General features: G+C 37.6%; 4 protein-coding genes across 9 annotated transcripts; 2 read left to right on the top strand and 2 right to left on the bottom strand.

Moving 5' to 3' along the window:
• Nucleotides 1-25,690: 25,690 nt before the first annotated feature.
• Nucleotides 25,691-28,808, bottom strand: LOC106094289 (dynein intermediate chain 3, ciliary). Of its 2 annotated transcripts, none has more exons than XM_059360284.1 (5): nucleotides 27,550-28,808; nucleotides 27,095-27,273; nucleotides 26,202-26,439; nucleotides 25,913-26,136; nucleotides 25,691-25,835 (listed from the first exon to the last, which is right to left on the bottom strand). In XM_059360284.1, the coding sequence occupies exons 1-5, from the start codon at nucleotides 28,735-28,737 to the stop codon at nucleotides 25,817-25,819; spliced, it is 1,848 nt and encodes a 615-aa protein (XP_059216267.1). In that variant the 5' UTR covers nucleotides 28,738-28,808; the 3' UTR covers nucleotides 25,691-25,816. The 2 variants fall into 2 exon arrangements, with proteins under 2 accessions (XP_059216267.1, XP_059216266.1); XM_059360283.1 differs by having other exon boundaries at nucleotides 25,917-26,136.
• A 21,971-nt stretch (nucleotides 28,809-50,779) lies between these two features.
• Nucleotides 50,780-71,379, bottom strand: LOC106093489 (protein I'm not dead yet-like). The gene is made up of 11 exons (XM_059360202.1): nucleotides 71,200-71,379; nucleotides 71,007-71,133; nucleotides 70,821-70,937; nucleotides 68,455-68,603; nucleotides 68,282-68,396; nucleotides 68,034-68,212; nucleotides 67,634-67,966; nucleotides 51,508-51,701; nucleotides 51,261-51,454; nucleotides 51,053-51,190; nucleotides 50,780-50,978 (listed from the first exon to the last, which is right to left on the bottom strand). The coding sequence occupies exons 1-11, from the start codon at nucleotides 71,202-71,204 to the stop codon at nucleotides 50,859-50,861; spliced, it is 1,671 nt and encodes a 556-aa protein (XP_059216185.1). The 5' UTR covers nucleotides 71,205-71,379; the 3' UTR covers nucleotides 50,780-50,858.
• Nucleotides 71,380-72,551: 1,172 nt separating this feature from the next.
• LOC106093490 (mitogen-activated protein kinase kinase kinase 13) lies at nucleotides 72,552-151,897 on the top strand. 4 transcript variants are annotated; one of them, XM_013260550.2, is made up of 8 exons: nucleotides 72,552-72,999; nucleotides 129,503-129,982; nucleotides 130,238-130,429; nucleotides 130,518-131,171; nucleotides 131,236-131,410; nucleotides 131,476-132,557; nucleotides 138,147-138,789; nucleotides 149,592-151,897. In XM_013260550.2, the coding sequence occupies exons 1-7, from the start codon at nucleotides 72,845-72,847 to the stop codon at nucleotides 138,757-138,759; spliced, it is 3,351 nt and encodes a 1,116-aa protein (XP_013116004.2). In that variant the 5' UTR covers nucleotides 72,552-72,844; the 3' UTR covers nucleotides 138,760-138,789; nucleotides 149,592-151,897. The 4 variants fall into 4 exon arrangements, with proteins under 4 accessions (XP_013116004.2, XP_013116003.2, XP_013116005.2 ...); XM_013260551.2 differs by lacking the exons at nucleotides 72,552-72,999; nucleotides 149,592-151,897 and adding exons at nucleotides 81,597-82,002; nucleotides 91,479-92,426 and having other exon boundaries at nucleotides 138,147-140,637; XM_013260549.2 differs by lacking the exon at nucleotides 149,592-151,897 and having other exon boundaries at nucleotides 138,147-140,637.
• Nucleotides 151,898-177,748: 25,851 nt separating this feature from the next.
• On the top strand, nucleotides 177,749-203,260 carry LOC106093491 (histone-lysine N-methyltransferase 2D). 2 transcript variants are annotated; one of them, XM_013260554.2, is made up of 7 exons: nucleotides 177,749-178,168; nucleotides 182,617-184,890; nucleotides 185,964-187,058; nucleotides 191,048-193,067; nucleotides 193,876-195,591; nucleotides 201,543-201,765; nucleotides 201,829-203,260. In XM_013260554.2, the coding sequence occupies exons 1-7, from the start codon at nucleotides 178,094-178,096 to the stop codon at nucleotides 202,448-202,450; spliced, it is 8,025 nt and encodes a 2,674-aa protein (XP_013116008.2). In that variant the 5' UTR covers nucleotides 177,749-178,093; the 3' UTR covers nucleotides 202,451-203,260. The 2 variants fall into 2 exon arrangements, with proteins under 2 accessions (XP_013116008.2, XP_059225701.1); XM_059369718.1 differs by lacking the exon at nucleotides 193,876-195,591.
• The last annotated feature ends 22,197 nt before the right edge of the window (nucleotides 203,261-225,457 follow it).

Genomic DNA, 225,457 nt, shown 5'->3' with positions numbered 1-225,457 from the left:
TCAGGTTATAAACCGATTTGAACCATACTTAGCACAGTTGTTGGATATCATAACAAAACACGTCGTGCAAAATTTCATTCCAATCGGTTAAGAATTACGCACTCTAGAGGCTCAAGAAGTCAAGACCCAAGAAGAATTTTTAATAACACAAGGTAAATCATTTATAAACAGATTAAAAAGAATTGAGCCTAAATCACTGCCCTGTGGAACATCGGATTTTACAATAATTGACTTAGAAAAAGAATCGCGGAAATGTACATTCTGCACACGTCCAGATAAGTAAGAACTAAACCAGTTGAATAATACAGGAGAAAACTCGATTTTACCGAGCTCAAACATTGAAGTTGGTATGTATAGCATCAGTCTGTTTCCTCTGGCTATATTCATCATTGACAAGAGTTACTAACTGTAAAACATTTGTAACGGTTGATTGAGCTTTACGAAACCCCTGTTGCGCATCTGAATAAATTGAAGAAGTTTGATGGCAGATAATCTTTTCAAGAAGTTTTGGTATAGTACTTAACTTTGCAATGCCTCTGTAATTTGATACATCGAACCTACTTCCAGATTTAAATAGGGGAATAATAAAGGATTTCTTCCATAGTTCAGGTACAAGGCCTAATTTTATAGATCTATTGAAAATCACGTTTAAAGGAAATTTAAGGTGATTAGCGCAAAATTTAAGTACACTAGCGGGTACCCCATCAGGGCCTGGTTTAAAACAGCATTTTAAAGATTTCAAGTTCTTAGAAACGGTTATTTTATAGTTATTCGAGGCACACTTATTAAAGAGGATTGAAGGATCTCGTACGGATATTCAGATTTTTTGCAAACATGTTTCTTTATTTCCTTCGGCGATTAGTGAACCATGTTTAAGGGTGTTTGGAAGAGTGCAACATCTTTGCTTCGAATTAACAAATTTATAAGATTTTTTCGGATCTGATTTTACTCGTTGCTTCATGGAGCATAAATAATTACAGTAGGCAATATTATTTTCGGTGTTATATTTCGACATAGAAATTGAATACATGGAAAAATCCGTAGAAGAACCAGACATTTTGTATTTCTATTCTTAAGTTTGGCATGTTTAGGAGTATTCCAAGGAGGTCCAGTGAATGTCCCTTTTGAGATTTTGGGAATAAAACTAGAAAAACCTGCAAATAGTGTATCATAAAAATTACGCAACACCTCATGAAGATTATTCGATTTTAATACATCCTCCCAAACGATATTGGATAAAAGACTATTCAATTTTAAATAATCTGTTTTAGGGAACAAGTAAGCTCTATCGGTCTTGACCCCTTGCCTCTTGGGTTGATGAAGAGATGCAATCAATATTTTTGCATAAATATTGGGTTGCCCAAAAAGTAGTTGCGGATTTTTTAAAAGAAAGTAAATGCATTTTTAATAAAACTTAGAATGAACTTTAATCAAATATACTTTTTTACACATTTTTTTTTATAAAGCAAACTAAAAGTAACAGCTGATAACTGACAGAAGAAAGAATGCAATTAGAGAGTCACAAGCTGTGAAAAAATTTGTCAACGCCGACTATATGAAAAATCCGCAATTACTTTTTGGGCAACCCAATAGTTGGGTGAAACTTGTCTTCTGGTAACATAAGAGGATTACAAGAATTAATGCAAACATCATGAAGCTGATTAACGAAAATGAGATCTAATAATTTGTTCTTGGTATTGAATATACGGTTCACTTGAAACATACCATAATTAAGCAAAGGTTCAATTTTATCACTACTCATAACATTAGCAAAAACAGGTATGAGAACATTGCTGTCAATCTGTCGATTAAACGAAATTGATGGTAAATTGAAGTCGCCAAATGCAAGTAAGAAATCAGAGGGTTTAGATAACTTAAAAACAGATATCATAGCAGATAAATGACTATCATAAATAGTAGAAGAAGAATTTGGTGGGATGTAAGAGCATGTCACAAATAAAAACGAATTCAAGGAAGATAATTTGGTGTTAAGCCCTCTAACATTCTAATAAAGTACAGATAAAAAATCTTTAGGTGGAGTAATTAGTTTTATGAAGCTTCAATTGAGGATGAAGGTAAAACTACAATATCAGATCTTGGTTTGACTTTATAAATAAATTCGTGAACAACGGTTGAATATGTGGTGAATCCAAAAAGTTGGATCCACCACCTGTTCAAAAACGTCTTCTTCCGGTACCAATATTTTAAATGAGGCCATTCTACGCTTTTCAGCAAATTAAAATTTTATAACTTCAACATTTTTGTTCAGTTTCCATTTTACGTGCGATATGATTTCATCAGATGATGTTTCACTAGCGAAACGCGAAGCAAAAATAATAGTATTTTTCGGTACAAGAATTTTTAGCTGTCCAATAAAGTAAGATGTTCCGGGAGTTGTAGATGGTATTGTACCAGGTGTCGTAGCAGGAGAATAGAATATATTGAATTCAGAAGGCATTGTGTTCACTGCATCCTTACCATTTGTGATGAGGTTTGCAGTTGGATATTGAAAATGTGTAGAAGTGCTATTTAAGGCGGCTCCAATTGCTTCAACCACGTTGATAGAAGGAACTAAAATTGTAGATTTAGTTGAGACGATATTATTGATATCAATGGTTTTTTTTTTCTTTTTCTTTAAGAGTCGAAAGGTGAATTTAGATATTTCTCAAGACAAGCGGCATTAGTGAACATTTCTTTATATTTCGCAAATTTTTCAACAACCATATTAAGTTCATTACTTATGACTTCAAATTCTTGCTTTGTATTCTTGAAAAAGGTGAAAAATTCGGCATCATAAATTTTACACTTTGGACAGCACCAACGAAGTCTTATCCGATTTTGCTGAAATTTCGCTCAATTACTTCTCCTATGACCTTCAACATATATATGCCAAATATGGTTTGAATCGGTTTATAAATTGATATAGCTCTCACTTAAACCGATTCCTCGATTTAACTTCTTGAGTCCCAATAGTGCGCAATCCTTATACGACTTTGCCCAATTACTTCTCCTACATACTCGCTAGCTATGGTCTCAATCGGTGTAAAACATGATCTCCTGATTATATTTCTTGAGTCTTATCCAATTTAGCTGAAATTTAGCGCAATGTCGTCTTCTAAGACCTCCATCAAACATACCAATTATGGCCTGAATCTATTAAAGACCTAATATGTAGCTCCCATATAAACCGATATCCTGATTGGATATCTTGAGACCCTACAGTGCGCTGTTATTGTCTGATTTGGCTGAACATGTGCTCAACTACTTTCCCATGACTTTCAACAAACGTGCCAAATATGGTCTGAATCGGTCCATAACCTGATATAGCTCCCATATGATGTGATCTACCGATTTTACTTTATGAACCTCTATAGGGCGTAATACTATCCGATTCGGCTGAAATTTTGCACAATGACTTCCACTTTGGTCTCCAACATCCTTTTTGCCTACAAAGAGATGCTGACAAATGCGATCAATGGGGGGGGGAGGGTATATAAGATTTGGCTCGGCCGAACTTAACACGCTTCTACTGGCTTTGAATTATAGATTGCTCAGGTTTTTAATTACCCCATTTTTCCGTTACGCTCGTTGGTTGCCTTTTTAATTCCATAGAAAAGATAAACACAGCCATCGTCAGACCTTTTTTGGGACTATTTTTCTGTATAGGCTGTACGTTTGTGTTTGTCGCCTACCTGTTAATCAAATGGGCATCCATTGGATTGTCTGTCTGTCCATGATCTGGCATTTATGCTCTTCTTGTTATTATGTATGTGAGGGGAGCTGTTTAGACTTCATAATTTATTGATTTCCACAAGTTGTTGGAGGATGACTCATTCGTTGTTAGCCGGTGAATATGATGGTTGGGTGAATATTGAACACTGAAAAAAAAAATTTTTTGAGGTAAGCATTTGTGATGAGGTGGAACAGCTGAAGTCTAATTGGAGGAGAAATGAGACATCGCATGAGTCAAAAACAATTCAAAATCTCAAAAGTGTTTTTTTCCGGGTCAGAAATTCCTGCGTCTTTCAACCAGCGCTCGCAGGAAGAATGTGTGTTCCACAATGTCTGCAACTTCTGGCTCCTCATAATTGTAACTGCTAGAGGAGCATTTGCCCATTCCATACAGGTATTTCCGGAAGTTACCACGGCCTGTCAGCATCTGGGTAACGTTATAGTTGACATCGCCGTGCTTCCTATCTCTCCACATCCGTACATCGGAGCGTCCACCTGGCCCGATTCTTATTCGTCCACTTTTGTTGCCATCGCTCGATAGTCTCCTCTCGTATGCTTGGAGGACGTCAGACCATCTGAGGCTATTGAATGCGGCCTTGAGTAGTGGTTCCTTTGTCTAGCCGTCTCTACTATCTCCACCACATCTCTAAGAGCTCCAATTGTGAACTTTCCTGTCCGAATGCCAAAAGCTTGCCGGCCGTATCCAGCATACAGAGTGGCCTATATGAGGATGGGGTTGTTGGATCATGGATGGATTTTGTCTCTTCTATACCTCCGGAACCCTTCAAATAGGCACTGATTAAACATTCCTAGAAGAAACTCCGGTCTGTTTCCAGCTATCTATCTGATTACGTCGGCCGTTATTCCGTTGGGACCGAGGCGCTTTTCTGCTCTGAAGGCTGCGTGCTGCATTGCTTAGTTTTTTGAAAAATAGAAATTTGTTGAATTTTAATAAAAAATTTCAAAATTTGGGGTTTCTACAAAATTTTTCACAAAAATGAATCTCGAATTTTGGTTTTCATTTCTCTTTTAAAGTTCGATTTTTTTTAACGATTTTACCTGTTTTTTGCCCGCTCTATTGGCCCAAGAAGTCAAGTTCCAAGATCGGTTTATATGACAGCTATACCAGATTATGAACCGTTTTGAATCATACTTAGTTGTTGAAAGTGATACGCCCTCTAGAAGCTCAAGAAGTCAAAACCCAAGATTGGTTTACTTTACTTTAATTGGCTATGACGGAATATTTGTTCCACTAGCTGAACGTAGAATAGTGTTCCTCGATCTTCTGCGTTCATTCTAAAATCTCTGACACCAAGTTTCGACGTGTCTCCTCATCTGCTTTCACAAGTACCAATGCTTCGGAACCATATAACAGCCCGGGTAGTATCAGTGTCTTGTATAGTGTAATCTTCGTCTGTCGAGAGGTGGTCTTGTTTCTGAACTGCTTACTTAGTCCAAAGTAGCAACTGTTTGCCAGTATTATTCTTCGCTTAATCTCAAAACTGGTGTCATTCGTTTCGGTCGGACCGTCTCAAAGTTGTGGTTTCCAACTTTCTCCATTTTCTTTATCTGCTCTGCTTTTCCAGGATTTGGCGCAGTGTGAGTATCTGGTCCAGGGTGGATTTATCAGATCTAAAGCCGCATTGATAGGGCCCAATTATCTCATTGACTTTAGGTTATAACCTTTCACACAGTACGCTCGAGAGTATCTTGTATGCGATGGGGAGGAGACTTATTCCTCTGTAGTTGGCACACTCCGTCTTGTCTCCTTTTTTGTGTACGGGACATAGTATGCTGAGGTTCCAATCATCGAGTATGCGTTCTTCTAGCCAGATTGCCCAGATAAGCTGATGTATTCCCCTTATTAACGTGTCGCCTCCGGTCTTAAATAGTTCAGCGGGTAACCCGTTGGCTCCTGCTGCCTAGTTGTTCTTTAGTCGGGTCACTGCTACTTGGACCTCATTCTGACTAGGAGGTAAACATTCCATACCATCATCAGGGATCCTATGGGTGACCACCATTAATGACCTATTACGGATGCTGACTGAGGAGGGATTTGAACCCGTCTGCTACGCAGACAATGTTGTAATACTTCTAAGGGGCAAGAATCCGAACGAGCTATGCAGAAGGGCCGAAAGGGTTTTGCATATGGCATATGACTGTGCTAGACCCAGAGGTCTCAATGTTAACCCAGAGAAGACTGAAATATGCCTGTTCACGAGGAAGATGAAGGTGGGCCAATTTAACGCACTACGTTTCCTCAACAAGACGATTTCGATATCTTACAAGGTCAAGTACTTAGGTGTGACCTTGGATAGGAAACTGAATTGGAAGTGTCATATTCAGGAGCGTACTGAGAAGGCTCACAGATATTGGGCACTATGTAGGCGGGCCGTAGGCTCGAAATTGGGCCTGAATCCGAGGATAGTCCACAGGCTCTACAGGAGCTTGATTAGACCAATACTTATCTACGCCTCAGTAGTTTGGTGGACTGCTATGGAGAAAAAGTGCAACATAAGGATCATACAACAGGTTCAAAGAACATGTTGTGTTGGCATAGGCGGAGCGATGAGGACCACGCCCACTAGGGCACTGCATACTATTCTATATATCCAACCCATTGACATACAGATAATGTGTGAGTCGTTGATATTCCGCGGATAATAATTATGTCCCTAGAACGTACATGAAGGGCACTTTGGCCATTATCCACAGGACATAGTGTATGTTAAGTACATATGGTTGTCTTAGGGAGGTCTCTGTTATCAGTGCCTTGTGTGTCTTTGTGTTTCATGGTCTTCTTTCCTTAGTAGACCCTAATAAAACGCAGCGGTATATCTTTACTTAGGATCGCAATAGAATATTACCCTAAATGCTTGTGCGTGTGGCAACCATATGTGTGCGTAAGTGCATTTAGGTTAGTCATAAAATTAGAAGATAAGGACGAACGAGATAACACCGCGTTGGTATCTCGTTCTAGACTAGTTTTAAGATTTTCATTTGCTGTACTTATAGAAAATGTTTTAAAATAAAATTAGTATGAAAAAATTACTCAAGCAGTTCATTATAAGTGAACAACGGGACACATAGAACTACGAGCTCACTTACATATGTAAAATCCGCATGCATGGAAGGTGATGAGACGTTGGAGCATTTCCTTTGTCATTGCCCGGCTTTCGCGTCCAACAGATGCCGGCACTTAGGGGTGGAGACACATTACCAGACATGAACCAACTTAGGTTCATGTCAATTAAGAATTTTGTAAGCAGCTCGGAATTCCTAACTTAAAATTTTCATTTTAGAGGTTACTTTATAGTTTTTAGAGCGCACAACAAGCCGATTACTGGCTTATGGGGTGGATAAATATCTGCACCCTCTTTTCAACCTAACCTAACCTAATGAGAATTTCTAGAGAAACATACAAAAATACCAAGAGATTTGTTCACGAAAATTCTAAGACTTCTGCCATAAAGGCATGCGGTATTTCAAATACGTAGATACGATTTATTTACAACGAAAGGGCATGCCGATGGCGTTATAGCGGATTTAATATTAATATTAGATATTTGCATAACCAAGATATTGGGTTGCCCAAAAAGTAATTGCGGATTTTTTAAAAGAAAGTAAATGCATTTTTAATAAAACTTAGAATGAACTTTAATCAAATATACTTTAATTAAACTGACAAAAGAAAGAATGCAATTACAGAGTCACAAGCTGTGAAAAAATTTGTCAACGCCGACTATATGAAAAATCCGCAATTACTTTTTGGGCAATCCAATATTTGCATTAGCAAGATGACCCTAAACCCTAAAATTATGACGAAATATGTCGACGATTTATTTGCAATTATTAAAAGGGATGATATGGAGTAGTACGCTAGCAATATTAAATTCAAGCAACAACCAAATAAAATTTGCAAAGCAATTGGAACACGATCGAAAGAAGCATACTTGGACGCAATTGTAATACGACACGGCAGAAACTGGATTGGTACCAGAAGGAAACGGCTTCAGGAAGATTGACAAACTTTCACTCAAAGCACCCAAGAAGGACGATTATTAACACGGCGGCCCACTTTATAAATAGTGCCCCGGCAACAAGTGACAAGGAATTTCACAAGGTGAACAAGGATAAGATAGGGCTATTTTAAAACAGAACGATCTTCCACCAGTTAAGTTAAATTCCAGGCTTATCGGAAAGATTTCCACAGTCGGACCTCTACAATAAGGAAAAAGTTACAATAGCACATAAAACACCCAACACAAACAACCAACTATTTAGCGGGACAAAGTCTAAAACTATGAAAGGTGTTAAATCCAAACTGATCTATAGGATAAAATGCAACGGAAAAGTATCAGACGCATGCAAAAAGGCATACGTCGGCACAACAGGTTCGAAATTAAACACGAGAATGCCATCATACAAATCGGACATCAAAGCCATCAATAAACCCATGGAACAAAAAAACGCACTCGCGGCGCACTGTGCAAGAAATGGACATAAACACAACTTTGACAACGTAGAGATACTGGCAGTAGAGAGTAACTACTGCCCACGTTTAACTCTAACCCTAAATGCTCCATATTATTGATGGTCCCGAAGAGAGTAGACTTCATTATAATACTGACACAGACAAATGTTTTCAGATGTTCAAACACACAATAGGCAAGCACGTGAGAAGAAAGCACCAGTAGACAAATATTGGATGGCCCAAAAAGTAATTGCGGATTTTTCATATAGTCGGCGTTGACAAATTTTCTCACAGCTTGTGACTCTGTTATTGCATTCTTTCTTCTGTCAGTTATCAGCTGTGACTTTTAGCTTGCTTTAGAAAAAAAAAATGTAAAAAAAGTATATTTGATTTAAGTTCATTCTAAATTTTATTAAAAATGCATTTACTTTCTTTTAAAAAATCCGCAATTACTTTTTGGGCAACCCAATAGCTTTAGTAAGAGAAACTCGACTCAATTTTCACACATTTCAACTGTTTTAAGGTAATTATGAAGTTTGTTAATTTTTGTGATTTTGTTCTTTAATACTCAGGATTCACTGAATAAGGTTAAGCCAAGCGATCAGCCGATATACTTTTTTTTTAATATTTGGCAGTACTTGGCATTGAGGATGTCAACTTGTTCTCTTTTTACATTCATTCTTTGTTTACGTTTTCTCCTATATGATGACATTTTCAATCGTCAGATTTGACATCCTTAATGATGTTTATGGGGCCTATCCACTTTGTGTTTTTGCATGTGACCTAACCTTCTATTAGTGAATCCTGTTTAATACTAAATATTGTTTTGTTGTTGTATTTGTGTAAACATACCTCCAGAAGATGATTGACGACTTCAATCGAAATATTGAGGAAAACTGAATAAAATTTCAAATTAAAAGCATTCGCTTGTCCTTTCATTACGGACCTATAGCCTAAACTAAATTGGTCAAATAAAAAATTTATGTTTTAAAAAATTTTATTTTTTTACTTTTCGTTTTTCTCAGTGTCTTCCGATGCAACATAAGATGGATCGCCATGTCTTCTCTACGTTGAAAGAATATCAATGTAATGTGAAATGTACAGCATGTACAACAAACATGAAAGTGGACAGTAGTGGTTTGTTTTGCTCCCCTCTTACCGTTCTCCTTTTTCCCCTCACCTACAAATGCCATATTAGAATCTTGGGCGACACGCATGCTTAAAGACTTACGGATGAGTCACCAATGTTTGTTTACCAATGCAGCTAAAAATGCCAGACGCATCAGGTTTCTTTGCTCCAGAATGGATAACCAACCATTTGCTGGCTGGCTTGACCGTCCGTCCATCCATTTGTTGGCGGTCCATATTTACCTGTTGTCTAAAATCTGGGCAATGATAACAAACTGTGGTGGTGGCAGTTGTTGTTGTTGATCACTTGGTCTTTAGATTGTGCAATGATTTCTTGATGATAATGTGATCAGGGGAGATTTTCCAAGCGTTTGAAAACAATGTTTATATGATATCCCATTGTTGGGGGTATTTGTTTGAAAAATTCCACATCAATTGATGATTTGAATAATGACTTTTCCATAGGATCTATAGAGGGTTGTTTCCTTTGAACTTCTGAAATCTGTCGAAAAACAACAGTGTTGATATGCTGATGGATAAGGTTTTTAGGAAATGCAAGGATTTACGCCAACATTCTAGGGAAATGCTACAAAAAGATCCCAAGCAATCTTAAGCTCAACTGTTAACGTAACTTAATTTCCATAATTGGTTATATCGTAAATGTCTGCCCCTCGTCCAAAATGACCAACGGAAAGTTGTCCTGATCATTGCCCCCCCAAGAGTGCCACTCGGTGCGAAGGTCTTTTGAAACTCCCAAGCTAGCGGCGATCTTTCAGGTTCCTCATCACTCTATCCGTCAAAACTTTCAGCATTTAAAATGGTCGAGTACGCTTGGGTTCAACTCTTTTGTGGTTGTATGAGGTGTAAAGGAATTTCTATTGTAATTATTGGGTTGCCCAAAAAGTAATTGCGGATTTTTTAAAAGAAAGTAAATGCATTTTTAATAAAACTTAGAATGAACTTCAATCAAATATACTTTTTTACACTTTTTTTCTGAAGCAAGCTAAAAGTAACAGCTGATAACTGACAGAAGAAAGAATGCAATTAAAAAAAATCCGCAATTACTTTTTGGGCAACCCAATATTTTCTAATACTCATGTTTCGAACACATTAAATATGTCTCTCAATAACTTAAAATGCTTGTAGATCCTTAACGACAAATTAAAAGCAACCAAGTAACGAACCATAGGGCAGTGCACCTAATAAACACCCCACACGGTATCGATGGACTTTTGAATGTCATAAAATGATGACTGCGATCATCGCATAGGGATATTTTACTTCTCTGGCCACTATAGTCCTCAGATATGCTTCCACAACGTTGAGTTTTGACTTCTTAAAAGAACTTTGTAGTTGCCAAGTAGGGTCATTCAGCTTCTCCCATGTATGCAAAGACCCTACCATGCTCAGCAAGAAGGATTTTGCCTTGTACCTCTCAGTTTTAGTTTTCGTACTACCCTGGAGGAGCAATAAATGTTATCAACAGAAAAAATTTTCAGCGTTAGTTATCACCTCCTAATGCTGGCGACATTTGTGAGGTATTATGCCATGTAAAAACTTCTACACAAAGAGGTGTCACACTGCGGCACGTCGTTCGGGCTCTGCTTTATAAGAACCTAGCTGGCATGGTGTGGAGGCCACCGTAGGGCAGAGGTTAGCATGTCCGCCCATGATGGTAAACGCCTGAGTTTGAATCCTGGTGAGAACATCAGAAAAATTTTCAGCGGCCATTTGTATGGTATGGCGCCATGTAAAAACGCCACAAAGAGGTGTCGCCCTGCAGCACGCCGTTCGGACTCGGCTATAAAAAGGATGTCCCTTATCATTGAGTTTAAACTTTAATCCTCATTGATTGACAGCCCTCATTGATATGTGAGAAGTTTACCCCTGTTCCATAAAGGAATGTTCATGGGCAAACTTGCATTTGCATTGCAGGTCCGGTGTGCTTCACCACACCCATAAGTGTTTGCAGCCCCTTTTTGACATGGTCCAAATTTGAAAATTATTTTTATTCGTATTTAACTTTGGCCACTGCGGCTATGAGACTTAAGACGATGGGAGAATGGATTAAGGATAGAAGCAGCTCATACCATGGCGGTATAATCGAGGCGACCATAGGAAACCTGGAAGGAATGGAAGAGGTTTTCGATCGGGTACCTTGCACGACACTTGAGGTCAGGTGCGAGGCACTGCTGCCAGCGGCACAGTCTTGGATTGACGGAACCCCGGAATTGCCATCTAAAAGATCACGTTACACGGATGGATCAAAGCATCACATGCTAGTACCGCCGCCGTTCCCTCTTAATCATTCTGCGGAAGACACAGCTGCTCAGAGACTGATGGCATACGAGCTAACGTACAAGTAAAAGCGTGCTTAGTTCGGCCGGGCCGAATCTTGGGAATCCACCACATTGGATTCCGCTATTCTGAATAAATTTTGCATAAGTCACTTTTTTGGTCCAAGGACAAACGCTATTGATTTTGAACAAAATCGGTTCAGATTTAAATATAAATAGCTCCCAAATATTTATTTCATCCGCTACGGACTTTTAAGGGTCTAGTAGCCATAATTCTGGCCCGATCTTTACAAAATTTTGCACAAGACGTACTTTTTAATGTTCCAACATCAAAATCGGTTCTGTTTAAGATATAGCTCTCTTATATATGTTTCATCCGATAGGACATTTTTAGGCTCCAGTAGCCATTATTTTGGTCCGCCTAAGACGTTCTATTTAATGTTTCAACTTGTGTGCATAATGTTATCAAAATCGGTTCAGATATATATTTTTCATCTGATATGACCTTTTTAGGCTCTAGTGGCCATACATTTTCTCTGACTTCTGAATATAGCCCACCGCAATAGATCTCGAGGACAGAATCTTCCTTAGCCTAGAGGCCTTAGATGTGTCCTCCACGGAGGTGCAGAATTCCACTCCGGGTTTGTTCTGAACCTTTCTCAGCTCGCCCTTATATTTTCTTAGCTTAGCCTTATAGATGTCCCAATCGTGTGGTGTTCTTGGTGGTAGCTTTCGCCCTTTTGAAGAGTTAAACCAACCAGCTCCTTCCTTAACCAGCCCCTTGGCTTGGCACTAGGACATGCTGACACAAGCCAGTCATTCAGGGCCTTCGTGATCCGCTTGACCATTATGTCTATATCCTTAGCAGTTGCCACTTCCTTTTCTTGTCTAGAAGGGATAGACTTGCAGAATTTAGCCGAAATTTATCCCAATCCGCCTTTCTTCTGTTTAGCCGAGGGACTGCCGGCTGAAACTAATATACCGATGATCAGAGAAGCTGTAGTCATCCAACACATCCCAGTCGCATATTCTTCCACTAACATCTTCCGATACAAAGGTAAGATCTATTTAGTACCTCCTGCCTGTTCCTGGTAATAAAGTCGGTGTATCCCCTTTATTACAAATCGCCAGATTGCAACTTATAATACATTTGATAAGCAGCTCACCTCTTTCGTTGACATCCGAACTTCCCCATATCTGGTGATGTGCATTAGCATCACTTCCTCTTCCCTACAGAAGCGGCTTCAACCAGTGACTTAAGATTTCAAGGCGGAGGGCGGCATCTCTGAATCGCGTGCCATATATAGGGAAGCCAGCCAGAAATGAGACTTGTTTATTTCAAGGCTGGCTACTATTAAAGCTTCAGGGCTTAGCGACGGAAGAAGAATACTGGCTCTGTGTCTCCCATTCCCCGTACCCTTGAGAAGTTTAAATCCCGGAATTCCGAGTCCACGAACCATTCCTCCACACACCCATGGTTCCTGGATAAGAACCACATCAAATACCCCTGCCCTCAGGAGGACCTTTAGCGCCGCCGAGGGGCCTTACAATGGTGGAGATTTATCTGTAGAAACCGGATCATGAAGTGGATCCGGTTCTGATCCGGTCAGGAGTCAGAACTTCCACCACTGTTGTGTTTACCACTCTTCCTCAAGACAATGGACCCTTGCGGTGTGGATGATTTCTCCTTAGATGCTTTACTAGTTGCTGCTGTCGAAGTACTTTTTGAGTTCCGTGCTTCCCGGATGGCGCACACTTTGAGCCCAGTCCAACTGGATGGCCTACCCACACTCGGCTTGTCGGGTCCCGTTTCTGTGCCACCCCGTTTTGTCTCGATTATGGCAGGGGGAATTTCAGTCTCCCGCCAGACTTTAGCGATGTGGTCGATAGTTCCTCAGGCAAGTGTTCAGCAACAACTGCTGAGTTGTCTCCTGATTCCCCAACCCCACCGCTTCTATAGACCTTCAGTTTCAACTTGTTGAATCCGTAGGACACAACCCCTTTAGATTTGTTGAGGTCTGCAAGACAGCCGGAGTTTAGTACGAATACTGCATGTTTTCGGTCATAATCAGCCTCATCCAATCTACCAATCTTTCAGTCGGTAGTTGAATGATTGAGATTACATTCCCTTAGTCTTCCAAGTATCGATTCAGGATCTGAGGGAATCCCTGGTATCCAAGCATGCGCCTTTGGTCGAGAAGGAATATCTTTCTTCCTGACTGAATCTAGTGCTGCACCTGGTCAGATCTCACCAATCTTTTTTAGCGCAAAACGATGCATTTCAATTGAACGATATCGGCCCCGATACCAGCCTGCATCCGCACTATCTGGGGGAGAACCAGGAAATTCCGCAAGGACATCGAAGTACACTGATGACAGTCCATTGACTGTCGTACTCCAATTATTCCTAGCTATGCAGCTCAGTTCGTCTCCCTTGTCGACAACTGCCATCACCAAACTGTCCCTAAGGTTCTTGGACCCATCTTATTATTGTTCGCCCTAGACCTTTTAGACATTTGATGCCCTCCAGGTGACCGCAGCTTTTTGGCTGACTGCGGTGCAGTTTCCGAATCTAGACGTGTAGTCTTTGGGGTAGTCTGTGCAGCAAATTCCCGAGTCCAATTTAGGGAGTCTCTCTCCCTATTAGTGAGAGTCTTAGGATCATTCGCACCAAGCCTCTCAATAAACCTGAGAGCGATGCGTCTTCTATTATTCCAACCTCTTAAAGAGCGTGTTGGTAAGTCGGGGAAAGCCGATGGCCTGGGCAAATTATAGGCATGCGAAGAAAGAATAGGTTCGGACTTGTCTTTAAGACTCGAACCAGGTGTCTTCGTCAAAAGCCCCTACTGAGCAGTCGTCTGTCGGCTTTTGGAGCCTGGAGTAGCCGCTCCACCAGTCGAGGTTTCAGTAGCAGACAAAATGATACGGCCTGATACCACCACCGCAGCTGTTGGGTCTTTGGAGTCCATGCTAAGCCTACTCCCGGGCTCTTGATATGCCGCTCCACCAGAAACAGACGCAGATCATCTACCGCCTAATGGATACCTCTATCGCAGCTATCCTTGAGTGACTTAAATTTTTTTCCAAAAATAATGACCTATTGCGAGTTACAGGAAAATTCTTGCAAAGCGAAACAACAAAACGTCCGCTCAATGTTTTAAAGATCGCACAAAAGTTATGGGCACTAGAGCCTTAAAAGGCCGTATCGGATGAAATATACATATATATATATATGAGAGCTATATCTAAATCTGAACCGATTTTGTTCAAAATCAATGGCGTTTGTCCTTGGACCAAAAAGCGACTTGTGCAAAGTCTTACGATAATCGAACAACAAGTGCGACCTGTACCTTGATCACAAAAATATCAAATATCGAAAGAACAGGAAATGCATTTTGAAGTCGAGAGGCGCGGATTAGGATTTTATTTTTGATACATGGTTTCTTCGGCAAAACTTCTTAGAATTGTATGTAGTTTACGTATTAGCTACAAGGTTTTTTGAAAAAAAGGTCCCAGTCTAATGTATATACTAAATGTAGCTTCCATCATATACAGACAACGAGTGGCGTGTCTAGACAAAAAAAATCATCTGTCCTTTCATTTCCCCTTACTCCGTTAGGGCCCCGACGCAAACGATACAGATTGTGCCATCCTCAGAGAAGGCGTTAATCTCCTTCTTACACTGCAAGATTGTTCGTGACCCTACCTTCCTGCTTGTTATTGCCCTTATGGCAATTTTACTGTCCATAAAGATGTTCACACTCGACGGCGTTAGTATCACACAACCTCAAGCATTCCGTGATCGCCCGGATCTTCGTCTGCAGGACCGTATTATGGTCAGGCAGTCTAAAACAGATCTAGTCCCTGGGTGCTCAATGTAGACCCTCAGGCCCACTCTGTCCTCGAACTTTGATCCATCCATTTAACATCATCTTCCGGGTGGCAATATTAAGGTTCCGTCAATCCAAGGCTGTACCGCTGGCAGCAGTGCCTCGCATTCGACTTCAAGGTTCGTTTCAGGAATCCGATCGGAAACCTCTTCCCTTCCTTCCAGATTTCCTATTGTCGCCTCGATTATACCGCTATGGTATGAGCTGCTCCCATCCTCCATCCATTCTCCCATCGCCTTAAGTCTTATAGCCGCAGGGGCTGCCTCACACTTAATCTGTATGTCAATGGGTCGGATATCTAGAATAGTCTCCAGTGCCCTAGTGTGTGTAGTCCTCATCGCTCCGCCTGTGCCAAGACATCATGTTCACTGAAACTGTTGTATGGTCCCTGTGTTGCACTTTTTCTCCATAGCAGTCCACCAAACTACTGAGCCGTAAGTAGAGCCAGTGGACTATGCTCAGATTCAGGGCCCATTCGAGCCTACGGCCCGTCTCTGAGCCTGAACGTGACACCACCATTTAAATTTCCTATACAAGATCACTCGTACGTCTTTGACCTTGTCAGATATCGAAATCGTTTTATTGAGGAAATGTGGCGCGTCAAATTGGCCCACCTTCGTCTTCCTCGTGAACAGGTATATTTCAGTCTTCTCTGAGTTAACATTGAGACCCCTGGGACTAGCCCAGAAATATGCCACATTCAAGACCTTTTCGGCACTTCTGCATAACTCGTTCGGATCCTTACCCCTAAGAAGTATTATAACATCGTCTGCATAGCAGACGGGTTCAAATCCCTCCTCAGTCAGCATCCGTAATAGGTCATTTATGGTGGTCAACCAGAGGAGTGTCGATTATTTAGTCTCTAAGGACCCTGGCCACCTGGTACTGGTCTAAGGATGGATCAGCGTGTCGGTCCGCACATTGTTAAACGCCCCCTGGATGTAGATGCAAACCGCCAATGTGTACGTCTTGGCATCGAAGGATTCTTCTATTTTATGCACAAACTCGTGCAGGGCAGTTTTAACCGATATTCCTTAACATAGGCATGCGGTTTGTATTTAAGCAGTTCGCTGGATATCCTACTCTTTATGATGGTATCCACAATGCGTTCCATGGTTTTGAGTAGAAAGGACGTAAGGCTTATAGGCCTGCAGCCGTTTGGTGTCGCATAACTTGTCTTGCCGGGCTTGGGTATAAATACCACCCTTGCCTCCTGCCAGGTTTTTGGAGAATATGCAAGTTCTAGGCACACTATGAAAATAGTGGCCAGATTAGGCGCCAAATAGTCGGCCTCCTTTTGTAGTAACGCCGGAAATATTCCATTAGGTCCGGGTGTAATTCTATAATGATAAACCTTATAAACCTTCAATCAACCTCATTACTCCAAGATTCCGGTGTCTCCGTGAGTTCCGTCGTAACCTGTGGAAAATGGGTTTTCATCAAACTTCAACACATGTCCTCCGTTGTCTCTGTTCTCATTCCCATGTCGTCTACTCGTGTTTCTAGGTCCGTAATTTGTAGAGAGAACAAAATCATCGTCTAAGACGATGATTTCGATGTTGTCTACATAGGACCTGAGAATTCCAGGTCTTGTTGTACTTTTTATGTGTAATTCTGATTAGTAAATAATAGTGGGGTTTCCATTCCCTACGTGAGGTTAAAAATTCTATGCAGATATTGCTCTTAGCTTATAGACAGTATGGCGGGTCTACCACTTTAGTATGTATGTTGATCTGGGTATACACACGTGTGACACGAAACTTTTATATTTTTCGAAAAAAAATTAATTATCTTGGTTAAACATTTTACTGCAAAGATTAACCCTCGGTTGAATTACTTCTGCCTCGTTTTTATACCGTCCACCATATGATGGGGCTATACTAATTTCGTCATTCTGTTTGTAACACCTAGAAATGTGCGTTTAAGACCCCATAAAGTATATATATATTCTTGATCGTCATGACTTTTTAAGTCGATCTACCCATGTCCGTCAGATTTATACTACTCAGTTATTGGGAGTCATACCAGAACACTTCATGCAAAATTTCAGCCAAATCGGATAAGAATTACGCCCTCTAGAAGCTCTAGAAGTCAAGACCCAAGGTCGGTTTATATGACAGCTATATCGGGTTATCAACCGATTTAGACCATACTTGGTAAAGTTGTTGGAAGTGATACCAAAACATCATGTGCAAAATTTCAGTCAAAGCGGATTAGAATTGCGCCCTCTAGAAGCTCAAGAAGTCAAGGCCCAAGATCGTTTTATATGGAGGCTATATCAAAACATAGACCGATTTGGCCCATTTACAATCCCAACCGACCTACATTAATAAAAAGTATTTGTGCAACATTTCAAACCCCTAACTTTACCTCTTCGAAAGTTAGCGAGCTTTCGACAGACGGACGAACAGACGGTCTTAGAACGGTCTTAGACGCACATTTCGATGTATTACAAATGGAATGACGAATTTAGTATACCCCCCATCCTATGGTGGAGGTTATAAAAATTTTATCGGTGCTAAACAATCCGGTATATCTTTAAGGTAGTCGTAGTTCTGTTTGTGGGAAAGATTTATCTTTTTGACACTAGATTTGTTCGCAAATTCAATGAAGACAGCTGTTTTCCCTCCATAAAATCAGCTGTTTTTAATAAATTGTCAAACAATTTGAATGGCAAAAAAGTTTGTGGTCTTGGTCGTTATTGTTTAATTGAAAAAGATTAAATTTTAACTGAAAAATAAGTTCAGATTTAATTAAAAAAAAAGGATTGAATCAATAAATTATTTAATCGAAAATTTCACAATCACAATCTTAAGTGAAAAAATGTTCAGATAAAAATAAAAATATGATTGAATCAACTAATTTTTAATTGAAAATTTAAGTATTTTCAATCACGATCGTAACTGAAAAATAAGTTCAGATTCAATTAAAAAAAAAGGATTGAATCAATAAATTATTTAATCGAAAATTTCAATCACAATCTTAATTGAAAAAAAGTTCAGATTAAATTAAAAATATGATTGAATCAACTAATTTTTAATTGAAAATTTCAGTATTTTCAATCACGATCGTAACTGAAAAATAAGTTCAGATTCAATTAAAAAAGAGGATTGAATCAATAAATTATTTAATCGAAAATTTCAATCACAATCTTAATTGAAAAAAAGTTCAGATTAAATTAAAAATATGATTGAATCAACTAATTTTTAATTGAAAATTTCAGTATTTTCAATCACGACCGTAACTGAAAAATAAGTTCAGATTCAATTAAAAAAAAGGATTGAATCAATAAATTATTTAATCGAAAATTTCAATCACAATCTTAATTGAAAAAAAGTTCAGATTAAATTAAAAATATGATTGAATCAACTAATTTTTAATTGAAAATTTCAGTATTTTCAATCACGATCACGAAAAAAAGGATTGAATCAATAAATTATTTAATCGAAAATTTCAATCACAATCGCAATTGAAAAAAAGTTCATATTCAATTAAAATATGATTGAATCAACTAATTTTTAATTGAAAATTTCAATATTTTCAATCACGATCGTAATTGAAAAAAATCCAGATTCATTTAAAAAATGATTGATTCAATTAATTTTTTAATTGAAAATATATTTTTATTTTCAATTAAAAAATTTATTACAAAGTTTTCGTAATATTTTTCCCGTGCACAAAAAATCATATTTTCATTTTATACGTCCCTGATGTAATTTAAGAAAACACAAACAAGAAAAATGGTTAAATAAAAAAAAAAAAATAATAGAAAAGCATTTAAAGAGCGGAAAATGCGAAAAATTTTATAATTTTTAAAAAGTATAAATTTATAGTGTGAATTTGAAGATTGTAAAACAGAAAGATATCCCGATATAAAAGTATAAATGGAAGAATTCAATACATGCGAAATGTGCCGAAAGATGGAGAACATTGCTAAAATAAAATAACGTATTTATGTATGTAATATTGTGTTGGAATATGTAATTATCCATAAAAAAAAATTATGCTTCCTAAACAGTGTTGCCACTCAAGAAAATTATTTCCTACCAAAATTTAAAAAAAAAGCCGACTAAAACCTACCAATTGTTCTAAAGCTAAAAATGGGTTTAAGAGTCCACTACCTAGAGTTGGCCATTTTATCATTACATTTGTAATGAACAACCGTGCGAAGATCGCATATCCCAAAATGAGTACATAAATGCGCATTTACTACCCATTTTCGCCATAAAAGTTTACTGCGTGGACCCCTCAACATCTGAGGATGAATCAAAACTGACCACATTCATATGTAGCTAAAATATAGCCCTGTTATCAGTTTGAAGGCATTGAACTCACAAAAGCTACATTTCTTACCCAGAATTTAGGAAATTCGAAAGAAACCCCTTGACACTCGTACCAGTTGTAGTTAATATCAGAACTTACGAACGTTGTCTCTAAAAGTTGAAACAGTGTGACCCCTTGTTAGGGTTTAATTAGGTTTTAACGCAGAAATAATGATAATTTTGAGCTATTCTTGGCGACATTTTTATACCCACAACCATAGGGGGTATACTAATCTAGTCATTACGTTTGTAACACCCAGAAATATTGATCTGCGATCCCTTAACCTATATATATACTTGATCGGCTCGATAATCTGAGTCGATCTAGCCTTGTCCATCCGTCTGTGGAAATCACCATAGCGGGCGAATACGTAAAGCTAACCGCTTGAAATTTTCACAGATACTCCTTATTGATATATGTAGGTCGTTGAGGATGGAAATGGATCATATCGGTTCAGATTTGGAATCGATCTCCTGATTTGACATGTTGAGTCCCATTTTGAGGAGGCCGCAATTGTAATCCGATTTGGCTGAAATTGTGGTTTGAATGTTTTTTTTTTTATAATTTCCAACATACGTTGCACACTCAAAACAAAAAAAAAAGTGAACCCATGCTTGAGTTAAAATAAACTTCTTTCGAATAAAGTTGAACTTCATATAGCGCTAAAGACATGTTTATTTGTTTTTAGTTAATGTATATCTAAACAAGTAAAAAGGCGTTAAGTTCGGCCGGGCCGAACTTTGGATATCGGTTCAGATTTGGAACCGATCTCCTGATTTGACATTTTGAGTCCCATTTTGAGGAGGCCGCAATTGTAATCCGATTTGGCTGAAATTGTGCTTTGAAATTTTTTTTATATAATTTCCAACATACGTTGCACACTCAAAAAAAAAAAAGTGAACCCATGTTTGAGTTAAAATAAACTTCTTTCGAATAAAGTTGAACTTCATATAGCGCTAAAGACATGTTTATTTGTTTTTAGTTAATGTATATCTAAAAAATAATTACTTCATATGAACTTCGAGACGGTTCAACGTTGACTAAATTTAAATAGACTATTCTTTATTCGGTACATATGATGGACATTTTTTACTGAACTCAAAATAATTGGTGGAATAAAATGTTGGAAATTTTCCTCTGTGTTAATACATCTGTACAAATTTATAGCAAAATCTCTACTTCTATTCCTTTTAGTTTGAACTAATCCGCCCGAATTAATTGTTTTAATTGTAGATACATTACACATTTTCATAGTAAAACTTTGTTTTTTATTCATTTATTTATTAATTAAACACTAGTCTTGATTTTTGTTTATTAATATTTCTCATATATACACTTTGCGGATATGTATTACATATATATTAACAATTCAAATAAAAACATTCACTCTATAAGTTCTCAGTGGCTTTGGAGAAATTCCGAGAAATTGGCGTTAAGTTCAGCTGGACCGAACTTTGGATACCCACCACCTCGGGTGTATATGTAAACCACCGTTCATCATAATTCGATGAAAATGCATAATTTATGCCCCCATAGCAGCTATATCGAAATATGGTCCGATTTAGACCAAATTCGGTACGGACATTGAGTGGTCTGATAAATACAAGTCATTGTTCAATTTTGTAGAACAAATTATTGGTCTTTTTGGTAGATATATCCAAATATAGACCGATCTAAACCATAGGGATCGGTCTATATGGCAGCTATATCTTAATCTGGACCAATCTGAGCCAAATTTCAGAAAGCTGTCGAGGCGCCTAACACAACTCACTGTCCCAAATTTCGGCGACATTGGACAATAAATGCGCCCAAGGCCTTAAATCGAGAGATCGGTCTTTATGGCAGCTATATCCAAATCTGGACCGTTCGGGGCCAAATTGAAGACGGATGTCGAGTGGCATAACACAAATTAATGTGGTTTTTAATAGCCTAAGACTTTAAATCGGCGGATCGGTCTATATGGGGGCTATATCAATATAGAGTCACGCACACCTTCGAACTTAGCCTTCCTAAGGACAAAAAGAAGAATCTGTGCCAATTTCCAGCTCAATATCTTTTTTTGTTTTTGAAGAATGTAGCGTGATTTCAATAGACAGCCGGACGGACATGGCTATATCGTTTTTACGACGATCAAGAATATATATACTTTATGGGGTAGATGTATTGCAAACGGAATGACAAAATGAATATACCCCCATCCATCGGTGGTGGGTGTAAAAAGTCCAGTAATTTAGCAGAAAGTAAAACTTCTCTATAAAGAGGTGTCGCACTGCGGCTCGCCGTTCGGACTCGGCTATAAAAACGAGGCCCCTTATCATTGAGCTTAAACTTGAATCGGGCTGCACTCATTGATATGTGAGAAATTTGCCCCTGTTCCTAAGTGGAATGTTTATGGGCAAAATTTGCATTTGCAAATTAGCAGAATAAAAGTTTTTTTTTTTAATTCTAACGCTTACCAAAATGTCAGGACGAGTCTCTAATGCTGTATGCTGTCTTCTTAGCAATAGTAATGATAACCAATTTTTGCAAAATCGCTGCAGTTGACGCTTGTTAAATTTAACCTATAATTTTATTTTGAGTAGAAAAAGAAAAACATTATAACCACAGAAAAAAGAGTTGGAATTTATTTCTCACCAAATTTACCTTGTATGAAAATATTTTCACCAGGCATCTTTGTCTGCACCAGCAATATAATTTTTCATGTTCGTGCATGCATTTGCAAGCAAAACGGTGAACATTTCGTAATTGTTTACATATGCTATGCGATGGTAGAAACGGATTTTTTTTATTAAATATGAATCATTAGTTTCCACGACGAGCGAAGCATTAGCTTGCGTGCAACACAGTATTGTGGATGTTTGCGTTTTTTTTTTCAGCTGTTGCCTGTGTTGTTAGTGTATTAGTGCACACACAAGGCCGTTTCGTGGGCGGCATACATGAAATGAATTTTGCTCTGCATGTCACATGATGTTCAATGGCATATGCATATTTTTTTAATCAGGTCGAACGCGTAAAGCTAGCCGCTTGAAATTTTGCACAGGGCCATATCGATTAAGATATAGCTCCCATATAAACCGATCTCCCGATTTGACTTCTTGAACCCCAGCAAGTCGCAATTTTTATCCGATTGGGCTGAAGTTTAGCATGTAGTGCTCTGCGATCCAAATCGGTCAAGAACCTGATATAGCTCCCTTATAAACCGATCTCCCGATTTGTCTTCTTGAGCACTTACAAGCCGCAATTTTGGTCCGATTTAGCTGAAATTTAGCATGAAGTGTTTTGTTGTGACTTCCAACAACTGTGCCAAGTACGGTCCATATCGGTCTATAACCAGATATAGCTTCCATTTGCACCGATCTCCCGATTTGACTTCTTGAGTCCCTAAAAACCTTAGTTGTTGTCTGATTGTGCTGAAATTTAACACGAGATGTCTTGTTAAGAGATATAATAACCGTGCCAAGTATGGTTCAAACCGGTATTTAACCTGACATAGATCCCATACAAGCCGATCTCTCGATTTGACATCTTCAGCTCCTGAAAGTCACAATTGTTAACCGATTTGGCTGAAATTTTGAACATAGTGTTTTGTTATAAACAGTCTATAACCTAGTATAGTTCCAAACCAACTTAAATTTTTGCCTGATTTGGGAGAAATTTGGTATGTAGAAATTTTAAGCAGAATCCCAATGTTCAGCCCGGTCGAACTTAGCACATTTTTACTTGTTCAGTAATTAAGTTTGTATTTATAATTTAATAAAAACCTACCAAAAATTGAGGTTATCCTACCAACCTACCAAGAGAATAAAAACCTACCAATTTTGGTAGGAATCTACCAAAAACGGCAACACTGTTCCCAATATTGAGTGACAGAAACAACTGCTTCGTTTAACGAAAACGGCTATAAAACAAAAGGCAATCGCGGCTAAAAAAATCTACTTGGACTTTTTCGTCATCTACATAGAACCCTCGCAGCAATGTGTAAACTAAAATATTTTGTTAACCAATGAGATCAATATTATTGTACCATTAAGACCCTCTCGACTTGTAAAAATAGTATTTTTTTCTTTTTAATTAAAGGTTGGTACTGTATTCGGTTTTCGCGGTGAAACTCCATTTAAAAAAAATAAGAGGAAAATATTGATGAAAAGTGTTCGTTTCGCTATAACTTGTTTTTTCATCTAGTGAAAATTTACATTTCACGACGCCCAAGAAGAGCACAATCACAGCTGCTGCGCAACAAGTAGTTTTCCTATGTAAAATGAACGCAATCGCCGAACTTCTAATTGTAACTAAGTGTTTGTGATCTTGCTCACATGTACTCACTCGGGGTGGAAAAAAAAATATTGTTTGTGGTCCACTCACACTCACACTCACATTTGTATGTAAACATGTACGAAGGCAGCTGATAAATTGGTTGGTGCCATATGAATTTTTATAAGTAAATGGTGTTGCAATTTTGGCCAAAGAAACCAAAAAAAATCAAATGTGCTAACCTAGTCAAACCACCGAAAGAACGATTTAGGGAAATTTTTATCCAAAAAAAAAAAAAACGTAGCCATACATTTGATTTTGTATCCGCATTTAATCGACTAAAGTAAAATGTGGTTTATTTTTGAGGAAAATATCAATTATTTATTTTTATTAGATCAATTAAAAATGTTTTAGAAAGAGTAAACAGTTTTCCAATAAGTTGGTTTATTAAGTTGATAGCGGCTTTAATTGAATTATTCAGCTTGTCAAAAATGAAAATTGCAAAAACGTTTATTATTAACACAAGTTTGTTTATAGGGTCGATTTCAGCAAAACATTTATTTGAATGTACTAATTTCTTAATTAAATCAAGATTTTAATTTTGTCTGTGTAGGTATACTTATTTTCTTCGCTACAGCTGTTGCTGCATATTCACCACACCATATGGGCAATATTCACCACACAAATATGAAGCTACTAATCACCACATTTCGTACCATATAACTCAGCTTCAATGAGTGGTGATTAAGGAGTTTATTTTGGCTTTAAACATGGCTTTTATAACATAGCTTTTCTAAGGTAGTGTGTGTGTGTATGTTTGAAGGTATTGCAGGGGGAATACTAATAATTGTTGTTTTTTTATTTTTTTTTATTTTACCCTAACCCGCAGCATAGATATACATACATACTTATAAATCCCTTATAGGTATGTAAGGGTTAGTGGGAGCATTGCTATGCTACGTTAAGCGTTGAATAAAAAAATACTTCTTCACCTTCTTTACCTGAGAGTGAAGATGCGACAGATGCAGTTGTAATGAGAGAGCTAGAAGGAGAGGCAGAGAAACAAATGCAAATAAAAGCCATGTTAAAATGTTTCTCGGTACATGCTATTTACAGACAAAATGTTATTCATATATTTATGTATGTAAATAATAAATATTTTTATGTAAGTATGTATGTAATTAATAGGTATAACACAGTGGTACATATACACATACATGCGTATATACTTGCATAATGTTACACAGTGAGAAGAATGTAACGTTTGGTAAAACTGTTAAATTTTCATTGCCGTAATGATCGAGACCAAGAGAAATTGTTTTGAGCCGTCATACTTTATTAATCTTAAGGCATACATACGTAGACTAGAGGATATAGTAAAATTTGTAGAATTGAGTTTAGAATTTTTTTAAAACATTTCTGTAAAAAAAGTTTAAAAGTCCTAAATGACCATTGATATAATGGTCGAGAGAAAGAGGCATCAAACTACAGTCCTTCAAGTTAAGTGGGATTCTTTCTCAGCAGTTTCTCCTGGGATGCCATTGAAGGTATGTACCAAACTTTAGATTCCCCCAAAGCAAACTACAATAGATAAATCTAGGTCTAATACATTATATTTTAGCTTTTTTCCATTCAATTAACAATTCTTTCACTTTTGAAAAAATAACATATATTTGTATTTCCCTATCTATGCCTTTGCTGTACTCTCCGCCTCAGAACCCTCAGTTTCGTCCATGTCCTCTGTAAAGAAAATAATACAGGAAACATAAATTAGAAAAAATATGCCATTACTCCTTTGTTATCCCGTTACTAAGCACCTACGCTTGTTGCCTGGCATTCTTCTAAGGCGTTCCTGTTCTACAGCTGCAAAATATTCGGCTTCGGCCTGTTCACAAATCGCTTGGAAAGGTTCCACATTCACTTTGCCATTCAACATGGTAAGATCACCTTGATCTTGACCTTGATTAGTTTTTACTTTTAGTTTAATTTCACGTGATTTTGCCTCAAGAATCTTTTCACGGCGATTCTCACGCTCAAACATCTGAAAATAAGAATATTAATTTACAAAAATGTTGGTTGGACTATGTTTTGTAATGAAAATTTTACCGCCGTTAGCAAAGGTTTGTCATTCTTATTGGATGTGACCATATTTTCGGAAACTTCAATTAGAAAAGTGGCGCCCAACTTGCTACCACAACTTACAAATTTACCATTCTCATTGGTACGCACACAATACAGGGGTTCGTCACAGACTTGTACGGTGAGTACAGGTTCATTTTGCTGTTGCAATAAATCCCATGTATCCAAAACTCCATCCATGCGAGTAATAAAGAATTGGGAAACCCTGTGGGAGAAGAAAAACCAAAACACAACATTTTCGTTCAGGCTGAATTATAGGAAAACTCCTATTGAAACCGGCTTTCAGCTAGGCTGAACAAAAGTTTTCCAAAGGAAAAACTTATTCAGCTAGGCTGAATTAAAGTTTTCCTATGGAAAAACTTATTCAGCTAGGCTGAACAAAAGTTTTCCTATGGAAAAACTTATTCAGCTAGGCTAAATTAAAGTTTTCCTATGGAAAAACTTATTCAGCCAGGCTGAATTAAAGTTTTCCTATGGAAAAACTTATTCAGCCAGGCTGAATTAAAGTTTTCCTATGGAAAAACTTATTCAGCCAGGCTGAATTAAAGTTTTCCTATGGAAAAACTTATTCAGCCAGGCTGAATTAAAGTTTTCCTATGGAAAAACTTATTCAGCCAGGCTGAATTAAAGTTTTCCTATGGAAAAACTTATTCAGCCAGGCTGAATTAAAGTTTTCCTAAGGAAAAACTTATTCAGCCAGGCTGAATTAAAGTTTTCCTATGGAAAAACTTATTCAGCCAGGCTGAATTAAAGTTTCCCTATGAAAAAACTTATTCAACTTGGCTGGATAAAAGTTTTTCTATAGAACTGTTCCGCTGCCAACTTTACCCTATCTTACCTAAGCTTAATCAACGACTTACTTTGTGTAGCTCCAAGAACCATCAGTTAACATGGCATTACTACTCTTAGTCCATATTATAGAACTTTCTCGACAATCCTCAGACCATATGCGAGCACACCAATCGCCAACAGTTAGAAAATTTTTGACAAATGCTGGATTGCGCATAATGGCATAAACTGGGCCCAAATGGCACATCATCTATGAAAGAGAATTAAAGGTGTTGTCATAATTTAAAGTGTATTAAAATTCTCTTTTTCTTATAAGTGGCTATTACTGCTCCTGCGATTATTTTCATTATACATAGACCATTTTTACAGTCTTAAGGTGTTTGAATAACGGCTTTCACTCGATTGTTATATACAATTTAGAATAACACCATTTAAGGATGAACAGCTGATTGGAAAATCAACTGTCTAGGTTGAACAGCTGTTTGCCTTAAACGTTGGGAATTCATTTTACTTTTTTAAAACTTACCCTCAACTGTATTTTCTCTATCGGAGTCTTTCCCTTACGATTGCATCCAAACAACATGCCCATTTCCGAGCCGGCCATAAAACGTGTGGGTATAGTTGTCTCATATTCCAATACCGATACCCCATAAGATCGTGACAAATCTTGATCATCACTTTTGACCGGATCCATTAGAAGTCTGTCCAAGGGCTCAGTCATCTTGCGTGTGTCCCACCACAAAACCTGACCGTCTGAGCCTCCGGAAAAGAATTCAGTGCCACTTTTTGAATTATTCCACAAAACCGAATTGACGGGATCACGATGACATACCTCCCTTTCACTTATCATCACCGGATATTTGCCATGCCTGGTATCCCAGGCAGCCACCTGGCCATTGTACATGCCACTCACCAAACTGGTGGGATCTTTTTGATTGTATTCCAAACAAACACAAGACACCTTAGGTTCTAAAATCAAATAGGGCTCATTGGGATTTTCCAGCTCCCAAATATAGGAATTGCATTTTTGTCCTGTTTTATCTCCTTGAAATTTCATGTCGCAATGGCTGACTGCTATCTTTATGCCACCATCCGGAGACCAGCTGAGATGTGTTACGGGCACCTTAACGGGATTAGGGTCTCGATAGACATTAATGGTGCGTGAACGACAGGGCTCCGGCAAGGGAGCTGGTTCCAAATCATCAAAATAATTCTCATAGATATTAACAGCATTATTCTGAAAGATATACTGCTCCATGGGCTTTGTTAGATTCATGACTTGGGTTATGTAATTTTCATCCTTCTCAATTTTACGCTTATAGCGCACCGTCTGCTCGGGATCATGCATATTGATATCCTTGGGCCAACCACCTTCATTGTGTGTAAGGCCTGTATTCTTATAGGTGGCTCTTTCGGTGTTGGCCACACTCAAGGACATCGAATGTGCATATTGTGTTTCACGATCTATGGGATTTCTTAGAATATAAGGCTTGGCATTCTCACGATTTGAGTTTTCGGAGAAAAGCACCTCATCTTTGTTGGAAAATTTCACAGCATGGCCAAAACGTCTACGTTCTTTTTTATAGGTGTATTCCAAGTTGGAGGACATTTTTGGAAAAAAATTTTGCTTGACTTCAAAGATATGTGGTTTTGTTCCGAAATTTTGTTGCACCAAATTGTTTGAAAATTGAAACTGAGTAGTCATGGTAACCATAATTCATGGTTAGCGGATGTATTGCCAAAACGGGAAAATAGAAATGACAGCTCGTCGGAATTTAAAATTTTGGATGGCAACGCTGTGCTTATTTAGAGAATGACAAGAGTTTTGTGATAAAACTAAAATTTTTAACTAACTTAGCTGTAGACCCAAAATTTACACGAATTTAACAAATTTACTAAAAATTTTCTATTTTTCTATTCTATTCTGGTATTTAATTTTTTAGTTTATTTTAGTTAACTTAAAATTGAATTGAATTGAATTAAATTGATTTAATTTTATTTATTTTAATTTAATTCAATGGATACTGAAGATTTAAAGGCCACATCGTATGAAAGATGTACATGGGAGCTATTTTTAAATCTGAACCGATTTTGGTGAAATTTTGCACACATATTCGGACGTCAAAAATAGGACTTCTCAAATTTTTAAAGATCGGATCAAAATTGTAGCTTCCACAGCTTTAAAAGGACATACATGGACAGACAGACGGACATAGCTAAATCGAATCAGGAAGTTATTCCAAGCTGATCGGTAAACTTATCAATTTCACTTAAAAGGCATCTACAATATATTCTCTTTACAAAAAACAAGTAAAAGCGTGCTAAGTTCGGCCGGGCCGAATCTTAGATACCCTCCACCATGGATCGCATTTGTCGAGTTCTTTTCCCGGCATCTCTTCTTAGGCAAAACAGGATATAAGAAAAGATTTGCTCTGCTATTAGAGCGATATCAAGATATGGTCCGCTTTGGACCACAATTAAATTATATGTTGAAGACCTGTGTAAAATGTCAGTCAATTCGAATAAGAATTGCTCCCTTTGGGGGCTCAAGAAGTAAAATAGAGAGATCGATTTACATGGGAGCTGTATCGGGCTATAGACCGATTCAGACCATAATAAACACGTATGTTGATGGTCATAAGAGGATCCATTGTACAAAATTTCAGGCAAATCGGATAAAAATTGCGACCTCTAGAGGCTCAAGAAGTCAAGATCCCAGATCGGTTTATATGGCAGCTATATCAGGTTATGCACCGAATTGAATCATACTTAGCACAGTTGTTGGATACCATAACAAAACACGTCGTGCAAAATTTGATTCCAATCGGGTAAGAATTGCGCTCTCTAGAGGCTCAAGAAGTCAAGACCGAAGATCGGTTTATATGGCAGCTATACCAGGTTATGAACCGATTTGAACCATACTTAACACAGTTGTTAGAAGTGACACTAAAACACTATGTGCAAATTTTCAGTCAAATCGGATGGGAATTGCGCCCTCTAGAGGCTCAAGAAGTCAAGACCCAAGATCGGTTTATATGGCAGCTATATCAAAACATGGACCGATATGGCCCATTTACAAGACCAACCGACCTACACTAATAAAAAATATTTGTATAACATTTCAAGCGGCTAGCTTTGCTCCTTCGGAAGTTTGCGTGCTTTCGACAGACAGACGGACGGACGGACATGGCTAGATCGACATAAAATGTCGCGGCGATCAAGTTTATATATAATTTATGGGATCTCAGACGAATATTTCGAGTAGTTACAAACAGAATGACGAAATTAGAATACCCCCCATCCTATGGTGGAGGGTATAAAATTAAAACAAATTAAGGCCTTTAAGAAATTTTTTTCAACAAAGACTAATCAATGAAATTACTGTTTTTGACCAACGACGATTTAAAGATGTCCGTGTGTCAGTCCGTTCGCCTGTTGTACTCACACTATAGCCCTCAAAAATTGAGATATTGAGCTGAAATTTAGCACAGATACGTCTTTTTGTTGCACGTAGGTTAAGTTCTTGAACGGGCCAAAGCGGACCATATTTGGATATAGCTTCTATATAGACCGTTTTGCAGATAAAGGGTATGAAGCCCATAAAAGCTTTACTTATTACCCGATTTCGCTGAAATTTTAAACAGTGAGTTACTTTAAGCCTCCCGACATCCGACTTTAATATGGTTTAGATCGGACTATATTTAGATACTAGCTGACCCGAGCAATTAATTTCCGATAATTAAAGATATTTTAGTGAAATACTATGTTAATTTGACTAAAAGCTTAACAATATACGTGCCTTAATCTGAATCACATATGATCTTTATTGGTGTACGAATTTAAGTTTGGATTTAAGGTGTACTCCATACTTTATTTCAGCCCGATATTCTCATGATATCTGATTTAGAGGTGTTTTCGGGAGTGAGGTGGTCCCCCAGACACTTGGCCCTGAAAAAATATAAGCATCTTGCTCTTCTCTCAAATACCATTTTTTTAAACCCCATATTGCAATTGGTTTTGACGGGAGTTTACAGGATGAGGCGTCCCCCAAACACATGACCCCAAAATAAATTTCAAATTTGTTTTCTAATCTCAAATACCTTTCATTTGAGCCACATATTGACATGGTCCAAATTTTTACCCTTAGGGGGTGTTTTGGGGAAGGGGTGATGCCCAAAATACATGGTCCTACATTTGAATTTCAAATTCGTATTCTACTCCCAAATAACTTTATTTGAGCCCCATATTGCGATGGTCAGTAAAAAATTGCTGTTTGTGGGGTACTTTGGTAAAGGGATAGAGCCCCAGAAAATTGGTCCAGAAAATGGGTATCAATTCGTGCTCTACCCCCCAATACCTATCATTTAAGCTCCACATCGACATGGTCGTTAAATATACCCGATTCAGGGGTGTTTTGGGGATTGGGGTGGTCCCCCAAACACTAAGCCAGGAAAATATATCAGCAACGTGCTCTATTCTCATATAACTATATATCATTTAATTGAACCCCATATTGCGATTGGCCTCGAAATTGGATAAAAAATTCGTTTTCTAATATCATTTAAACTCCTGCTGCAAAAGTCAGCAAATATGTCCGGTTTGGGGTATTGGCCCTAAAAACTATGAATATTTAGTTCCACTCTCTTTAAGACCCAAATTGTCTTGGTGAGCAAATACGTCCTATTTGGAGGTTGTCATGGTGGTGGGACGTCCGCTAGACAGTTGGCCCCTAATGTTGATATCAGATATGTGGTCTACTCCCACATACCTTTAATTTGAGCCCCATATTTCCATAGTCGGCAAACATGACCGGCTTGGGGGGTGTTTTGGGGGATGGGCGGCCGCTCAGTGAGTTGGCCTTGAAAATGTATATCGGATTTGTGTTCCACTTTAAAAACCCTCTTATTTGAGCCTCATATTGCAATAGTCAGAAAATACTTCCTATTTCGGTGGTGTTGTGGGGGTGGGGTGACTCCATAGACACTTTTCCCGAATATTGATATCAAATTCGTGTTTTACTCCCAAAGACCTTTCATTTGAGCCCCATGTGACTATGGTCGTAAATGTGTCCCCTTCGGGGGAGGTTTTTGGGGAGAGGCGGCCCCCCAAACACTTGGTCCCATATTTGGATATCAGATTCGTATTCTACATTTAAATACCTTTTATTTAAGCCCCACATTCCCATGGTCAGTAAATAAGTCCTGTTTGGTGGGTATTTTGGGGAAGGGGTGGACCCCCAGAAACGTGCTTCCACATTTGGATATCAGATTCGTATTCTACTCGCAAATACCTTTCATTTGAGTCCCATATTGCCATGGTCGGTAAATATGTCCGATTTAGGGGTGTTTTGGGGGTTGGGATGGTCCCCCTAGCACTTGGTTCGACAAATGGATATCAGATACGTTTTCTTATCCTAAATACCTTTCATTTGAGTCCCATATTGTCGTGATTGGTCTAAATATATGTTTGGTAGGTTTTTGGGTGGGGCGGCCCCCTTAGGTACCCCATCCGAAATTTGGATACCAAATTTTTATTTTTAGGGTACTATATGAGAGCACACAAAATTTCGCTTAAATCGCACCACCAATCTCCGAGATCTGGCATTTCTGAAAATTAGGGTAAGGGGGAGGGTCCGCCCCCCTTCAGATATCAAAAAATATAGTACCCTTTTTCACCACGGGATCATTTTGCACCATCTGTGAAAATTTTAAGAAAATCGGTTCAGCCGTTTCTGAGTCTATAAGGAACACACAAACATACAAACAAACAAACCTACAAACAAACACAAATTGATTTTTGTATATAAGATAGCTGCCATATAGACCGATCGGCCGGCTAAGGGTCTGAAGCCCACCAAAGCTTTATTTTATATCCAATTTCGCTGAAATTTTAAAAGTGAATTGCTTTAAGCCTTTCGACATCCGGCCTTAATATGGTTCAGATCGGACTATATTTAGATATAGCTGCAATATAGACCGATTTGCCGATAAAGGGTCTGAAGCCCATACAAGCTTTACATATTACCAGATTTCGCTGAAATTTGAAACAGTAAGTTATTTTAAGCCTTCCGATATCCGACCCAAATATAGTTCAGATCGGACTATATTTAGATATAGCCCATAAGAGCTTTATTTATTTCCCGATTTCGCATTAATTTGCAACAGTAAGTTGTTTTAAGCCTCTCGATAACCGACCTAAATATGGTTCAGATCGGACTATATTTAGATATAGCTCCCATATAGACCGATCTGCCGGTTATGGGTCTGAAGCCCATATAAGGTTTAATTTTTATCCAATTTCGCTGAAACTTTAAACAACGAGTAGTTTAATTCCTCCCGAAATCCAACTCAAATATGGTTGAGATCGAACTATACTTACAAGGGTCTGAAGCCCATAAAAGCTGTATTACCCTGTATTACCTGATTTCGCTGAAATTTGAAACAGTGAGTGGTTTTAAGCTTCCCGACATCCGACCTATATATGGGCCAGACTATATTTAGATATTGCTTTCGTATACACCGATATGCCGATTAAGGGTCTGAAACCCGTAAATGTTTTATTTGCCTCTCGACATCCGACCCAAATATGAATCAGATCAGACTATTTACATATAGCTGTCATATAGACAGATCTTCTAATTTAGGGTCTTAATCCCACAAAAAAGCTAATTTCTTGTCTGATTTCGCTGAAGCTGTTACCTGTATATAAGTTCTCGGGACCTGAATTAAATATGATCGAGACCAGCCCCTATTTAGATATAACTATGGATATAATATTAGGGTTATAATAAAATTGGATTATATCTTTGGTGGTCGTATCCAGCACACTTTTACTTGTTTTGATTTCCTGTCAACTGAATAATCAAATGTGGACACTTTTTGAAGCACAGCAGTTGTAAATTTTGTCACAAAACCAAATCATGCATAAAAATTAAAGTCAAACCACAAATGCCTTCGTAAATTGCAAAATACGAAGTAGGTCTCGGTCAAAATTGCAAAAGAAGATATTTTTTAGTCGAATATCCCCGAAATAAGACAAGATATTGTAGACCAAAAAATTTGGGAAATCTGACCACAAACAACAATTTTTCGAAATACCTAGGTGCCAAAAGACGCCCGGCGCCCTTGGGCCCTGAAATTTGGCACACGATCTCGTTAACACTTCAGCTCTAACCATACCAAATTTCAAAGAGATATCTCTATCCGTTCTCACACAGTATATTTTTTACTAATTTTTTTTCGGTGGTATCCCACGGTGCAACGAAAGACAAGGACGAACAACCAAGGATATTTTCTACTGAGCGCTTAGAAAGAGAATATGACCACTGTACCACCCATGATATTAAAATCGTTGTGGGAGATTTAAATGCGAAAACAGTGAAGAAAAATATCTATGGTTCAACAGTCGAAAAATTTAACCTACACGAGAAAACTTCCGACAATGCGTTGAGGCTAATAGGTTTCGCCGTGGCCGTGAAGCATTCACACTGCCACATGGCTGAACAGCGATCAATTCACGAATGACATACACATGATCGATTCGGAGAGCTAACATAGGTTCGTATCTCTACTTCGTTACGTCAAATGTTCATAGTCCGGCTAAACGTAGCGAGAAAAATAGAATCTGACACTGCACAGAAGCTGGACGTCAAAAACTGCAAACACAACAGAAGGTAACGGCATACTCCACTCAACTGACCGATAATGTAGCGGCGCGATGGCAAACCATTGTCCACATCATGGAAAACGCCGGGAAATACGTACTGAAAGCCTCCCTCAAGAAACCCATGGTAACCATGAGGCACACAGAGCAACTCCGCAATTCGTAGCAACGTGAAGGAGAGGTATCTGGACAAAAGTAGTGAGAAGAAAACTTGATACACATCCTCCTGCAGAGCCATAGACGGAAATCTGGTAGCAGATATATATATATATAGTGTGCATAGGATATGGAAAGAATACTTTTCCCATCTGCTGGTAAATGGTAATAGCGGCGATGAAGATATCACAGAACCAGTCCCTGATAATTGTATAGAATGTCAGACTGAGTCCAAGTAGCAGTGAGCCGACTGAAAAACAACAAGGAAGCAGAAGCCGATAGGTTGCCAGCTGAACTATTTAAAGCGTAAGAATTTCTCCTCCCGATTATCTCTCAGCTTCTAAATGGCGTATTTAATACCCGATTTTGCTGAAATTTAGAAACATTTTTTATAATATACTTAAGCCAGTCCATATTTTATAACTTCCATAAAGGTCGACCTCCAGATTAATCGTCTTAAGCCTATAAAATGCGAATATATCGAATATGGTCCATATCGGTCAAACTTTAGGTGTAGATCCCACTCTACAGAACACCCAATTTTCGGTTTTTTTGCTCTGAAACCCACAATTTGTCAAGCGACTTTTTCTCGGCATGGCAAAAATATATTCCAACCCATAGACGAATCGACCAATAGCTCCCATATAAGGGTGCATTCCTCAAATACAGGGGTCGAATTACCGCATACGTGGTCGAGTGCGCTTTCGTATCGAATCAAAATTCATCTCGTATTTAATGGGTCTTATACCACGTATATAAACATTTCTATGCCCAAGTTTTTATAAAGAAATCTCGATATAAACATTCACATTCTTAGGTTTCAAAAATAGAGAGATTTCGAACGATTTTACTCGTTCACGTATGCGGTAATTCGGCCCCTGATTTGTGCACAGAATTTAGCAAAGTCTAAATGGAATTTATATCAATGGCAAAAGTTAACGAAAACTTGTAGGTTTAATGCAAGTTTTTGACAAAAAGACGAAAATGTCGACTTTTTCCAACAAAAGTCGACAAAAATCGACTATTGACATTTTGACAAAAGTCGAAAAGCCTAAAAGACGAGTTTTCGTCTCAACTTAGGATCTCTAATCGATACTCAGATAAAAAATAAAATGTAGATAGTGCCATCGATATTTTGACAGATCTAGTGAATAGGCATGGCACACTACATACAAGACAACATCGATATTATGGGTCGGAAACCGGAAGCAGTAACTGCAGCCTTTGAAAAGATCGAAAAAGGAACAATGCAAGTGGGTCTGACTGTAAATGGAGATAAGACAAAGTGGATGATATCAACTTCCGTACAGCCCTGTACACCCGAGCAAGTAAAGAAAATGAAGAAAGTTGGGAACTACAACTTTGCGATAGTCAGCAATTATATATAGCTCGGCACCGCCGTGAACGTATAAATGACTGCAGTTTTGAAATAAAGCGAAGAATAATATCGACATACAGATGCTACTTTGGAATAAGCAAGCATTTCAGCAACAAGGCCTCCTCAAACCATACTATATGAGACACAGATACTATCAGTGCTGTTGAAAGGTTACAAAGCATGCGTACTTGGTAAACCAGTTAAGGAAGTACTTGGAGTGTCTGAGAGAATGATCCTTCGTAAAATATATGGACCAGTGTGAGATGATGGAGTATATAGGCGTCCTATGAACTACGAAATCTATGACGACGTTGGCATAGTTAAACCTATCAAAATACAACGATTGCCTTGCCTTTGTCATGTTGTCAGAATGAATGAAGAAGCTCCAGCTAAGAAGTTTTTTTAAAGAGGCCATAATAAAATAACCAAAAAAGGAAGACCAAAACTCCAATGGAAAGATCAAGTGGAGAAAGGCCTCTAAAACTGGGTGTCAGAGATTGGAGAAGGTGCTCAGAATAACGACGCGCTTGAAAATCTACTCTATGTTTGGCTAGAGGAACAAACGTTCCGTTTTGGTTACCTAAGCCGTATTTGGTCTCTTTGTTGACATTTATGACACACACACATTTTTTTCCAAATTGTTTGAATAATCTTCTCAAAAAAATTTACTCTCCAATGAAATTCAACATTCCCATCTGCCGGTAATGTAATTTTCTTACACATCGCAATGACGCTTCCAATTTACACCATCTATTCCTGTTATCATAAAGAAATGCCGTTGTTTGTTTTTGTAATTCCATAACATCTTCGAGATAGTTATCTCACTACTTTAGATACTTTCTTTGTTATGTTGTTGTTGCTGCTTTGGGTAATTGAATTTGTTCGCATCATAAGCCACACACACATACACATGCACATGTGTTGGGTTTCTTTTCTACTCTCTCCCACATTTCCTTCACCACAAAAAGTATGAAGTTTATTCCCCTCACCCCACATATTACTTGTGCTTGCCGTATGGTGTATGCATTTAGTGGTGAAAAGGAGATGTAGGGAGTGTACTCTGCCCCCACATGTTGTTGGTTGTAAGACGTAAAAATGGTGATTGTTGGGTTCATGTGAGTTGTTGTTATTATTTTACATCTTGTAGTAAAAGATGAATGTGAGAAAAGGAGAGTGTAATAAAGCTTACAACAATAAAATATTAACATGTATGTGTTGGTATTTACATAAATATGTTCATATATCTACCATCATTCATATGGGATTGAAAACAATCAACGAAAAGGAAGAAACAATATCCAGCTAAGGGAAAAAATTTTAGTTAGCCCATGTTTAATAGGTACCAATTTCTTGCGCAGTCCGTCAATTGACTTGTTATGGCGTAGTTATTTGTTTTGTAGGGATCTCATATTGATTTCTCTGTTTTTGTGGTACCTATATAGCAGTCCAGAGGTGGGAGTACATTTCTAACTAGTGGCGCCAGTCAATTTCTAGAGATGTAGGAAAGTATTTAAAATAAAATTTTATTATGTACAATGAAATAGGTTAGGTTGAAAAGAGGGTGCAGTTATTAATCCGCCCCATGCCACTATGGGCATGCACCTAAACCAGTAATCGGCATGTTGTGCGCAGCAAAAGCCGGGCAATGACATAGGAAATGCTCCAATATCTCATCATCTTCCCCACATGCTATCACGTGCCGTATAAGTCAGCTCGTAGTCCTATGTGTCCCGTTATGATACCAAAAACTATACAAAATGAAATAAATAAGATAAACAAGTAAAAGCGCGCTAAGTTTGGCCGGGCCGAATCTTATGGATCGCATTTGTCGAGTTCTTTTCCCGGCATCTCTTCTTACGCAAAAAAATAATATAAGAAAAGATTTGCTCTGCTATTAGATCGATATCAAGATATGGTTCGGACCACACTTAAATTATATGTTGGAGACCTGTGCAAAATGTCAGTCAATTCGAATAAGAATTGCGCCCTTTGGGGGCTCAAGAAGTAAAATAGAGAGAACGATTTATATGGGAGCTGTATCGGGCTATAGACCGATTCAGACCATAATAAACTAGTATGTTGATGGTCATGAGAAAATCCGTCATACAAAATTTCAGGCAAACCGGATAATAATTGCGACCTCTAGAGGCTCAAGAAGCCAAGATCCCAGATCGGTTTATATGGCAGCTATATCAGGTTATGAACCGATTTGAACCATACTTGGCACAGTTATTGCATATCATAATAAAATCGTGCAAAATTTTATTCCAATCGGATAAGAATTGCGCACTCTAGAGGCTCAAGAAGTCAAAAATCAAGATCGGTTTATATGGCAGCTATATCGGATTATGTACCGATTTGAACCATACTTGGCACAGTTGTTGGATATCATAACAAAACACGTCGTGCACAATTTCATCCCAATCGGATAAGAATTGCGCACTCTTGAGGCTCAAGAAGTCAAGACCCAAGATCGGTTTATATGGCAGCTATATCAAAACATGGCCCGATATGGCCCATTTACAATACCAACCGACCTACACTAATAAGAAGTATTTGTGCTAAATTTCAAGCGGCTAGCTGAAGTTAGCATGCTTTCGACAGACGGACGGGCGGACATAGCTAGATCGACATAAAATATCGCGACGATCAAGTATATATATACTTTATGGGGTCTCAGACGAATATTTCGAGTAGTTACACACAGAATGACGAAATTAGTATACCCCCCATCCTATGGTGGAGGGTACAAAAATAAATGGTAAACAAAATAAAGTTATATAAAATAAAATTAAATAAATAAAAATCAAATAAATTCTCATCTCCACTTTGGAGAAAAGATTTTTGTAGTAATCATATATGTAGGAAATTATTTAAAATAAAATTACCTACATTATGTAAAATAAAAGCTCGACTCACCCCACTTTAAAGAGAAGACAACTAAAGTAATCATACATAACCGGCCACCATAACAGGCTACCATAAATAAGAGCAAAACTATTCCACTGAGCACGAGTGGCCTGCGAATCAGCAACATAGGCAGAAATGGTGACGAAATAAAAGCGGTCATTAAATTAAAATTATTTTTTTTTTGTTGTTGATAATTGATTATTTCGGATGTGTGTTGGAGTTGTCAACATTCATATAAAGGGTGATTCTTGAAGAGCTATAGGAAAGTTTTTTAAAAAAAAAACACACATTAAATTTAGAAAAATGCACGAAATCTCTATTTAAATCGGTAGTACGATCCATATAGTTTAATGTTTGAAGATTATTCCATGCAAATGTTGACCGTGACTGGGCCTCAAATGGTCCATCCGCTTAGTCCAACTTTAGCTACTCTTCAATGTTGTCTTCCAATGCGTCAATTGAAGCGGGGTTGTCTGTATAGACATGAGCTTTAACATAGCCCCACAAAAAATGGTCTAAAGGCGTTAAATCGCACGATCTAGGCGGCCGGTCCCGACCGGTCCCGAACGTGAAATAAAATGTTCCTCGAACTCGCCTCTCAATAAGTCCATTGTTACGCGTGCTGTGTGGCATGTGACACCGTGTTTTTGAAACCACATGTCCTGCAAGTCAAGCTCTTGCATTTTGGGCAAACAAAAATTGAATATCATCTCAGGGTAGCGTTCACCATTCACAGTTACGTTACGATTCGCATCATCTTTAAAGAAGTACGGTCCAATGATGCCACCAGCCCATAAACCGCGTCAAACAGTGACTTTTTCTCGATGCATTGGTAGCTATTGCAATGCTCCTGGCTGATCTTCACTCCAAAATCGGCAATTCTGCTTATTTACATACCCATTGAGCCAAAAATGAGCTTCGTCCATAAAATCAAAGAAGTGCACGATGAAATTTTTTAATAGAGCACGCATTTTGATAATAAATTTCAATAATTTACAAGCTTTGTTAGTTTGTACAACGATTCATGGGTAAATTATATACCAAACTGAAGATGAAACAAAACACGAAACGTGCGTGATCTGTTAAAACCAGTGTTGCCAAAAAGGTAATAGCTAAAAAAATCACCCTTTATGAACAACATAAAAATAAAAAAATATTAATACCTACAATAAAATGAGAAATATACACTGTTGGAAAAATTACGGTACTTTGCCAATACCACCTGGTATTATTTTGTTCGTGTCATTGGCAAAGAATTTTAATACCATTTGGTATCAATTCAACACCAGACATAGGGGGCTATTAAGAATTAACAAATTCTAAGAACATTCTACATCAAAAACATAATAATCTCTTGTGTGGAAAACGATGCTGTGTTGGCGTAAAAATTGCAAATTTTGCCCATGAACATTCCACTAACGAACAGGGGCTAACTTCTCACATATCAATGAGTGCAGTCCGATTTAAGTTTAAGCTTAATGATAAGCGGCCTCCTTTTTATAGCCGAGTCCGAACGGCGAGCCGCAGTGCGACACCTCTTTGGAGAGAAGTTTTACATGGCATAGTACCTCACAAATATCGCCAGGAGGGTTTCGAACCCAGGCGTGTAGCGTTATAGGCGGACATGCTAACCTCTGCGCTACGGTGGCCTCACGTGGCTGTGTTGGCGTATTCATTTGAAAACCACTTCTTGGAACAATGAATATGGAATCAATTGCTGAATACAAAGAATTGAAGTGTAACATTACTTTTTGTAGTTATTAACATATATAATCGAAATAAAATTATTTTAAAATTAGTTTCAAAGGTTTTTTTTAGTTCATTAGGGGGTGTAATATTCAATAACGGTTTGGTACTTAAACCAATAACGGTCTGGTGCAAAAACTAATAACAGATGGGTATTAAAACCAATACCAGTTCGGTAATAAGGCTAGTACCAAACGGTACTAATCATTTTATGTTTCATCTTCACCATCCGGTATTGTTTTTGTACCATACGGTGTTGCTTTACTATCAATATCGTATGGTACTGGTAAATGAGCACGTTTGATATCAACTTTTCTAAAATGAATAAAAATTTTATTGTGTATTGTTGACCTTTTTTGTTTATAATTTCGCGAATAGTTCGGCTTGAGGTCATGTACAATTATTAAAAACAGGTGTCGGTTAAAACAGGTGTATTTCTTACACCAGTCATTCTTGTGTGGTGTAAGAAATAAGTTCACTTGTTTTAAAATTTATCCATTCCCGGATGAAGATTGCCGGCGGTAATCGAAATATTGGAAAAATTTTAAATAAAACAATTAATAAAAAACACCGACACCTGTTTTTAATAATTGTACATTGTACTTCAAGCCGAACTATCCACGAAATTATGATTACAAATTTTCTATTTAGAATTCCATCCATTGTACCTATATTATTTTTTTGTTTGATTATATTTTTGATTCGTTACTTTGTTTTATTTTGATTCTTTTTTTAATTTGGAATTACTTTACTTTAGTTCTTTTCAATTTGCTTTTATTTTATTAAGTTTAATTTTATAATATATTATCTTCTTTTCTTCATTGTCAGCTTTTCTTGAGGGCCCAACATTTCCCCTTGGGGTATTTGTACATTTGGCTTTTCAAGCGTGTTCAAGAAAATACAACTCGTGTGTTAAAACATACTAACATGTATTTGTTGAAATATGTCTGTTTGTCGATCTATCTGTGTATGGGTACATTTGTTTTGTTTGGTCTTATGCTGTGAACGGCTATTAACATGGCTGGATGGGGATACGTATCTGCCAGTCTGGCTCTCAATGGTGGTTGCTTTGGTTAATTTTCTTTGTCGCTTTTTGTAGCAGTGCCTAACGAACCCTAATGGTGGGGTTCTTAATGCTCAAAACTGGATTTGAGCGAACAGAGATGAAAAAAAACCTCACACACATCACATACACATGAGCTTAGCAAAGAAAATGACCATTACAATAGGTATGGGAAAAACACCAAAGAACGTAACAATCATGGTGTTGTATAGCAACAACAAAACATATGCCGCTATATTGAGAGAGCCAAATATAGAGAGAGCGGAGCTGTTTTAGCGCGCATGTGTAGATTTTTTTTCTCAGCGAGTGAATGGTGTGTGTGGCTGAGCTCCTTCTTTGCTTGGATACACGGGGATGGCCAAAAGCCAAAGCCATCAGTTGTTAACTTACCATTCGTGAGCTCGGTTTCGTTGTGTGTATTAAGAAAACAGCATTGCAGCAGACAAGTTAAATTTTTCCAATGTTTGCTTCTTTTTTCTTCACATAGCTGAAGTGAACTTGTATGTGCGTGCGTGTGTATAACCATTGGCGATTTTTTTTGTTATAACTTTTGATAAAATGGCTTTGGTGTAAAAAAGATGCTGTGTAATTAAGAATAAAATATGAATATCAATATTTTTGCTATAGAAAAAGTTTGAAATCAAGAGTAATTCCCCAGAAAAGTAAAGTGTTTTTTGCTTGGCCAGAAAAGAAAAAAAAAGAAACGAAAAATCCTTTTTTATTGATTTTATGTTGCGCATTAAATGCCAAGAAGAAGCAGCAGCAGGCAATACAAGAAAAAATTGTCCACCTTACGTATTTCATTGTGAGAGTGAGACCGCGAGAGGATTACAAGAGGTGGCGGGCGAAGCCTAAAATAGCTAAAAACCTCATGGTGAATAACAAAACCAAAACGTGTTGAATTCGGAGTATAAGGTTTATGTGAAACGACGCTGTATTTGGCCCCGTGGTGTATTCTCATGCTCTTGTTTCTGGCCAAATTGAAAAAAGAAAAGAAGCATAACCTAAAGGAAAATCTGGAATAAAACCAAGCATTAAGAAATATAAGCAAAAAAAAAAATAAGAAAAAAAATTCCATAAAGAAAATTCTTTGTTATGGCCCTGTGGTGAAGAAAAAGTTTAAAAGTTGGAAAGTATTCAAAGCGTGAAAGGCAATAAAAGGAATAAAGGCAAAAATGAAATTATACAACACAATTGTTACTTGGGAGCTCTCAAAGTGAAGTAATTTTAAGAAAAAAAAGTACAACAAAATTTCAGGAAAGAAAAAAAATATCTTTAAAAAAGATTTTTCCAGAAGCTTGAGTTAGGAGAAAAATAATATTAAATAAAAGAAAAATACACATAAAAATTTTCCTTTTTCAAAGAGAAAGGAATAAAGTTATATTCAAAATACTTGTGTTTGTAAAACAAAATTCTTCACCAAATCAATTGAATTATTGTGCTAATGACCCTATGATTATTGACAAAAGCCTGTATTAAACGGGACTCTGTACACACATAAAGAAAACAAAAGGTAAGGAGATTTCGTGTGTTGTCTATTTAAGCTTTATCTGGAAACATAAAAGTCACAGAAAAACATGTGAAATAAAAAAAAAAACATTCAAGACTATATTCCTCTTGTACCTACCTACTATCAGGGTTTCCACTAAGGATTTGAAAACTTTTTTTTACCATTTGAGATATTTCAAAAACAAAGTTTTGATCGGCTTGAAAACCAACAATTGCAGTTTCGGAAGAAGCAAAACTGAAAAAATTGTAAGTGATTAAAGCATCGGCGATATGAAGCCATCTTATTTCCAGCAAACTATGGTATGCAACTGATAATGATGTCAGCGCCAAAACCATTTTTTTAGAGCAATTGTCGGAGAATATACGTCCAACTTTTGCAACGAGAAGATCGAAGCTTGATCAATTAGCCCTAGAAGCCGACAAAATTATAGAAATAGCACACCCCCAGATGGCTAATGCAAGTTTGACGGACTGCAAGAATTTGAAGCACTTGACAGAAAACTGGCTGCGTACTCAAGAGGAAGAAATTACCAAGCTGGGTGCAGAAACCTTCGCACTATGGCGCAAATTGAGGAAACCTAAAATAACCTATCTTATGCAAAATATTCCTAGGATTTCAAAAATGCTACCCAAAAATGCCTTTCAAAGTTGACCTTTTGCGACTCGAAAAAAACACAATTTTTAAGTATTTTGGTCCGATTTCAAGTGGTATATCTCGAAAACTTGTTAAGGGATTGTCATTTTTTTATTTTGTGTATGGAAGGATATACTTAATAAGTGAAGAATTGTCAAAAAAATAATAATGATTTGTTTGAGCTTCTCCAGGTAAATCACTATTTAAAAAGTACCAATTTTTCAATTTTGGCGGAAAAAAAATTACCCTCACCATATTTTCAAAAAAGTTTGGCTGCACGCAGTTGGCTCAATTTTTTAAACATATAGGCATATTTTAAGTATTCGTATTTAAAGAATATGACTTATATTTTTGATTCTGTAATTCTTTAAAAATTTCAGGTAAATGCCCATAGATTCAATAATTACATCATAATCAGGTCATAGGTCTATGCCACTATAGACATACACCTAATCAGGTCATAAGTTCCTAAAGTCACAACTAAACGAAGAATTTAAAGGTCATTCATTAAATGGGATTTCCATCTAAACGAGCTTGAAGATTGGTCACCTCAAGTATGTCAAATTTTATTGTGCTTGCCAAACAGTCATTTATGGGCAGATCGGCTTGATTTCTTTTTAATAGAGTTCCTAAAACCATACAAAAAACATGCGGATGTCCAATATATCTCTAACGGTATATGACCTACAATGATTTTTTTGAAAATTTTTGTCAAAGTATGATCGGTATTTCTGATATTGTGAGGTTATTTAGAAACCGATTGAAAATATTTACAAATCGTTACAAAATTCCACTCCGGAACTGGAATTAGTTGGACTACGTGGTCGGACCAGAATTCTTAATCTTAATCTACCATGGGAGTCTTGAGTCCCTGGAACTTTGGTTCCAACCTGACTATGGTGAGGCCTCAGTTGGGAGCAAAGTGGTGGTTGTGGTTTACACCTAAAATCGCAACAAGGGCAGATTTTGCTCGGTGTGGAGTTGCATGTAAGCAATTGGGTGCAGTGACCTCCTTGGTTTGGGCCACCAAGGGCGAGATCACGTCCAATCGAAGAGGGATCGTATTGACACTCATGCCTCCTTGGATCATGTATGGGGCCGTTGGTAGACGCGTTATATTTACCCGGGGTTGAGAGTCATGCAGGATTAAGCCCACACGGCAGGTGCCTGTATAAAATACCACTAGCACATGTCTCCTTGGGAGTAGAGAATGTTCCATTTACTGAAAGTGCTGGACAGGAAATTGAACTTCGAATCAAATATTTTGGAAAGGGCAAAAAGTCAGCTCTTTCCCTATACAGCTGCAAGAGAGCCATTGGCAAAGGTTGGGGTTTTAAATTGCATGCTATGCACTGGGTATATAGTGCAGTTGTCAGCCCTATAATGTTATATGGTGTTGTGGTCCGGTGGACAATGCTTCAAAAGTCCACTTACTGTTCAATACTCAGCCGAAACCAAAGGATAACTTGTTTGTGCATCAAAACCGCACTGAGGACTATGCCATTTGATGCAATGAATTTAATGCTACACCTAATGCCTCTTGACATTGTGGCTAGACAAATTGCTGCGACCATTGCTGCGAGGCTAAGCGAACTTTCTCTTTGGTCATGTGGCGGCTACGAACACTTTGCTGTCTTTGCGCAATATTGCAGGCAATTTTTGATTACACATTGCTTGAGCCGCTTTTTAATAAAACATACCATACCACTATTCCTGATAACACAGATAGGATTCTTGATAATGGAAGTTACGTAGACTTCTATACGGATGAATCCGAACAGGTGGACTTTGGGGTGTACTCTGAAAAACTAGAAGAGGTAATATCGAGAAGGTGACCATGGGACATGCGAGTCATTTAGAGCCCTCGTGATGCGCTTGGCCATCATGTCTATGTTCTCAGCAGTTTCCACTTTCTTTCTGGTCTAGAAGGGAAAATCGTGCAGAATGTATTAAAATATTTATCCCAAACCGAAGAAAGCATTTAGACTATTCTTTACCAGAATACAGGCTCTGTGTCTCCCATTCCCCATGCCCTTGAATAGTGTAAATCCAGGAAGAAGCCCACGAACCATTCCCCCACACGCCCATGGTTCCTTTAGTGCCACCTAACAATTGTGGAGATTTATCTGCAGAAACCGTACGATGGTCAGGATTCAGAATTTTCACCACCGTGGTGTTAGCCTCGTCTCATACCGCCAGGAATTCTTCCTCACAAAAATCGTTCTATCTTGTCATCGGATTTAGGAGCATTTGAGAAAGCGTTGAAATCACTCTTCCTCAAGACACTGGACACAAGTGTCAAATGTGCACGATTCCTCCTTAGATGCTTCACTAGCTGCAGCTGTTGAAGTACCTTTTGAGTTCCGTCCTTCCCCGCTGGCGCACATCTTGAGCCCAATCCCACCGGATAAGCAACCCTCACAGAGCTTTTTGGGTCCAGTTTCGACGCCTTCCTCACCTATCTTGATTGTGGCAGGGGGTGTTTTCAGTATCCTGCAAACCGCCAGACTTTGGAGATGCGCTCGATAGTGCCTCAGACAAGAGTTCAGCCAAAACGGCTGAGTTGTTTCCTGATTCTTCAACCCCACCGCTTCTATAGACCTTTAGTTGCAACATGTTGAATCCGTAGGATACAACTCCTTCAGACTTGTTGAGATGTGCGAGACAGTATTTGCCGTTAGAGTCGTCAATTTTTCATTTCTTACATTCATTACCATTGGCATATTTTGACAATTATAATGTTCATGGGGACCTTTCCACTTTCTGTTTTTGGTACGTGACGCTACCATCTATTAGAATATCCTGGGTCTTCAACCTCATTTTAAGTTTCAACCCCCTAATTATTGTTTTTTTTTTTAATACACCGGTATTGATAAAACCTAATGTAGATTTGAAATAGGTTTATTTGACAGATTTCCCTTATAAATTTCCAGATTTCGTTCATAGATTTTCTTTAAAGCTTCATTAAATTTTGTGGAAGCGGCCGATGAACATTTGCAATGTTTTTTACCACAGGAACATTTAGGCGAATATTGAGAAAGTGACCCTAAACTATGATTAACTTCCTACAAATTAAGTTTTGTTAAAAACATATAGAGCTATTATCTCCAAAATATCAAATTTCTGGCCTTGAACAACTCTACTCAGAAATACGTTTCCTAAAACATGATCCCTTTAAACTTTAATGAAACGTTCTGTGTTGTTTCATTTCTTATTTCATCTTCTCTTTCTTATATCCTTATGGCAATGGTCATATATGTGCCTCCATCAAATTCTAGGAAGTCGTTTTGCCAATGTCCCCTCTTTCTTCATAATGGTTATACACTTTGACATTTTCTTAAAGACAGCCATAGCGAGCAGCAAAACATTTCTAAAAATATACCTTGAGGAGTAGATTTTTGTTGTTTTGATGTTATTTTCGTAAAGGAATATACCTAATAAATGTTATGAAAGTAAGGGGTGAAAAGGGGAATTTTAAAAATTCAACAAAAAACTACGTAGATGTGGGTGGCAAATAAGCCATAACTGTGTGGGTTTGCTTGCAAATCCCTAGTAGTTGACAAATTCACCACACCTGAACACTCAATAGAGTGAGTGTTGAATATATACGTGGGCGCTTGAGAGAAAGTATCTGAGTGTGTGAGAGAGAGAGAGAGAAACCTCACTGAGTTTTAAAGAATTTATGTGTTCTTTGCTGAGTATGCGAATGCGCGCTTTCAGTGTGAGTAAACAACATACAAGGACTTGGGCCAACAACGTATCATCAATTAAAGTAGATACGAAAAGAAATGAATGAATAACACCAACAAACATGTATATAATCCATAAAAACGTGTGACGCCAGCATTCTTAATAATGAAAAAATAGAAACAAGGCAGCAATTTTAACGAAATCCAAAATACCAGGCAGCCTTTGGGTAAATGAAGACTGCTTGCTGACCATAGTTGCCATAGTTGCCAGTTAGACCATAGTTGCCAGTTAGAGAAAGGGTTAGGTTGATGAAACGGAGCAAGGAAAGGCACTAAATTAGAACCAATTGGACAGGGAACTGCTCAGAGAGTACATGCACAAGCATACCACAGTGATGAAATCGGCCAGATTTTATCATGAAACGGTGTTTCGAAATCGATACAGGGGGTGAAAGAGTCTTCTAGTTGCCGTCTTCTGTATTCCTTTGGTATTTGAAAAACCTTCCCAGGGGAAAACTTCTCATATATCAACGAGTGCAGTCCGATTCAAGTTTAAGCTCAATGATAAGGGGCCTCCTTTTTATAGCCGAGTCTGAACGCCATGCCGCAGTGCGACACCTGTTTGGAGGAAAGTTTTTACATGTCATAGTACCTCACAAATGTGGCAGCATTATGAGGGGAAAATCACCGCTGAAAATTTTTTCTGAGGCGTCATAGACGGACATGGTAACCTCTGCGCTACGATGGCCTCTACTGCTTTCGGAATAGCCGCAGAAATATTAACCGTTTCACGAGCGCGGTTTGACAGCAATCAAATATTTTTGTTCCACGTTTCTTTACCTGCACTTATTGGTTTCTCTATTTAGTAATTTTTTTTTTTTGCAAATAAATAAAGAAAAACGAACCATTGGAACCAATAGAACAAACAAAAATGATGCCGGCATTTCTCTGTTCCACAGGGTTGCATGCGCATTCGTCGCCCACTCGAGTAAACCCAGTTTATTGACGGCAGTCCTCTGGCCTTCCCCGCCAAATCGTCTGGCCTTTCATTCCCCCTTTCTCCGTTGCGGCCTGGCACCCAAACGATGCGGATTTTGATATCATCCTCAGAGAAGGCGTTAATCTCCTTCTTACACTGCAAGACTGTTCGTTATCTTATCTTCCTGCTTGTTATTGTCCTTATGGCAATTTTACTGTCGGTAGAGATGTTCACACTCGACGTCCTCGCGTTAGTACCACACCACTTCACGCATTCCATGATCGCCCGGATCTCCGTCTGCAGGACCGTATTATGGTCAGGCAGTCTAAAACAGATCTCAATGTAGACCCCCAGGCCCAATCTGTTCTATAGCTTTAATCCATCCATGCAACATGATCTTCCGGGTGGCAATATTAAGGTTCAGTCAATCCAAGACTGTGGCACTGGCAGCAGTTCCTCTCATTCGACCTCAAGGTTCATCTCAGGAATCCGAGCGGGAACCTCTTCCCTTCCTTCCAGATTTCCTGTCGTCACCTCGATTATACCGCTATGGTATGAGCTGCTCCCATCCTCAATCCATTCTCCCATCGCCTTAAGTCTCATAGCCCCAGTGGCTGCCACACACTTTATCTGTATGTCAATGGATCGGATATATAGTATAGTCTCCAGTGCCCTAGTGGGCGTGGTCCTCATCGCTCCGTCTATGCCAACACAAAATGTTCTCTGAACCCGTTGTATGGTCCTTATGTTGCACTTTTTCTCCATAGCAGTCCACCAAACTACTGAGGCGCAAGTTAGTATTGCTCTAATCACGCTCCTGTAGAGCCAGTGGACTATCCTCGGATTCAGGCCCCATTTCGAACCTACGGCTTGTCTACATAGTGCCCAACATCTGTGAGACTTCTCAGTACGCTCCTGAATGTGACACTTCCAATTCAGTTTCCTGTCCAAGATCACACCTAAGTATTTGACCTTGTCAGATATCGAAATCGTCTTATTGAGGAATCGTGGTGCGTTACCTGGCCCACCTTCGTCTTCCTCGTGAACAGGCATATTTCAGTCTTCTCTTGTTTAACACTGAGACATCTGTGTCTAGCCCAGTCGGCCCTTTGCATAGCTGGTTCGGATCCGTACCCCTTAGAAGTATTATAACATCCTCTGCGTAGCAGACGGGCTCAAATCCCTCCTCAGTCAGAATCCGTAATAGGTCATTTATAGTGGTCACCCATAGGAGTGGCTATAAAATACATCTCTGTGGCGTGCCTCCCTTATATTAATGTCATGTGACACACAATTTATCCACCTGTTCCTTAGAATATGGTTTATCCAGTCTCTAAGGACCGGGTCCATTCGGTACTGGTCTAAGGATTGGTTCAGTGTACCGGTCCGCACATTGTTAAAAGCCCCCACGATGTCAATCCTTAGAATATGGTTTATCCAGTCTCTAAGGAACGGGTCCACCCGGTACTGGTCTAAGGATTGGTTCAGTGTGCCGGTCCGCACATGTGTAAGTTAAGGATCCAGTGTGTAAGTTAAGGATTCTTCTATTTTATGCACAACCTCGTGCAGGCCAGTATCCACCGACCTTCCCTTCACATAGGCATAGGCATAGGTGTCCACAATACGTGCCATGGTTTGGAGTAGAAAGGACGTAAGGTTTATAGGTCTGTAGGCCTTTGGTGTCGCATAACTTGCCTAGGCTTTCTCGAATAGGACAACTATCTACGAAGGACCCCACCAGTACAGTCGTTATCCTGTTGACATTTTCATCAATGTCTTCTATTGCTTGCACTACTTTTGCGCCTAATTTTAGGCAACGTGTCGCCGACGTGTTTTATATGACAGCGTTCCGCTGAACAGAATACCCTGCTTAAGACCCTAGGAAGCTTACATAAAAGGGATAGAACTTGGTTAGGATCCACCACTAACACTCTTAGACTCCGGCGACTTACTTTCTTAGGTACTCAGAAGCGGTCAGTGGCTTACTGCATCGACTATGTTTATCCTACATCATTTTAAACTTAAAATCATTATTTACAACAAATATATTTCATTTATTGCTGAAGAAGTTTATATCATAGAATATTATCTTTTCTAAAAGGTAAGTTATTAAGCAGTTGCAGCCCATTCGGGAAACTCTCTAGAAGGATATATAACATAATGCATGGTTTGGACATTTAACAAAAGCACAAGCATTGTAAAAATTGTTGGCAGGATGCCGGCTTCAGCCTGGGAAAACAGAAACAGAAAGTAAAAGAGTTAGGAATTTCCCCCACCTTAGCATGGACAAGCTTCATAGCTACCATATATTTGCTTTTAATGCCTGCATAACCAGATATAATAGCATTTGGTGGAGTTCCCACAGGCAAATGGAAGGCCATGCTGGTGGCAATGCCAGCTGGAAATACCAACATTATGGGATTCATTTTAATAGCAACAGCCTGGAAAGTGAAAAGGTCACTTAAATTAAAAAAGCTTTAGACAAATTATAATAAATAATAAACAAGTCACCAGTTCTTGTACTACAGGTATTAGAATATTGCATATTGGCACATTAGCACTAAAGTTAGTTAGAAAAGTTCCGGCAAATATGGCAGCACCTTGCACAGCCAAGTCCGGCCATGCTGACAAACCGGACAAAGCCTCTCCCAGCAATTTGGCCATGCCACTTTCTTGACTGGCATCGGCCAATGCGAAACCACCACCTAGCAATATCTCTGATGAGTTAAGGAGACATATCAAAAATTCGGTTTCTTACCCAATAAGAAAACCAGACCCCAAGGTGTATTGGCATGAGTAAATTCCCAAGACATCAAAGCTTTTTCGCGTACAGCAGGATAGGGTCCTTTTATATTACCTTTAGATTTCAAGTGATTCCAAAACGAACAACTCATGGGAAACAGAAATAGGGCCAATAGTGATAACATAACCGCTGCAGAGGTTTTTATGGGCCTAAAAAGCAATACAAGAAAATACTAAAGGAAACATTCAAATCAAAAGTTGGTCAAATCAGCCAAATCATAAACTTATTAACACCCGCTCGCAAGGGAAAGGTTAGTTTTAGTATAATTTCCCTTGGGAAGGATAAGTTTTAGTACCATTTCCCAAAGGAAAGAGAAGTTTAAGTACCATTTATCAAAGAAAAAAAAAAAAGTGTTAGTACCATTCCCTATAGGAGCGGCTAGTTTTGGGTAGGCGTAAATTTAGTATAATTTTTCATGGGAATGGGTAGTTTTAGTATACTTGCTCTTACTTGATGCTGTGATAACTACGCACTTGGGTAATGGTATGAAAATTAGACTTTCCTTTCAAAAATGCTATGAAAACTACGCGCTTCCCTGGAAAATGCTATGAAAACTACGTGCTTCCTTGGGAAATGCTATAAAAACTTGGGAAATGCTATGGAAACTACGCTATCCCTTGTTAAAAGCTACTTAACAAACCTTTCCCCAGGGAAATGGTTTTAGTACCATTACGCTTACTCTGGGATATAGTACTAAAACTACCTTCTCCATGGGGAAATGAAAATTTCCCCTTTCTTTGGGAAAAGGTGGTTAAACTACCCTTTCCAAAATTACGCTTCCCTTTAGGAAACGTTACTAAAACTACCCTGTCCCTTGGAAAATGGCACTATAACTACCGTTTCCCTTGAAAACTTGCACTAAACCTATACTTTTCTCGTAGGAAATGATGCCAAAACCGCCCTTTCCCTTGGGAAATGTTACAAAACTAAGTTTTTCATTGGGAAATGTTAAAAAAACCACCTTTTTTGAGAAATGACACAACAATTTTTTTCCTTGGAAAATGGTGCTAAAACTGCCCTTCTTCTTGGAAAATGTTACAAAACTAGCCTTTCCCTTGGAAAATGGTGGTGAAACTACCGTTTTCCTTGGAAAACAGTGGTAAAACTACCCATTCCCTTGGGAAATGGTGGTAAAACTACCCATTCCCTTGGGAAATGGTGGTAAAACTACCCCTTCCCTTGGGAAATACTGGTAAAACTACCCTATCTCTTGGTAAATGGTGGTGAAACTACCCTTTCCCTTAGTAAATGGTGGTTAAACTACCACTTTCCTTGGGAAATGGGGCAAAACTACCCTTTCCCTTGGGAAATGGTGATAAAACTAACCCTTTTCTTAGAAAATGATGGCAAAACTTCCCTTACCCCAGGCAAATGGTGGCAAAACTTGGGAGATGGTGAACAAAACTGCCCTTTTCCTAGGCAAACGGTGGTAAAACTACCCTTTCCCTTTGGAAATAGTGGTAAAGTTACCCTTTCCTTTGGAAATGGTGATAAAAGTACCCTTTCCCTTTGGAAATGGTGGCAAAACTTGGGAGATGGTGAACAAAACTGCCCTTTTCCTAGGCAAACGGTGGTAAAACTACCCTTTCCCTTTGGAAATGGTGGTAAAGTTACCCTTTCCTTTGGAAATGGTGGTAAAACTACCCTTTCCCTTTGAGAAATGGTGTTAAAAGTATGTCCGTGAAGATAAATTTGAATATAACTTAGCCAAGACACAAACCTGACATTTTAACAGAGCTATGTAAAGTGATAAACAGAGCACTGTTAACTAATTTTCTTTTGTATTTTAAATAAAAAAAATCACTTTTAGCATTTTCTCACCAAATATTTTCTAAAATTACTTGCTAAAGAATTTATCTACAACTATAAAATGCTTAATAATAGCTAAACCCTCAAACCTCTATGCCAACAATATTTTTTGAAGACCTATATGACCCATTTTTAAAATGGCAATGCAGTGCACTCGTCATAGATAGGTGATACAAACTAATACCAGAATTAGCCCCTACAAAGAGCTATTAGAATCAGAAGTCCCCATATTCAAATTGTATTTCAGATCGGAGATATTTCGCCCCAAAAGTTATATTTGAATTTAACATAATGACCCACTGTGCTGGACTGGTCATAGATAGGTGATACAAACTAATACCAGAATTAGCCCCTACAAAGAGCTATTAGAATCAGAAGTCCCCATATTCAAATTGTATTTCAGATCGGAGATATTTCGCCCCAAAAGTTATATTTGAATTTAACATAATGGCCCACTGTGCTGGACTGGTCATAGATAGGTGATACAAACTAATACCAGAATTAGCCCCTATCAAGAGCTATTAGAATCAGAAGTCCCCATATTCAAATTGTATTTCAGATCGGAGATATTTCGCCCCAAAAGTTATATTTGAATTTAACATTATGGCCCACTGTGCTGGACTGGTCATAGATAGGCGATACAAACTAATACCAGAATTAGCCCCTACCAAAAGCTATTAGAATCAGCAGTCCCCATATTCAAATTGTATTTCAGATCGGAGATGTTTCGCTCCGAAAGTTATATTTGAATTTAACATTATGGCCCACTGTGCAGGACTGGTCATAGATAGGTGATACAAAATAATACCAGAATTAGCCCCTACAAAGAGCTTTTAGAATCAGAAGTCCCCATATTCAAATTGTATTTCAGATCGGAGATATTTCGGCCCAAAAGTTGTATTTGAATTTAACATAATGGCCCACTGTGCTGGACTGGTCATAGATAGGTGATACAAACTAATACCAGAATTAGCCCCTACCAAGAGCTATTAGAATCAGAAGTCCCCATATTCAAATTGTATTTCAGATCGGAGATATTTCGCCCCAAAATTTATATTTGAATTTAACATAATGACCCACTGTGCTGGACTGGTCATAGATAGGTGATACAAACTAATACCAGAATTAGCCCCTACCAAGAGCTATTAGAATCAGAAGTCCAAATATTCAAATTGTATTTCAGATCGGAGATATTTCGCCCCAAAAGTTATATTTGAATTTAACATTATGGCCCACTGTGCTGGACTGGTCATAGATAGGTGATACAAACTAATACCAGAATTAGCCCCTACAAAGAGCTATTAGAATCAGAAGTCCCCATATTCAAATTGTATTTCAGATCGGAGATGTTTCGCTCCGAAAGTTATATTTGAATTTAACATTATGGCCCACTGTGCAGGACTGGTCATAGATAGGCGATACAAACTAATACCAGAATTAGCCCCTACAAAGAGCTTTTAGAATCACAAGTCGCCATATTCAAATTGTATTTCAGATCGGAGATATTTCGCCCCAAAAGTTATATTTGAATTTAACATTATGGCCCACTGTGCTGGACTGGTCATAGATAGGTGATACAAACTAATACCAGAATTAGCCCCTACCAAGAGCTATTAGAATCAGAAGTCCAAATATTCAAATTGTATTTCAGATCGGAGATATTTCGCCCCAAAAGTTATATTTGAATTTACCATAATGGCCCACTGTGCTGGACTGGTCATAGATAGGTGATACAAACTAATACCAGAATTAGCCCCTACCAAGAGCTATTAGAATCAGAAGTCCAAATATTCAAATTGTATTTCAGATCGGAGATATTTCGCCCCAAAAGTTATATTTGAATTTACCATAATGGCCCACTGTGCTGGACTGGTCATAGATAGGTGATACAAACTAATACCAGAATTAGCCCCTACAAAGAGCTATTAGAATCAGAAGTCCCCATATTCAAATTGTATTTCAGATCGGAGATATTTCGCCCCAAAAGTTATATTTGAATTTAACATTATGGCCCACTGTGCTGGACTGGTCATAGATAGGCGATACAAACTAATACCAGAATTAGCCCCTACAAAGAGCTTTTAGAATCACAAGTCGCCATATTCAAATTGTATTTCAGATCGGAGATATTTCGCCCCAAAAGTTATATTTGAATTTAACATTATGGCCCACTGTGCTGGACTGGTCATAGATAGGTGATACAAACTAATACCAGAATTAGCCCCTACCAAGAGCTATTAGAATCAGAAGTCCCCATGTTCAAATTGTATTTCAGATCGGAGATATTTCGCCCCAAAAGTTATATTTGAATTTAACATTATGGCCCACTGTGCTGGACTGGTCATAGATAGGCAATACAAACTAATACCAGAATTAGCCCCTACCAAAAGCTATTAGAATCAGCAGTCCCCATATTCAAATTGTATTTCAGATCGGAGATATTTCGCCCCAAAAGTTATATTTGAATTTAACATTATGGCCCACTGTGCTGGACTGGTCATAGATAGGCGATACAAACTAATACCAGAATTAGCCCCTACCAAGAGCTATTAGAATCAGAAGTCCCCATGTTCAAATTGTATTTCAGATCGGAGATATTTCGCCCCAAAAGTTATATTTGAATTTTACCATAATGGCCCACTGTGCTGGACTGGTCATAGATAGGTGATACAAACTAATACCAGAATTAGCCCCTACCAAGAGCTTTTAGAATCAGAAGTCCCCATATTCAAATTGTATTTCAGATCGGAGATATTTCACCCCAAAAGTTATATTTGAATTTAGCATAATGGCCCACTATGCTGGACTGGTCATAGATAGGTGATACAAACTAATACCAGAATTAGCCCCTACCAAGAGCTATTAGAATCAGAAGTCCCCATATTCAAATTGTATTTCAGATCGGAGATATTTCACCCCAAAAGTTATATTTGAATTTAACATAATGGCCCACTGTGCTGGACTGGTCATAGATAGGTGATACAAACTAATACCAGAATTAGCCCCTACCAAGAGCTTTTAGAATCAGAAGTCTCCATATTCAAATTGTATTTCAGATCGGAGATATTTCGCCCCAAAAGTTATATTTGAATTTAACATAATGGCCCACTGTGCTGGACTGGTCATAGATAGGTGATACAAACTAATACCAGAATTAGCTCCTACCAAGAGCTAGTAGAATCAGAAGTCCCCATATTCAAATTGTATTTCAGATCGGAGATATTTCGCCCCAAAAGTTATATTTGAATTTAACATAATGGCTCACTGTGCTGGACTGGTCATAGATAGGTGATACAAACTAATACCAGAATTAGCCCATACCAAGAGCTTTTAGAATCAGAAGTCCCCATATTCAAATTGTATTTCAGATCGGAGATATTTCACCCCAAAAGTTATATTTGAATTTAACATAATGGCCCACTGTGCTGGACTGGTCATAGATAGGTGATACAAACTAATACCATAATTAGCGCCTACCAAGAGCTTTTAGAATCACAAGTCCCCATATTCAAATTGTATTTCAGATCGGAGATATTTCGTCCCAAAAGTTATATTTGAATTTAACATAATGGCCCACTGTGCTGGACTGGTCATAGATAGGTGATACCAACTAATACCAGAATTAGCCCCTATCAAGAGCTATTAGAATCAGAAGTCCCCATATTCAAATTGTATTTCAGATCGGATATATTTCGCCCCAAAAGTTATATTTGAATTCATCATAGGTCATAGATAGGTGATACAAATTCATACATATAGCGACGGATGAAACAAATTAGATTTGTTTAAATTGAGGAAAATATAACATTTAAATTTAAAAAAGTATAAAATTAATATAAAGAAATAATATAATTAATAGTAATAAAATAACTAAAAAGTGGGCTGCCTACGGGTTTCTAACTTGCGATACTTCTATTACAAAGCGTACGCGCTAACCACTAAGCTAGATCCGACTACAAATTCGGTTGGCCATAGGCAGATAAGCACAAACGATAATTCTTTCATTTTTCATAAATCAAGGATCCAGAGAAAACCAAGAAGCCGAATGCTAAAAATAGAAACATGTTTTCACATATGTTCAGAATCATACTCTCACACTTTGCTTTCTGTATTATGTATGCATCATACACATTAACAGAAAATTGAAAGCACTCACAGAGAAAAATATGCATAAGAATTCCACGTGCTAAAAATAGAACAAAACAGAGTTTCGTATTATTCAGATCGCTACTGAGCTCTAACAAGGTTTTTGATGTCAAACAATGTTATGCCTGGTACGTTCGTTTCTTGCAACATTTTTTCCGTGGCAACCTTTTTTAGATAAAAGATTTTAAAGCAAAAAAAAACTTGCTGATTGCATTTAGTAGGACATTCCCTCATTACTTATGAAACATTTTTCTTAACACTTCATTGAGATTTTTGTAGTGTTTCAAATAAGTAACCGTGAAAAATATGTGTTTTCACCTGTGAAAATCGAATATAGTACTGGCCTTTAAACGTATTAAGACAATCGGTAACACATTCTTAGATGATAAAAACAATATTTATCTTAATTAAATGTTTTATACTTCAAAAATTCCTTTACGTAGAATATTTTTCGCCAAAAAAAAAGATTTTAAAATCAATACATTTCATTCAAATACACAAAAAATATCCAACGCTTACACTCTGCGCCGCCAAAATTACAACTTCATAGAATGTTTACACTGGATGCTAAAACGTGTTTTATAACTATGTTGTCATTTATGTGCTTAAACGGCATGTTTCACTAAAGAAAATATTAAAAAAAAAAAAATTCAAGGTTGGAAGTGAGTATTACTGTAAAATACGAACCTAATTCTGGCCTTAAGGCAAAACGCAATGAAATTGCAAGAATATTTTCTCTAAAGACAATTTTAATGAAATGTTGTCTAAAGTTGAAATGTCAATGAAACCTTTCCTTAAGACAAAATTAAATAATACATAATATAATAAAGCTATTAAATAATTTTTTGAATTATCCTAATCGAGGGAACTTAAACTGGGACACAAGAAACTTGCGCTTCTACCTGTGAATAAACAATATTTACCAATAATTCACATATTGATTATTAAATTTTTTTATATGATAGACTTTGTAGTTAATACTAAATGTTTCTATACTACTAAGCTTATATTAACTTTAATAAGTACATAAATATACAAACTAATTAAAAAAAAAATTAGATTTGTTTGAATAAAGGAAAATAAAAAAAATAACAGTCAACGAGAACCGAACCCGCGATATTAGTCATACAACGCGTACGCGCTAACCAATGCACCAACTTCGACTTGGATGGAACGGAGACACACGCCAATGCGTAAGCACATAAATGGCAACATAGTCATACAGGCGCTTGGAACGATATTTTACGTGGAACAAATGTTCTGTCATAGCCAATTAAAATAAAGTCATACACATTGATTTAACAATAAGTGTAAACATATTATGAGAATGTAATTTTGGCGTAGTAGGTTATATTGAAATCATTGGACATATTTTTATAATTGAATGAAAACAAATATTTATATTTATAAACTTTTTTTTGACGAAACGTTTTTCAGCTAAAAAACGATGGTATATCGATGGATACGTATATCGTCATTTGCCACCGTGTGTATCATCGAATATCTCGGATGAGCTTGGTAGCGGCCTTTATAAATAATATGCAACTCTGTACTGGGATTCTGTAATTTATATCGTTGAGTAAAATTTGTCGACAAATAATCGTTTGCGCTAACGATTACGTTATTCTCTAATTCATCGTTAACTGAAATCGTCTGTAATTTTTTACTTTGACAACTCCAGCTAAAAAAGAAAAGGACGAAAGTGACAGATAAAAAATAATTTTCTCATAGCCTGTAAATCTTCTTATTTAAACTTAAAAACATCACAAATATCAATAAAATGTACACTATTATGTAGAAAAAGTGTTAACCGCGCTTATTAATAGATTATGCACACGTATCCGAAATCTTTTAAGAAAAAACAATTGAAAAATACTCTAAAACCACTCTATATGATGATTTTTATTTCTTGTCGTTAAAGAAAACACTTTTAACTCACGATTTTCTTTTCGTTAACGAAAAAAGGTGATTTAAATGAATTTCATTTGTTAAAGAATTCAAGATTTGGATTCAAGTCGAAGTTGGCGTAGTGGTTAGCGCGTACGCGTTGTTTAAACAATGAAACGTGTTCGGTTCTCGTGGAAAGTTAATTTTTGTTTGTTTTATTTTCCCCCATTTAAACAAATCTAACATTTATTTATATACTTAATGAAGTTAATATAAGCTTAGTAGTATTAAAGAATTTAGCATTATTATCTATTCACAGGAAGAAGCGCAAGTTTCTTGTGTCCCAGTTTAAGTTCCCTCGATTAGGATAATTCAAAAAATTATTTAATAGCTTTATTATATTATGTATTATTTAATTTTGTCTTAAGGAAAGGTTTCATTGACATTTCAACTTTAGACAACATTTCATTAAAATTGTCTTTAGAGAAAATATTCTTGCAATTTCATTGCGTTTTGCCTTAAGGCCAGAATTAGGTTCGTATTTTACAGTAATACTCACTTCCAACCTTGAATTTTTTTTTTTTAATATTTTCTTTAGTGAAACATGCCGTTTAAGCACATAAATGACAACATAGTTATAAAACACGTTTTAGCATCCAGTGTAAACATTCTATGAAGTTGTAATTTTGGCGGCGCAGAGTGTAAGCATTGGATATTTTTTGTGTATTTGAATGAAATGTATTGATTTTAAAATCTTTTTTTTTGGCGAAAAATATTCTACGTAAAGGAATTTTTGAAGTATAAAACATTTAATTAAGATAAATATTGTTTTTATCATCTAAGAATGTGTTACCGATTGTCTTAATACGTTTAAAGGCCAGTACTATATTCGATTTTCACAGGTGAAAACACATATTTTTCACGGTTACTTTTTTGAAACACTACAAAAATCTCAATGAAGTGTTGAGAAAAATGTTTCATAAGTAATGAGGGAATGTCCTACTAAATGCAATCAGCAAGTTTTTTTTTGCTTTAAAATCTTTTATCTAAAAAAGGTTGCCACGGAAAAAATGTTGCAAGAAACGAACGTACCAGGCATAACATTGTTTGACATCAAAAACCTTGTTAGAGCTCAGTAGCGATCTGAATAATACGAAACTCTGTTTTGTTCTATTTTTAGCACGTGGAATTCTTATGCATATTTTTCTCTGTGAGTGCTTTCAATTTTCTGTTAATGTGTATGATGCATACATAATACAGAAAGCAAAGTGTGAGAGTATGATTCTGAACATATGTGAAAACATGTTTCTATTTTTAGCATTCGGCTTCTTGGTTTTCTCTGGATCCTTGATTTATGAAAAATGAAAGAATTATCGTTTGTGCTTATCTGCCTATGGCCAACCGAATTTGTAGTCGGATCTAGCTTAGTGGTTAGCGCGTACGCTTTGTAATAGAAGTATCGCAAGTTAGAAACCCGTAGGCAGCCCACTTTTTAGTTATTTTATTACTATTAATTATATTATTTCTTTATATTAATTTTATACTTTTTAAATTTAAATGTTATATTTTCCTCAATTTAAACAAATCTAATTTGTTTCATCCATCGCTATATGTATGAATTTGTATCACCTATCTATGACCTATGATGAATTCAAATATAACTTTTGGGGTGAAATATCTCCGATCTGAAATACAATTTGAATATGGGGACTTCTGATTCTAATAGCTCTTGGTAGGGGCTAATTCCGGTATTAGTTTGTATCACCTATCTATGACCAGTCCAGCACAGTGGGCCATAATGTTAAATTCAAATATAACTTTTGGGGCGAAATATCTCCGATCTGAAATACAATTTGAATATGGGGACTTCTGATTCTAAAAGCTCTTGGTAGGGGCTAATTCTGGTATTAGTTTGTATCACCTATCTATGACCAGTCCAGCACAGTGGGCCATTATGTTAAATTCAAATATAACTTTTGGGACGAAATATCTCCGATCTGAAATACAATTTGAATATGGGGACTTCTGATTCTAATAGCTCTTGGTAGGGGCTAATTCTGGTATTAGTTTGTATCACCTATCTATGACCAGTCCAGCACAGTGGGCCATTATGTTAAATTCAAATATAACTTTTGGGGCGAAATATCTCCGATCTGAAATACAATTTGAATATGGGGACTTCTGATTCTAATAGCTCTTGATAGGGGCTAATTCTGGTATTAGTTGGTATCACCTATCTATGACCAGTCCTGCACAGTGGGCCATTATGTTAAATTCAAATATAACTTTTGGGCCGAAATATCTCCGATCTGAAATACAATTTGAATATGGGGACTTGTGATTCTAAAAGCTCTTGGTAGGGGCTAATTATGGTATTAGTTTGTATCACCTATCTATGACCAGTCCTGCACAGTGGGCCATAATGTTAAATTCAAATATAACTTTCGGAGCGAAACATCTCCGATCTGAAATACAATTTGAATATGGGGACTGCTGATTCTAATAGCTTTTGGTAGGGGCTAATTCTGGTATTAGTTTGTATCACCTATCTATGACCAGTCCAGCACAGTGGGCCATAATGTTAAATTCAAATATAACTTTTGGGGCGAAATATCTCCGATCTGAAATACAATTTGAATATTTGGACTTCTGATTCTAAAAGCTCTTGGTATGGGCTAATTCTGGTATTAGTTTGTATCACCTATCTATGACCAGTCCAGCACAGTGGGCCATTATGTTAAATTCAAATATAACTTTTGGGGCGAAATATCTCCGATCTGAAATACAATTTGAATATGGGGACTTCTGATTCTAATAGCTCTTGGTAGGAGCTGATTCTGGTATTAGTTTGTATCACCTATCTATGACCAGTCCAGCACAGTGGGCCATTATGTTAAATTCAAATATAACTTTTGGGGCGAAATATCTCCGATCTGAAATACAATTTGAATATGGAGACTTCTGATTCTAAAAGCTCTTGGTAGGGGCTAATTCTGGTATTAGTTTGTATCACCTATCTATGACCAGTCCAGCACAGTGGGCCATAATGTTAAATTCAAATATAACTTTTGGGGCGAAATATCTCCGATCTGAAATACAATTTGAATATGGGGACTTGTGATTCTAATAGCTCTTGGTAGGGGCTAATTCTGGTATTAGTTTGTATCACCTATCTATGACCAGTCCAGCACAGTGGGCCATTATGTTAAATTCAAATATAACTTTTGGGGTGAAATATCTCCGATCTGAAATACAATTTGAATATGGGGACTTCTGATTCTTATAGCTCTTTGTAGGGGTAATTCTGGTATTAGTTTGTATCACCTATCTATGACCAGTCCAGCACAGTGGGCCATTATGTTAAATTCAAATATAACTTTTGGGGTGAAATATCTCCGATCTGAAATACAATTTGAATATGGGGACTTCTGATTCTAAAAGCTCTTGGTAGGGGCTAATTCTGGTATTAGTTTGTATCACCTATCTATGACCAGTCCAGCACAGTGGGCCATTATGTTAAATTCAAATATAACTTTTGGGGTGAAATATCTCCGATCTGAAATACAATTTGAATACGGAGACTTCTGATTCTAAAAGCTCTTGGTAGGGGCTAATTCTGGTATTAGTTTGTATCACCTATCTATGACCAGTCCAGCACAGTGGGCCATTATGTTAAATTCAAATATAACTTTTGGGACGAAATATCTCCGATCTGAAATACAATTTGAATATGGGAACTTCTGATTCTAATAGCTCTTGGTAGGAGCTAATTCTGGTATTAGTTTGTATCACCTATCTATGACCAGTCCAGCACAGTGGGCCATTATGTTAAATTCAAATATAACTTTTGGGGTGAAATATCTCCGATCTGAAATACAATTTGAATATGGAGACTTCTGATTCTAAAAGCTCTTGGTAGGGGCTAATTCTGGTATTAGTTTGTATCACCTATTTATGACCAGTCCAGCACAGTGGGCCATTATGTTAAATTTAAATATAACTTTTGGGGTGAAATATCTCCGATCTGAAATACAATTTGAATATGGGGACTTCTGATTCTAAAAGCTCTTGGTAGGGGCTAATTCTGGTATTAGTTTGTATCACCTATCTATGACCAGTCCAGCACAGTGGGCCATTATGTTAAATTCAAATATAACTTTTGGGGTGAAATATCTCCGATCTGAAATACAATTTGAATATGGGGACCTCTGATTCTAAAAGCTCTTGGTAGGGGCTAATTCTGGTATTAGTTTGTATCACCTATCTATGACCAGTCCAGCACAGTGGGCCATTATGTTAAATTCAAATATAACTTTCGGAGCGAAACATCTCCGATCTGAAATACAATTTGAATATGGGGACTGCTGATTCTAATAGCTTTTGGTAGGGGCTAATTCTGGTATTAGTTTGTATCACCTATCTATGACCAGTCCAGCACAGTGGGCCATAATGTTAAATTCAAATATAACTTTTGGGGCGAAATATCTCCGATCTGAAATACAATTTGAATATTTGGACTTCTGATTCTAAAAGCTCTTGGTATGGGCTAATTCTGGTATTAGTTTGTATCACCTATCTATGACCAGTCCAGCACAGTGGGCCATTATGTTAAATTCAAATATAACTTTTGGGGCGAAATATCTCCGATCTGAAATACAATTTGAATATGGGGACTTCTGATTCTAATAGCTCTTGGTAGGAGCTGATTCTGGTATTAGTTTGTATCACCTATCTATGACCAGTCCAGCACAGTGGGCCATTATGTTAAATTCAAATATAACTTTTGGGGCGAAATATCTCCGATCTGAAATACAATTTGAATATTTGGACTTCTGATTCTAAAAGCTCTTGGTATGGGCTAATCCTGGTATTAGTTTGTATCACCTATCTATGACCAGTCCAGCACAGTGGGCCATTATGTTAAATTCAAATATAACTTTTGGGGCGAAATATCTCCGATCTGAAATACAATTTGAATACGGAGACTTCTGATTCTAAAAGCTCTTGGTAGGGGCTAATTCTGGTATTAGTTTGTATCACCTATCTATGACGAGTGCACTGCATTGCCATTTTAAAAATGGGTCATATAGGTCTTCAAAAAATATTGTTGGCATAGAGGTTTGAGGGTTTAGCTATTATTAAGCATTTTATAGTTGTAGATAAATTCTTTAGCAAGTGATTTTAGAAAATATTTGGTGAGAAAATGCTAAAAATGATTTTTTTTATTTAAAATACAAAAGAAAATTAGTTAACAGTGCTCTGTTTATCACTTAACATAGCTCTGTTAAAATGTCAGGTTTGTGTCTTGGCTAAGTTATATTCAAATTTATCTTCACGGACATGTTAAAAGTACCCTTTCCTTGGGAAATGGTGGTAGAAAACTACTTTTTTGAGAAATGGCAAAAAAAACCCTTTTCCTTGGAAAATGGTGCTAAAACTGCCCTTTTTCTTGGAAAATGTAACAAAACTGCCCTTTCCCTTGGGAAATGGTGGTGAAACTACCGTTTTCCTTGGAAAACAGTGGTAAAACTACCCATTCCCTTGGGAAATGGTGGTAAAACTACCCATTCCCTTGGGAAATGGTGGTAAAACTACCCCTTCCCTTGGGAAATACTGGTAAAACTACCCTATCTCTTGGTAAATGGTGGTGAAACTACCCCTTTCCTTGGGAAATGGGGCAAAACTACCCTTTCCCTTGGGAAATGGTGGTAAAACTAACCCTTTTGTTAGAAAATGATGGCAAAACTTCCCTTACCCCAGGCAAATGGTGGCAAAACTTGGGAGATGGTGATAAAACTGCCCTTTTCCTAGGCAAACGGTGGTAAAACTACACTTTCCCTTTGGAAATGGTGGTAACGTTTCCTTTTCCTCGGCAAACGGTGGTAAAACTACCCTTTCCCTTTGGAAATGGTGGTAAAGTTACCCTTTCCTTTGGAAATGGTGGTAAAACTACCCATTTCCTTGGGAAATGGTGGTAAAACTACCCATTCCCTTGGGAAATGCTGGTAAAACTACCCATTCCCTTGGGAAATGGTGGTAAAACTACCCATTCCCTTGGGAAATGCTGGTAAAACTAACCCTTTTCTTAGAAAATGATGGCAAAACTTCCCTTACCCCAGGCAAATGGTGGCAAAACTTGAGAGATGGTGAACAAAACTGCCCTTTTCCTAGGCAAACGGTGGTAAAACTACCCTTTCCCTTTGGAAAGGGTAGTGGTGGTAAAGTTACCCTTTCCTTTGGAAATGGTGGAAAAAGTGCCCTTTCGCTTTGGAAATGGTGGTAAAAGTACCCTTTCCTTGGGAAATGGTGGTAGAAAACTACTTTTTTGAGAAATGGCAAAAAAACCCTTTTCCTTGGAAAATGGTGCCAAAATTGCCCTGGTTCTTGGAAAATGTTACAAAACTACTCTTTCTCTTGGGAAATGGTGGTAAACCCACCGTTTTCCTAGGCAAACTAGTCTTTTCCTTTGGAAATGGGGGTAAAACTACCCTTTCCTAAAAAAATTTTGGTAAAACTACCCTTTTTCTTTTGGAAATTGTAAAACCACCGTTTTAATTGAAAAATAGTGGTAAAACCATCCTTTCTCTTGGAAATGGTGGTAAAACTACCCTTTCCTATTGGAAATGGTGGTAAAACTACCCTTTCCCTTTAGAAATGGTCGTAAAACTACCGTTTCCTTAGGTAAAATAACGTTTCCTTTGGTAAAACTACCGTATACCTTGGGAAATGTAACGGTAAAACTAACGGTTTTCTTGAAAAATTATGGTAAAACTACCAATGGTGGCAAATCAACCCTTTTCCTCGGCTAATGGTAGTTAAAGTACTCTTTCCGTTAGCAAATGTTGGTTAAACTACCCTTTCCCGTGGAAAATGCTACTAAAACCACACTTTTATACTGATACTACCCTTTCCTTTGGAAAATTGTATTTAAACATCCATTTCCTTTGGGAAGTTGTGGTTAAACTACCCTATCCCTTGGGAAATGGTACGAACACTGTCCACTCCCCTCGCAAAAATTTACAAAAACTACACTTTTCCTTTGGAAATGGTGCTAAAACTAACCTTTTCTCTGGGTAGTGGTACTACAACTTCGCTTTCCTTTGGGAAACGGTAGTAACACTTCGCTTTGCTTTGGGAAAATTTGGTAAAACTACCCTTTCTCTTGGGAACGGGTAGTGAAAGTATACTTACCTATCCTTGATGATAAAAATAACCATTTCCCTTGGGGAAATCGTACGATCTCTGCCCATCCCTCGCCAAAAAATTTACTAATACTACATTTTTCTTTTGGAAATGTTGATAAAACTAACCTTTTCTCTGGGTAATGGTACTACAACTTCCATGTCCCTTGGGTAATCGCGTACTAAAACTTCCCTTTCCTTTGAGAAATGGTACTAAAGTTACCCATTCTTTTGGGAAATGGTGATGGAAATACTACCCTTTTTCTTGGAATATGGTACTTCCCTTGGGGAATGGTAGTAAAGCTATCCTCTCCTTTCGGAAATATTACTAAAACTAACATAATCTTTGGGAAATGGTACTAAAACTACCATAACACTCGAGAAATGGTACTAAAACTATCCTTTCCCTTGGGAAACGATACTAAAACTACCATAACCCTTGGGAAATGGTACTAAACATGCCATAAATCTAGGAAAATGGTGCTTAAGCTACCATATTGCTACATAACGTACCATTCGCTTAGGAAGTGGTACTAAAACTTCCCTTTCCCTTGGGAAATTGTGCTAAAACTACCCTTTCCCTTGAAAAACAGTATTAAAACTACACTTTTCATTGGCAAATGTTACTACAATTACCCTTTCCCGTAGGAAATGGTAAAACTACTAAAAAAAAATTTTACTAAAAATAGACTTTTCCTTGGAAATTGTCACAAAAACTACCCTTTCCTTGGGAAATGTTATTAAAATTATCCTTTCCTTGGGAAATGGTACTTTAACTCCCCTTTCCCAATGGAAGTAGTTTTATTACCCTTCCCCTTCGTAAATTGTACTAAAAGTAAGACTTTTTCTTGGAAAATGGTATTAAAACGAAGGTTTCCCTGGGAAAATGGTCTTGGTATCCTACCAAATGAAATGGTAGTTAAACTAGCCTTTCGCCTACGAAATCGAACACATTCCCTAGGACAAGACTACTAGTACTATCCGTTCGCTGAGAAACGGATTCGGACCATCACCTTTGTTTTGACAGTGATTTTTTGTTTTTGTTTTTTCAAACTTACACAGCATTAAAGTAATCTCCCCATCCTGGCATGAATCCCGGCGATCGAGTGAACAGCAAAACAATCATTGTCAAGAACCAAAATAAAACCTGGCATTCATGACTTGAAAGGGGTCCAAGTTCGGCATATTTTGCCATGACCACAGCCTTAACCGTATCAGCAGCTTCACCGCCACGAGCCACTTCGAGGCCAGTTTGACTCTGGGGACGACATAAACCCAAATGGGTAAACTGTAGACAGATAAACAAGAGAATAGTGTCAACTATAACCATTGGTATGGCCCAGCCCATGAAATGAGGAAAGTCTATTTTATCGGTGGCATTAGGAAAGCGTCTGAAAAAAAAAGAAAAAAACTGAATATTTGTTTTATTCATTTTTTTTTTCTTTTAGATAAGTCTACCCTTCAAATATTCCCTTAAAGGTTAAATTTGTACCAGTGCCTATCAAGGTTCCACAACCACCTATAGTTGAGGCATAGGCTATGCCAAAATAAAATGCCATGGCAATGCGTGAAGGATGCTTTTTGCCTTCCGTAACAGGTTCCACCTCTTCGGGCATCCAGACATCGACTACTTTATTCTTTAGTCGAAGAAAAGAGAAATATCGAAATCTGGTTGAAATTGAAAAATTTTTTTTTTTTCATAATACCGTTTCCAATTCGTGCAACACCGCTTTTACTATGGGACACATCATGGCTGTAGTGGCAGAATTTGAAATCCACATTGATATGAAACTGGTTATACAAACCAAACCCAGATGTAATCTAGAAAAAGACATTTTTAATTTTTTTTATATTTTTTAAGAGATTTGTTGCAGTTTACCTTCTGGGACTGCATCCCACCACTAGTATGGTCTTTAGGGCTAATCTCTTGTGCAAATTGCAATATTCTATGGCAGATGCCACAATGAGACTTCCTAGAAACATCGCCAAAGTGTCCTTGAAATAATTTTGACAGGTACGTTCGGAGCTCTATAACAAAGAAGAGAGTAAAGGAGTGGAGGTCTTTTTTTTTTTTTGTTCTAAACAGAAGGTCGAGACGCTTGCAACGCTAAGTTGGGCTAATGGGAACTAAACTCTGCGTATTCCACATCAGAATTTTCATTGTTCTATGTTAGTTAGCCACCAAAATGCGAAGTACTGAGAAAAAAACACCTAGGCGGACTTAAACGCCGACTCTCTTACGATACACCCAGGTGAAGACCGGGAGTCGTTCAGAACTCCACCACATAACACCGGCATCGACGCTGCAGCTAAGTTAAGATCCAGAAACATCAGCACCGATAAGAGAGTAAATTTCCGAAGGCGGAAGTACCGTATGAGTGCTACGCCGACGTTCAGCCTAACCCCATCTCGAACCCTATACCTTGACCAGCAGTGGTGAAACCATCGAACTACGTAGCCCCTGCATAGCACAGCCATGCTGACCCCCAACTCCAGTGCCAAGCCATCGCCTGAGTAAGAGTGCCAAGAAGAGTACCGTTACATTTGTGTTCCCCGGACCGACCTGGCTCATCAAGAGGAGCTTGCAAGTTGTCGCTGCACCCACCTGGAAAAATAATTTGTACCCTTTCACAACGGAAACGGTAATTGTGGAACCCTTTCCCAAGAGAAAGGGTAGTTTTAGTACCCGCTGCCAAGGCAAAGGGTGGTTTTAGAACCCTTTCCCTAAAGAAAGCGTAGATTTCGTACCCTTTCCCATGTAGTTTTACCCCAATTCTCCAAGGGCAGAGGTACATTTAGTATCATTTGTCAAAAGAAAGGGTAGTATATTGTTCCAAGGAAATGGGTAGTTTTAGTAACACTTTTTTAAGTTTTGTCCAAGGAATAGAGCACTTTAATTAGCCTTACCAAAGGGAAAGGTTAGATTTAGCATCCTTTCAAAAAGGAAAGGGAAGCTTTAGCACTCTTTGAAAAAAGAAAGGATAGTTTTAGGACTCTTTCAAAAAGGAAGGGTAGTTTTAGTACCCTTCCTCAAGGAAAGGGAAGAATTAGAACCCTCTCTCAAGGGAAAGATTAGGAATTAGAACCCTCTCCCAAGGGAAAGGGTAGTTTTAGTACACGGAAACACGTAGTTTTAGTACCCTTTGCCAAGGGAATGGGTATTTTTAGTACCCTTTGCCGAGGTCACTGGTAGTTTTAGTACCCTTTCCAAAGGGACGGTGTAGTTTTAGTATCTTTTCCCAAAGGAAAGGATTTTTTAGTACAATTTTCCAAGGTAAAGGATAGGTTGAGTATCCTTACAAAGAGAAAGGTTAGTTTGAGTACGATTTCCGAAGAAAAAGGTTAGGTTTAGCATATTTTCAAAGGGAAATGGCATGTTTAGTACCCTTTCCCAAGGGAAAGGTTAGTTTGAGTAACCTTTTCCAGGGAAAAGGTTAGATTTAGTACGATTTCCGAAGGAAAAGGTTATGTTTAGCATATTTTCAAAGGGAAATGGCACGTTTAGTACCCTTTCCCAAGGGAAAGGTTAGTTTGGGTATCCTTTTCCAGGGAAAAGGTTAGATTTAGCACCCTTTCAAAGGAAAAGGGTAGTTTTAGTACCTTTTGCCAAGGGAAAACGTAGTTTTAGGTTCCTTTATCGGAGGAAAGAGTAGTTTTAGAAGTTTTTGCCAATGGAAAGGGTAGTTTAAGTACCCTTTGCCAAGGGAGGGGGTAGTTTTAGCACACTTTGCCAAGGGAAGGGGTAGTTTTAGAACACTTTCCCAGGGAATAGGGTACTTTTAGTAATCTCTCCCAGGGAATAGGGTATTTTTAGTACCCTTTTCCAGGGAATAGGATAGTTTTAGTACCCTTTCCTAGGGAATAGGGTACTTTAAGTACTCTTTACAGGGTTTACAGTACTCTTTATAGGGTACATCTTTTACCCTTTTCCGAAGAAGAGGGTAGTCTTAGTACCCTTTTCCAGGGAATAGGGTAGTTTTAGTACCCTTTTCCAGGGAATAGGGTAGTTTAAGTACTCTTTCTTAGGGAAGAGGGTAGTTTTAGTACCCTTTCACAGGGAAAATGGTAGTTTTAATACCCTCTCCCAGGAAAAAGTCAATTTAAGTACCATTTCCGAGGGCAAAGGATAGTACAAATACCATTTTCAAGGGTAAAGGGTAGTTTTAGTACCCTTTCCCAGGGAACAGGTTAGTTTTGGTATCCTTTACCAAAGGAAAGGGGCAGTTTTGGTATCCTTAAACTTACCAAAATATTCATTATTGGCAGTACAAATATGGGCAACAACGAGGTAACATACAATGGTATACATTCGGTTATCCAATAGAAACAGCAAACCAATATCAGAAACATGCAGCGAAACTCCTAAAGAAGTGGAAGAAGTGCACTGATTAGAGGTGAACAAAACAAAAAAAACACCATCACAATACTTACAGCTCTACCAGGAAAACATAAAACGAAAGGACTAGCTGCCATAGGTATGACAATAGTTAGCAAACCTCTCCAGTGATAGGTAAAGAATCTTGCAGTCAAATCCGTTTTGAAGGGTCTTGCGGAATCACTATGGGTTATTCAATTATATGCAATCATTTTGAGTGAAAAAAGATTCCTCCTCATTACAACTTACCCCATATTCGTTATATAGATGTTTGAATAGGCAAGAAATTAAAAATATTACAAAATCAATTTAATTTTCCAGGCAATTATGTAGATTGAAAAATGTATCTGGGCTTTTGTACGTATGGTTTTAATATAAAAACTATGGTATTCTAAATTATAGGTTTCTATGTTATTGTTGATTTAGTAAAATGAAAGTATTTAATAATAAATATGTCTTACATTGTTCTACACTTCTGACATCTCTATAAACTGGGTGCTTAGGTTAGGTAAGAGTGGCAGTCCTTTACAAACTCATTTAGACAATTTTAAGCCCATAGTGATACCACAGTAGCGACAGACCAAGACCTCTGGTGGGAGTGGAACCCACGTAGTCATCCCACGCTAGAGGGATGACCAAAATAAATGAATGACCAAAATCCCGAAGAGCGCCTTGTCCCTTACTACCACAGGCTGAGGACAGTCCTCAACACCGCGGTCTCAGATCAAGTCTGAGACCGTGCTCTTCGGACGATATTAGCATCGCCGCAATACCCTGTACCTTCTCCATCAGTAGCGACAGACCAAGACCTCTGGTGGGAATGGAGCCCACGTAGTCATCCCACGCTAGAGGGATGACCAAAATAAATGAACAAAATCCCAAAGAGCGCCTTGTCCCTTACTTCCACAGGCTGAGGACAGTCCTCTACACCGCGGTCTCAGATCAAGTCTGAGACCGTGCTCTTTGGACGATATTAGCATCGCCGCAATACCCTGTACCTTCTCCATCATAATGGACAGAACCACCCTCTCAAAGGCCTGTTGCCACGCTAGTCACCCTTAGGTGAGGATCGGCCAAACTACAACAGTGTACATCCAGTGTATCCTTCCTGCTCTAAGTCCCCAACTTCTACCTATCGAGTTGCGACATAAATAGAGCGCATTCTGCCAACGTTTGACTCTCGTCCCTTCTCCAGATCCTTCCAAACCAGGCGCTATTACTTCGATTTTGGTGCACTTGCAAAAGTATCTCTGAGAGATCTCCTCAAATAAGTCTACAAGATGAGATGGTTCCGACAGGGGACGCAAAGACATTGTATACATGGGTGTGTGTGTGTAATTGAGCATATAAGAGAGGAACGCCAGCGCGGATTCGTTGGCGAGATGAAAACCTGTACATAAATGCTGGACTACAAGGACTCTCTGGCGAAGGAAGACGAACGAGTTACTGGCTTTCGATAAAAGGTTTTCTTTGCTTATGCATATGTCCCTAGGGTTGCACCGATTATCCATCTTGGGGAGGCAGTTTTTCCTTGGGTTGAGTAACATACCATACGTCTTTTGTTGCAAACGAATTTCTAAAAATCATCATAATTATCCTGAACCTGGTTGCTTGGTTCCAGCAACACCCTGTGACTCTTAGTTTGTTTTCTATAACATCTTTTCCCAATACATTCCCTTTTTTGTTTGGCCTACGATGATTCATTATTTAGTTATTTAAAACTTACCTCACATCTTATCTGTTTCTCTATTTGCAGGTCTCATTAAATAAAAATTTTGTACGTTCATAAATGAGACTGATTGCTGATACCAATGTCAATGATGCGACGAAATCTTACCTAAGAAGAACTTAGGTTTGCCGATTCGTTTGGTCGTACGTTTGACGCGTGTGTAACATGCATCCCTATAGCGAAAGTTTAAGTAAAAGCCGTGAGGATTTGGTAACCGCTTCAAAATTAGCATCACAAATAGCTTTAGCCTCATACAAACACCAGCGACATGGCAGCAGTCCAAATTTGTACCGTGATCAAACGGATAACATACAAAAAAGGTAAGGATTTAACATAGAGATAATTAATTAATTTTAAAGAATAAATACCTTCCTACCATTATAACCTTATTAATAAATATATTTATATTTATGTGCCCCTTGCCAAAAGAGACATACACCTAAGCCAGCAATCGGCTTGTTGTGCGCTCTAAAAACTAAAAAGTATCCTCGAAAAAGAATATTTTACGTTGGGAATTCCGTGCTACTTAAAAAATCCTCAATTGTTTTCCACACCACTCCCCTAAGTTGGTTCATGTCTGGTATCGTGTCCTCACCTAAGTACCGATGTTTGTTAGCCGCGAAAGCCGGGCAATGACATGGGAAATGCTCCAACGTCTCATCATCTTCCCCACATGCCATGTGTACGGTATTTATATGTAGGTATTTTACAGTTTAAAGTTGAAAGATTAATTTTCACATGCAAACCCCCCTTGTGGTCAAGGTATTAAACAGGCCATTGACATTTGAATTAGTTTTCGAAACTTGTCTCTGTCATCGCCTACAACAATCTAAAGGTAGCAGCGTTTAGCTCTAAGATCATTACAAAGACATTTTGCGAAGTCAAATTACCTTGAAGGCCATTTTCTTATCATTGACTTGCCTCCACAGAAAAAATTATCGCAAAAATTTTTCCAATTAAAAATTCAATTGAAAATAAAAATGTTTTCAATTAAAAAATTAGTTGAATCAATAATTTTTTATTTGAATTCGGTTTATTATCAATTACGATCGTGAATGAAAATTTCAACTAAAAAATTAATTGATTCAATCATTTTTTTAATTGAATCGAAACTTTTTTGCAATTACGATTGTAATTTAAATTTTTTAAATTTTCAATTAAAAAATTATATGATTCAATAATTTTTTTAACTGAATCTAAACTTTTTATACCCTCCACCATAAGATGGGGGGTATACTAATTTCGTCATTCTGTTTGTAACTACTCGAAATATTCGTCTGAGACCCCATAAAGTATATATATTCTTGATCGTCGTGACATTTTATGTCGATCTAGCCATGTCCGTCCGTCTGTCCGTCCGTCCGTCTGTCTGTCGAAAGCACGCTAACTTCCGAAGGAGTAAAGCTAGCCGCTTGAAATTTTGCACAAATACTTCTTATTAGTGTAGGTCGGTTGGTATTGTAAATGGGCCATATCGGTCCATGTTTTGATATAGCTGCCATATAAACCGATCTTGGGTCTTGACTTCTTGAGCCTGTAGAGTGCGCAATTCTTATCCGATTGGAATGAAATTTTGCATGACATGTTTTGTTATGATATCCAACAACTGTGCCAAGTATGGTTCAAATCGGTCCATAACCTGATATAGCTGCCATATAAACCGATCTTGGGTCTTGACTTCTTGAGCCTCTAGCGTGCGCAATTCTTATTCGATCAGAATGAAATTTTGCACAACGTGTTTTGTTATGATATCCAACAACTGTGCCAAGTATGGTTCAAATCGGTCCATAACCTGATATAGCTGCCATATAAACCGATCTTGGGTCTTGACTTCTTGAGCCTCTAGAGTGCGCAATTCTTATCCGATTGAAATGAAATTTTGCACGACGTGTTTTCTTATTATATCCAACAACAGTGCCATGTATGGCTCAAATCGGTCCATAACCTGATATAGCTGCCATATAAACCGATTTTGGGTCTTGACTTCGTGACCCTCTAGAGGGCGCAATTCTTATCCGATTGGAATGGAATTTCGCACGACGTGTTTTGTTATGATACCCAACAACTGTGCCATGTATGGTTCAAATCGGTCCATAACCTGATATAGCTACCATATAAACCGATCTTGGGTCTTGACTTCTTGACCCTCTAGAGGGCGCAATTCTTATCCGATTTGAATGAATTTTTGCAAGTATTTCGTTATGATATCCAACAACTGTGCCAAGTATGGTTTAAATCGGTTAATAACCTGATATAGCTGTCATATAAACAGATCTGGGGATTTGATTTCTTGAGCTTCTAGAGGGCGCAATTCTTATCCGATTTGGCTGAAATTTTGCATGACGTATTTTATTTTTACTTTCAACAACTGTGTCAAATAAGGTTCAAATCGGTTCATAACCTGATATAGCTGCAATATAAACCGATCTGGGATCTTGACTTCTTGACCCCTAGAGGTCGCAATTATTATCCGATATGCCTGAAATTTTGTACGATGGATCCTCTCATGACCATCAACAAACGTGTTTATTATGGTCTGAATCGGTCTATAGCCCGATACAGATCCCATATAAATCGTTCTCTCTATTTTACTTCGTGAGCCCCAATGGGCGCAATTCTTATACGAATTGGCTGAAATTTTACACAGGTCTCCAACATATAATTTAATTGTGGTCCGAACCGGACCATATCTTGATATCGTTTTAATAGCAGAGCAACTCTTTTCTTATATCCTTTTTTGCCTAAGAAGAGATGCCGGGAAAAGAACTCGACAAATGCGATCCATGGTGGAGGGTATATAAGATTCGGCCCGGCCGAACTTAGCACGCTTTTACTTGTTTTCAATTAAGATCGTAATTGCAATTTTTGAAATTTTCAATTAAAAAAGTAATAGATTCAATCATTTTTTTAACTTAATTCTTAAATTGTATTGGATCGCCCAAAAAGTAATTGCGGATTTTTCATATAGTCATATAGTCGGCGTTGACAAATTTTTTCACAGCTTGTGACTCTGTAATTGCATTCTTTCTTCTGTCATTTATCAGCTGTTACTTTTAGCTTGCTTTAGAAAAAAAGTGTAAAAAAAGTATATTTGATTAAAGTTCATTCTAAGTTTTATTAAAAATGCATTTACTTTTTTTTAAAAATCCGCAATTACTTTTTGGGCAACCCAATATATACAAAAAAAATTTACATACAAAATGTGATTGAAAACTTTACCTTTTTCAATTAAACAAAAAACGACCTAAACCACTAACCAATTTTTATACCCTCCACCATAGGATGGGGGTGTACTAATTTCGTCATTCTGTTTGTAACACCTCGAAATATACGTCTAAGTCCCCATAAAGTATATATATTCTTGTTCGTCATTTTAAGCCAATCTAGCCATGTCCGTCCGTCTGTCTGTCGAAAGCACGCTAACTTTCGAAAAAGTAAAGCTAGCCGCTTGAAATTTTGCACAAACACTTTTTATTAGTGTAGGTCGGTTGGTATTGTAAATGGGCCAAATCGGTGCATGTTTTGATATAGCTGCCACAAACCGATCTTGGGTCTTGACTTCTTGAGCCTCTAGGGGGGCACTTCTCGTCCGATTTCATTAAAATTGTGCACGAAGTGTTTTGGTAGCACTTCCAATAACTACGCTAAGTATGGTTTAAATCGGTCCATGGTTTGATATAGCTGCCATATAAACCGATCTTGGGTATTGATTTCTTGAGCCTCTAGAGGGCGCAATTCTCGTCCGATTTAACTGAAATTTTGCATATAGTGTTTTGGTATCACTTCCAACAATTACGCTAAGTATGATTCAAATCGGTTCATAATCTGGTATAGCTGTCATATAAACCGATCTTGGAACTTGACTTCTTGAGCCAATAGAGCGGGCAATTCTCATCCGACTTGGCTCAAATTTTGCATGAGGTGTTTTGTTATGACTATCAATAACTGTGCTAAGTATGGCGTAAATCGGTATGGAACCTGATATAGCTGCCATATAAACCGATCTGGGATCTTGACTTCTTGAACCTCTAGAGGACGCAATTCTCATCCGATTTGGCTGAAATTTTGTACAACGGCTTCTCTCATGACCTTTAACATACGTGTCTAATATGGTCTGAATCGATCAATAGCTTGATACAGCTCCCATATAAACCTATCTCCCGATTTTTCTTCTTGAGCCCCTACAAGGCAATTCTTATCCGAATGAACTGAAATATTACACAATGACTTCTACAATGTTCAGCATTCATTTGTGGCCCGAATCGGACAATAATTTGATATAGCTCCATTAGCATAACAGTTCTTATTTAATATTCTATGTTTGTCTAAATAGAGATACCGCGCATAGAACTCGACAAATGCGATCAATGGTGGAGGGTATATAAGATTCGGCCCGGCCGTACTTAGCACGCTCTTACTTGTTCTTGTTGTACTCATTGAATTCATTGAAAACAGCTGATTTTATAAAGGCAAAACAGCCGTTTTCATTGAATTGGCAAAAGAATAGAGTGATAAAAATGAAAAAATCTTAGTTCTTTCAATTATTTTTTAATTTAATCGGAAACATTTTTAGACCCATCAGCACTGCTATGATTGTCCGTTTTTGAAAAAGTCTAGCTGCTCAAAATGTTGACAAATACTTTTCATATATAATAGATAAAACTCCCCCACGCACAGTCTTTCGACTATCTTTTTAAATTTCTAGACGCAACTCGAAAATTTTGTTTTTCTGTTGGTTTTTTTTTGCCCAATATGTAATGTATTAAGTTACTGCAATAAAAAAAATTAACTACGGTTAGTCTATATCGGTAACTAAGCCCAAACCTGTCCCACTACATTTTTTATAAACCTGTCCCACTACTTTTTTATTCGTTTTCCACAGTTGAAAACACACTACAAAAATCTCAATGAAAACATAACACTTTTATGAAGATTCTTTCATAAGTGATGAGGGAATGTCCTACTGAATGGAATCAGCAAGTTTTTTTCCTTCAAAATCTATTATTTAAAAAAAGTAATCTCAAAAAAATATGTCGCGAAAACGAACATGGTACCAGCCATAATTTGGGAAACAATATTTTCCGTTGCATTTTTGGAAAATCCCCGGAGGTGTTTTGTTTCTAAGGAGTTTTACATATGTGGACCATCTTGCATCGAAATCGAGGGTGCGCCCTATATAGCGCCCTTTTTGCAAGCATTTCAATATAACATTTGCATATTAAATTTTTATTTGATCCAATTAAGAAATTAATTGGATATTTCGGAAATTTCAATCATTTTTTAATTGGATCAAATTAAAAAATTAATTGAAAAAATTCAATAATTTTTTAATTGAATATGCAAGATTGATATTTTATCATTTTCGTGATCGAAGCAGTTTCAATTAAAAAATTAATTGGATCAATTAATTTCGTGATTGACAACGATTTTGTTTCTGTGTAGGGAACATTGTTTTCAATACAAAAATTTGCCTTGATGAAGAATTTTTTATACCCATAAAGAAAATATGCATGTACGTATGTATGCACGTTAGAATGTTTTACTATTGGAATGTATTCGTGAAGAAAGTAAAGTGGAATACGGAACTTTTGCTTTTCATTAATGAAATTTTCTCATGTTATAATCGTTACATGCACACAATCTTATTTTTGAACTCCCCCATCTGCTCATTTGTTACTCTCCATCTCATTCTCTTCCTCTTTCTATCAATCTCTTGTATGGCGTCCATGTAAAGTTTGTTGGTTTATTTGAAAACAAGTCAAACTTGTGCTGCGGCATTTGCGGCACATCTAAAAATAACAATCAATAATTGTTACTACTACTACAACTAGCTAGCGACTAGCTAGTATAATAGCGTGTTGTTATTTCTTGGTATAATCGTTGCTTGGACAACTTTTAGTTCCCACAACACCTACTTACCTACCTACTAACCATGAACACAATACAAACATACAACAACAACGTTATTGCATTATTGTCGTTGTTGTGAGTATATTGTTGTCAATGATCTCTCGAGACATGTTGCCAAAACCGTTGGCTTTTTCAACTGATGACAATAAAATAGAAATTAATGCAGAATACCATGCCATGAGAGAGTGAGTGAGAGAAAGAGGGTGAGAGATTGGAATATTTTTTACAAAATTCTCTCTAGATGCGATAACATGGTTGTCAGTCAGTTTGTCTAGAAATTTATAACGTCGGTAATAGATGTTGGAAAACAAATCGAGAAATGTATATATTGGAATAAAAATTAGTGCGGGGATTTTCTAAAATTATTTTTGCAAAGGGACCCAGTCGCTCGACAAGCGATACTAACGCAAACTATTTTTTGATCCTCACAAATTATTGAGTATAAGTTCTCTATTTAAAAAAAAGTCTGCCATATACCTAGTTGGTACTAAGAAGGGTGTGAACATTCTATATGTATGTACATCATACTTGGACTTACACTTCACTTTCTACCGTCGTACAGTTTTCAGGAAAAAACACATAAGCCTTGCTATTTCTTTACTTTTTCAGGATGTCTTTGGTTCTGTCGCCATTTGCATTTTGACCCCATTCAAAGATGATGGTCCTAATGCTTGAACCTTATCTCTATGAGTGAAAAGCACCAGCTCGGTCTTTCTCGCGTTCGTCCCCAAACCGCATTTAATCGGTTTCACACAACATGTGATGTAGACGCTCTTCATCTTCTCGAACTATCGGAGATAAGTTTTCTTTCCGATCTGAAGCATTCTATCTTATATGTCAGCACTGATCTTATGACGGCTGTGTTCATCCAGGAAATCTTTTTTGGTCTGCCTAACATTTTCCTACTGTAGTAGAAAAAGCTGCACAGTGCCTTATGGCTTTTCTTCACTGAAAGCTTTGAGATTCGATTCGAGTGCTTGGCCTAGATATTTTGCTCTCTACGACAGTGCAGCACAAAAACAAAGCAGCTTGCCGTTTAAATTGATTTGTCTTCCTTCACAATGTCCAGGATGAGTTTTTTTTGCAGAGGCAGGTTCCGGTTTTTAATAGTGATATTGCATTGTTAACCCCATTCTGGCTGCCTGAAAAATGAGTACCCATCAGAAGTTCCACTATCTTAAAGTTATCCATGGTGCAAAACGACTTCTCCCATGACCTTCAACATACGTGCCAATTATGTATATTGATATAGATCCCATATACACATATCTCCCGATTTTGCGTCTTGAGCTTCTAGAGGGCGTAATTTTTATCCGTTTTGGTCGAAATTCTGCACAATGCAAAATGTACGGTCCGAATCCGTTCATAACCTAATAAAGCTCCAATAGCATAGGCATTTTTATCCATTATAATATTTTTGCCTATAAAGAGACACCGGGCTAAGATTTTGACAAATACCATTCATGGTGAAGCGCATATAAGACTCGGATGCCGTGACACTAAACCAAAGTTAGATTTTAATCCTTATTGTCGCGATAAAGTTTCAAATCCTACCTTCTGCTGGGGGAGAAATGAGCTTCAAATTATTTGATCTGAGTCCGCAAACCTTCTTGCCTTACAACCACTGTTCATTAATGAGAGATGCATTAATGCATCGAGGAACTTACCGATTAATCCATATGTACCCTTTAATTAGGGTAATCAATAAACCGGCTATTTCATAATACAGTTTTTCGAACTATTCGAAAAATAAGCTTTTTTAAGAAAACGGTTCAATTTTTGCATTTTTGAAAAAATCGATTAAACCGATTAGTTTAATAAAACTAAAGCCTTTCAAATTTTTATATATAAACCTTTAGATGAAGTCAAACGTTGACCAGCATATCCTGTTTTTTCAAATCCTGAGACAACATTTATTTCGCTCGATGGTAAAATTTTGCTGAAGAAAAATTTGAATGAAATGTGCTGAGAAGAAACTTTTTATAAAGACGAAAATTAAAAAAAAAAATCTTTAAGATAAATTTTAATCAAATTTACTTCAAAATATATATTTTTTTAATTTTTAAGAAAACATTTTGATGAAATTTTTCTTAAACTAATTTTTACAAAAGACAAAACTTTTTTGAAAACTTTTAAATTAAAAAAAATCGATTACATTATTTTAAGGCAAAATTTCGAAAGAACAATTCCATTAAAAAAATTATAGACAAAATGATGATGAAATTTTCGCTAAGGACAAAATTTCGATAAATTTTATTAAGAATCCTCAAAAAAAAGTGGTGTTTATTGCAAAATATGGTAAGAAATGAACCATAAGTAAGAAATCGGTTATTTTTGCCAAGAAACCGTTTTATTAAAAACCCGAAAAATTGCATTTTAAGAAACCGATTAGTATATTGAGCCCAAAAACCGGGTTTCAAGAACAGAACTGATCACCCAACCTTTAATGTCTCCGTCACAACACCGTCAATTGATACCATAGGTATTAATGGTATTGATAGTAAAGCAATGCCAAAACAATACCGTATGGTATCAGTGATGGGTACACTAACACAGTAGAAAATAATAAATTGTGTTTGTGTGAGGGGAAGTAAATCCCGACCAATCTACCAAGTGCAAAATAACAACAATGCGTCGACCAAACGAAGGCACACGAGTTGCTTACAGTATCTGTGTACTTTTGTTCGTTTTTCATATATAAATAACAAAAATTTATATGCTTTGGTTTGTTTTGGCATTAATTCACTATCAAGACCGTTAGTATCAATTTTTCTATCGGTGTAAGCCCGCAATCCTTTCAATTACGGTGTTTCATTTGAGTTGACGGTGATGCAAATGTGATATTTTACTGGTTTTGGCAATAAGCTTTAAATATATTTGGTAACATCCCACTTTTTCTCCTCTATGCGTAGCGTTGGTAACTCTTACTCTAGACAAGGTACGACAAAAAACTAACACTCGCATTCATACCAAAACAAACTCAAACTTCGGCATTCCTATTACTATGAATATGGGAGTATATAAACCACAATCTATCTCATTATCTCTCCAACTCAGTAACTCTCATCTCAATTCATATTTGCGAGTTGTGTTGTAGTGTGAATATGGTGGAGCCAACGACGTCTGGTGATAATGTTACTCGATAAGGGGGATATATATAGGGAAAGGGGAGAGTAGCTTGAGCAAACGAACCCCCACACACAACAACGATGTGGTGATGTTGGTAACGACAGCTGGCGACGAAACCAGCAAGACCTCCAAATGAAACCAATCTCTGTGTGAGCATAATTCAGTAGACGTGCAAATTCTCAGCAGATCGGTTATATATGAATGGATACGCGCTTGGTACACGTCACGTACATGCTTTAACGATCAGACAAAATAACTACAACAACAATTGTTCGAAACACAAAGTACGGTTAAAATAAAACAAGAATAAAAAACAACATCAATTTCATTATCATTTTTTGTTAATAATCATAAAAAAGAAAGAAACACTAATAAAAACAACAACAAAAAAGCTGCTGCTGCCGTGTGTTATTATTGTTGTTTGTTGGTAGTGGTGATATTTTGTGTTATTGTTTTAATAAAACACCAAAAAATATATGGGAATGAATAATAAAAATCATCGCAATATAACAACAACAAAATTTATGTGGTGTTGTTTTTGGTTGGAGAGAAAAACATTGTGTTTTACCAATATTTGTTAAAATAAAACCACAACAACAACGCCGACTGATAAGAAACCAATTAAAACAAGTACCTACATACAATGGTTTTTGTTGTATTGCAAATATTGAAAGCATCCGCCGCTGCCATCAACTTAATCGATTGATTTGCTTTAACACATTAAAATCAAGCAAAATAAATTGTGCGTGGTCAATGAAAGCAAGTGCCGCGTGTGCGTATATCTCAGCCTGCTTGTTACAACCATGTTCCACCAAAGCAGCGATGCAACGCAGCTGCTGGCAACTTTGCTTGCCTGTTCAATGGAATCTCAGTGTCGTAGCTCTTTGTATTTACATACATACACACATGTATGTGGGAAAATATGAGAAGATTGACGTTTGAGTCTTCTCGTCTCGTCCTACGTTCGTTAAAATGTGTCTTACCTCGTATAATCAACCGTTTTTTATGTTCGCAAACAACTTCAACGATTTACCTTGACGTCATTTGCGCCGTTCGTTCATACGTTGTTGCTGTGCTTTTTTTATTTGTTCAGTATATAAAAAACAATAACAAACCAAAAGGAAACGAAACGAAATGAAACGAAGCCTTGTTGTTGTGCTTGCTGTTTTCTAGCTTTGCAGAGCTACCACCATTCAAACTTAACTATCACATCATCCCCCTTACATGAATATTTCAAAGGGGGCCAAACCAAAAAGCACGCACAGTGGTTTGAGTATAAAATCTAAAGAAAGTTATAAACACAGCAAGCAAGCATTCAGATAGTTGTTGTCACAGGTGTTCTATTAACGTAGAAAGGGGAATTAAAGTATTCCACAACAACAATTGTTTCAATATAATAGCTCAGTGCGCGTGTGTTAGTGAACAAATATGAATTTGTTTTTGGGTTTTTCCTAAAATAGACTTTAATTAAAAGAATAAGATATATTAAATTAGTTGTTATAATTGAAGATACATAATTATAGAACATTGTTTACTCTGTGGAACCCAAAAAAAAAAATTACAGAAAGAATTTAACATATTATGAAGGAAAAGGCAAAAATAGAATACAGTAGTGTCGAATTTGAAAGCTAAGATTGGACATTAACCAAAAACAGGAAGGGATTTTCTTCACCTGTAAATTTTTTGTAAATATTCAACTTAAACGCAGTATGCACCTCTAGGCAATGTCTTCATAAATGGAGCCCACATTAAATATACTCCTGGGGGCATTAAAATCTGATTACCACATCCACGTAACAACGACAATACCTGGGTAGCGCCAACGACCTCAAAAGGGAGGACGTCCTCCCGACGGGGCATTTTGAGTCGCTAGAGGATCTAGGGACCTTTGCCCAGAAACGGACTTCAGAATCTCGTTCCTGTGGTCAGAACTAGGATATCAGAAAATGATATCGATGTCGTCGGCATAGGCGAGTAGCATGTGTTCTATTGTGATTAGTGTACCATATCTATTCACATCTGCATCTCGTATAATCTTCTCCAGCAGGATATTAAAGAGATCACACGATAGGCTGTCTCCTTGTCTGAAACCTCGTTTGGTATTAAATGGTTCGGAGAGATTCTTTCCTATTCTTACTCAGGAACGCGTATCAGCAAGTATCATCCTGCAGAGTCTCATTAATTTTGCAGGGATACCAAACTCAGACATGGCTTGAACGTAAAAGAGTATCGAAGGTGGCTTTGCAGTCAACAAAGAGATGGTAGGTGTTGATTTGTGCTTCTCAGGTTGATTTGTGCTTACCAGGTCTAAAGCTATAGGGCCCAATTATCTCATTGACTTTAGGTTTTAATATTTCACACAGTACGCTCGAGAGTATCTTGTATGCGATGGGGAGGAGACTTATTCCTCTGAATTTGGCACATTCCGTCTTGTCTTCTTTCTTGTGTACGGGACATAGTATGCTGAGGTTCCAATCATCGGGTATGCGTTCTTCTAGCCAGATTGCGCAGACAAGCTGATGCATACGCCTTATCAGCGTGTCGCCTCCGGTCTTAAATAGTTCAGCGGGTAACCCGTCGGCTCCTGCTGCCTTGTTGTTCTTTAGTCGGGTTACTGCTACTTGGACCTCATTCTGACTAGGAGGTAAACATTCTATACCATCATCAGGGATTGGTTCTGTGGTATCCTCTTCGCCGCCAACATCGGACACTAGTAGGTGGGTAAAATGTTCTTTCCATATTCTCAGCATGTTCTCTGTGTCAGTTACCGGATTTCCTTCTTTGTTTCTGCAGGAGGATGTGCCTGCACCAAAGCCATCGGTTTGATGTTTAATTCTTTGGTAGAATTTCCGGACTTCATTCTGACTACTGTACATCTCAATTCGCTCGCACTCACGTCTTTCCATTTCCTTTTTCTTTCTGCGGAATAGACGTTTCTTCTCTCTCCTTTTCTCCCAATACCTCTCCTTCATCTGGCGCGTTGCTACTGATTGCAGGGTTGCTCTATATGCCGCATTCTTGGCTTCAGTGGCATCTCGGCGCTCTTGGTCGTACCATGGGTTTCTTGGAGGAGGCTTCCGGTACCCAGGTACGGATTTCGCGCCATTTTCCATGGAGTGGGCAACAGTTTGACACTGCGCTATTATATCATCGGAACAAGGAGTGCTTACATCAAGTCAGTCGGGTCAGTCGAGTAGAGTATGCCGCTGCCATTTGTTGTGTTTGCAGCTTTTCAATATCCAGCTTCCGTGCAGTGTCAGATCGTACTTTCCTCGCCATGTTCAAACGGGTGCGAACCTTTGCTGCAACAAGGTAATGATCCGAATCTATATTTGCTCCCCGGATCGATCGTAAATCTAACACGCTAGATGAATGCCTTCCATCTATCACAACGTGACCAATTTAGTTTCTCGTGTTTTGATCGGGTGACAGCCATGTGGCTTTGTGAATATTTTTATGTTTAAATCTGGAGCTACTAATTACCATGTTTTTTGCCGCGGCGAAATCTATCAGCCTCAACCTATTACTGGACGGAAAGGGGACTAAAACTACACTTTTTTAGGGTACTAAAACTGCCCATTCCTTAGGGGAAGGTTACTAAACTACCCTATCCTTTGGGAAAGGGTACTAAACAACCTTTTCCTAAGGGGGAGGGTACTAACACTATTCTTTCCTTAGGCGAAGGTTACTAAAACTATCCTCTCCTTAGGGGAAGGGTACTAAAACTACCCTTTTCTTAGGAGAAGGGCACTAAAACCACACTTTCCTTAATGAAAGGGTACTAAAACTACCCTTTCCTTAGGGACAGGTTACTAACGCTACCCTTTTCTTAGGGAAGGGGTACTAAAACTACCCTTTCCTTAGTGAAAGGGTACTAAAACTACCCTTTCTTTTGGAAAAGGGTACTTAAACTACACTTTTTTTAGGGAAAGGGTTCTAAAACTACCCTTTCCTTAGGCAAAGGGTACTAAAACTCCCCTTTCCTTAGGGAAAGGGTACTAAAACTATAATATTCTTAGGGATAGGGTACTAAAACTACTTTCCTTAGAAAAAGTTTCCTTTGGGATAGGGTGCTGAAACTAACCTTTCTATAGGGAAAGGGTTCTAAAAGTACCCTTTCCTTAGGAAGACTTTCCTTGGGGAATGGGTCCTAAAACCACCCATTGCTTAACTACCCTTTCCTTATGGAAAGTTTGCCTAGGAAAAGTTTCCTTAGGGAGAGGGTACTAAAACGACCCTTTCCTCAGGGAAAGGGTACTTAAACTACACATTCCAAAGGGAAAGGGTACTAAAACTACAGATTCCTTAGGAAAAGGATACTGGAACTACAGATTCCTTAAGAAAAGGGTACTAAAACTATCCTTTCCTTAGAAAAATAGCTGCTCTTTCCTTAGGGAGAGGTTACTAAACCTACCCATTTATTACATTACTTATAAGTCTGTATTAAATTCGATACAATACCTGAAATTCTGGCGGGAAAAAAAGTCAATTCGGGTGATCGTTCAAACTCTGCTGATCTACACTGATAGGAAGGAGTTGTACAAAATTCATGAGGCTAGCTTCGTTCATTCTGTAGTTGGCGTGATTTCGATAGACGGTCATACGTACGAACATGGCCAAGTCGGCTTAGAATGTCAAAACGATCGCAAATATATATACCTTAAGGAACGGAGATCAATATTTTGATGAGTTACAAGCGGAGAGTCTAGATAAGTACACGTGTACCCACATCTTATGGAGGAGGTTATAAAAATAGAGGATAAACGCATATTTCGCCTTTACTAATCGCTAATAGATATGTTCATCAAAACTTTTCCTTTGTCGCTTGTAGTGGTTTTTTCTATTGAACTCTTTGTTGAATTCTACCTTAATGCCAAACAAAACTTCAAATATGTTTTACAATAGTATTCTCGAAACGACAATGTTTATTTGTTTCCTCCTTATATTCTTCCTTCCGCTTGCAGTTGTCTCAAACCGGATAAACGGCTAGCCACATTCTGCCTTAGCGAAATATTTAAAATTTTTTTTAGATTTCATAGTGGAATATATTAAATAGCATAAACCATAACCGCAGGTTCGAGCGGTAGCTCGCGACAGCTGATGGCAATCTTGCAATCGTCATTGATTCCAGCAGCATATCCAAACGCCTACGCAGCAAAAACAAAACCACTAGAGTGTAGAGGAGAACGAGCAGCTAGATACTATGAAAGACCACTACAGCTGGAAGTACAGGGTGGCTGATGAATATTGCTACAATGATGAATATTGCTACATTTTTTTTTCGGTGTATGGAATACATTTTTCTTTTATTCATGTTAAATTAAATTATTAAATTAATTATTAAATTATTATTAATTAAATTAATTAATTAATTAATTAAATTAATTATTAAATTATTATTATTAAATAGAAAAAAAGTTATTACATTTTTTTTTGGTAGCGGCTTTCATCAGCCACCCTGTATGTCAATGGATGGTTTTTTGGTTATCCAAACACTGTATGACTTAGGGGGGATTGCAGGCGATATAAATTTTAAATTTAAAAATAAATCATTATAAGGATGAATTTACCTTTGTCCTACTGACTACAATCCACTCTTAACTCAAAGATTTTGCAATTGTAGCTATTTTTTAGGTAGATATATGAGCTCTGCCCACCCACTGACCTAATCTATGCTCTATTTCCCAACTTGAATAAAAACAACAAACAACCTCTAACTACTTGTGTGTTTCAAATTTAAGTAATTTTTTATGTGTTTAAATCCAGCATCTTAAGCCTACCCCTCATCAATGCTATCTATGTTCATACTTGTAGATATCCATTAACTTTCCTTCAATCATTTAATGGCCAAGTGACGCCAAAGTACGTCATTGTGGTTTACTGGTCTAGTAGTTGCGCGCGCACGCGTATTCGCTGCTCTCTCAAGTGTTTGTTTGTCCACGACTTTTGTACGTGTGTGCTTGAATAATTTGTTATTTAAAACGACATACAATGTGAAGTACATAGCCATATACAAATCTATTCAAATGTATAAAATAGTAGAAAACCAGCCAAAATTATATACACTTATGAGCAATTAAATAGCAGTCTTGTTATTGAAAATGATAATTGGTTTGTCTTTCGCCAAAAAAAAGAGAGCCAGACTCCCTATACTGGTTTTGGAGCATACCCTCAACACCCCTTTCAGCAAAACGCAGCAGTCATTTTCAAGACTCATCATATTTAGAGACTTTATTCCTGTCACATAAGGTATCTACAGCATCTGCACTTAACCAAATTTGTTATTCAAAACAGCAAAAATATTTGCTAAAACAGCAGTTTTTGTCTGCTGAAAATGGGAAAGCAGACATTGCTGCTGTTTCAGCAAACATAGGACTGCTCTATTAGCAAAAAATTTCCGTCAACTCAATCCCCATGCAAAATCTGCTGTTTTAAGTACAAACAACTGCTAAAAAAAGTTATGCTATTTTATGTTTGTCTGTTATTTGTTTTGGTTGCTTTTGGCAAGTTTCAGGTTTTTTTTTGTGAAATATTACTGTAAAGAAGCTACCTGATCCATCCATTGGTATACATTTCGAAATGTGGTTGAGCTCGCTCGCAGTTTTTGTTATTGTAATTTAAAGATAAAAGTTTATGGAAAGTTTACATTCGGTGGTGATTAGAAGCATCCACTGAGACACACATTTACATTTGTATTTTATTTTTTTTCTTCTAACATTCCCTTCATAATTAAACAGCAGTCATTTTCAGCAAACAACAGACTTTTCAGCAGTAAGCCTGCTGCTCTGAAATTGCAGAACTATTGCTGTGATAGCATAACTACTGCTATAATAGTAACAAAATTGACTTCTAATATTCCTCAGACAGTGTTTGCTATTTTCAGCAAACTTTTTTCCATGAGTGTGTAAACTGTGTCTGCTCTCCAGTGAGGCAGCAGTACTTCATAAATCCTGCTATCCCCGTTTCGTGTTTAAATTTCATATCACCTATGACGGTATATGGTATCGTGGTATGCTCAAAAATCCGTCCATTGTTTAAGGAATGACTGGTCTGTGTTGTTACACCTGTAATATAATACACTGATCCAATCCTTAGACCAGTACCGGGTGTACCCGGTCCTTGGAGACTGGATAAACCATATGCTAAGGAACAGGTGGATAAATCTGTGTCCCATGGCATCAATATAAGGGAGAAAGTGGTACAAGGCACGCGACAGGCGGGCATTTTATCGCCACTCCTATGGGTGACCGCCATAAATGACCTATTACGGATGCTGACTGAGGAGGGATTTGAATCGGTCTGCTACGCAGACGATGTTATAACACTTCTAAGGGGTAAGGATCCGAACGAGCTATGCAGAAGGGCCGAAAGGGTCTTGCATATGGCATATGACTGTGCTAGACCCGGAGGTCTCAATGTTAACCCAGAGAAGACTGAAATATGCCTGTTCACGAGGAAGACGAAGGTGGGCCAATTTAACGCACCACGTTTCCTCAATAAGACGATTTCGATATCTGACAAGGTCAAATACTTAGGTGTGATCTTGGACAGAAAACTGAATTGGAAGTGTCACATTCAGGAGCGTACTGAGAAGGCTCACAGATGTTGGGCACTATGTAGACGGGCCGTAGACTCGAAATGGGGCCTGAATCCTAGGATAGTCCACTGGCTCTACAGGAGCGTGATTAGACCAATACTTACTTACGCCTCAGTAGTTTGGTGGACTGCTATGGAGAAAAAGTGCAACATAAGGACCATACAACAGGTTCAGAGAACATGTTGTCTTGGCATAGGCAAAGTTCTTGTCATTGTGGGAATACACCCAAAGCGGACAACGTCTTCTGGAGTCAAAAGGCAGGGTTAGAGATTAATTGCGTCTGATGTCTGTTGCGTGGAATAACACATTTCTTACAATTTCGATTATGCGTCATCCCCAGATGTTTGCCTATTTAAGAGTACTTCTGTAAGCGAAAACAATCGGATGCCTTTTGTGATAGGGAAAAATGATGTCGAATCTAAACGACCATTAGCTCTAATTAGCTTATCCTTATTCTGAAAGGGTTCAGAGATAAAAGAAGGCTGTAGGTGTCCAATCTCAATTTACGTTAAAGGTAATCATATTCATCGGAGAAGTGAATACTTTGAGACAAAGACATCAGCCATGAGCTCCGAGGAGGAACGTCAAGCGCTATAGCATTGAGAATTACTTCTATAATCAGAATGTGTTCGGTAGAAAAAACGTAACAGGTAAGATAGAACATGAATAGCCCTTGAGAGAGAAGAAAACCTTACCTAAGCGCGCTCTAAACGGCATGTATTGTCCTTTTTTTATAAAAATGTATCTACATGTATGTTCGATAAAAAAAAATCTCGATTTAGTCAAAAAAGTTGCATATTTATTGCAAAATCCATTTGTAACATTGAATTGTTTGTAGGTATCACACGCTGTGTGCAACATGACATATGACATGTCTGATTGTGGAAGCCACCGTAACGCAGAGGTTAGCATGTCCGCCTTTGACACTGAACGCCTGGGTTCGAAACCTAGCGAGACCATCAACAAATTTTCAGCGGTGGTTATCCCCTCCTAATGCTGGCGACATTTGTGAGGTACTATGCCATGTAAAAACTTCTTCTCAAAAGAGATGTTGCACTGCAGCACGCCGTTCGGACTCGGCTAATGATATGTGAGAAGTTTGCCCTTTTCTTCGATGGAATGTTTATGTCCAATTTGTATTTGCATGTCTGATCGTGTAAAAGCAGCTTTAGCTTCAAGCAAAGTCTTTAAAACAACTTGCCTAGCGGGCCATTTACTTTGGTATTTTTTCAACTGTGTATTTTGACTACCAGGATGGTCATGGGAGTGACGGCAGTATAACAGATAAATTCCCCAAAACAATAGCCTTAGATGGCATTTTTATTGTTCGTTTTTCTTTAGAAAATTGCGATAACGATTTTCATTTTTATGACAAACTCTTTAAAATAGCCTAGCATGATTAGAAAAAGGCCATCGATGCCAATACAAACGATAAAGTTTAGAGTATGCAATTAAATTTATAAAACTTATAAAAACTGAGTCAGCTGACTGTGTTTTTTTTTTCAAAAAAAGTAACAAACTTTATTTTCAATGTCAAAAAAAAAAATAACTTTGGTGTTTCTTGTCGCATCAGCTGACTAAATTTTTTTCAGAAACCAAGTTGCCCAAGACCCTGTCAAAAGCGTTTGTTGTGTTTCATGTGATAGGCTTGATGATAACAAAATTCGGCAAATTAGGTGGTTATCGAAAGCATAGAATTTTTTGCTCATGTTTTATAACTTGACACAAGTGAAAACACGTGAAGTTTAAGTTAAAATTTTATTTACGCTGATTGATGGTATCTCTGCTAACGTCTTGGCAACTCTAATGTCATTCTCATGACATCTGTCTTCTTAAAATATCATTCTCTTGTCATTTCTTTTTTTTAAGAATCGGTTTTGCTATTTTATTGCCTTAAACTGTAAATGTCATAATTACGTGCGCATAATTGTGTTTTTTTTCCTTGGAAAATCAAAACAAGTCAGTTAGTAGTAAGCAGCAACAATAGCGACGGTGTCAATGGCGACAACAATAACAATACAAAAAAAAGGCAGTTTAGTACTTAAAAAAGACACAAAACAAAATAGCACCACAATAAGAAGCAAAAAAAAAAACAAAATACCTTAAATAATAGCCAACAAAATAGAAATGTTAATAGTTTTGTTTTTTTGTTTTTCGCCGCAGTCCAACATTAAAAACGCCAATACTTATATGGTATTAATAAATAAGTGTTTTAAGAATATCGATGAAGTAGTGTCCATTCCATAACAAAAATCTAAAAATATATAAAGTGTTAACTCAAATAAATTTGCATCATAACAAAATTCCACAAATTTGCATTCTAATCAAAAAACTTAAATACTAATACCTATATGCAAATTCATGGAGCATTCAAGAACTTCGGATGAGTCTAACTTCCCTGCGATCACAGAAACTAAACCCCGTCTATACCCATCAATTACTATCATAAAACATAGTTCATAACCGTTATAACAAAGCCGCCAGCAAACAAACAACTGCCGGCGCAATTTAATCTACTCGTTTCCACCTGCAAACAACATCATATGCTGCTGCTGCCAACGTCGGTATTTGTCAACACAAACTCGCTGCTTACCTGTCCAATAAGCTCCCAATCGACCTTATCGCGCAAATTTGAGTTTTTGCTAAAATCAAACAAAAACATCAACAACAGCGAAAGCCAAAGAAAAGTAAAACCAATACCATTTCAAAAACAAATCCCCACACAACCCCAGGAGCTTAGTATTGTGACGACAGCACTTTGAAGCGAAGCAAAAAAAAAATATTAAAACATCCACATATACATTCATACAAATACCATACATATGTTGTTGGTATTTGCTTTAGATCGAATTCAACCCATTTTCTACAGAGATCTTATTACCGGTTCCACGATTGCAGCTAACGGCAGCAGCTACAATAAGAAAAACACCAACACAACGACTACCATAATCGCATATACGAAGACAACGAAATCAAACCCCATCGTTCACAACATCGTGAATATTGAGACGACCATACAAACGAATTTAAGAATTTCATCATGGTCTTTTATATATCGTTGTTTGGTAGACATATAGAACCGCCAGACAAAGTTTTGAATGCAGAAAAAAGGTAAATACTTTGAATAAAACGTGTCTGTGGTTGGTTTTAAGATAGTTCTAGAACGATAGGCTGTGTTTTTATTGACATTACTATTACTATCTTGTCTTGTTTATGTATCTCTTACGAACCAAGGTTATTGACGCTGATCTTGCGTAAGCCATATTTGTACGAATAGTTTTAAGATGTAAACGTTCCATAACTCTAAGCAATATTAACTGATAGACCCCCTTAAAGGGCTGCATGCCTCAAAATTAAATAAGAGAAAGCCAGTTATTCTAGCCGCTAGATCATATGGGATATTTGAAATGAATGAATTATTTACATATATAAAATAAGATAATTTTTATATAACAAGAGAATGAAGTCTAATCACTCAAGCTGACATTGATACCTGGTCTAAAGGACCCGTCACATCTTAAAATTATTACCACTGTTTTATCAAATCAAAGATCGATATGGGTTAATGTAGTTTAATAAATAATTATTTAAAGATATAAGACTATGCAAGGGTTGCGTGTCTCAAAAATAAATTAAAAATCGAGATATTGTAGCCACTATATCATATGGAATATTTCAAATGAATGTAGCCTCGGAGGGCACCGTAGCGCAGAGGTTAGCGTGTCCGCCTATGACGCTGAACGTCTGGGTTTGAATCGTACCTGAAATTTTTTTCAGATGTTTTCGGCATCCCCTCCTGATGCTGCTGACATTTGTGAGGTACTATACCATTTGGTATGGCAGCCATGTAAAAACTTCTCTACAAAGAGGTGTCGCATTGCGGCACGCCGTCCGGACCAGGCTTTAAAAAGGAGGCCCCATATCATTAGTCGCTGAATCGGACTCATTGATATCGGAGAAGTTGGCACCTGTTCCTTAATGGAATGTTCATGGACAAATTTGCATTGGATCCTTTTTTCAAAATCAGCTGATTTCAATATATCAAAATAACGGAGTCTATTCCAAGCGGCCAATGAAAACATGTTCTTACGTACCCTAATTATTAGTACTGGAATCAGTACTGGTTAATTGCAAGATATATTGATAAATCAAGTAAATGAAAATAATTCAACAGGTAAGCGTTCCATAGGCTAGGCAATATTAACAGGCAAACCGCCTTCAAAGGCTTCGTGTCTCGAAATTCAATTGCAGAAATTCAGATATTCTAGCCACTATACCATATGGGAAATTTCAAAGATGGATTATTTTTATAAAATGAGTTAATATTATTTATATAACAGTCTTTTCATTCAATTTGACATGAAAGCCTGTTCTTATGGACCCTTCACATCTTAAGATTATCAGTGCTGTTTTATCTAATGCAAGATCGATGTTGGTAAATCTGGTAATTGAATATACTACGAAAGCCTGGTAGGGTGGTATTTACACTCTATACCTATAAGCATTAGTCCTTTCTACTCAAAACCGTGGAACGTATTGTGGATGCCATGATGAAGAGTAGGACATCCAGCGAACTGTTCAAATACAAACAGTATGGCTAGGTGAAGGTCGGTGGAAACCGCCCTGCACGAAGTTGTAAATAAAATAGAAAAATCCTTCGATGTCAAGACGTTCGCATTGGCGGTATGCATTGACATCGAGGAGGCTTTTAACAATATGCGGACCGAGACACTGATAAATTCCTTAGACCAGTACCGGGTGAACCTGGTCCTTAGAAACTGGATGATAGTCCCATGACATAAATATAAGGCAGAAAGTGGCACAGGAGGGAATTTTACCGCCGGAAATAACTCCTTACGGACGCTGACTAAGGGGGGATTTGAACCCGTCTGGAACGCATGTTGATAATGCTCTAATATTTCTTAACGGTAAGAATCTGAATCAGCTATGTAGAAATGCTACAAGGGTCTTGGAGATGGCATACGATTGGGCTGGACCAAGGGGTCTAAATGATAACCCAGAGAAAACTGAAATATGCCTATTCATAAGGAAGGGGAAATTGGGCCAATTTGACGCACCACGTTCCTTCAGTAGAACGATTTCGATATCTGACAAGGTCAATTACTTAGCAGTAATCTTGGGCAGAAAACGGAATTGAAATTGTCGCATTCAAGAGCGTAACGCAAAGGGCCTTGAATCCGGAGATACTGTCTCTACAGGATGTCCGTGAAGATAAATTTGAATATAACTTAGCCAAGACACAAACCTGACATTTTAACAGAGCTATGTTAAGTGATAAACAGAGCACTGTTAACTAATTTTCTTTTGTATTTTAAATAAAAAAAATCATTTTTAGCATTTTCGCACCAAATATTTTCTAAAATCACTTGCTAAAGAATTTATCTAGAACTATAAAATGCTTAATAATAGCTAAACCCTCAAACCTCTATGCCAACAATATTTTTTGAAGACCTATATGACCCATTTTTAAAATGGCAATGCAGTGCACTCGTCATAGATAGGTGATACAAACTAATACCAGAATTAGCCCCTACCAAGAGCTATTAGAATAAGAAGTCCCCATATTCAAATTGTATTTCAGATCGGAGATATTTCGCCCCAAAAGTTATATTTGAATTTAACATAATGGCCCACTGTGCTGGACTGGTCATAGATAGGTGATACCAACTAATACCAGGATTAGCCCCTACCAAGAGCTATAAGAATCAGAAGTCCCCATATTCAAGTTGTATTTCAGATCGGAGATATTTCGCCCCTAAAGTTATATTTGAATTTAACATAATGGCCCACTGTGCTGGACTGGTCATAGATAGGTGATATAAACTAATACCAGAATTAGCTCCTACCAAGAGCTATTAGAATCAGAAGTCCCCATATTCAAATTGTATTTCAGATCGGAGATATTTCGCCCCAAAAGTTATATTTGAATTTAACATAATGGCTCACTGTGCTGGACTGGTCATAGATAGGTGATACAAACTAATACCAGAATTAGCCCCTACCAAGAGCTTTTAGAATCACAAGTCCCCATATTCAAATTGTATTTCAGATCGGAGATATTTCGCCCCAAAAGTTATATTTGAATTTAACATAATGGCCCACTGTGCTGGACTGGTCATAGATAGGTGATACAAACTAATACCAGAATTAGCCCCTACCAAGAGCTTTTAGAATCACAAGTCCCCATATTCAAATTGTATTTCAGATCGGAGATATTTCGCCCCAAAAGTTATATTTGAATTTAACATAATGGCCCACTATGCTGGACCGGTCATAGATAGGTGATACAAACTAATACCAGAATTAGCCCCTACCAAGAGCTTTTAGAATCACAAGTCCCCATATTCAAATTGTATTTCAGATCGGAGATATTTCGCCCCAAAAGTTATATTTGAATTCATAGAGATTTTCTCTAAAGACAATTTTAATGAAATGTTGTCTAAAGTTGAAATGTCAATGAAACCTTTCCTTAAGACAAAATTAAATAATACATAATATAATAAAGCTATTAAATAATTTTTTGAATTATCCTAATCGAGGGAACTTAAACTGGGACACAAGAAACTTGCGCTTCTTCCCGTGAATAGATAATAATGCTAAATTCTTTAATACCACTAAGCTTATATTAACTTCAATAAGTATATAAATATATAAATAAATGTTAGATTTGTTTAAATGGGGGAAAATAAAACAAACAAAAATTAACTTTCCACGAGAACCGAACACGTTTCATTGTTTAAACAACGCGTACGCGCTAACCACTACGCCAACTTCGACTTGAATCCAAATCTTGGATTCTTTAACAAATGAAATTCATTTAAATCACCTTTTTTCGTTAACGAAAAGAAAATCGTGAGTTAAAAGTGTTTTCTTTAACGACAAGAAATAAAAATCATCATATAGAGTGGTTTTAGAATATTTTTCAATTGTTTTTTCTTAAAAGATTTCGGATACGTGTGCATAATCTATTAATAAGCGCGGTTAACACTTTTTCTACATAATACTGTACATTTTATTGATATTTGTGATGTTTTTAAGTTTAAATAAGAAGATTTACAGGCTATGAGAAAATTATTTTTTATCTGTCACTTTCGTCCTTTTCTTTTTTAGCTGGAGTTGTCAAAGTAAAAAATTACAGACGATTTCAGTTAACGATGAATTAGAGAATAACGTAATCGTTAGCGCAAACGATTATTTGTCGACAAATTTTACTCAACGATATAAATTACAGAATCCCAGTACAGAGTTGCATATTATTTATAAAGGCCGCTACCAAGCTCATCCGAGATATTCGATGATACACACGGTGGCAAATGACGATATACGTATCCATCGATATACCATCGTTTTTTAGCTGAAAAACGTTTCGTCAAAAAAAAGTTTATAAATATAAATATTTGTTTTCATTCAATTATAAAAATATGTCCAATGATTTCAATATAACCTACTACGCCAAAATTGCATTCTCATAATATGTTTACACTTATTGTTAAATCAATGTGTATGACTTTATTTTAATTGGCTATGACAGAACATTTGTTCCACGTAAAATATCGTTCCAAGCGCCTGTATGACTATGTTGCCATTTATGTGCTTACGCATTGGCGTGTGTCTCCGTTCCATCCAAGTCGAAGTTGGTGCATTGGTTAGCGCGTACGCGTTGTATGACTAATATCGCGGGTTCGGTTCTCGTTGACTGTTATTTTTTTTTATTTTCCTTTATTCAAACAAATCTAATTTTTTTTTAATTAATTTGTATATTTATGTACTTATTAAAGTTAATATAAGCTTAGTAGTATAGAAACATTTAGTATTAACTACAAAGTCTATCATATAAAAAAATTTAATAATCAATATGTGAATTATTGGTAAATATTGTTTATTCACAGGTAGAAGCGCAAGTTTCTTGTGTCCCAGTTTAAGTTCCCTCGATTAGGATAATTCAAAAAATTATTTAATAGCTTTATTATATTATGTATTATTTAATTTTGTCTTAAGGAAAGGTTTCATTGACATTTCAACTTTAGACAACATTTCATTAAAATTGTCTTTAGAGAAAATATTCTTGCAATTTCATTGCGTTTTGCCTTAAGGCCAGAATTAGGTTCGTATTTTACAGTAATACTCAGTTCCAACCTTGAAATTTTTTTTTTTAATATTTTCTTTAGTGAAACATGCCGTTTAAGCACATAAATGACAACATAGTTATAAAACACGTTTTAGCATCCAGTGTAAACATTCTATGAAGTTGTAATTTTGGCGGCGCAGAGTGTAAGCATTGGATATTTTTTGTGTATTTGAATGAAATGTAATGATTTTAAAATCTTTTTTTTTGGCGAAAAATATTCTACGTAAAGGAATTTTTGAAGTATAAAACATTTAATTAAGATAAATATTGTTTTTATCATCTAAGAATGTGTTACCGATTGTCTTAATACGTTTAAAGGCCAGTACTATATTCGATTTTCACAGGTGAAAACACATATTTTTCACGGTTACTTATTTGAAACACTACAAAAATCTCAATGAAGTGTTAAGAAAAATGTTTCATAAGTAATGAGGGAATGTCCTACTAAATGCAATCAGCAAGTTTTTTTTTGCTTTAAAAACTTTTATCTAAAAAAGGTTGCCACGGAAAAAATGTTGCAAGAAACGAACGTACCAGGCATAACATTGTTTGACATCAAAAACCTTGTTAGAGCTCAGTAGCGATCTGAATAATACGAAACTCTGTTTTGTTCTATTTTTAGCACGTGGAATTCTTATGCATATTTTTCTCTGTGAGTGCTTTCAATTTTCTGTTAATGTGTATGATGCATACATAATACAGAAAGCAAAGTGTGAGAGTATGATTCTGAACATATGTGAAAACATGTTTCTATTTTTAGCATTCGGCTTCTTGGTTTTCTCTGGATCCTTGATTTATGAAATAAGAATTATAGTTTGTGCTTATCTGCCTATGGCCAACCGAATTTGTAGTCGGATCTAGCTTAGTGGTTAGCGCGTACGCTTTGTAATAGAAGTATCGCAAGTTAGAAACCCGTAGGCAGCCCACTTTTTAGTTATTTTATTACTATTAATTATATTATTTCTTTATATTAATTTTATACTTTTTAAATTTAAATGTTATATTTTCCTCAATTTAAACAAATCTAATTTGTTTCATCCGTCGCTATATGTATGAATTTGTATCACCTATCTATGACCTATGATGAATTCAAATATAACTTTTGGGGCGAAATATCTCCGATCTGAAATACAATTTGAATATGGGGACTTCTGATTCTAATAGCTCTTGGTAGGGGCTAATTCTGGTATTAGTTTGTATCACCTATCTATGACCAGTCCAGCACAGTGGGCCATTATGTTAAATTCAAATATAACTTTTGGGGCGAAATATCTCCGATCTGAAATACAATTTGAATATGGGGACTTGTGATTCTAATAGCTCTTGGTAGGAGCTAATTCTGGTATTAGTTTGTATCACCTGTCTATGACCAGTCCAGCACAGTGGGCCATTATGTTAAATTCAAATATAACTTTTGGGACGAAATATCTCCGATCTGAAATACAATTTGAATATGGGGACTTCTGATTCTAATAGCTCTTGGTAAGGGCTAATTCTGGTATTAGTTTGTATCACCTATCTATGACCAGTCCAGCACAGTGGGCCATTATGTTAAATTCAAATATAACTTTTGGGGCGAAATATCTCCGATCTGAAATACAATTTGAATATGGGGACTTCTGATTCTAATAGCTCTTGGTAGGGGCTAATTCTGGTATTAGTTTGTATCACCTATTTATGACCAGTCCAGCACAGTGGGCCATTATGTTAAATTCAAATATAACTTTTGGGGCGAAATATCTCCGATCTGAAATACAATTTGAATATGTGGACTTCTTATTCTAAAAGCTCTTGGTAGGGGCTAATTCTGGTATTAGTTTGTATCACCTATCTATGACGAGTGCACTGCATTGCCATTTTAAAAATGGGTCATATAGGTCTTCAAAAAATATTGTTGGCATAGAGGTTTGAGGGTTTAGCTATTATTAAGCATTTTATAGTTGTAGATAAATTCTTTAGCAAGTGATTTTAGAAAATATTTGGTGAGAAAATGCTAAAAATGATGTTTTTTATTTAAAATACAAAAGAAAATTAGTTAACAGTGCTCTGTTTATCACTTAACATAGCTCTGTTAAAATGTCAGGTTTGTGTCTTGGCTAAGTTATATTCAAATTTATCTTCACGGACATCTCTACAGGAGAGTGATTCGACCAATACTTACTTACGCTTCAGTAGTTTGGTGGACTGCGATGGAGAAAAAGTGAAACGTAACGAGGATTCAACAGGTTCAGCGAACATGTTGTCTTGGCAAAGGCGGAGCGATGATGACCACGCACTGGAGACAAGGGCACTGGAGACTATTCTAGACATCTGACCCATAGACATACACATTAAGTGTGAGGCAGCCAATTCGCTACTATGAGAATTAGGGCGATGGGAGAATAGATAGGATAGGAGTAGCTCATACCATTGCGATATTATCGAGGCGACGATAGCACACCTGGAAGGAATGGAGGAGGTTTTCGATCGGATTACTAAGACGACACTTGAGGTCGAGTGCGAGGCACTGCTGCCAGTCTTGGATTGACGGAGCTTTGGTATTGTCATCTGCCCGTTCATGCTATACAGATGGATCAAAGCTAGAGGACAGAGGTGGCCTTGGGATTGACATTGAGAACCCAGGGATTGGACTTTCGGTATACTAATGGGACACTACGAGCTCACTTATGCAAAATGATAACATATGTAGGGCATGTGGGGAAGATGATGAGACGTTGGAGCATTTTCTATGTCATTCGCGGCTAACAGACACCGACACTTAGGTGGGAACACAATGCCAGACATAAACCAACTTGTCACGTGGTATGGAAAACAATTGAGGATTTTGTAAGTAGCTCGGAATTCCTGATTTTCTTTTTCGAGCAATAAGCCGATTACTGGTACATACACTTAAATGTCCATAGTGGCATAGGGCGGAACTACATCCATACCCTTTTTTCAACCTAACTTAATCCTGGTTTTCGTAATAAAAAATTTAAAAAGTAAATCCTTAGTTTCGTAACACTATACAATACTAACAGCTAAGTCCCCAATTGCTGTGTATTACAAAATTTAATGGGAGAAAGACAGATATTTGTGCTACTAGACCATATGGTTTATTTTTCTAATTCAAGACACATCGATCTCATAGAACGTTAGTTATTGTGATGTGAGTGAAGATAAATTCCGAATTTAACTAGTGGAGACACAAACCACTGACTTAACAGTCCTCTGTTACTGCCATTAGCAGAGCACTGTTAAGGAACTTTGTAGGCAATTAATTAATAAAAAAAAAGGATTTGTTCATAAAAAGGAAATTTCAAAACACAAAAAACCAAAAAAAGATCTAGAAAATAATAAGGTGATCCAACATTAAAATTTAGTTCCCTCAATAACCGCAAGACGTACTAACAAGATAAAGAAGATTGTAAAATTGATTGATCCACTGTGCACAAATGGAAAATAGTAAGGCGATGAGACCGGTCTCAAATGAGAGCAAGGGAAGCCTAGTTTCTTATACATATGCACATATTTTCCAAATAATCGTCTAACTATCGAATTTTTCAAAAAAACTTGAAAAAATCGCTACAAGACCTCAAAAATCTATTTTGCGTGAACCACTGTGCAAAAATGGAAAAAGTTGATACTTTGAAACCGGTGTCAAACGACAGCTTATGAAGTCTAGTTTCTAATCCAAAAGGGCCTATATTCCAAATCATCGTCTAACTATCGAATTTTTGAGAAAAACTTGAAAAAAATCGCTACAAGACCTCAAAAATCTATTTTGTGTGAACCACTGTGCAAAAATGGAAAAAGTTGATACTTTGAAACCGGTGTCAAACGACAGCTTATGAAGTCTAGTTTCTAAGCCAAAAGGGCTTATATTCCAAATAATCGTCTAACTATCGAATTTTTGAGAAAAACTTGAAAAAAATCGCTACAAGACCTCAAAAATCTATTTTGTGTGAACCACTGTGCAAAAATGGAAAAAGTTGATACTTTGAAACCGGTGTCAAACGACAGCTTATGAAGTCTAGTTTCTAATCCAAAAGGGCCTATATTCCAAATAATCGTCTAACTATCGAATTTTTGAGAAAAACTTCAAAAAATTCGCTGCAAGACCTCAAAAATCTATTTTGTGTGAACCACTGTGCAAAAATGGAAAAAGTTGATACTTTGAAACCGGTGTCAAACGACAGCTTATGAAGTCTAGTTTCTAATCCAAAAGGGCCTATATTCCAAATCATCGTCTAACTATCGATTTTTTGAGAAAAACTTGAAAAAAATCGCTACAAGACCTCAAAAATCTATTTTGTGTGAACCACTGTGCAAAAATGGAAAAAGTTGATACTTTGAAACCGGTGTCAAACGACAGCTTATGAAGTCTAGTTTCTAATCCAAAAGGGCCTATATTCCAAATAATCGTCTAACTATCGAATTTTTCAAAAAAACTTCAAAAAATTCGCTACAAGACCTCAAAAATCTATTTTGTGTGAACCACTGTGCAAAAATGGAAAAAGTTGATACTTTGAAACCGGTGTCAAACTACAGCTTATGAAGTCTAGTTTCTAATCCAAAAGGGCTTATATTCCAAATCATCGTCTAACTATCGAATTTTTGAGAAAAAATTGAAAAAATCGCTACAAGACCTCAAAAATCTATTTTGCGTGAACCACTGTGCAAAAATGGAAAAAGTTGATACTTTGAAACCGGTGTCAAACGACAGCTTATGAAGTCTAGTTTCTAATCCAAAAGGGCCTATATTCCAAATCATCGTCTAACTATCGAATTTTTGAGAAAAACTTGAAAAAAATCGCTACAAGACCTCAAAAATCTATTTTGTGTGAACCACTGTGCAAAAATGGAAAAAGTTGATACTTTGAAACCGGTGTCAAACGACAGCTTATGAAGTCTAGTTTCTAATCCAAAAGGGCCTATATTCCAAATCATCGTCTAACTATCGAATTTTTGAGAAAAACTTGAAAAAAATCGCTACAAGACCTCAAAAATCTATTTTGCGTGAACCACTGTGCAAAAATGGAAAAAGTTGATACTTTGAAACCGGTGTCAAACGACAGCTTATGAAGTCTAGTTTCTAATCCAAAAGGGCCTATATTCCAAATCATCGTCTAACTATCGATTTTTTGAGAAAAACTTGAAAAAAATCGCTACAAGACCTCAAAAATCTATTTTGTGTGAATCACTGTGCAAAAATGGAAAAAGTTGATACTTTGAAACCGGTGTCAAACGACAGCTTATGAAGTCTAGTTTCTAATCCAAAAGGGCCTATATTCCAAATCATCGTCTAACTATCGAATTTTTGAGAAAAACTTGAAAAAAATCGCTACAAGACCTCAAAAATCTATTTTGTGTGAACCACTGTGCAAAAATGGAAAAAGTTGATACTTTGAAACCGGTGTCAAACGACAGCTTATGAAGTCTAGTTTCTAATCCAAAAGGGCCTATATTCCAAATAATCGTCTAACTATCGAATTTTTCAAAAAAACTTCAAAAAATTCGCTGCAAGACCTCAAAAATCTATTTTGTGTGAACCACTGTGCAAAAATGGAAAAAGTTGATACTTTGAAACCGGTGTCAAACGACAGCTTATGAAGTCTAGTTTCTAAGCCAAAAGGGCTTATATTCCAAATAATCGTCTAACTATCGAATTTTTGAGAAAAACTTGAAAAAAATCGCTACAAGACCTCAAAAATCTATTTTGTGTGAACCACTGTGCAAAAATGGAAAAAGTTGATACTTTGAAACCGGTGTCAAACGACAGCTTATGAAGTCTAGTTTCTAATCCAAAAGGGCCTATATTCCAAATCATCGTCTAACTATCGAATTTTTGAGAAAAACTTGAAAAAAATCGCTACAAGACCTCAAAAATCTATTTTGCGTGAACCACTGTGCAAAAATGGAAAAAGTTGATACTTTGAAACCGGTGTCAAACGACAGCTTATGAAGTCTAGTTTCTAATCCAAAAGGGCCTATATTCCAAATCATCGTCTAACTATCGAATTTTTGAGAAAAACTTCAAAAAATTCGCTACAAGACCTCAAAAATCTATTTTGTGTGAACCACTGTGCAAAAATGGAAAAGTTGATACTTTGAAACCGGTGTCAAACTACAGCTTATGAAGTCTAGTTTCTAATCCAAAAGGGCTTATATTCCAAATCATCGTCTAACTATCGAATTTTTGAGAAAAAATTGAAAAAATCGCTACAAGACCTCAAAAATCTATTTTGCGTGAACCACTGTGCAAAAATGGAAAAAGTTGATACTTTGAAACCGGTGTCAAACGACAGCTTATGAAGTCTAGTTTCTAATCCAAAAGGGCCTATAGTCCAAATCATCGTCTAACTATCGAATTTTTGAGAAAAACTTGAAAAAAATCGCTACAAGACCTCAAAAATCTATTTTGTGTGAACCACTGTGCAAAAATGGAAAAAGTTGATACTTTGAAACCGGTGTCAAACGACAGCTTATGAAGTCTAGTTTCTAATCCAAAAGGGCCTATATTCCAAATCATCGTCTAACTATCGAATTTTTCAAAAAAACTTCAAAAAATTCGCTACAAGACCTCAAAAATCTATTTTGTGTGAACCACTGTGCAAAAATGGAAAAAGTTGATACTTTGAAACCGGTGTCAAACGACAGCTTATGAAGTCGAGTTTCTAATCCAAAAGGGCCTATATTCCAAATAATCGTCTAACTATCGAATTTTTCAAAAAAACTTCAAAAAATTCGCTACAAGACCTCAAAAATCTATTTTGTGTGAACCACTGTGCAAAAATGGAAAAAGTTGATACTTTGAAACCGGTGTCAAACGACAGCTTATGAAGTCTAGTTTCTAATCCAAAAGGGCCTATATTCCAAATCATCGTCTAACTATCGAATTTTTGAGAAAAACTTGAAAAAAATCGCTACAAGACCTCAAAAATCTATTTTGTGTGAACCACTGTGCAAAAATGGAAAAAGTTGATACTTTGAAACCGGTGTCAAACGACAGCTTATGAAGTCTAGTTTCTAATCCAAAAGGGCCTATATTCCAAATAATCGTCTAACTATCGAATTTTTCAAAAAAACTTCAAAAAATTCGCTGCAAGACCTCAAAAATCTATTTTGTGTGAACCACTGTGCAAAAATGGAAAAAGTTGATACTTTGAACCCGGTGTCAAACGACAGCTTATGAAGTCTAGTTTCTAAGCCAAAAGGGCTTATATTCCAAATAATCGTCTAACTATCGAATTTTTGAGAAAAACTTGAAAAAAATCGCTACAAGACCTCAAAAATCTATTTTGTGTGAACCACTGTGCAAAAATGGAAAAAGTTGATACTTTGAAACCGGTGTCAAACGACAGCTTATGAAGTCTAGTTTCTAATCCAAAAGGGCCTATATTCCAAATAATCGTCTAACTATCGAATTTTTCAAAAAAACTTCAAAAAATTCGCTGCAAGACCTCAAAAATCTATTTTGTGTGAACCACTGTGCAAAAATGGAAAAAGTTGATACTTTGAACCCGGTGTCAAACGTCAGCTTATGAAGTCTAGTTTCTAAGCCAAAAGGGCTTATATTCCAAATAATCGTCTAACTATCGAATTTTTGAGAAAAACTTGAAAAAAATCGCTACAAGACCTCAAAAATCTATTTTGTGTGAACCACTGTGCAAAAATGGAAAAAGTTGATACTTTGAAACCGGTGTCAAACGACAGCTTATGAAGTCTAGTTTCTAATCCAAAAGGGCCTATATTCCAAATCATCGTCTAACTATCGAATTTTTGAGAAAAACTTGAAAAAAATCGCTACAAGACCTCAAAAATCTATTTTGTGTGAACCACTGTGCAAAAATGGAAAAAGTTGATACTTTGAAACCGGTGTCAAACGACAGCTTATGAAGTCTAGTTTCTAATCCAAAAGGGCCTATATTCCAAATAATCGTCTAACTATCGAATTTTTCAAAAAAACTTCAAAAAATTCGCTGCAAGACCTCAAAAATCTATTTTGTGTGAACCACTGTGCAAAAATGGAAAAAGTTGATACTTTGAACCCGGTGTCAAACGACAGCTTATGAAGTCTAGTTTCTAAGCCAAAAGGGCTTATATTCCAAATAATCGTCTAACTATCGAATTTTTGAGAAAAACTTGAAAAAAATCGCTACAAGACCTCAAAAATCTATTTTGTGTGAACCACTGTGCAAAAATGGAAAAAGTTGATACTTTGAAACCGGTGTCAAACGACAGCTTATGAAGTCTAGTTTCTAATCCAAAAGGGCCTATATTCCAAATAATCGTCTAACTATCGAATTTTTCAAAAAAACTTCAAAAAATTCGCTGCAAGACCTCAAAAATCTATTTTGTGTGAACCACTGTGCAAAAATGGAAAAAGTTGATACTTTGAACCCGGTGTCAAACGTCAGCTTATGAAGTCTAGTTTCTAAGCCAAAAGGGCTTATATTCCAAATAATCGTCTAACTATCGAATTTTTGAGAAAAACTTGAAAAAAATCGCTACAAGACCTCAAAAATCTATTTTGTGTGAACCACTGTGCAAAAATGGAAAAAGTTGATACTTTGAAACCGGTGTCAAACGACAGCTTATGAAGTCTAGTTTCTAATCCAAAAGGGCCTATATTCCAAATCATCGTCTAACTATCGAATTTTTGAGAAAAACTTGAAAAAAATCGCTACAAGACCTCAAAAATCTATTTTGTGTGAACCACTGTGCAAAAATGGAAAAAGTTGATACTTTGAAACCGGTGTCAAACGACAGCTTATGAAGTCTAGTTTCTAATCCAAAAGGGCCTATATTCCAAATAATCGTCTAACTATCGAATTTTTCAAAAAAACTTCAAAAAATTCGCTGCAAGACCTCAAAAATCTATTTTGTGTGAACCACTGTGCAAAAATGGAAAAAGTTGATACTTTGAAACCGGTGTCAAACGACAGCTTATGAAGTCTAGTTTCTAAGCCAAAAGGGCTTATATTCCAAATAATCGTCTAACTATCGAATTTTTGAGAAAAACTTGAAAAAAATCGCTACAAGACCTCAAAAATCTATTTTGTGTGAACCACTGTGCAAAAATGGAAAAAGTTGATACTTTGAAACCGGTGTCAAACGACAGCTTATGAAGTCTAGTTTCTAATCCAAAAGGGCCTATATTCCAAATCATCGTCTAACTATCGAATTTTTGAGAAAAAATTGAAAAAATCGCTACAAGACCTCAGTGGTTCACACAAAATAGATTTTTGAGGTCTTGTAGCGATTTTTTTCAAGTTTTTCTCAAAAATTCGATAGTTAGACGATGATTTGGAATATAGGCCCTTTTGGATTAGAAACTAGACTTCATAAGCTGTCGTTTGACACCGGTTTCAAAGTATCAACTTTTTCCATTTTTGCACAGTGGTTCACACAAAATAGATTTTTGAGGTCTTGTAGCGATTTTTTTCAAGTTTTTCTCAAAAATTCGATAGTTAGACGATTATTTGGAATATAAGCCCTTTTGGCTTAGAAACTAGACTTCATAAGCTGTCGTTTGACACCGGTTTCAAAGTATCAACTTTTTCCATTTTTGCACAGTGGTTCACACAAAATAGATTTTTGAGGTCTTGCAGCGAATTTTTTGAAGTTTTTTTGAAAAATTCGATAGTTAGACGATTATTTGGAATATAGGCCCTTTTGGATTAGAAACTAGACTTCATAAGCTGTCGTTTGACACCGGTTTCAAAGTATCAACTTTTTCCATTTTTGCACAGTGGTTCACACAAAATAGATTTTTGAGGTCTTGTAGCGATTTTTTTCAAGTTTTTCTCAAAAATTCGATAGTTAGACGATGATTTGGAATATAGGCCCTTTTGGATTAGAAACTAGACTTCATAAGCTGTCGTTTGACACCGGTTTCAAAGTATCAACTTTTTCCATTTTTGCACAGTGATTCACACAAAATAGATTTTTGAGGTCTTGTAGCGATTTTTTTCAAGTTTTTCTCAAAAAATCGATAGTTAGACGATGATTTGGAATATAGGCCCTTTTGGATTAGAAACTAGACTTCATAAGCTGTCGTTTGACACCGGTTTCAAAGTATCAACTTTTTCCATTTTTGCACAGTGGTTCACGCAAAATAGATTTTTGAGGTCTTGTAGCGATTTTTTTCAAGTTTATCTCAAAAATTCGATAGTTAGACGATGATTTGGAATATAGGCCCTTTTGGATTAGAAACTAGACTTCATAAGCTGTCGTTTGACACCGGTTTCAAAGTATCAACTTTTTCCATTTTTGCACAGTGGTTCACACAAAATAGATTTTTGAGGTCTTGTAGCGATTTTTTTCAAGTTTTTCTCAAAAATTCGATAGTTAGACGATGATTTGGAATATAGGCCCTTTTGGATTAGAAACTAGACTTCATAAGCTGTCGTTTGACACCGGTTTCAAAGTATCAACTTTTTCCATTTTTGCACAGTGGTTCACGCAAAATAGATTTTTGAGGTCTTGTAGCGATTTTTTCAATTTTTTCTCAAAAATTCGATAGTTAGACGATGATTTGGAATATAAGCCCTTTTGGATTAGAAACTAGACTTCATAAGCTGTAGTTTGACACCGGTTTCAAAGTATCAACTTTTTCCATTTTTGCACAGTGGTTCACACAAAATAGATTTTTGAGGTCTTGTAGCGAATTTTTTGAAGTTTTTTTGAAGAATTCGATAGTTAGACGATTATTTGGAATATAGGCCCTTTTGGATTAGAAACTAGACTTCATAAGCTGTCGTTTGACACCGGTTTCAAAGTATCAACTTTTTCCATTTTTGCACAGTGGTTCACACAAAATAGATTTTTGAGGTCTTGTAGCGATTTTTTTCAAGTTTTTCTCAAAAAATCGATAGTTAGACGATGATTTGGAATATAGGCCCTTTTGGATTAGAAACTAGACTTCATAAGCTGTCGTTTGACACCGGTTTCAAAGTATCAACTTTTTCCATTTTTGCACAGTGGTTCACACAAAATAGATTTTTGAGGTCTTGTAGCGATTTTTTTCAAGTTTTTCTCAAAAATTCGATAGTTAGACGATTATTTGGAATATAAGCCCTTTTGGCTTAGAAACTAGACTTCATAAGCTGTCGTTTGACACCGGTTTCAAAGTATCAACTTTTTCCATTTTTGCACAGTGGTTCACACAAAATAGATTTTTGAGGTCTTGTAGCGAATTTTTTGAAGTTTTTCTCAAAAATTCGATAGTTAGACGATGATTTGGAATATAGGCCCTTTTGGATTAGAAACTAGACTTCATAAGCTGTCGTTTGACACCGGTTTCAAAGTATCAACTTTTTCCATTTTTGCACAGTGGTTCACGCAAAATAGATTTTTGAGGTCTTGTAGCGATTTTTTTCAAGTTTTTCTCAAAAATTCGATAGTTAGACGATGATTTGGAATATAGGCCCTTTTGGATTAGAAACTAGACTTCATAAGCTGTCGTTTGACACCGGTTTCAAAGTATCAACTTTTTCCATTTTTGCACAGTGGTTCACGCAAAATAGATTTTTGAGGTCTTGTAGCGATTTTTTCAAGTTTTTTTGAAAAATTCGATAGTTAGACGATTATTTGGAAAATATGTGCATATGTATAAGAAACTAGGCTTCCCTTGCTCTCATTTGAGACCGGTCTCATCGCCTTACTATTTTCCGTTTGTGCACAGTGGATCAATCAATTTTACAATCTTCTTTATCTTGTTAGTACGTCTTGCGGTTATTGAGGGAACTAAATTTTAATGTTGGATCACCTTATTATTTTCTAGAACTTTTTTTGGTTTTTTGTGTTTTGAAATTTCCTTTTTATGAACAAATCCTTTTTTTTATTAATTAATTGCCTACAAAGTTCCTTAACAGTGCTCTGCTAATGGCAGTAACAGAGGACTGTTAAGTCAGTGGTTTGTGTCTCCACTAGTTAAATTCGGAATTTATCTTCACTCACATGTTATTGTGTACCTTTCACATCATGGGATTATTAATATTCTTTCAATAAATGCAATATAGATATGGAATAATCGGGATAACTTAACAATTCATTTAAGAGGCAAACGTTCCATTAGACTATAGGATATATCAACGCTAAATTAAAGAAATGAAAACCTAACTCCTTCTGACTGCCAGTTCGAAACACACTCGGCAAGTGTTCTATAGTCACTTCTTCCTTGACGTTCTCACTACTTCTACAAAAGTCGCTACTTGTAACCTTCAGGCTGTCAACATATTTTTCGATCGAACAGCGACGGACACAATATCTGAAACGCCTGTTCAAGCCAGCGACAGCAAAGCGGTAGACCTCTTCAATTCTATATTTGGCCTCATTATTTTTGGAATGTTCACAACTCCTCCTTTGTGATTATCTATCATTCGTGGCACTTCGGGCCTGATCCTGAAAACCCAGCTCACATGTCGCTAGAGGCATACCTACACATTCCATTTCCTTGGAATGTTCCTAGCTAGTTCAAGCTCATCTGCTGTACAATTCTGGGATATCTCTGTGGCCCGACACCCAGAACAGGTGAATTTTGAACTGTTCAGCAATCTCGTTGAGGGATCTGCGACAGCCAAGGGCGGTTCCTGAATTCAGAAATACGTTCTCCAGGGATTTAATAGCTACCCGGCTGTCTGAGAAGATATTTTTGCCAGTTGTCGTTATGACATTGTATCTAAGCTATTCTCCATTTCTTTAATCACGAGAATCTTCGCTTGATACACACTACAGTAGCGACACACACTACACCTTAAAACCCACCTGGTCGATGATATTCTATTGTACTTGAGGACACTTAGGTGGTTGTGTACCGCATTCTTCAACCGAGATAGTTTTTGTTTCTTAGAAGGTAGATCAGTTTTTTTTATATCGTTTTGGCATTCCACGACCCAACAAAGATTCAAATTGAACGAAGTGAAGTCGCAAAATGTATTTCAATTGAACTTCTAGAATAGTCCTCATAATTGGCCATAATTTTCATCTACGCAGGAACGGATAGCTTTAGTGCCCTTTTTCTTGGGAAATATTAGTTGTAGTACCCCTTTCCTACGAAAAAGGTAGTTTTGGTACCCTTTTCTTTGGGAAAGGGTAGTTTTGGTACCCTTTTCTTTGGGAAAGGGTAGTTTTAGTACCCTTTTCCCTGGGAAAGCGAAGTTTAAGTACCCTTTTCTTTGGAAAATGCTAGTTTTAGTACCATTTTCCTTAGGAAATGCTAGTTTTAAAACTCTTTCCTTTGGGAAACCTCCAATTCCCTTTCCCACGGAGCAGTTTCAATTTAATACTTTATCCTTTCCCAAGGAAAAGGGTATTAAAACCACCCTATCCCAAGGAAAAGGGTATTAAAACTACCCTATCCCAAGGAAAAGGGTATTAAAACTACCCTTTCCCAAGGAAAAGGGTAATAAAAATACCCTTTGCCAAGGAAAAGGGAACTAAGACTACCCTTTTCCAAGCAAAAGGGTATTAAAACTAACCTTTTCTTAGAAAAGGGTATTAAAGCTACCCTTACTTAAGGAAAAGTGTATTAAAACTATTTCTCACGGAAAAGGTTATGAAAACTAACCTTCTTCAAGGGAAAGTGTATTAAAACTACCCTTTCACAAGGAGAAGGATATTAAATCTACCCTTTCCCATGGCAAATGATATTAGTGTTTTCACAACTTAAACAATTCGTAGCCATAAAAAAATTAGCTTTTGCTCACATTTTTAGGTTATGTCAAACAAAAATATCATACTAATGTGATAGCAAAAATTATGAATCGTTTGTAAATTGGCAATTTTGACACACGTAATGAAATATCAGTGATACATAAAAAGTGACATGTCATAAGACAAGAACATGTAGTGTGATAGAGCCTTAAGTCCCCATTAGAGTATGCAGAGATTTCTTATATCGTTATTCGTCGATTAACACCAAACCCAAGAGTTTTGGTAGTACTTTAACCATGCACAGTTTCTCATTTTGACCTCATTACTGACTGCGCCCATCATCTCCCTTGCTAGAACTTCATCTGAAGATTCTGCAATGATTTATCTCATCATCATTGCACCTCAGCTTTGACATTTTTCAGCATGTCAATCTTCCACTTCTCTCATTCCCTGGATTGCTAGGAAATTGTAGCCTAAGAATCATGATTGTGCCCGGTGTCAGGTGGGCTGAGACACGCTTCTCGTCCTTCTAGAGCATTTAAGTTATCCATAATGGAACTTTACATTGGCACTTTACTTTCTAAGCGGGCCGGATTCTTCCCATTAAGCGCAAGCTTGGGATACAGATCCGATTATAAACCTCAATGCGCCTGCGATGTGAAACTCATTCCGACTCAGGCCAGCCATCGAAACTCGAGTTTTATTTGGTGATGCCTTGATTCGGAGCACGTTGACATCACAGTGAGTGGCCGAATATTTAGAATCCCTACAGAAACTCTGGACTAATGGTAATAATAAAATGACATAGTACTGGCTTGAGTTCGTAGACCCAACGATATTCCGGGGAAAAAAATATAGATCAATATGGCAGTTAGTGCTTATCTGTTCTTTTAACACTGTTTGAAGGTAGACCTCAGTAATCCAGAAGCAGCTAAATCTTCCACGAAATCTCAAAGAAAGTCTTCCTACCTCCAACATTCCACTATACTACTGTTCCGTATGTCAACAGTTGTCCTAAGATGGCAGTATACATATAGCGGATCATGGCCCAAGGAATCCCGCCCTATACATAGCAAAAACTCTTGTTTTATGCCACTGTACAGCAGGTTTCAATGCTTTGTCCTGAGGGAACACGAGTTGTCGGTTTCTATAATAAGCTATTTCTCAAGTTTTTTGTAGTTCTATCCAGTACTGGATCCAGAAAGTTGTACTGGATTGTTATCGATATCACGCGATAACAGATAATAATAACGATTAAACTTGATTTCCAATATATAAAACTAAAATAAACATCGCTATAATTTTATCATTATTATGATTAACCTTGGGCTGGATCGATAACACACCTCTCTCGTTATCGGGTAATCGGCATTTATCGATCCGATAATTAGAACACGAGGACAAAGACCTGAGTTATTTTTGCACTAAACAATGCAATTTACACCTTCTATACAGTTATTCATTGCAAAATTGTTTTGCATAGGTATCGATATCATTTGACAACAGTCGATAACTAGCATTTTGCACTAACTACCGAATAAAATCAAACGACCCCTATGAATGTGGTGCTGATAAATATATAAATTGATCCTTTTTATCTTATTAGTAATCGTAGTTTCTCGACACCATTAATGGTTAATTATCTATACTATTCGATAACGGCCTAAAGTATTTTAGTTAACATTGTAATGTAGTTAATTGTAGTTAACATTGTAATGAATATTTATCGTTTTTTTTTTTAGCAAGAAAATAAAACCTGAAAGTGGTTTTAAAAAAGTCCCCTTCTTTTACCCTGCATTCCACTTTCTCCTAACAAAGAAATTATAATTTATATGGTTATCGGGTTTACGGGATTTATAGAACACATAAATGACAACAATTTCTAACATTTAAAATCCATCTCATATGTCAGGATTTACTGGTAAGAACCGATCACCAAGCACTCTGTGGCATATAAAAATTTCCATCAAAATATTCATTTAATATTATCCAAATATGTATATGAGCTACCCATAAAGTATGGAGGAATTATTTAATAGCTAACTATATACTCTTAATTTATCACTAGTTTCAGTATTCCAATACCATTGAAAACAAATTTTAAGCTGCGAATATTCGGCCCAATCTCCTACTCTATGCAAAATTTCATTCAAATGGATGACAATGGAAATACGGAGAAATGGCACAAAAACAAACTTTGCGCTTTTGTTTGCTCTGCGTTAAAAAGTTTAACGACGCGTGTGTACCATCAAGCGGCTGGTACACTAATCTAAAGCTTTATGTGGTATTAGTGTGAACATTCTAAAATCGTATAGCGATTAGTACCTTGTATTATAATGTATATACATATATAATATGTTTGTGCCTACGTGCGTGAGTGTGAGAGTACGGCACAACACGTATTTTATTTCACGTAGCCAAGAGCAATACACGGCCAGGCCAACTATTTCCCATGTTATTTACTTTGCTGGAGAAAGGTGAATGTAGCTTCATTGGGAATAGACCAGAAAATTATACCAAAATGCGCACATTCTAATGTTGTGGTTTTTCATAAATGATTTCGTTTTGATTTTTTTTAGATAGATACTGCGTAAATAGTATTGGGTAAAAGACAGATTTGAAAATTTGCCATGGAAATTTACCAAAATAGAGATATTTGATAATATTTTCGACAATTTGTATACCCACCACCCAAGGTTGGGGGTATATTCATTTTGTCATACCGTTTGCAACACATCGAAATATCCATTTCCGACCCTCTAAAGTATATATATTTTTGATCGTCGTAAAAATCTAAGACGATCAAGCCATGTTCGTGTATCTGTTGAAATCTCGCTGCAGTCTTTAAAAATAGAGATATTGAGCTGAAACTTTACATAGATTCTTTTTTATCCATAGGCAAGTTAAGTTCGAAGATGGGCTATATCTTGCTATAGCCCGCATATAGACCGATCCGCCGATTTAAGGTCTTGGGCCCATTAAAGCCACATTTATTATCCGGCTTCGCTGAAATTTGGGACAGTGAGTTGTGCTTCTGCAATTTGTCCCCGATCGGTCCATATTTGGATATAGCTGCCACATAGACCTATCTCTCGATTTAAGGTTTTGGGTCCATAAAAGCCGAATTTATTGTCCGATTCTGACTAAATTTGGGTCCTTCGACGTTCTTCTTCAATTTGGGCCATTTTTGGATATAGCTACCATATAGATCGATCCCCCGATTTAAGGTCTTGGGCCCATAAAAGGTGCATTTATTGTCCCATTTCTCCTAAATTTGGGACAGTGAGTTGTGTTAGGCCCTTCGACATTCTCCTTCAATTTGAGCCATTTTTGCATATAGCTGCCATACAGACCGATCTCTCGATTTAAGGTGTTGGGGCTATAAAAGGCACATTTATTGTCCGATTTTGCCTAAATTTGGGACAGTGACTTATGTTAGGGTTTTCGACATCCCGGTCTATATTTGGATATAGCTACAAAAAAGACTAATATTTTGTTCAATGTACGTGCCGAATTTGGTAAAAATCCTACCATATTTTTATATAGCTGCTGTGGGGGCATTAATTATGATTTTTAACCGGATTATGATGAAAGGTGGTGGTGGGTATCCAAAGTTCAGCCCGGCCGAACTTAACACCTTTTTGCTTGTTTGTTTTATGATTTTTATTGTTTATGATAGAAGATGACATTTATAAATGATGATAGCAATAACACTTTTGAAGTTCTTTAGAAGAATGTTTGCTTTCCTAAAATTCAAAAATGAAATCTTAAGAATTGGTAAACAACTCAAAGAATTGAGACTTCGGTCTTCACTGATAGCTAGCTCTAAGATGGAGTTAGAGACGGGTCTATCCCAATGCACTGTCATATGATTGAACGGTCTTTTAGGCGGAGATCGGTGCTATTACGAATCAAGTTCTTCGACGCAATGGTTTTCCAGGAAATGAGAAAGCGGAAGTAATTTGGCAAATTTTCCCACAAACCTTCCATTAAAGGAAAAGTTTGGCCCTCTTACATATCAATGAGCGCTGGCCAACTGAAGCTTAAGGCGGAAGTACAGGAAAAGTTCGTTCACATCGAGCAAACCAGAGTAGAGTAGAGTGAATGGCAAGTGCAGATGAGTGGCTGGCTTTCTATAAGAGAGCACTATGGCAAGAGTCATAATCGGACACAACGCTGTATACAGGGTCACATGATTTCCTCCAATCTGATGTTGCAAACGTACGTTTGTGAAATCTCAAGAACGTAGACAAACGGAATGGCTCCTAAAGGAGACAAAATAAGATCCTATGCGCTTGCATTTGCATAAACGCTCAGGACTACTTATTGGCAGACACTAAGTAAAAAATTTGGTGACCGTGAAAAGTCGCTCATCTGGGGTTTGCACATACATAGGCGCTGAATTTGTACTCTCTTATTTTATCTCATCTTAACGCTCTGGTTCAAATCTAGTGACTGCCACATTTTTATACCCACCACCATAGGATGGGATATACCAATTTAGTCATTCCGTTTGTAACACCTCAAAATATTGTCTTGACGTTCGTCTGTCGAAATCACGATAGCGGTCGAAAGCGTAAAGCTAGCCACTTGAAATTTTGTAGGTCGTTAGGGATTACAAATGGGCCACATCGGTCCAGATTTAGATATAGCTCCCATATAAACCGATCTCCCGATTTGATTTTCTGAGCCCGCTTTGACTGAAATTTTACATGTAGTGTTCTGTTATGATGTCCAACAACTGTTGCAAGTACAGTTCGAATCGGTATATAACCTGCTATATATCCCATATAAACCGATCTCCCGATTTTACTTCTTAAGCCTTTACAAGCCGCAATTTTTGTCCGATATGACCGAAATTTTGCATGTAGTGTTCTGTTTTGACTTCCAACAACTGTGCCAAGTACGGTTCAAATCAGTCTGTAACTTGATATAGCTCGCATATAAACAAATCTCCCGATGTGACTTCTTGAGCACATACAAGCCACAATTTTTGTCCGATTTGGCTGAAATTTAGCATGTAGTGTTTTGTTATAACTTCTAACAACTGTGCCAATTACGGTCGAAATCAGACTATAACCTGATATAGCCCCCATATAAACCGATCTCTCGATCATCCGGAAACTCAAGAGATTATAACCTGATATAGCCCCCATATAAACCGATCTCTCGATCATCCGGAAACTCAAGAGACTAGGAAGGTTACAGAACTTCTTACGAAGCGTCCGCAGAAACTTGAGAAGTTACCTAAGAAACTGGAGAGGGCATAGAAGTAAATTGCCTGAAAAGCACAAAGAAAATTCTCTTAGAAATTCAACTCTAGAGTTTTGTCAGGAAGTTCGAGGAGTTTCTTCAGAAATTCGTGGTATAGAGTTTTTAAAGAAATTCAGAGAGTTTCTTTGGAAACTCAACGAGTTTGTTTGGAAACTCATAGGCAATTAGCAGAATTTCGTGGGAAATTCGGGATTTTTCGTAGGAAACTCGTTGATTTTCGTAGGAGACTTGGGGAGTTTCTTAGAAACTCGGGGTGTTTGTTGTTCGTTGAATTTCTTAGAAATCTAAAGTAGTTCCTTAAGAAGCTGAGGGATATACAAAGGGAACTTGGCGAGTATAACAGGAATTCCGAAGAATTTGAAAGGAAACACGGGTCGATCTGTAAGGAACTCGGGGAGTAACATTTGTGAATTTTAAGTGTTTCTTGGAAAACCTAAGGAATTTTATAGGAAACTCAGCGGGTTTTATAGGAAAATTGGGCGTTTCATGGGAAACTCGAGGAGATTCATAAGAAACTGGGGGAGTTCAAAAGGAAATTCGAGGCTTTTCGTAGGAAACTCGGAAAGATGCACAGAAAATTCGTAGAGTTTCAGAGGAAACTCGGGAAGTTTCATAAGAAACTCGGAGATATTCATAGGAAAATCGGTCAGTTTCATCGGAAAGTTTCAAGGGCAACACGGGAAATTGCATGGGACACTCGTAGAATTTCATAGGAAACTTATGTGGTTTCTAAGGAAAATCGTAAAGTTTCTTAGTAAACTCATGAAGTTGATCCATAAACTCACAGTATTTCTAAGGAAAACTACGGAGTTTTTTTTTTAATTCCCTAGGAAAGATAAAGATTACAGGAAACACAAAAAATTTCCTGGAGTTTTTTAGGAAATCCTAGCAGTTTCTTTGGAAACTCTCAAGAAACTCAAGAGTACCTTTCGTTTATAATTTCAAAAACCATCTATTGCTTAGACAACTAGGTTTCATACGAAACTCGGGGCGTTTCATAGGAAACTGGGATAGTTTTATAGGAAACTAGGGAGTTAGAAAAACTCGGGAGTTTCATAGGAAATTCGACTAGTTTCATGAGAAACTCGTGGAGTTTCATGGGAAACTCGTGGAGTTTCATGGGAAACTCGGTGGGAAACTCGGTAAGTTTCATGGGAAACTCGGTGAGTTTCATGGGAAACTTGGTGAGTTTCATGGGAAACTTGGTGAGTTTCATGGGAAACTCGGTGAGTTTCATGGAAAACTCGGTGAGTTTCATGGGAATCTCGGTGAGTTTCATGGGAAACTTGGTAAGTTTCATGGGAAACTCGGTGAGTTTCATGGGAAACTCGGTGAGTTTCATGGGAAACTCGGTGAGTTTCATGGGAAACTCGGTGAGTTTCATGGGAAACTCGGTGAGTTTCATGGGAAACTCGGTGAGTTTCATGGGAAACTCGGTGAGTTTCATGGGAAACTCGGTGAGATTCATGGGAAACTCGGTGAGTTTCATGGGTAACTCGGTAGGTTTCATGGGAAACTCGGTGAGTTTCATAGGAAACTCGAAACTCATGAAGCTGCTTCATAAGCTCACAAAGTGTCATAGGAAACTCGTGGTGTTTCATGGGAAACTTGGTGAGTTTCATGGGAAACTCGGTGAGTTTCATAGGAGACTCGTGGTGTTTCATGGGAAACTCGAGGAGTTTCATGGGAAACTCGGTGAGTTTCATGGGAAACTCGGTGAGTTTCATGGGAAACTTGGTGAGTTTCATGGGAAACTCGGTGAGTTTCACAGGAAACTCGTGGTGTTTCATGGGAAACTCGAGGAGTTTCATGGGAAACTCGGTGAGTTTCATGGGAAACTCGGTGAGTTTCATGGGAAACTCGGTAAGTTTCATGGGAAACTCGGTGAGTTTCATAGGAAACTCGAAACTCATGAAGCTGCTTCATAAGCTCACAAAGTGTCGTAGGAAACTCGTGGTGTTTCATGGGAAACTCGGTGAGTTTCATGGGAAACTCCAATCTCATGAAGCTGCTTCATAAACTCACAAAGTTTCATATGAAATCATAGGGCAATCTAGAAGTATCTTAAAAAATTTTTGGGAATTCATCCGTTAGGAAACTTAAAAAGTTCTTCTTAAGTAACTTTAACTGTTTCTTCGAAAACTCAGAGATTTTGTTTAGTATTCTTGCAAAGCGCTTGGGGTCTCATGGAAACTGTAGGTTTTTTTGGATTACCTCCTCATATCAAGCAAATATGGTCATGATTGATGTTTCTCATGGTATAGTACAATATACCAAAGACCCATGCAAATTGATAGTCAGCTATATTACTAACCTAACCTAATGAAAACAAAGCTATAATTTTCTCCTGGCCCCTTACTTCCAGAAAAATCTAACTAAGAATGTAATGCTCTTAAAGCCCACAACTCATTGTCAGACCTCCACTTTTTCAAGAATCATTCAACCCATATATACTGTATCAGATCCCAACGTAAATACAAATACCTGCCGAGAAAAAAAGCAGAGAAAAACGTCAGAAGCTTTTTAATAGCGCTCAGGTGATACGAATTTTCAATTGAAATATTGAAAAAAAAAGACACAAAACACACGCACATACCTTAACACAAAAACAAATCACTTATTATCTTATCTGCAAACATAAAAGCAAAAACAACGGCAATAGCATTTCAAAACTGAAACAAAATAAAAATAACAATGATCGTTGCAAAAAATGCCCCGAAAGACACCATTGTAGTTTCTTTATTTTGCCTTGTTGGTGTTTTTCAACTGCCACATTCATCCATCCATCATACTACCAAACAGCGTTGCCGTTTTGGGCTTTTTCTACCAAATTTGGTAGGATTTACTTAAAATTTTAAGGTTTTGGTCGGATGGGCGGCTCATTTCGACTTTGGTATTGTAATTTTATCACCACCATAAGAAAGAGGGTATATTCTATTATTCATTACATTTGCAACACATTGAAATATCAATTTCCGATCCTACATAATATATATTTTCTTGATCGTCGTAAAACGACGAAATCCGGTACAGTGGTTCGACTTAGGCCCCTCGATACCTTCGTCGAGTATGGTCAAGACCGGTTAATATTTAGAAATATATAGTGTGTTACATTACACCCTAAGTGTGTTGTATTTATGGGTCGATTATGGAACCGCAGTTGCGTTGCCAGGATATAAAAATTAATAAAGGATGATTTATTGAGAGCTATAGGAAAGTTTAAAAAAAAAACATAAAATTCAGTAAAACGCATAAAATCTTTATTTGAATCGATAGTACGGTCCATATAATTTAATGTTTAAAGAAGAAAACTTGAAAAATTCGGCAGAGCCCGGCCATGATTCGAACCTGGGCACACGGAGCAACAGCGAGAGCCGTTGCCGTTGTCTAGCGTTCGAAGCCATCAATACAACTTCCAACAGATGCACAAAATTATGTGTAGTATGGAAGAAGTGTAATTTGCCACAGAAAGAATGTCTATCATTACACAAAAATACATGCATTGGGAAAAAGTATAGCTAATAGACAGGATTGTCGAGCGTGGTTAATGTGGTAATTGTATCATAGATGCGTTTTCGCTATTAATACGATTCAAATATATGTTTTTATTATTATAACACTGTTTTGTTGCTTATGTGTGGAATATCGGATCGAATAGAACATGTTTTTAAGATTTTACAGCAAAATCAAAACAAAAATAAAAAAAAATGGTACTCAGCTGTTCGCATGACCTCACATTAGTGCATCCTGCGCTTTTTCCAATTTTGGCATACACTTTCCCTCATTTCGGCCGGTATCTCACAAATAATTGCTTCACTGTTGTCTTCCAATGCCTCAATTGAAGAGGGCTTGTCCGTATAGACAAGAGCTTTAACATAACCCCACAAAATATATTCTTCAGGCGTTAAATCGCACGATCTAGACGGTTAATTGATCGGTGCCAAACGTGAAATAAAATGTTCACCGAACTCGCCTCTCAATAAGTCCATTGTTACGCGTGATGTGTGACATGTGGCACCGTCTTGTTGAACCCACATGTCATGCAAGTCAAGCTCCTGCATTTTGGGCTAAACAAGTTTGGTATCATCTCACGATAACGCTCACCATTCATGATTTTCACTCCGAAATCGACAATTCTGCTTATTAACGTACCCATTGAGGAAAAAATGAGTTTCGTTCATGAAATGGAAGAAGCGCGCGATGAACTTTCTTAACAGACCACGCATTTTGATAATAAAATTCAATAATTTGCATGCGTTCATGGTCAAATGAATGACCAAACTGAAGATATTTGACAGTGAAACAAAACACGAAACGTGTGTTAGCTGTTTAAACCAGTGTTGCCAAAAATATAATAGCTAAAAAATCACCCTTATAACGTTGGAAATATTGGGCAAGTACAGTCAATATCACTGTTTTGAACATTCAGTTACTTTGTAAATTGTAAAAAAGTATGCAATTTAATAAAGAAATTTTTATTACAAATTTGCCTGTTGGCAACGCAACTGAAGTTGGGTTGTTATCCATAATCGACTCCTTAGTATCGTGATTTTTTTTATTGTTCCCCTCAACATCTTTACCCGATGGCGAGCAATACATACATTTTTCCCATGAACATTCCATTCTTTTTTCACAAATGTTAACAACTTTTTAATAAAGTGTGAGTATCCAACGTTTTTACTGGTTTTATGTTTTGTATGCTATTATAGGTCTGTTCGCGCATTTTTCCCGTAAGAATTTGCAGGAGAATTTGTCATGTTAGGTTAGGATGAAAAGAGGGTGCAGATATTAATCCGCCCCATGCCACTATGGACATGCAACTAAGCCAGTAATCGGCTTGTTGAACGCTCTAAAAAGTAACATCGAAAAAAAAAATTTTAAGTTAGGAATTCCGTGCTATTTTCAAAATCCTTAATTGTTTTCCATACCACTTCCCTAAGTTGGTTCATGTCTGGTGTGGTGTCCTCACCTATGTACCGGTGTCTGTTAGCCGCGAAAACCCTACATGCTATCACTTGCCGCGCCGATTTTGCATAAGTGAGCTCGTAGTCCTATGTGTCCCGTTATGACACTAAAAGCTATACTGACCTCCTTCTTACATTCTTTCAGTAATATACTCGTCCTCTCACGATCCGGATCACCCCATGGGATTTTCGCCAACCGTTTTGCTGTTGCATGTGCGTTTGTCGCCCACGTCATTAAATCGGATTGCAGTTCTCTGGCCTTCACTGCCAAGTCGTCTGCCCTTTCATTCACCCTTACTCTGTTATGGGCCGGGACCCAAACGATGCGTATTATGCCATCCTCACAGAAGGCATTAATCTCCTTCTCACACTGCAAGATTGTTCGTGACCTTACCCTCCTGTTTGTTATTGTCCTTATGACCACTTTACTGTTCGTAAAGATGTTCACACTCGATGTACTCCCGTTAGTATTACACAACCTCAAGCATTCCGTGATCGCCCGAATCTTCGCCTGCAGGACCGTATTAAAATCAGGCAGTCTAAAACAGATCTCAGCCCCTGAGTTCTCAATATAGACCCCCAGGCACTCTCTGTCCCCTAGCTTTGATCCATGATCTTCCAGACGGCAATCCTAGGGTTCCGTCAGTCCAAGACTGTGGCGCTGGCAGCAGTGCCTCGCACTCGACCTCAAGTGTCGTCTCAGGTATCCGATCGGAAAGCTCTTCCCTTTCTTCCAGGTTTCCTATCGTCGGCTCGTTTATACCGCGATGGTATGAGCTGCTCCCATACTCAATCCATTCTCCCATCACCTTAAGTCTCATAGCCGTAGTGGCTGCCTCACACTTAATCTGTATGTCAGTAAGTCGGATATCTAGAATAGTCTCCAGTGCCGTAGTGGGCGTGGTATCCACCGCTCCGCCTATGCCAATACAACCTGTTCTCTGATCTTGTTGTATGGTCCTAATGTTGCACTTTTTCTCCATTGCAGCCTACCAAACTGCTGAGGCGTAAGTAAGTATTAGTATAATCACGCTTCTGTAGAGCCAGTGGACTATCCTCGTATTCAGGCCCCATTTCGAGCCTACGGCCCGTCTACATAGAGTCCAACATCTGTGAGCCTTCTCAGTTCGCTCCTAAATGTGACACTTCCAATTAAGATCATTTCTAAGTATTTGTCCTTGTCAAATATCGAAATCGTTTTATTGAGGAAACGTCAAATTGGCCCACCTTCATCTTCCTCGCGAACAAGCACATTTCCGTCTTCTCTGCACATTATTAAACGCCCCCTAGATGTCTATGCGTACCTCTTGCCATCGAAGGATTCCTTTATTTTCTCCAGACTCCAGCGGTCAAGGGAAGGTCCCTTGACATAGGCAAGCCTTTTGTATTCAAGCAGTTCGCTGGATGTCCTTCTCTTTATTATGGTATCCACAATGCGTTACATGGTTTTGAGTAGAAAGGACATAAGGCTTATAGGCCTTTGATGTCGCATAACTCGCCTTGCCGGGCTTGAGTATAAACACCACCCTTGCCTCCTGCCAGGCTTTCAGAGTATATGCAAGTCCTAGGCACACTGTGAAAGTAGTGGTCAGATGAGGCGCCAGATAGTCGACCCTCTTTTGAAGTTACTCTCTCTAAAAAATTTGCCACCAAAAGTACACGAACAACTTCCAGTAGAAATTTGCGGAACAACAGCTGTTGAGTTAAAATTGCCATTCAATTCGTAAAATTTTTTGTACCAGAATAATGGTTGCTGTCTTGACTCTTGTTAAAAAGTCAACTGTAACAAAATACATGTAAAAATTACAACTTTACACTATTTTTCTAGGTATTATTAATTTTTTAATGTTTTTGGTGTTAACTTCTGTGTTTTCATAAAATATCTGATTTTCATAAAACAGATGACTTTCATAAAAAATTTTTCAAAGTTGCGAATTTCAGTTGGCGAAAAGAACTCCCAGCAAAAATTAGCAGGTTCTCAATTTTCGAAGTATCAAAATTTACTACCCGAACAAATTCCAGTAAAAATTTGTGCAAATTTGCACCAATTTTTGGGTACACGAACACACTTATTATATATTGTTAAATAAATAAGAACTGGTAAAATTTTTTTGTAGTGGCAACACTGCCACCAACTTAGGGCGAAGAGAACGAAGTTGTCACCATAACAAAACGTATAGGGGGGATGGGGTAGCTCAAGAGGTATAAACAAAATTTGATGAGAATATATTTTGAGAGAGTTTGTATATTGGTACGTTACAATGGTTTCTCTTGTCAGCATGAGTGCAAAATGCCATTAGCAATATTTGGGCATGACCAAGTGCTGCGCCAGCTAAAATCCACTTTGTTTAATGGTGAAAAATGTGTTGGAAAATACTTTGTCAAAATGATTATGAATCGATTTTACATCATATCATAAATTCTCTACTAACATAATAACATTGATTATATTGCAATTTGAGGTATTGTCTTGGCCTTTGCAAAAAGCCTTCGCTTTGGTATAACAATTTTGTGGGATGCGGTGGTACAATGTTATCGGCTGATAACATTTTCCTTTTTATACCCACCACCAAAGGATGGGGGTATATTCATTTAGTCATTCCGTTTGCAACACATCGAAATATCCATTTCCGACCCTATAAAGTATTGGGTTGCCCAAAAAGTAATTGCGGATTTTTCATATAGTCGGCGTTGACAAATTTTTTCACAGCTTGTGACTCTGTAATTGCATTCTTTCTTCTGTCAGTTATCAGCTGTTACTTTAAGGTTGCTTTAGAAAAAAAGTGTAAAAAAAGTATATTTGACTAAAGTTCATTCTAAGTTTTATTAAAAATGCATTTACTTTCAATTAAAAAAATCCGCAATTACTTTTTGGGCAACCCAATATATAAATTCTTGATCAGCGTAAAAATCTAAGACGATCTAGACATGTCCGTCCGTCTGTCTATTAAAATCACGCTACAGTCTTTAAAAATAGAGATATTGAGCTGAAACTTTGCAGATTCTTTTTTTGTCCATAAGCAGGTTAAGTTCGAAGGTGCGCTATGTCGGACTATATTTTGATATCGCCCCCATATAGACCGATCCGCCGATTTAGGGTATGAGGCCAAAAAAAAAAAACACATTTCTTATCCGATTTTACTGAAATTTGAGATAGTGAGTTGTGCTAGGCCCTTCGACATCCTTCGTTAATTTGGCCCGGATCGGTCCACATTTGGTTATAGCTGCCACGATCCTCCGATTTAGGGTCTTAGGCCCATTAAAGCCACATTTATTTTCCGATTTTGCTGAAATTTGGAACAGTGAGTTGTGTTAAGCTCTTCGACATCCTTCGTTAATTTGGCCTGGATCGGTCCACATTTAGTTATAGCTGTCATATAGACCCATCCTCCGATTTAGGGTCTTAGGCCCATTAAAGCCACATTTATTATCCGATTTTGCTGAAATTTGGGACAGTGAGTTGTCTTAGGCCCTTCGACATCTTTCTTTAATTTGGCCCTGATCGGATCAGATTCAGATATAGCTGCCATATAGACCGATCCCTCGGTTTAAGGTTTTGGGCCCATAAAAGGCGCATTTATTGTTCGATGTCGCCGAAATTTGGGATAGTGAGTTAAGTTGTGTTATGCCCTTCGACATCTTTTTTCAATTTCACTCAGATTGGACCAGATTTGGATATAGCTGCCATACAGACCGATCTCTCGGTTTTTGGTTTTGGGGCCATAAAAAAGCGCATTTATTATCCGATGTCGTCGAAATTTGCGACAGTGAATTGTGTTAGGCCCTTCGACATCTTTCTTCAATTTCACTCAGATCGGACCAGATTTGGATATAGCTGCCATATAGACCGATTTCTCAATTTAACTTTGGGCCCATAAAAGGCGCATTTATTGTCCGATGTTGCCGAAATTTGGGACAGAGAGTTAAGTTAAGCCCCTCCACACTTTTCTGCAAATTGATCTAGGTCGATCAAGATTTGCATATAGCTGCCATATAGACCGATATCTCGATTTAAAACCTTGGCCCCATAAAAAGCGCATTTATAATCCGATTTAAGTGAAATTTTACACAGTGACTTATGTTAGGCTTTTCGACATCCATGTTGTATATGGTTCAGATCGGTTTATTTTTAGATATAGCTATTAAATAGACCAATATTATGTTATATATAATTGAACAATGACTTGTACTTATTAGTATTTGGTCCAAATCGGAACATATTTCGATATAACTGCTATGGACCATAAGGTATGCAATTTTCACCGGGTTTTGGATGAAAGGTGGTTTACATATAGACCAGAGGTGGTGGGTATTTAAAGTTCGGCCCGGCCGAATTTAACGCATTTTTACTTATTATCAATATGAAAGGGGAATCACCTGTATTTTGTGTTTGTTTTCCTAAAAGCTTCAGAAAGAACACAATCACACAAAATCGAAACTTTCGATTGAATTTGAATTTATTTGCAGTGATTTCGTGACTTCTTGCGAAATTCCCTTATCTTACCTTGAAGGCCATTTCTATTAAATTATTAAAAATTTCTTAAAATAGCTTTTTATTATGGGGCGGATTGTTTGATGAAAGCTCATTTATATATAAGATTAGGTAGGACAATGTTTAGCTAAATCAGTAGAGGTTAACTAAGGGTTTGCTTGAGTCCAATGAATGTCCCAGTTAACACACAGATATTTTTATTAACCTTGGAGTCTCTTGGGAAACTGAATGTTTTTAAGGATTGTTACGCAAGAATAGCATGCTCTGGAAGTTCATTTGTAGAGATGGGTTTCTACCGGGCAAATACCCAATGCTTGGGTATTTATAATTTTGCAGATATCTTGATTGTAAAAAAATTTAACAAACAATTGTTGACCTTCTGATCTTATAAAATCGGAATTTAGTTATATATAGCCGCTATATAGACCGATCTCCAGACTTAAAGTCTTGGGGCAATAAAACCATTTTTTTGACGCGCTGGGAGTTACTTGGGAAACTCTGTGGGTTTCTTAAGTAGCTCTGAAAGTTTCTTGGAAAACTGGCTGTTTTTGGGAGTTTTTGAGGAATAGGGGCATTTCATGGGAACATTTGGGAGTTTCTTAGTAAATTTTGTAAGTTTTTCGACGTTCCTTAGGGGAATGCTCTGGGATTTTTGTGGAAAATCTAAGAGTTTTTAAGATAATCTTTGATTTCTTGAGAAAGCGAGTTCTGCGAGATCTTGGAAAATTCTGGTGTTTTTTAAAGCAGCGCAGGGAGTTGTTTGGGAAACTCTGCGAGTTCTTGGAAATTTTTTTGAAGTTTCTAAGGTAGCTTCCAATGTTTCTTGGAAAACTCTGGACATTTTTTGTGTAACTCTGGGAGTTATTAAAGAGCTGGGGTTTTGTTGGGAAAATCCTGAAGTTTCTCCATAAATTTTGTAAGTTTCTCGACGGGCGAGTAACTTTTTTGGCCAACTCGTGGTTGCTTAGGAAACGCTACGAACTTTTTGGGAATTTACCGATGAATTTAAGAAAACTATAAGAACTTCTTAGGCTATTCTTAGGAAACTCAGCGAGTTTCATTACGAAATTTGTAAATCCCTTATGTATAAGGTAGCTGTGTGAGTTTCTTGGGAAACATTACTGAATATTTCTTTAGAAACAATGGAATTTTCTTCGCAAAATCATGTTTTTTTTGGAAAACTCTGGAAATTTCATGATAGGGTGCGAACAGAATGCGCGCTGAAAGCCGAGCCGAAATTGTCAATGCGATAAAGATAGTGAATGCGAGAAAACTGGTCTTCAAATCTTGGAATTCCTTGGGGAAGTCTTAGATTTTCTTTGGAAACTCTACAATTTTTTTCTCTTAAAGAATCTCAAGCCGTAAACATTGGAGTTTCTTGGAAAAGAAAATAAATTTCTTGTAAACCTCTCAAGTTTCTTTGAAAATTTAGTTTTTGCAAGTTCCTGGAAGTTTTTTGGAAATATCTAAGACTTTCATGGGGGAATTTATGATTTTCTTGGGAAATTCCAGGTGTTTCTTGGGAAAACATAGAGTTTGGCAGAAAATCAGAGAAGTTTTTTAGAAATCTCTAAAGTTTCTTGGAAGTCTCAATGTAAAGTCTTGAGCTCGTTGCGATATTCGTTTTTTGCGAAAATCTTGAATTTTATTAGAAAACTATGAATCCCTGCGAAATTCTACGTGGTTCTTATCAAAACTCTAGGTTTTCCATGGTATATTCTTGGGAAATCTTTTTGGGAGTACTTTGTGCAAGCTCTTGGAGAATTTGGCGAGAAACTCTTGGCTTTTCTTGGAAAACACTTTAGAATTTCTAAATCCCTTGAGAACTTAGGGAGTATCTTGTGAAACTTGACATATTTCTTGGGAAATTAAAGGAATTTCTTGAAAAAATCTGGGAGATCCTACAGAAACTTTAAGAATTGTTTTAAGAAAATCATAGCTTTTGATTAAAAATCAGAGGAGCTTTGGAAATCTCTCAAGTTTCCTCGAAAATTTTGAAGTTTTGTGAAACTTTCTTGCAATACTTAAGGAGTTAATTGTGAAAATTATGGAGTTTGGTAGGACACCTAAAGGGTTTTGTAGCCATTTCTTAGTGGTCTTTACAAATTATTTAAATTTCAATAAAAATTGTGGATTTTTTTGAAAAACTCTGGATGTTGCTTAGGAGAATCTTGAAAATTTTTTAAAGTTTTGGGAGTCTCTAGGAAAGGGTAAAGTTTGAGAAACTCAAAAGTTTCTATCCATATTCTTAGGAAATTCGAGGAATAAGTCAGAAAATTGCAGGAGCTTCCTATGAAACTCGAAGACATGTCGTGATTTTTTTAAGGATATTGCCAGAAATTTGAGTAAAGGGGATTTCTTATGAAACTTGGCAAATTTTTAAGGCATTCTTTAGGAAATTCATGCAAGTTCTTGAGAAATTTCCCAGGAAGCTCGTAAAGTTTTAAATGAAATTGGAAGAAAATCGAGTAAAGGGATTTCTTATGAAACTTGGCAAGTTTCTAAGGCATCCTTTAGGAAATTCAAGCAGTTGCTTAGGAAATCCGAGTATTTTACCAGAAAATTCGCAGAGTTTCTATGAAACTCTAGAAACTTCTCAGCATGCTCGTAATTTTCTAAGGAAATTGCAAAAACTTCGAAGGAAAAGGAAAGTTTTCTAAGCAACTCGAGAAACTAAAGAAATCTCGCAGGAAGGTCAAGGAATGTTAGTGAAAAACTAAATAAATCTAAAACCTTTTTAATGAAACCCCGTAATTTCTTACGAGAAGGGGGAAACTCACGAGTTTTTTAGGAGTTAGGGGAATTTCTTAAAAAACAAATGGAGTAAGGGTAATTTCTTGTGAAACTTGGAAAGCTCCGTAGGATTTCCTTACGGAATTCAAGCAGATTCCATAGAAATTTGTAGGCGTTCCTCAGAAATTCAAGCAGTTTCGAGGTGTTTCCTGTGAAACTCGAGAAACTTTTCGGGATACTCGTAGGTTTTCAAGGGAAATTGCAAGGACGAGTAAAGGGGATTTGTTGTGAAACTTGGTAAGATTCTAAGGCATTCCTTTGGAAATTCAAGCTGATTCTTAGGGTAAAAGTTAAAAATCTCGAGGAACTCTTCAGTAAACTAAATCGAAAAAACTTTGTAGGAACTTTTGAGTTTTCTAATAAAGTGAAGAAATTTCGCAAGAACATCAAGGAATGTCATTGAAAATCGGAGAAGTGTTTCTTATGAACCACGGGGGATTCTTATAATGCGGAGGGATCCCAAAAAAACTCTAGAGCTATATTTATGGGAATTAGAGAAATTTCTTAAAAAAACACTTGGGGAGTACCTTAAGCATACCTTAGGGAATTCAAACAGATTCTCATAATATTCGAGGAGTATCTTAGGAAACTGAATGAATTTTGAGAAAAAATTTAAATTTTTCTATGATACAAGTTAGTTTTCCAAGGAAACTAGAGAAATTTCGCAGAAATGTCACAGAAAAACTATGAAATACTCTTAGAATTCCCAGGATTCTTATGTTTAGCTTCCTCATGGGCAGTTGTTGGCTCGGTCTTTTTGTTTTAATTTATTTCTATGAATGTTCCATTGCAAATCCATCTACTCCTCTAAAATTACCCTTGAGATTTCTTTTTCCAAATGTTACTCACAAATTATTTTCTCTTTTTGTCTTTCTAGCATTGCCTGTCTTCAAGAGGACTACGGTCACCTAGGCCTTGGCGGTCCTGCAGATTTGCCTTATAAACCTGAAATTACTCATCAACATCAACACCAGCCTCACAAAAATGTTGTCGTCGATTTAAGCGACAGCAGTGCCGAAAATACCTGCCAACACAGATGGCCTCCCAATGGGGGTACATTTGGTCATGCGGATAAACCTATAGGTTGGATGTATGGTTTGCTGGGATGCATGAAACCCGTGCTGTCGTTCATTGGCAAGGCGGGTGTTATTGAGATTAAAAGTCAAAAACCAGAAGACTGGGAAATTCCATTTGAGGCCATTTCCGATCTACAGTGGTTGGGTAGTGGGGCACAGGGAGCGGTTTTCAGTGGAAAACTAAAAAATGAAATTGTGGCAGTGAAGAAGGTTAAGGATGCCAAGGAGACGGATATAAAGCATTTAAGGAAACTAGATCATGAGAATATCATAAAATTCAAGTAAGTCAACCCAAAGTCCAGATTCACTTGCAAAAAGCGATCAGCCGACACAATTTTTTTCATTTTTGACAGTTCTTTACTTTGAAGATGTCAATTTGTTCCTTTTTTACATTCGTCTTTGTTTACGTTTTCTCTTATTTCCACTTTTTGATGTCAGCAAGTCACTAATAGAAGGTGATGTTCACCATCTATGAGCCCTGACCCAAAGTTGACAGTGATAGTAGCAGGCTTTAATTTTTTTTTACGTAATTGCAGAGGTGTATGTACTCAATCACCAGTTTATTGCATTATCATGGAATTCTGTCCCTATGGCCCTTTGCAAAATATACTCAAAGAGGAAGAGGTTATGTTGCCGTCCCGTCTGGTTTCATGGTCCAAGCAAATAGCCTTGGGCATGCAATATCTACATTCTCACAAGATTATACACAGAGATTTAAAGAGTCCAAAGTAAGTAAATTTCTCCCACTCGTTCTCCTAAAAACCTCACAGGTTTTTTTTTTTTTCTTTATACTCTCTCTCTCTCCCTCCCTTTCAGCATCCTTATAAGTGCCGAACAATTGGTGAAAATCAGTGACTTTGGCACCAGTCGTGAATGGAATGAGATCAGCACGAAAATGAGTTTCGCCGGCACTGTGGCCTGGATGGCTCCTGAGGTTATACGCAATGAGCCCTGTTCTGAAAAGGTGGACATTTGGTCTTATGGTGTAGTACTGTGGGAAATGCTGACGTGCGAAATTCCCTATAAAGACGTGGATTCCTCTGCCATCATTTGGGGTGTGGGCAATAATTCGCTGAAATTGCCAATACCCTCCAGTTGTCCCGAAGGTTTTAAGCTGCTGGTCAAGCTGTGCTGGAACACCAAACCCCGTAACCGTCCTTCGTTTAGACAAATTTTAGCGCATTTGGAAATTGCTGGACCCGAGCTCTTGCGTAAAACCGAAAAACAATATTTCGAAACTCAGCGTTCGTGGAAGGAAGAGGTTCGAACCCATATGAAGGAGATGACCCAAAATGGCACAAGCATACATAAATATGAACAAGATTTAATACGAAAACGTACAGCAGAATGGCGGCATGCGCAGGACATACGCATGGTCTATGAGGATAAACTGGAGAAGACAAATCGTTTGTATTTGGAATTGAGTGAATGCATGTCTCAGGTGCTAGAGAAAGAAAAGGAAATTGCCGAGTAAGTTAAACAATTCCTAGTTTTTCCCAAAGAAGAAAAAAGTTTCAAGTTCTATTTCATGCAGGAGAGAAAAGAAATTACCCGGATATAAACCCTCAAGACGTTTTGCTCCAACCTTACGTAAAATGCAGTATTACCGACGAAGACTTAATGCACCACCCATGATGATCACAGCGGCCTCTAGTAGCCAACAAACGCAACAACAATCGTCCACGCCAAATCCCGAAACCACACCAGAGGTAATTCATTAATGAATTAAAGGCTACCCTCAAAGTTTAACTTGTCCTCTCTTTTCTGTTTCCAGAGTCCTGTCAAATGCACTCTCTATGCTCAATTAGATGGCAGCACTTCCCAACCAAAATCATTTTGTGTGGCCACACAAAAACCCAAGAAATCGCGTCATCGTCGAGTGGGTTCGGGCACTTTTGCCAGTGCCGCACCTAAATATAGCCCCTGCCGCGATCGTCGCTACCAAAGTGAGCCCGAGAATCGCAAGGGTAAAATGGTAGACACCGAAACGCAAACGGATGCCATGGATGTCAGCGAGACAGATTTGAGTCCTAGTGCTTACTTTCCTTCACGAGACATTGCCACGTTACTTAATCACTGCCCCCTATCATCACAACCCATAGATGTACCCATGGTCTCACACCGAGACTCTAGACAACCAGCCAACCCTCCAACGGTAATGCCCTCTCAGCATCATCCGAATCAGGCTTTCCAACACTTGGCCGAACAGCGACTACAACAGCAAGGTGTTCTATATAATCAATCACCCCTAACGATAACACCTACAAGTCCCAATGGCAACGGCTCATTAACCACCAGCGATGTCACCTTCCAAGACGCTTGCTCTAGTCCCGACCAACTTTTGGACGATGTCATGAATAGCAATGAGCGCTTAGATTTGGCCGATTGTTGTAGTGATAATGAAAATCTTGAGAGGCTGGGCCGCAAAGTTATTGAACTGATCAATGAAAATCGACTTTCCATGCAATCATCAACGTCCACCACATCGGCAGTAGGAACTTCAACGGCAGCAATAACACCACCCATGACGGCGGCGGCACAGAATCAAAATGCCACCGTTACGGCAATGCCAATTATGTCACAACCTTTAACTCCAGAAAATGGTAACTCGGAACATTCGATGGTAATGCGAGACGCTACCGATGGTAACGAACCACCCATAGAAATTCGAACACCCCGATTATTGCGTTGTGCCAGTCTACATAGAAATTCTATGCGCCAGCAGTCCAGTAGTGGCATTGGAGGAGTTGATGCCACAAATGCAAATGGTGAATCAAATGAGGATTTCTGTAATGATAGTTGGTCAGATGAAGAGGGTGAAGATACCGATTACAATTATTCGTTGAGGAGAAGAAGGTAAGATATAATGAGAAAGGTGACTATATACGGTTCTTAAACTGTGCTTTTCCTAAGGAAAGAGTAAACAAGTAAAAGCGTGCTAAGTTCGGCCGGGCCGAATCTTATATACCCTCCACCATGGATCGCATTTGTCGAGTTCTTTTCCCGGCATCTCTTCTTAGGCAAAAAAAAAAGGATATAAGAAAAGATTTGCTCTGCTGTTAGAGCGATATTAGGATATGGTCCGGTTTGGACCACAATTAAATTATATTTATGTTGGAGACCTGTAAAATAGAGAGATCGATTTATAAGTGAGCTGTATCGGGCTATAGACCGATTCAGATCATAATAAACACATATGTTAATGGTCATGAGAGAATCCGTCGTACAAAATTTCAGGCAAATCGGATAATAATTCCGACCTCTAGAGGCTCAAGAAGTCAAGATCCCATATCGGGTTATATGGCAGCTAAATCAGGTTATAAACCGACTTGTACTTTATTTGACATAGTTGTTGAAAGTAACAATAAAAAACGTCCTGCGAAATTTCAGCCAAATCGGATAAGAATTGCGCACTCTAGAGGCTCAAGAAGTCAAGTCCCCAGATCGGTTTATATGGCAGCTATATCAAAACATTGACCGATATGGCCCATTTTAAATACCAACCGACCTACACTAACAAGAAGTATTTGTGCAAAATTTCAAGCGGCCAGCTTTACTCCTTCGGAAGTTAGCGTGCTTTCGACAGACAGACGGACGGACGGGCAGACGGACGGACATGGCTAGATCGACATAAAATTTCACGACGATCAAGAATATATATACTTTATGGGGTCTCAGACGAATATTTCGAGCAAAAAAAAACTATTCTTTCCATAGGGAAAAGTACTAATATCCTCGGCACGGGATAGCTGTGAGCACCAAACACTCTGAATTTGCAGTCATGGACAATCAGAGTAGAGAGTCTCAGTGAGAGGTCGGGTGGCACCGGCTCTGGCACAAATACTGAATGCCATGATGCTCGATATGACCAGACGAGTTATTGACGAATTTAAAAAACCAATGGCCACCCTGTTCTCGCGGCGATCGGTCCTTTGGACCGGAACGAGTTTGCTCACCTACAGCAGCTTGACGAGGATCGCCACCTCCACATGAAAATGTGGTTACAATAACAACAACAACTAAAACTACCATATCTCTAGAGAAAGACTACCACAACGACCCTTTCCCCAGAAAAAGTACACCATAACTTTCCTCGGGGACCTAAGCGACCATTTCCCTTGCAAAGAGAAATAAAACTAACCTTTCCTAAGCGAAAGAGTACTAATACTACCCACTTCTAAGGAAAAGAGTACTAAAACTGCTATTTCCAAACGAAATGAGAAATAATGACTAAAACTATCCTTTCCTAAGGGAAAGGGTACTAAATCTATCCTTTTCTAAGGGAAAGGTTACTAAAAATATCCTTTTCGAAGGGAAAATGTACTAAAATTATTCTTTCCGGAGAGAAAGGGTACTAAAACTACACTTTCCTAGGGAGAAAGTTTCTAAAACTACCCTTGCCAAAAGAAAAGTGTGCTCGAACTACCCTGTCCCCAGAGAAAGAGTAATAAAACGATCATTTCACTAGCGAATGAATAATAAAACCACCCTTTCTTAAGCGCAAAAATGCTAAAACTAAATTTTTTTAGGGAAACTGTATTAAATCTGCCATTTTCTAAGAAAATGAGTACTATAACTACATATTCCTACAGAAGAAAGTACTAAAAATACCCTTCTCTACAGAAGAGTGTACCAAATTACCCATTCATATGGGAAAGAGCACTAAAACTACTCTATCCCTTTTGAAAAAGTACTAAAGCTACCCTGCCATTAGCGAAAGAGTACTAGAAATAAGGGAAAGGGTACTAAAACTATCCTTTCCTAAGGGAAAGGGTACTATAACTATCCTTTCCTAAGGGAAAGGGTACTAAAACAAATCTTTCTCAAGGGAAAGGATACTAAACTACCCTTTCGTAAAGGAAAGAGTAAAACTACCATTTCCTAAGGGAAAGGGTACTAAAACTACCCTTTCCTAGGCGAAAATTTTCTAAAACTACTATTTCCTGGGGGAAAGGGTACTAAAACTAAACTTTCCTAAGGGAAAGCATACTAAAACTACACTTTCCAAAGGGAAAGGGTACTTAAATTCCCCTTTCCTAAGGGAAAGGTTACTAAAACTATCCTCCCCTCAGGGCAATGGTACTAAAAATACCCTTTCCTAAGGGAAATGGTACTAAAACTATCCTTTCCTAAGGTAAGAGATACTAAAGCTATCCTGTCCAAAGGGAGAGGGTACTTAAACTATCCTTTCCGAAGGAAAAGGGTACTAAAACTACCTACTACCCTATTACTATCTTTTCTAAAGGAAAGGGTACTAAAATTTCCTTTCCCAAGGGAAATTGTAGTAAAAATATCCTAGGGTACTAAAACTATCCTTTGCTAGGGGAAAGGGTACTAAAACTATCCTTTGCTAGGGGAAAGGGTACTAAAAATATTTTTTCCTGAGGGAAAGGGTACAAAAACTATCCTTTCCTAAGGGAAAGATACTAAAACTATGCTTTCCAAAGCGAAAGGGTACCAAAACTATCCTTTCCTAAGGAAAAGGATACCAAAACTATCCTTTTCTAAGGAAAATGGTACTAAAATTATCCTTTCCTAAGAGACAGGATACTAAAACTATCCCTTTCTAAAGGAAAGGGTACTAAATCTATCCTTTTCTAAGGGAAAGGTTACTAAAAATATCCTTTTCTAAGGGAAAATGTACTAAAATTATTCTTTCCTGAGAGAAAGGATACTAAAACTATCGTTTCCTAAGGGAAAGGTACTTAAACTTCCCTTTCTTAAGCAAAGGATACTATATCTACCCTTAGGAAAGGGTACTCCAACTACAATTTCCTAAGGGAATGGGTACCTTATCCACCCTTTCTAAGTGCAAGGGTACTAAAACTATCGTTTTCTAAGGTAAGGGCACTGTAACTACACTTTCCTAAGGGAAGGGTACTAAAACTACCCTTTCCTATGGGAAAGGGTACTAAAACATCGCTTATCTAAGGAGAGAGTACTAAAAGCTACCCTTTTCTAAGGGAAAGGGTACTAAAACTTCCCTTTCTTAAAGGAAAGGGTACTAAACCTAGCCTTTCCCAAGGGAAAGGGTCTAAAGCTACTCTTTCGTAAGGAAGAGGGTACTAAAACTACCCTTTCCTAAGGAAAAGAGTACTAAAACTACCCTTTCCCATGGGAAATGGTACTAAAACTACCCTTTCCGATGGGAAAGGTACTACAACTACTCTTTTCTAAAGGCAAGGTGCTAAAACTACCCTTTCCTAAGAAAGAGCACTAAAACAGCGGTGTCCAAAATGAAAATAAGATTGTATGCGAGAATTACTCTCCATATTTTTTTAAATTTCTCTCTTTGAATGAAAATTCATTTATCCAACAAAAAGATTGATGTTTTTTGAAAGAAAATATGATATTAAAACAAATTATTAACATTTCCTTCATTACCTAGCGTTAATCAGAAAAATACTTTGTTTTTAAAACGAAAACACAAAAACAATGCGTACCCCATGCGCATGTTCATTCGTTGCTGTCTAAACAACGACTGAAACAAAGAGTATATACATACGTGTGAATTGAGTATGAAATCTAGTGTAAAGAAAATATTAATTTTGGCCACCACTGTACTAACACAACCAGTTCCTAAGAGAACGGATACTAAACTACCCTTTTCTAAGGCAAAGAATAGTTTTAGTACCCTTTCCCTTAGGAGAGGATAGTTTAAGTACACTTTCTCTTAGTAAAACTACGCTTTTCCAAAGGAAAGTGTACTAAAACTATACTTTTCTTAGGGAAAGTGTACTAAAACAATATCTTCATAGGGCTAGTATACTAAAACTACGATTTCCAAGGGGAAAGTGTACTAAAACTACGAAATGAACCAAAACTATGTACTTTAACTACGCTTTCCTAAGGGAACGCGTACTAAACCTAGGCTTTCTTAAAGGAAAATGTGCTTAAACTACGCTTTTCTAAGGAAAAATGTACTAAAACTACACTTTCCTAAGGGAAAGTGTGTTTAAACTATACTTTTCTCAGTGAAAGTGTGCTAAAACTATGCTTTCCTAAGGGAACGTGTACTAAAACCAAGCTTTCCTTAGGAAAAGCGTACTAAAACTGCACTTTCCTAAGGGAAAATATGTTTAAGCTTTACTTTTCTCAGGGAAAGTGTACTAAAGCTACGTGTTTCTAAGGGAACGTGTACTAAAACTACGCTTTTCTAAGGGAAAGTTTACCTAAACTATGCTTGGGAAATTGAAAGGGAAATGTACTAAAGGTTTGCTTTCCTAAGGGAAAGTATACTAAAACTACGCTTTCCTATGGAAAAGTGTACTAAAACTACGCTTTCCTATGGGGAAGTGTACTAAAACTACGCTTTCTTAAGGGATAATATGGTTAAACTATACGACAGTGTGCTAAAACTAGGCTTTCCTAAGGGAAAGTGTACTAAAACTACGCATTCCTAAGGGAAAGTGTACTAAAACTACGCTTTCCTAAGAGAAAGTTTGCTAAAACTACGCTTCCCTAAGAGAAAGTGTTCTAAAACTACACTTTCTTTGGGAAAGTGTACTAAAACTACGATTTCCTTAGAAAAAGTGTACTAAAACTAGGCTTATCTAAGGGAAAGTTTACTAAGTTTACCTTTTCCTTAGGATATCTGTGTTACAATTGATGTCCGTGAAGATAACTTTTAAATATAACTTAGCCACGACCGGGGCTACCAGTGTCAAGGGTCATGGGTTCGATTCCCACCAGAAGCCTTGGTCTTTCGGTAGGTAGTCAAGATATATTTTTGGCATAGAGGTTTGAGGGTTTGGTAATAATATTTATAAAAAAAATATTTTTTTTTAAATATAAAAGAAACTCAGTTAACAGCGCTCTGTTAATCACTTAACATAGCTCTGTTAAAATGTTAGGTTTGTGTCTTGGCTAAGATATATTAAAATTTTTCTTCATGACCATCTACAATTGGCATTTTCTTACGGAAATGTTTCTAAAACTACCGTTGCCTTAGTGAAAGCACAGTAAAACTACTATTTCGTAAGGGAAAGAGTACATAAACTTTACTTTCTTTAGAAATAGCGTGCTAAGACTGTTTGAAATTACTTTCCCTAATGGAAAGGGTGCTTAAACTATTGGAAAGGTTACTAAAATGAAAGGCACGGTTACATAAAAGACCTAAACTAAAGGTTACTAAAATGAAGTTTCTTAAGGGAAGATCACCAAGATCAAGGGAAGGGGTTCCTAAGGGAAATGATATTCAAATTGTCCCTTCCTGAGAAAATGGATGCTAAAGCTACCTCTGCTTAAGGTATAGGGTAACAAACTATCATTTATTAAGGAAAAAAAGGCCCTATGACTTCAAAAACTAATTTTTAGGAACCCTCATACTGATTTAGAACCACCTGACTAGTTTACAGTGGAAGAGGGCCTTAATTTTCATATATGTAATTCTTAGCTTCATGCTTGTTTTAACATTTTCTAATGTCTCCTTTTTTATCCTTCCAGTATTGGTCGCCTTCCCATAGGTCGCGGTATGCGGCCACGACGCTGCTATAAAACTCCCATGACACCGAAAATGCCTATACAGCACAAACGCAATACCATCAATATTTCGGATGAGGAAAACACCTCCGAATACAGTCGTTCGCCATCAAGTCAACATTCAACGCTCGAAAGTAATCCTGATATGCCAGAGGCATTACAACAGATGGCGGCAGCTGGTGTAAAAGCAACAACAGTAAATCAAACCATAATTAAAACAACGACTTCGTACTCTGAAACGGAATCCAGTGATACCGAATCGGGAGAAGATGAAGAAGACGAAGAATCCTATGACTTGCCAACGGTAGCATCATCATCATTAGCGGCCATACAACGACAAGAACACTCGGCAGCCACAAGTGCTAAAAAGAAATCTTCAGCCAGAACTAATTCCACAAATGCTTCCTTCAATCATCATGATCATCACGACAAGAGTAGTAGTATTAATAGTAGCAGTCGCAGTAGGAATAGTAAGACGGTAGTCAACAATACCAGGCAACAACAAAAGCGCAATGACAAAAACAATATTATCTCAATACCGACTTATGAGAAGAATGGAGCCATAAATATGGTTTGAAAATAATTATCTCAAAAACTTATAACACAGGTAAAATAACTAATGGAATTTTTCATATAAAGAGCTTACCATAAAAGCATGGTATTTTTATTGTTTTCCATGGTTTAAGACATCCCTGGTCATGGCAAAGAAATAGCCTCATTTCCTTACAATGAAGTAACATCTTGAATCGATTTTTTGGGTAGAGAGACATGTAAAATTAACTAAACTAAACATTTTTCGAAATACCTACACCTTTAATAGAGTAACATAGCATTTTCTCTCACGCGCTAGCGCGGTGTGTTAGTAAGTTGTGTCACCTGCCACAAACACAAAGTAGAAAGGCTGCCATGAACATTTAGAATGCCAAAATGTGCTGATTGAAAATGTCACCCTAAACAAACAAAGCGTTATTAAGGTTTTTTCTTGTTTGTGTCATTTTCAAACCGCCAATTTTTATATACTCAATGTAAACAAAGATAAGAACCCTAATGGCGAGTACTGTCAACATTTAATATCAGCTGATCGCTTTCCTCTAACTTCTTTAGTGAATTATGTTTTGCCTAATTTTTCATTCAGTACAAATTTGGTAATGCATAATAGGGAATATATGCCGATTAGTGCCCGCTCTATTCGTATTCGACGTACATACGACAAGTCTTATGAATACAGAAAGTGACGGCTCATATGACATATCTTATCGTCTAATGACAGCTTTACGAAACTTTCAATATAACACCAAGAAGGCAGAGTCATGCCCCCCACTTCGTTGCAATTTTTGCACGTTTGTTTTGGTTTTGCAAAGATTTTAAATGTAAAATGCTTGTGGCACGATGATTTCTGCTACAACATCCAATAGTTTTACCATGTATGGTCAGAATCGATCCCTTACCTGATGTAACTACCATTCAAACCGATCTCTCGATATGACTTCATGAGCGCCTTCGGGAAGCAATTCTTATCTGAATATAGAAAAAAATCTGGTTGTGACCTCCATTAGCCTTTTTCAGTCTCTTCCTACAAAAATAAATCGTGCACGGTACATACATGCATGGTGGAGGGTATATAGGTTTCGGCGCAGCACTACCTCATTAGGTCCTCTAAAAGCTCTATCACACTACATGTTCTTGTCTTATAACATGTTACTTTTTATGTATCATTCGTATTTCATTATGTGTGTCAAAATTGCCAATTTACATACGATTCATCATTTTTGCTATCACGCTATTATGTTATTTTTGTATGACATAACCTAAAAATGTGAGCAAAAGCTTATTTTATGGCTGCAAATTGTTAAAGTTGTGAAAACATTTTAAATTGAGGTTGCTTTCATTCAACTTACAACAAAAACAGCAGCTTTCTTTATGTTTTTGTCAGAAAGAATAGAGCACCGCTTTAATCGAAAAAATAACAGACTATTTTGAAAAGTGATTTTTATGTGTTAGTTTTATTCGTATCGCACAATGTGTGCAACTTAAACATTAGCAAAATTTGACATGTCATAAGACAAGAACGTGTATGGTGATGGCACCTTAAGTAAAGCCCTGTTACCTTCTGTTTAACGTTAAAAGCTGACTATGCACCTCTAGCGAAAGTTTCAGTTGCAACCAAAACATTTATGTCGCCACTGAAAAATAGCTGTGTAGAATAACCAGATGGCGACAAACATCGATTTATAGTTTTGGCCGAATTTTAATCATTTTGGCTAATAAAGTACATATGTGCCGTAATTTATCGTTTTTATTTGCAAATAACTTTATTTAATGTTGCATGGAGCTATTAAAACATAAATTTTCACTAGAAGTTGCAAGAAAAATTCACCAATGGCTATTATGTCGCCCTGTTACGCAAAGAAATTTGAGCTGCGTACCTGCAGGCGAAATTTTCGGCAACGGTGCTGGTAACGAACATTTCGTTAAGGATATGTCAATGCATTTTTTATGGCAACGAAAATTTTGCTAGAGGTGCGTAATGGGTTTTTCTCAAATGTGAACACTCCCCTAAGATATGGTAACGCCAACTTTTCAGTGTGGTTAACTAAATAAATACTGCTATTTGGGTTGTTTTATTTATCAGTCCAGCGGATGAGAAATGCTGTCAAACTTCATATGAAAAAAAATAGACGAAAAAGTAGTACTAAAAAATTAGTGGTAACGGCTGAAACCTATTTTTGGTTTCCTTTATCGTTATTAATCGTTCTTTTTTTCTTTTTGTTGTTTTATATACTTGCGAAAAAAAATATAAAACCATAAGTGCAGATAAAAACGTCTTTTGGTATGAATACAAAAAAATTATGACTCTCAAATTTCGCTGGTGAAAGAATTAAACACTTCGAAAGGAGAATAGAATACCAACCCTTATGGATAAATAAAACGCTCTTCCCGCTAAATTCTTTGTACTTTGACGTTGGCAGCACTGACACACATCCGAAATAATGAAATATTAACAAAACAAACAAAGTAATTTTAATTTGAAATAAATGTTTCTCGGAGTTCATAAATGTGATTTTATTAAAATCATAAGCAAGTAGCCATTCCAGAACATTTAATCATTGAATAAATATGTTGCGTTCTTCCTCTTTTAGTTTTGACATTCAAATTTATTGATGACACCATATGTTTTAATAAACGGTGATAAGATTAGCCGCTAATTTAATCGGGATAGCATTTTTCTCCATACAAACTAAGCGATAAAATCAGCTTAATGAGTAAATAAAACACCCCTATTGTGAATGAAAAGAGTGAAGTTTAAAACAATTATGCTTTAAATAAGTATATAAAGAGGCCTGTTCCAATTTTCGCGGAAGTTTGCGATTTTTAATCGTAAGCAATTTGTGTGATACATAGGTTGATTCTCCGGTTTCCGTGTGATTTTTATTTTATTACATTACATTTCATTGGCAACTCTAAAAAAGCTGCAGCAGAAATGAGTAAAATTGTTTGCCTAATTGCATACGCCATACGTATATTTGTGCCAATTACTTTTTATCTGCTTTAGAAGGAAAGTTTAAAATTATACAACATTATCAATGTTTGTTCATAAAATGCAGAACGAAAAACCTATTATCATAACACACCACCGTTTCTAATTCTGACAGACTCAATTCGGTGCATGCGCATTTTAAGTAGATGTTAGAAATGGCTAGAACACAGCCACAGACCAAATTTAGCTAAATTTCGTAGAAAAGAGCATTTGGGTAATATAAGAATATATAGAAAACAGCTAAAATATGTTCTTAATCTAATAATTGTTTATATTTTTACATTTTACTGACGTAATTTGTAGGATAATGTTATCAGCTGTTTATTTTCCTGTATGTTTGCAATGAATTCGCAAAATATAGCACCAGCGACGCCGGTGAATTTGGATTGTTGTTAAATAAACCAAAAATCTATGTAAAAAATGCAAAAAAGGACTAATACGATGTAATTGAATTCTATAGATATGCATATATGTATATAACATATGTATAACAAATTAAAAAAAATATTTCATATTAATAATGAAGTCAGTGCATTTATTCTCAATTCGCAGAGGCAAGTCTGACCGATTTAAAACCGAAAAATTTGCGATTTTTTTATTAACGGAACATAAATTAAAGTTGAATTCGCAAATCTTTGCGGTAACCGGAACAGGCCTGATAATAATTTTTATTGAATTGCAATACGTCATATATTTCGGAACTTTGTTTTGAGAATTTCAAAACTAATTTTAAATGTTGTTTGGTTTATTTTAACAAAGACCGTTACCAATTCACAACAAATTATCTCATTGGCGGTTTTTTGAATAAAACAAACCCATTATACTTCTCGAAATTAATTTTAGCAGCATTACAATGCTTATAATCCATTAAAATTGTTTATGTTGTTAAGCAACATAAGTAATTCCAACACAACATTTTTAATGTTTATATTTTGTTGGCCTATAGGCCCATTACACCCAAATTTTTTTTCATTCCAAAACGGCAAAAATTTATTTTTTTTTATTATACTTCGTACTCTTTGTTTACAATTCATGTCTCCCTACCTAAATCGAACCTCACAATACCCTCACTGGCATTTATGCTGTATTTACATCCAAGGGCTTATAAAAACAAAGAGATTTTAAAAAACTCCTATGTTACTCAAAAATACTTCAGTATATTACATTTATATACTCAAAACAAAAAATATAAACAGAAGACATGTGTTTAGTGAATTAATTTAATTACAATTAATTAATGTTATAATATTATATTACCTATTTATACATAATATGTTATCTTCTTACACAGAACATACTACGTCTGACATACAAAGTAAAACATATACGCAAAAATATTACATAATATAACAGCTGTATACAAATTGTATGTACTCAAATGTCTACATGTATTTTCGAAAAAAATTTTTTCATAAATTTTTATTATGAAAGTGTGTTATTCCCAAACGATTATTTGGAAGTTTTTGTTTTACTACTCTGGCAGAAACTTTCCAATTTACCAACATGTTTGATTTTTTCAGTTTTTTTAAGATACGCCAATAGAAGATCGAACCCTTCACCAAAAACAGAAAGTGTAAAGGCCCCCATGAACATTATACATAATTGTCAAGATCAAGCGTATTTAATAAGGTGGCCGCATCGGCGAATTGCTACAACAAAGCATCTTTTTTGGGAACTTGATATGCCAAAATTTGTAAACCGGGCAAAGAAAGTTCAATTCGCCCTGACATTTAAAATTTTCGACCAATCAGAGCAAGAAGAAAGAAGTTTATTAATTTTTGAGTGTCAAGAAAACACATATTTAAAAAATGTTGAAAATACAAACTAGTTCCAGAGGCTTCCCACAAAACTGGCTGGAACATTTAGGTTCGGTCTGTGTGGTGTTCATTGCTGTCACGAGAAGCTTAGTTGCGAGCTACCGGGCGTCCACTGGTTGCGGATAGTGGAATGCTCCATACAAAGTAGGTGCAATGGCAGTCGCGGTATCGAGCGGAGAGTCTTAGTGAGAGGCCGGGCAGCACCGACTCTTGCATAAATATTGAGTGCCTATGATGCTCGATATGACAAGTCGGGTTATGGGCGACTTTAAATAACCAATGGCCACCCTGTTTCCACGGCGATCGGTCCTTTGTACCGAGCGAACGAGCTTACGCACCTACAGGATCCTGACAAGGATCACCACCTTCACATAAAAATGTGGCTACACCAACAACAACAACCCACAAAACCACCAAGATAACAGGTTTAAATAGTTTTCATAAGGTTATTGTAGCCGTAGATAGCTACCAAGTGAATGCTAACAAATAGATCAAAAAGGAAGATAGTGTTTACAGCTTAATCAACACAGGGAGGAGTTGTGTACCCCTTTTTGGCTCTTGGATATCTGTCCGATTTTCAGGTTATTTGAAAAGGACAGTTAAAGTTTGTTGGCTACAAGGATGACGTTTTTGTCATGGTGTGTGGCTGTTCAGGGTGCATATAGTATGCTGCCAAAATACTAAATAACTTGATATGTTCCACGGACCTCTGCTAGATGTGATGGAGCTGCCGCTCTCACCGCTGAATCTCCTGAAAAGCCATTGCAATGTCAGGACTTTGACCTCGCGCTGGTCACATGTCATAGACGGTTGAGCACCTATTGTGAGACTGTCCTGAAATTGCGAGAGTATGTGCAGGATTATGGCTACACAAAATGTATTTCCTTGTCTAAATTATCTTCATTCAAAAGTCCTTTCGCCTTTTTTGACTAATATAGCTTGTATATTGGAGGGAGCTTCTCCAGACCTCCTAGCCGTTTTGTCATGCAAGCTGGCTCCTAACCTTTTTCATTTTAATGTCTGGCATTGTACTGATGTAAATTTTATCAGTGTTCTTCTGCGCTTTTTGAATCTTTCGGTGCCGACACAATAGACCTTAGTTGCCTGAGTGATACTGAGTTTGCGAATTCAAATATGATTTGACATATCAAATTCTCTCAGCAGAGTTGATGCGGCCACCTGATAAATACGCCTTGGTCAAGATACTGATAAAAACAAATTTTATAACATGTCACAAATAAAAGGTTGGGTATTCTATTCGGCTCTTCACGTGAACATCTGTCAAAGTCAAAAAAAAAACGTAAGGGCTAATAACATGTGAAATAAATAAATTCCTTTTTTGCGTTAATGGCTTAAAAGGAGCACTTAAAAACAATTGATATGAATGTTAGATTGAGCTGGTAACAAATTTCATGTAATTATGTTTACAAAATGTATGATATTATGTTTTTCCGAAAACCGACCAGATTACTCTGCTTTACTGGGAAACCTACGATTTTTCGTAAAAATTTGGGCAAATTTTTGAGTACTCGAACACTCAAATTGGTGATTGCTGCGTTATATTGCCATATTTTCTAAATTATCTTAAAAGTGTACGAGAAAACTAACCAGGAGGTTTTTCCCCAGAAAAATTAATGCTCCGGTTAGCTAATATGAACTTAATTTTTTCTAGGTGAAAACCGCTCTAAATCTAAACTAAGACCAATCGTAATGGGTCGATTATGGATTGCAACCCAGCTTCAGTTGAGTTGCCAACGGTCAAATTGGTTACAAATATTACCACTTCTGCATCAAGTTTCATGGTGATTCAAACTGAGAACAATTTTCAAATTTGTAAAAATTTGTATTTCATGGTTTTATCTTCTACACAACCATCCATAATCGACCCTTAAGTAAAATCCCATCGCGTTTCAGCTGGCGAACTGTTTTATTTTGAATTGCAAACGTGAACATCAGTTAAACTAGAATTTAGTTTGAAATCATTGAAACTTTCTTTAAAGTTTTTCACATTGAATTTCATATTTTAAATTCGGAAGTTTTCGGAAGACTATTCAATAATCTGCTTGATTTTGAGTTTTTTTTTTTGAAATTTGTTCACACATACATGTGAAAAAACTATAAAACAGCCAGATGATATGCCTCAGCATTTATCATTTAAAGTTTTCACTCCTGAAAAAGATGTGAAGAACAATTTTTGAGGAAGAAGATGAGAAAATACTTTACGCATTCCTCATCTGTTGGGTTCCATCGGATGCGACAATAACCGTTAAATCCACTCTATATCACCAGGAGGCAAAGATTCCAATTCTTAACCATTTTGGAAATACTTCGTTGTGCTAAGCCATCTCTTTTACATCGTGTCTACTTCCAGAAGTGCGTATCGGATTTTACACCGCTAAGTCCCTCTCTATTTTTCTACGAATCCAAATCAAATGTTTTGCGCCCTGAAACGCGCTCAAGGTTAAAGCTGGAGTTGCATACCACGCGCAGTACTCATGCGTGCTTAAGCAATCTAATGGGCCCGCATGCTTTCTTTTGGCTGAGTTACATATGTACCACGCGCCTTTTGCTGCGCACGAATTTCGAAATATAAGCTTATTTATGTCATTTCCAAAGTTAATTTCAATGGAAATTGGCAATAATGTGGTTTAATATGATTTTAATGAAAGAATTTCTCTAATTTACGGACTGCAAAACTATTTTTGAACAGTAAACATATTTAAATCATACGTTTTGCGCCCTGAAACGCGTTCAAAGTTGAGAGTTGGTTAACTTATTCCATCAGATACGTGCGTGCATTTGTTGTGTAACTCACACAATACCAAGCATACAACCATGACATGCACGCGTAAGTATGGATAAGTGCTGAGCTCCACTCTACCTTCAATGTTAAAAATTCGTTGCCTTTTCCACGTCGCTTTTTGGAATTTGTTTGCAGAGTTGCATTTTTAATGCGTGTATGTAACTCCACCTTTAACTTAGAGCGCGTTTCAGGGCGCAAAACATATGATTTGGATTTGTTTACTGTTCAAAAATCGTTTTGCAGTTTGTAAATTAGGGAAATTCTTCCATTAGAAACATATTGAACTACATTATTGACAATTTCTATTGCAATTAACCTTTGAAATGGTGTAAACAAGCAAATTTAAAAAAAAATCGTATCTAACAAAAGGCGCAAAGAACATATGTGGGCGCATATTTGATTGCTTAAGTACTCATAAGTGCTGCGCGTGGTATGTAACTCTAGCTTTGGGGTTGATTTTCCGGGTATTTGAACTCCCTTCTGAAGAGACATTCCGCCACTTTGTGGGTACGCCATCAGGGCCGAACTGCACTAATTGATAATTGGGAAGTTTTGCCCCTGTTCTTTAAGGGCGGTATGACCCTCAAACCAAATTTTCTTTGCCATAAGAAATGCATTTACATATCCTAAGCGAAAATTTTGTTTTGCTTTGTGCTACAGGGTGACACTGAAAGCATTTGATTTTTTTTGTTTCATTGCAAGACAACTATTGCTTTGATCATTTTTTGCGTTACCTAATGGATTTATTTATACAAATTAACGCTTAATTTTGATAACAGCGTACTTTTTCACCAAAAAAGTTTTGCACATTGGCCAATCGAATGTATAGTTTTTTGTCACCATGTGTTTGCTACCAAAAATTTTGGTTAAGGTACATACTGGGCTAGGATTCACTGAATAAGGCCAAGCGATCAGACGACATACAATTCTTTTAATTTTTGGCAGTACTTGGCATTGAGGGGGTCAACTTGTTCTCTTCATACATTTATTCATTGTTACGTTTTATCCTATATGATGACATTTTCAATCGGCAGATTTGACATCCTTAATGATGTTCATGGGGCCTATCCACTTTATGTTTACGCATGTGCCCCAAGGCGGATTTATAAAGGTGGTCTCACCGCCCAAGTTTGGCGGTATTAAAATGACAGATTTTTGTTTGCATTCTCTATGTTGCTATCTTCTTTCTCGTATATTCTCTGCTTATGTACGCACACGTATATAAACACGCACACAAATTTCTTTGGGTGTGTTGGCACAACGTCTATCAGCTTGATGGCAAGATGGCGAATTGCACCGTATGATTTGTGTAAATGAGACCACCTTTAATTGTTTCGCCATGCATGTGCCCTAACCTTCTATTAGTGAATCCTGATACTTATTGGAAAGTTCACGGCCCTACGTTTAAGCCTAAAGAATGTGTTCGCATTTTCTTCGCCACAATTTTTTAATATGCATTTTAACAGTGGTTCTGGTGAAAAGTCGAACTCAGTACTAGGCTTTATTTGTAGCATTTTCAATCGGCACATTTTGACATTCATACATTCCTTCTATTGGCCTTGTGAAGCAACTTCTATTAGTGAATCCTGGTAGAATGGGATATATAAAAAAATTTATGTAAACAATTGCCGTAATTGCAAATTTTAGAGTAATTTCTTTTATATTGCCAACCACAAATAATTTTAACATATATCTAAGGAAAAAATAGTACTGACTATTTTTTAGAAAAAAATTAATTAATTTTTGCAAAAATTGTTTGCCTATTTCGACCAATGACACATTGTTTTTGCAATGTGTCATTTCAGTCACACATTAACCGCGAAAAATTTAAACTGCTCTTTAAAGAAAATATATACAGTGATTCCAAAAAAGTTTTAATTCTTTCCGTATTTCCATAAAATAAAATTTTTTTCTTTAATGCAATTATAGGTAAATATTCTGTATAAAAACTAAGGCGTAAAAAATACTTTCTTTTAAAACTATGTTCAAATTTTTCCCTAGTTGTACACATTTTTTTTAAATTTATTATTAATTATAATTTTATGTGTTTGTGTTAGTTTTAATTTATTCAAAATATAAGAGAAAAAAATCAACATACGTCCTTATTAAAAAAAAAACAAAAATTAAAGGAAAACAAAAAAAATAATTTAGATTTATAAAAATTAAATTCGAAAATTGAATGTATTAAGTTTATTATTATTATTTACAATAAATAATCCATATAATGAAGTTTATTAATATAAGCGAAAAAATAGATATATGTATACACAAAAGAAAACTTTAAGTTTAAACTCAATGAGTCTGTGGTTTTGTTCAACTTTAATTGCTACTTAAGTACTTAGTTATACATGGTTAGTTTGCATATATTTTTTAAGATTTTTATCTAAATATATTCTCTGGTAGTTTTATTTAGCTATTAATAGTTTTATTTTACAATTAAGTTTTGTGTAACAAAAAAGAAATCATTTAGTCAAAATGTAATGGAATGTAAGGTAACATTATGTTGGATTTTTATTTAAAAAATTTAATTTTTAAAGCTTTTAATCTGGTGTTGGTAATTATTGGAAACTAAAGTTCAGTTTTCTCTTTAAGTGTAAACATACCATAAGTTACATACGTTAAACTGCCATTAGCCGATAAGGCGTGTCATATGTAATTTCAAAAACAGCAACTCTGAAAGTTGTACACATCGTGTGAAACGTATGAAAAATTTTATATGACAAATGTATTTTGGAATAAATATACACCTTTTTTGAATAAATCGAGCTTTTATTTCCTCGAACATACATGTAGATACACGTCTTTAAAAAAAGTATAATACATATGAGAATACATGCCGATTAGAGTGCCCTCTATTCGTACTCGACTTACATAAGACAAGTCTTATGAAAGTGACAGTGTATATGACATGTTTTATCATCTAATGGCAGCTGTACTTAATGGACCCTTCACATTAAAAAACACAACTATGTATGTATTACAGTTGACTTGCCATATTGAACCTTCAAAATAAAGGCAATTTATACGGCACATCAAACTTTATTCAACGACTGTACGTGTTAAATGCAGTTTTTTCCACCAACGAAACATAAGCTTACTTTAGGACAAAATAATGCAGTGCAATTAAATTTGTAGGAAAATTACATCTATCCAGAACAACTAAGTTCTGGATACATTACTAGCGCAGGCTTATGTAGAAATTTTATTTATAAATTTTATAAAAAACTATTTTCCTCGTATTGTTTTGACAGGTTGGCAAATGGTGTTACCACCTTACGGCAAACAAAAGGACTTGCACTGGAAACATTTTTTGCGTTTTATTTTCGCCCGACTTGTCTATCCAGTATTAATTTTGTTTTAAATACCAGACAAATAATGATTACACATTTCTGTTTTATCGGTTATCCATTGACGTCAATAATCGAAAAAATCCAACGATTTTGATTTTTTTGTCGCATACACCCATGGTACAAGAACTTAAAGGTATGGTCATGCGAACAGCTGAGTAAAATGTTTTTTAATTTGACAAATTTTCTAATGTCAAACATTGATGTGTGTGTGCTTTCATATGTATGTGTGTTGTTTACATGAAAACAAAATACTTGGAAAACGAAATGCTGAGCGTTGGTTGTATTTTTTTTTTTATTCAGGTTTGGTTTTTGCAAATCAAAAAAGTTTCGAGAAATTGGAAAAATGAGAAATGCATGGTCGTTTTACGGTTCTTAGTGGTTGCTTTCGTGGCAATAACAAATCATCTGCTTGGAAGATTTGATTCTTTCACCATCACAAATAATTTTTTCACATGCGTGTTTTGTTTCCATAATTGATTTGACTTTTTTTCTTCATATGGTGTCTCGTTTATGAAAGGAAATGCTGGTATACGTTTTTCACTCAACAACTCATCAATGGGCAAACAAAACAATTACTTTTGAGTTTCTCTGGGCCAGAAAAATTATTAAACTTTTTCTTCTTCTAACCTTGGCAGACATACTGCTGCCCAGCTGGCATTTGACATTACGAGTTGTAAAAAATCCAACAATTGCACAGAAAAATGTTGTTGTTGGGCAAATGATCCTACCTTCTAAGTTCTTGTACCATGCATACACCTATATTTTCACCAATCCTATTACAATGAGCACGCCATGTGAACTCTTTATTAGAAACTACATATAAAGGGTGATCTTTTAAGAGCTATAGGAAAGTTTTTCAAAAACAAAAACACATAAAATTCAGAAAAATTCATAAAATCTTAATTTGAGTCGATAGTACGGCCCATATAATTTAATGTTTGAAGATTATTTCACCCAAATGATGACGGTGACTGCGCCTCAAATGGTCCATCCGCTTAGTCCAATTTTGGCATACTGTTTCCAACATTTCGGCGGGTATCTCACGAATAAATTCTTTAACATAGCCCCACAAAAAATATTCTAAAGGCGTTAAATCGGTTTAGGCGCCCAATTGACCGGTCCCGAACGCGAATAGAGTACCAACCCTTAGGATTGGTACCAAGATATATTCATTTACAGGTAGTGGCAGTTGCCCAACAACAAAATATTGAGTGCACTATCTGCAAAATCAGTGATTGGTGCAACTCTGATTTTGAGTATGTTTCTTATGATAGATAGTACACTTCGCGAGAAAAAATTGTACTCAGCTGTTTACGGTACACTACCTGTTAATTATGTCATGGTTGGTACTCTATTCGGCTTTTCACGTGAACAACCGTCAAACTCAGTATGAAAAAAACGTATAAAGCGCAGTATGCACCTCTGGCGAAATTTTCGTTACTGTAAGAAATGCATTGACATATCCTAAACGAAATCTTCGTTACCGTTACCGAAAATTTCCCTTGCGGATACGTAGCCCAAATGATTTTTTTTTGCGTAACAGGGTTACATAGTAGGGATTGATGAATTTTTTCTTGCAACTTCAGCTGAGTATGCACCTCTAGCGAAATTTTCGTTTGCAGCCATAGTACAATTAAGAGGAAGCGTCATTAGCACAACAACCAAGGCGGATTTAAAAAGGTATTCCCACGCGAACAGCTGTTGGCAGCCGGCCAGGTTTGACGGTATTAAGATGACAAATTTTTGTTTTCATTCTCTTTGTTGTTATCTTCTTTCTCGCATATTTTCTGCTCATGTACGCACACGTATACACACACGCACATAAATTTCATTGTGTGTGTTGGCAAAACGTCGATCAGCTTGATGCCAAGATGGCGGATTGCGCCATATGATTTGTGGTTGTTGTACAAATGAGACCACCTTCAATTGTTTCGCCATGCACAACAACAAAAATCTACCCCAACAAAACTACCGTAAATTGAAACGTCGTAAATTGAATTGTCAAAGTGGTTTTAGATATAATCTTTGTTTTACAACTTATTTTCTTTTAACGTGTTTTATATTTGTATTTTCATTATTGCAACACTGTTTTGTTGCTTATGTGTGAAATATCGGATCAAATATGTTTTTATGATTTTAGAAAAAAATTACAGCTGTGTCATCCAAGCCCATGACATTAAGATTTACTGCAAAATCAAAACAAAACTGGCTGTTGTTTTCATTGAAGTTGATTGAGATTATTAAGATGACAGATTTTTGTTTGCATTCCCTTTCTTCTAATCTTCTTTCTCGCATATTCTCTGCTCATATACGCACACGGATACACACATGCACACACATTTTTTATGTGTGTTGGTAAAACGTCGATCAGCTTGAAAGAAGATGGCGGATTGCACAATATGATTTGTGGTTGTTGTACAAATGAGACCACCTTTAATTGTTGCATATTTGTTCCAAAATCCGTTTGTCATGTTAAATATTTTCTGCGTATCACTCGATCTGTATAACTTTCAGAGTTGCTGTTTTTGAACATACATATGACATGTCTTATCGTCTAATGACAGCTTTTGCTGGAATATTGTATCTTTGCCAATAGCTAGGACATTATTTTTGCCTATAGCTTTATATATTATACATTATGACGCAAGATGTCATTTTGGTGAAGAGGCACATCCAGACACCAGTAAAAGGGAATCCCATAGGAGGTGTCAACCTGGTAGAGTGTGCAGTTCCAATGTTGTTAGTGGTGCTTTGATTTGTTTCTCAATTTTTCTCCATCAGCTGCATAGATTTGTATTATCTAGTCAACTGTCTTGGAGGATGTGACTGAGCCATAATTAGTTTCTAGCGTCAGAAAAAATCGAAACGTCAGTTCACTTCCTCCCCTAGAAAAATAGTGACGACAGCATTTTAAAGAAAGTTCCATAATGTGAACATTCCATAAGATGTATAATGTATTTCTTTTATAATCTATCTAATTATATAAAAAGACAAAAAAATCTTGCTTTCTATCTGTTTTAATTGCTGCCAACCCCATAAACTTTTTGTTACTCTGTTCGTTCGCCAATTCATCGATATCACCTGATTATCATATTGAAAACAGCTGATTTAGAAGAATAAGCAAACGAATCGGGTGGTCTAGGCAGTTAAACTTAATGTTATTCTACATTCTGTTACATTCCTAATTATAATACGTAAATAGAGTGTGTATGTGCATATTTGAAAGGTAATTTGTTGCATCCCTTTATTTTTATTATTTTTTGTATAGTACCTATTAAAATTTCCCTTCCTTTGCAATGTACATTATTTTTTGTATAATATTTAGACAAGAAATTACTACAAAGAAAAAACAAGAAACGAAAAATATACTGAAATAAAGCAAATTGTTTTGTTGCCAATTTTTTGTTTTATGTTTAAAATCAAAAATAAAAAAGAACATTATATTCTTGCACAAAATCTTTGCTTGAGTGCCTTAAAATGCAAAATGAAAAACAAAAAATAAAAAAAAATGATAATGCTGCATTAAATACAAATTTTTGATGAAATATTACAAAGAAGATAAATAATTATTACTTTATATTTAAGAAACATAAAAAATGTGAAAGGAAAACGAAAAAACCTTATGTACGAATATTGAAAAAATGAAAAAATTTTGTAAGCTGATCTTACATACTTTTAGCTTATATACAAAAAAAAAACAGAAAAAACGATAGCAAGAAAACGGAAAAAGTACATATTAGCGTATATATGAAATAAAATGGAAAATATAAAAAATATATAACGGAAAAAATACAAAATCGAAAATATTATGAAATAAACAACAACAAAGAAAATAAATAAGGCATATTACATATAAAAATATACATAATAAAATAAAAAAAAACACACAAAATAAGACAATTTCCATTTTTGTTTTAATTTTGGATGGGATTGAGGCCAAATTTAGCCAGCATAAAACAAACCCCTATAGCCAACAACAGTACACAAAACCATCATAAGCTTCACTGAAAACCCATGCCTTTTTCATATAAAACCCCGTTTACACAGCTCTTTAAATCCGGATTTAATGGCTCGGTCACCTGTTTTTATTCCCTCCATCATAGGATGGGGGTATACTAATTTCGTCATTCTCTTTGTAACTCCTTGAAATATTCGTCTTAGACCCCATAAAGTATATATTGGGTTGCCCAAAAAGTAATTGCGGATTTTTCATATAGTCATATAGTCGGCGTTGACAAATTTTTTCCCAGCTTGTGACTCTGTAATTGCATTCTTTCTTCTGTCAGTTATCAGCTGTTACTTTTAGCTTGCTTTAGAAAAAAAGTGTAAAAAAAAGTATATTTGATTAAAGTTCATTCTAAGTTTTATTAAAAATGCATTTACTTTCTTTTAAAAAATCCGCAATTACTTTTTGGGCAACCCAATATATTCTTGATCGAATATATGTCCGTCCGTCCGTCTGTCTGTCGAAAGCATGCTAACTTTCGAAGGAGTAAAGCTAGCCTCTTGAAATTTTGAACAAATACTTCTTATTAGTGTAAGTCGGTTGGGATTGTAAATGAGCAATATCGATCCATGTTTTGATATAGCTGCCATATAAAACGATCTTGGATCTTGACTTCTTGAGCCTCTAGAGGGCACGATTCTTATCCGATTTGGCTAAAATTTGGCATGACGTGTTTCAGTATGACTACCAAAAACTGTGCTAAGTATGGTGGAAATCAGTTCATAACCTGATATAGCTGTCATATAAACCGATCTGGGGTCTTGACACAACTGTGCAAAGTATGGTTTAAATCGGATCATAACCTAATATAGCTGACATATAAACCGATCTGGGATCTCGACTTCTTAAGCTTCTAGAAGGCGTAATTATTATCCAATTTGGCTGAAATTTTAAACAACGACTTCTCCCATAACCTCCAACGTACGTGTCAAATGCGTTCCGATTCGGTCTATAGCCTAATACAGCTCCCATATAACCCGGTCTCCCTATTTTACTTCTTGAGCCTCTAGAGGGCGCAATTCCTATCCGATTTGGCTGAAATTTGGCATGACATCTTTTGTTATGACTTCCAACAACTGTACTAAGTATGGTTCAAATCGGTCCATAATCTGATATAGCTGTCATATAAACCGATCTGGGATCATGAATTCTTGAGCCTCTAGAAGGCTCTATTATTATCCGATTTGGCTGGAATATGTCAAATATGGTCTGAATCGGTCTATAGCCTGAAACAGCACGACAAAGATGCCGGGAAAAGAACTCGATAAATTTGATCCATGGTGGAGGGTATATAAGATTCGGCCCGGCCCAACTTAGCACGCTTTTACTTGTTATACCCTACACCACCACTGTGGTACAGGGTATTTTATAGATTTGTGCATTTGTTTGCAAGGCTAAGAAGGAGTAGAGCTAGACCCATTGATAAGTATACGGATCGGCTTAGAATCCCTTCGCCTGATTCGATTTAGCTATGTCCGTCTGTCTGTCTGTCCATGTATTCTGGTAATCAAGGTACAGATCGCATTTTGTTGTCCGATTTTCACAAAATTTTGCATAAGTCCCTTTTTTGGTCCAAGGACGAAAGCTATTGATTTTGAAAAAAATCGGACCAGATTTCGATATTACTCCCATATATACCTTTCATCCGATGTGCCCTTTTAAAGCTGTAGAAGCCACATTTTTGGTCCGATCCTTACAAAATTTGGCACAGTGTTTTTTTTTGACGTTCCAATGTGTGTGCAAATTTTTATTGAAATCGGTCCAGATTTAGATATAGCTCCCATATATATCTTTCATCCGATATGCCCTTCTAAAGCTGTAGGAGCAACAATTTTGCTCCGATCTTTACCAAATTTAGCATGATATGTTTCGTGTGATGTTTAAATACGTGTCCAAAATTTCATCAGAATCGGTTCAGATTTAGTTATAGTTCCCTTATATAACTTTCATCCGATTTGACCTATTAAGGCTGTAGAAGGCACAATTTTGGTCCGATCTTTACCAAATTTGGCAAGAAGCGCTTTTTTTTTGACGTCCTAGTATGTGTGCAAAATCTCATCAAAATCGGACCAGATTTATATATAGCTCCCATATATATCTTTCATCCGATATGCCCTTTTTAAGCTGTAGTAGCCACAATTTTGGTCCCATTCTTACAAAAATTTGCAGGAGATGTTTTATTTGACGTCGAACTACATGCAAAAAATATCATCAAAATCGAACCAGATTTAGGTAAAGTTCCCATATATATCTTTTAATCGTTTCCACTTTTAATGATGTAGTAGCTGCAATTTTGGTCCGATATCTATAAAATTTTTGATGAGATGTTTTAATTGACATCCCAATACGTGTGCAAAATTTCATCAAAATCGAATCAGATTAAGATAAAACTCCCATATATATAATTTATGAATTTCGAGTTTTAAGGTTGTAGAAGCCACAATTTTCGTGTTATCGTAAGAAAATCGTAGGAGGTTCTATTCAATATTTCAATAGGTATGCAAAATTAAAGTCTGAGTAAATTTGGATATAAGTGCTTTATATTAAAAGTATTAAGTATACTCGGTGGTGTAGGGTATTATATAGTCGGATCCACCCGACTTTTGCCTTTTCTTACTGGTTCTTTTATAAAATCAGCTGACGAGAGCTTTAAATCCAAACTTAATGAGCAGTTTATTTGCATGGTGGACTGCAAGGCAGATTTAAAAAGGTGGTCTCACGCGAGCAGCAGTTAACAGCCGGCCGGGTTTGACGGTATTAAGATGTCAGATTTTTCTTTTCATGCTCTTTTTTGTTATCTTCTTTCTCGCATATACTCTGCTCTTGTACGTACACGCACACAAATTTGTTTGCGTGTGTTGGCAAAACGCTGATTAGCTTGATGACAAGATGGCGGATTCCACCATATGATTTGTGGTTGTTGTTCAAATGAGACCACCTTTAATTGTTTCAACATGAGTGGGGTGTTACTTATAATCAGTGTTGCCACTCAAGAAAATTATTTCCTACCAAAATTAAGGTAAAATACTACCAAACCCATTTAAAAGCCTCGAAATGTTCCACAAACCAAAAATGCGGTATATGATTTTATAGCCACCACCGAGAAGTTTGCTATTCTATTTGGAACACATCACATTATAAAGTTCACACCTTACAAAGTAGTATACATACTTGATCGTCGCTATATTCATAGACAATCTAGACATGACATTTTGGCATCATAAAAAAGGAGTTTTTGCCCGATTTCAACGAGCAACCGTGCCGAGTTTGGATAAGGCTATCTCCCGATCTAAGGGGTTGAGCCCATAAATAAAGTTTATTACCCATTTTTGACGTTTCAGTGAATTATATGGTTTCAGTGAGTTACGTGGACTGCGTTTCAGTGAGTTACATAGACCCCTCAATGTCTGTGTATGGATCTGACTATATTTGTAAGTAGCTACCATATTGCCCTGTTTTCCGACTGAAGGAATGCAAAAAAGTCGCATTTCTTACCTATTATTTACGAAATTTGGAAGATATCCCTCAACACTTATACCAGTTACAATCAATCCCATGGTTATACGTACCGGATTGACTCGATGGATTTCTTCATCGACAAGGGATGCCACCTCAACCTGGCCTCCCATTTTAATACAGTACATTCACAGGAATCTCATAGGATAGTTCATGGATATCAGGTGTGAGAGAGAGTGTGAACAATTATTCCAAAATAAGGGCTGGTATTCTTTTCTGCTTTCGGAATAGTGGCGGAATTTGACAGCAATCAAATGTTTTTGTTTCCATACCAAAACACTTTTTATACCCTCCACCATAAGATGGGGGGTATACTTTCGTCATTCTGATTGTAACTACTCGAAATATTTCTCTGAGACCCTATAAAGTATATATATTCTTGATCGTCGTGAAATTTTATGTCGATCTAGCCATGTCCGACCGTCTGTCCGTCCGTCCGTCTGTCTGTCGAAAGCACGCTAACTTCCGAAGGAGTAAAGCTAGCCGCTTGAAATTTTACTCAAATACTTCTTATTAGTATAGGTCGGTTGGTATTGTAAATGGGTCATATCGGTCCATGTTTTGATATAGCTGCCATATAAACCGATCTTGGGTCTTGACTTCTTGAGCCTCTAGAGTGCGCAATTCTTATCCGAGTGGGATGAAATTTTGCACGACGTGTTTTCTTATGATATCCAACAACTGTGCCAAGTATGGTTCAAATCGGTCCATAACCTTATATAGCTGTCATATAAACCGATCTTGGGTCTTGACTTCTTGAGCCTCTAGATGGCGCAATTCTTATCCAATTTGAATGAATTTTGGCACGTAGTATTTTGTTATGATATCCAAAAACTGTGCCAAATATGGTTCAAATCGGTTCATAACCTGATATAGCTGTCATATAAACAGATCTGGGGACTTGACTTCTTGAGCTTCTAAAGGGCGCAATTCCTATCCGATTTGGCTGAAATTTCGCAAGACGTTTTTTATTGTTACTTTCAACAACTATGTCAAAAAAAGTACAAGTCGGTTCATAACCTGATTTAGCTGCCATATAAACCGATCTGGGATCTTGACTTCTTGAGCCTCCAGAGATCGCAATTATTATCCTATTTGCCTGAAATTTTGTACGACGGATTCTCCCATGACCATTAACATGCGTGTTTATTATGGTCTGAATCGGTCTATAGCCCGATGCAGCTCCCATATAAATCGATCTCTCTATTTTACTTCTTGAGCCCACAAAGAGCGCAATTCTTATTCGAATTGGCTGACATTTTACACAGGTCTCCAACATAAATATAATTTAATTGTGGTCCAAACCGGACCATATCTTAATATCGCTCTAATAGCAGAGCAAATCTTTTCTTATATCCTTTTTTTGCCTAAGAAGAGATGCCGGGAAAAGAACTCGACAAATGCGATCCATGGTGGAGGGTATATAAGATTCGGTCCGGCCGAACTTAGCACGATTTTACTTGTTTTTATCTGCACTCTTCTCTATTTGATTTATTTTTTTTTCCAAAAAAAAGAAAAAAAAAACGGACCATTGAAATCAATAAAACATACAAAAACTAGTAAGGAAAGGCAAAAGTCGGGCGGTGTCGACTGTACAATACCCTATAAGTACAATGTGGGAGCTATATCCAATTCTGAACCAATTTTGATGGACCTCGGCGAGCAAATATATCCAAACTGCAATAACTACGGTGGACAAATGACAACATTATGACAAATTACCAAAAATCTGACGAACATATATATGGGAGCTATATCTAATTCTGAACCTATTTCGAGAAAACTTCTCTGATAATGGGGTAGTCGTCGAGAAAAGCGTTGTGCAAAATTTTGGCAAGATTGGTCAAACAATGCGCTTGCAGTAACTATTGGAGTGAAAAACTGGCGATATACATATATGACAGCTATATCTAAATCTGGGTGATTTTTATGAAATTCAACAGTAATATTAAGAGTCATAAGAAAATCCTTCCTGCAAAATTTCGACAGAATCGGTTAAAAAATTAGCACTTGTTTGCAATATTTCTGGGAGCTATAACTAAATCTGAACCGGTTTCGAGCAAATTCCTCAGTTACTGTGGCAGTCGTCGGGGAAAGGGTTTTGCAAAGTTTTGGCTAGATGGGTAAATCAATATTAGTTCGGCAATAAGGCTAGTACCAAACGGTACTAATCATTTTATGTTTCATCCATACCATCCGGTATTGTTTTTGTGCCATACGGTGTTGCTTTACTATCAATACCGTATAGTACTAAAATTAGCACGTTTGGTATCAACTTTTCTCTGGGTGAATGAAAACCACTTCTGGGAATCGATGGATATGAAATCAATAGCTGAATACAAAGAATTGAGGTTTGTTATGGTGTAACATTATTTTTATAATTTTTAGCATAAATAATCGAAATAAAATTAGATTAAAATTATTTTCAATGTTTTTTTTTTTTATTCATTAAGGGGTGGTGCTTAAACCAACAACAGATTGTAATCAAAACCAGTACCAGTTCGGTTATAAGGCTAGTACCAAATGGTACTAACCATCCGTTATCGTTTTTGCACCATACGGTGTTGCTTTACTATCAATGCCGTATGGTACTGAATTGAGCCCGTTTAGTATCAACATTACTCTGGGTGCTAAAATTTGTTTAACTTTTGTATAACGTTGCTTTTTTGATATTTGCAGAGTTGCATTTTTTAACGCAATCTCCAAAAACTAAGCCCAACTCGCTCATTCTGTTTTGGCCTTTATTCCCCTGTAGTTGGCACATTCCGTCTTGTGTACGAGACATAGTGTGCTGAAGTTCCAATCATCGCCTTATCAGCGTGCCACCTCCGGTTTTAAATAGTTCAACGGGCAACCCTTTGGCTCCTACTGTCTCGTTGTTTTCAGTTGGGTCCCTGCTACTTTGAACTAATTCTGACTAGGAGGTAAACATGCTATACCATCATCAGGGATTGGTTCTGCAGTATCCTCTTCGCCGCCATCGTCGGACCCCAGTGACCAATTTTTGTCGAGTTCGTTACGAATTCGGACAGAATCTCTGTACAAGTATCCGATTCTGATTTCGATTTTTTTGCGAAATCGCAACGAAAGTTATATGGGCGGTTTACACGAATTCCGAAAGTATTGTCCGGGGAAATTCGGAACTAGCATCAGAGTTGCGCAACGAATTCTTTAAGAATTTGTAAGAAAACTTTTAAGAAATTCTGAGGGAATTTTTGAAATTGCTCAGATATTTTCGACGTTCAATTAGATGTTCGTCACAATTTCAGACAAAACTCTAAAGGAACATTCGAAATTGACCAGAGAATGGGAACATGTTCTGATGTGTGATCCGTAATTCCAAACAGTTTCGTACGTTCCATCAGAAAATCTGAAAAATTTCTCATGTTTTATCAGAGTTTTGCCTGAAAAGTTAACTGTAATCAAAAAAAAAAAAAACATCCAAAGAAACACCGAACCCTCTGTAAAATTTCGAAGGTTTGTTTAGAAAAAGATCAGATACCGAATATTTTTCGAAATTCTTACTTTTATCTAGAAAAATCTTAGGAAATTGTGAGTATTTTCGGATGTATGTTTAGAAAATAATCAGAAAAACTCAAAAATTTTCCTAAAATTTATTTTTTTAGTTTGTTTTATTTTTAACTGTTTATTTAAAGTAAAATAACAAAAAAACAAACAAACAGACATTAAATATAATTCATTTCATTAAATATAATTCATTTGTTTATTTTACACTTTAATTTTATTTCCACAATAAAACTTCCAACTCTACTGCTCGAACGCTTCTAATCGACTACAAAAAGCAAACAAAACTGGTAAACACAAAATTTTCCAGGTACAAACCGTTGCAAAAAAAATCAAACAAAACCGGTATACAAACCAAAAAAAAGCTAGTACGAAAATGTGCAGGTATTCAGAGAAAAATTACGAAACAACAAATTCTTTACGATTATGTGCAAAATTTCGGTACAAACCCAATCGGTATAAAAAAAATTTACCAATTCCGAGAATGTGCAAAGATTCTGAAAAGACTCTAAGCTAATGCTCGAAAATACGACGAAACAATAAATTCCCTTATCAGTATATGCAGAATGTTTGCAGATTTTCGGTCATAACCACAATAAAATGTGCAGAAATGATCGAAAGAAATCTGGCCGAAAATCGGATTAATTTCTTAGGGAAATTTTGAGAAATCGGCAAATTTTCTTATGAAATATCAAAAAAACTTCAAAAAAAACTGTGACTTCAGAGCGCTCGGCAAAAATTGCTCACTGGGACACTAACAGCTGCGAAAAATGTTCCTGGAGGGTGTGCCTGCACCAAAACTATCGGTTTGATCTTAGATTTTTTGGCACGATAAATTCATTTACAGGTAGTGTAGCGCAAACAGCTGCGTACAATTTGTTTCGCGCAGTACATTATCTGTCAACGAGTTTTCACAACGTTCGGTTGTGTGTGCATTATAGTTACTCAGCAGTCCAAACGTCATTGTCTTCTAAAACTTCTTTAAGATAATTTTAATTTTTGTCACCTGTATGGCATTTTTACAGACATATTTTGCAAATTATCTGTTATAAAATTTAATTGGCGACAAATTCACTAACCGTGTCCACAAGAACATCAGCAATGCTCTTTTTTGTTCGCTCTCTCATAAAAAATTAAAACAATTTACTCTGTTTTGTACATTAATGAAAAAGAAATCCAACTGTACCAGAAGAATGTGATGGAACGTGACCAAGTTATTTGAGTATCAACGTCTGACGGGACCAGACCGGCCGGGCCAAATCTCCACCATGGATCGCATTTGTCGAGCTCTTTTCCCGGTAAATGATTAAAGAAAAAAATTGCTATGCTATTTGGACCATAATTGAATTGAATGTTGCAGACCATAGTAGAAATCATTGTGTAAAATTTCAGCCAATTCGAATAAGAATTGCAAATTTTTAAATACATCCCAATGAAACTTTCCATAAGATTTATGAAAACGTTTCATAAATATCAATTCAATGAAACATGTCCTAATATTTATGAAAATCAAACATATAGTTTATGAAAAGTTGTCATAACATTTATGAAAAACTTTCATAACAATAATGAACACTTTTCATAAGATTTAGAAAACATTTCATAAAATTAATAATAATTTTTATTGTTTTCATTACATTTATAAAACAGAAAAATAAAACCAAAAGCTTGGATATTTAGCATGGCGGATTTAAAAAGGTGGTCTCACACGAACAGCTGTTAACGGCCGGCCAGGTTTGACGGTATTAAGATGTCCGGTTTTTGTTTGCATTCCCTTTGTTGGTATCTTTTTTCTCGTATATTCTCTGCCCATGTACGCACACATATGTCAGATTTTTGTTTGCATTCTCTTTGTTGCTATCTTCTTTCTCGTATACTTATTGCTCATGTACGCACACATATACACACGCGCACACAAATTTCTTAGTGTGTGTTGACAAAACGTCAGTCAGCTTGATGTCAAGTTGGCGGATTGCTCCATATGATTTGTGGTTGTTTTACAAATGAGACCACCTTTAATTGTTTCGCCATGGATATTTACCTAAATTTATTGAGATAAAATTTGTATATAAATCTAGGCTCTAAGTTGTTGTTGTTGTACTCAGTTACCGATTCTTGAGCAGCATCTGGGAAGGCTGGATCGTTTTGATACGTAAAACCGACACCGTACACGAAAACAAATGTTCCACAGATGGAAAAATATTGTTTCATGGTTAATTTTTTTGCGTTGATGGTATATAAAATACACCCAAAAGCTTTAAGATTTTAAGTAGATTAAATGACGCAGAGACCTACATAACTGTGCATGTTGTCAAGTTGTGCATTGCTGGAATGTAAAACATGCATTTTTTCTTTTGCACACAACGAAAGATTGTGAGCAAAAATAGACAACAAACAAACAAGAAATAGCGACAAAATGCTGAACCTCTTCCAAGTATACAAATCAAATATTTTATGAGATAATTTTCATTGTATACCAACGTCGACATATTACAATAACATAATTTTTATATATATGATAAAAATTATTAATTTTATGAAAATGTTCTTTAAATTTAGGAAAAAAATCATAAATATAATACCTTTTTTTTCATAAATCTATGATTTTTTCATTACTATAATAAAACTTTTCATTATATTTATGAACAAAAGGTTATAAAACCTGATCATTACATTTATGAAGGAAAATTCTGTCTGCGTACACTAATAAGAAGTATTTCGCGCAAAATTTCAAGCGGCTAGCTTTACTCCTTCGAAAGTAAGAACATGGCTAGATCGACGTAAAATGTCATGACGATCAATAATATATCCACTTTATGGGGTCTTAGACGAATATTTCGAGGAGTTACAAACAGAATGACGAAATTAGTATACCCCAATCCAATGGTGGAGGGTATTAAAAGTGAAAACGAATAATAAAACAGAAAACTAAAAAACATAAGGACTTATTTAAATTATTGGCAAGTATACGCGTTGGAAAATGTTCATAAATGTCTATTTTTTATACCCACCACCGTAGGATAGGGTGTATATCCATTTAGTCATTCCGTTTGCAACACATTGAAATATCAATTTCCGACCCTATAAAGTAAATATATATATTTCGTATCGTCGTAAAATCCTAAGACGATTTAACGATGTTCGTGTGTCTGTCCGTCCATCAGTGGTAATACCTCTACAGCCTTCAAAAATTGAGATATTAAAATGAAATTCGGCACAGATACCTCTTTTTGATGCACGCTGGTTAAGTTCTTGAACGGATATAGCTGCTAAATAGACCGATCTGCCGATAAAGGTTGTAATGCCCATAAATGCTTCATTTTTATCCCATTTGGCTGACATTTGAAACAGTGAGTAGTTTAAGGCTGCCCGACATCTGACCCAAATATAGTTCAGATCGGACTATATTTAGAAATAGCTGCCATATAAACCGATATGCCGATAAAGGGTCTGATGCCCATAAAAGCTTTATTTATTACCAGATTTCGCTGGGCTATTTTAAGCCGCCCGACATCTGATTTAAATATGGTTTAGATTGGACTGTAAATAGATATAGCTGCCATATAGACCGATCTGCCGATAAAAGGTCTGAAGCCCATAAAACCTTTATTTTTTTACCGATTTCGCTGAGATTTTTAACTGTGAGTAGTTTGACACCTTCCAACATAGGACCCAAATATGTTTCAGATCGGACTTTATTTAGATATAGCTCCCTATAAACCGAACACCCGATAAAGGGTCTGAGGCCCATAAAATCTTTATTTATCACCCGATTTCGCTGAAATTTGAAACAAAGAGTAAATTTAGGCCACCAAACATCGGACCCAAATATGGTTAAGATCCGACTATATTAAGATATAACTGTCATATAGACCAATCAGCCGATAAGTGGTCTAAAACCCATTAAAGCTTACTTATTACCCCATTTCGCTGAAATTTGAAACAGTGATTTTTTTTAAGTCTTTCGACATCCGACCTAAATACGGTTCAGATCGATCTATATTTAGATATAGATATCATATAGACCAATCTGCCGATAAAGGGTCCGAAGCCCATAAAATCTTTATTTATCGCTGAAATTTGAAACAGTGAGTTGTTTTGAGCCTCCCAATATCCGACCATAATATGGTTCAGATCGGACTTTATTAAGATATAGATGTCATATAGACCATTCTCCCGATAAAGATTCTGAAGCCTATAAAAGCTTTATTTTTTATTCGATTTCGCTGAAATTTGACATAGTGAGTTGTTTTTAGCCTCCCGACCCCCACCCCAAACCAAACATGGGTCAAATCAGACTATATACATACAGCTGTCATAAAGACCGATCTTCCAATTTAGGGTCTTAATCCCATAAAAAGCAGACTTATTGCCTGAAAATGTTACTTGTATATGAGTTCTCGGGACCTGAATAAAATATGATCGAGACCAGCCCCTATTAACATATAACTACGTATATAGTAGTGGAGTTATAATAAAATAGGATAATTATTATATCCTTGTTTAATTTGGTCCACATCGGTCCAGTTTTGGTTAAGACTGCCACTCTCGATTTAAAGTCTTGGCCCTATAAAAAGCGCATTAATAGTTGAAATTTTACGCAGTGACTTATGTTAGGCTTTTCGACATTCGTGTCCTTTATAGTTCAGATCGGTTTATATTTGGATATAGCTGCCAAAAAGACCAATATTTTGTTCTACAAAATTCAACAGTGACTTATATTTATTAGATAACTCAATGCCCGTGCCGAATTTGGGTGCATAAGTTATCCGATATTCACCGGATTGTGACGAAAGAGAGTTTACATATATACCCGAGGTGGTGGGTATCCAAAGATCGGCCCGGCCGAACTTAATTTTTACTTGTTTTCATTTGAAGCCGTAAAAGACGGGACGTTGGAGTATGTGCGAAAACTGCATTTATCATTTTTTTGCCCGATATCTCTTTATAGGCAAACACAGGATAATGGATAAAAATTGCAAAGCTATTTCAGGTTACCGACCGATTCGGGCCATGCTTGGTTTGGCTGTTGGAGACCATAGTATATGTCATTGTCGAAAATGTCAGCCAAAATTGGATAAGAATTGAGCCCTATAGTGGCTCAAGAATTAAAAGCGGGGAATCGGTTCATATGGGAGCTATATCAGGTTATGGACCCATTCAGACCATATTTGGCACGTATGTGGAAGGTCATAAGAGAAGTCGTTAAACTAATGTTTAGCCAAATTGCATAAGAATTGCGCCCTCTAGAGGCTCGAAGAGTCAAATTAGGAGATCGGTTTATACGGGAGCTATATCAAGTTTTAAACCGGTTTGAATCAAACTTAGCACAGATATTGGAAGTCATAACAAAATATCTTATACAAAATTTTAAACAAATCAGATAAGAATTGCGACGTTTAGGTGCTCAAGAGGTCAAGATCCAAAATCGGTTTATATGGCAGCTATATCAAAACATAGACCAATATGAGCCATTTAAAATCCCAACTGACCTACACTAATAGGGAGTATTTGTGCAAAATTTCCCTTCGAAAGATAGCGTGCTTTCGACAGATGGACGAATGTCGAGACGATCAAAAATATACATATATACTTCGTTGGATCTCAAATGTATATATCGATGCTTCACAAACGGATTGACGAAATTAGTTTATGATGGAGGTTATAAAAAAGAAAAAACAAATTTAGTGGTCTAGGCGGTAAGTTTTTGTACTGAAGTCTTAAATGGATAATGATTATTGTCGCAACTATTTTTGAAGGAATATCCAGTGCTCAAAACTTTTTCTGATATTTTTTTTTGGAAATCAGATTGAATTTAAAGATGGACAAAATTATGACAATATGATAAGAGTCAACAGCGAGCATCACCAACAACAAATTCAGCGCCATCTATTGGGAGATAGAAATTATTTGAATAGCCAAGCAAACGCGAACAAAGAAAAAGAGAGCGAGAGGTACAGGAGAGTGTGTTCAAAGTTGATCATATGCTTTTCACTACTGTTTTGACAAGTTATCTGTCCTTCGAATAAATAAAATAAAGAAACTAACCTTTGACTGTTTTCGGTATTATTTTTTTAACCCTCCTACCCTAGGACAAGCTTCCACAAAAGTCTATAAAAACATGGCCGCAAAATATACACGTAACTTAGTGAACGCAAAGAAGATTAATTCAAAAGAAAGTTATAATCCCAAACACCCCCAAACAGGACTTATTTACTTACCATGGCAATATGGGGCTTAAATAAAAGGTATTTGAGTGTAGAATACGAATCTGATACCCAGATGTGAGACCAAGTGTTTGGGGGGCCGCCCGAGAACATACCACAAAGAAGACATTTTACGACCATAGCAATATGGGGCTCAAATGAAAGGGCTTTGGAAGGAGAGCACGAATCTGAAATCGGGAAAAGTGTCTATGGGGCCACTCCAACCCCATAACGCCACCCAAATAGCAAGTATTTGCTGACCATTGCAATATGAGGCTCAAATAAGAGGTGTTTTAGAGTAGAACATGGATTTGATATATGTTTTCAAAGCCAAGTCATTGAGTAGCCGCCCATCCCCCAAAACACCCCCCAAACCGGTAATGTTTGCCGACTATATGAAAATGGAGCTCAAATGAAGGGTATGTGGGAGTAGACCATGCATCTAACATCAACATTTGGGACCAACTGACTTGGGGACGTCTCACCCCATAACAACCAGTAAGTAGGACGAATTTGCTCACCAAGACAATTTGGGTCTTCAAGACAATGGAGCTCGATATTCATAATTGTTAGGGCCCATACCCCAAACCGGACATATTTGCTGGCTTTTTCAATAAGGGTTTAAGTGAACTGTATTTGAGATTGGAAAACGAATTTGATATCCAATTTTGAGGTCAATGGCAATATGGGGTTCAAATATATGAGAATAAAGCACGTTTCTGATATATTTTCAGGGCTTAGTGTTTGGGGGACCATCCCACTCCCAAAAACCCCCCTAAATCGGGCATATTTACCGACCATGTCAATGTGGAGCTTAAATGAAATATTGGCGGATAGAGCAAGAATTGATATCCACTTTCGAGACCAATTTTCTGGGGGTCTACCCCTTTCCCAAAATACCCCACAAACAGCATTTTTTTACTGACCCTCGCAATATGGGGCTCAAATAAAGGTATTAGGGAGTAAAATACGAATTTGATATCCAAATGTAGGACCATGTATTTTAGGCATTATCCCTTCCCCAAAACACCCCCCAAAGGGAAAACATTTTTCGACCATGACAATATGTGGCTCAAATGAAAGGTATTTGAGACTAAAAAACGAATTTGATAACCAATCTTTGGCCATGTGTTTAGGGGACGCCTCATGCTGTAAACTCCCCTCAAAACCCATGGCAATATGGGGTTTAAAAAAACGGTATTTGAGAGAAGAGCACGATGCTGATATTTTTTCAGGGCCAAGTGTCTAGGGGACCAACTCACCCCCAAAAACATCCCTAAATCCGACATCAAGAGAATATCGGGCTGAAATAAAGTATTTTAAGATGTAAGGTGTACTCCATACCTTACATCCAAACTTAAATTCGTAGACCAATAAAGATCATATGGGATTCAGATAAAGGCACTTATATTGTTAAACTGTTTGTCAAGCGATATACTGTTTTCGTAGCATGGTATTTCACTAAAAGCTCTTTAATTGTCGAAAATAAATATTCCTAAGAAAATGTTGTTCCATATAAAGTAAAAGCAGTCGCAGCGGAGCGGGCCGATCCAGCTAGGATCTTATAAAAACGTAATTGTTGTTTGTGTGTAAATATTATTTAATAAATAAATTTGTCAATAAAAATTTTGTGGATCCTTTCCTCTTTTTTGATTTGATCGAAGACAAACTTTTTTGAAATATTGTCATTAATGAATATTTGAGGGTTTCTGTCATCTATATATTCAATTACAGCGGTCAAAAAAAGTATTCATCATTCAATGTTTTTTTTTAATAAGTCTACAAAAGACAATTGGAATAAAAACATATTAAACTAATGATGCAGTAGTGCTTGTGTGATATATATGTACACAATTTCATTGTTTTTAAAGAAAAAAATAGTATTTATTGGAACAGAAAGGGCCATTTTACAGCTGAACACAAAAAATTAAACAAAAAAAGTATTCATCATTGCAAAAAAACAAAAAAATAAATAACATAATTTAAAAAAATTAATACTTTGTTATTCGACCACCGCGTCTTATAACTTCTTTTAAACGGTTTGACATCGATTGGACTAATTTAGCGGTTATATTTTGGTCTATATTAGTCCATTCCTCCATTATCACCTGTTGCATTTGACTCTTGCTCGAAAAATTGCGCGTTCTCAATTTGCGTTCGAGATGTTCCCAAAGATGTTCAATTGGGTTCAAGTCGGGACTTTGAGGAGGAGTTTTAATGACTTTGGGGCAGTTATACAGCATCCACATCTTGGTATTTAAAGCAGAATGTTTGGGGTCATTATCTTGATAATATTGAAAGTTATTACCAAGCCCAAGTTTTACAGCACTATCTTTTAAATTCCTCTTTAAAATGTCAATGTAATACTTATGATCCATTACTCCATTAATAATTTCAAGATTTCCCGCTCCTGAAGCCGCCATACACCCCCAAACCATTAAACCACCTCCACCATGTTTTACAGTAGCAACTGTGTTTCGTTCTTCAAGCTCTGTATTTGGTTTTCTGTACACTATGGCCTTTCCATCGCACCCAAAAAGATTAAACTTGCTCTCGTCTGCAAAAATGACTGTTTTCCAAAATGATTCGGGCTGTTTTACATACATTTTTGCGAAGTTTAGCCTTTTCACTCGGTTTATTTTATTTATAAAGGGCTTCTTACGTGCAGTTCTTCCTCTGTAACTATGCCTTTTGAGTGTATTTCGAATTGTTTGTGTAGTAACTTCCTTCCCTAAATATTCCATAGTGTTTTTACGAAGAATGGTCGCATTTGTCTTCGGAGTTTTCTGAACTTGCCGCACTAGCCAACGCACATCTCCAACTGAAAGTGCTTTTGGTCGACCAGATCTTGGTTTATTGTCAACAGTTTTCGTTTCTGTCCACTTTCTGATGATGGATTGTATAGTAGATCGTGGTCTATTTAATATTTCACTGATAGTTTTTTGAGTTAAACCATTCCTGTGGTGTTTTATTATCAAAACTTTTACCTCATCAGAAACCTAGTTTTGCTTACGACCCATTTTGACAAAAACTATATTTTCAATGAAATTAAATATTTGCTGTCAAGGGCAAAGCCTCCTTTACTAAATAAAACAGAAAAGGGGGATTCCCAAATAATATTTGAATTTGACTTTGATGATAGCACATCAATGATGAATACTTTTTTTGTTCTGTTTTTGGTGTTATTATATAAAATTGCATTTTTTGCGCTAATTAAATTTATTTTTTGAATTTATTTTAAAACATATTACGAAAAATAAACTATTGCATAAAACTGCATTATATGTTTACTTTAAATTTTCTTCAATTACCCAAAATAAGTGAATTTATTATCAATTTTGCTAATGATGAATACTTTTTTTGACCGCTGTATATCATGTTCGTTCACAATGTCTCTTAAAATGTCCTGCACTATTTTCGCGACAACTATATGAAAATGTCATCTACGATTTGTATGGGCTGTCGACTATATGTCTTCAATGATTTAACCAGGTCATGTATCCTTCTTTTAAGACGACGCGGCCTGCTGGGTAAGGGCCATAACACACCCAAACAACCATGGCGAAACAATTGAAGGTGGTATCATTTGTACAACAACCACAAATCATATGGCTAATCATGTTTTGCCAACACACACAAAGAAATTTATGTGCGTGTGTGTATACGTATGCGTACATGAGCAGAGAATATGCGAGAAAGAAGATAGCAACAAACAGAATGCAAAAAAAATCTGTCATTTTAATACCGTCAAATCTGTCATTTTCATACCGTCACACCTAGCCGGCTGTTAACAGCTGTTCGTGTGAGATCACCTACATATTTAAATCCGTCTTGCTAAACAACGAAAAATGGCGCGAACTAGTAACATACACCAAATCAGAGTTGCACTAATCACTGATTTTGACATATAGTGCACGACATTTTGTTGTTCGGCAACTGCCACTACCTATAAATGAATATATCTTGGTTTTACCTACATACCACAATTCAGACCTCTAGCTCCATCTGCACAGTAAGTATAAAATGGTACCAATTGCGGTACTAAACGTACGTTTCCTCCCTTTACCAGAATACAGAAGCCCTGTACAAAGTTCACCCATTTCTTAATGTTTTGGTACTTTTTAGTACGTTGCCATAGTGCATCTAAGTTCTAAAATTCAGAGCTCTAGCTCAATTCACAAAAAAGTACCCTATTGTACCAATTGCGTTACTAAACGTACTATATCTCCAATTTCCGGTACGATTTTCCAATATTTTATTTACCGAACCTTATTTCTTCGAGACGCCCTTTAATTTGAGCCCAAGAACATTATTCTAACCCTGTCCGTTCGCGCTGGGCCAAGACCAGCATTCGTGCAAAATTAAATGATTCTAGCTTTAGCCGTTTGGGCTGGGCGATGATCAATCAGCAATCAGTCAGTCACGCAACTCTTTTATATATAGATTTGAAATGGCTCGTAATAATTACCAATTTTACCATTTGCGCACAATACCACGAAAACTAGATTCACATATGTTCCATTTCGTCGTCAGCGACGTTTTCCACGTTAATTTAATCTATAGGATAATCAGGATGCACTTATAAGTTGAGGTCATGCGAACAGCTGAGTACAATTTTTTTTTATTTTGTGTTTTGTTGAACACTAGCTGATGCCATGACTCTTCATTGAAAGTAAATAAAAATGAAACAAATCTAATAATTACCAATAGCACTTTTAATAAATAGCACTTTTAATGATAATCGACATCGTTAAAATCATCTGTTTTCGATAACGAATTTCTATTCGTTAGCTAAACGAAGGACAATTATTTGATGTTTACTTTAACGAAATAAATAAAGATAAATATTTACGATGGATTTAGAGTATTTTTCGGATATACATGTATCCAATTTTACCATTTGCGCACAATACCACGAAAACTAGATTCACATATGTTCCATTTCGTCGTCAGCGACGTTTTCCACATTAATTTAATCTATAGGATAATCAGGATGCACTTATAAGTTGAGGTCATGCGAACAGCTGAGTACAATTTTTTTTTATTTTGTGTTTTGTTGAACACTAGCTGATGCCATGAATCTTCATTGAAAGTAAATAAAAATGAAACAAATCTAATAATTACCAATAGCACTTTTAATAAATACCACTTTTAACGATAATCGACATCGTTAAAATCATCTGTTTTCGATAACGAATTTTTATTCGTTAGCTAAACGAAGGACAATTATTTGATGTTTACTTTAACGAAATAAATAAAGGTAAATATTTACGATGGATTTAGAGTATTTTTCGGATATACATGTATACAATCATAATAATATGAAAAAAATATGTCTGCAAAAGTTTTATACGAATAAATTCGTATTGATAGCACTTTTCCTAAATTATTGCGTATAATTTTTAGATTTGTGATGTTTTTAAGTAAATAAAACAAGGATATGAGAGGAATTATTTATTATTTTTGTCGATTCCTCTTTGTGTTTTTAGTTTTTTTTTTTGGGTAGAGTTGCCAGAGAGAAAAAATAGATAACGATTTCTGTTAGCGAAGAATTACGATTTTTTGTAGACACATTTAACCAAACGATGTTCGTTACGAGTTACAAGTTGCAGAATTGCGGTACAGGATTCACTAATTGAAGGTTAGGTCACTTGCAGGATGTACCGAACAGCTGAGTAAATTTTTTTATATATGTTTTGATTTTTCAGTGAATCTTAATGTCAAAGGCTTGATATCACAGCTGTGTTATTTTTCTAAATCTTAAAGAGATGTTCTTTTTGATCAGATATTCCACACACAAGAAACAAAAGGTAGTTTCGATGGGGATAGATTTTTGTTGTTGTGCTAATGACACTACCTCGTAATTGTACCACGGGTCACTTGCGAAAACATAAAATGGATAGGCCCCATGAACATCATTAAGGATGTCAAATATGTCAATTGAAATCGTCATTAAATAGGAGAAAACGTAAACAAAGAATGAATGTAAAAAGAGAACAAGTTGACATCCAGAATGGCAAGTACTGCCAAAAATTAAAAAAAAAATATGTCGGCTGATCTCTTGGCTTAACCAAAGATTTTAGGATTGTACCACGATGGCCAAACTGCTTTGTCTTTTTTAGTAAATCGCACAGATAGGGTTCATTCGTGTGTGAAACTGGTTTTTTATACTTGCAGTATAATGTTTACATTTTTAATTTTACCATTAAAAATTGGTTTTTTTAAACTAGCTATAAACGGTGCCAAAAGATAAAGAAAGTTGTTTTGTTTATAATTTAGCAATTTTTTCAACACAATTGAGCTTAATTTCGTATTAATTTGCGAATTAATTTTCCATTTACGAATGAACAAAAAGAGCAATTTGTTAAAATTCTGCATTTGACATGCCAACTTGCATGAATCTAAACTGTGCCACTTTTACGCTATCAGGAAGACCAAGCAAACCGTACATCTTGGTCGTATACGGTCTTTGGACTTAACCTTATTCCATGGTACAATTAAGGAAGTACATCCATAAAGGATCTATTACACGGCATGTAGATGTCTTATGACGTCAAATTTGGCACATGTAGAGTTGTACATGGAATGTGATACAAATGAAACTAACATATGAAAATCACTTTTAAAAATAACACATGTAATTTTTTTCGATTAGAGCGTGCTCTATTCCTTCTGACAAAAACAATAAAAACAAATCAGCTGTTTTTGTTGTCAGTCGAATGAAAACAACCCCAAATTAAATTCTTTTCGTAAATTTATGATTTAACCAGCTTTCCCACAACATAAACAATTGTTACGCATAAAGCTTTGAGTCATTAGCACTACAACAAAAATCTATACCCATGGAAACTACCTTGAGTTGCAAATGCCGTAAATTGAAATGTCAAAGTGGTTTAAGTAATAAACTTTGTTTTACAACTTATCTTCTACAAATGTGTTATATTTGTATTTTCATCATTATAACACTGCTTTGTTTCTTATGTGTGGAATATCTGATTAAAAAGAACATCTCTTTAAGATTTAGAAAAATATCACAGCTGTGATATTAAGCCTTTAACATTTAGATTTACTGCAAAATCAAAACAAAAATAAAAAAATTACTCAGCTGTTCGGTACATCCTGCGAGTGACCTAACCTTCTATTAATGAGTCCTGTACCGCAATTCTGTAACTTGTAACTCGTAACGAACATCGTTTAGTTAAATATGTCGACAAAAAATCGTAATTCTTCGTTAACAGAAATCGTTATCTATTTTTTCCCTCTGGCAACTCTACCCAAAAAAAAAACTAAGAACACAAAGAGGAATCGACAAAAATAAATAATTCCTCTCATAGCCTTGTTTTATTTACTTAAAAACATTTAGGATTTATAATTTAGGAAGAGTGCTATCAATACGAATTTATTGGTATAAAAATTTTGCAGACATATTTTGTTCATATTATTATGATTGTATACACACATATCCGAAAAATACTCTAAATCCATCGCAAATATTTATCTCTATTTATTTCGTTAAAGTAAACATCAAATAATTGTCCTTCGTTTAGCTAACGAATAGAAATTCGTTATCGAAAACAGTTGATTTTAACGATATCGATTATCGTTAAAAGTGGCTACTGAATACCAAATTCGTGAACTTTTCTGTTATCACTTTTTTTCTAAGCGATTTTCGTTACAACGCTTTACTGAATTCCACTGCTGGTAAGATAAAGAAAAATTTGAATTTCCAAACAGTTGAGTACATTTTTTTTCGCGATGCAAGATATATTAACTGTGTTCGGGAACTCAACAATTTGTGCAAATTTGCAATAATTTTTACTTGAAATCGTTCGCGTACTTTATTTGCCAGCAGAAGAGAGCGCGAGTGAGAGGAAATTTTGACAGTTAGAAAATAGAGAACCTGAAAATTTCTACTGAGACTTTTTTACAGCAGAAATTTTCAACTTTGAACAGATGTTTTGTAATGGTCTGCTGTTTTATGACAGCAGCCGTTACATGAAAATACAAGAGCTAACGGCAAAATGGATCAAAAAGGCAGAGGTAAGTAAAAAATATAAATATTGTTTATTGGTAATTATTATATTTGTTTCTTTTTTACTTACTTTTAATGAAGACTCGTGGCAGCAGCTAGTGTTCAACAAAAAGCAAAATAAAAAAAATTTTACTCAGCTGTTCGCATGACCTCACCTTATAAGTGCATCCTGATTATCCTATAGATTAAATTAACGTGGAAATCGTCGCTGACGACGGAATGGAACATATGTGAATCTAGTTTTCGTGGTATTGTGCGCAAATGGTAAAATTGGTAATTATTACGAGCCATTTCAAATCTATATAAAGGGTGATTTTTTTGAGGTTAGGATTTTCATGCATTAGTATTTGACAGATCACTTGGGATTTCAGACATGGTGTCAAAGAGAAAGATGCTCAGTATGCTTTGACATTTCATCATGAATAGACTTACTAACGAGCAACGCTTGCAAATCATTGAATTTTATTACCAAAATCAGTGTTCGGTTCGAAATGTGTTCATTCACCGTAACGTTGCGTCCAACAGCATCTTTGAAAAAATACGGTCCAATGATTCCACCAGCGTACAAACCACACCAAACAGTGCATTTTTCGGGATGCATGGGCAGTTCTTGAACGGCTTCTGGTTGCTCTTCACTCCAAATGCGGCAATTTTGCTTATTTACGTAGCCATTCAACCAGAAATGAGCCTCATCGCTGAACAAAATTTGTCAAAATTTGAACACATTTCGAACCGAACACTGATTTTGGTAATAAAATTCAATGATTTGCAAGCGTTGCTCGTTAGTAAGTCTATTCATGATGAAATGTCAAAGCATACTGAGCATCTTTCTCTTTGACACCATGTCTGAAATCCCACGTGATCTGTCAAATACTAATGCATGAAAATCCTAACCTCAAAAAAATCACCCTTTATAAAAGAGTTGTGTGACTGACTGATTGCTGATTGATCATCACCCAGCCCAAACGACTAAAGCTAGAATCATTTAATTTTCCACGAATGTTGGTCTTGGCCCAGCGCGAACGGACAGGGCTAGAATAATGTTCTTGGGCTCAAATTAAAGAGCGTCTCGAAGAAATAAGGTTCGGTAAATAAATATTGTAAAATCGTACCGGAAATGGGAGATATATTGGGTTGCCCAAAAAGTAATTGCGGATTTTTCATATAGTCGGCGTTGACAAATTTTTTCACAGCTTGTGACTCTGTAATTGCATTCTTTCTTCTGTCAGTTATCAGCTGTTACTTTTAGCTTGCTTTAGAAAAAAAGTGTAAAAAAAGTAAATTTGATTAAAGTTCATTCTAAGTTTTATTAAAAATGCATTTACTTTCTTTTAAAAAATCCGCAATTACATTTGGGCAACCCAATAGTACGTTTAGTAACGCAATTGGTACAATAGGGTACTTTGTTTGTAAATTGAGCTGGAGCTCTAAATTTTGGAACTTAGATACACTAACTATGCAACCTTAATTGGGTGACTATAAGAGTTTTGGGAAGTTTGTACATTTACGTAATAAAAAAGTACCAAACGGAACGAAATGGGTAAACTTTTTAACAGGGCTTCTTTAATAGGATAAGGGCGAAAAGAAATAATGGAAAATGTTTCTGGTAAAGGGAGGAAACGTACGTTTAGTACCGCAATTGATACCATTTTATACTTTCTGTGCAGATGGAGCTAGAGGTCTGAAAAGTGGCATGTAGGTAAAACCAAGATATATTAATTTATAGGTATTGGCAGTTGCCGAACAACAAAATATCGTGCACTATATGTCAAAATCAGTGATTAGTGCAACTCTGATTTTGAGTATGTTACAAATTCGCGCCATTTTTCGTTGCTTGTGTGTGTATGGTTCTTAACTGTAATACACACACAAACCCAAAACTCATTGAAAGATAGTGCACTAGACCATGACATAATTACCAGGTTGGGTACTGTAAACAGCTGAGTAAAATTTTTTTCTCGCAAAGTACACTATCTGTCAATAAGTTTTGGTTTTTGCGTGTGTATTATATTTAGGTACCACAACTGCCACTACCTGTTAATGAATATATCTTGGCACTAGGCGAGAAAAAATTGTACGCAGCTGTTTACGGTACACTACCTGGTAATAATGTCATGTCCTGGTGGGTATCACGACATAATTAACAGGTAGTGTGCCGTAAACAGTTGAGTACAATTTTTTCTTGCAAAGTGCACTATCTGTCAACGAGTTTTGGTTGTGTGTGTATTATATTGTAGTTAAGAGCCATACGCACATAAGCAATGACAAATGGCACGAACTAGTTACATACAGAAAATCAGAGTTGCACTAATCACTGATTTTGATAGATAGTGCACTTAAAACATTGTTGTTGGGCAACTGCCACTAGCTGTTAATGAATTTGTCTTGGGTGGGTGCATGACATAATTACCAGGTAGTGTAAAGTAAGCCGCAAAGTAAATTTTTTCTCACGAGGTTCACTATCTGTCAACGAGTTTTGGTTGTGTGTGTGTATTATAGTTAAGAACTATAACACACACAAACAACGAAAAATGGCGCGATCTAGTAACATACTCAAAATCAGAGTTGTACTAATCATTGATTTTGATATATGTGCACTCAATATTTTGTTGTTGGGCAACTGCCACTACCTGTAAATAAATATACAATATCTTGGGTGAGTATGTCATGTGCACGAGCCGATGAAAACGGCGTCGGTTTGATTCAAACAAAATTAGTCGTCGGCGGCGTACCGTCGTCTGATATTGGCTCGGCTTCGCTCTCTGTCCTTAATTGTGGCGTTCTTTTTTCGTTTCGTTGACATAGTTTTCACATTTTATGATTTTGTTAAAAATCTCCAATTTGATAGGTTAAAAACAATAAAATCATGTGAAAATGTTTAAAAAGTGCACCTTTTGTTAATTATACATGGATTTAGTTTGAAATAGTTGTGTAAAAGTACAGTAAAAAGTGAATTTAGTTTAGTCCGTTTCGCTGGTCTGGTTGCTGCTTGTTGGATTGTCGTCGTCCGGCACCACACCACTAACACAACCAAAAGTGAAAAAAAACAAAGGAAAACGCTACACGCCAAACTGTTTCATTCTTCCAAATTATTTTGATGAATTTGTAATGAAAAATCATGGAGAACTTAAAAATAAGTGATAATTTGTTTGCAAATATTCGCTATTTTGTAGCTGGTAATTTGGATGATGAGGTAGGTGTTTTCTTTACCCCGCCCCCTCTTTTGTGGAAAAAGTTTTGATATGGTGGCAAAAAAAGGAGAGGGAGAAATAGAAAAGGCGCTTATTTTGACAATAGACAGAAAGTTGTCAGAGTTCTGTGTTATATGGTGACAGAATTGTTTAAGGGCAACATAGGGCTGCGGAAACAACAAATAAATAGAATATTGTGAATTGTCTTAAAATATTGAAAAAGAATCATTTAAAATGAAATATACAATCATTTAATTTATATTGCTTTGTAAAGGCTTATTATTATTTTTTCCGTGAGGACAAACAAGACCCGTATTTGGAAATTTACCAATGGGGCAGTGCGACATCTCTTTGGAAAGAAGTTTTACATGGCATAGTACCTCACAAATGTTGCCAGCACTAGGAGGGGAAAACCACCGCTGAAAAATTTTTCCGATGGTCTCGCCAGGATTCGAACCCAGGCATTCAGCGTTATAGGCGGACATGCTAACCTCTGCGCTACGGTGGCCTCAGACATGTCATATGTAATTTCCAAAGTTGCAACTCTGAAATTCGTACACCTCGTGTGATATATACGAAATTTTAATACGACAAATGGATATTGGAATAAATATGCAACTTTTTCGATTAAAGCGAGCTTTTATTTAAACAAATATAAATGTAGACACATGTCTATAAAACATATCGATTTATTTGTATATGATGTACATACGACAAGTCTTAAGCTGCCATTAGACTATAAGACATGTCGTATGCAATTTCCAAAACAGCAACTCAGGAAATTGTACACAACGTAATTTCACACATATGTAATTTCAAAAACAGCAACTCTGAAAGTTGTACACATTGTGTGATACGTACGAAAAATGTAATATGACAAATGGATTTTGGAATAAATATGCAACTTTTTCGATTAAATCGAGCTGTTATTTCATTGAACATACGTTTAGATATATGTCTACAGTAATCCCGACATGTCTATAAAAAAAGTACAATACATATGAGAACACATGCCGATTAGAGCGCGCTCTATTCGTATTCGTACGTTGAATACGAATAGAGCGCGCTTTAATTTAATCAAATAAGGCAAGTCTTATAAATACAGAAAGTGACATGTCATATGACATGTCTTATCGTCTGATGGCACCTTTATGAATACAGAAAGTGACAGTTCATATGATATGTCTGATCGTGTAATAGAAGCGTAATATGTACTTCAGATGTTTTTAAGGGGCCGATTATGGATAGCAACCCAACTTCTGTTGCGTTGCCAAAGTCCAAATTTGTAATAAAAAATTTCCATTTCTTCATTGAACTGCATACTTTTTTTTTTAAATTTACTTAGTAGCTGAATGTTAAAAACACCTATATTAAGAGCACTTGACAAAAAAATCCAACGTTATACTAATTTTTATATCAAGGTTTTATCTCCTGGCAACGCAACTGTAGTTGAGTTGCAATCTATAATCGACCCATAAATTGCCATCGATATAATCGCTAATACCAACAAACCCTATACCCTTTACCTTGCAAATCGTACGCTTTTAAGTTCTTTCTTGTATACAAAATATTTAGACAACGATAAGACCAATATCTCCATCTTGCCTTGTTGGGACGGTTGGTATTTGTGTCTCAAATGATAGGCCTAAAGTCGGTCGCCTACTGTTGTTGTTGTTGTAGCCACATTTTCATGTGGAGGTGGCGAACCTCGTCAAGCTCCTGTAGGTGAGCATGCTCGTTCCAGTCCAAAGGACTGACCGTCGCGGGAACAAGACGACCATTGGTCATTTAAATGCACCAAAGCACGCCTTGTCATATCGAGCATCATGGGCACTCCGTATTTGTGCAAGAGCCGGTGCCGTCCGCCCTCTCACTGAGACTACGCTCGATACCGCTGATTGTCCGCGATTGCTGGTGCAGCAACTCCGTATGGAGTATTCCACTATCCGCAAACTGTGGACGCGCCCGGTAGCTAGCAGCTAAGCTGCTCGGGACAGCCATGAACACTACACAAATTGGAGCTCAATGTTCCAGCCTGTGTGGAGCTCACAGCTATCCCGTGCCGGGCGTCCGCCTGCTGTGTAGCTAATGTGCGTTACATGGCATTCTCTCCGAGGTAATGACCTTAGGAACCAGACTTTGGCTAAGTACAACGTTAGCTCCAAGTTTCGAAAGGACAATAAAGTTTACCCAGGCAAATCCAAACCATATTGCCGGGCCAGTGTCCGGAAGTGTATCATTCTGCAATCGAATTGCAAAGGTCTTCGAGTCAAGATCGACGAGTTCAAAAGGACAAAGCTAACCAACACCTGCAGCCTGCGCAGTCGCAATTGAGCCAAAACTACTCTGGTATGCCGGGGGAGGTCCATTTCTTAAGATGCAACTGAATGCGGTGATGGCATGCAAAGCAGTCTTCGAAATCCATGCTGATGCTCGGCGAATGGAAATTCTCCTACAAGGCTTGGGAGGAGTAAAGCCTTAGGCGTCTTTGCTACGGGGGAGAGAAGCGAGATCGGTCCGTACGACTCCCCCAAACTCGGGTCTTTTCCAGACTTCAGTAGCGGGATCACTCTACCCATTTTTCAGACATCGGGAACTATAAGAGTGTTCAGAGACAGGTACTCAACTCTAGATGAGTCCAGATTCTTCAGCATCAATATAGAGATTCCGTCGGAGCCCAACGCCTTGGATGATTTGGCGCCACGGATGAAATTTGCAACTTCGCCCACGGTAAATGGTGATGGCTGAATATCGGCTCGAAAACCACGGATATGATGAATGGCTCTCCTCCATGCCCTGTCATTCTCGGGATGCACAATAAATTGACGGTTGAACCACCTCTCTGCGGAATAGTCACGGTTACGTCGCCAAAAGTGACTGAGGTTTTGCCATCCCGTCTACCAGGGTTCTAGAGTGACTTTAGAGTAGACCCCTGCTTGCCTAGACCGGTGCCTAAGTTGCATTGCTCCAAGTGTTCCAGCAACAAATACCGCTTATTTTCGTTGCCTACCCTGTTTATTTCCAGATTCAGCTCGATGATTTTGGGGTTAGTGGGGTCCGTACAACGAATTCCTTCACGCTCGTCTGCGAGTACCACTGCCTGTGCCGGGAAATTGGGCCGCAATTGGGGTATTCGACCGCCGCACTTTGTTATGAAGTCGGATGGTCGGTCGATGGTTAGAATTATGGGGAGGTGGTCTGATTCCAAAGAAATAGCGGCTTGCCAGGATACGTCACTCAGGAGATCAGTGGATGCAATGGAAATGTCTGTCGAGCTGCTACACCTCCGCTACCGGGTGAATGTGGGCCTTGGAGAACGACCGCCTCCCATTGCAGCTGAAGAAATTGACATCCCCCGGCAAATTAGAGTAGTTCTGGCTCAATTACGATCCGGCAGATGCAGCCGCCTCAATTCCTATAGATCAAGATTTGATGCCAATGTGCAGGATCTGTGTCCTGATTGTTACCTGGAACCACAGGTCTCCTGTTTAACTTCCCAGTCAAACCCACTCGTCTCAGAACTAGATCCCTCTGGATGCTCCCCACCTTAATAGCACCGTTCCTGGATCTGGATATTCGACAGAATCAAGTAGACGAAAGGTAGAACACAGCACACTTCTACAACAACTACAACACATGCTGGAACATTGAGGTCCGATCTGCGTGCTGTTCATTGCTGTCGCGAGAAGCTTATTTGCGAGCTATCGGGCGCGTCCTCAGGTTGCGGATAGTACAATGCTCCATTCGGAGTAGCTGCAAGGGCAGTCGCGGATAACCAGCGGTGTCGAGCAGAGAGTCTCAGTGAGAGACTGGGCGGCACCGGTTCTTGCACAAATACTGAGAGCCTGTGATGCTCGATATTACAAGGCGAGTTATTGGCGCCTTTATATAACCAATGAATCGAGCTTGCTCACCTACAGGAGATTGCCGAGGAACGCCACCTCCACATGTGGCTACATCAATAACAGCAACAACTATCGAAGTGCAAAAATGCAAATTTGTCATAAACATTCAATTAATGAACAGGTGCAAACTTCTCACAAATCAATGAGTGCTGACCGATTTAAATATAAGCTCAACGATAAGGGACCTCCTTTTTATAGCCGAGTCCGAACGGCGTGCCGCGGTGCGAACCCTCTTTACATCGCTTCTATGCATGGCATAGTGCCTCATAAATGTCGCCAGCAATAAGAGGGAATAACCGAACCCAGACGTTCAGCTTCATAGGCGGGCATGCCAACCTCTGCGTTACTGTGGCCTTCCACCACAACTATCTAGGCATTTACGATGTGCCAACTTCTTTAGCAGTTCGTGGTCATTTGGAAGTGAAGATATATCAATTTTCTGAAAAAGTACTTTGAATATCTTTGGAGAATAAACGTCATATAAAAACTTTTCTCAAACTTATCCCTTAGACACTTTTAATTTTTTCATCTACTACCTTTTTCAGATTGAAGCATTGCTTAAAAATGGCGGTGCCCAGGCAAAGTTCTATGTTTCCGATATGGTTACCCATCTAATATGTGCTCCCAATTACTCAGATGTTGAATTGGTTATGAATTTAGATCTATACAATGTTATACCGGTTACGGAAAAATGGATAATACATAGTGTTAAATTGGGACGTTTAGCTTCTACTGCTCCCTTTGATCCCAGTGCAAAACGCCTAATGAAGAATATGTCTGTGGCCATAGTAAATGTGTCGCCGAAAGATCGAAAACGCCTGTATGCCATGTTGACTTATCATGGCGCACAAGTTACACCCCATTTCAATGGCAAAAATACCCATTTAATATCAGGCTTAACCGGTGGTCCAGTGTATACGAAAGCAAGCGCCTTGCCCAAGGGTGCCATTAATATTGTAACTCCAGATTGGGTAGTGGAATGTTTGAAACAAAAGAAACTTTTGCCAGTTGAGCAATATCATCCGAGACTGTTGAAGGTGGTTGAAAGGCCAAAGCTAACTTCGGCACAAACTTCCACTTCGTCCAATGTGCAGTCCAATGCAATGGTTAGTAAACCCCAAACGGCACCAACTCCGCAGCAGCTGCCAGTACAGGCTCAAGAGGTATCTGCGGTGCCAACGCCTCCACCTCCTCCACCGCCGGTTACAGTTGCACCACAATCAGTGGAATCTTCTTCTTCCACACAGACTGTGGAACAGACTTTATCAAATATATTAGAATTTGATGATGATGCTCTAATGGATAAGTCAACAGAGCCGTCCTCAGTCAATGCACTCGATGCTGCCCAAAGTATAGCCAATATTAAGTCACAGTTGCAAGCTGCAGCTGCCCTGCAACAGCAATCACAGCAACAACTCCAACAGCAACAACAGCAAACACAGCCAAGCCTTATACCATCGCCTTCACCGTCATCGTCAGCAATGAACACACCAGCATCTTCCACTCCCACTACTCCTAAAAATGAAGTGCCTCCATCTACATCACCTTTTGGGGGAAGCGGTAATATGGCAATGGATACTGCATTGCAGACAAATAATTTACAACAACAGCAAATGCAGCAGCAACAGCAGCCACCAATTGCTCCCCAGCAAGCACACCACCAGCAACAACAATCGCAAATAGTTTTCGTAAGACCCCGTAATATAAGCCAGCAACAACAAATACTCCAGCAGCAACAAATTTTACAGCAACAACAACAACAGCAGCAGCAACAAATTATTTCCTCTCCCTCAGCTTCAACAACCAGTGCCATTACCACTGCCGGCGGTGCTGTTGGAGCTACTCAACAAATTATTCTGCAACAAAAAATAATACCGCATAATATTCAGCAGCAACAACAACAACAGCAGCAGTTGCAGTCTTCCAATGTGCAACAAAGCATGCAGCAGCAACAAAGTATGCAGTTGCAGCAACAGTTAATACAACCACCTAGAACACCCACTTCCTCAAATCCTGATTCCAGAACACCCACTCCCACCGGTACTCCACAGCCACCGAGGACACCACAGCCTGGAAGTGGCAGGCAGACACCACAAGCCCCACCTCGTACACCTTCAACTACCCCACAGCCTCAAACATCTCAACAAATGGCAGGACAATCGCCACAACACATTTCCCAAATACAAATGTCACCATCTACGCAACCACAGCAGCAGATATCTGCCCCTCAGATGCAGTCCAATATGCAACAACCGCAAACAGCGTCACAACAACCTCAGCCTCAGCCACAGCCACAGCAGCAAACAGTAACCATGTCACCACAGATGCTCCTTCAGCATATTCTACAACAGCAACAAATACTACAACAACAACAAATGCAATTGCAACAACTAATACAAAGTGGTCAGAGTTTGACACCCAACCAACAGGCTTTGCAAAGGCAAATACAACACAAACAGCAGCAGTTAATGCAACAGCAACAGCAATTGCAACAACAGATACAACATCAACAGCAGCAGCAACAACAACAACAACAAATGCAACAACAGCAATCACCACGTGTTCACCAAATTTCATCTCCTGCTCCCCAAGCACCATCACCCTCATTAAGTACTACGCCAACTAATACGAACACGGGAACATCGGGAACTATGATGCCACCTCGTTCCCCCCGTCAATTGCAATCACCCGCACCACAAATGACTCCACCACCTCCGCCTCAGTCCCCAGGTCCTGCAATGGTTGCACCCCAACAACAGCAGCAACAGTTGAGGCAGCAGGTGCGACAAACGTCACAGCAACAGCGTCAGCAGCAACAGGTACGTTACTACAAAATTCTCTTGAAGGTAGGCTTTGAAGAGTATTTTTGAGAAAAGGAAAAAAGGAATTTTTTTTGGGCTTATTTTTTTTATTCCATTGGGAGTTTGTGTTGAAAGTAATAGCATTTCAGAAACCCAAGTTCTCCTTACTTTTCGTGGGTAGGTGGTATACATTAACCCGCTTGCCGAATTTCGTCTGCCCACGAATAGTTAGTAGAGTGTGGGGAAGGCTATGTCTTTCGATTCCTGGTAGTTGAGTTCCCCTTTTAATGTGCTAACAATCCCGTTTTTCACCTTTATATTGAATCAAATTACCGGGACGGAGAGGAATCGTTATGTCCACAAGAGAGTCATGCATGTGCGCCAACCTCATGTTGGCAAAATCCCATTCTATTTCGAAGAAGGCTGCTAAAATGAAGACATTTATCCCTTAAGAGACTATTTGGTCGATAAGTTGTCATTGAGCCTGTCATCCTGTCGACACATAGTCAAGCAAAATGCTATAAATCAATTCAAGCAGTCGTATGGCATAAGGTTCTGCACTATAATACCCTATATTGTTTGTTCAAAGTAATTTATCACCCAGACTATCTTCCGGTCTGTTATCATATTCTCAAACACGGACAACCGGCTGCCATGGGATTGAACAAGGATAGTGCCTGGGAAATGTGTTGCACCATCCGAGTAAGTCGGAGCATCCATGAAAGTGCGTCGCATCCAGTAGATTGAAAGTCTCAGAGTTAGACTCCGTCCAAGTTCTGTCATCTCTTAGTACATTTTCAAGTGTTTTAGGTGCTTGGAGAGCAACATGTAGAACCTTGAGGGCTCATTCACTCCCTTCATCGATTCCGAAAAACTGATAGATGTAGCGCTCTTAATAGCGATTTTTTACTTTTTCTGGAATTCCCTGCAGAAGTCTCAGTCCGCATGCAGCCCTTTTGCAAGGCCCACTTCTATACCGTGTAAAAAAATTTCTCACTAAATTTAAGGAAAATTTTTAAGAAAAATAAATTTTAAGAAATTTACAAAAAAATGTAATTAAAAAAAAAATAATTTTTTATGTTATTTTATAGTCGCCGCAGCACATGATGTCGCCACAACCTTTCCAGCAACCGCAAAGGGTTCAACTGCAAATGCAACAAATGCAGCAACAGCAACAACAGCAACAGCAGCAGCAATCGCCTCAGCATAGGGCTTCACCCTCGGCTCCACCATCTCCCATAATGCACCAACAACAATCGAAAATGATATCAAATCAAAAGCCCATAGATCCTACCGATCCAGTGCAGGTGGCTCAGATTCTGAGTCGATCAGCCCCAAGTCCTAATCATGAATCTTTAATAATGCGAACGCAACAATTAAAACAACAACAGCTGCAGCAGCAACAGCAGCAGCAGCAACTACAGCAGCAGCAACTACAGCAGCAACAACAACAACAACCACAACAGCAGCCAACCCAAACCCAAGCTCAAACTCAGCAACAACCACAGCAGGTTGCTCCGGGCAATAATAGTGGTGTTAGCACTGGTCAAAGGCAGGTCATAAACACAGCCACCACCCAGGGCCAACAAATCATACAAAGTCATATGCTGCAGCAACAGCAAAAACAAATGTTGCAATTACAACAACAGCAGCAGCAACAACAGGCACAGCAACAGCAAATAATACAACAAAAAACTGGTTTGGTATCACCCCAACATCAAACAACCCAGCAAACCATTATAACCAATCAGCAGCAAACAATTCAACAGCAGCAGCAGCAGCAACAACAACAACAACAACCACAAGTAATTCAACAATCACCAAATCAGCAACAACAATTGCAATTTACCGGAACATCGCCTCAACATCAGCAACAACAACAGCAGCAGCAACAGCTAATTATGCAACAACAATTGATGCAACCCCAAAACCAACAGCAGCAGCAGCAACAACAGTTGCAGTCTCAACCACAGCAAGTACAGCAACAACAACAACAGCAACCGCAGAGTATAACAACCGTAACCGGACCCGGGGGTGTACGCATTATTCAACAAACCATACAACCAGCACAAGCAAGCAATTTTCAATCGCCTCAGCAGCAACAATTGTTACAGCAAAGACAAGTGCAACTGCAACAGCAACTTCAAAATTCGCAACAACAACCTCAGCAGCAACACGTGCAACAGGTATAAACCCAAACTTCTAAAAAATGTTGTATGAAATAATTTATTTTTTTTTTAATATAAATTTTCAAAAATTTTTATGAAATCGATTTTTCCTAAAACTTTTATAAAAATCGAATTTTTGTAACAGTTCAACAATTTTTTAAAATTTTCATAAAAATATCCTTCTATTTGGTTATATAAAAACAGTTGAGAATCGATGATATCGTGAGAACCGATGATATCTCTAGAGGTTGAATAACAAGACCCAGCATTTCATTCAGAGGGCATGCTTCTACCATTGCACTGCTCACTAATTAGTGAGTGGATGCAAGCATGTAATCTTTTGGTGGCATAGCAGTCTGACGAGGCCCCTGGCAAAGGCCAATGAATGAAATGCTGGGTCTTGTTATTCAACCTCTTTCTATAGCGCAGTAAGAGAAAGTTAAACAACATCTCTTCAAAAAGACATCTAACATCAAAAACACACACAAAGCTAAGAAGAGGTTGAATAACAAGACCCAGCATTTCATTCAGAGGGCATGCTTCTACCATTGCACTGCTCACTAATTAGTGAGTGGGTGGAAGCATGTAATCTTTTGGTGGCATAGCAGTCTGACGAGGCAAAGGCCGAAATCGCGATCACTGCAACCCGCCCCTTGATACATTTAACACACCACAAATGTTGAGACTCTTTAAAGTGTTTTTGTTGTTTTGTTTTGAAATAAAAACACATTGGTCTAAGCTGGTTAAACCAACAACAAAATGAAATTTTGTGACCAAACTAAAGAAGCGCATAGAAATGAATTTCAATTTTGTTCATAAAAATCGATTTAAAAAAATTTCATGAAAACAAAAATTGAAAAATAAGTAGAAATTCATCGAGCTTCTGATAAATTTTTACTCATTTTTCGTATAATAAAAAGGTCGAAGAAACAAAACCAATCATTCAATGAAAACAAACAAAATCGCTATCTAGGAAACCAGTCAACTACCATTACAATGAAAAAAAACACTTTTTTTTGCCTAACTTTAAAAAAACAAGGGTGCTCTGTGCTCTATTTATAAGAGAAACAGATTATCCTATGGTCTGCAGCCGGACAATATTCGATTGTATGAATTATTTCCAGACCGAATAAGTTTGGAACAAAATATGGAAAATGGAAGAAAAATTTCTAAAAATTAAAATTTTATAAAAAACAAGTAAAAGCGTGCTAAGTTCGGCCCGGCCGAATCTTATATACCCTCCACCATGGATCGCATTTGTCGAGTTCTTATCCCGGCATCTCTTTTTAGGCAAAAAAATGAAATTAGAAAAGATTTGCTCTGCTATTAGAGCGATATCAAGATATAGTCCGGTTTGGACCACAATTAAATTATATGTTAAGAGACCTGTGTAAAATGTCAGCCAATTCGAATAAGAATTGCGCCCTTTGTGGCCTCAAGAAGTAAATTAGAAAGATGGATTTGTATGGGAGCTGTATCGGGCTATAGACCGATTCAGACCATAATAAACACGTATGTTAATGGTCATGAGAGAATCCGTCGTACAAAATTTCAGGCAAATCGGAGAATAATTGCGACCTCTAGAGGCTCAAGAAGTCAAGATCCCAGATCGGTTTATATGGCAGCTATATCTGGTTATGAACCGACTTGTACCTTATTTGACATAGTTGTTGAAAGTAACAATAAAAAACGTCTTGCAAAATTTCAGCCAAATCGGATAGGAATTGCGCCCTCTAGAAGCTCAAGAAGTCAAGTCCCCAGATCTGTTTATATGACAGTTATATCAGGTTATGAACCGATTTGAACCATACATGGCACAGTTGTTGGATATCATAACAAAATACTACATTCAAATTGGATAAGAATTGCGCCCTCCAGAGGCTCAAGAAGTCAAGACCCAAGATCGGTTTATATGGCAGCTATATCCGGTTATGGACCGATTTGAACCATAGTTGGCACAGTTGTTGGATATCACAACAAAACACGTCGTGCACAATTTCATTCCAATCGGATAAGAATTGCGCACTCTAGAGGCTCAAGAAGTCGAGACTCCAGATCGATTTATATGGCAGCTATATCAGGTTAAGGACCGATTTGAACCATACTTGGCACAGTTGTTGGATATCATAACAAAACACGACGTGCAAAATTTCATTCCAATCGGATAAGAATTGCGCACTCTAGAGGCTCAAGAAGTCAAGAACCAAGATCGGTTTATATGGCAGCTATATCAAAACATGGACCGATATGGCCCATTTACAATACCAACCGACCTACACTAATAAGAAGTATTTGTGTAAAATTTCAAGCGGCTAGCTTCACTCCTTCGGAAGTTAGCGTGCTTTCGACGGACAGACGGACGGACATGGCTAGACCGACATAAAATTTCACAACGATCAAGAATATATATACTTTATGGGGTCTCAGACGAATATTTCGAGTAGTTACAATCAGAATGACGAAATTAGTATACCCCCCATCCTATAGTGGAGGGTATAAAAAGTAAGTGCTAAGTTCGGCCGGGCCGAATCTTGTATACCCTCCACCAAGAATCGCATTTGTCGAGTTCTATGCGCGGTATCTCTTTTTAGGCAAACAAAGAATACTGAATTAGAACTGTTATGCTATTGGAGCTATATCAAGTTATAGTCCGATTTTGACCAAAAATGAATGCTGAACATTGTATTGGGTTGCCTAAAAAGTAATTGCGGATTTTTTAAAAGAAAGTAAATGAATTTTTAATAAAATTTAGCATGAAATTTAATCAAATATATAATTGCCATTTTGTTCGATAACCTTTTGCCATCTTCCTGGCAAATTTAGTATTCCACGCTCATAGAACTTCCGGCCTTTATCTGCAAAAAACTGAACCAAGTGCGATTTTATAGCCTCATCATTGCCGAAAGTTTTACCATTTAAGGAGTTCTGCAAAGATCGAAATAAATGGTAGTCTGATGGTGCAAGGTCAGGGCTATATGGTGGATGCATCAAAAGTTCCCAGCCAAGCTCACTCAGTTTTTGGCGAGTGACCAAAGATGTGTGCGGTCTAGCATTGTCCTGGTGGAATATGACACCTTTACGATTGACCAATTCTGGTCGCTTCTCCTTGATGGCTGTATTCAATTTGTCCAACTGTTGACATTAAACATCCGAATTAATCGTTTGGTTCCTTGGAAGCAGCTCAAAATACACCACACCCTTCCAATCCCACCAAACAGACAGCATAACCTTCTTTTGGTGGATATCAGCCTTTGAAGTGGTTTGAGCTGGTTCACCATGCTTGGACCATGATCGTTTTCGACTAACGTTGTTGTAAACAATCAATTTTTCATCTCCAGTTATGATTCGTTTTAAAAACGTATCGAATTCATTGCGTTTAAGGTGCATATCACAAGCGTTGATTCGGTTTATTAAATGAATATCTTTCAATACATGTGGTACCCATATTAAAATTGACGCCAAACAAACAAATGCAAGCAAAATTTTGCGTACTTTTTTTGCTAAAGCAAGCTAAAAATAACAGCTGATAACTGACAGAAGAAAGAATGCAATTACAGAGTCACAAGCCGTTGAAAAAATTTGTCAACGCCGACTATATTACTACTATATTACCGACAATTACTTTTTGGGCAATCCAATAGAAGTCAGTTCATTCGGATAAGAATTTCAGTTCAAGAAGCAAAATCGGGTGATAGGTTTATATGGGAGCTGTATCAAGCTATTGATCCATTCAGACCATATAAGACACGTATGTTGAAGGTCATGAGAGAAGCCGTTGTACAAATTTTCAGCCAAATCGGAATTGCGCCCTCTAGAGGCTCAAGAAGTCAAGATCCCAGAACGGTTTATATGCCAGCTATATCAGGTTATGTACCGATTTGCGCCAAATGATCATGAAAATCTAATTTTGAAAACTTTTTTTTTAAAAATTAACATCCAAACAGGTTTTATCAAAAAAAAAATCGCATTTATTTTTTAAACTTTTGTAATTTTTTTGAAATCCCCAGGTCCTTAGCGCAGGTGGTGGTGGTTCTCAGGTGGCTACCGGAACGCCGAATAAGCCCAAATATATTATAAGTCAACAACAATTCAATCAATTGAGTGCTCAGCAACAACAGAAAATCTTGCAACAGAATCAACAAAATCAGAATTTCATCATTGTTAATCAAACGAATGTTACACCAATACAACAACAACAACAGCAGCAACAACCACAACAACAACAGCAACAGACAGGTGGACAACAAATTCAACAAGTATTGGGCCAACAACAAACTCAAATTATCCAACAAATTGCCCAGAGTCCACAGCAAATGATGAAACAACAGCAACCACCTATTTATGCTCAAAGACAGCAGCATACCTTGGTACAGCAGCAGCAACAGCCACAACAACAAATTATGGATGTAGAAGGCAATCTGTTGCAATCACCACAACAACAGCAACGTATTCTGTTACAACAACATCAAGTTGTAGGTCCAAATGCCTCGCCACAACAGCAACAGCAGGCAGGTCATCAACAACAACAAATTGTTATCAACCAACAGATAATAAATAATCCTCAAAGGCTGCAATACCTGCAACAGCAACAACAACAACAACAACTGCAATTTCAACAAAAGTCACAAATACAACAGCAGCAAGGAAACGCCATAGTTGTGGGTCAAAATCAGCCCTCTCAACAGATTGTCCAACAACAGATACTGCAACAAGGTAGTCCCCAACATTCTGGCCAACAACAACAACAACAAATAATAATACAGCAAACCACTATACCACAGCAGCATATATTGGCGGGGACACAAACAATTTTGCAAAGTCCAAGTCCTCAGCAGCAGCATCAACATACTCAGCAGCAAATTCTAGTTCAACAACAGCAGCAACAACAGCAGCAGCAACTCTTAGATAGTCAACAGCAAATACCACAATCGCCCACACATCAGCAACAAATTATATTACAACAACAACAACAACCTACAGCTCTACAACAAACCGTGCTCATACAACAGCAACAACAAATACCTCAACAAACTCCACCACCACAATCGCCTCAGCAGCAGCAGCAACAACAGCAAATGGGACAGCAGCAGCAGATTATCATACAACAAGGGGGATCGCCACAACAACAACAACAACAGCAACAATCCCATTGGTCTCCACAAAGTCCGGCACAACAACCTGGTACACCAGGTTCCGTCACCGGCCTCCAATCCCCGCTTCAAGGACAACAATCTCAAATACAACAAATTATACCTCAACAACAGCCTCAGCAGCAGCATCAATTTATACGAACCGTGCGACCAGCTGGTGGCCAATGGCAACAACAACCCGGTTTACCTCCACCCGGCGGAGCCCAGCCTCAACAACCGCAAAGGCAACTTATACAACTCGATGACAAAACCCATGCCCATTTTATGTCATTGGATCCCATCAAGAAAGCCGAGTACATATCAAAATTGCAGCAAACCAAACAAAGGGTAATGCTGCGGCAACAAGTGGCCTATCAGCCACGACCCGGGGCGCCAAATGTCGTAGCCAGTGCCTTGGGTACAACACCGCGACCTGCTGGTCCCACCACACAACACATTATAGTACAAAGTCAAATGCCAGCGGGACTGACGCAACAACAACAAATGCAATGGTTGCAACAGCAGCAACGCCAGGTAGTGGTCAGAACGGCTAATCGAGCGCCTGGCCTTACACCAATAACCGCACAGCAACAAATTACTGCGGGCGGTACACCAGTCAATATAAGCCAACAGCAAATACAGCAGCAGCAAGTCTTCAACCCCAATGATCCCAATCAGCTTCTCCAAAGACAACAATTGCGGGTTCAACTTCAACAACAACAACAGCAGCAGCAGCAGCAAATGGTAGCACAAAAACCCGGCCAACAAACGGTGCAGGTAATCACGGGCCCTGGTGGTCAAGTCATAGAGCAGCAGACCATCATTCAGCAACCGCAACAACAATCTGTTGTCGTAACCAATCAGATGGGGCAAAGTATACAACAACAGGTTGGACAAGGTAAGATTTTTCATAAATTTTTGTTAATTTCTATTAGCCCCAATGTTTTTTTTTTTGAGAAGTTTCAATGAATCTTCAATGTGTCAAGTCCACTAGACAATGGTACCATAGGATAAAGGACTCGTTATGGGAAAAAAACTAGCTTAGAGTGAATAGACTTTTTAAGACCTGTTTTGTCCGATGATTAAAATAAGTGGAGAAAACCCGGGTTTAGTCTTCAGATTTGGGAGAGTTCTATGGAGTATTCTGCTATCATTGGCCTTACCAATAGCACCACGATCGCCAGCCTTTGTATCATGCTGGGCTGTAAAACTTGTTCATATTCAAATCTGGAGATTATCCAAAAAGTAGGAGACCTATTCCATGCTCTGTGGCTGGAAACTAAATACCAGAAGCCTTCCTGCTAGTTAATTTTGCGTCTTTTTTCCCTGCATTAACTTTTTTGGTTGCTCCTGATTGTCGATATAGGTTGTGATTTGCACCGTCAGCCTGTAGTTCAAGGAAATCTGCGAATTCGGATCCATTCTTCATCGGTCAGTGAAAATCGATAGTCGTTTTTTTGGGGTGTATAAACCCGTTGTTCCCGGCCTGTCGATCAGGAGTGATTATGACAGCAAAATGATATCCGGCTTCCTAAGTTTATTTCAGTTTTCCAAACCGTTGTTAGCTTTATTACTGTCTCAATTTACTCCAGTCGCCCTAAAAACCAGATTCCTGCAGTGAAAGTGCAATTTTCATGGCCATATAAGAAGTTGCCTAGTCTTTTGTGTGTGGCCTTTAATGAATATCTTTCTTTTCAATTTCATAGCAATACAAGGTTCACAAGGCAATCTAACATCAAGTTCATCGGCCCAGACTGTGGTAATGGCAAATCAGGCCGCACCCAACGAGGCAACGCAAATGCAACCGCAACAGGTCAATATGCCGCATCTTAACACCAAAACTGCCTTGGTCAAGATGTTGAGTAATAGAGTGCAGCAGCAACAACAACAACAGCCGCAAGTGGGACCGACGATTGTTGGCGGAGGAGTGGGTGTGGTGCAGACGGCTTCATCAGCAATGGCACAACAACAAACTTTAATGCAAATGCCAACGGAGCACAATGCGAATCAAATGCAGCAACAGCAACAACAAATGGTCCAACAACAACAACAACAACAACCTCAGATTATACAACAAACGCAAGTTGTAGTGGCTGGTCCACAGCAACATCAGCAATTGCAGCAACAGCAACAACAAACACCACAACAACATCAGTTAATAATGAGCCAGCAACAATTACCTCCAGGCATGCTGAATACTGTACAATCAGGTGGCACTGTGATTGCAGGACAACAACAGCAACAGCAAACCGTTGAAGCCAGTGCGGCTGGCACCTTACGCATGATGACCCAACAGCATAATGCCACAATGCAGCAGCAAGTCCCTCCTCCCTCGGTTCCTGGTGCAGGCCCCAATCAGATTGTGAACCAGCAAGTTGGTGTTGCTGCTCCTGGTGGTGGTGTTGTGGGTGTAGTCCGTAGCCAGCAGGAATTACTACTCTTACAACAGCAACAACAGCAGCAGCAACAACAACAGCAACAGGTACAGCAAATGCGTAGACCCATGCTACAGACACAAATGTCAACGGGTGGTGGTGTAGCTGGTCCAGTAGCTGCCAACAATATTATAGCCGCTGGTGTACCAGGACAACCGCAGCAAATTGTTCAACAACAGCTGGTGGTGACTGCCGGTGGTGGTACAGTACAGCAGCAGATTGTAGCAGCTCCTGGGCAATTACATGGTCCCGGAGTTATGACTCCCGCTGGTTATATCCAGCAAGGACGTGTTACCCAAATCCCCATACCACAAAGACCCCAATACTATGGCCATAATCCCAATTTGAAATTGCCCCAAGATATGTTTCTAGTCGGTTGCACCTTCTACATTGTCGAAGAGTATGAAGAGACTGATGGCGAAGAGTTGCCCATATGGATGGAAACCATACGCCAATTCGGAGGTGATATTGAGAAAATCTATTGTCCGCGTGTTACTCATGTTTTGTGTCGCACCCAGCGGCATGGTGTTGTCATGCAAGCCCTGCGCGAATCCAAACGTTGTATCACAGCCTACTGGTTAAGCGACATATGTCTGAAGAAACAACTTTTGCCACCTTGGCAACCTTTACACCTGCCCTTCCCTAGTCAATTTGGTCATCAGAAACCCCTGGAGAGGCACATAATAGCCTCAAATGGCTATGAGCCTGAAGAGGAGCCTCGAATCAAACAAATGGTACAAGAGTGTGGGGCCATCTACACATCATACCTTTCGAAAATGAACACTGTCTTGTTGTGTAAGAAACTGGAAGGTGAAATGTATAGCGCGGCCAAAGAATGGAATATTCCTACGGTGAATTCGCTGTGGCTAAGTGACATAACAATGGGAAACTTAAGCTATATGTCGCAGTATGAGAATCAAAAATACCAGCAATACAATATACAGGCACCATTTCGCATAGACTATGGATTGGTACCCCATCTCATGGGTAAGTAGGAAACCGGGGAGGAGAAGGAAGTGGGGTAAACATTCTTGTATTTTAGGAAAACTAGCAAACCTTTTAGTGTGAATTTTTTGGTTTCACATATTTCGATTTTTGATTTTTGTAAAAATTTAAATTTTTAAGTTTTATTTCTTTAGAAAATTTTGGGAAAATGCTGATTCTACAAAAAACTTTGTCAATATTTTATTGACATTGTAGTCCTGTAGAACCTATCTTGATGTGGATAAGAATGAAAAGAGAAAATCATGACACACGGGACACTCACAAGGAACTCACGAGAAAATCGTGGTTTACGAAAAAAATTGCTAAAATAAGTCAACTAAGGTTTTAGCAATTGGCTAATAATTGAGCAAGTAAATAAAAAAACTAAAATTCGCCGTGGTATTTCTCGTGAGTTGGGATTTTCTTATGAGTTTTGATTACTGTCTTGATCATGATTGAATTTGGATCGCACCCACGAATCACGTGATTCACGACTGTCACCACAACTTACGAGCACAACTCTTTTGACCATGTGCACTACACCCCAAAATAGATTTGAACATTATTGTCCTTTAAATATTTTCAAGCTGCTGCCCAGAGCTAGATTCGTACTCCACTGGAGAGACCCCTCAGATACTTCGTTTCTGACATTTAATTGCGATTCGTTCTCAACTCACAAAGACCTTCCATTAGGGGGTCCGATCGATCCATGTCCTGTTGGAGGGGTTTTCGGGGGTAGGGATATCATCCCACAGACTCTTGGCCTCAAATAATAATATCAGATTCGTACTCTACTCACAAAGAACTAACATTTGAGTCTCATGCTGTTCCGACGGGACTACAGAAAATTAGCCAAATCGGTTCATACTTATGCAAATGCAATGCAAATTTTGCCCATGAACATTCCACTAAGGAACAGGAGCAAACTTCTCACATATTAAAGAGTGCAGTCCGATTTAAATTTAAGCTCAATGATAAAGATCCTCCTTTTTATAGTCGAGTCCGAACGGCGTGGCGCAGTGCGACACCTCTTTGGAGATAAGCTTTACATGACATAGTACCTCAGAAATGTTGCCAGCATTAGGAGGGGAAAACCACCGCTGAAAAATTTTTCTGATCTGGTCTCGCCAGAATTCGAACCCAGGCGTTTAGCGTCATAGGCGGACATGCTAACCTCTGCGCTACGGTGGCCTCCTCATACTTATGTATAGCTTCAAAATAAAATGATGCTTCGGTTTGACTTCTTGAGATTCTTAAAGCCTCAAATATGGCCAATGTAGGTGCAGAAATAGATGTAGCTCCCACATACACCAATAACACGAATGTCTTCTTGAGCCAACAAACTCCGCCAAAATGGGTCAATAAACAAAACAGATAATGCTCCTATATAAACCGAAACCCCGATCTGAATTCTACGCTAAATGTACGTTAATACAAAGATATACCCCATTACATAATGATCCACGGATATGACTTCTTGAGGTCCTTGAAACCCTAATCATTAACTGAGCTGATTTTTTTTTAAGATGACTCAAATAAAAACGGAGTTAATGCGTGCAAATGTTTGGCAGAATCTATGGAGGTGCATACCCAAGATTCGGCCTGACTGAAATTAGCCCCTTGTTTTTTTTTTTTCTAGGAATGCCCGTCACTGTTTCTAAAACATTTGGCAATGAACTTTTGGTGTTCTTTGAATGGAGTTGACGGCCGCGAAAACTTAAAAAAAAAATTACTACCTTAGAGTTAAAAATCTGGTGATTTTTAGTGCAAATTCTGTTGAGTCAGTAAATGAAAACTTTTCGTTCTATCTCCGCTGTGCCTTGTTTCACTCTCTATTCAAAGGTGAGGAGTGAACGAGTTTGTTTTCCTTCTAACACATTAGTGTTTGCTTTTGTTCTCTTTTCTTCTGGTTGTTCAAATGATGGGTGGTTTTAAAATACATTCGGCCAATATACGAGGGTTGAGGGCGAATTTCTTTACGGTGCATGCACATATTCATTTTCACTGTCCTAACATTCTAGCTCTTTGTGAGACCCAGGTGCGTGAGGATTCAGATCCAGATCCACAGGATTTTCACATCCCTGGGTACCACACTCTGTCTCTTTTTATTTCACACAGAGGGGTCGTGGTATATGTACGTCGACAACACCTGGACTCACAGAATCCTGAATTTAACTCTCTTTGGGTTAAATTCGGGATTGGATCGCATATACTGCACTTCGGATTTTTATATAGAAGTCCAAACTCATAAAGGGGGGCTTCCATGAACGGCTTTGATGCCCTTTCTGATTCCATTACAAATATTTTGGAGGATTTTCCGGGCAGTGAAATCGTTGTCACTGGGGATTTCAATGTCCGCAACTCCTCCTGGCTTTCCAGTTCGAGTCATACGAGAGCCAATACGTTGAGCTTTTCGCTGCGCACAATGGTTTGGCGCAACTAGTGAACGAACCGACACATATCGCATGTGTCCAAGGTCACCAAAATAATACTCTTGGCCTTTTTTTTAACTTCACACTCTGAAGTATGAAGTTAATACTCTTGCACCTCTTGGTAACTCCGATCACGGCATTGTTTCAGCATCTATTTCGTATTCTGCTCTTCGTACTGCTTCCTCCCCAGTCCCGAAGCGGGCAATATTTGTATACGAAAAAGCACGTTGGGCTGAGCTCAATGGATTCTTTCAGCATTTTAATTGGAAACTATGTTTTCTAAATGACGATTTAAATACTACTGCTGAAATGATTGAGAGGATAATTTTAAATGGAATGAGGACATTTATTCCCGTTAAGACTATAACGGCGAAGTCAGACGACAAAAGTTGGTTTAACCAGACAGGCAGAGGAGCTGTCAGATCGCAAGAGGTGGCATTCAGGAACTGGCGCTTCTACACGAGAAAGTAAGAGCTTTTCGTCGTTCGTGAAAAGAGTTCCGGGTAGTTCTTCATCTATTCCAACTCTTGTTAAGGTTAATCAAATGTTCACTGACCTGGTTGATATGGCTAACCTGTTGGCTGATATATTTGCAGGGTACTCTTCCCTGCCGGATAGCAATCAACCACTCCCCTCAATCGAAAATGTATCTGGCGTCTTGCGCCATATTTTTTTTTCGTACTCGTGGAGATAAAAGGGTTCTCAAAGTCGCTCTACGGGCGACCTCATGGCACTTCTGTCGGAACGTTGGCGTCGCTCAATCCACCAGTTTGGTGAGAGTAAGGTTGTGGCTCTGGATATCTCCTAGGCATTAAAGAGGGTCTAAAACGGTGCACTACTATCAAAACTTGTCGCATTTGGTGTCGGTAATGGCGTCGTTCGATTTATTTCGAGCTTTCTCAGAGATCGCATTATTCGAGCCGTTATAGATGGGTTCTCATCCAATGAGCATAAATTGACCGCAGGTGTACCCCAGGGCTCTGTTCTTTCTCTTTCTCTTTTTCTTATTTTCATCAACGATCTGTTGAGTCAGACTTCGAATCCGATCTACTCATTTGCGGATGGCAGTAATCTCTGTCATTCGTACTCATTCGTCCATAGGCCGAGTCTTCGAAAGATTGCGGACAAGAGGCGGGTTATGGACGATACACTCTGCCAGGATTTGCTGGCCATTTCTATCGAGTAGATTTGAATGCACGGAAGTGCTGCTGGTCACACAAACGATTCGCTGACCCATTACGATCATCTTTGTCTACCAACTGTGTAGATGTTGAGCAATCAGAAGCTTTTGATGTTCTGGCCATGAAAATACAAAGTGATGTCCGTTGGACTAAACATGTAAAGGGTGATTTTTTTGAGGTTAGGATTTTCATGCATTAGTATTTGACAGATCACGTGGGATTTCAGACATGGTGTCAAAGAGAAAGATGCTCAGTATGCTTTGACATTTCATCATGAATAGACTTACTAACGAGCAACGCTTGCAAATCATTGAATTTTATTACCAAAATCAGTGTTCGGTTCGAAATGTGTTCATTCATGTGTTCAGCGATGAGGCTCATTTCTGGTTGAATGGCTACGTAAATAAGCAAAATTGCCGCATTTGGAGTGAAGAGCAACCAGAAGCCGTTCAAGAACTGCCCATGCATCCCGAAAAATGCACTGTTTGGTGTGGTTTGTACGCTGGTGGAATCATTGGACCGTATTTTTTCAAAGATGCTGTTGGACGCAACGTTACGGTGAATGAACACATTTCGAACCGAACACTGATTTTGGTAATAAAATTCAATAATTTGCAAGCGTTGCTCGTTAGTAAGTCTATTCATGATGAAATGTCAAAGCATACTGAGCATCTTTCTCTTTGACACCATGTCTGAAATCCCACGTGATCTGTCAAATACTAATGCATGAAAATCCTAACCTCAAAAAAATCACCCTTTATTTGAAGTGTCGAAAGAAGCATTCAAGTGTTTGCTTTCTTAAACTGTATAAGAATTACTTCACTCCGTCTGATTTTCTTAACATCTACACCACTCTCATAAGGCCGAAAATGGAGTACAACTCACATAAATGGGCTGGAGCTTCAAAATCATCCCTGGAGCCACTGGACCGTGTACAGAGGAGAGCGCTGGCGTTGATTGGGGACAATGGGATAACCAACTCTATTGCCCCCCTTCATCATCGTCGCAGTGTGGGTTGTTTGGCGCTGTTCTATTGGTACTTTCGTGGTGTGTGGTCGTCTGATATTCGTCTTCTTATTCCTGATGTAAGCATGTATGTCAGGGATACTAGACATTCCAGGAACTCACACCCGTTTGTAATTGATTGGCCAGCGGACCGCACAATGCATTATAGAGAGAAATCTTATTTTGCTCGAACCGTTCGTATGCGGAATCGACTTCCGGCTAATGTTTTTCCCACCCACTTTGACATCCAAAGATTTAAGACAAATGTCAATAAGCACTACTAAGATATCAGATTCGTGCTCTACTCTCTTATTTGAGGCCCATATTGACATGCTCAGTAAATGGGCAGTCCTATTTGGGGTTAATAAGGGAGCAGGGGCGGGCCACCTGATACTTGGTTCCGAAAGTGGATATTAAATGTGTGCTCCACATGGTCCTCTTAGGGAGGTGTTTTGGACGATCCTCTATACTTGGCCACATTTTAATGTCATATTCGTTATCTACTCCTGAATACCTTTCATTTGAGTTCCATATTGACATGAACGCCTTATATGTCTGTTTGTACTTCGAATCAAATTTACCATACCATATTCCTATTCTACTCTCCAATACCTTTCATTTAATAGCCATATTGTGCCAATAGGTCTACTTTCGATTTTGGGTGGTGCTGTTGGTAGGGTAGGGTAGAGTCCGTCCCGCTTCATAGGCGGGACGGATACCTCCAAAATTATACACAGGCCTGTTCCGGTTTTCGAAAACGCAAAACGAAAGATTTTCTTGGCCTAAATACTTGCAACCCTTGCCAAGCAAAAGTTTGGATACATACTTTACAAAAAAAATTCTATCCAGTCAGAGTAAACGGAAGTGATTTCAAACCTTAAAACGAAAGGTTTGAAAATATACCCGAAGCAATTTTTTTGCGTTTTTGCTGCTTCCAGACCAACCTACACAATCTACCGTAAATAGGTTCAGCGGTTTTTGAGCCTGTAAGGAGGCCTTCGTAGCACAGAGCTTAGCATGTCGCCTATGACGCTGAACACCGGGGTTCGAATCCTAGCGAGAACATCAGAAAAAATTTTTCAGTGGTTTTTACTTCCTCCTAATGCTGGCGACACATTTGGAAGGTAATTATTTGCCACGTAAAAACTTCTCCACAAAGAGGTGTGGCCTAAACATAAACCGGACATCATTCATTGATATGTGAGAAGTGTGCCCCTGTTCCTTAATGGAATTGTTCATAAACAATTGTTTTTCTTTGATGGTTGAAAAAGACATTAAAACAATTACGTTTTATAGGGTTCGATATTTTAACATTTTTAATTTTTTTTTATTTTAGCTGCCTGGAAGGCTCCCATAAATTTAACCCAGGAGGCTCATGAACGAGTCAAACGCTTTTTAGCTGATTCTTATTATGAAAAAGCGAAACGCCAAAAAATATCGCCATATCAAGAAGAATTACCTAAAACCATACTCTGCGTGGGAGACCCGCAAACAGCTAAGCCGCCCAAAGTTATTTTCTCACAAGTTGCCGATCCAGATCCACTAAAAAGGGCTGTGCAGTAAGTATAAAAAGCCCTTTGAATTAAGAAAGGAAAACTACATAAATATTTTATTCCTTTCAGTTCTCTGGGTGGCATTGTGGTGGATAATCCTGCCGATGCTACATACCTTGTGATGACACGCGAAAGTCGTACCTGCAAGCTGATACAAGCTGTTTGCCATGTGGACTATGTCCTTAAATCCCAGTGGCTGGTGGAAAGTGCTAAAGCTGGCAAATTTCTGCCCCCAGATCCATATCGTATACACTACATACCGGTAGATGAAAATCTCAAGTTCCACATAGATATTGTGCTACAATCGACAATACGTTCAAGTCTATTTGCCGGCCGATATTTCTTTGTGACACCCGATGTTTTCCCTGCACGATCTGAAATTGTACGTATGATCGAATCGTCTGGCGGCAAGGTAGAGGAAAAACGACGAACTGCCCAATCCATAGCTGAGATACAGGGACAATCGCCTAATTCTTATATAATTGTAACTTGTCCCAATGATATGCATTTATGTGTGGATTTGACACGTTTCGGCAATCCCAAATGTCCCATTGTCTCAACAGAATTTGTAATGAGTTCGATATTGAAGCAAACGTTGGAAATTGAACCCAATATAATACCATATTTGTATAGCAATAATAATAACAATTATAGCGGTGTGAGTGGTGGTGTTATTAAAACATCTAAATAGCCTTTGCTGAAAGGACCAAGTGATACCGAAGAGATGTATGATGAGTTTCAAAAGTTTCTTGAGTTTGAGGAATCCCTATTGGAGGAAGAAAGCTTTCAAAGCTTTTGAGTTATTGTAAATACTATAAAAAGTATAGACAGTTCAAATGGCCACATTGTATATATACATTTTAAAAAGAAGTTAGCCTGGCTCTAATCGGCTAAGTACACAAAACACCACAAGCAACCCTTGATTTGTTTTCTTAAATTGGCTTAAATTCCTAAAGAAAAAACTTAAGTCTCCAATTATGGGTCATGAGACCTCTCGAGTCCCATGTACATACTTATAAATACATACTTATATATAAGTCCCACAAAGTTTTAACATGGTTTTTTAAGAACAAGAAACATATAGCTTAGAACTTATAAAAGAACAATAGTCTAGGGTTAAGAACGCGTATTTACATAATCACCTTTTTTCTCATTGTATAAAGAAGTATAGATTTCTAAAATTTTATACCGAATTCACATTCATACCCAAGAAATATTATTAATATTAGCCTATAAAATGCTTAAAAAGAAGATAAACATTATCTTGTTAAAAGGAATTATTAAAAAAATAATTTTTTTTGAATAATTTTTTTTTTTAATTTTCATATCCATCCCCCTGCTAACGCCAGGCTTATGAATATTAACCATCTGGTCTTTAAGTAACTTTTCATATAAATTTTGTTGTATACGATTAGATGCTCATTTAGAAATTTAGAATGAAATGATTTGTTTAAGTTACATCTAAAGTTTGTACTTATTTAAAAAAAAATAATCAAACAAAAAAAAACAAAAATCCATAATTTACACAAAATTTGTTTTTTCTTCTAGTGAGATTAGTTCTCTCTTAGAGCTTTTTAATTTTTTTTTTAAATAGGCACTATTATGACACTATTCCTACCAGCCTTGTCGGGGAACATGTCCCTTTTTGCGAACAGTCAAGGCTTTGAAGAATAAAACAGGCGGTTCCTTAAGGTGGGGGTTTCTTTATTCGCCCCTTTCGAACAATATCGCGATCTATTGCTAGAGCGCTTAAAGCACTGTAACTTAGGCCCCGATATTGGCAAGCTGTGCTTTACATTTAAGCACGTTTGGAATCTCGGTAGAAATGTGACATGTGCATCTGGCGGAACGTGATTCAGCTAAAACTACTCTGGTTTGCAGGGGGGGGGGGGGGGGGGGGGGGTTAATTTCTTCAGGTGCAATGGGAGGCGGTCGTTCTCCAAGGACCATATTAACCCATTAGCTATTTAACGTGTCTGTATTAAAGTTGTCTAGACCTGCTTGATTTGCCGCTTGATCTAGAGGTTCTCTCGTTTAGCGCTGAACCTCCACTCTAGATCATATAGATCTACCATAGGGCTTTTGGGCGGTGGATATCATCCACAAGATGATGATTTGGATGGACTTTGCGATAACAGCCCTAAAGGTATTACCAAGACAGCATGTAGTTATGTCTTTGCACTGGTATGATTTTTTTCTCCTGATGGAGGTGTTCCACACGAAAACTGAGGAGACAGCCCGTCGCAGTTCAAGGCGATCTGAATATTATTCCACTGCGTGTCACAAAGCTGACGAGACCACACTGGTGCTGCATAACTTACCACAGACCCGCCAATTGTTTTGTACGTGGTCAACAAGGTTTCTTTGTCTGCATCCCAAGTGCTGCCGGCAAGTGACTTGAGGACCTTGTTTCTACTTTTGACTTTATCGCAAATTGCTGTGGCATGTGGGGAGAATATGTAAGAGCTGTCAAATGTGACGCCAAGTATTTTGGGACACTTGATGGTCGGAATCATTTCTCCATCGACCATCACCTTCAGCTCGGTATTCATCTTACGCGTATTTGTAGTGAACAATGTGGCTGAATATTTGGTGGCAGATATCTTCAGATTTCTTGCAGCAAAATATGAGGCAAGTTCGTTGAAGCTCAACCTATAACAGATGTCAACAATGGGGGGAGAGCCTGATGCCATAATCGTACAATCGTCCGCATATGATACGATCTCTATGCCGTCTGAAGGGGGTGGAATGTTTAGCTAGTGGTTAAACAGTGCCGGAGAAATCACCCCGCCTTGCGTAACTCCCTGTTTCACTCTGCGGTGCTTCGACTTCTCATCCCTAAATTCCACAAATGACTGGCGACCACACAGATAATTCGCAACCCAGCGTTTCAGGCCTGGCTGGAGGGACGTGTTGGTGATGTCCTCAAATAGTTTGGCTGACCGTGTCGAATGCCTTCGATAGGTTCAGTGCCACGAGGACCGTCCTATCACATCACATGGTTGAGAATTATGGGGAAGTGATCTGATCCCAAAGAGATGATGGCTTGCCAGTATACGTCACTCAGGAGATCAGTGGATGCAATGGATATGTCTGGCGAGCTGCTGCACCCCCTCATGGGAGGCATCCTCATTCGCCGTGGAAAACGTGTAGCCTTCAATCTGCTCTGCTAAAGCCATGCCACGCTGGTCGTTACCCGGGGGGAGAATGCCATGAAATGTGATGCGCATTAAAGTCCCCTAGAACCAGACGTTTATGGCCAGAGCCACCAACCGGCGGTATGTACACGTTGTATAGCTCTATCTCGGCAGTACCGTACTTGACTGCTATCCCCAGGCACTTTATGTTGGGGCCATAGATGGGTCTATACTGCACGGAGTGGAGTATCACGAAGCCCAATCCGCCACCTTCATTCCCTAAGCGATCTTTACGTAGCACATTGTATCCGAGACAACTGTGCAAGCTGCAGGTGTTAGTCAGCTTTGTCTCCTGGATCGCTGCAATCAATATGTTCTTACGACTCATAAAATTGAGGCGGCTGCATCCATGCATAATCTCGTCGATCTTGCCACGGAGACCGTTGCAGTTTGAGTGCAAAAATGATGCACTTCCCTCCACAGGCCAGCTGGCATGCTGCTGTTGCGTATATTGCCGCACGGGAGAGGTCGGGGGTCACATAGTCCGAAGACGAGGACGCAGGAGGCGACGACACTTGTGACCCACTGCGGTCTATATTCGCACAGCACCTTGCAACATATTCAGTATGACTATACCCCCGTAGTGATGTGAGGCCAGAGCAAGATCGGAAATGTACCCACTCCATGCACCGATTACACCTCACCGACACCGACCGATGATGGAGACGGTTCTGGCAAACCGAACAGAACCAGGGTCAGGGGTTCTTTTCAATCCCGGCACGGACCAGAAGCGTGCGGAGAAGGCACTCCGGGATGTGCCTCTCCCATGATGAAAAAGACGAACACGTACACTGAGGTGACAGCCCTTGTTGATGAAGGATTCCATCGGGTCAATCCGGTGCGTACAACCGGCTGCCATGGGATTGACCACCTTAGTGGTTAATTTTGGCGACGTAACTCTGACTGGTCTAGTGCATCCCGAGAGTGACAGGGCTGCGAGCAGAGTCATTCGTCGTATCCTTGGTCTCCGAGCCGATGGATAGCCATCACAATTTACCGTGGGCGCAGTTACGAATGCCATCCCCGACTCCAAGTCATCCAAGATGTTGGGTCCCGACGAAATCTCCACATTGATGCTAAAGAATCGGGATCTACCTGGAGTTGGGAATGTTACAATTATCCTCAACCTGTCTTCGGAATCCCATGGCAACCGGTTGTACGTACCGGATTGACCCGATGGAGTCTTTTTATCGGCAAGGGCTGCTGCCTCAGTGTACAAGACACTGCTAAAACAACACAACAATCTGTTTTTGATCACTCTCACGTCTGGATGACGGGCAGAGTAATCCCGCTACTGAAGTCTGGAATGGACTCGAGTAGGGGGAGTCCTCCCGAGCGTCGTTCGAGAATTTCGATTCGCCGAGCATCATCATGGATTTCCAAGACTGCAGAGCACAACAACTGCTTTGCATGTCATCACCGCACACATTTGCCGTGGCTTCATTCAGCCCAGGCCATGTGATAGGACTGCCTCGCGGCATTGGGCCTATCGAAGGCGGCATTTTTTTTTATCATTGTATACATTAATTTCAGAAATAAGTTAGACGGTTGGCATTGTAGAGCCAAGTTGGATCAACTGCTACGATATAATAATGAAGATAAAATATACAAAAGAAATATGCTATTTTAATTTAGCGTAGAAAGTGATTCAACATATACCAGAAGCATTTTATCATACAGATTCTCAAAACTTGTTAAAATATGCTCTCCAATAAATTGGAAAGACTGTTACAAGATTTCCTGTGGCAAATTATTGAATTCAGGGGCCTAATTCTCGTATCCGCAATCGACTTATTGCGATCGAATATCGCATTTATTGGATTATGGGATCCGTTATCGATTTATTCGATTCGAAACTTCGAATAGAAATGTGCAAGTTTTTACCCGCAGCATATTACCTATCGTTAATAACAAATTTTCGTCTATTTTCAAGAAACTAAGCTAAAAATAGGACATCGAAGTATATATTGGGTTGCCCAAAAAGTAATTGCGGATTTTTTAAAAGAAAGTAAATGCATTTTTAATAAAACTTAGAATGAACTTGAATCAAATATACTTTTTTACACTTTTTTTCTAAAGCAAGCTAAAAGTAACAGCTGATAACTGACAGAAGAAAGAATGCAATTACAGAGTCACAAGCTGTCAAAAAAATTTGTCAACGCCGACTATATGAAAAATCCGCAATTGCTTTTTTGGGCAACCTAATATTTCATTAAATTAAACAATAATTGTAATATTTTCACATTTTTGATCCCTTAAATTGGACAAAAATTAACTTTGCGCATAAGCCAAATTCTACAACAAGACCAAATTATCTACAAACAAGACCAAACCAAAGGTTATATCATTTAACCACTTAATTTAAGACAGCATGGTATTTTTTCAGGGAAAAGGTTTTGACTTTATCCAATTGTACTTTGGCTGCTGTACTCCTTGTGCCTGCCCGAAAAAAACAAACATCAAACCAAGGCGGATTTAAAAAGGTGGTCTCACGCGAAAAGCTGCTAACAGCCGGCCAGGTTTCATGGTATTAACATGTCAGATTTTTGTTTGCATTCTCTTTGTTGTTATCTTCTTTTTCGCATATTTTCTGCTGATGTACGCACATGTAATCACACAGGTACACAAACTTCTTTGCGCGTGTTGGCAAAACGGCAATCAGCTTGATGACAAGATGGCGGATTGCATCATATGATTTCTGGTTGTTGTACAAATGAGACCACCTTTAATTAGCTGTGTTCGGGAACTAAAAAAATTGTGTAAATTTGAACAAATTTTTACTGAAAGTCGTTCGCGTACTTTATTTGCCAGCAGAAGAGAGCAAATTTTGACAGTTAGAAAATAGAGAACCTGAAAATTTCTACTGCGACTTTTTTGCCAGCAGAAATTTGCAACTTTGAACAGATGTTTTGTAAAGGTCAGCTGTTTTATGAAAAGCAGCCGTTACATGAAAATACAAAAGCTAACGCCAAAATTTATCAAAACGGCAGAGGTAAGTAAAAAATATAAATAATGTTTATTGGTAATTATTAAATTTGTTTAATTTTTATTTACTTGTAATGAAGATTCATGCCAGCAGCTAGTGTTCGGGTACATTAAACTCGACAAATGAAGTTGTAATTTTACTTCAAGTCGGGTGTTCTGCAAAAAATGCGGAATTATTTGGAAAATCTTGAAAAATTGCAATTATCGGTTTTTAAAGTGTTTTGATGGAATCATCCTCGTTTGAGAGTTACGATGAAACCAACACCGCACCTTTGAATTTGTTAAGAAGGGAAGATGCTGCCATGGGATTGAGTGGGTCTAGCTGGGCAGTTAATCAAGTGACGCACAATGCAAATTAGTCTGCCAATTGTGAACGGATACAGATATCAATGATAACAAAGTGTCCGTAGCCGCCACATGACCAAATTGAAAGCCTCACATCAGTGGTCATAGCAACGGTTAGATGGTTAGTCCAAGGTATCTTTGTCAGCACAACAAGTGTGCTTTTGTATACGGTAATGACATGTAAAGCAGTTGTAGTCCTATGCAGCCTTCGGAATGCATGCTGATGCTCGGCGAATGGAAATTGTCCAACGAGAGGAGCGGGAGTAGCCCCTCATGTATCATGGCTTTTGATGAGAGATGGGAGATCGGTCTGTACGGCTCCCCCTTGCTCGTGCGCTTTTCAGGTTTCAGCAGCGGGATCAGACTGCCCATCTTCCGAACATCGGGTACTATGATAGTGTTCAGACAGGCTGAGGACAGTTGTAAGGTACTCGACTACAGGCAGATCCAGATTGATCAGCATCAGTGTAGAGATTCCGTGTGGGACCAGCGTCTTAGCTCGACTTGGCGCCACGGATGACATTCGTAGCTTCGTGCAAGGTTGTTGTTGTTGTAGCAGTGTGTTTTAGACTGAAAGACTTCGTCAGGACAATGCGGTACGTAGAATCGGCTGCCATGGGATTGCACGGTACTTCGTGATGGCTTTCCAGCGGCACGGAGATAACGGATATACGAATGGCTCCCCTTCTAGCCTTTTCAATCTCGGGTCAATAAATTTACGTTTATCTAAGGAAAATACCTCACAAGTATCGCCAGCCTTTTTTATTTAAAAAAATTGTTTCCCAACAAGCAAATAAAAAACCAACGAAATCAAAAATCAGCTGTTTTTCTGCAAATTTTTCTGGAAGTCCTTCGCGTACGTTTGCTTGCAAATTTTTTAAAGAGAGTAAAATGGCTCTTACTTTACTGCGAATTTTTACTGGAAAAGTACGCGAGCACCGTTGGTAGTGCCAGAGGCGACGTAATTCAAATTGCAAATGTTTGCCCATGAACATTCCACTAAGGAGCAGGGGCAAACTTCGCACATATCAATGAGTGCAGTCCGATTTAAGTTTAAGCTCAATGATAAGGGGCCTCCTTTTTATAGCCGAGTCCGAACGGCGTGCCGCAGTTCGACACCTCTTTGGAGAGAAGTTTTGCATGGCATAGTACCTCAGAAATGTTGCCAGCATTAGGAGGGGAAAACCACAACTGAAAATTTTTTCTGATGGTCTCGCCAGGATTCGACCCCAGGTGTTCAGCGTCATAGGCGGACATGCTAACATCTGTGATACGGTGGCCTCCTTCTAGAAAAATTGCGAGGACGAGGAAATTTTGATGTGTGAAAAAGGCAAGCCCTATCGTTGTGGTTATTAAAGGATGCTGGAAAGCTATTTTGGATGAAGCGGCAGATGCTGATTTAAACGCAACAGCTTTGGATGAAATCACACTGATGATTGAACCAGATAAATATGATCACATTGCTACTGCAACAACAGCGAAAAGGGCTTGGAGGGCATTAATGAATGCATATGAAGACACTGCTCTTACCAGAAAAGTCGAATTACTACAGCAATTCGTGAATATCAAGTTGCAAAACTACGGATCCATTCAAGAATATGTCAATGATATCGTTACAGTGGCGTTGAAGGTGAACATAGATGACGAATTGATCGCATTTTTAATGTTAATAACTTGAAAACGACTGTTCTGTGATATTAGTAATAAGTTTAGACTTTATATACTTCCCTCAAAGTGCAATTATTTATATTATTATATTTTCTGTGTCGTGGTGTCCAGTTTTTATAGTAATATAAGTAATTCAACGAAGATGTAAAATTAATCGTAAGTCTAAATGGAAAAACTAAGCAATACAAAACATATACTTTATACAAGAATACTTTAAACAGGAACTTCAATAAACTCTGTCCTGATGAAGTTGGAAAAAATAACCAACGAAACGTCGAGAGAAAAAATGAAAACGATTTGTTTTATTTAAAAAAATCCTCAACCTGACCAAAAAAGCCCATCAACAAAACAAAAAAACATTAAATGTTAGCTGGTTTAACCGATGACTTTAAGCCGCTTGGCTGTGGAGAATTCTAAGAAAAAATTGACGGTAGATATGGTGAAGAATGTTCTACTTCAAGACGCAAAATTTGATAAAGCTTCAGAGAAGGAATCAGCATTACAGTCAAGAGGTGTCAAGAAAGGTAAGAAGCCAATTAAATGTTTCAATTGCAATGGAAATGGGCACATTTCAAGAAATTGTCCTAGCAAGTCGAAGTCAAACAACAATGCGGTTACCAAGAAGCATGGGAGCTCAGATCTTTTGTTTGTCTCTAGTAGCGTTGACAGCGCATGTGCAAAAGCTAGATGAATTTTCAAGTTCGGAATCTGCAAACTCCTGGTATGTCGATAGTGGAGCAAGTAACCACATGACAAATGAGTATATGTATAACATCCGTGATGCTGTTTATAAAAAAGTAATTGTTGCGGATAAAGATGAAATTGTTGTGGAATCAAACGGAGATATTGACATTAACGTTGGTTTTGCAAAAAAAAAAACAAGAGGTTTGTTACAGTCGAAGATGTGGAGTACGTTCCCGACTTATGTGTTTATTTACCACGGTTCGATAAAAGACCAACAATGGAAAAAAGGTATCCTTTGAAGGTGAGAAGTGCAAAAATTTTGATAACAAGTAAAAGCGTGCTAAGTTCGGCCAGGCCGAATCTTATATACCCTCCACCATGGATCGCATTTGTCGAGTTCTTTTCCCGGCATCTCCTCTTAGGCAAAAAAGGATAAAAGAAAATATTTGCTCTGCTATTAGAGCGATATCAAGATATGGTCCGGTTCGGACCACAATTAAATTATATGTTGGAGACCTGTGTAAAATGTCAGCCAATTCGAATTAGAATTGTCCCCTTTGCTGGCTCAAGAAGTAAAATAGAGAGATGGATTTATATGGGAGCTGTATCAGGCTATAGACCGATTTAGACCATAACAAACACGTATGTTAATGGTCACGCGAGGATCCGCCGTACAAAATTTCAGGCAAATCGGATAATAATTGTGACCTTTAGAGGCTCAAGAAGTCAAGATCCCAGATCGGTTTATATGATAGCTATATCAGGCTATGGACCGATTTGAACCATACTTGGCACAGTTGTTGGATAACATAACAATACAAGTCGTGCAAAATTTTATTCCAATCGGATAAGAATTGCGCCCTCTAGAGGCTCAAGAAGTCAATACCCAAAATCGGACTATATGGCAGCTATATCAAAACATGCACCGATATGGTCCATTTGCAAAACACGTCGTGCAAAATTTCATTCCAATCGGATGAAAATTGCGCCCTCTAGAGGCTCAAGAATTCAAGACCCAAGATCGGTTTATATGGCAGCTATATCAGGTTATGTACCTATTTGAACCTATCCCAGCACAGTTGTTGGAAGTCATAGCGAAACACGTCGTGCAAAATTTCATTCCAATCGGATAAAAATTGCGCCCTCTAGAGGCTCAAGAATTCAAGACCCAAGATCGGTTTATATGGCAGCTATATCAGGCTATGGACCGATTTGAACCATACTTGGCGTAGTTGTTGGATTACACAACAATACAAGTCGTGCAAAATTTCATTCCAATCGGATAAGAATTGCGCCCTTTAGAGGCTCAAGAAGTCAATACCCAAAATCGGACTATATGGCAGCTATATCAAAACATGCACCGATATGGCCCATTTGCAATACCAACCGACCTACAATAGTAAAAAGTATTTATTATTTAGCGTGCTTTCGTCAGATAGACTGACGGACGGACAGACATGGCTAGTTCGACATAAAATGCCACGACGATCAAGAATATATATACTTTATGGGGTCTCAGACGAATATTTCGAGTAGTTACAAACAGAACGACGAAATTAGTATACCCCCATCGTATGGTGGAGGGTATAAAAAGGGACATGTGTAAGCGACAGCAAGTGATAAAAATCAATTATACCGTTTGGATTGCAAATTCAATTTTCGGATGTCCAGCACTAGTTCACGTACCGAAACAAAGAAGATCTAAACTAGATTCGAAGCCGTCAGAGTGTGTAATTGTGGGATACAGCTCTGAAAGCAAAGCTTCCCGTTTATTTGAACCAAGTGACAAAAAATTATTATAAATCGTGAGGTAGTATTTCTTGAGCATTCCAGAGTCAATATGGAAAAAAACGTCGTCAACTTTTTACAACCCTAAATTAATTCAAATTCTAGATGAAATTGTGGCAGAGCAAAATTCGAATTCTCAGTCAACACAGATGCACAACCAGACGAGAGGATCATTAACGATGAAACTGATTCAACTAATACATTTTTGGATGCTGACTGGCCATCGAGCAGTGATACTGTCGACGGAAGTGACGTTTTTATACCCTCCACCATAGGATGGGGGGTATACTAATTTCGTCATTCTGTTTGTAACTACTCGAAATATTCGTCTGAGACCCCATAAAGTATATATATTCTTGATCGTCGCGACATTTTATGTCAATCTACCCATGTCCGTCCGTCTGTCTGTCGAAAGCACGTTTACTTCCGAAGGAGTAAAGCTAGCCGCTTGAAATTTTGCACAAATACTTCTTATTAGTGTAGGTCGGTTGGTATTGTAAATGGGCCATATCGGTCCATGTTTTGATATAGCTGCCATATAAACCGATCTTGGGTCTTGACTTCTTGAGCCTCTAGAAGGCGCAATTCTTTTCCGATTGGAATGAAATTTTGCATGACGTGTTTTGTTATGACATTGAACAACTGTGCTGAGTATGGTTTAAATCGGTCCATAACCTGATATAGCTGCCATATAAACCGATCTTGGGTCTTGAATTCTTAAGCCTCTAGAGTGCGCAATTCTTATCCGATTGGAATGAAATTTCGCACGGCGTGTTTTGTTATGATATCCAACAACTATGCCAAGTATGGTTTAAATCGGTCCATAACCTGATATAGCTGCCATATAAACCGATCTTGGGTCTTGACTTCATGAGCCTCTAGAAGTCGCAATTCTTATCCGATTTGAATGAATTTTTGCACATAGTATTTTGTTATGATACATTTAACATTTGTGCCAACTATGGTTCAAATCGGTTCATAACCTGATATAGCTGTCATATAAACCGATCTGGGGACTTGACTTCTTGAGCCTCTAGAGGTCGCAATTATTATCCGATTTGCCTGAAATTTTGTACGACGCATTCTCTCATGATCATCAACATACGTGTTTATTATGGTCTGAATCGGTCTATAGCCCGATACTGCTCCCATATAAATCGATCTCTATATTTTACTTCTTGAGCCCCAAAAGCGCAATTCTTATTCGAAATGACTGAAATTTTACACAGGTCTCCAACATATAATTTAATTGTGGTCCAAACCGGACCATATCTTGATATCGCTCTAATAGCAGAGCAAATCTTTTCTTATATCCTTTTTTGCCTAAGAAGAGATGCCGGGAAAAGAACTCGACAAATGAGATCCATGGTGGAGGGTATATAAGATTCGGACCGGCCGAACTTAACACGCTTTTACTAGTTTTTTGTAATTTAGACAATATCAAATAAATCAAGTGCTAACATCTGATAATATTCGACGGTCAGAAAGAATTGCGAACAAAAATCATTCATCAACTGTATTTTCTGCGAATTTGAAAGAAGCGATGTCGTCTGATGATGTTGAAAATTGGAAGGCTGCCATGCGCCAAGAAATGAATTCTCTGGTAATTAATAATACGTGGAATTTGGTTGATCTGCCAATAGGATCTAAAGCAGTCAAATCAAAATGGGTTTTTAAGACCAAGAATGACTCTGATGGAAATCCCTTGCGATGGAAGGCTAGATTGGTTGTGAAAGGTTTTACGCAGACTGAAAGAATAGGCTATATGGAAACATTTTCTCCTGTTGTTCGCTATGAATCGAACAGATATTTGACGGCATTGGCAGTCAAGCATGATATGATGATTCACCAGATGGATGCCGTGAGCGCTTACTTAATCGGTTATTTAAAGGAAGCCATATATATGGAACAACCAGAAGGTTTTAGTGATGGTTCTAAGAAAGTTTGCAAGCTCAACAAGGCAATCTACGGTTTAAAATAATCTGGGAGAGTATGGAATGAAACCATAAATAAAGTTCTAATTGATATGAGTTTTGTGCGAGAAGGTGTTGATCAATGCGTTTACTCGAAGGTATCAAAAGACAAGAAAATGTATATTGCGATATTCGTAGATGATGTTCATATATTTTTCAATGCCGTTAACGAGATTAAGTAAGTAATAAACGATCTTTCAAATAATGTTAAAATGAAAGATATGGGAGAAGTTTCAAATGTGCTTGGCATGAGAATATCTCAGACCGAAGATGGAATTAAAATTGATCAATCAAAATATTTGTCCGACGTACTAATACGTTTTGGAATGAATGATTGTTATGCTCCATCAACACCAATGGACTACAACAAAAAATTAACGGAAACTATATCCTCAAAAACCGAAGCTGAGAAGGAGCAAATATCGAAAATTCCATGCATGGAAGCAATATGTTGCTTATTGTTTGCCGCGCAGGTATCACGTCCCGACATATACTACGCTTTAAATGTTCTGATCCGCTACAGTACAAATACAGGTAGAGCACACTGGGAAGCAGTAAAGCGGATAATGAGATATCTGAAAGGAACCATGGAAAAAGAGCTCATATGCAAGAAAACCGAATACTGCGATGCAGATTGGGCAGGAAATCTGGATGACCGCCATTCTGCAACGGGAAAATGGAAAATCGCGAAATTTCCTTGAAGTACATTTCAACAAAAGAAATGGTTGCTGATGTCTTCAATAAGCCAGCTACACCACAAAAATTGGAATATTTTAAAGAAAAAATTGGCATTCATTATAAGTCATATAGAATAAAATATAGTTCTTAACGAAATATTTCACTCAGGTAGAGTGTTGAGAATTAAATGAAATACACCTTATGCTAACATATGTATATTACAATTTACATTAGTATGCCATTGTAATATACTATTTTAGAGTTTAGTTTAATATACCAGTTAACTGTAAGTTATTAAGATCATTTATATATATTTGGAATAATAAGGGTCCTAAGACACTACCTTGAGGTACCTATTATGCAAATAGGATGCAAACAATTCTTGCTGTCCACCAACACCATAATAGTTAAGGTTTTCCAAAAGAATTTTGTGGTCAATCATGTCAAATGCCTTTGATAAATCGAAAAAAAAAATGCCAACGACAACAGTATAACCTTTATCCAATAAACTATATATGTGATTTTGAACATTGATCAGAGCTTCTTCAATTCCACATCCTTTCCACATGTTATTAACTGCTGGCAATACTGATATTGGCCGAAAGTTTGATATATCATTGCAACTTTTTCCTTTTATTTGTCTCTAGATTCGATATCTCTAACATTACTTCTTCAAGAGAGGTTGCAACCAATTTGAACAAACAAGGATAGCGATGCAAGTTGCTAAAGAATTACAGGTATCAATTGCCAACTTTAAATCTTGAATTGATTTCAAAAAAAAAAAAAAATTCATTGCTTCCCTTTTCTAATGATCATCGAATAAGATCATGTCCCCCACATTTATTTCAGGCCTAGAATTTCTGTTTTGTTGGCATTCCGAATCACCTAACCTATTCGCTTAGGTTGAAACATGACATTTCCATCTAATTGTGATGGCTGCCCATCGGATACGGTGAATAACTCTCCTCGCAGCCCTGTCACTCTCGGGATGCACAATAAATTGACGGTTGCACAACCTGGCCCATCTCTTCGGATCAGTCAGAGTTACGTCGCCAAAATTGACCACTAAGGTGGATATACATAGATTGGCTTCATTATTACACTATACAAGACACTGATACTACCCGTGGTTCTGAAGCATGGGTACTTGTGAAAGCAGATGTGGCAATGCTTGAAGTATTTGAGAGAAAGATTCTTCGTAAAATAAATGGACCAGTTTGCGTTAACGGGGAATATAGGCGACGTATGAACCACGAGCTGTATGACGATGATAGCATAGTTACACGCATCAAAATGCAACGGCAGCGTTGGCTAGGTCATGTTGTCAGAATGGATGAAGAAGCTCCAGCAAAAAAGTCTTTTGAAGATAAACACGGTGGTACACGCAAACCGGGAAGACCAAAAGCCCGATGGAAAGATCAAGTTGTGGGAGACACCTAGAAACTTGGTATCAGAGATTTTAGAATGAGCGCAGAAGATGGAGGCGCTTGGAACGCTATTCTACGTTCGGCTAGTGGAACAAATATTCTGTCATAGCCAATAAAAGTAAAAGTAAGGCTTCATTATCTCGAATTCAGTACTACTTACGTTCTTCGTTATTGAACATAAAATGTTAAAAAAAAATGTTAATTATGTTAGTTTGCTGTATGACACGGGCGAATAGCTTTAGCCGTTTCAGAGATATGGGTTGCCAAGGTCTTCAAAAAATCAAGATTTTCAAAACTTTGTGGCCCAGCGGCAAGTCTTAACATCTTCGAATTGTGTTTACATTTTGGAAATTGTAAAATCTAACAAAATGAAACACCAAAAAAAACCGACTTAAATTTTTTCCCTTTGAGATAAAACTTGGGGTAGTTTTATGTCTATGATAGAAGCGAGGCATTTATTTGACTCATTCTCACTTCTTGTCGCAATGTACATATATGAGTGAAAGGGAACGCAATATAATATTGATCAATGCACAATGTGTACTATTGAATAACTATTACATTCGTACAATTAAAAATATGGTCAACAAATGCCTTGTTTACCAATCACTTGTCGTGATACAAAAGAAAGTCGAATTTCTATGTCAAAAATTATTAACGCAATTACGTAACATCTTTTTCGAAAAGTTTTTTATAAGTTAATACCATATTTCATTGGTCAAATATAGGTATGTATTTTTTCTGTGTACGCGGTAATTCAGCCACTGGTGTTTCGAAATATGCAGTTTTGACTGACATGAATAATGCCTTTAAGGAGAATTGCATACCGAAACCAAATAAAGATCATTAAATGCATCTGATGATTAAACAAGTAAAAAGGCGTTAAGTTCGGCCGGGCCGAACTTTGGATACCCACCACCTCGGGTATATATGTAAACCACCTTTCATCAAAATTCGGTGAAAATTTCATACCTTATACTCATATACCTCATACCGATCTGAACTATATACGACACGGATGTCGAAAAGCCGAACATAAGTCACTGTGTCAAATTTCAGTGAAATCAGATTATAAATGCGCCTTTTATGGGGCCAAGACTTTAAATCGAGATATCGGTCTACATGGCAGCTATATCCAAATCTGGACCGATGTGGGCCAAGTTGCATAAACATGCCGAAGAGCCTAACACTAAGCACTGTCCCAAATTTCGGCGAAATCGGACAATAAATGCCTCTTTTATGGGCCCTTAACCTTAAATCCAGAGATCGGTCTATATGGCAGCTATAGTCAAATCTGGACCGATCTGGGCAAAATTGAAGAAGGACGTCGAAGAGCCTAACCAAACTCACTGTCTCAAATTTCAGCGACATCGGACAATAAATGCGTCTTTTATGGCCCCAAAACCTAAAACCTAGATATCGGTCTATATGGCAGCTATATCCAAATTTGAACCGATCTGGACCAAATTCAAAAAATATGTCAAAGGGCCTAACACATCTCACTGTCCCAAATTTCAGCAAAATCGGATAATGAATGTGGCTTTTATGGGCCTTACACCATAAATCAGAGGATCGATCTATATGGCAGCTATATCCAAATCTGGACCGATTAGAGCCGAATTAACGAAGGATATCGATGGACCTTACACAATTCACTGCCCCGAATTTCATCGAAATCGGATAATAAATGTGGCTTTTGTGGGCCTAAGACCCTAAACCGGAGGATCGGTCTATATGGCAGCTATATCGAAATCTGAACCGATCTGGACCAAATTAAAGAAACATGTCAAAGGGCCTAAGACAACTCACTGTCCCAAATTTCAGCGAAATCGGACCATAAATGTGGCTTTTATGGGCCTTAGACCCTAAATCGGAGGATCGGTCTATATGGCAGCTATATCCAAATCTGGACCGATCTGAGCCAAATTGACAAAGGATGTCGAAGGGCCTAACACAACTTACTGTCCGAAATTTCAACAAAATCGGATAATAAATGTGGCTTTTATGGGCCTAAGACCCTAAATCGGCGGATCGGTCTATATGGGGGCTATATCAAGATATAGTCCGATATAGCCCATCTTCGAACTTAACCTGCTTATGGACAAAAAAAGAATCTGTGCAAAATTTCAGCTCAATATCTCTATTTTTAAAGACTGTAGCGTGTTTTCAACAGACAGACGGACAGACGGACGGACATGGCTAGATAGTCTTAGATTTTTACGCTGATCAAGAATATATATACTTTATAGGGTCGGAAATGGATATTTCGATGTGTTGCAAACGGAATGACAAAATGAATATACCCCCATCCTTCGGTGGTGGGTATAAAAAGAGTAGCGAGTCATTTGCTGAAATTGGGCTTATTCCAAACAGATCATTTGGCTACCAGAAGGGATCATTAACAAGTTTATGTGTTAATGAGAAACTTCACAAGATTAACAATAAATCGCTAATAATTATAAATCATTAATATTTATATGGTTCTGATTCTTTCCTTGGATACCTATCAGTAACGCGTATAACTGTGCCAGCATTTAGTGCTCAGAAATATGCTCATCGCGTCTGAACTCAATTCAAAATATGGCTGAGGTAAGGGTGCATGGTGGTTAGCCACTATGCAGCTGTCTGTTTCTCTGACTCTTCAACTTTTATATGGCGGGTCTGCATGCATTAGAGAATGCGCAGACTACGGTTTTCAATGTGCCATAATTTTCTTACTGTCGTTTAAAACTGATTTTGATCTGGCCCTGGCGAATCTACGGCCTAAACTCGTTTCTTTAAGAACGAATGCGAGAAGTTAAACTTGTGCTTCAATACCGCCAAGTGTAACATCATGTACTTTGCTAAGAACAGAAACAAGAGATTGGAGCTGGTTGTTGATGGTGTCACTATTATCTAGACTTAAAATATAGGATTCCTTGGGCAGATTTTAACTAACACATCAACCATAAGGCATCATTATGATTCGTTAGCACTTCACATTGGGTTGTTGTTGTTGTAGCCACATTTTCATGCGGAGGTGGCGATCCTCGTCAAGCTCCTGTAGGTGAGCAAGCTCGTTCCGGTTCAATGGACCGATCGCCCCGGGAACAAGGTGGCCATTGGTTATTGGAAGGCCCCAATAACTCGCCTTGCCATATAGAGCACCATGGGCACTCAGTATTTGTGCAAGAACCGGTGCCGCCCGGCCTCTCACTGAGACTTTCCGCTCGATACCGCTGATTATCCACGACTTACAGCTACTCCGTATGGAACATGCCACGAACCGCAACCCGTGGACGCGCCCGGAAGCTCGCAGCTAAGCTTCTCGTGACAGCAATGGACACCACACAGATCGGACCTCAATGTTCCAGCATGTGTGGTGTTCACAGCTATCCCGTGTCGGACCTCACATTGGGATTTCGTTGATGACTAGAGATGGGCGATGGGAAAATACCCAAAAGGTATTTACCCGGTAAATTGGGTGAATACCCAGGTATTTACCCATTTATACCCAAAAGCAGGGTATTTATAATTGAGCACATATCTTGGGTATAAAAACATTTTTCAAACAATTTTTGATGATTTTGTATTCGTTGAATGTAAACCTTACCTTCTGATCTAATAAAATCGGATTATAGTTATATATAGCCGCTATATAGGTACAGTGAGTTCTGGTAGACCTTTACACATTTCTGTGAAGTGCGGTTCGGATCGGACTATATTTGGCTATAGATCCGATCTCCCGATAAAGCGTGTTGAGACCATAAACGATCCATTTATTACCCGAATGCGATGAAATTTGGCATAGTGTGTTCTGGCAGACCCCTACCCATTTATATAAAATGTGGTTCAGATCGGACCATATTTGGATATAGCATTTTGGAGGAGCATTTTTCATCCGATTTGGATGAAATTTTAAACGGTGCGTTTTGATAGACCTCTGCACCTTTGTGTCGAACATCGTCCAGATCGGGCCATATTTGGATAAAGCTGCCATATAGTCCGATATCTCGATACAGAATATTGTGCAGAGTATCTGGTCCACATTCCCTATATGGCCCAATCAGGACGATATTCAACAAAAAGGTTAAGAGAGGTACCAAAATGCACTGTTTCAAATTTCATCAAAATCGGATGAAAAATGCCCCTTTTATGGGTTCAATACTCTATATCGGGAGATCGGTTTATATGGTTTATAGCTATATCAAAATATGGTCCGATCTAGACGATATTCAACAAATAGCTGCAGAGGTCTATCAAAACACACTGTTTGAAATTTCATCCAAATCGGATGAAAAATGCTTCTTTTATGGGTTCAATACTCTATATATAGGGAGATCGGTCTATATGGCAGCTATATCCAAATATGGTCCGATCTGGATGATGTTCACACAAGGGTGCAGAGGTCTATCAAAACGCACTGCTTCAAATTTCATCGAAATAGGATGAATAATGCTCCTTTTATGTGCTAATTACACTGTATCGGGAGATCGGTATATATGACAGCTATATTCAAATATAGTCCGATCTGTACCACATATTACATAAATGGGTAGGGATTTACCAGAAAGATTTGCCAAATTTCATCGAATTCGTGTAATAAATGGATTTTTTATGGTCTCAATAGCCTATATCGGGAGATCGGGTGGTTGGTCTATAGGGCAGCTATATCCAAATATAGTCCGATCTGAACTGCATTTCACAGAAATGTGTAGGGGCACCAGTTTATTGCCCCAAGACTTTAAGTCTGGATATCGGTCTATATAGCGGCTATATATATCTAAAATCCAATTTTTTGAGGTCGGAAATTCAGGTTTATGTACAAAGAATACGAAATCATCAAAAATAGCTTGGAAATTTTTTCTATACCCATGATATCTATTTTTTTTATGCCCATGATATCTGCAAAAGAGGCCACCGTAGCGCAGAGGTTAGCATGTACGCCTATGATGCCGAACGCCTGGGTTCGAATCCTGGCGAGACCATCAGAAAAATGCCGGCAACATTTTTGAGGTACTATGCCATGTAAAACTTCTCTCCAAAGCGGTATCGCACTGCGGCACGCCGTTCGGAATCGGTAATAAAAAGGAGGCCCGTCACCATTGAGCTTAAAACTTGAATCGGACTGCATTCATTGATATGTGCGAAGTTTGCCCCTGCTCCTTAGTGGAATATTCATGGACAAAATTTGCATTTATTTGCAATTGGCAATTTTCAACTCCATAACAACCTTTCCTTTGACTGTTGCGTTATCCCCCATGGTCGTACGCAATATCACTCCATTTAACGGAGATATCCTTCCTTTTACCAATTCTGACCTAAAAAGAGTTTTTGATGCTCCCATATCCAACGTTAAGATACGCCTGTCTCCATTGATGTAACCGGATGTAGTTAAGTCGGTGTTTTCCTGTTGAACATTGGATACGGAGATTTTGGGGCCATTATCCATGGATGCCAGTCCCTGCCCTGCTGGAATAGCACGGTTTAGCTTTAAAGGTGACTCTTGCGAGGAATTTTCAGCCACTCTTTTATATGTCTGTGTTGGAGGTGGCGATGTCGATTTAGAACGTTTGAGTCTCGCTCTACATTTTCGGGCAAAGTGTCCAAGTTTGTCATAAACTAGAGCATTTTATCTTAGGCTTACTTGTTTCTCGTTTAATTTCTTTCATCGTTTGATTTTTTGCGTCCTTCACAAACTTGATAACAGTTGTCGATTCCTCTTACATGGTCACCAACTTACGCACCTCGTTAATCTGGGGTTCGCAGTTATTCTTGCCGTCTTTGTGCGAGCGCATATGACACAGTTTCGGCGAACATAACCCCGGATACCGCTGACGAAAGTCTCGATCTTCATACGGTCCACCAACGGATGGCTTTCTCCTGGGTTTGTCAGTAACACCAATCGCTCTACATCTGTTGTGAAATCCAGTAGCGTTTCCTTCGATTTCTGAACTCGTCCTCTCATTTCCATTCTGTATATGTCCTGCTTATGTTGTTGCTGAAGTGCAGCTACAACTTTTCATAATTGCTTCCAGATGAAACGAGGATATTCTGTAAACCTCTGCAGCACTTCCCTTTAATGCAAGCAGAAGTTCTATCGCCTTATCGTTGTCGCTCCATGAATCTCTCACAGCTACAGCCTTGAACTGGAAGGCTTGCTTTTTGTAGCGCTGTCGATAATGCGAAATGGACCGCCCTTGATTTCCAGTTCCAACAATTTCCTCTCCAAGTCCCGAAATTTCTCATCATACGTCAGGAATTTCCGTACATATCCAACTTTCCATAATTTGAGAAATCTTCTGAAGTTTCTCATTCTGAATTGAGGAATTTTCGCTTAACTTCGCCTCCAATTTTTCTTCCATCCTACGAGAATTTTCTTCCAACTTTCTGGAAGTGTCTTCCATAATTTTTTTAGAATTCACTTCCATCTTTCTAGAATTTCCTTCTATTATTTTTATGAAATTTTCTTCCATTATCTTACTAAACTAGCAAAGCTGCGAAATTCACACCACCTTCAGCTACTTTTAAAGTTTCCTCGCCGCTGGCATCACCTCTTATCGGTATATCGAGATCACCCTTACTGTCGAACTAATATTCATTGATGTTAATTTTAAGGTACTCAAATTCCTCTAATACCCGCTTTTGTTTACCTTACTCCTTCTTCATGTCTTCAACACGTAGATTGGCGAATTTCATTGTAGAAGTTTATAACGTAATTTCACTTCTGACACTAGTTATTAAGTTTTTACTGCAGACTTTTTACTTCCAATTAAAAAAAAAGTTCGAATTAAAAAACAGTTAAGTTGATCTACTTATATGCTTTACAACATGCTGTTTGCTGATACGTTTTCAATACGCGTTTTCAGATAAGACACACTCGTGATGCGTTATGCCACTGCCCAATGTGGCAACTTCGTTATTTAGTAGCATCTAAATCGATCGATAAATCATAAATCGATCTCTGCGACCAATGTTGGCAAACACATACACTCATACATGACGTTGACATAACAGACAAACACATACAAACACAAACAGAAACAATTACGAATAAACGAATGACAACAAAGAACAATGAAGAAATTCTAGGAAGTACTAAAAACAATATGTGATGACTTAATATTGTAGAAAACCGTTACAATTTGAAATTAAAAATAACTGAAATTAAACTAAAAGGAACCTTAAACTAATATATATTTTTATATATATATTCCATAGAAATTGTTTCGGATTTAGATATACATAGCTCTTAAATATATATTTCGCCCGATTTTCACTTTTAGAGGCACTGCGAGCACCTTTATTTACCAATCTTTCCAACGAAATCGGTTCTAATTTAGATTTGGCCGAAATCGGTTCGAATTAAGATATAACTCCCATATATGTGTTCCCCCCACTTTGACTAATATTTCAATAATGGGGTCATTTGTCAACCGATTGTCACAAAAATTGGCATATGGGTGAATCCTGCGTGACGATCGCTACATTTGTACGCATTTTTGAATTGAGTTAAATGAATTGTTTCATAATACGAACGAAATTTTTTCGAAATATTATATATGAGTTTTATATTTTGATTACTAGTTTATGGTTTCTAAAAGCAAAAGCGGATATTGGTCCGTATGGCAGCTACATTTAGTTAAGGAACCAGCAGAACATTATTTGGTTTCGGTACTGGAAGGCATTAAAGTGCTTTGAATACAAAATTTCTGCCAAGATGGATAAAAATTGAGACATTTATGGGCTCAAAAGAAAAATTTGAATATGTGCTTATATGGCAGCTACATTTATCTGGAGACTTTTTCGGGTCATATCAAGTACGGGTATTCGAAAACATAAATGTAACTCGTTTATTCAATTCTAGCCAATTCGAATCAATATTAAGATCTCTAGGGTCTTTACAAAACAAATGGCAATGTTAAGTTTTAATGGAATCGAAACAAAATTTCAGCCCCTACCAGCACCCCACAATCTACGCCAATGACATTTAAATTGTTCTTAAAGTTGATATTATTGCATGTCTAATATTTATGTTACTAAAATAGTAAAATTATCTATTTATTTTTTATTAAAACTGTGGATTTTTAAGAGGATTAAAATATTTAAATAGTTTGATCCATCTATGTTAACTTTACTGAAATATACGAATATATAAAAATTTTAAACTTTATTTACTATTATTAAGGGACCTAAGGTAGGGTAGAATTTGGATATGATTTCTACATTAAATATCATCAAAGTCAAAAATATTTTATGCATTCATGATACGGATCATTTTATAACCCATCCGAAAACCTCCACTAAATTCGGTTCCGAATAAGGTACATCTCCCAATTTTACTTATAGGGCAGGTGTAGAGTATAATATAGTCGGTCCCTCCCGACTTTTGCCTTTCCTTTCTTTTTTTTTAATTTTTATCAATATTTCAACCATTATCAGTGATCATCCTCAGGATGTGAAATTTAAAATTAAACAATTTGATTTCTTTTGCGCAGCGTAAAAGTTCGAATTGATTTAAGACAAAATAGACTTAAGTCGGAAATGTTCTAAATTAGAATGAATTAACAAGGCAGATTGCTTAGTATTGTTACGTTTTTATTGTAGACGTTTTATATCCAATTGAAACACAGTCCGTTTATAATACGCGTTCTCAGATAAGACTGACCCGCCACTGCCTTATATACCTCTTGCTGGCCACATCAATGACTCGAAAATACACAATATGGTAACTTCGCGATAGGTCCTCTCTTGCTCTCTGCTTAAGCTGACCATCGTTGACAAAGACAAACTCACACATAACATGATACTGGACAGGCAAATACATACACTTACATCTTTTGATCATTTAAGTTAGGGGTAGAGCCAAACGAGGGAAACACAACAGACACTATTACGAATAAGAGAATAACAACAAAGAACAATAATGAAATTCTAGAGAATACTAGAAACAATGTGTTTACAATTTGAAATA

Source organism: Stomoxys calcitrans, chromosome 1 (assembly GCF_963082655.1).
Source record: "Stomoxys calcitrans chromosome 1, idStoCalc2.1, whole genome shotgun sequence".
NCBI classification, from domain to species: domain Eukaryota; kingdom Metazoa; phylum Arthropoda; class Insecta; order Diptera; family Muscidae; genus Stomoxys; species Stomoxys calcitrans.
The sequence above is the reverse complement of the archived record's forward strand: the minus strand, read 5'-3'. Positions and strand labels throughout refer to the sequence as shown.

Excerpts from the sequence above, each read along its gene's own strand:
- LOC106093491 (XM_013260554.2), top strand. The coding sequence starts at position 178,094 with ATGGAGAACTTAAAAATAAGTGATAATTTGTTTGCAAATATTCGCTAT. Across the intron at positions 178,169-182,616 it reads CTGGTAATTTGGATGATGAG|ATTGAAGCATTGCTTAAAAA; the intron begins GTAGGTGTTTTC and ends TACCTTTTTCAG. Across the intron at positions 187,059-191,047 it reads AGCAGCAACACGTGCAACAG|GTCCTTAGCGCAGGTGGTGG; the intron begins GTATAAACCCAA and ends TGAAATCCCCAG.
- LOC106094289 (XM_059360283.1), bottom strand. The coding sequence starts at position 28,737 with ATGGTTACCATGACTACTCAGTTTCAATTTTCAAACAATTTGGTGCAA. Across the intron at positions 27,274-27,549 it reads TAGAGAAAATACAGTTGAGG|ATGATGTGCCATTTGGGCCC; the intron begins GTAAGTTTTAAA and ends TCTCTTTCATAG. Across the intron at positions 26,440-27,094 it reads GGTTCTTGGAGCTACACAAA|GGTTTCCCAATTCTTTATTA; the intron begins GTAAGTCGTTGA and ends CTTCTCCCACAG.
- LOC106093490 (XM_013260550.2), top strand. The coding sequence starts at position 72,845 with ATGCATCCCTATAGCGAAAGTTTAAGTAAAAGCCGTGAGGATTTGGTA. Across the intron at positions 73,000-129,502 it reads ACGGATAACATACAAAAAAG|CATTGCCTGTCTTCAAGAGG; the intron begins GTAAGGATTTAA and ends TTGTCTTTCTAG. Across the intron at positions 129,983-130,237 it reads GAGAATATCATAAAATTCAA|AGGTGTATGTACTCAATCAC; the intron begins GTAAGTCAACCC and ends ACGTAATTGCAG.
- LOC106093489 (XM_059360202.1), bottom strand. Across the intron at positions 51,702-67,633 it reads GGAGATTACTTTAATGCTGT|GCCCATAAAAACCTCTGCAG; the intron begins GTAAGTTTGAAA and ends ATTGCTTTTTAG. Across the intron at positions 51,455-51,507 it reads GGGTCTGGTTTTCTTATTGG|GTGGTGGTTTCGCATTGGCC; the intron begins GTAAGAAACCGA and ends AGATATTGCTAG.